Source organism: Anser anser, assembly GCF_964211835.1.
Source record: "Anser anser genome assembly, chromosome: 1".
Classification (NCBI taxonomy): Eukaryota; Metazoa; Chordata; class Aves; order Anseriformes; family Anatidae; genus Anser; species Anser anser.
In genome coordinates this window covers 155,361,349-155,605,282 of record NC_139720.1, presented here as the reverse complement: position 1 = coordinate 155,605,282, position 243,934 = coordinate 155,361,349, and the positions used below count along the sequence as shown (strand labels likewise).

The window sequence follows — 243,934 nt, the reverse complement described above, 5'->3', positions numbered from 1 at the left end:
TTTCAGACATTGCATTTCTTCCTTGGAACTTTAAAATATATAAAGAGGCACCCAGGACATGGTGGTGGATATTCTCCAAGTGTAAAGCCTTTCCTACCCTTACCTATGCAGAGGGTATCCACATGTCACGGTTGTGTGGAAAGCCCCTTTTTGCTGAGCAATTCACAAAACATGGTCAAACATGAGGAGTAAAATTCAGGTCTCGGTGACGTTGGTTGAAAACTCCCCTCAATATCTGTGAGAACAGATTTTGCTCAAAATACTTCCAGGGTTGTGATTTCCAAGGAGAAAAAAAAAATAGAAGTGGTAAAAGGAGGGGTCTCTGATGCAGTTGAACAGAGTTCCTGTTTCATACAAGAATGTAGAAAAAGCTTCGTGCATCAGAGCTGGAGATGAACTCGATTTCCACTTGATTGTGAAACTTTCGTGGACCATTTCTGTGAGCGTGAGGAGTGTGCTCCTTCCAGCTTACACAGTGCTGTGCCCGGCACAACTTTAAACGTCTCATTCCTTTTTTATGTGTGACGCAAACGTATGTATAGGCAGCGAGAGAATGCAAAACACTTTTCTGTGGAGAGAATTTTAAGTCCATAGGAAATTCGGACTGGTTTTATTAAAGCCAAGATGTGGCGTTTTGAAGTAACAGCAGCTGTTTTTCTGCTTTCTCTGACAGGCTAGGAATGTTATCTTTTGAGACAACATCGGAATAATTTACTGGGGACTTTCCTAGATGGTTGTGATACTTTGAAATACACCCACAGAGAGCTTTGTATTTGTGGAAATCTGCCTGATAAGCTGCCAGGTTCTCAAGCCTTAACTTTTTGCTGAGATGCAGAATGATTGGGCTCTGCACCTAACTAACACATTTTCCTGTCCCAAAACGCGTGTTAAAGGTCACATACTACTTACATCGTGAGCGAGTGGACCGTCGGGGTTGGTCCATGTACCTCCCCGTCCTATCGATAGCACCTGCCCTTGCCCTTGTGAACGCGTGATGAAGAGGTCTCATTACTTTTGTCTGAAACTAAAAACCAAGCAAGCAAAATATACAGCAGGGTACTGGGCATACGGCAAAAATTTTGGCTCTTCTGCTATGAGTTTATGCATATATACGCGTGGGTGGGTGTATGTGTGTATATGTATATATACAGAGAGTGAGAGAGAACGTTTATTTATCACTTTGACTAATTTAACTGGAGCTAAGCGTTTGTTCAAGAAAATTAAAGGTCTGTGTGCAAGGTTTCCCAGCTCGTTCAACACGTACATTTGGAGTATGTATGCAGTTGCAAGGGCATCCAGATTTGAAAGCACTCAGGACCACAACTGGGCTGTTGTAGGGGAACTGCATCTGTTTGAAGGTAAATAAATGCACAGTATTCATTGGAACTACTTCTTGCTTCGATACATGAGTGTGTTTAATTTCTCGTATGTGTTCTTCCAGAAGAAAAAACCTAAATGAGGTTCGCTTTCTTTAACTGGACAGCCACAGAAATAAGCACTTTGTATGAATGAGCATAAATACTATTTTACTAGGAGGGTCACATGAACACGCAAACGCTGTATGTGTTTGTATGCACACGTAAATGCCTATTTTATTGTACATGTAAATGTGCTTATTCAAAGCATACTGTGTTTGGTTTAACTTTCAGGAGGATTACATTCCTCCCGTACCACAAAAGGATGCTTTGGCCGTAGGAAGTACACGCAACTTTTCACTGAAATTCAAAGAGGTTCCGCGCTACCAAGAGCTTCCAGTGCAAGTGCAGGACACGAAGCAGGCGGTGGCGACCTGGAGAAGGGGTGCAGCTGGTGGCAGTCTCCACAAGGTGGCCGTCCAGCCACTGGCGTTCGCAAAGGAGACTTTCCAAAAGGAAACTGGAAGTTAGCCAGGCTTGCGCATGTTTGCAGGAGGCCGTAGCCAAGCCTGAATGGCAGCGTTGGAGAAAGCAGGAATATATCTGCTTCAAAAGTGGGTGAAGAATTCGGGGATCGTGGCTGAACTGAAAGCAGGATTTGGCCTTCTTTAACAGAGATAAGTAGAGACCGTAAATGGCATCTAAGATCAGCAAAGAGGTGGAGCTGAGAGGAAGGAGAGAGCTCAGATAACATGAGCAGATTGACAATGAGTTTAGAAGCACAGAAAACGGAGTGCACAGGGGAGGAAGAAGAGACCTGCTGAGACAAGGGGCGGAGGGACGTCACAGCACGCCGAGGTCAGTTCGGAAAGAATCCACAGAGATTCTGCATGAAAAATGCAAATACACGATACTGCGGCTAATCCCGTACCGAAAACCCACTCCTGTTTCTTTTCAGGGATGTCTGATAGGGGAGACCTTCCACTTTATTTGTTCACTTTTGCATGAGGTGCTGCAGATAACCAGGAAAGAAAACTGCAGTCGATCCCAGATGCTCGGTGGTGAAGCAAACCCTGGTGTCACCGCAGCAGGCGACGAGGCAGATGGTGGTGGCTTACAAAGCATGGCTGGTCCTGCCGACCCCAGTCCCGATGGCCCCAGTCCGTGCGTGGCACCTCGCCAGGGCCCTGCAGGGAGACCTGCACCAGGAAGGGCACGGCTGCAGCACGCTGCCCTCCTGCCGAAACAGAAGGGAGAGAGGTGGGTGGAGAGCTCGTGCCGACTGGCAGCGTGGAGCTGGGAACCACCACTAAGGGAAAAGGCGGCTCTCCACCTGGTAAATCCCCATCAGGAGGTACAGCTTTGCAGGCAGGCCTTCCCTACGTGCTTTCTGCACGCCGTTTAATTGCCTGAGCTGATCGCCCTTTTGCAGAAATCGGGAGAAGGCTGAAATGTGCTGCCTTAGAGGATTTTGACTCACAAGGGGTTTTGAACTGCAAGGGTCACAGCACGGGTTTGCGAAGGGAATTTCATTTTGCATCACGTAGGTCTGTAATCTGCACGCTGTACGCAGATACGCTAGTGCCGTGCGACCGCAAAAAAAATAAGTGTGCTCACTGCCTCGGGATAAAACCAGCAATTTTCCCATCTCTCTTCAGGTCAAAAGTCGGCAGCCTAGGCTGGATCGAGACGGCGCAAAAGTAACTCTCTGCTTGGAAAACCATCGGTGACGCTGATGAAGGCTGCACAGCTGCCTCAGCCTTCGCAACCACCGTATTTATTATATTAAGCAGACTCTTGCATGGCTTGAGAAGAGCAGTGGCAGCTCCAGGTGACTTCAAAATATTAATACAGAAATATTAATCTTGCCAGCCCCGGATAAGGTCTCGGCTCTCCCTCTTTTGGCGAGCCCCAGCGTTGCAGAGGATGCGCTGCCGGGGCGCGGCCGCGGTGTCCCCGTCCCTGCAGAGACAACAGCTCCTTGTCTGCCAGCTGCGGTCGCCGCTCCCCAGATGTTATCTCGCCCCTGCATGGGTGTCTGCTCGCGTTCCTCTGCAGGAATCCCACATCTGATGGCAGCAGCGCAGCGGTGATTTCAGATGCGTTTGCACCGAGGAGAATGTCAGGAAGGGAGCAACAGCAGCGGCGGTGCAGTTACCGATAGGAGCTGATAAGAGGAGGGATGAGAAATGTTCTCATCGAGGTCGCTCACAAGGCGGAGCGAGCCGCAGGAAACATGCACGGCTCCAGGGGCCAGCTGCCGTGCAATTGCATGATTGAAGCGAGCATTTTGCGAGTAGTTCAGCTCAGGCGATGAATGAAGTGTAGAGAATGTACGTTGCGCCCGTTTCTCTTCAATGAACGTATGGTTTTAGTGAAATGCCCCATTTTCACACTCCTACACCAGCAGCTGGGGAACACGCACGGGCGGGCGAGCTGGTTCAGGCGACAGGGGATCCCTAAAACAACTCTCCTTTTGGCAGGCTGCTTTGGCCTGCTCTGCACAAGCCCTTCCCTCCCCGTCCTTGTGTGTCCTGCTGTCCCCAGGTGGGTGTCCTCAAAAGTCCATCCAGAGGAGCGAGGCCACTGCGCTCGCACAGCACCACTCCTCGGTGACAGGGGACGATGTTAGGGGGTGACGGCCACCAGCTGCAGACGGGGAGGTTCAAGCACCACAAGTGTTTCCATCCGGAGGGGGTGCGGCACAAGAACCCAACACCTTGGTGCGGGAGCCTCCTCCTTGGAGGAGCTTGGTCCAAGCTGGACCAAGCCGTGGCCACTGACCTCGTGCTAGTGGTGGTCCTGCTTCACGCGGGCTGTTGGACTGGTGACCCTTGCCGGGCTCCTTTACAGTGTTCAGACCATTGATATTCCTAAACTATTGCATGCCGGCTCTTCCTTGTCCATTGTGGCATGCCGTACAGGACACAGGCTCCCTTCAGGCCAGCACTGCAGTTCCACCTGCTTTGAGTGGGGCCCAGGCAACCTGGAAGGTTCCGCTGGAGACACTTTCCAACCGCAGTTACTTTATGCGTCCCTCTCAGCCAGCCTGCGGGGTGCTGCAGGTACCCGCACCGGGGGTAAAGCCATCATCATCCGAAAGCTGATTCATGTGCACTTGAACAGTAAAGGGCTGCACATGACTCTGTCATTGACCTTCTAGCAACAAAGAAACATTATTACCTTCAGGAACGATTTAGATTAATCAAAAGTGCCAGTTCATGAAAGTTAAGCAAAATAAAGCCGGTTTTCCTCCTTTTCAAGCCTACGCGCGCATCTCCGTCCCTTCCAGCCTCCGGCACAAGGCAGGCGCCCCAGGCACCGTGATGTCCTGCACACGCAGGCATCACCTGTGCCAGGCCTCGCAGCCCAGCCACTTCAGAGAGGATCCGAGGAGCTCCTGGCTCGTGACGACTTCTCCCCGCCGCAGGGGTGTCGACGGGAGCCAGACTCCCTGGGCCTCCTCCGCTCGCTCTGGAGATGGTCACACATGAGCCGCCAGCAGCACTAGGACAAGCCTGGGTGCTGGCTCGCACCCCAGGCCCTGGGTTCAAGAGAAGGCCCCATGAGGCCACCTCCAGGCCCCTTTCCCCCGCTCACATCAGGTAGCGGGAGGACGGGGGTGAAGGTTTCCTGGAGAGCGCTGCGAGGGACCCTGCACCTCCTCCCCGGGGCCATGGAGGGGAGCAGGCCCCTGCTGGCTTGCTGCCTGCCCCATGCAACGTGCGGGCCGGGGGACAGCAGCGAGCCCCTCAGGGCTTCTTCCTGGAGCACATCCACCACAAAGGGACGCAGAAAAGCAGGGACGGGCACATTACCCGCAGCCACCGGCCCCGCAGTGGGTGCGGGACACATGTGGGAGGGTGGCTCTGGGAAACCCCCAGGGCCTCCACCAGCCCTTGTGGGCGCTGCATGCTCTGGGGCTGAGGTGAGGACGGGCCCTTCTACTCCAGGAGAGCGTCTCCAGGTGGTGTTGGTGGCCCCGTGCCCCACAGAGCAGAAGTATGGCCGGTGGGGCTCTGCCAGAGCGGGTCCTGCTGTGGGGCATGGTCCCTACGCTGTGGGCCGGAGAGAAAAGGAGGGGTCGTGCCACTAGACGGAGCTGGAGCCCTGGGGCTGGCTGTTGCTGTTGCTCTCGGAGGGGGTCTTGACAGTGGAGGAGGTGGCCATGGAGCCGCTGTTCCTGAAGATGCGGAGCAGCCTCCGCTTGTAGCCCCGGAAGGCGAAGAAGTAGATGATGGGGTCAATGCAGCAGTTGAGGTTCATGAAGGCCACGGTGACTTGCAGGGACATCTTGAAGGCTTGCTGCTCGCGGCAGGACGGCTGGTAGAGGATCTTCCTGACCATGAACTGGACGATGTTGAGATGGTAGGGGCTGAAGCAGAGCAGGACAGCCAGCAGCACCACCAGGATGACGGTGAAGGCCCGGCGGTGGTGCCCGTTCTTCACCGTCAGCGGGTTCTCCTTGGCAGTCTGGCAGAGCTTGAGGTTGATCCGCACGTAGCACACCAAGATGATGCCCACGGGCAGGAAGAAGCCGAGCACGCAGGCCACCAGCAGCAGGTAGGGCAGCTTGGGGATCTCCTCGAAGTTGAAGTACTCCATGCACGTCAGCTTCTCCCCCATCCTCCGCGTCATGGGCCGCAGGAGCAGCGGCACCGTCTGCAGGAACACCAAGAACCAGATGAGGACGCAGATGGCCCTGGCACGGCTCATCCTCCGGATCCTGCCGGGGTGCCTGGTGCGCACCACGGCGATGTAGCGGTCCACGCTCACGCAGGTCATGAAGTAGATGCCCACGTAGGTGTTCATGTAGAAAATGAAGGCGGTGGCCCGGCAGAACCAGTCCCCAAAGGGCCAGTTAAACTCCAGGACGTAGTAGGCGATCCTGCCCGGCAGCGCCAGTGTGAAGAGGGCGTCGGACAGGGCCAGGTTGACCAGGTAGAGGTCGGTGGAGTTGAGCTTCTTCTTCCTGCGCTGGAAGGTGATGCAGAGGGCCAGGATGTTCCCGCAGGCGCCAAACACCAGCAGGGCGGTGTAGAAGAGGGAGAAGGTGACTTTGGCCGAGAAGTGGTGGTTGTGCACGTTGCAGCCGCTCTGGTTGACGGAGGTGAGGTTGGCAGGGGGGAACGCAGTCTCCACAGCAGCCATTTCCAGCCAGTTCCTCTCCCCTGGGATGAGAAGAGAGGTGAAACCCGCAGCCTGGCGACAGCGGGACCGGCACCCCCAGGGCTGGCTCTTACCAGGAAGCCAAGGGCCTGTCCCCTCCCGCTCCCTGCCGCCCCCCCGGCAGCGCTCAGCCCCAGTCATTTGGAAAAACGCATCTCTGGTGATTTCGGTGCGAGCGGCGAAACAAAGGCTGTGACTCATTGTCTTCTTTCTGGTTCTTGTCACCAGCTCCTCTTATTTTTATTTTATTTTATTTTTTTTTTTGCACATCCAAGCAATACCAGAAAGGATGTGGAGGGAGGGGGGAGGAGAGGGGGAGATATAATTGCGTGTCACACAAACAAGGTCCCAAACTCATCTCGTGGCAGTGGTATAATTTATTCATCACTGCGGAGGTAATGGGGACATTCAATGAAAAAATGCCCAGACAGAGGCGGGGCTGGGGCAGGAGGGGGTCTGGAGGGCAGAAACAAAAATAAAAAAAAAATAAAGACAGGAAAAATCCCAGCTTTCCCTGTGCTGGTGATGCCTCCTGCCCCTTCAAAGAGGGGAGTGGGATGCATCCCACTACCAAATCTGTGTGCTCTGCTCCTCGATGTGCTTTGGGACGTGGGTTCTGTGCCTGCCCTGTCCCATCCAGCACCCTCCACCCATCCCATCATCCCATCCACCTCCATCCTATCCCTCCCCATCCCGTCCATCCCATCCTGTCCATCCCCATCCCATCCATCCCATCCTGTCCATCCCCGTCCTGTCCATCCCCATCCTGTCCATCTGTCCATCCCTATCCATCCTGGCCAGCCGCCCCTCACCGCACGCTCTGGCTGTGGGTTTGTGTCCCGCTGCTGTTCCCCGCTCTGCGGTCCCGCAGCCCCCGGCAGCTCAGGTGCACACGGACGCACCGACACAGGCGCTCTGACAGACGCACGGACACACACCCACCTCGCGGTTGCCTTCCTTTTCCTCCTCCTCTTCTCCTTTCTCCTCCTCCTCCTCCTCCTCCTCTTCTTCCTCCTCTTCCTCCCGCCCCAGCGCAGGACCCTCCAGCGCCGTGCTCCCGGCTGTGTGTCTGAGTGCCTCTCAGTATTGGCTCACGTTATAAAAGCACCGGGAGGTTTGGGCTTTTTTTTTTTTTTTCTCTCTTAGGTTTAGTAAAAACGTGTGTTCTCGCTGGGCTTTTTTTTTTTTTTCTTTCTCTTTTCTCGGTGTGTGAGAGGCATTTGTCAGCCGTGGGGTTGTTCTCAGTAGTGGCAGCGCCGGGGAAGACAAATGACTATACCTGCGCAGCAATCGCTCCTGACATCTCAGCCGACTTTGGGTTTTACTCTGAAAATTTCTACGAGAATGCAAAATGCACTAGATTAAAGACAACAGCTCCGACCCTGTTTCACGCTATCGCCCTGGGGCTCAGCCCCCTGCCAGGGCAGCCTGATGGGGTTGCTTCACTTTTTTCCCAAAAGTCCAGGAAAACACTTGGTGCAGCTTATCACACCCACACAGAGCCCACGTGTGCCATTAACTCTCCGTCCGAGGAGGGATGGAGAGCCCGGTGGGCGCTGCTCCGTGAGGTGCAGACCATTCTCCGTGGAGTCGGACAGTTTGCCCTCCTTGGAAGCCCATCTTCACGTGTAGGCTGCCGGGAGCTGCTGGGGGCAGCCAGCCCGCCCCGCGGCAGGGCTGAGTACTTTCCTCGAGCTTTTGGCACTTCCCAAAACGTTCGCAGAAGCGCGGCCTGCCCCACAGCTGGCAGGACGGCCTTCCCCACGGCCTCTGTTTCCTGGAGGCCGCGGGGGGCTTTCAGATCCCAGGAGGATTTCAGACTCTGCTCGGTGGTTGGGGTTTTTTTCTTTTTGGTGGTGATGATCTCGCTTGTTTTCTTTTTTTCTTTTATTTTTTTTTTTCTCCTTCCAAAAACTCCCAGTAAGCTAGGAAATTCCCAGCAGGGGACCTTTAGGGCAGTACTGGAAAACACTGAGGCTAAGAAATGTCAAGGTTAAGATTACAGTTAAGCTAAACTTAAATTTCCCTTTATGCTAGTAAAGCTCAACCAATTCTTTAATTGCATAATATTTATAATCGTTTTCAGCATAGTGGCATTAAACTCAGCACTAATCTGTGTACTCATGTGCAGTGAGTCATTTGTACAGAAATTACACAGTGAATGATATTGGCATGAACTTCTACAACTTAAAGACTAATAATGAAAATTTGCTCACAATCATCTGTTCATGGAGACACTTCTATTGCTCAGGGGTTTATATTGCCTGAGGGGAGAGGTCTGCTGATGGGACAATAGCTGCTGAGTAAATTACAGAAAATATTCCTTCGTGATGGGGATTTTCTACGTGCACAGCTGTCAATAGTTAAGCCACCCAAACTTGTGCAGGGCTCACATGTTCTTGAGCTGCTCCGTCACAATGGTGCCCGGAGGACATGACATTGCACGGGGTTATCCCTGCGGAAGGCCTGATCCTGAGCACACACCTGAGAGTGGGTTCAGGACCGTCCTTCACCTCACACTTTGCCAAAATGAGGTGAAGGCTCGGGCACCCACAGCTCGCAGCCGGGTGGTGGTCACTTCAGCACGGAGGGTGGCCGAGGGGTTGCCTTATCCCAGAGGTTCCCAGCCTTCCTCCCTCCCTGGCGCTCGTGGCAGGAGGGTTTCACAGGGAAAACCCAAAAGCATCACCCCCAGGTCCTTTCGTGTCCCGTCCCATCACCATGGGCACGGGAAGGCACCACAGTGCCAGGGAGGGCCACGTAGAGGGGCTCTGGGGGTCTCAACCCTGAGTAGAGGCCAAGGTGCCTCTGTGGGGCCGGGGAGACCAGAGGAGGGATGAGCCCCGTGAGGCAGCGCCAGCCTCAGCGGGAGGTGAAGGAGCCCACAGGTCCGGGTGTCAGCCGCACCTGGGAACAGCTTGGAAATAAGGAGGGAGGGAAGCAAAGCGCTCTCTGCCCAATTTAATTTTATTTTTATTTTTGCAAGGCAGAAGAAAGGAAGTGGGTTCTTCTTCTGTGCAAAACACGCTCCTGCCTTGCGTGCAGCAGGTGCTGCACTACGGGCGTGCAACCCAGCTCCACCCGTCGCACAGCCCCGCCACGCCGCAGCCACGGCTCCTTTCGGGCCAGGACCCTCCCTGGGTTCAGGTCTTCTGCTGCTGCACCCATGTTGGCACCAGGCCGCCTCTCCTCAGGGTGCTCCTGCTCCGTCCTGGTCACGTCCTTTCTGCTGCGGCCTGTGTTTTTCACAGCACCTTGGAGAAACTGCTCCCCCACCCCTCTTCTTTACTCGATGCTCTTCCAGCCCATTTCTGTCCCCACCCAAAAACAAAGACCTACAAACCCTCCCCACCCTTTCCTGCGAAGCCCTGGATGTCGCTCCCTGCCACCAGCTGGCCCAGGTATTTCCAGGACTCCCTGCAGCCCCCTTTGGTTTCTGGAGGCCTTTTCTCGCAGGCTTTGCCTTGCCCAGCAGAAGATCCCACCCGTGGCTCCTCTGGGGCTGGTCCTTCAGGCCAGCGTCGTGCCTGCCACTGTCCTTCAGCCCCTAGGAGCCGGTCTGCTCCTTCCCCTCAAATTTGGCTCTGTCATTCGGTGACTTCTTACACCAGAGCCACCGTGCTGGCCTACGAAGAGGCACCATTATCTGGACAGGCCGCGTCCTGGTGCCCTGCTGCCACAGGCCCTGCAATGGTCGCCTTTCCCTCCCGTCCTGCAGGCCGATGGGTCTCGCTCCCCCAGGCCCACGGTCCACAGGATCGATGGGGAAAGCTTGCGAAGGGTCTCCAGGAGCCTTGAACGTGCTGGCACCAGGCTTGCTCCAAGCAAGGTCTCCAGACCCAAATCTGGGCTGCTGCCCAAGCCCCAGTGGGGTGCCTCAGGTCCAGAGGTGATCTGGAGCCGGGCGCCGTGACGCGGAGGAGGCAGCATCCCCTCTGCGCCAGGGGCGGCAGGAAGCTTCTGCGCTTTCTTTCCATTGCCTCATCGCCTCTCCTGGCTTCCTCCCCCCTTTGGCTTCAGCTGCTGTTTCTGTCTTCAGGTGCAAAACATTTTCAGGAAGCTTCGGGTTCAGACGCAAAATCTCCGATCCAGGTGCTTTCGGTTTCAACACGACAGGCAGGGATTTTCCACAGCTCGGTCCTCTGATGTTCACCTGGTGGGGGAGCAGAACCAAAATTAGGAGGACAACTGGCTTCAGTGCCAGCTTGCCTTGCCCATTGATAGCAGCAGCTATGGGGGGGGGGGGGGGGGATGATGTCTGGGAAGCTTCAACTCAAGGTGATGGAAACTGCAGAAAGAGCAAAACCTGTGCTGAGATTCTTGCCAGTTGGTGACCAAAATCTCAAGAAAGTAATTACCGGGGTTTTGGAGCACTTGAAACTTAATCTGGCCCTAAATCTGCATCGGGAAAAACACTGAGTAATGATACAGTTGAACTGTGTTTCTGAGTGAAATGCCCTGGTTTGGTCTGGAGGTGATGTCTCAGAAGACAGGGGCTTGCTCTGACCTTGGCTGCGAAGATCCACACAGCTCTGAGGACCTCATGGTCAGGACCAAGGGGCAAGCATGGATCTCGGTGGGCTGCAGGGACTGCGGGGCTTCCAGGTGGCAATGGTCCGGGCCACCCAGCTGCAGGGGGATGCTGCAGGAGCTGGGGCAGTGCCTGGCCATGCAGGGCTGGGCACCCTGGCAGGAGAAATACCAGGGAAATTCGCGTTACGAGGCAACTTCCTCTGCTGAGTGCGATCATCACCGGTGCCCCGCCACCCTGCTGCCGAGAAGCTCCATTTTGATTCTGCAGGAATGAGATGAAAGTTGTCTGAGTATCTGATCTCTGTGGTTAAAAACAATGTTTAAACACTTGTTAAAAAAAAAAAAAAAAAAAGGCAATCAGAAGGCAGGTTTGGAGAACAGAGGTCCTATTTTTATCTGTTTTTTCTTACCGTGGGGCTGCACACGCTGCGTACGCCCGCAGGCTTGTAACGTGCAGCCGCGGCCCGGGCAGGAGCAGCGGGTGTGCAAGAGGTGCTGAGCTGAGTGTTTGAGGCATCAGAGGTGCCAAAAAGGCATCTCGATTCAGCCCGGGTCACCGCGAGCTTGCGCTACAGTTTATTCCGACGGGACGCCTCGTTTTGTAACTCGTGTGGTACAGCCCTCTCCTCGTTTGCAAGACGCCAAATGCAACCTTAACGTGGCTTCGTCGTGGTGCTGCTGCTCTCTGTGCCCCCTGAAGACAGGGGCACCGTGCTCGGCTCTTCCCAGAGCAGGCCGTGACACACTGGTGGCCGCCTCCACATACGCTCACCGCCCCATCAAGGCGTGATCCCTCGGGGGCCAGCGCCTCTCTGCAGGGCACCCACAGCATTATTGTTTTCATCTACGAAAACAGAATGTTTCTCGTGAATTTTACTGTCAGAAATTGCTAATCTGTTTTTAGGTGGAATTTTCCAGCAGCATTCGCCCTGAGGCAGTGTTTCCACAACAGCTCCAACCCAAACAGTACCTGCTGGGCAAGAACTGAAAGACGTCACGTAACAGAAAGTGCTGGGGAGATGTGACTTCACAGAGAGCTGCCAGCCCAGCCTCCTGCCCTGCTCCAAGCCAGAGGCTGCTCCTGCACGTGCACACAATGCTCCCGTGCATCTGTGTCCAGCCCTGGGCTCCCCGGTACTGGAGAGGACTGGAGCTACTGGAGGGAGTCCGGCAAAGGGCCGTGAGGGCGATGAAGGGACTGGGGCACGGGGAAAGGCTGAGACAGTTCAGCCTGCAGAAGAAGAGGCTCAGGGGGCTTCTTATTAATGATTTTTTATTAATTATAGTAACTGATATTAATTATTAACAATAATAATTTTTAATAATTAACACCTAAAGGGATGCTGCAGAGAGGACAGAGCCAGGCTCTTTGTGGTGGTGCCCGGTGCCAGGACCAGAGGCACTGGGCACAAACTGGCACCCAGGAGGCTCCCTCTGAGCACCAGGCAGCACTTCTGTGCTGTGCCGGTGACGGAGCACTGGCACAGGTTGTCCTGAGAGGCTGTGGGGCCTCCTTGGAGAGCTTCAAAAGACACATGGACATGGTCCTGGGCAGCCTGCTCTGGGTGGCCCTGCTGGAGCAGGGCTTGGACCAGATGGCCTCCAGAGGTGCCTTCCAGCCTCAGCCATCCTGTGATTCTGAGATCTCCAAGTAGCAGAAGATTTCACAAAGAGTTGGGAAACTGGGAACAGAGAAGAAACACTCTGGGAGCTGAACAATAAGTAGAGAGCAACATCTCCGGGTGCATCCTCAGCTTTGCTTTGCAGTTTCCCCATGGAGGACCATGTTCATGCAAGTAACATTTTGTTCAAGGCTGCAAGATAAATTAGTTGTTATTTCTCATGGGCTACAAGGGTTTTTGCAGGGTTGTCTCCCTTACCTGCACTACTGCATAACCTCAGAAAGGCTGAAGGTCACTGGGGGTAGGGAAGGGAGATGTTCTGGCACTCTTCAGTTGCATGGAGAAATGATGTGACGGTCTCAGAGTCCTACCCCAAGAAAATGGTAGCAAACCCTGTGTGGATCTTGCATTTCTCTGCAGCTCACTTTCCTGACTGGGCTTTAGACCTGAAGACCACGTCAGGTGGGCAATGTGCTTCATTGAACCTCCAGCACAACTTCTGTCCCTTCCTTTTAGTAAGGGTTGTCTCATGGCTCTGCACATCAGCTCAAGATAATGCCCCATTTGAACTACAGCGATTTAAAATTTGTACATTTCATCAGCCTGATTTTTGGTGATGCTTTAAATGTCTGGATTATATCCAGATTTATCCATATCCATAAGGATTTATTTTCCAGTTGGCAAATTTTTCTTTTTAGGGCTTTCTTGAAAGACCAGACAGATAGATCTTAAACCCTACCACCTTAAAGGACCACAGTTTTCTGGGCTTGTTGGCTAAATATTTTTTCAATACATTTGTTACATGCCTTTGCTTCTTGATGCTTGTCTCCTGACTCCAACGTGTGCCTGGTCTCCTCTCTGTGCTCCCAGGCAGGAGTGTGGTTACCAAATTTTTTTCTTCCTAGTGGAAATTTTGCTTCGTGGGGTTTCACTCACTACTGGCGTATTCAAGCCAAGGGCTTGCTCGAAGCCCCTTCCCTCTGTCGAGGCTTTGCACAGGTGGGAATGCCAGAAACCTCGGTGGCGTGGCTTACAGGGGTGGGGATGTGCCTCCCACTGCACCCACCCTCGCATCCGCACCCCTGTCACGAGATACCGAAGGAGATACCGAACGCTTTGCACCTCGCAGGTAGGGATCTGACTTCTCTACCAGTCAGGGTTTTACGGTTCAGCACCACGCAGCCGGAAGCCTCGAAGAGGGACCTTGCCCGTGAGCCACGCTGGAAATTTTCAGAGGTTCTTAAAATCGTGAATTTGCTTTCATGATTGTTATTCAGTGAATATTTTGTCTGTGACAAAGTACCGTGTGGCTTAGCATGTTGTGGAAGTTAGCTTCTTTTTTTTTTTTTTTTTTCTTTCTTCTTTTTTGGCTTGGCTGCCTGCCAGCGTTAGTTGTCTGCAGCAACCAATGCAGCCGTGAGCTGTTAAAATGCGTAATTTTGAAACGTTCGGTCGGAGGGGAGCATTTTGTTCTCCACAGCCCCGATCAAAGCCCGACCTCGGGGCTGTTTAAAATCACGATCGCTTTGAAAGAGCGTTCAAAATGCAAGGAACATGTCCCTGTCCTCAAACAGCTACCGTGCCTGCGCTTTTATAGCGTCCCACCAGTTCTTCGGTGCAATCCCCTGCAGTGCCCAGCCCTTGTCATGCAGCATCCTCGAGGATTTTGCTCTCTCGTCCCTGGACACATCTGGTGGCAGGCTCACCCCAAGTGTGTGCGTGCCTCGGGTCTGCTGAGCCACGGTGGGGTTGCTCTGACGGTCGGCGTCAGGGTGAGTCACGGCTTATCTGACAGAAAGTGGGAATAACGCTGAGTGTTTTTAAAAGGACAAGAAATGGAGGGTGGTATTTTATTTTATCTTTTTCTGCAGCTGAGGGACATTTGAGGGAGACAGTAGTTTCCCATCTCTCCACCATGACAGTCACCAGATTGCTTCAGTTGGCCTTGACCATTGATTACTAAACATAGAATTTCACATGAAATTACCTCTTTGCCATGGCCTTGTTACTTACTATATTACCCTTTTTTAAAAACAAAAAAAAAATACATTCAATCGGGCTGTGACAATAAAGTCATCATCCTAATCTGATTTAAGCACCAGCTCCTAAGAAGGGTAAAATTAGTATTTACTAGAAGTGAAGACTGTGTCATTTCAACAGCGAGGCTCGCTCTTCGGAAGGTGCAGATAAGGATGCGCACCGTCTCCCCACCCACACTGGGTTTACATATTAATGTAAATGGCCATGGCTGTCAGACTGAACGTCTCTCTGAAAAAGCTGTTTTTGTACTCATCTCCTTCTCGTAACAGGGAGCGAAAGATCTGGCTCCTCCGGGACACTCTGGCCACTGCCACCAGGGCGGGATGCCTGTGGGTCCCACCGCCCTCCCCAAGAGCTGGGCAGACCCTGTGGACCCCTAGGGCTGCAAATTTGTCCCCAGCTCCTGTGACCTTGCCATGCTTCACCATTTTGTAGCCTCGTTTCACTGCAGGGCTCCATGCACGTGATCAAGGACCAACACCAGACCCGCAGAGATGGGTGGGTGTTCATAGGGTGGCTACACGCTGCTGGGTCCAACTCCTGTGCCAAAAATGTTCCTAATTTCATGGTTTTTTTTTTTGCACAGAATTGTTCTCAACTCTTCATTTTGCACAACTGATGTATGAATCAAAAACCCTAAACACTTTTTTTCTGGTGCAATGCATGTTGACAGTGGGATTAGCATTTGTAATTGGGTGTAAGCTGGGATAGGGATGGGGGTGATGGTGATTTTATGTTCAGAAACACATTTTATTCTTGACTGAGATGCGAACATCTTCTTAATCTAGGTACAGAGTGTCTGGGGGTGGATTCCATATTGCTGGCTGGGTCTAGAAACTTTTGTGCACTCAGACAAGGCTGTTGTGAAAGGAGAAAGTCTTTGAAAAGCTACTAAGCTGAACAAGGAAAGGGTACTTCCACTGGGATGACCCCGTTGTTCATCAGAAGTCAGTCTGAGGTAAAAGAGAGGTACCGCACTGAGGTCCCTCAGCAAGGTCCACTGAGCAAACAGTGCCAAGGTTTAAATCAAGAGATGAATATCCCCAAGCAGAGACCACGCTTGCTGTCATGCCCGTGTGCAACGTGCAGCAGGGGCTGACCCCCCACAAACCCCCTTTTCAGCCCCGATTCAGCCTTCCCGACCGAGCTCCGTCCCGAGCGTGCACCTCCTCACCCGCTTAAACCAAAGGACCTCGTACAAGGCCCGCGACAGCGCTCGCCCTGTGTAGGCAAGGAGGGATGAGGAGTTAGTGGGGAAAAAAGAAGGGAAGAAAAGCAATCCTTGCCAGGAGAAAAAACAGCCGTCCCGCGCCACCTGTGGGCCTGAGACCAGCTGCCATGGCCCTGCTCCGTGAAGACCGAGCGTGGTGGAGGCGAGCTGAGGCTCTTCTCCGCACAGCATCTATCAGCCCTGGGACATCGAGGTGGCGGGGAGCTGGCCTGGGCAGCGGGAGGGCTCCCTGCACTGGGGAGGTGGTGGGACAGGGGCACACGGGGCTGGCTCCATGCCCCGGGATGCCCAGAAAGGGGATGGGCTGATGCGGCGGCGAACATCAGCCCCTGTTGGCTGAGGATTGGATCTGCCCTTGGGTCTGGTCTTGTGTGAGAGGGCCAGCAGGGTGCTGGAAGGAAGCAGGAAGAAGTGCAGGAGAAGGAGGAGACATCCTCCTCTTCCTCCTCTTCCTCCTCCTGAACACATCTGGAGCGTGGAGAGGGCACAGAGGGAGATGGGGGTGCTGGATCCCAAGACACATCTTCTCCAAAATCAGGGATGCTGAAGAAACGGTGATTTATAGCGAGGAGTTGGGAAAAGGGGAAGAGAGCAAAAATATTTCTTAATCGTCAAATGCTATTTTTAGGATTCCTAGAGGTTCAATCTGCAGTTTTCCGTGATCCCTGGAAAGCAGGCGTACTTTCCCATGAACACAAGAAACGTCATCTCGGGATTAAGCAGAAACTGTGAGTACGGGATTAAACTCCACTTACTGAAAGAATTACGTTTTTTTTTTAATGGGAAACACGGGAACATCCATGCCCCAAACCTCCACCCCAGAGGACAAGCACCCTGTGCCTGCTCACCGGCGCTTGGATGCCCACCTCGCTGCAACATCTCTTCTCTTCACTCTACCAGAGGCGCTGGCGAACCACAATTTCACTAGTTTTGGGGGTGTCAGGCTGGGAGAGGAGCAGCCCGGTGGGCAGAGCAGCTTCCCTGGTGCCACTAGAGGTCACCGTCTCAACGAATTACCCGGCTGGGATGCACGGCAAGGGCGGGAGCCACCGCAGATGCAGCCAGCACAAATCTCCTGCCTTTGAAACAGCTCCGGGAAAGGTTCCCGGGGTTGAAATTGCTGCTTAGTGCAAGCGAGGGGCGGAAAACTCAGAGGTCTGTCCTCAGAGAGCAACGACTTCTTGACTCGCTTTGTGGAGATCTTGATGTACCATCTCGTCATTTGTATAATAATTAAATGTGGTGATAAAATCTCAATCTACCTACTTGGATAGAGATTTTAAAAGCAGTCAGGCAGAAAATGCTTTTTTTTTTTTTTTTTTTTTGAGCTTCTGAAACCCAAGGCGGCTTTTGGAGGACACAGGACCCTTCTGTCCCATCCTATGCTGAATTTTTCATCAAGCTGAAGGTGCCACGGGCACCTTCGCACCCTCACCGCCACCCGGCAGCAAGGTGAGGGCACAAACAAGGTCTCAGCTCAGGAGCCGCCACACTGAAAGCCCCTCGCTGCTTCTCAACCTCTGCCCCTCCTCGTGCAGGAGTTAAAGACCTACGAGAGCTGCTAAACTTGCCCGAGGGAACCAGCCACAATCAGGAGGTAGTTTGTCTTCCCCCCAGGGCTTCCCCAACCTCCTCCGTTTGATGCTTTCACTTGCCCTCAAGTTCAGGCCTCAGCCTCTTTGGGGATGGAGGGCTCTCATTTGCATGCCTCAAATGTTTTTGGGTAGGGTGAAATTCAAAAGTAAGTCCCCACCGTGGTTTTAGCCAGGTTTCGCTTTGAATATCTGGGTTACCTCAAAGCAAAACTGAGAAAAAGCCCTGGGCTAACTCTCATGATCTCAGGCCTTGGACTGTCACGCGTCTTCACTTATTGCTAGAGCGAAATTATTCACAGCCCTTTCACCCAGCTATCGCTCCCATTAGAAACCAGATGAAACACCCTCGATCTCAGCGGTGAAACCGAGAGCAGGATTTGTTTTTAGTGGCTAGCTCCTTATTTAGCTGGCGGAAATGCTGGCGGCGATCACCGCCGACATCGAGCAAACCCACTCTCGCTTTCCACTCCAGCGCCTCCCGCAGCCCTCGCCACGCCGCTTTTCGGGGAGGAGGCAGACGTAGCACCCCGTGTAAGGCCGGGGGGTTTGGGGGGTCCTTGTGCTGCAGACCCCTGACTGGTTTCCAGCCGCTCTCATCTGCTGGGACCTGCTGGAGGAGGAGGAGGAGGAAGAAGCCCGGGGCCATGCAGCATGAGGAGATGCACCCAGGAGAGGACACCGCTCTACAGGGACCCTGATGCCCCCCTGCCCAACCCACCGCTCTTCCAGGGTCCAGAGGGCTCTTCCGTGTCCCCAGAGCATCACCCTCATGAGCTCTGCAGGCACATCTGAAGGACCTGGGTCTGTACAGGCGGCCGCAGGCACTTCCCCAGCTGCCTGGCACCCCGTTAGCTGTAGGGGCAGGTAGAAGGGGAGCGACTGCTGCTTTAAGGGCACCTGGTCAAGGGCCCTTTCCAAGGCAAGAAGGGATCAGAAGAAAGGGAGGCGGTGATGGGAACCAAGTCTGGCCAGTCACGCTGATTTAGGAACATGTGGGAATGCGGGAATGTTTATTCCAGCGGGGTTGTCTGATGGAGGACTTCTAAGCCGGGAGGCAATGACCAGAAACAGACCTCCCAGCCACACTAATTGGTGGGCTAATGAGCTGCAGGCGCCACTTCCAGGGAGGATGAACCTCGCAGCTGGTAAGATTGTCAGCTAGGGGACCTGGGCAGGGAGAGTGAAAAATAAACTGCAGAGCCCTGCAAACCCATGGGGGTGTGAGGGAGGAAGGAGGAGCAGGAGGAACAGGATGGGGGTAGGTAGAAAAGGGCATAGAAGGGCTGGTTGCGTGTAAAACAAGGCTGGTCGGTGTGCTTGTCTGGCTGAGCCCTGCGGCTGGTCAGCACAGTCTGTCCTATCTTATAATATTCTCCCATTAAATCTTTATTTAACTCTCTACTTGTGTGCGTACTTGTGGACACAGAGAGCGTGGTGCGTGTGCCTGCACTCGTCACTCTTTACCTCACTGAATGTTACTCATCGAGGGAGTGAACGTCGCTTCCTGGTAGGTAAAAAGGCACCGGTGCAGGTGGATTTATTGTCAGGGATAGTCCTCGTTACACAGGCGTGGGCACGGGCAGAAGGCAGGGGGAAAGGTGCCAAGAGGAGGAAGCCCATGCAGCACCTGAAAGCCCAAGACTCACAACCAGAGAAAATACTGATGACTTTCCCCTTGGCAGGTGGGGAACACGAAGCAGAGAGAGATGAAGGTCCGGAGCCAGAGCCTGTCCGTGTGTCCCTCTTGTCCAGCCGGGTGTGAACACAGCAGTCCCTCTTGCTCCTCAGGGCACTCAAGTGTGCCCTTGCAATCCAGTGTAGGGCTGGTTCCCACTGGTTCCCCCTGCCCCGCATGGGGCTGCAGGAGCTGGGAGGCACATTATTCCCCTCCCTGCACTTGTGGTGAGATCTCCTACAGCGGCTGTGGAGAACCAAGAGGAAAACCTTGATAATAAACGCTGCGAACCACAGGACTGAAGTTATCAAAAGTCAGTGCAGCTTTACTGCATTTCATGCCAATTTAATAAAATCTGCTTTCCATCTACCTCTGGAGGCACATGACCAGCGTGATTGAAAGCAGGCCAGGAGAAGCCCGAATGAAAAACCCACTGCAGGTATAGGACAAACTCCAGTACGGGGAGGTAGGTGCTGATTAGAGACCATAAACACCTGAAGTGAAATAATGGGGCGAGCCGAGGCGATGGAAAGCGCGTTGCTCTTAGGAACCATACGAGAAGGTGAATTGCAAGCTGATACAAGGCTGCTTCCAGCACCAGATGGCTACGGCAGGGCTGCTTGGCACACAGTGAGGTCTGGGGAGCAATTCTTAAGCCAATGTTCATGCAACGCAAGGGTCTTGATGCACTTCAGCTCTGCATCACTTCTGGCTGCTCTGTTGACAACCAGTGTGGCAAGATCAAAGCCATGAAAAGACAAAAAGATAGCACAGGTTCTCATCCTTGTTATTCAGGCATTAATGGCAATCTGGAATACACATTTCCATCCAGAAAATAGGTACTTTCAAGAAACTTTGAGATGAAAAAATAATTAAAGAAAATAGGTATGGTGAGATGATTTTGGACATCCAAGGGAAAAATTAGTTCCCATAAAGCTTTATCCATTACATGGATACCCAAGCAAACCCAAGAAATACAAGCAATCAGATACATATTCTTATTTAATTTGGTGATTAAATGTTTGGGCTTTACTGATATTATCAGTTGCATGTTGGAAAGGAGCTGCTGGTTAGATACATTACAGCCTCAGGTGACTTTTGATAAGAGTTTACAAACAATGTGGAAAGCATTCAATCAATTAGAGGTGGGTTTTAAGTATCACTGACTTCCCCTTAACAGGGAAGTTAGCTGAGTAAACACCTTAATCAATTGCAAAAATAAATCATCGGAAAGAAACACAAGCTCCTCCTAGAAATCCTCCAACCACCCTAAATTATTTTACTTGCAGAGATGTAAATGGCTTCAGCATTCAGGGCTTCTGTACCTACATTACCCAGGAAAATGAAATAGATGACATTTTGATAGACTGCTTTGAAATACAGAAGTACAGTATGATTGTTTCTTGAACGAAACCATTATATTTGTACAGTGAACCTTGATCTCCGGATTCACCCACCTACACTTCGTGTCTGCAAAGCAGGTGTCTTCATGTGAGAAACAAATTTAAACTGTAGTATTGTCTATGGAGACCCGAACAGGGGAGCTAGGACCTTCCAGAGTTTTGGCTGGAGAAAAAAGTAGGGAAAAGTGAATCAGAGACCGATACTGGTTACAATCTGGTAGCCTGGTCAGTGAATTTAAAAAGAGTGCAGCTCTGTTTGCTGTTATTTCTGAGATTTGGGACATAATCCTGCTCTGATTTAAGTCAACGGGAGTTTTGCTATTGACTTCAGAGGAACCAGAATCAGGCACTTTGTCTGCTTCAGGCCTGACTGTTTTATTTGGAAATATAACTTTTTAAAACACACACTTTTCTCTTAAAATGCTACAAAGTAGAGCAAGTAATTACATTAGGCTATACCTGAAGCTCCAGAGAATTAATACAAAGGCCGCTTGGCTCTTGCCAACTCTCACTATTACAGTTTTACTAGCACCATATGCAGCACTACCTTACCTGCTTGTTTCACTTAGTGAACTCATTGGGGGCTTTCGTTATTTTTATTTTTTTTTAAGGAGCTTGCAATATACACAAACAAAAGCTCCAGGGAGCGGGGACCAGCTCGGTGGCCCATATGGTGTCCGTATCAAAGAACTCGGAGGTGGAGCAGGTCTGTTTGCTCAGCAACCCCGTCCTTTCTGCAAATGTGTGAGAGTTGGCTCGGAAAAAGTTCTCTTTTGGGTGGTTTGCGTGGCTTGCTGTCAGGCAAGAACCCGTGAAGTGAGATTTACCGTGCTATTTGGAGCATACCAGTGGCCCCAAAGGCAGGGAGCTGGGAGGCTGGGACAGGACTGACTGTGTCAGCCCTGGGGCTAGGGGAAGGCTGGGGACACTTGTCTGAGGAAAGGGTTCGTGCAGAGGGGAGTTTTTGCTGGAAAAAGCAAATCCTGTGATTCTTGTGCTACTAATCCTGAGGAAGAAGAATGGAATGCAAATTTAGCACCAGCTGCAAATCATACAAAGAAGACTTCACATAAAAAACAAGGTAGGGATTATCCTCCAACAGACAGCTTTGCTAGGGCAGAGTAGAAGTTCCTGCACGTAGTCTGGCTCACTCTGACAGCCAGGAAGTAGAGGTGAGGTCTGAAGAAAAAAAAGGATGAGGGATTTGTCACCACGAGGCTTGAAAATGAGGCGAAGCCTCGCATGCACCACACCACACGGCAGCATGGAGGCAGTCACAGCCACGACAGCCCACTTGCCCCTGGAATTTTTGTTTCATCCAAGTGAAAATGCCTTGCGGCCAAGCCAATGATGAATTTGGCTCTGGCTGAGGGCAGGCCAGGAGCTCCTCTAGCCCTGAGGACTGTCAGCCATGATTTGGGCGCTGAGGGGGGTCTGGGAGTCCTGTGGGTGTCAGGAGGAAGCAGTGTGAGCTGGAGCAGGGATTTAGGGAAGAAAGGGGTGGAAAAGGAAGGGAAAGGTGGTAAACTCGAGGGAGGTGCAAGTTATTCCTCAGAAATGGGTTTGGTGTTTTACTAGTGTGTGGATAACTTCTGCCCACTAAAAAAAAAAAAAAAAAAGATGCACCTTGCTGAAGAGCTCCATCGTTGGAATCGAGCCGAGTTCAGGCTGTCCCAAAACTAGGTTTTGTTGTAAGAAGATGGCTTGCATTGGCTACTCCCGTAGTCAGAGAGAAAAACCAAATAGCTTGCCAGGAAAGGATAAAGGTTGGAAATTGAAGGTACAGCTTTCAGCCTCATGTAGATTCTTCTGTGCCTTTGTCCACAGCAAGTATATAGGTTTGGGGGGTTTACTGCTCTTACGCTACCTTGAGATGTTCAATTAGCTTGAGCTGTGAGCATTACAAGGCCCAGCCATGTGGAAGTCAGACACTGGTGGCTTTAGGACACAGACTGGAGAAGGGTGACGGGTTTTGTTGCGAACTCGTCTCTGAACCCCAGCATAACCCAACACACAAACGTGAGCAGGAACCAGACCGGGACCAGCCCTCAGGAGTGAGGAGCGGGCAGAGCTGCACTCCCTCAGAGGGGATGGACTGACAGGTGTTTTGGGACCTGCTTCTCCCTCACTCTGGGCGAAGGAGCACAGGATCCCAGAAGTGCTGGTGGGACAGGAGTGCTGGAGGTCACCTAGTCCAACCTGCACTCCAGTCACCCTTTGGGCTCCTCCTCACCACACGAAGCAAGGCCGGCTCCTCTCTCACACCGCACCAGGCCCCAGGCCATGGTGGCAGCCCTCAGCTGGACCCCTCCAGTTCTCCTCATCCCCCTTGAACTGGGGTCCCAAAAAACACACTGTACTCCAGCTGTGGACATGCCAGTGCCAGGGAAGGGAAAAGTACACGGTGAAAGTACACGGTGCCAGCTCTTTGAGCCTCAGCCTCATCTTGCAGGCCGATCCACGGTGCTCACCACCATGCCACCACCCACATCCCCACCGCTGGCTGTCAAAGCGGGTCTAAATGTCTGACAGGACTTCTAGGAGAAGCAGGGTAGCTTCAGTTACAGCTGAAGCTTGGGTGTCAAAGCACCACAGCGCTCCCTCCTAAGGATGTGCATACAATTAGCCGTACTTGCTCGGTAAATTCGAGCAGCGCCCGACTTACGTTCTCTTGTTTCTCGAGTTCACGTTACAGCCTAAGACGTACCAAAACACAGTTTTATATGCTAATTTCCTTACAGTAAAACCCTTACTATATGTCGTTCATCGATATCAAGCAGTGTACATGCAAGAAAAGGCTAATATTATGTATATATTACCAATTTTATGGGTTCAAGAATTACAATGTGCTTGCTTTATTTAGGTGGTAAACTTTTTTAATGAGTCTGGAGGGTCCTTTACATAAAAGTAGTGACTCTATCTTGGAATCTCTTTCCATGTTTATTAGAAATGTGTTTTACTTTACCATGAAAAAAGCCAAGGAAACATGCAGCCTTAAAGTCTAATGAAGTAGTTACTCATGCAGTCAAAGTTCATAAATTTTAAATACATTTAATTTATAAATTGAAAACATAGCTTGCGCTGGCTTTTTCAAGATTATTGCTTTCCACAGGGGTCTCAGGATAGTTGCCGAGCCATGCTTGTTGCCTCTTTTCTTTCAAGGCTGAGACTAGATCTTCACAATTCACACACATTCATTCTGATGCTTTTAGGGAAAAAAAAAAAAAAAGGCATTTTCAAAACAGCAGCTCTTTAAAATATTAAAAATTGTAACCCAGCCTGCAGCCTCTTTGTTCTCAACTCAGATAAGGTTTGCTTTTGAGCTGACACTTTAATAGAGAGCTCTTTCTCCTGGTGAGAAACCCTTTGTCCCCCTGGAGACCTCTTTTCCAAGCTAATTGCGGAGCGTGTTCCCTGCAGTGGCAGCCTGAGCCTGACTCCAGCCTCACACCAATAAAACCTCGGTACCAGCCTGGGTCATGAGCCCAGCCCCCGGGAAGAGGAAATTTAGGGAAGGGAGGAAACAAAGATACCAGCTCCCCACTTTTGTTCTCTGCCCTCTGCAGTCCTCTGGTTGCTCATCCATCCCTCGTGAGCCACTTTGCAGAAGCTCAGCCATAATCCATCCTGCTTGCTGAGCAGTCTTGGGTACAAAGCATGCCGTGGGGATGCCTGGCACTTGGCAGTCCCCTGCCTACACCAGAGGAGAGCTCCAGCCTTGCACGAGCTGGGGTTTCCACCAGGCATGCCATGGGATGCAGTGCAGCAACGAGGTGAGGCAGCAGCTCACTGGTGGCTGCAGGATGGCTGCTTGGTGTCTGGGAGACCGGAGTGGCAATTACTGGGGCTACGAATAATTTTAGGGGGATGTTACAAAAAACAGAATGTGCCTATGGTAAGGGGAAGTATCAAGCCCACCATAGCTGGAATCATGGGTTTAGTATTTAATTTTAGTTCCCTCTGACTGTATTGCTGTAAAATGAAGCTTGGGGGGGGTTCCATAGGAACCTAAGGGTACCCAAACAGGTCAGTCATATCCAAGCCGTTTCAGAAGGTTATTTCTCCCATTTGGCCTCCAGTGATAGGGGGGTCACACCACAACATCCCTCACCCGGGTACTCCAGTGAGTCACCCCCCTGTCAGCTACAAACACTTTTCCAACAGGTGGCTCATGGAGGGGCCGTGTTTGCATCATTCATCGAGGTCAGTCAATCCCCAGCCGTGAGGACAACTCCAAGGGCTGCTGCAGAAGACATCTGTGAGGTGAGACCACCTGGACACCTGGCACACATCCCCGCTCCGCACCCCCGTGCATCCCCTCTCCTCCATCCCTCGGTCCAAAAGCCCCCACGTAGCTGCAGAGCCAGCAGCACGCGGCAGGCCCAGCCGGCGCAGGGAGCAGGGCCGGTAATTGGAAAGGGGAATTGCAAAGCACCAAAGCTTATCAGCAGACAGCCGGGGAGAGCTTAGCAGCTCTCCTGGGGAGCCCGAGGTCCTGAGCGGGTTTGCAGCCTCTTGCTCGGCGGCACGGTGCACACGTGTGCGGCTGCTCCGCTCGGAGCAGCACGGGAGTGGGAAAACAGTGGTTTTGGGGTAGCCTGAGGCACGGCACGCAGCACTAGCTGCTATTTCCTGATGTATCTTTTACTCATTAATGCTATAGTCTAAATATAGCCCCGACAAGCGCTGGCAGACGTGGGTAAACTCAGGACTTCAAAGCCTGGCCCCTTTAGCAGGAGTCATTCAGTCACTGCCCAGGATGGGTCCCACTGGTTCCCAGCCAGCAGTCCCTCCCTCGCTCAGCAATTTATTCAAAATAGTGGGCAAACACAGAAGAGGGAAGGAACACGGCTTCACGGTGGGGATTTTTGCCTATATCCCATCCCAGCTTCTGCAGGAGTTTCACCTGTCCATCCCTCTTCCCAGTTACACAAGGGATGGAAAAGGTGGCCAAGGGAGAAAAATTAAATGCACATTTGCACTTACATGGTGCTGCATGAAGCTTAAAAAGGTTAAAAATAACAAGGTTATGGGTGTTTAAAGGTTTGCTGTCATACTCTACATAAATGAATATGGTTGTGATCTCTGGCATGTTGAAATACAACGTCACTCAGCTTATTACTGATTTCATTTTTTTGTCCATCCATAACAAAATAGGCTTTCCAGTGCAATGAAAGTCCAGGATAGTCTCCAGGACTCCCCAGAGGAGCAGCCTCCCATGTGAGATTGTAATCTCTACCCAGGAACTCCTCAGCTCATCTGCCTCAGTGTGGCTTCCTCAGAGCAAACATGAGACCACGCTTCCCTATGCCTCGAATTCCTGGCTGTCCTTCTATTATGGTACTTGAAGCAGCACAGCATTTTACAGAGACATAAGAGCTTGTACGGGGCACGATACCCTCATCAGAAGTAATCTGCCTTTTAGTGAATGGCCATACCTCCACACTCAGATAATTTGCCCCCAGATAATTTTTTTTTCTCCATAGCTGGAAATATAACACTCCATTTGTTCCCTTAGGAGAACGGTGTGAGAAAAAAAAAAAAGATATCAGTGAGCAAATATTTGGTGGCAAAGTCAAAGGAATGATGTTCTTTTGAGATAAATTCTCCTTGCTTACAGCTGAGTAGACAGAGATTAAGATATACGAATCCGGGCTCCTTGCCAATTCCCCCCCATCTGCTGTCAAGAACAAATGCTTCGTTATTTGGCTCGGTGCGGTAGCAAAGAGCAGCGGAGAGGGCAGTGGGCCATGGCCATGCCCTCTCGTTGGTGTTTCCCCACCCACAGGAGCTGCTTTTTCCTGAAACTTCCAGCCCTAATGCTCCGTGTTAGTGACAGAGAGAGGGCCAGGGCTGGCTTGCCAGCAGCGGTGCATAATGAGAGCACCATTCAGGGAAGAACATGTGGATAGAAGAGAAATGAAGGAAGACGGATACGTGAGGCTTGTGAAAAACAAAGGTGGGTGTGGGAAATCAAGAGAGAAAGAAGAACAGAGATTTCTGGTGTCCCTGGGAGATCAAGGCATGTACTATCAAGAGATACAGGCTTAGGGATTACTGGGGGCTGTGAGCAATTGGAAGACTTGGTAGGTCCTGGAGCTATGTTACAATGTCACCAAAACCCTGCGAAAAAATATGAAAAATTACAAAAAGAGCAAGCCCATGAACCACATACCCTTACAGCAGGGGTCTCTGTCAGGAGGAGCAATGTCAGGAGGCTGGTGCCCAGCAGACTGACCTGGATTTCTGCATGGCACTGGTGCATCTGCAGCTGGAGTTCGGCATCCTTTGGTGGGACCCCACTTCAAGGGGGATGTGGAAAACCGGAGGGGTCCAGCTGAGGGCTGCTGCCATGGTCTGGGGCATGGAGCACAGATGAGGTGTGAGAGAGGGGGAAGGAGCTGGGCTCGGTCCATGTGGTGAAGAGGAGCCCAAAGGTTGATCAAACAGATAAGCAGCTGCCTGAGGGGCAGTTACAAAGGTGACAGAGCCATGATCTTCTTGGTGGTGCCAGAGGACGTAACAAGGGGCAACAGCCACACATGGTGGGTGGGGGGATTCAGGCTGTATATTGGGAAAACCTTCTCCACCTGGTGCCCCAGAGAGGTGACAGAGGCTCCTTCCTTGGAGGTCCTTGGCTAAAGTCCCAGTGGGGTTGTTCAGCGTGGAGAAGAGAAGGCTCCGGGGAGACCTTATAGCGGCCTTCCAGTGCCTAAAGGGGGCTGCAGGAAAGCTGGGGAGGGACTCTGTGTCAGGGAGTGGAGTGATAGGAGAAGGGGCAATGGCTTTGAACTAAAAGAGGGGAGATTTACGTTAGCTATAAGGAAGAAGTTCTTCACTGTAAGGATGGTGAGGCACTGGCACACATCGCCCAGAGAAGCTGCGGCTGCCCCATCCCTGGAGGTGTTCAAGGCCAGGCTGGATGGGGCTTTGGGCAACCTGGTCTGGTGGGAGGTGTCCCTGCCCATGGCAGGGGGTTGGAACTGGGTGGGCTTTAAGGGCCCTTCCAACCCAAGCCATCCAGTTTTTCTGTGATTAGTGGTAGTCCTGCTTTGAGTGGGGTCATCGCCAGGGTTCCATCCAAACAACATTTCTGTGATTCTATAATCTTATTTCTTTCCATAAAACTTGACAATTTACATACTGGCCTACTTTGCTAGCACAGACGATATCTGAGAGAAGCCACAAACAATCAACGCAACGGCAGCCACCAGCACAAGATACAGACAGGACTTGCTGCAATCCAAATACATCACACAACTCAGAGCAATGAATGCATGGGCTGCGTATTCAGCCGCATGCATTTTTCATTCATCCAGATCACACAAATGTAAAGATGTCCTTTACTGAGTCTTTCCCACCGTATCAGAGTTGCTGAGGCACTAGCGGACTCATCTGTGGATTGTCTGTAATCGCTTCCAGATTCCCAGTTCTTGGCAGGCCGAGCTACCAGGGATTGCTCTTCTTTTGGCTTGCAAAGCTCTCGGAGCATACAATGTGCTCCAGTCACAAATACAGCGCTAACGGGCACTGTGGACCATGTGAACCCGTGGACTGGGTGCACTGTCAGCCTATCAGACTACCCTTCTGCGCTCACTCATCTACATGAAGAGGGAACAGTATAAATACTCATCCATGATGAAAAAGCATTCTCAAACATACCATAGAGTATCCATATATATCCAGTTTTGGTATCTCCGAATACAGCACGGCAGGTGCCAGCATTGTATAACATCAGAAGAGTAACCACTCCTTCCACACTTAAATTTTCTACTATTTTAATTCTATTTTCAATTCAAGTATTCTGCACATTACAAAGCCACACTAGTAAGAGACTGCTTAATCTGAAAAAAAAAAAAAAAAAAAAGCAGCTGATTTGTGAGAAACTTGACCCTGGCAGATTTGGGGTTGTGTTACCTTCTTCATGGTGGCATTGCACTGTATTTCTTCATGTTGAAATCTAAAACTGGAAAACAAAATGCCTCATCCTGAGCAGTCCAAAGTAAGCTTTACTTACCCGCCACGTGGGAGTGTTTACAGACGATTTTCATTGTAAGAATCCTGAGATTTGCCTCGTTAGCAAACTAACACATCAAGTGAGATTCTTTTCTCGACAGCCTCTATTTTCTGCTCCTACACGTCTGCATGGTGATCGTGTGAAAGCAATGTACTGCGATTTCCAGAGAAAAGGTCACTGAGAACACCTTTAACTTTTCGCCAAAACTTTCTGAACATTTGTGTCTCTTCTCTATGTAAATTACACGCTCTGATATTTTCACATCTGATCAACCTTCCTCCCACCAGTCTTAAACCAAAGCAGCAATTTTGTGTTTATCTGTAATCCACATAACCTTACTAGTTTTGGTGGGTATGGAAGATATAAATCAGGATGTAATTTGAAATTTCCAGATTCCTCTGAATTGTGGTGTATTTGTTACAAACAATTACAGAGATGATAACTCCCCTGGCTGATGTTTTACATAAATTTTTGTCATCCTAATCCCACCGTTGTTATTTTAATTAAGTTTTAAAGTAATCTCCATTTTGTTACTGATTGGGACATATTGATAAAGATATTAAATGCATGTGAAGCAATGCCTGCACCAAGTTCTGAAAGGAGATCTTACACAAAAGCCAATAGGAAGACCACCCACTCCTGGTGCTCTCCTTCCCCTGAGTCATCTCAGCGCTCCCAGCAAACCGCTTTGCAAAGGGCAACGGCGGCACCTATGAAAGAGGTTTGATTGCAAACGAGGGCAAATAACATTATTAAAACCGTTTGTGGGTGGGAGCTGACAAAACTACATATTGCAGAATCCCTACAGCCTACCCATTATAAAATTGCACCTCGTGATTTTTTTCATCATTCAAATTTCGGTACTCAGATGCCCTTTAGAATGTAAAAGAACTTTGTCGGAGCAGTTGCAATGGTTTTACTTGCTTTTCTCCCTCGTTTGAGAAAACAAAGAGCTTCTTGCGAAGGATCTTAATCTTTTCATTAGCACAGGTCGTGTTTGTATTTATCGATATTGCAAATCCTTTTCCATTTACAATCACACACCATTGCTGTGAAGACAAAGGAGTTTGCATGAAATTACAACACCGGATGTGTAATCTTATATGGTTTTTAAATTTGGACCATTTTGATATTCTCAGAGTTAAAAAAAAAAAAAAAAAAAAAGTACTCTGTTTTGTGCTGTCTTCCCTCTCCACCCCTCTTTCTTCCTCTTCTGTCTTCCACAGGCTTGCCCGATCCCTTGCTTCCTCTTTCCGACCTTTTAGTAGTTTAATGAAGAACGCATCTCCCTAGTGTGCCCATAAGAGCGTCACGTGGGACAGTATTAAAGCTTTACTTGTATTGCCTGCCTGCAAAAATGAAGCCACCTTTTGCACCATCTTTTTTTATCAGCAGGTCATTAAAGACCTTCTTTTGCGGCCAAAGTGGTCTCTTCCCCGTTCTCGCTGTGAGTCTCCTGCATCGGGGCAGTTTTTCATCGGATCTTCAGCGCCTCTTTTAGGAACCGGCAGTCCTCCAGGGTCCCTTTTCCCATTAAAATTCCTTTCCACAAGACTGCATTTACCAATTCTTTGAGTGGGTTGAAGTCTTCTGTTTTAAGTTCATTATGCCATTGCTTCCACTCCAGTCTCTCCTGAAGCTCGAGAGCTGTGCTGATTTGTGATCATTTCCACCCAGGTCGCCCTCCTTTCAGGCAGTTTTCCCACCTTAGCCAGCAGCAAAGCTAAAGCAGGCAGGTACAGCCTCCTGCCACTGGGCAGGCACTGAAACAAAAAGCCACTCTTTAACCCCAGGACTTCAGGAACAGGCTGCATGGAGCAGTTACCCCCCAGACACATATTTCTGACCGAATTTCTGATGCTGTCAGATGTATCCTGCAGGAGGTGATGTGCATCACTTCCCCAAGCCGCGGAGTGCAAGGCTGCTGCGCGCCGGCATCTGGTTCAGGGAATCAGCTCACTGCAGCTGAAGCGATGGGCTTGCGGCTCTGCAGTGAGCTCCAAGCAGAAAACTCCCATAGGAGCTGGAAGCCAGCTCAAACGCTTCAGCTCTGAGCTGTCCCTTGTTCCTGTAAGCTGTAGGATGTAACTGACTGGAAACAGACTTGTTTGTGAACTTCAAGGCTGCACTGACGTCCCTGTCCGGGGACTCTTTCCCCAGTTACCAGCAGTCAAACGTTCAGATGTGGTTACCAATTTTACTTGGTTCTGATCTTGGATGCTGAACTTCTCTCTCAAGTCAAGGGAAGTGGAACCAGCCAAGGCTGAAAGTCACACATGTTTTCTTAAGAAAGGGCAACAACAATAAAAAAAAAAAAATCAAGGCATACAAATTCTGAAATGCAGAATTTAGAAAAACAGGATTTTTTTTTTCCTGGATTTCTCCTAGAAACAGAGACCGTATGTCTCTGTTAGGGTGAAGGCTGAGAAAATTATCTTTTAGTTTTACCATCATCTTACATGGTATTTAAAACATGGCAATATAAAATTGACCATTATTTTCACTTCAAGCCAGAAAGCTCTTTCTCTGCTCTTATTTCGAAGTGTAAACTTTAAAGCAGCTAAGTAAAGCTCTTTCAAGTGTCGGATTCCACCAGAATTAGGGGGTTAGGCGCACCGAATTGCCGCTTCCATTTAACACGCATTCTGCTTCTTGCCGCTCTCTGTCCTGTTTTTGCTTTTCTCCGGCTATTTATTGCCTCCTTTCCTTTCCCCACTTTCTATTTGAGGCTGCCAAGGGGAGAGCAAAGTCCGACCCCCGCAATGAAAGGCTTCACCTGCGGAGCCTGCTGAGAGTGAAATTGATAAAGTGCAGCACCAGCCCAGGCAATTTCACTCACAGCGGGCACTTGGAGGTGAAGCACTGCCATAAAATGGAGCAAGGTTACTCGCTTGCCACCTTCCAGCACAAATCACCAGCTGATACCTCCTTCTTTCGCAATCTTTTCACCCATTTCCTGCCAGGCCCTGGTTGTTCTGACCCCAGAGCAAGAGGCACGAACCAGCAACATGCCATAGCCCTCTGCAGGCCACCTCCCAACGTCATCCTGGGGAGGACGCCCGCGGTCCTATGGCCTCTCTGGGTGCCACAAGAGTGCCGCAGAGCACTTCGATGGGATAAGGATGACTTGTGGCTATTTCTGTAGCATCTGATGAGGGTGTCAGCCTGGTGCCCCGTGTAATTTAGGACAACCTACATATCATTTTAGCTGGTGGCTCCCAAAGTGCTATTTCAGCACAGCTCAGGTCCCAAGGGGTAGGTAGGGACAACACAACATGCTCAGGCATCACTTTGCCAAATCCCACTTCCTCTGCTGCTTGAAAATCCAGCGTATTAGAGAACGACTTTTCACCAGTTTGGGATTTTTTTTATTTTGATGGGAATATTTCTCACAATCAGGGTCTATGAGCTTGACTGGCACTGGGGTTGAGACTTTTCCCTCAGACTGGTTAGTGTAAGTAGTCACGAGAGAAACGTGGCAATGCAGAGAAGGGAAACTGCACTCTGACATCTCCTCCTGTTTCCAATACTGAGAGCAGAGGATGAAAATTAAAAGCTCCATATTTAAAATAAATAATCAGATATTTTTTTTCAAACAATTCATATCCGACACCAAAGTATTTTGAAATCGAGGAAGGCTTAATCCTTTATGGTAAACAGTCACGGTTGAAATTAGATCACATTGATAAGGCAGGATAAAAAACTAACACGAGTTAAGTTTTCTCATACTTCAGAGCACAAAATTCCAGAAGTGAAGGGATTCCTGAGAAACTCCCTTTCTAAGCAGCACTTCCTGTGGAGCTTGATTGGAGACTGAAGACTGGACAGTGTCAGACATCTGGTAGAGCAATCCCTATAGTACTAGCTGGGGGAATTTTTATTTCTATGAGCCAAGAAATACCCATTTACAAAATTCAAGGACTGAAATTAAGAACTAAGAAGCACAATGCACACTCAATATATCTGAATGCTTCGCTCCTAATTTGGCACATAATTCCCAATTTAAATCCAGGGAAAAATTGAAGTCTCAAAAGTATTTAACTGCCTCAATTCCTTCACAGATCTTGTCTAGATTTCCACCAGCCACATCCCAAATTGGCTCTACAGCTTTTACAGCATTGTTCCAGAAGGCTCCCCATAATCTGAATTTCATAAACATGATTTGTTTTACAATGGCACAAAATTCACCATCAGGAACTAGACTTGGGTAAATCTTTGTCCATGAATGCAGATTTCTGCATGAGTTGCTATAGGATATTGGGCAAGAATACTTGAGAAATTTGACCACAGATTAACTGGTAGTAACCAAATGGTGCCAGTTGTCTGTGTGTTTCCACTTACAGAATAGAATCAGTTTAATATAGATTATTAATATATATATATTCCAGCTTTTTTTTTTTTTCAAAACTCTAGTTTAACTCTTATCTAAGATCCAAGAAAAGACTGTTCAGGACAAAATATAGATAGATAGATAGATAGATAGATAGATTCTTCTTTGGCCAGTTCATAGATACCCTCTGGACAGAACTAAACTTCCTCTACTGACTGATTTAAATCTACTCCAGGATGCATCTAGCATAGGTCAGTACCCAGATTAGCTTGATCTGAAAGCTCTCAAAAAACAGTGACCACCAAGAGTGGCACTTAAGCTTGGAACTACAGTGAAGCTACTAATTACTAACCATGCTGACAGCTGAACTAGTAACCAGCTTAATTGATTTGGGGGTCATAGAGCTATGAAAAAAAGAAAAAAAAAGAAAAAAGAAAAAAAAAGAAGAAGAAAAAAAAAGAAAGCACTCCCCTTTGTTTCATCCACAAACATATTCCACTTTTTCCTAATATAAAGGTTTGTTTCTTTCTAAGTCCTGTAATTGGTACTAATGATAACAACAATCGCATTATTACGCCCCGAGGGCTGAGCAGACTAATTGGTGCGGCCTGAACCAGGCCTGCTCCAAACATGGCAGACGTGGGCCAGGCAGGCAGCAACCCTCCCACGCTTTCTCTTGTGCTGGTTTAAAATTCACCAGGGACCCCACAGAAACCTTACCTATAGCAACTGCTGAAAACGGTCATAAATTCAGCTGCTCCCAAGGCCATTACTGCTTGGTCTGTGCTAGCCGGTGCCACGTGCCCCCTCTTCCTCCTAGAGGAGCCTGTTTTATGTTTGCTGTGAGGCATTGCCACATCTCCCTTGGCACACTTCCCTCTCTGAAGGCTCTGCTCTACTGCCTAGGCTAAGGGGTAAATTTAAGCCCGATTTAGCCTTATATACACTGTGACAGCTGTATAATCTTTTCAGCATTTTCTTTGTAGATTTAGTATTAGTCTTCACCTGACAGATCTCTTTTTATGTCATTCAGCCATTCCCTTTTAATTTGGTGAGTCAGCTATCGGACTTCTCGCACGTTTCTAGCACCACCTGAAATAGTGTGAAAAAGCACATAGGTCTCTTGGTAGCGTACCAAAAGCCTGAATGGAATTGTGTTAAATGTTAACGTGAGGCCGTTCATAAAGTGACGGGAGGTACTGAAGCTAGTTCCTGAGAAAAGATTAAAAAAAAAAAAAAAAAAAAAAGCAACCAACAGATGTGCAAGTAATAAAACCAAGTAAGCACAGTGATGGCAGAACCAGCTAAGTTTCTGCGTGCTGTGTGGTTAGTCCGAATACTGCACCGACTGTTTACTTAGGAGGTGAATTGGCTTCTGTTCAAGAGGATAGGCTCTTCCTGGAACAGCTGCCATGCTTTGACCTGGAGGGGAAGCACACGTCACATGCCACCGTGCCCCACGGTGTATTTGCAGGTTGCAGCACAGCTGCTGCAATGATCCTGAGCCGCATCTACCCACAGGAGAACTGTGCCTCGGCAAAGAGGGCACAAAGCCAGCAGGACCTCTGCCCTGGCACCTTGCTGGCACTGCTGCCATCCATCACCACGGGCTGAGGGAAGCTCACGCCATGCCTCCGCTCCCACCAGTCCCACAGGTAACATGGTCAATGACATGTCCCTGTTGCCAAGAAAGTTTTAGATCTACAGAAGGAGGAAGGCACTCGATGTGCTCACCTTCCCCTTCAGCTGTAATCCTGTTCTGCTGTCATCCTACTGAGGAGGCACACAGCACCCTCCATTGTTAGGATCAGAGCTCTCTAAAAACTGGCCTCCAGTCATTTGCAGAAGTACCTTACGTTCAGCAGTACTGCATTGCTCAGATCTCCTCAAGGCAAGGTAGCATCAGCCGTCACAAACCATAATCCCTTACCTGTTTTATCTCCAAGAAGTGCTCAGGCAGAGTTAATATACCTGCTGGGAGCAGGGGGTAAATTGTTACCAGTGGTCATTATAGAATCAGCGAATCATTAATGTTGGAAAAGACCTCCAAGCTCATCTGGTCCAACCATCCCCCCCACACCAGTGTCACCCACTAAGCCATGTTCCTAAGCACCACGTCCAACCTCTCCTTGAACACCCCCAGGGACGGTGACTCCACCACCTCCCTGGGCAACCTGTCCCAGTGCCTGACTGCTCTTTCTGAGAAGAAATGTCTCCTCATTTCCAACCTGAACCTCCCCTGGCGCAACTTGAGGCCATTCCCTCTAGTCCTATCACTAGTTACCTGTGAGAAGAGGCTGACCCCCAGCTCCCCACACCTTCCTTTCAGGTAGTTGCAGAGAGCAATGAGGTCTCCCCTGAGCCTCCTCTTCTCCAGACCAAACAACCCCAGCTCCCTCAGCTGCTCCTCACAGGACTTGTGCTCCAGGCCCTTCACCAGCTTCGTAGCCCTTCTCTGGACACGCTCCAGGGCCTCGATGTCCTTCTTGTAGTGAGGGGCCCAAAGCTGAACACAGCACTCGAGGTGCGGCCTCACCAGAGCAAAGTACAAGGGTACGATCACCTGCCTAGTCCTGCTCATCTGGAAAACTTTTAATCAGTTTCTGCCTCTACCTGATGAGGTCCTCATGCATACCTCTCTGTTCTAGAAAAAGACCAAACTACCAGTCTAAGGGTATATATATAAAATACTTATCAGCATGGTATTTTTCCCCAAAATGAAATTCACCATGAAGTTACTAGAGCAGATTCTTTCAAGAGAAAAATAAATAAATAAATAAATAGAGCATTCATTTACAACGCACTTTCTACGTTTCATGTATTTCTATATAGGAGAACTCATCTGCAGGAAGGTAGATTTGGGTTTCTGCTGCAAATTCTGCTGTTTGCCTATGCTGTATTAAGAAGTATTTAAAAAAAAAAAAAAGTTAAAACGATTATTAGCACTAAAATGTATGTTACGTCCAGTTAGTGCCCTAAACATTATGCAGGAGAGTAATCCTTAACTGTGTGCTTGCACTCTCCACAGCAAGTAATATTTATCTGTTCCACACAAAGTGGAATAGCCTCCCTACAGCTTGGCATCTAAGGCACCACTGTGAGAAAAGCAGGTTTCAGTACCCCCAAGCAAAGGAAGAAACATAATGGGAGAATGTATAAGCCACTAACATGTAGCATATAAAGGCCTTTTAAAAGTTTGTTTCCAAAATTATCAACTAAACTATAGTAGTTGTGAATCCCTGAATAGAGGCAATTCCCCCAGCCCAGACATTAGCAGCAAAAGTTGAGAACAACCACAACAATAACAAAACGTATTCTGAAGAGTTTCTGATAAAAAAGGGATAATATTTTTCAGTGAGTGACACATTTTCCCAGCAGTTTGTGACAACTCTGCATGCTTTTCTTTGTATTTTCTTATCACAAGAAATTCTCAGTAAAAAAGCCACAGGCTGTTCTTTTGCTTTAGCTTCTGTTGATTCACTGATCTCTGAAACAGTCATGTTTCCGGTGTCTTGCATAATCTTGGAATTTCTGCTGATAAAACCTGTGATACTTGTTCTTCTGGTACTAAAAACACACCCAATGCTTTGTTTCCTATGGCTGTGAAACCTGCAGCAAGGGAATCCAAGAAGTGAAATTCTCAACCAAATTCCCACCGGAGTTGTCATTAAATTAGATAAAGGTAGGTTTCACCCAGGCCCATATTGGATCTCACAGACCATGGCCATTCCTGGGTTATAATCCATGGTTATAGCTGCTCCAAAAAAGCCACTGTAGTGAATGAATTATGCAGCCCGCAAACTGTTTTTACATGTCACCTTTGAGCCAGAAAATAGGGAGCATCACAGAATACAGCATCATACACACCGAAATGTTCTTGGGACAAAGTGGCAGGCAGAGCACCTGCTAAAATTCCTCTGAATCAGCAGGTTTTGCAGTCCCGAAGGCAGAGTAAGACGAGGGATTTATACAGATCACAAAGCACACCATGACTCCTACTCATCGTGTAGCTTTTGGAGTGTTCTCAAGGAAGATGAGGATTAAATGGGCAAAGGCTTTTAAATATTCTCTCATGCAAAGGAATGGAATTAGGCCCACAAAAGTAATTTGCTTGGAATATTAACCTGGGAAATGGGAGATATGTTTGAACTCCCTTGTGGCAGAAAAGAAACTGAACCCGGGTCATTTACAACCTGATTACCCTAACCATGAGTAATTTTAAATAAAAAGAGCGAACTGGGATTTCTTCTCCAGCTGTGCTTGTCACAAGCCTTGATCTTATAATTGTGCTCTTAGGATATCTACGGGATGAGACAAGTAGGAATTAGACTTTGGAATAAGAAAGACAGATGAACAACTTAAATTTTAAATATATAGAGATCATAAATATCTAATATGTAGTATTTTTGCCATAAATTAACATATATTTATATAAAGCTGGAACTGTCTTACATAATGTAGAAACTATATAAAAATGAATTAAAATAGCCCTACCTAAGGATTACGTTATGTGGCCTAAGTGCTCAGCGCTGCATTTGGTAGGTGCTGGGTGAAGTCACCCACCTGCTGGCCCATCCTGCTGGGTGTCCATCCTTGACGGCTGCCCCAGGTGCCCACGCATCGTGTGGCAGAGTGTGGATCAGACCGCCCTTCAGCCAGCCCTGTCCCTTCCCTACCCGCTCTATGAGCTCGACCAGCAATCCCTTACCTGCCTAAGGACCGAGGCTGTGTGGTGGGTTGCGAACCACAGGGGCACCCCCTCCTCCCCTCAAGCCCTTCAAGAAATAGGAGCTCAAAGATACCCTAAGAATCAAGGAAATGAGCAGAAACACCCCAACATTTACAGATGCAAGCTTTCCCTGGAGGCCATTGCTTGGGGTTTCCAGAGCTGCACAAATAAACTGAACTGGTGGAGCGCTGCAGGACGGCAGGAAAGGTCAAACAAGGATCTGAGCCGTGTCCCTTCTCTGTTATCAAAGCATATCTGTAATGTTTTTGTATAAATAGCCTGTATGGCTGCTATAGGGGGCACACAGAGTGTGTGTGTTTCACTTGTTTATTTTCAGGGGCAAACAGCCTGTGTGTGTTTGCCTGCCCATTCTATTAGGGGACATACAGACCGTCTGTGTTTCCATACCTGCCCCTTCTATAGGGGGCATGCAGACCGTGTGTATTTCACTTGTTTGTTTTCGGGGGCAAACAGGCTGTGTGTGTTTCTTGTTTGTTTTCGGGGGCAAACAGGCTGTGTGTGTGTTTCTACGCCTGCCCCTTCTATAGGGTTTCTGTGTGTGTTTCTCCTGTTTTGGGGGGCATACAGACTGTGTTTCTATAACTGCTCGTTCTATAGAGGGCATACAGACTGTGTGTTTCTATACCTGCCCGTTCCATAGGGGACATACAGACTGTTTCTACGCCTGCCCCTTCTATGGGGTTTCTGTGCGTGTTTCTTGTTTACTTTTAGTGGCCTGTCCCACACGAAGGCAGGCAGGGGCACCGGGGTGGGAAGGGGGCATGGCTCCTGTGCATCCTGCAGCACCCAGCGCCACTTCGCGCCTTCGGTTCAAAAACTGGGTCATCCACTGAAAAAAAAAATAAATTTAAAAAAATAAATAACTAAAATAAAATAAAAAATAAAAATAAATAGTTAAAAATAAAAATAATTAAATAAAAAAATAAATTAAAATTAAATCAAAATAAAATCAAGATAAAATCAAGAAACAAAATAAGAATTAAAAAGAAAATAAAAGTAAAAAGTGAAAATGAAATAAAAATGAGAATAAAAATAAAATAAAAATAAAATAAAATAAAATAAATAAAATAAAAATAAAATAAAATAAGATAAAATAAAATAAGGTAAAATAAAATAAGGTAAATACATAGATAAAAAGTAAGAAATAAACCAGAAGTGAGCTAAGAGGCACCCCGTGCCGCCCCCCCATGACCAAGGCAGGCGGAAGCCCCGCCCCGGGCCTGGCGTTGCCATGGCCACGGTGGCGGGCGGGGCCTCGGCCGCCCGGAAGCCGCGAGGCGCTGTGGGGGTGACGTGTCGCGGGCGCGAGGAAGCCGGAAGCCGGCGGCCGCGGAGGGCGGGGGGCGACGCTCGAGCCGCTGCCGCCGCCCGTTGGTGCCGCGGGAAGCGCCCCGCCTCGCGCGCCCCCCCCCCCCCCAACCGCCACCCCCTCCCCTAACGGCCGCCCCCCCCCCCGCCCCCTCACCCTAACGGCCGCCGCCCCGCCATGGCCCTGCGGCCGCTCCTCGTCGCCTTGGCGCTGTCGGCCGCCGTGCCGCCGCCGCCCCTCGCGGTCGCCTTCTACCTGCCGGGCCTGGCGCCCGTCAACTTCTGCGAGGCCGACAGGGAGACGGCGGAGTGCAAGGTGAGCGGGGGGGGGGGCGGCGTGGGACCGGGGAGAGGCGGGGGGGGGTTACAGCTCCTGTCACGCCGGCGTCGCGCGGTTAGGTGGCAGTGAGGGGGCTGGGGGACGGGGCTCGGTGCGGAAAACCCTCTTTGCCCCCCTGTTTCAGACGTTTCCTCTGCCCTGATGGAAATTACACCTGGCCGTTCCTTCAGGAAGGTTCAAGACCGCTGGCTTTTATGGCGTACGCTGTCTTGTTGCTGCTGGAAATGGCCACGGGCTTTCTGCTCGCTCAGCTTCTGTACCACATGGAACAGTGTTCCCCAGTTCCTCGGGATGAAAGTCTCTTTAAATCACGTGCTGGTGGTAGATGCCTTCCTCTGACTTTATCAGCTGCTAGGGCCTTCGTGCTATAGTTTCCCTTTTTTTCTCGACTGTGTCGTTCGATTCAGACCACCCAAATCCTTACTAAACGCGTAACCGTGGGTTTCCTCGCTTGCTTCCATGCTGTTTCTGCGGTAGTATCGAAACACTCTGGGGATGTTCTTTTATAGGATTCCAGAAACAGTTAGGAAGTGAGCTCAGGAGGTCCCATAAGCCAGCTTCACACTTGAAGCAGGGCTGTTGCCAGCACTAGACCAGATCAGCTCTGCTTTTGTTTAGCAAACCTTGAAAACTTACATGGATGGAACATCCACCATCTCTGTGCATGACTTGTTACAGTGCTGTACTACCTTCCTGGGGAAACTTTTCTTTAAATACAGGCTAAGACTTCCCAGCTGCAGTTTGTTGCTCTTCAGAGCATCCCTCAGAAACGTTGCTGTGTTTGAATTATTCCTGTTTCAAGCTAGGATTACATCAGAAGATTTTTAAGTAAAATAAAACATGCTGCCTGCTGCCTTTTTCATCCAGCCTGAGACATCTATGCGATGGTCTCTCTTAGACATGTTTACTTTTTTTTTCTTTTATGCATTGTCTGCAGAATATTTGAATCCATGTCCTGAGAATTTATCACTTTGTAAATGTGAAATGAGACAGTCGATGTGAATCTACCACCGTTGGCCAGCTGAACGTTTTAGGATAACCTCAACAGGCATGTTATTGTGACAGCCTGTTTCTGAGATAAGCCACCTCTTGTTATTCCTCTGCCTCGTGCCAGCCAATTTATGTACTAAGTGAGGCATAGGCATACAGATAAGTCTAAATTGCTCCTCAGATATAATTCTCTCCATTTAGTCCAGTGACTGGTGAGGAATAGATAATAAGCGATCAGATCATTGCTATAGCATAATATCCGTGTAAGTGGGTGAAATTAAGCTTCCTCGAGTGGCTTTATTTTTTCCCATGTTCCAGCTGAGTTCTTAGGATTGTCATTTCAGTGATAACACGGAATTCTCCCTTACTTGAGGATTTAGGTCCCCAGACCAGATTTGCAGATGGTCCCATTTGTCTGTCACCTTCTGTAAGGATCCCCTGCTCTCTCTAGGTGAGGTGGGATGTGGTGCTGGTAGTGGGGCAGCTAGCTAGCAACACAAGGGTGACAAGACTTGTGACTTTTCCACCTTCCCCTAAGCTGTCAACTAACCTGCTTGGCCAAACTCAATTTGGCTGCTTTTTCCTATTTCTGCTTGGAATGTTGTCAGAAATGGAAGGTGATCTGTGCAGGCTTAATGAGTAACTCCTGCGGGGGCTGCCCGCAGGCAGCAGCTCTTCGAGAACTGCTCCCACACGGCTCCGTACCACGGGGTCCATCCCCCAGGAGCAAACTGCTCCAGCACGGGTCCCCCACGGGTGGGCGGCAGCTCCCCCCAGACCCCTGCTCCTGCGTGGGCTCCTCTCCACGGGCTGCAGCTCCGGCCCGGGGCCTGCTCCTGCGGGGGCTCTCCATGGGCCGCAGCCTCCTCCAGGCCACATCCACCTGCTCCTGGCCAGCGGTGGCTCCCTTTGGAGCCGTCTGGAGCCAGCTCTGATCTGACATGGGGCAGCTGCTGGGTTCTGCTCGCAGAGGATGCAGTCTGTCTGCTACCAAAACCTTGCCATTTAAAACCAATGCAACTTCTTATGGAAAATTGGAGCGTTCAAGTAATTTTTCTCTGGCAATTTCAAGTAGGTAATCTAAGGCCACGGTTCTGTGAGCAGCAGAGGCAGTCTAATTCCTTGCTGCTGCAAGTGAAATTTCATTTCTGTCTTTCTCAGCGTAATGTGGTGTTTTTGTTTGTGTTGTTCTAGCTGTGTTTCTTGTTAAATCCTTACGTGAGCTTATTAACGTGCCAGGAGACTATCCAACTTTTTACCAGGCTAGTTTTCTGCAGTGTTAGTGACTTGCAGCAGCTTACAGAGGTATGACAAGAGAGCATGAGCCACGGGTAAGCAGCAGGTCGGCATGGCTTAGGGCAGGGAAAAGAGGAGCAGTAACATGTGTTTACTTAGTGAGTCAACATAAGAGCTCTTGGCTGCCTCCCTCTCCTGGAACCGCATCCTGACTTGCACGTGGACAGGTGCAGTGTACCTGACTGAAGCGTCTGAGCTACAGAGACGTGTGATCAATTCCACGTTATTTCTCCAGAATTTCTTGTTCTGGCTAAATGCGAGTGACTTTTCAAAAGGAGGAAAGGCTCTCCTGTTGATTCAGGTGAGAAAATAGATGGCTTGCTGTTGAAAGAGAGAGGTCTTGCTCCCTTTCAGACTGACAAACTGTAGTCTGAAACCACAGCATTTCAGGTTCGTGCTCGGAATTTCTTGGAGTTATTGATAAACTTTTATGAGCAGGTAAATGTGGATATCCTTGCTTTCTCTTTGGAAAGAGTTTCTATTTAAACTTAAGATAACGCATTAGTTTGAATACGTTGTTTGAATCCCCCTCGTTCAGTTTTCAGTTGCCACATAAAGAAAATTGTGCACCAGTCCGCTTACTGGAGAAGTACTGATCTCATCCATACTTTTATCCATGCCCTTTTAAGACTTATTACACAAAAGTTATGATGATGACTAATACAGCTTGAGCTTACTATGTTAAACTTAAACTCTGGCAACTGTGATAAACTTTCTATCTTGTGATTTGAATTCTTATGTTAGCCTCACAGTGTTTTTGTCATATGGTCTGGTTTTTTGATGCTTAGATAGTTTAACTTACGGTCTCAGCAGATATTATTCGTTGTACAAGATTCTGCATTTCAAGACGTACAGTTGCACAAATGTTACGTGTTCAGCTTGTGGCTTTTGTTTGCCTTACTTTTACACGTTGTGCATAAACACATGTGTATGTATGTCAGAACTGTTGAAATATAACCACTGGTTATCTTGATTCTTGCAGTCTGGAATCGAACTGTTTGTGAACAGGCTTGACTCTGTAGAGTCTGTCCTTCCCTATGAATATACTGCGTAAGTATATCATGCTCTTTAGACCATTTTAGGTGTCAGTTCTTCCAGTAAGATTAATTTATTTTATCTTCAAGTGTTATCAGTGTCTTGATATGGTAGTTTCCCAGTGAGGAATGTCCATTTGTTTATCTTTCCTAGAATTTCCAACAAGGGGATGAATGTGTTGTTTGTTTGTTTGTTTTGCTTCCTTTTTCTCAGTTTTCTTTGCAGGTTCTCTAGAAGTAGTGCATGGATTCATAGGCTCTCATGTAGGTCGAAAAACACTCCTTAGAGTAACTTAATGTTACGTACTTATTTACATCCATATTTACTCTTCTGCATTAGTTGTCACTTTATAGATCAAAGTATTACTGCTGTCTTTAGGAGCTTATAGCCAAACGAATGAAGTGGTAACGAGGTGTGAACTTCCCATCAGTTGTCTTAATGAGTGTTAGGTACACATAGATACACATCATAGGAGTGCACAAAACATGTCAGTGCCTGGTACAACTGTGTAAAGTTGTTGCTTCGAAAAATACTTTGATTGTTAGTATTGAAGAGATCAAGCACTAGTTATATCTGTGATTTAATGAACACAAATGTGGTATATTTGCAATTAGATTGGAAAAAAACTTGGAGGACATGCTATCAAAAGGTTTGATGAATGAACGTGTAATGACCTGTTTATTTAATGGCACTTACTGTAAAGCAGCTGTCTACTTTTTTTTTTCCCCCCAAGAATCTGGCTTATGTCCTTTTCTTTCACGACTGTCATGAAACTCTATGTGAAGACTTAATTCCTGGCTAAAATTCCTGTACAAATTGGAAACTTGTAACTCAAAGAAACTTTTGTGTTACCCTGTTTATACAGAGTTCTGAAATATCTGATGAAGAGATGTGATTGTTTTGTTGTCCTGTCCTGTAACAACCCCCCATGCCCCAAAGGGGCCTGTGGTTTTTACGCTTTGTATATTCAAGTAAGAAACCGTTGTCTGGAAGGAAAACTGTATAGTTCCTTTTGATGAGCGTGTTGATTTGGGGGCACTGTATGGGGTTTAACACTTGCATCTGCAAACACTTTATTTCCTATCTTTTTTTCTAACTCAGGTTTGATTTCTGTCAAGCAGAAGGAAAGAAGCGTCCCTCTGAAAACCTTGGTCAAGTGTTGTTTGGAGAGAGGATAGAACCGTCTCCTTACAGGGTTTGTTCTCTGCCAAGGGGCTTGTAGTAATACTTATGTTCTAATGTAACCAAAGGAGATCAGAAACTTGAAGATCCTCTTCACGAGGGCTCAAAGTTCTCAAAGAACTTCAACATCTGAAATTCCACATAATGAAGTATGTCAGTTTAACCTAGTTGTAGCTTTATACCTCGCATCATGAAGCTTTGGCCTGCTATGTTGTGGAGGTCTGAATGTTTTGCAGCTGTATAGCAGAAGAATCATCAATGGCGATAGCCAGCCTGTCTGAAACTCTCACTTTCTCCAGCACATGTTGTAAGAGGGAAAGTTCTCCATTGAATCTGCCTGGGACAGTGTTGCTGCTGTGAGGTCAAATGATTTGTCTGCCGAACTGTTGCAGAAAAAAAGATTTTAACTGATAACAAGTACTCTTAGTGCAGGGATCTAACAATGTACTTCTGTAAAAACCCTCCTCTGATCTTGTACGTGCCAATATGAAATCCTCCTCTGGAATGCTAATATACGTTGTCTTGATAATTTGTTTTTTATTTATATTATTGTGTAGACAGTTATAAATGTATGTGGGAAAACTTGTTATGTTCTGAAATTATACAACCGTTTTAATAATTTGTTTGCTGACATGTATTTCATTTTCTTAGTTCACATTCAACAAGAAGGAGACATGTAAATCTGTTTGTACAAAGACATATGATACCAAAAAGCCAGAAGATAAGCAGAAATTAGACTTCTTGAAAAAAAGCATGCTACTGAATTATCAACATCATTGGTAAGTTGATATCGATTCATAAAGTGGTTAGGCTGTGTTGGTGATAATTAATCTAGTTTATCGCTTCGTATTTGCATATTAATGCAGATTCAACAGTAGGTATTTGCACTAAATCCATTACCCTGCTGATTTTGCAAAAGTTGTTTTGTTTGTTGTCTTAATTTCTTTCTTGCTTGAAGAGAGCAAGCGCCAGGAAAGAGTGCTTATCTCATGGAAGCAAATCTGTTCCCAAATATAGCGTGTGATTTTTGTGCTGCCTGTCTGCTTACTGTAAAATACTGCTGTTTCTTTGTACCTGTAAATGTAGAAGTTAATCCTGCCTGAGTTTGAGAAAATTCTTGAGACACCTCCATTCTATTGCTTTGTTGCCTCTGTTCTCCTCAAGAGCCTTTGCACTCTCCTTGGAGTGTTGTGTCTGGGAGATGGGATCAACAGTTCTGAGGAATTCTTTTAGGCAAAGTGTGTTTTTCTTATAGGATGTGCAAATGAATGGTGGCCAATGATGATGATTTGATAAAATTGAGGAACACAAACTTTTAGTCCTTTTCTATTCCCTCAGTCCCTCTGCAACGAATGTTTTTATACCATCTGGGTTACCTTGGAACATGCTGCGAGTCTTTTTCTTGGATGTTGAGGTTCTTTTCTGATAGGCGTTAGGGGGTGGGGCAGGGCATTCGTGGTGTATGATGAATCTGGTGCTCGTTTTCAGTTGGGATTTACCTCTGCTCTGCACTGGTATGCAAGAGCTGGGAAACGCTTATCTATCTACAGGTTCTGTCTTGACGTTAGGAACATCCATCCATGCTATCTGTATTTGTATAGTGGTGTTCTGTGCTCATAGCAGCCTTTGGGTACCAGCGTAGAAGGAGCAACTTAAGCATTAAATTGTCAGAGTTGTTTACTTTGTCATGTCTTCAGAAGTAGTACATGAACATAACTAATATTGCCCAGACATTATAGCCAGAATGTTTTCATGTATTAGTAAAAATGCAGGTGAGATGGTGAATGTTGCCTCCATCGTTAAATGTTTCTCAAATTCCACGCTGTTTCTTTGTATTTAATGCAGCCCCCATAGTGGCTAGGCAGTGAGTGCTTTTCCTGCTGTTTTTGGAAGCTGATGTGGCATGTTTAGGGATAGATGATGGCTCACTGAATTAAATCTTTTTCGAAACTTCTTGAAAATTATCGAAGTTGGAAGTTGATAGATTAGGTGAGAGTGGTTTGCAGATAATAGCTGTGTGTTTACGTGAGTGAACCAGGGAGTAAATAAAAGCTCTGAAAGGTGCACCTACTTCTGCATTGATTTGGAGTGTATATGTCTAGTGCTGAAATAAGTGAAGCTTCAAAGATGTTTCATTTGGTTATACTCCTTTTAAATATTGCATGTGCTTATAATATTTGCATCACTTTGAATTTCACTGATACATGTTGATGTGGCCTAAGGCTTAACCTTTAAAGTTTGTGTATGTTTTAGCGTATAAATGAAAATTCATGTAAACGAAAAATTTCCCAGGGCTGTGACCCTTTCACTCTTTGAAACTTTTTTTTTTTTTACAGAACTGTGAAAGCTAATCACACAAAATTGTTGTAGAATGTTTTCTTCCCCCTCTGATTACATTGGTTTACAAATATACTTAGTGGTACGGGCTAAAAAGTGTATGTAAACACACTAGCTGTTTTGATTCAAGCAAGATGTAGTTCCATTTTTAGTGGGAAAACTTCCCTTTAAATTTAGAGTACTCGCTGTTCTTAGATTCTTGGTTCTTTTAATAGCAAAAAATAAAGGGGGGAAGTGCTAGGTCTCTGCCCTGGAACTTTAGAACCAGTGGCATGAAGAATCCCTGTTTATGTCTGTTACGGTAATGATAGTACCCCCCCGCCCCCCACCCTCAGCCACAGCTCCGCGAAGTGGAAGTGGCTGGATTTTGTGATGAATGGTAGCACAGTCCAGGGGCGTGGTATAGGGTTATGATGTACGGGGATTGGCAAGGTAGCACAAGTGAGGATTTAGTAGAGGTTTTATTACCGGGCTTCCATGTGTCATAAAATTCCTGGGGAACACAGATGGTGCAAAGTACTTCTAAGGTTTTAACAGCCACTTAATAAGATTAGTAACTGACATGCTGAATTGGACTCAACAGCTCGATTGATATCTTGGCTGACAATGTTCATCACCAGATGTTCTTGAGAGACGTGTAAGAACTGTTGTAGAGCATATTTGCTCCTCGTGTATAATCTCTTCACGTCATTTTAAATTTGAAGATTAACTGTGAAAAATGATTTGCTTCTTAAATTATCAATTTGTTCCAGCACTGCAGCTTGAAGGCAGCTTAGGACGTCTTTGCAGAAGATGCAAGGGAAAACCTTTATCCCAACCAAAGTTGTTTGCAATAGGTTAATGCTTTACCTGGTTTTTGATTTATGAAATGAAGGTGCTAGCAAAACCAAGAACCACCTCTGGCATACACTAGGGAAGTAAGAGTCCAAATAAGAACCAAATGGAATGAATCTGCACCTGGAATAGCTCCTAATCAGCATCTTTATTGTGCCCCATAGTAGCGTGGTGAAGTCAGATTTGGTTGTTGCTGCTGCTGTTTACAGCTCTGCGAGAGACTGGAATCTGAGAACCTTCAAATTGTGTTTTTGGAAGGACTTTTCTTAACTTTCTTCCGTTGTGTCAATACGAGTCAGTATTGCTGCTTATTTCTGTATGTTGGCTAACGGTAGAGATGATGCAGACTTCCTGATGCTAAGTAGTCCCTTAAGTAGGTCTTTGTTGTTGTCTGAAGTAATAATGCTGTGGTTTATTAGGTATTAAGAAGTACCTGTGAGGCTTTATCAGGTATTTAACATTAGTAGCCTAGTGGTTGTAATTGTGAGATATTTAATTGTAAAGAATAACAGCTTGATAAAGTTTACAAAAACTTGTAGTGTTAAGTTTCAGTGGGATGTCTTTTTTTTTGGTTTAGCAATGCACAAAAAGCTGTTCTCCCATGTCTTCATGTGTGTCCTTTAGTAACAGACCTGTAAAAACATATCTTGGAGCAATTAACGATGCTCTAAGGGAAGCTGTTGAATTTTAAATCTTCTCTGATTTTCTTTTTGGGTTTATCTTTCAGCTGGTTAAAACACTTCATAACAAACACATTTTTACTACTTTTTTTTCTACAAAGGGAGATGTAAGCATGATGAGTGTCTTTCTCTGTTTAAAAGTATTATCTTTGTTTTTTGACATTTGTACTATTTGTAGCATGTTGGGTTATATTTGTTTCTTACTGTCTTACAATTTATTGTGTAATGGTCCCATGCAACATCCTTGTCTGGATGGATGGATGTTTGGAATTTGATTTGATGTTCAGTGGATAAGGAGCATTGCATTCAGGTCTGGGGCCACCAACATAAGAAGGGCATGGACCTATTAGAACAAGTCCAGAGAAGAGTCACAAGGATGATTAGAGGGCTGGAGCACCTCTCCTGTGAGGAAAGGCTGAGAGAGCTGGGGTTGTTTAGTCTAGAGAAGAGAAGACACGGAGGTGACCTTATTGTGGCCTTCCAGTACCTAAAGGGGGCTACAGGAAAGCTGGGGAGGGACTCTTCATTGCAGAGTTGAAGTGATAGCACAAGGGGTAATGGCTTTAAACTTAAAAAAAAAAAAAAAAAAAAAAAAAAAATAGATCTAGATTAGACATTAGGAAGAAGAGGTTGTGGATGCCCCATCCCTGGAGGTGTTCAAGGCCAGGTTGGATGTGATCTTCCTTGAGCAACCTGGTCTGGTGAGAGGTGTCCTTGCCCATGGCAGAAGGGTTGGAACTGGGTAATCTTTAAGGCTCCTTCCAACCTAAACCATTCTGTGAATTTCTGTGAGTCCTCACAGAGGTTTGGAGTTCTACAAATTTTCCATTGAAACTGAACTGTAAACCTACTGGACTCAGGACTTCTAGATAATGTAAATCTTAGGAGATGATAATAAATGCAGCAGATAAACATTGCACCACGCAGTGGTGTGGTGGCTTACAATTCTTTGCTTGTGTAAACCATCTAGTTTAAATATTACATGCTCTCGGGGAACAGCAATTGAGGTCAGTGGTCAGAAATTCACATGTAACAAAACCCCAAAACTTATATTTTAATGCAAAATAAAACTTTAAACAATCAAAATAAAGGTATGTTTTGTAATTAAAGAGCAACGATAAAGATGGAGAATTAATAGTGTGAGCACATTTTTGTGTGTTTTGTCTTGAAGAAACTTGAAATTATCTGGTTCATTTTAGCTGCTTTAATATATGATATGGGCTATTTTTCCAGGAAAAAACAAACAAACAAACAAAAAAAAAACCAGTTAATTCTTGTATCTTCAGTGTAAGAACTTTATGTTTTGGGCTATATATGTAAGGGGGCTTGAGAATCTAATCCAGTAAATGGAATGTTTTTCGAGTAAGCTACCTATTTTCTACCCACCTTGTGCAGAAATTCTTTTCTGAAAGAAAAAAAAGGTTGAACAGTGACATGCTTATATCTAATTTGGAAATTAGAGTGGCAGTCTGTGGTATGATTCTGGATTCCGTGGCTTAAAATCTGGAAGAAATGTTATTCTTATCGTTAGTCTTCCAATAATGAATATTGCAATGTTAGATGAATTTGTTTTTATTTGCATTACACTGTGTATGTTAAAAGATTGTGAAATGTCATTGTGTAATTTACAGGATTGTGGACAACATGCCTGTGACCTGGTGCTATGATGTTGAAGATGGCCAGCGGTTCTGCAATCCTGGTTTTCCCATTGGCTGTTATATTACAGAAGATGGCCGTCCAAAAGATGCCTGTGTTATTAACGTATGTTTATGAGTTTGTTTTTTCAGTATCCTCTCTTTGCTAATTTAAAAACTTGCATTTCTTCTATATCATATTTCTGTGGTGAGTCTTCACTATCTTAAAAGAACGCTTGTTCCCTAAATCTAGGCAAGTGCTTTGATACCTCTGCACATACTGCAATTTGTAACTCTCATCCAGGTTTGTCTAGGAATTGTTTCCTCTGTTGTGTAATACAGGAGGGCTCAAAAAGATAGAGGGAAGAGATGAAGGTGCATGGCACTTAGTATATATGAAGGGTGTAGGAGGAGAAAAATGTGTTGTCCTTTGTTGGCTATGAAGTGCAAACATTTGAAGGCTTGGACTTCATGTTTTTGTGGGATAGAAGTGTTTTCATAGACATGTTTGTATCTCTGCATGGAAATTAATACTTCTTGAAGGATTGTTTTCCCTAAAACCATATGGGCTAATAAAAGAAGGCAAAATACAAGAATCGTGAGTGAATGAAGCCTCTCGTGGGAGAGACAGGTCTTTTGGATTAACTGGTTGAGGTTCAGATAAATGCACTGTAAGCATTATGGAAATAAGAATGCATTAGGAAACCTAGACGGTCTCTTCAGATTTCCCCAGACCTCTTCCATGGAGAGTTGACCGAGAACCTGAAACAGGTTTTTGGTTTTACCTACCACTTCATGGAACTTACCAAAGATGACGGTTCCTGTCAGTTTCTATTTTTGTTTCCTTTCCTGCTTAATGAATTGTTTTCAAATACTCTTTATAAATATATTTCTCGAAACACAATTATGATCTAAAAAGTAAGCTGGCAATATTTTTCACCTTGTTTAAATATTTGTTTTTTAGTAAAAAGGAAAATAGTCTCTGAAGGAGTAATTGAAGGACTGTAGAAGAACACTATCTATAAAAGCAACCTTATAGTTAGGGCCTTTTGTAGAAAGGGGGGTAGGGACAGAACCTTGGAGAAGTGCTTGGAGAACTTCAGTAGACGTAGAGCTTTTGGTTTAATAACTTGTTTAATGGACTAGTTTTCAAACTGATATGTCCCATCACCTGAAATGTCTATTCAGAGTTTTTGGCTGCTGCTTGCAGTGCATCTTTGCACATTTTTCAAACGTGGAAGCGGTTCTGTCACAGACAGCAATTATTTGCATTGTCTTTCTTGAGAGGTTTGGTTTAATCTGTGAAAAATACACGCTGTTTTAAAATAGCTATTTGTTTATGAAACACTTCTGGTTATGAAAGTTGCTGCATAGCTATCTATTCAGTTTGCTACTTCAGCTGAATAAAATGTAACATCCTCGATTCCTCAGTCATCCAAAGTGAAGTTCTGCTCTTAAAATGTAGTTCTTAGCGTTAATTTTTCTGTCTGTTTTCCTAGAATTGTGCATTCATCTTATAAAGAACTTCATGACAAGAAATCTGAATGCAGTCTAAAATTACTTTTTGTAAGTTTCTGTGTAAAGCTTTTGTATGTCTTATTGATGTTTTTTAATCATTCCAGTCAGAATTTCATGAAAAAGATACTTTTTATATCTTCAATCATGTTGACATAAAAATATATTACCATGTTGTGGAAAATGAAGCTCTGGGAGCAAGACTTGTTGCTGCTAAACTTGAACCAAAAAGGTTAGTATTCAGAACTAAGTTGTCCTCAAACAGTGGTCCATCCTGAGATACGTGATTTGTTTTGGAGTTGTGTTGCTAGTCAGAAATGTTTTCAGGTATGTGGCGTGTGGGTTAGCTTTCCCGTTGATTGATGGAGTCTAATGTAGGAGAGTCTAATGTAGGACAGTCTAATGTCATCTTGTTCTGAATTCCATAGATCTTTGTGCACAATTTCCTATTTGGATGGAAAAAGATAAAATGAAAGCTGGAAACAGTGTGCGTTGAGTAAAGCAGCCCTCCCTTCCCTACTGGAGAACATTCTGTCTTGTGACAGAATAAGCCTTCAGTGCCTGAGGCAGGAGTAATTAGAGTGCGACATTTGATGTCTTCAGCAGTTGGGATTTGAATGCGATGTTTTCTCAAGTACACTAGTCAGTTGTTCTCGTGTCTCTGTGGCCTTTCCACAACTGATGTCTGTTTTTATTATTTCTTGTCATCTTGATATAACTGAGCTTGTTGCATTGTTGGTCCAGCTTCATGATGAAAGTACTTTTTTTTTCCTGATACCTATTTGGCAGAAGTTAGTAATTCTGTTGTAACTTTTTGTGTTGTGGAGGTTCTTGGCAGTATTCACACTTCTTTAATTGATAGCATTCTGTTTTAGAGAGTGAATTATTCTATAGTTCTCTTTTTAGAAGAGAATGTTTGTTTAAAAAGTTCAGGTGTCAAAAAGTTCTCCGCTTGTGACGCATTCCTTATGAACTGACAGTTATGAGGCATTAAGAACAACGATATATATTGTATATTATGATATGTAAGAGAAAAGTTGTGTAGGAAACCGATACTTGTGTAAGATGAATGAAGGATATCTTTAATAGTGTTGTTAGTGAAGGAGCATTCTTTCTGTGTTTTTTTCTTCGCGCAGTTACAAGCATACTCATCCAGACAACCCTGACTGTTCAGGAGTTCCTATGGATATAAGTAATAAGGCTAATGGAGAAGTCAAAATTGCTTACACATACTCAGTTTCTTTTCAAGTGAGTGGAAAATTTTTTGTGGTAGTTGCCTCTTAAGATAAACTTGTATTAATAATAACAGTTTTAAAGCCGGACAGCTAAAATGATTTCAGAATAGTAAACCTGTATTTTAGAAACTATTTGAACTAGAATATTGGCAGTGTCTTGGGACCTAAGCATATATTTTGCATACTTCCCCACAAACCCTGTAAAAGATATATGTGGCTTTTAAAAGAATCACTCTTTCCATGTCTGTCTAGATAGTCTGGAAAAAAAAATTTACTGGAAAGTGCTTTTGCTCTTGTTTGTTGTAAAATACTGAAATAGCATCCTGTCAGAAAAACAGCTGGCCATCTTTATTCATTGACACTGGTGTTTATGGTTTATTTAATAGTAATTTTCAGGTTGATTGGCACTATTTTTTTCATGTTTACTCTGGAAGAAAATAAAGAAACGCAGTCTTTGAGGTATTCTGATCAATGCAACATTTTTTTTTTTTAATTAATCATGGTATTTAAGATTGCTTTGTATGATAATCAACTTTAAATTTTAGTTGGGCGCTGGTTAGGTCTGAAACTGATGTGTTTTTTCTTTAAGGAAGAAAAAAATATAAGGTGGGCATCAAGATGGGATTATATTTTGGAATCCATGCCTCACACTCACATTCAGTGGTTTAGGTGAGAAGGAAGTCTATCTTCAGTTGTACTGTAATGAACTGTTTTTACCTTGCAATTTGAGTAATGACTTACTGTCATTTTTCAACCGATGCAGCATTATGAATTCCTTGGTGATTGTCCTTTTTCTGTCTGGAATGGTAGCTATGATTATGCTGAGGACGCTGCATAAAGACATTGCAAGATACAATCAGATGGATTCTACCGTAAGTCTGAAACGTGCATCCTAAAATGCATTTGGATTATGTATTATTTTCAGCTGAAAGTATTTTTGTGACAATCTTTGCTATTTTGAAGCAATCTAGCATCTTAAAATAGGTGTGTTTCCCTAACAGGAGGATGCTCAGGAAGAATTTGGCTGGAAGCTGGTTCATGGTGATATTTTCAGGCCCCCAAGAAAAGGAATGCTGTTGTCTGTTTTTCTTGGCTCTGGCACACAGATCTTAATAATGACTTTTGTTACGCTGTGTAAGTAATCAAGTTGTGGGGAATTAGCTTAGTAGAGAGCTTTTCACTGCTGGTTGCATGGTACTATTAAAATAACAGTATGGTTTTGTCTAGAAATCTCTTAAAAGTCAAAGATTAAAAACGGCTGAGCTGATAGCGGATGTACAACTTTTTATCTTAAAGTCCATGTACACTGAGTGTTGTACTGGCTTTAAGTCAAACGTGTAATTAATTTCTGAAATTGTGCGTCTCTGCTTTGTAGTTTTTGCTTGCCTGGGATTTTTGTCACCTGCTAACCGGGGAGCTCTTATGACCTGTGCTGTAGTTTTGTGGGTGCTGCTTGGAACTCCAGCAGGTTATGTTGCTGCCAGATTCTACAAATGTAAGTAAAAGTTATTTAAAATGACAGAGCTGAAGTTCATTAAAGTAAATTATCATCATAGAACCGATTCTTTTGTTTGTTTTATGTTATGGTTTGTAATTTACCTCAGGGAAGATGGAGAAATATACTTACCGTAACAGAAAATACATATAGAATATTGACGTAGTTAAAGCAGTTCTGATGTATCATGCCTGGAGGCCTTGGATTGCTCTTGCTGCTATGTATTTATGGAATTAGGAACAAATTCAGTTTTACTAATACTAATTACTGCTGATAGTTTAGTAGTTATGTTTTCCTATGGATGGAGGAATGGGGACCCTTAACTTCCTTTTAGCTGTAGCTGTCAATGTTGTTTGGTAACACTTTTTTTTTCCAAATGGTGAACCTCTGTTCTTGCATGCCTTAAATTTTTTGCCACCTCTTTTTTGTTAGTGCCATTTCTGGGAGAATGGTGCTTATCGGTCTGGAGGTGGGAATGAATTATTAGATATTCTGTAGCTGTGGCAACCCAGTGGTGTTTGGGCACCTGCCAGTAGTTGGTTGATACTGTTTTCCTCAACTCATTTCAGCTAGCCATCATTTCAAGGCCTGCCCACTAACCTTAAATAGTTTGTTCCTGTACCCTCTGGTTTATTTTAGGGTTTACATGCCATTCTGTATCTTGTCTTAGTTACCTTACTTAAAGTACAAGACTGTTCATGACTGAGCAAGCTGGAACTTTTGGACTATTTTAGTACTGAACATACAGTGCTAGAGAGAATTTATATCAATTTGAATCTGGCAACAGGCATTGGAGTTCTTTACTTTCTTCTGGTGCTTTTACAATTCTCATATGCGAACAACCACTGGGGAAAGAGGGTTTTCATTTTGTAGGGAATTTTTTCAACAAAGATAGTGAAGTAGTGGTGAACTTCTCTTCAAGCTGATTAGACTTAAATGGAAGGAGACGTTAGAACCAAAATCATTGTTGAAAGTAGTAGTATTCTGTATATCATGCTGGGTATTTTGTATTTTGAAGTTTGTTAATGGTGAACTGAGTCCTGTTTCTTTGTGAGGATGTTGTTAACAATAGCTATATCTCCTATTATATTTATTGTGACGTTAGTTGATACTTGACATTTAGTTTAACTAGTAAGATATTAAATGACTACTCCAGACATGCTCTTGTTACAACAAATGGTGGCCTGTACAGAGGGCCATGCTCTATGGCCCCGTATAGAGCAATGCCAACACAAATGTTTTTCCTTACAGTATGCAAATAAAGTGCTGAAAGACATGTAAAGCAAAAATGCAGCTGGAATACATATATGGTTTTAAACCTTTTTTCAACATTGCAGTTATAAAGTGGAGCCTGAGTTGAAAATAACTGGTTAATATTAATTACCAGTGCTGTGTTCTACCAAGATTTTAGGAAGGAATAGAAACTTAATTAAAATCATTCTAGCCGTAATCATTTCTGATTCCCGAAATAAAAAAGCATGTCATTGTGGCATTGCTCAGATGAAATTGTCAGCTTCCCTGAATTCCAGTGGGTTATTTTCATTTTAAAGTACTCTGACTAGAATTTTTATCAGTGTACTACAAGCTCATAAGGATTTTTAATAAAGCTGTCCTTGGTCTTTTGGTATCACCAGTGCATAATGCTGTTAAGACTTAAGAGAACATCGTTGCTTCCTGTAAGCATTAGTCCTAACTTTCTCCTAAGATTCTTGGATGAGAATTATTTCAAGAAAATAGTTAAGCTTGCTTTTCACTTTTTTCTAATAAAACCTGCAGTCAAATGCTAGAAAACTTAAGCCTGAAATGATTAAGAACTTTGAATGTTTTTTTAAAAGACTTAAATGTACTGCAAATCTGTTTCTTCCTTTTATGATAAAGTGCTCAGAGGCCCGGTTTATTTACTTGAATCCTTCTCCTGTCGTTGGTCTGAGTGTTTTCTTTGCTTTGAAGCTCTGTGATTAAAATGTAAGATGCGGGAATTTAGTTTTATTACTAGTAAAGATTTAGTTTATATTTGAAATTTGAGCATGATAGCACATTATTTGAGTACTTGTAAGCTAAATAACATCTAAATGGACTGGAAAATTAATAGTTGTGAGCTTAATGCATGTTTTGATTAATGTCAAATGTTTTAATATAGCATTTGGAGGTGAGAAATGGAAAACAAATGTCCTGCTGACATCATTCCTTTGTCCTGGGTAAGTTGAGAATATAACCACGATTAAAAGAATTAAATTGCTTCTCTGACATGTATAGATAATTTTCAAGCTTCAGCTGTATAAGCAAATCTTATTATGTTGTCCCTTTGTTCCAGAAGGTATAACAATATCAAGGCACATTTGACAAGGATGACTATGTTAATGACGTATCATACTTAATTTTTTTCAGTGTAAGCTTTTTATTTACTCTCACCATGTGAAAAGGTTGATTTTAAAAAAGAGCAGTGTAATACTACTAAGTTTTAGACAGGCATACTTTTTCATTGTTATCTTTCACTCTGTAGGTTATCTTTCTGACCACACTGTAGTTGGTCTCATATGGTGTCATATACTGTATAACCACTGCGTTAAGTCTTTCTACTTAATCACAGCAAGCAGTCTTACCCTGAAGTGTAGTTAAGACAAGCATATATTTGAAACTGCTTAGTTGGAACGTCAGCTCCTGCTGGAGTTCAGTCCCTCTAAATTATGAAAGAATTGCTAGCTTGACCTCTTCATTTTGTTTTTTTTTTTGTCTACTGATTTTAACAGATTTACACTAAAATCGTAATACGGTGCTATTGTTTTGTTAATGCCTTTAAATAACGAGTATTTCTGTGCCTTGTGTGTGTTATGTATTTTTCAGAATTGTATTTGCAGATTTTTTTATCATGAACCTCATTCTCTGGGGAGAAGGCTCTTCAGCAGCTATTCCGTTTGGTACTCTGGTTGCTATTTTGGCACTCTGGTTTTGCATATCTGTACCATTGACGTTTATTGGTGCCTATTTTGGCTTTAAGAAAAATGTAAGTGTTTTTCTTGATATACATATATATAAAAAAAATCACTGTAAGTTCTATAACTAAGGTAGAACCTAAGCTAGTTGGTATTGTTAGCTCCAGTTCTGGTCTGTTGCTTTAGAACTGTGTTACGTACTTGATCTTATTCCAAGACTTTGATATTCAGCTGGTGAGTGTTTCTCTGCAGTGATTAGAGTTATCATTGTAATTGATCATGAACAGCTGCTCCAGATAAAACAATAATCTGGGCATTCTTTATTTTAATTAGTATTTCTTTCATTACCAGAAAATTTTGTTGACCAGCCAAGCATAAAGAAAAGCAACTTGTGTGGTTTTGGTTTTTTCCCCTGTGTTTTTTTTGTTCCTGTCCCCTGTCTACGCCGAGACTTCAGAAGGATATTTTCTGATCAAGTTGCTAGACTTGTGAAATCCTGTTCATCTAAGTGTTCTGTAAATGATTATCACTTCTTGGCAGACACTAACTGAATTAATTTAGATTTCCTCCTAAACTGAACAATTTTTTTTTACTTAGATGAGGGTTCTTCGTGACATGGGTGACCAAACCTTAAATGTTAAAATGGGTGGTTCCCTTTTTGCTTAAAAGGTGGCTTGCTGTGCCACACAAACGTATAGGTCTTTTAAGTTCAGCCATGTCTGTGGGTTTCTTTCCTATACAGGAAGCCAGAGTTCCATCTCTCTGTAGTTCTCATGCAATGCCTTCAGAGAATATTTAAGTATGCTAGGAGGCTTTTTAAGTCAGTTGTACTTAGCCCATTTTTCTTAACCACAGTCAGTGTTGTTTTTCCCCTGATAACCAGGTTAAAATTCCAGAGAAAAACAACTGCATTGTACAGAGACAGTTCCTTGAACAAAGGAGGATTTGATGAGCTGTAAGGCAATGTGAAATGTGTCACAAGTCTGTTAAAATAAAAGCAAGAAAGCAAGTACTGAGCTAAAATTGTTGATGCTTTTGATGGTAATCTTTAAGAAAATGGAAAGATAGCAAAGTATGCATCTGTCTGCCTTCAGGTTTTTTTTTCCTGCCATGTTGACTTATGCAAGTAGCTTAAATTAGGACTTAATTGTCAGATTGAATTCTGTCACCTTGTAAGTTTACCCTAATGTGATTCTTGGAGTAAATCCTGAAAACCATCTTACAGAGATTTTTAGGGGAAACCAGAAGTCTGCACTGCCACCACTCCCAAGTTGAAAAGTGAGAAATGAGCTCCAGCTATGTCACAGGTCACAGACAATCATAAAAAGGGAAGCCCAAAACATCTGTTGCAATGTTCTCAGTAAGAACTCTTCTAGCTGTTTTGCCTTGCAAATGTTGTTTGCTAGACTGGTAGAAAATGCAAACATAGTGGTAGGTGGGCCTGTGCATACTCAAAATAAAAAGACTTCCGCCAGCACTCATTTCAAAAGAAAGCAAAAAGGTGGTGCTGTAGTTTGGCTTGTTATTTATTCAGCAATCTCTTATTTTCATTTGAAGGCTATTGAACACCCCGTTCGCACGAATCAAATTCCTCGTCAGATTCCTGAGCAATCATTCTATACAAAACCATTACCTGGAATTATCATGGGAGGGATTCTGCCTTTTGGGTGTATCTTTATACAGTTGTTCTTCATTCTGAACAGTATTTGGTAAGTTAGCTACAACCTACGTGAACCTTCTCAGTCATCAAAGGTGGTAATTTCTCTGTGAAAGCTTATTTTCTTCAAGAGGTGTTGACTGATTTTAAGGCATACAGACTTACTGGAATACTGTTTCAATAAAAATTAAATGTTAAAATATTTTTAGCGTTTTGTGGTTTAGAAGAAGTTCAGTGCCTGTGTTGTTTGTCGAGGGGTGTAGAGAAGGGGCTGTGATATGCTTAGCAGCTTACAGCTGACCTACAATATTCAGATAGCTAGGTTTCTCACGCCTTTCCTCTGGCTTGATGTGGATGTGGCTCTGAAGCTGACATATGGCGTATAACTCGAGAGGAGTAAGCATATTAAAATTGACTTGAGGGTGTTGGGTGTTTTTTTATTGTTGTTGGGCTAGAAAGCATTATTATTCCTGGGAGAAAAAAACCCAAAGATTTCACAAAATTTGTTGTTTCAAAGGCATCAGTGAGTAAATTTATTAAATATTAAAAATAAAGCACCAAGAACTAGTCCAGGGTAAGTGAATTTTGCAGTGAGCTTATAGCACACTGAAAAACTAATCTACTGTGAGGAGTTTGTCTTCCTTCTGGCACAATTTAGTTATTGGATATCTTTAAACTGTTTCTGAACCTTGAATAGGTGCCTCTACTCAGCATACACAGCTAAAGCATTTGACATCTCGTTATTTTGCAGCTCTGCCCCTTTGATTGAAATGTGAGGTGAAATCCAAGTTCTGTTGGAGTCAGCTGAAGAGGTCAAGCTGACTTCACTGGAACTCATTATGTCCAGTCAGTTCTTTCCCTAAAATCCCAAACACCAGGAGGACGCTTTGGGCTTGTTTTCTCACTGTTTTCAGACTGAGCTGGTGGCTCTTGTTCTTCAGTTAGAAAACAAATCAGTCAATTGTAGGGCCACACAACTAAGTACCTCGATAAGAAAGGGAACACGTGAGATGAAGGTGATATTACTGCATAGGAAGAAATAATATTAGCATGGAGTTGATCACAAATTTTTGGTTTTTTTTTTTTTGGAAACTCTTTTATAGGTCTCACCAGATGTATTACATGTTTGGCTTCCTGTTTCTGGTATTCATTATTTTGGTTATTACATGTTCTGAGGCCACAATACTGCTCTGCTACTTCCATCTATGTGCAGAGGTAAGAAGTATTCATCAGTACTCATACTTAATACTGCTTTAAGGATGCTTCAAAAAGTTTAAGGCTTCTGTAATTTGAAAATAAGTATTACAGAAATCAGCATAAATACGGTTACTAAATGTCTTTAAACCATGACTTTAGAAAGTGAAGCAAGCTATTTTTAGCGAAGCTTGTAAATAAATAAATAGAACCCTGCACTGAGTACCATTAAGTCAGATATATCGTCAGAGTCTTAACTTCCTGTATTCTGAAGATCGATCCATCCATTAACTCTCCTCAGTCAAAGTGTTTTTGCATGTGCCCAACCGGAAGGGGGAAAAAAAATTCCTGGCTCACAGTGGTAGATTGGGCTTATTTGGGTGTTAAGTTTTCTACCTAGTTGATACTGATGTTTATGTTTCTTATCTCTAGTTGTGAATGATGTAGTTAGAGCAGTGTTGATTTTATGTATAGCATTTTCTGTAGATTAAAAACTGCTCGCTTTTGGATAAAGTAATAATAGAAAACAGTTCACTTCTAGCTTTGCATTTAGTAACAGAGTCAATGTACTACAGGCATATGAAATATTACTCGCTTTTTTTTCTCCCCACCACTTCTAGGACTATCACTGGCAGTGGCGTTCATTTCTCACGAGTGGTTTCACTGCAGTTTATTTCCTAATATATGCAATACATTATTTTTTCTCAAAACTGCAAATTACAGGAACAGCTAGCACCATTTTGTATTTTGGTTATACCATGATTATGGTTTTGATCTTCTTCCTTTTCACAGGTAAGTATATTGAACCTTGATTTTAAATGTTGACTCTGCCTTTAGCTTTGTGTAGGAGAAGCCTTGGCAAAACTTATCTTGATACAGAATCAAATTTATATATAGTCTTTGATTTTTGCCAAGCTAGTTTTGTTTCATTCTCCAACTCTGTCATCACAAATTCTAATGAAAGATGAAATAAGGTTGAGGCAAAACTGGACTGCTAAGTTGAGGTGTGGCCTACATTTAGATTTTGAAATATAAAAGCTTTAAACTTGATAAATATTTCTCCAGTTTTCATTCGTATGTTAGTTGTGTGTTTAAACTTTGATATTTTTTAAATTAATTGTTTTTGAAGATGCACTTCAAGCACATCAAGTCTGAAGCTGCAGTGGCACTTAAGCAAAAAATGCAGCTTTTGTGGAGTAGGAGGAAGGAAGAAAGGAATAAAGATTGACAATACTTTTTTTTTTTTTCCTATTTGCTCTCTTCTGCAACTTTTTACCTTGTTTCCCCTGTTGCATTTAAGAAGTGGCAGGGGAAGGAGATCTTAACCATTTTTTGATACAGTTTTATTAGAACCTTGTCATCTTTACTGTGAGTTTCTGGGAAAGCACCTGTCTTAAGTATTGCGCTTCAATTTCCTCTTCAGTATGTCAGCTGAGGTGACAAAACCTTCCCTTTGTCATCTTCAGTACTAAAAGGGAATCTTCAGTCAGATAGGCTTATCCCTTGTTTGGGGTTGGAGGATGCAAGAAGTCTCCTTCCAAGGTCATGCAAAAAGGTAGCACCTGCCAATTCCTAAAAGTATTTTAAAATACTAAATTCTGTTCCAGCATACCCTACAGAACAATATTTTTGAGATTTTTGAACTGAGCTATGTTTTAAAATGATTCAGGCTCCACATTTATGAAGAACTCTAATGATTCCAAAGGCTTTGATTTGGATTTATATATACAGCTGTAAAGGCTGTGTTTTGAGGCCTCCTGGAACACAAATGGCTTGCAATCAGAGCTTTTAATACAGATCTCACTATAATTGTAAGTAGAATGTTCCACATAGCACAGAGGAGAAGGAAAAAGAAGTCCAATAGGAAAAGAGAACTGACACTTGTGAATTACGCTTATTTTAAGAGTAACCAAATAGTAATTTCAAAGACCTCGCTACTTCAACTTAGGAAATATGAAAGCAGTTTCTGGTCCACAACCGAACGCAGATGATGAAAAGGAACAAACTACATGTTTGTTGGGTTATTGCTTGTTAAAAAGTAGGGAATGCAACGTTATGAAACCCTTCTGAACAGCTGTGTTGCAAATGTGGTTTTACATCCATGCATCTTTTAAAAAGCTACACTAACATATTTTGGCCTTGCTTGCATAAGTTTTGCAAACTGTACATCATCTTTATTTTTATTTATTTTGTGTGTTGATTAGTAAGCTGTTTTGAATACCTAGATCAGAGATTCCGCCTTCCTTTCTCACTCTGATTTCTTGCTCTGACTTTCTCTTAACCTTTATTTCTGATCTGGGTTTTCTAGAAGTCTTACCAACGTTTAGAATTTAAGAATGTATGGTTGTTCAATTAGGAATAAATGTGTACTGCTGTATGCTGATGCTCCTGGCCCGCATCAGAAATGGAATGGCCAGCAGGACTAGAGAAATGATTGCCCCTTGTATGTAGTACTGGTGAGGCTGCACCTCAACTATTGTGCTCAGTTTTGGGTCCCTCGCTCCAAGAAGGATGCAACAAGAAGGACGTGGAGTTGCTTGAGCATGTGCAGAGAAGAGCAGTGAGGCTGGTGAAGGGACTGGAAAGCAAGACCTGTGAGGAGTGGCTGAGGGAATTGGGGTGATTTAGTCTGGAAAAGAGGAGGCTGAGTGGAAACCTCATTACTCTACAACTACCTGAAAGGAGGTTGCAGTGAGGAGGGCGTTGGTCTGTCATCTTAGGTGAAAAGGATGATAAAGTGATCGGACAGAAGTGATAGGATGCGAGGAAATGGTCTCGAGTTGCACCAGGGGAGGATTAGATTGGATATCAGGAAGAATTTCTTCACAGAGAGGGTCATCAAGCTTTGGAAGTGGCTGCCCAGGGATTTGGTAGAGTCCCCATCCCTGGACATATTTAAGAGACGTGCAAATGTGACACCAAGGGATGTGGCTCAGTGCTGGGACTAAGCAGGTCAGGTTGATGGTTGAACCTGACGATCTGGAAGGTTTTTTCTAACTTAAATGATTTTATGATTCTATGTAGATAATTTTAAATGTGATGCAAAGGCAAAGCAACGTGAAAAAATAAGCAGGCTTTGTGTAAGGGTAAGATCAGTTAATTCAGTTTCACTAGCTTTCCTAGCAGATACTTGGTATGTCTGCCATAATAGTGAACAGCTTGGGTTAAAACCAGAATTGCATTTACCCTGCATGCTTTGTTCAGTCTGTTCTACTTCGGATGCATGCACTAATTGTGGAGTGTGCGCATACAAGGTAGAGGGGACTGTACAGTGAATTTTCTGTGCTGAGACCTGCTTTAGGTTTAGCTGCCTTTCTGCACCTCACATGTGTAATTTCCATGTTTCACTGCACTTGTTCTGTCAAGCCAGTCATGTTGCACGACATCTTCTAGAGGCTTTAAGATGTGTCCGGTGTGCTCCCTCTTCCTTTGCTCACACATTCACTTTCAATTGACTCTTAACGATGGGCTGTGCAGTGCCTGCCAGTCAATTTGGGGAATCCTTTTTGGGATAGGCTCACAAAGATGCAAAGAAGAGGTGGTTTGCTCTCCAACCTCAGATGATTCCTGTAGTAGCAATTTGTATGTAATTGGGACAGTGGAGATGCAAGTCATGATGTCTAACTCAAGCTAAACTTCTGTATTTTGTATGTTTAAGCTCTTAGAAATTTTCAATTTTTGTATTGAAACTGGGGGAGAACATGCAAAGTTAACCATAGGGTTAGAACTTTGAAGCATTATATGCTTAATGATTTTTTTTATTGACCTCCCATGAGATTAAGAGCAAATTACCCCATAATTCGAGAGAACAGCCCTATTTCTTAACATCCAAAAATATTTTTGTCCATTTAGCTTGGCATGCTAATTGCATTCAAAGGTGAATATTTTCAGTTCTCTGAGATTCATTGAAATGCTTTGAGATAAGGTTTCATAGCAAAAGTTAGAGGCAGGTTAAAGGGGTAGGCAGTTCTTCTCCAGATTATTATATGAAAAACCGTACTAGCAATTTAGCAAAAACTGCTCCTAAAGGCAACTGACTTCCTGTGTCAGGATGATAAAGAAGCTAAAAAGAGAAAATCGTAATTGTTGTATCAAATCTATTCTGCTGCTGCTTACTCATCTGTTAAAAATTGTCAGTATCAGGAAGGGTTTTGATGGTGCCCTGCTGCTATGTCAGTGTAACACATGCTTCAGGCACTTGCTTCCATACTGCATTCCAGGTCATTGATCAGACTCAGCAGGCAAAATACCGGGAGCTACATGACAAATCTTTGATTCACAGCTGGGACCACAACTACGTATCATAGTAAATGAGTCAGTTAAACATCAGTAGTTTAGCAAGCGTGAAAGAAAAAAAAAAATCACTGTGATATCATTCATGGTTCCTTACAAGCTTGTATGCTGAATAAGTTAGTACACAACTTCTGTTGTGCCTCTTAGCAAATATTAAATACAGGTGATTTTTTGGAAGATGACATTATAAAAGGTAGTCAGGCAAAAATCAGATAATCCTCAGTGCTTTTTTCCTGTCCTAGTTTTTGTGGGAAGTGAAGGTTCCTGTAACAGCTGTTCTGAGCTGCTTTTAAGTTCAGTATCATTCTGACTGAGGCTGCATTTTGAAGCAATACAGTTAGATTAATGAAGTCCAACAGCATTACCTATTTTGCGTTCAAAAAAAATATTTTTGTTAAAAGCTTCTATCTGTTGGAACTTCAGAACGAGTTCTCCTTCAGCTAAAATTATCAGGGAAACAGTCTTTGTCCGTAAATTTCAGTTCAGGTTTGCTTATGCATTAGGCAGTGAAAATGTATTTCAGAAAGTGTTTGTTTTTAAGGTATGTAACATGTTTTCAATAGAACATACAAGTTGCCTAGGAACTGCTCCATGTTTTTAATTTTTTATTAACTTGATTTATGCAGAAATAAATGTGGTGCTCTAATTCTCCAAGACCTTAAAATACACCTAAGATACGTGAACTTCTTTTGATGCTGTCAGTCTAGTTGGTTTGTTAAATTTACAACAATATTCCAACCAGCTGAGCAGATCAGGTAAAGTGTTCGTGGTTAGTCACTGAAGAAGGGTGAAATGGAGCAATATGCAGGGGTTGGACTGGGGAATAATGAGAACAGCAAAGAACAAATATGTAGAAAGAGAAATGACACAACCTAAAATGAGTCTTTCAGATTATACATTTCTGATTGTGAAAATTAAATACTTTATTATAGTAGTTGATGCCTATGAAGACCAGGTTCTGTCTATCACTTTATTTGATAGATGGTACTGAAGACTACAGATAGTAGATTGCATATAAGTCCTGATTCATAAACTATAGATAAAAATTCATCTGTTGTGTAAGGTTTCCTAAAATGTATGTTTTTTTTTTTCTAGGGACAATTGGATTCTTTGCATGCTTTTGGTTTGTAACCAAAATCTACAGTGTGGTGAAAGTTGACTGAAGAAACCAATGTAAAGAATTAACACAGAAGAGGTTTAATCTTCATTAACGTAACTTAAAGACCTGGTCTAGTCGATGAACTTGAGCTTTATCAGAAGTATTGGCTTCCTATTCTTTTGAGAATGATACTGAATATGCAGCTACCCCAAACACTTTTTTCCACTAACACGTTTGTATTGTGACTTAACAACCTGTTTTCATTCAGATCTTAATGAAGATCAGAGTTACAATATTTATGCATTTGTAAATACAACTATACTTCAAAAGAAATGTTAAATTCTAATGGCAGAATAGAAGTGGCTGTATTACACAACTTAATGATACTTCTGATTAAAGTACGACTGTAAATAGGATTTTCTAGCTTGGTAGGTGGGATGAATTATTTTTCTTTGAGGGAAATGAGAACTTTTTATTATGCTAACTTTGAAGGATGACTCTTAAGAAGTGTTGCTTTTAGTTTGGATGTGATTTTTATTTTTTACTGGTATTATGTCCATAAATATTCTGATTTCTGTGACTTCATTAGTTTCAGTGTTCTTGGCCTTTTAAACTACGTGCCTCTGAGTCCTTGAATTTATAAATTCATAATCTAATAAATATTGTAAAAATGTCTTCAGTGGGTCATTACCTATTATAAATTCATAAAAATCTGTAAATACAATTATATTGAAGAGGGATGCTTAAAGATTGCATAGAGTATTTTATGGCATTTTCTGCAGTTTTATGTGTATTGACACACCTTTAGGTCTGCAAGACATGTTATTTGTGTTACATGGCTATAACGCTACAATGTGATTGTGGCACGTGAGAACGAAATTATACACACACATGGCCAAAAACCTCTACAGCATTATTTCAGTCCTTAACCCAGGTACTTAACCCAGTCCAGAGACTGCTGTGGAATTGTCAATATGTTGAGAAGATCTTAATGCATGAGTCAGCATCCTCTGCTGGTCATGCTTTCAAGAGATCTTGATGATGCATATTCTATATGGCAACTATTGCCGATTGTACTTGATGTAGGTTAAAAAAAATAAAAGCAAATTACTATTTTTGCCTTATATTAAGAGACTAAAGTCAATTTCAGGTGACTATCATTAAACCTATATTTGCTTTTTTTGAAAATGGAATATTTTATTCATACTTTGTTCAGTAATTTAGATTCAAAACACAATTTGGCTTTTGGCATTTTTTCACAAGCCTGATAAAATTTTATTTAAAATTAATCATCATGTATCACTTGTCATTCATAAGGTTGCTTTCTTCATCCTTACTGGTTTGCTTTTCTAAAAGACCTTAACCTAATGATGGTTGAATACTAAACCCAATAAAAATATCTTTGGTTAAGGTAACTTGTCATTATTAACCTCCTAGAAGTTGGCATGTAAGTACTTCAGGTAATGTTTCCTCAATTGTTGTGCTCCACAACCCCTCCTGGATGAACCACACTTCTCTCATGTTTTGCCTATCCCCATCCCCAGCTGTGTTCAGATCTTATGGACATGATTCAGAATTGTTTTCATGCCCCTCCCTCCCTACATACACTCATTGTGTAATGCTGATTTCAGATAAATCCTCCATGTTTTATATTCAAAACAAGAAAGGGTTGAGTGGTTGTTCTTTAATGCAGTGAGCTGTAGTGTGGCTTGATTTAAAATTTTCGAAAGTATATAATTGAATAACCTTAGTATCCTTGTTTTTGTCATTACCTACTGTGTGGATATCCATTGCTCAAAATCATCAGTAGTTGCACAAATGCTAACATCTAGTTTGAGAAACATGAATCAGTTGTCTGTTATTGAAATATAAATGCAATAGGTGCTCAAGAATTTCAGTGTGGTGTTAAGAAAACAGGTTTTTGAGACTTCTAACTGCTGTTTAAGAGTCAGATTGCTAGAAGTAAGATGTAGCCATTCTGGTACATATATGGGTTTGAAACAGGTATATTTCCCTTTGTTTCCCTCAAAACTAGTTTGACAAATCATGGCAGATTCTTAAGTATCTAATTTCTACCTTTAAGTGGACTGTGGTGTTTCATTATCTTCTGGAATGTTATCTTCTGGAATGCAAACCTACTGCAAACAAGTTTTTCCAAGCAGCCCTGCATTTTCGTAATTGTAGCTGGTGTGGAATTTGGAATGGTTGAGTTTCAGTGTGCAGTAGTTGAGAAGGTCCAGAAAGATTTAACAGAAGGGCTTTTCTGAAGTTGTCACCTCTCTTGGAATCCATCTATGCCTCAGATTGTTAGAAGTTCTTGTAGTATTTTGGCTTCTGGTGCATGTTAGGGCAACAATATATTCTGCTGTGTACTATATCTGTACCTTACGTCTGTTGGGAGGCCTGGGCTTGTCTAAACATTGAAAAATACCAGCCTCTTCCAAAACATTTCTGTATTATCCAACACTTTCTGAAAATGCATTCATGGCACAGATATCTAAGAAAACGTGAATGAATAAGAAGATGAGGAGGTAGGAGCAAAGTGCTGAGCAGCATGAAGACAGAGCAAATTTAGACAAAGAATAATGCTTCAGATCAGTGTCAATTTTTTGGTGGTTGGTAAATTATTCAAAAGCTGGTTCTTCGGAGTTTGAACCAACTGGTCATCATTGCCAAATTCAGTCCTAAAGTAATCGTCCACGTCTGGTTTTGAAATGGGCTAATCACAACTACTGGTTGAGTGTGAGCTAGTCATGGGCAACGTGCTAGCAGGCTTTGTACCGTGTTCAGGTAAAAGACAGTGAGGGGGAAAGGCTGTGGCCACTCCTGCTGTCTCCTGTTTTCTTCTTCCTTTCTCCCATTTTGCAGCTTTGCCCAGGGTAGCTGTGAACCAGGCTTCCCCGTGTTTCATCCCGCTGTCTCGCATGAAAGCAAAGAGCAGTGATTACCCTAACTAGCTCTTGCAAATAGCACCGTGTTTTTGTGTTTGAAAAAGCAGCTGCCCAGAACGTGTGACGCAGATGTAGCGACTAGCACGGAGAGGAGGCACGTAGGCAGCATCGTGGGAGCTGTAGGTGCATTTCCATGTTTCTGTGATGCCACTTACTGTCCCTTTGGGACTTGGGAAGAGCGATGGTTTCGCACAGATGTCCGTTAATATTTGTGGATGGAGGAGAAAGCCTAGCCTATGTGGGATTAGAGGCAGATGAGCTGTCTGGTTGTTGGACATCGAGGTAGAAGGGAGGCCCTGGAGTTTCTCTGTTTGCTTGAAAAATGCTTTAAGTGGGTACTTTAGTCTTGTCGTAGGTGGTTCCCACATTTCCTTCAGGAAAAGTGAGTGTTGGAGAGAAGCGAGGAGAAGGCAGAATAGGATGAAATTCAGGCAGGTATCTGAGGCTCAGAATTATGATCATCTGAATAACATGTTAGAAGGGACAGGAGACACAAATCGGGTTCTCTCTGTCAGAACTGATGTGATACAAAGCAAATGTGGATGAGAAACACCATATTACTAACATTAAAGGGCAAAAATGGCAACCCCTAAATTAAGAAAAATGGGCTGGACAACATCTGTACTTCAGGTAAGGCCGGGGAGGAGTGAGGATGGGAGGACTTTGAAAAGGAGTGGTGGGGATTTAGAGGATGTGGCTTTGGTCAGTAGTTTGAAATTGTGGCCAAGTACTTCTGCAGAGCTTTGTGGGGTTGCTGGGGAGGGGTTGCTGTAACCAATCCTGGCTACACCAAAAGTGCACAATAAATAAAAATGGGTTGCTCAGTGAATTGTTATTACTCATTAAATTGTTGTTAGCTGATAGAGATCTTGACTTTTACAGGTAAGGAGTAAGTTGTGTGTAATCCTACAATAAAAGTCTGGTAAATTCTACAAGCTGGTAGAAATTCTGTATTTGATAAATATTGTCCTGAGCTTTTTTTATAATTTGTAATTGAATATTGCAGTGATGTTGGGTTTAGTTTTTCTGCTGCAGCTACCTCAACTGTCATATTGTATGAGCTAGAGCTTTGATAAGCGTAGCTGGTGTGGGACGCATGCAACCATGACTTTATGGAGTTGTACCCGGTCCTCTTTCTGTGCCTTACCAGTTTGGGCAACAGCTTCATTCCTGGGGACAGCTCTATGCTCTTCATAACTTTTCTTAATGTTTCTCAAGTGATCTGTTCATCCAAGTTAGTACTTTCTGAAATCTCTGCTTGTCCCCTTGGGTTAATTATTAGTCATCGTTAGAGAATGATGCGTATTCTCAAGTTGAGCAATTTCATCTCTGCTTTTACATCCTTTTCCTCCTTTCAGTTACTGCTCCTCCAAAAGTAGCTTTTGTTTTTATTTCCAACCCTTGTTCTTGGAGCACATCACAACTGAGTATTTTCCCACAGGACAGATTACTTGTGCAGAAGCGTTCTAGTCTTCACCCCAGTAGTTTCGTAAAATTCACCTCCAATTTCACCTTTATTCTCAGTGTCTGGCTGTTTCTCCTTATACCGGATGGTTAACAGCAATCTGCTCGTTTATGTAGCTACATAAAGCTGACTCCTGAAATGCTTCTCCAATTACCTTGTACATTGTCTTCGGGTACGTGTGTGTACGCGAGTGCACGACACTTCAGTTTTCAGGCACTTACAGCATAAATCTGCGGGGTCTACAGGAAAACTTAATTTATCAGTTGATTATCGCATAGCTGCCACCACGGGTTTTCTTTCCTTTTATCTGAAACATCTGGAGCTCGCTGTTGGTGAGATGGGAGTAGTTAACTGCTTGTAAATCAAACGTGCCAGAAGATTGCAAATGCCACCTGTCGTGTTTGGATGACAGCACATTCCTGCAGCCTTACGGGATTCCTGCGCTTCCCATGAAAACGCAGCTTAAGCTCCCTTCCCTCGGAGGTATTTTAGCATCACCTGCTGGCCACCGCACGTATAAACTCTCCGAGCGTAGGAGCAGAGTTAAGGGGATGGTAAGATGATTTTTTCCACAGCACACTATTGGAGGGGCGGGGAGGGCTTGTCCTTGCTGCAATATATTTAATTATGCATGCTAATTCCAAGTTTCTGGATGATCGAGGATAAAGAAAAATAATCTTAATCATTCAAATAAGTTATCTGTGAAGATGTCTCACGTACCTACTGTGGGCATATTTCTGGAAAGAATCCCTCAGAATGAATTGTTTCAGACACACAGCCTTTCTTTGTGAGGATTAGGCCTCCCACCCAGATACCTTTGATACCTTCAAGCAGTTGTTTCTAAGCCCACTAAAAAGGGGATGCCTCGGAGGGGGCCTTGCACAGGTGTCCTGACAGGCTTACCTGCTGTGAGGCCGGTTGGTTGCTGTTTCCTGGCTTCATGCTTTCAATAGTGTCAAGTCATCACTTTTGAACAGTTCAGCACAAGTATAGTTGTGCTACTGCTGGCCAAAGGTTTACTCTGTCTTGCTTTCTTTTTTTTCCGCTTTCTCTGATCATATAGGATCAGATGAGGATGATTTAATTTTCTCTTAACTTTGGAAAAATAATTGCTAGAGGAAACATTTTCTCTATTTTTCCCATCTTTCAATGACTATCTTTTGATTCGTTCGAAATTAACTATGGAACTGAGGTACTTGCAACCACAGAGCAACCTGGCTCAGCAAGACCGGAGGGAAGAAGCGGACGCGGTGACCTCCCAAGGCACTTGCACTGCCCAGCCTCTGCCTACCCCTGCTGTAGCCGAAGCGGCAGAGCGAGAGGGAAGCTCGCCCATCACTGGCGTGCTATGAGGTGGGACACCCTCCGCTCCTGCCTGTTGTGCCCAAAAGGTCAGACCTCTTTTCTACATTTTTTCCATTTTTTTTTTCTGCAGGATCTCACAAGGAGTCCTGAAGGCTCCTCCCCTGGAAGCCGCTTGTCTCTGCTCGCTGCAGCAAGGCTAGCGAGACAGCAGAGAAGAAATGGATGCTTTCTGTCACCCTTTTCCTGCTGTCCCCAGGCTGCAGTGACAGCAGCGGGGCTAAATTACACAGTCACGCGTGCTCTCCTGCTGCATGATGTCAGATCAGCGCAGTGCCGAGGCAGGTGGAGCGCAAGGCAAAGGGAAGCAGCAGGGGGCCTTAAATTGACTGCTTATCCCGGGAGGCTGGGTGATGGCAGTAGCTCTGGACAAAAACTGCAGAGAGGAAGAAAGGTGTTTCCTTCCCTTCAAGAGGGGCAATGTCCAAACCCGGGGGGCAAAGCCCAAACAAAGAATTGCTCGATGTTACCAGGACAATGCTGCTTTATCAAAACCAAGTGTTTTTCTGTCGGACTGCTACCAGTTTCAAGCAGGGATATTTTTTGGTGGTGGAGCCTTCTTACATCCAGAACTGAATTTCTGAAGAGAGCAAGATGAACAGACAAATTTAGGGAGATTAGGAAAGTGAGCCTAAATCCCCAGAGAATTCCTTGACCACTGGATTATTTTGGGGTTAATGGGTCTCTCTTTCTGTCTCTGAAACAGCTTTGTAGACTGAGGTTTTTGAAGACAATTCCCATACAGAATAGGGTAGAACTTGAATCTCAGAGTTTTGTTGGACAGGAAGCCATTTCCAGGGCAATTTCATCACTGCTACTTACGTGTTTTTTTTGCTTGTTTGTTTTTTAACCAGCACTCCTCCTGTGTAAGCCATCCACTGGGTCGTTTGATGCAGAAATATACTTCAGCATGCTGTAAGATGAGTCCCAGTGCTCAACATTCAGACAAATATCCAGTAGAAGCCCCTACAGACAGACATCGACCATCGCTGTGTGACCATCGCTAGGGAGGGAAAATTGTAGCCCTGGACTCCTTCATGAAAACGCTGCCGAAGGAAAAGGGGAGAAATAGAAAATGGAAATGGCAATAAAAACATCAGAGTTCTAAGGCTGCAAGTAGGTGATAGCAAAGAAAAATATTCCCTCTTCAATTCCTGATCACCTTTGCATCTCACAGCCTGAGTAAATACAGAGAAGGCTGTGACACAGCTAGGTCCTATACAGTGGGTTGCAGAAATTTATAGCGCTGAAAGATAGTTGGGGAAGAACAAATAAATGTGCGCTTAGAAAGTCTACAGAAGAGCTTAATTTACGGAAGTCAAGCTCTAACAAAGTCTGAGCTGGCTGGAATGAAGGAAAAAGAATTTGAAAAAAAAAATGGGAAAAAATTGAAAGTGTAAAGTAATACAAAGCTTCAATTGTATTTAAAATCATTTTGGTGCAAAGAATTCATTGAAAGCTTCTGGTAAATATTAGGAATATCAAGGAATTGGGTGTTTTCAAAAAGTCGCAATGCAGAAACTGATACTAAAGAAGTTTGTTCTTGTTAATGGGATCAAAACCACGGCAGGGTATAAGAAGAAAAGGAAAACTGCTGCCGTAACCCAGTTTGGGCAAGGCCACCTTCCAGTGCAGAGCTGACCCTCCAGCACCTCCAGTCGCAGGCATGCTGTTACACGGCGATTGCTTCCTTGAATTACGGATCCTAGAAGACAGTGGGAAGCCGGAAATCATCCCCTTGGCCCCACCAAGCTCTGCGTTTCTGTGAGCCTGTGATCTGATAACGTCTCAGGTTTTCACGATCCCTTTGGCCTTCTCTCCTTCAGTGCCTCCTTGGGTGCGATGCCAGCTGTTTTCCTGCTCTCACCGTCCCCTCCAGCACTAAAACTCGGGGGCTCCCTCCCAGCAGGCTTGGTGCGCCTACCAGGCGTCACAGGGAGAGACACCGTTTTCGGTTCAGGGGCTGAACTAGAATTTTTGTGTCATCAGCTGTGTTTATGTGGGTAGCTGTCACAACAGCCTTCACTCACAGCAGCACTAAATATAAACCAGTGTTAAAATTTTTAAAAATATATTTAAAAAAAAAAAAAGGAAAGCTGTGCTGCTGAAGGATTATCCAGGGCCCTGTCCATGCTGAAAGCACCGCATGACCTCCTTCACAAAGTGGTAGTCAGAGAAAACCACGCTGGCTGCGTAGCAGTGCGCACCCCCCTGGTGACGCTGGACGGCAGCCTCTTCCCAAAAATGCTGCTGCTGGGTGTTCCTCTTGGAGCCTGCATGGGTGTGTCTCTAGATTATCCTATTTTTTGAGGAATGCTTGCTGCCCCTATCGATGATAACGGCTTGCCATGTGATGTATGGTGTACATCTATCTGCCGGCAAAATTATTTGTAATTTTTACTTTCAGTTTAACATAGGTTTAATTGTCTCGATTTAAGCCTCTTGCACTAACACTAAGCTGCTTTTGTTTTTACTTTGGATCCAATAATTTTAATGTTTCCTCCATATGGCAGTGGGTTTTCAAAGGAAAAAAAACAACGTTTGAGGCAGAGTTGCTTGAATGGATTGAAATTAGGAAAGTGAAACTAAAATTAGGACTGAAACTAAAATAGGAGTGAAACTAAAATAGGACTTCAGGCTAATGTGACGTATAGAGGGAACTCTTGAGCGATAGATACTATATCAAACATTTGACAAGCATGTTTGTGTCTTACGCTCAGCCTTTCTGTGTTTGCAGTGGGTTCTCTGGCTTCGGCAGCAGCTGGATAGGCAGCAATAGCTGCCACTAGGATGAATGCCAGAGACTAACAGTTATAAAACACATTTCAGTGATTTTAAACAATGCATTACACCTCCTTGTCAGAAGTATTTTTGTCAAGCGTAACTGGTCTGTGGGCTTAATCTGCAAGTGTAATGAATGTTGTTAGCTGGGTTGCCGTTATATTCAGCTGGATTATTAGCACAGACAGAAATATGGATCAGTGATCCAGTTTTTTTTTAGTCCAGTTGGTATATTGGTAAATATTCTCCCTTTGAGCATGTTTAACCATTTGTTATGTTGGTAAAACCAGAGCTTTACCTGGAGCGTGAAATCTCGGTCCTCTTCCCGTTTTGGCTGTGAGGAGGTAACCACCCAGGCTGTGGAGCAGCACTGCCAAGGACGGCATCTCGGAGGTTATTTTCCTGGCAGATCTGCTACTGAAATGTTTGTAAGGCCATCCCAAACTCACTGCGGTTCAAACATACCGGGTTAGCCAGGATCTCGTGCTCAAACCAGCTGAATTTCACTGGAGAGCTGTGGGGTCAATTGTGTGATCCTTTTTCTCAAGTCACTCGGCAGTTCAGCAGGTTCTCGACTAGCAGTAGGTCATTTATAGGCGTGAACCCACCTGAAACTGAGTCTCTGCGTTGCTTTAGTTAAAGCACAAGTCTGTTTTCACTGTAAAGAAGCCCTGTGGTGTAGGAGGATGGCTAGCTGGCATGTTTCTGCACCCGATAGCATTCCGCTACTTGCATTTATGTTGTTGGTCACTCCACGGCTGGGCTCTAAGGTAGGACGTTTTTCTATCCTTGGATAACCCAAAATAGCCGGAATTGTAGTGAACAGATTCCCTTCACATCAAAACTGTTCATGAAATCTTATCACACTTGCCAAATCCTTTTCTTCTCTTTATAAAAAGGAGAAAATGACCTCATTAAAGTGAGATGTTAGCCTTTGGATGTTTAATGGCCTTTGAAAAACTGTTTTATTTTGAAATATGCTGCTTTCTGACATGATGGAAGTCAACAGCATCTAAGTGATGTTTCAGATATTATATTCAGGATATGAACTATACTCACAATGTTTATTCCTACCTCTTGATCCTGGCAAATTTACTGGCTGAGAAAATCTTAGTAAAAATCAGGCGAAGCTCTATTTCCTGTTTTTTTCTTTTCTTTGTTTTTGTTTGTTTTGTTTGTTTTCCCCTTTGGCATTGGAAGCATGATATACTGCAGCTTTTACATGAGGATTTCAGAAATGTGAAAATTATGGAAAGTCTGTGAGAATTGTGGGTAGGCTAGATTGAACTTATCCGAGACTTGTTTCTTTCATTTATTATTACAACAAAGTGGAGTATAACTTCTGAAACGGGCAGTAAGTTAATTCAAACTGCTAGTACCACAGGGCTAAATTATAAAGGACTTTAATAAAATTAATGAGAAGTAACAGCTGCATTGTACAGACCTTTCAGATTCGGATTAGATAAACATTGGATGCTCCTTGAACGTTGTCTCTCAGAGAGTAGCGTGGGGAAGTTGGTTCATCAAAGCACACCAGCTTTTTTCTGTGTGTTTTTACCCCTGGTTCTTTGAACACAACTGCAGCAGCTCTCAGAGCTGTGCTGAAAGGCTGCCGAAGGTCTGTCATTTCATCCACGTGGCTTCAGGTGCCGCTTCCTGGAACACGAAGGTTTTCAGTCCCCCTCTGGGCACAACCATCGTTGCGTCTTCCTTACATGCAACTCGCGCTTGCTCCCAAAGTGATGCCTTTGTGGATGCCTTGTGCCAGCTCCATTCACTGTGCCCTTCTGCGTGGGGTTTCATAAGCTTCTTACAAACCATCTCCTCGTATGTCCAGGGGCTGCAAAGATGCAGAAAGTGGACCCAAAACCAGATACGACCTGCTGAGACGTCCGTGGAAGGGAGATCTCCAGCACAGGCACAATGGCAGACAGAGTCTTAGTTCCTTGATGTGGAAGTGTCTGCACGTCCCTTCAGAAATACCCAAACTATGCTGTTATGTACAATAGGGACCTGAGCCATCAACAATGGGATGTTCAAAAAAAAATCCTAAAACTGGAATTAGAAACAATTTTTTAAATCTGATACTCAGTATAACTGAAATTGGGTGCTAATGCTTTCCACCTCAGGAAAAGATGTGCTGTTCTACTTACCAGCCAGTGAATACCGTATGTTTTAGAGACATTTTTTTCATCTCAACACTTCAATGCTGAAATTTTACTTTTCCTGGTGGTTCACTTGAAACAAGTGTCAACCAGAGTTCAGCTCTCCATTATACAGAGGGAGCTTTAAAGACAATGATCCGTGGCAGACACGTAAACAAAACCAAGGGACTCTGCCTTTTAAACCCACCCCGTTTCCCTCCCCCCTTCCACCCAGTAAACAGCTTCTGGCTGCAGATTTGGTCCTTTATAGAAGAGATTTTTAAGATCCCAGCTGACCTGTCCAGCAGCCTGGTAATCCTCAAATCATCTGCTTGCCATCCTAATGTGGAGATGTCACTGAAAAGGCTTGTTGACAACCTTCTGTTGCGTTAGAGGTAGGTCTGTAAAACTGCGGCCGTCGTAGTCAGTTAAACTTTAACACATGGCTGGATAAAACTTCCCTTTCTGACAAATTCAGAAAGACTGCTGACAGGAGAAAATTGCACGGAAAAATACACGTTTTCCAGTTCGCTTTGGGTTAGATTAAGTTGATGGTGATTCACGTAACATCTTGTGAACTCTAAAAATATTTTTTTAAGTTAGTATTTCACAAGTCTGAATGTCCTTTCCATGCATTCTCATACCATGTGCTTTAAAGCATGTAAGCATTGTATTTTATATTAGCATGAAGTAAAAATATTTTAATACATAATAGATTTACTCCAGTTATTTAGTTTTTTACATTTTCACTAAAAGTTACTATTTTATTCTCAGGCCTTAACAAGGACTCGTATGGCAAAAAAAAAACACAACAATAATCAAATACATTAATGTCTGCCAGGCTGTGATATTATCAGCGTCTACGAATGCTTCAATCAATTTTTCTGTCCAGTAATAAATACTAATCTCAGCTAAACTGTTTTGTTACATATACAGCAGGGTCTGATCCCAAACAACTCCTTAATCCACTATTTTAATAATAGTCTATGGATTAAAGGATCTATACTGTACACTGACACAATGTATTGCATTGAGGATCTATAGATGGACACTTCTGGGCCATTTTAATGGCATACAAACCATCACCGTATTACGGTGCCAACAGCCGGCAGATTATCTACTGGGTTGCAAACTGCGGCAAATCAAGTTTAATGAACCTCCTTCAAGGTGAAAATGCTATTAAATGAAATAAAACCGCAGGGCATATAAATACCAACAAGCATTTACATCTGATCTGCTGCGAGATAACACAGAATGTGTTGAGTTTTGAAATGCGTCAAAATAACGACGTTAAAAAGGGGAGTCTGCTTTCTTGTCCCCCTCCTCATCTGCACGTGCGTCGCACTTCCCTCCTCGCGTCCTGGAGCATGGGGATGTGCAGGGCATGAAAAAGGAAACGGGCACTGAAACCACGTCACTTCTTGAAAGGCAAGTACACCCCCCCACGCAAACTCTTAGGAGCTGTTTTCCACTTGTTTCCCCTTCCCTCCCACCAGTTTCTCCCAGAGAGCACACAGAGCACAGGGTGTGTGCCACTTCCCAGCATGAAACCATTTGACTTTTCTGAATTTGAGTGGTTCCAGGCAGACACATTTCGGTAACCTTCCCCCAAAGCTGCGCAGTACACAGCGTTATCCGAACCGCATGGCAACACGCATTCGGTGTGATATCCTCCTGATGTCTGAAGGTAGCCCTCCCACACTCGATACCTTTTATCTAGCATTTTCTTTAATTTATCGCTGGGCCTGCTCTAGTAGCCTCTGCTCCCCGTAGCTTCACCTCAGCTACTGGCCCTTCGTTCTTTCCAGATGCTTCTCCCTTTTTTAACTTTCCTCTCCCCACTGTTGGTGGTGTCACGCACCGATTCCATCCCTTGCGTCTCCAAGAGCTTCTTCATCCCACAGCCGTTCAAAATGGTGGTGAATAGACGTGCCCTGTGGCGAGAGGTTCCCCAGCTGCCAGTGCCCGTACACATTTTGGAGCCGGTGGGCGGCATCACTCTCTGGGTGCTGTGGCCCTGAGAGGGGACAGGTCCCAGCCAGCCAGGCAGGCAGGGAGCAGCCTTCGTGGCTGTGCCCGCGGTGCTACTGAGATTTCTTCTCAGAAAGAGCAGCCAGGCACTGGGACGGGCTGCCCAGGGGGGCGGTGGAGTCGCCATCCCTGGGGGTGTTCAAGGAGAGGTAGGGACGGGATAAGAGTAGGGAGTATTTACCTTTTCTTCGGGGTTTCCTGTGAGCTGGGGAGGATCCGCAGGCACGAGGCTGCGGATTTCCCCTGGGTCCCCAGGCTGGCAGCAGCTGGCTCTGGATGACATGCTGTATGTGGTTTCGTGGTGGATTGAGACTCTGGGCGCTGCAGGGATGTGGCACACGCTGCAACTCTGTCAACCTAACGGCGCAAAGAAGAGACCTGGGAAAATTCAATTTTCACCCATGAAAACTAGTCGGCGTTTGTTGGCTTCTTTCTCTTCTTACATCAGTAAAGTTCTGGGGGGGCCTGGCTCAATATCCTTTCTCTCCCTTCCCTTGCCCTTGCATAGCCACAATATCGTTACCACCTTTTCTGCTATCACCTCCTGTTACCACCCGGGCAGAAGAAGCTGCCCAGGCCAAGCCAACCCCATAATTCCTCCAGAAAACCAGTGAGGCCCCACCAGGAGGGACAAGGGCCAGCACTCCCACCAACGCTCCCGGCTAGGGCCGCAGCCGTGTTCTCACCGCAGAGATGCCCTGACCGGGCCGGCCACCAAAACGTCCTCCTGTCGGAGCGAGGCACGGGCACCTCTGCGAGATTGGCACTGACAGGTATTCGTTTCCCACTTGTCCACAATGAGCTGAGGAGGAGAGGACGCCCCTTTGTGTTCACAACACCAAGAAGAAGGCACACCATTCCTCGACGGTTACATTGCTCTTTTCTCTCCTGAAAATCAGAGTAAATGAGTGTCAAGAGGACACTGACGTGCAATAGCTTCAGGCAGCACGGGTCTTTTTTCTACTTGGACTCCACACAGGCTCCAATAAAAGATTATTTATTTGTATCAGTGGGGCTCATTAATAGTTCTACGGTGCTTCTGTTCTACAATGCTTCTTTTTCCCTTTTTTTTTTTTTGCAAAAAAACCTGCTTCAGTCACTAATCATACCATTACTTTATCACCAATAAATTAGAAAATGGGTGTAGAATAATGACAATCATCTCTTCTTCTGGAACATTTCTGTTTTGCTCTTTCATAGCTACTTCATGCTTTCAACATCTCAGAAGATACTAGGACCACCATTACAAAAAGGTGTAGGACATACAGTGTCATGGTTTTGGCTGGGACAGTGGTGGTTTTATTTTATTTTTATTTATTATTATTATTTTTTTTCATAGAGGCTCACAAAATGCTATATTTTGAATTTTTGATGAAAAATGCTAAAGAACTTTCAGCAGTGCATTCTATGAGCCGTCCTATACGCATAACTGTTTTCTCTTGGAGAAGCTGCAGGATTGCCCTCTCTGGTTAATTTCTCTCTGTAGTTACCGCACGTTCAGCTGAAACACTTGTGCAGAAGAGGTTTGGGAAGGAGATACAAAACCACTGGCACTGGCAGAAGTACCCTAATACCGACTGCCAGTCTCAGCTGCGCTCAGGGACACTTTATTTCATGTACTCTTCATGTACTTACAGCCCCAGGGTCTTTCCTAAACTTGCCTCCAGAGGTACTACTTCTGTCGGGCCCACATCCCCATAAGAACTTGGATGCCCAACTCTGGAGGATGTTGGTGGGGGTAGGCTCACAAATACGTTCTGAGCATCTTGGACAACGTTGCAATCCACTCCCTATTCCAGTTCATGGAAAAGAGCATCTTTAAGAGGCTTCCAACTTCTAAAGGGCAAGGTGAATAGTACTGTTTGCAGAATACTGAATGAAAAAGGATATAATGAGATTTAACTGTTTCTGTGATCATTCACAAGTCTGACGGGCATGTCAATTGGAAATGAGCAGGCCAGGCTTCTCCAGGCCTTCTGACACTGGTTTATGCAAAAACCACACACTGATGCTGGAAAGAGGGTGCTGGGACTTCTGATGAAAGCTGCTGGCTTGTACACCTGGGAGGCCTAGAGCCGGAAAGGGAAAAGAGGAGAGAAGGGAAGGGCATCCCCTGCCCATCCCCGTGGCGGTAAGACAGGCTCTCCTCCAGCACCTCGTGCCGTATCTCCCATCGAGAGGAAAGCTTCCCCAGGGAGATGAGATCGGCTGGAGGAGAGGGAGCAGTGGGGGAGGCGTTAGCTATGGATGGAGAAGGAAGAGCCTCTGCCACGCACAGCTTGCTGGGCCTCCACTGACCTGACACCGAAAAGGGTTAACGCTGTCGTGTAACTGGTGGCACCAGGAAATGTTTTGCTGTTGTCACCTTGTGTCGGATCCGAGTGGTATCACCCCTGACTAGCACAGGAGGTGACAGAGGGGATGGAAGTTGAGTGCAGGTCGCTTTCATGCTTCAGCACAGCTCTTGAAAACAGCACATTGCATTTGGCTAGGAGGGGAAATTCACACTTGCTGGCATTGCTTCCCCAGCAAGGTGATGTTAAGCCAGATGGGAAAATCTCTGCACAGATAAAAAAAAAAAAAAAGCAATTTGGGTGTCAGGGAAAGAACCAAGCTGTATGGCAAAACTGAATAACGCTGGAAAATAAGAAGGCTGCTCCATGAGTTCAAGAAGCATTTGGACAATGCTCTCAGACACATGGTCTGATTTTCTGGGTGGTCCTTTGGGGGACCCAGAAGTTGGACTTGATGATCCTTGTGGGTCCCTTCCAACTCGGGATAGTCTTATGATTCTATGAGTCTGTGAGCTGGGTGACAGACTGGGTGACTACTGACTGGGTGACTGACTGGGTGACTGGGTGACTGACTGGGTGACTGACTGACTAGGTGACTGACTGACTGACTGAGTGACAGACTGGGTGACCAGGTGACTGATTGGGAAACTGGGTGACTGACTGACTGACTGGGTGACTGACTAGGTGACCGACTGGGTGACCGGGTGACTGACTGGGTGACTGACAGACTGGATAACTGACTGACTGACCGATTGACTGAGTGACTGACTGGGTGACGGACTGACTGACTGGGTGACTGTGCAACAGACTGGGTGACGGACTGAGCAACGGACTGACTGATTGGGTAACTGTGTGACTGACTGACTGACTGGGCCAGCGAAGCTCGGCCCCTGCTCAGCCCCCTCCTGCTCCCAGGCACTGCCCCGGTCGTTGAAGGGCGGTAGCAGCCGGAGCCTCCCTCCCAACGGCCACTAACAGCCACTAACGGCCACTAACGGCCAGTAACGGCCGCGCGGCGCGCCCCGCCCCCACCACGACGCCCGCCCCCCGCCCCGCCCCGCCCCTCCCCTCCCCTCCGTCCCCGGCACGTGGGGGGCGTCCCCCCGCCCCCACGTGGCGCTGGCCGCGCCCCCTCCCGCCTCCTCCCCCTCCTCCCGACCAATCACCGCGCCGCGGCGGCGCTCGGCGGCCAATGGGCGGCGGCGGGGCGGGGCGAGGCGGCGATGGCGGCGGTTGCGGCGGTGGCGGCGGCGAGGCGGGCGGTGCGGCGGCGGCTGTGAGTGAGGCGGGGCCGGGCCGGGGGGGGGCCGGCGTGTGCCGCCGGTAAGCGGGGGGCAGCAGCGCGGGGTGGGGGCTCTGCTCGGAGCCTGGCGGAGGGAGGGGAGGTCTAGGTTAGAGGTTAGGAGGGAATCCTGCTCCGCGGGGGCGGTGAGGCCCTGGCACAGGCTGCCCACAGAAGCTGTGGGTGCCCCATCCCTGGAGGTGCTCGAGGCCCGGCCGGGTGGGGCTTTGGGCAGCCTGGGCTGGTGGCTGCTGGAGCACACGGGCTTCAGGCAGGATGATGAGCGGGGTTGTGCTGTCAGCAGCCGGTCCCTGCACAGGTCAGTTTGCAGAACCAGGCCCTGAGTGGCGCACGCTTCGTAAGGTGAGGCCTCCGTCACGCCTTTTTGCTGGGGATCGGCGTGGTTTTGGTGCCAGGCTTCCCACTTGGCAGGTGTTACCCACAAGGTGGGGAACAACTTGTGCCACGGTGGTTGATGGTTGTGTCTGTGCTGATTTCGGTGGGGTTTTCAACAGCGCTTCCAGAGGGAAAGCTGATTTTCAGTACTCGCGTTAGGCAGGCATTCAAGTGTTAGTTCAGCTTAATGTTAAAAGCTCTAAATCCTTGCAGTTCTTGCTGAGACCATAATACTGTAAATGTTTTATAGCTGACTAACAGAAGAGCATGCAGCCTAATAACTGTAGTGTAAATGTTGCTGTGAACGTGCACTGTTGATGCTGGTGTTCCTGGGGAGCTCAGGGGCAGTTGGGCTGTCTGTGCTGTGCCTGAGCCCATAAAATCCTGGTGTCAGGCTTTCTTGCCCACAGTGACACTGTCCCACAGGGCACCCAGGGTCATTTGCCAGCCTCCTGCCTTCAGCTTATTTTTAGAGCCTGCTTCTGGAGGAGATGCATACATGCAAATGCCTTTCCTCCTCCCCCCTCCGCCGTGCTGGTGCAGGATCATAAATGCCAAGCTTTGCTCGCTATTTCTGGTCGTGTGGAATTGTGAGTATTTACTTGTGGGGAGATGAGGAGTCCACAGTGTGCGTAGACGAGGCGGGCGCGTGCATCAGGCACGTGTTGGTTGGATTTAATTAGCAGCTCCCTGGTCGTTGGCAGGTGCCACCGGGTCCGGACCCCGCTGCGCTTGTTGCCACACCGTCGGGCCCGGGCCCTTGCTACAGCAGGTACCACCGGCCTGGGGTGGCTGCCTTTCCAGCTGCCACCTCCCTCCCTTCACGAGGATGTTACCGTCCCTGCGAAGCCACTGCCCTGAGTTGCCTGAGGATGTGGTCAGAGTGTGTGTGCTGCTAGCAGGGAGATGAAACCTGCGGTACCCAGAGCTGGTGCGATCTGGCTTTGCTCACCTGTGACGTTCCAGAGCCTTTTGAGCTTCCCTGCCTTTGAAAGATTCTTTTCTTCTCGGGGAAAACTTCAAAAAACCCTCCTTCCAGCTGTTCTGGAATAACAAACGCAGCTGTTCTCCTTTTCCTAAAGACGTTAAATGTGCTTTTACAGACAATGCTGCAGTAAAGCGTCGAATATGAAAACTTTCTTCACCACAGACCTGTATGAAGGGTTCTCTCTGTGCTAGGTACTCGTGATGTGAAAGAAGGACATCGCACACGTAAGCACGATCACCTGGTTGCCCTCAGCTACCTGACTGCATCTTTCACCCGTGTACGAGAGGTGTTTTTACGTGTATTTCTTTACATGGCATACTCAGGCAGGATTATATCCACGTGCCTGCGCCAGGTCAAGTGAAGGCGGCATCGCTGAGCTTGCGTCTTGGTGGAGAACTGCAGAGCGTGGAGTATACTGCGTGGACGCATACAGGGTGTCGTCTGAAGGTGCAGGCACGAGCACGGCTGTTACCAACACAGGAGCCTCAGGAGTGCCGCTGGCGGAGCGCTGCTCCAGTCGCTGCGTCACTAAAGTGGGTGTAACGGATCTCCGTGGTGTGGTGAGGCGTACCGGACGTCTGCACGGGGATAATACAGGATTAGTAATAAGGCCGCATCGCTTCTTGTTCTGGGATTGTACGTTGGTCACCTACAATGCCTACCCTCGGAATAAAAAGTGTTTACAGCACGGGGAGTTCCTTCTCACCTTCCCTCCCAGGAGCCCACTGCTGCTTCGTGCCGGGTTTCGCAAGACAAGTTTGTGACTGCTTGGCAAATGAGTAGTGATGATGCTTTTCATGGATTGGACACTGGAGGGTGCTAATGCAATGGGAGCTGAAATTGTTCTAGCAAATTAAAGGGTTCCCCTTTGTTACTTGTGAAATAATTTTATTCTTTGTTGCAACATTTAAATGGAAAGACACGAATCACGGTCCTTGCCGGCAGCTGGTGGCATGGTGCGTGTGTAGAGCTATAACCAAGAATATCAATAAAGTGTTAAGTCTGCGAGGGATTTCTTTCCTGAACCTTTATCCAAAAAAAAAAAAAAAAATCACTTCACGTTCTACACGTTTTTAAGTGTATCTTTCAAGATGATGGCCTTGAGGTGAATTTTATTTGAAAGCATGACTTTCTAGTGATAAAAACACTTTGTCAGGCAGAAACATCTGCAGCATCTGCTTTACTACAAGGTCACTTTGGTTCACCTAAAGCGGCGTTGTCTCGTTGCTGCCCAGGCAGAACCTGATCGTGCCTCACATCGGGGAGGGGAGGGATGCTTCCAACACCACTTATCGAGTCCCTGGTGGTGTGATCCTCTTCTCTAAGGACAGACCCGATGGAGCTCTCTAACATCGAGGCTTAGGGAGGCTATACATGGTGTGTATGTCGCACCTAGAGGTGTCTGCGCTGCTCTGAGTTTACGCTGAGCCAGTCTCTGCTCTCCTCCGCAGCTGGCAGAAAGACATGGGGCTGACATAAACGCCCCGGTGTGCACCTTGGCAATTCCTTATTCAGTATCAAGGGCTGTGAAACTACTGCCTGAGCCAGTTCTCCTCCTGGCAGCAGCAGAGGTATGATGCTGGCTAATTAATGCTAATGAGAAGCAGGGTGCAAAGCCAAGCGTATCCAGCTAATCACCACTGGCACCCCAACTAGGCCGCGTAAAGCTAGTGCAGTCCTCAGAGGTCCTGCCTGGCCCTCTACCCGCCTCTGGGGATGTGTTAGCGAGACGGAAGCCATCAGTCATAAAGTGTCTGAGCACAACGGAATTAGTTACAGGTACACTTCTTCGTCTCTCTCATCAGGTGTGAGTGGCAAATGAGCTACTCCTCTGTCTTGTTCCTCTTTCCAAGTGAGTTGTGCTGTCCCCTCCTGGAGAACGTCACCTGGCTGTAACGTGTTGGTCGGTTTGTTCTCTCCCAGCTGCTGCTGCCTGCTTGCAAACAGGCAGGTTTCATTTTTCTTTCTTTTAAAAACGCACATCGCTTCTCTCTGAATTCCCCCTTGAACAGAGGTGCAGCTGAGCACGGAGAAAGACCCTGTTTATGAGGGACCTGGGATCTGTCTTGTTCTGGCACCGTTCATGACACGCTTGCCCACCTCACGCAGGTACACAGCTGGCGTCACACAGAAGTTGCTTGGCTGCTGACTGGAAGCAGCAGAAACATGGCCAGCTGAAAGTTCACGCTTCCTTTGCAAAGAGCTCTAATAGCTTCCCAGAATAGGCTCGTAAGGGGATGCAAGAAGTAAAGCTCTGAAAATCGTTGTAATAACTAGTGTTACTGAGGACAGTACGCTTGAGAGGAAATAAGTTAGTCTAAGCACACGTAAAGGGTCTGGTTCACAGCTTATTCATCTTGCTTACCAGCCTTTAGACGAAGACAGTTTCTTCCCTCACATCCTTCCGCTCCATCCTTCGGAGCGGGGCCGAGCTCGGCTACGCCGCTTGGCATAACGTCGGGAAATGATGCGCTAGTTGCGGTGCCAGAAGGGCCTGCAGCTGTGCATTTCACATAGGCTGTGTCCTGATTTATCCCGAGAGACCTCTGGCTAGGAGAGAGGGCTAACAGGCCTTTGGCCGTACACACCTGGTCGCCCCTCACTTCTCCCTGTGCCCTGCAACTCTCCCGGTGCCGTTGGCGTAAATAGGATTCACCTGTCCCCATGAAATGGGCACCGCTGAGGCCTTGCCTTCCCCCTTTTGCGGGCCCGGGTTGACCTGCTGTCGTGGCTGAGCAGCCAAACCTGCTTTCTTCTCTGCCATTTTAATTAAAAATGGTTGGCATGAGGGGCTCTGCAGCGATGAAAGGGAAATGATGAAACTTTGAAGAATTTGGAGCATAAAGCTGATCTCTAAATTTTAATGTACTCGTTGCATTTAAACAGTTAATAGATACATTTTATTATTGAGCTTTCAGGTGACCTAATTTCCCTTAGTACTGTACATTTAGCTTTATACATCTGCACCTAATTTGTAAAAAAGGACTTAATGAGAAACTTCAAACAGTTTAAATGTCAATTACAAAGAAAGCGAGGTTTTAAAGTTCCAGTAATCTGTCCATATTGGTCATCGAAACATGATCCCAGGTGGATGTTAATTCAAGACAGATGGCATTCCAAAGGCACAATTACAAAGAGCTTATATATTTTCAACACTAACAAGCTGTCACGCTATGTTGTAGCTACACTTCCAATACTGTATAACTACAATTACTGCTTTATCTGCTGCGGGCTCGGTAATAAAGGGGTTTCATTCCCCGCTCTTGAAATTGTCAACGGGATTTTTGGGGGTGAACTGGAGAGTGGCGTTGGGTAGTGTGAATATCTCCCATTTGCTCAGTCTGTTGGGTGGGGGTGGCTTTTCTGTGTTTTTTGTTTTGTTTTGTTTTGTTTTTCTTTTTAAGTTGGTGAATGCTATTTGGAGAAGGAGGGGAAATACTGAATATATGCATAACAAGACTAGCTCATCACAGAAAGCTTTCTATTTCCTGGCGATAATAATTAACTTTCGTCTTATCAGCTGCTAGGAAATAGCTATGCTGATGTGTTCAAACCCACAACATCCTGGATGTTTTCACTTAAAAAGTCATCGGAAAGCCTTTGGAGTAGTGCATGTGTTACTTGGAAGGCTGAAGTCAAAGGGATTGATTGTGACTTTACTTGCAGTGGTGTCAATAGGGAGCAGTTCCTCCGCAGCCGGGCAGGAATGGTACGCCCAGTGCGAAATCAGGTTTGAATTATCTGTAGGTTTCTGAAAGGGTGATTAGGCCCGTGGGCAGAGATAGAGGGGCTGAACAAAGCCGGCTAAAGACAGCACTTCCACTAGACCAAAGCGCCAACGTGTGGTGGATGGCACCATTTGGTGGGGAATGCCCATGTTGGATATATATTTCCTACCGTAGGTGGACAGGGGTCTGTATACTGACCGCTGAAACATAATTGGGTATAATTTCCATCGACTTTTTATTTGTTTCTTGAAACCAGGTCACGAAAAAGCAAGGCTTGCACTGGTATGACTAGATAATGTTTTAATAGGCTTTAAATATACTAACGCTGTTAGGAGCAAGATTAATAATGCTCTCCAGGAAGGTGTTTAAGCTCCCATGGGCACGTCTATTCTCTGAAGAGGTACTGAGAGTGAAGAGCTTACGTTTCTGCTAATTTATCTACTTTTCGCTGGAAAGTGGAGAGGGAGGCAGAAAGGCTAAGATCCTTCATCCTTGGAACGCTGGAATTAAATGGTGAGGTTTTGCTCTTTAATTTTTGCTTTTAATTAAAGAGTGTTGTGGATGTGTTCTTTGAAAAGCATCTTACCCTGCTTCTTTTTTGGAGGAGATGCAAGAGCTGTTTGTAAGATGCAGCTCGCCAACAAGCGAATTGGACTCCTGAGCCACGCTTGAAACAAAATGCCAATTTTACCTACAGTTTTACTAGGTTTCCTGGTTTATGCAGTGGCATTTGAATGGCCTCTAGTAATTGTTTTTAGCAAGAAAAAAAAATTCAAACAAAAATGAAAAACACAACCCAAAACTCATTAGCACTGAATTTGGCATGCCATGAATCGTTAAATCTTTATATAAATGCAGAAGTAATTTGTAGCAAACAAAGTCCTTTATTTTTTTGGAAAGTCTTTCTTTTGAATTTTCAGTCTGACTGCTGAGGTCCAGCATGTTTTCCAAACGTCGGGTGTTAATTCAAGAACAGGGAAGGAACCAATTCAAGATTTAATTAAATATTACAATTCTTGAGCATCAAATACACTAAATGGCAACGAGTGAATAAAATTATGTGGAAAGCAAAAGATTGTAAGTAAATGCTTAAATAGTTTTTGGAGGAACAGATTACATTTTACATTCACGTCTTTAACCTAAATTTGATGCTAGCGTGTGTCACACTCAAGTGCCTTCCCCTCATATCCTCCGGTGCTTTTTGGGGTAACAGACTTTAGGCTTTTTATTTAGATCAGGCTACGCTTTGAGAGTTAACTGATTGCTAAAGCCTGAGAGGGGAGCTTTCCTGCACCTGGAAAATTAGGGGAGCAAAAGCAAGAGACACGTCCGCATCCTTTCCCTGGTGGTTCTTCACCTGTGAATTTGAACTGCAGTGGTAATAAAAGTTTTGTGGACCTCATTTTATGTGAGATCATTAAGCGACAGGAGAATTCAGGACTAGCTGCCCTTCATAATTCAGGACACTGAAAGGTGCCATTTATAAGCTCAAAGCGCCTGCAGGAAGGCAAAACAGGCTTGTAAAACTTATACTCCACACTCTGAAAGGTAACCCGTTCGTACTGCCGGCTGCAGTGTCAAAATTGCAAAGGTGGTTGGTATTGGTTTTAAAAAACTGAAAAACACCTGCCTCTAAGTTGGTACAGTAGCCTGAATTTTTGTACTTCTTGGGTTCGTACGTCTTTTGCCCCAAAATATAATGGGGAACGATTGTAGTAAAAACCCCATTGGTTGTTGTGCATAGCTCTTGGGCTTATTGGCCTTCCCATTATAGCCAACCATTTGCTGAGCTGCTAATTTGGCCATAAAATACGTTTCCCTTGACTTTTCAATAATATTTTGCAACTTTGTAGGGCGGTCAACTTTGCCCATGATGTGGGCCAGGCACTTTGTAGGAAGAGCTCTCACCTCCTTATTGTCCGAGGAGCAGCAGCGGCAGCGTGCCCAACACTTGGAATGAAAGGAGGTCTTCACCAACGTGGTTGATAACGCCAGCGCATCAAATCTGCACGAAATGAATCGCTACAGTGCCCAGCAGGCAATGAATGCCTTCTGCAGGATAAGGAACACGCCGCAGTCGTATGGATGTAGAAACCCCGAAAGGTGCTAGCGCGGCAGCCCAAGGAAACTGTGAAGCCCAGTCCTCTTGGTCCTCACAACAGGCGCTGCTTTCCCAGCGTGCTCCCCTGGTATGCTTCAAGTGTGCGTGACAAAAGCAGAGCAATTAATGCCTGGGATGTCGGTTGTGGTGGCGGAGGACTTTGGTTGGTTCGTTTTGTCGTTCGCTCAGTTAGGGTCAAGGCTGAAAACTTCCCAAGTGTATGCTATGGAACTAGCCATCCATATCTATAACCCTAAATTGCTGGGGCTGAACTCTTCTCCTTCAGCCAATGCAAGCTGAACTACTCACAGCCTCATTAAAGTTCCTTGACTGCAATTACGTGGGTGCCAATTTGCACAATCAGAACATAAATTCCAACGAAGACAAGAGCTGACTGCGCGTCACGGCTGCCGGCAGCACCTTTGTTTTGCTAATCGGCACAAATTCAGCATCTACGCGTTCACGTGCGTTGTTTTCAGCAGCAAGGGGCGATACGGCATAGTGTCCAAGCTGCCACCCCTCTGTACCTAGTTTTTAGGATCCAGAGAAGCAGCCGATATTTGGAGGTGTGTTTGTATTACTCTGTTTTCTTACGCTGCTTTTGTTGCCTCTATTGACGTGCTTGGGGCCCCAGATACTGCACGGAGTTTAGTATGACCCCGGGGCCTTCGCAGAGTTGATTGCAGGACTCAAACCTTTATATCCACTATTAAAAGGCAGTTATGTGACTGTTTATGTTAGAGCCAGGTGCTTTGTTGGCTGTGGACATGCTGTTACTTGACAAAATTTAGTTGTTGTTTTTTTTTCTTTGTCATCAAAATATGATAAACCTACTTAGGATCGGACCTTACTTTTCACAAAGGGACTGGCTGCCTTCAGCGGACCACTTTGATTCCTGCAGGACTCGAGTCAGGGTTCTCCAGCTGTCTGTAAGGACGTGCCTGTAACAGCACTCCTGCAACTCTGCTACTTCTGTATTTTCTTTGAGAAAAACATATTTCTAGGTGGCGTTTTGACGGTGGTATTATTTTTGTGGTATTTTTAATTTAAGCTCTCTGATCCGTAGCGTATTTATTTCCAGTTTTTGTGGGTTCTTTTTTATTCAGGCTTTAAACACAAATACTTTGTGGGTTTATTGTATTAAGCATCAGCTTATTTATTGTTGAATCTATACCATACTGAAGCACTCTGAGGCACTTTGGGTTGAGCCAATACAAAATGCTCACTTCAGCTACTAGAAGTATAAAATCTGTCTTACCGATTCCTTGAGAAGTTGATAGATGTGAAAAACATTTAACAGTGTTTTTGTTTTTTTTTCCTTTCCTGTTAAACTAAGCTACCGAGGAAATCTTCCTCCCGCTACATGCTGCAATATGTCAGAAACACCGTTATGCTATAGTTGCATCATTATCTAAAGGAAAAATTGAGTGTGGGTTTGAAGTCGACAAGTGATGAAAGTAGCCCTGAGGTTGTCAATTAGAAAGCCAAGGCCTGGAATTGATAAGTTAATGGCCAGTTCGCTTCTCACCCCCTCACTTTGCTGCCTGCTCCCTCCTCACCCCGCAGCAGCTTTATTGCCCAGAACATAAAGGAAAGGCTCGTGTTGGTTTGTGTCCTGAGATTTATCTCACTAATATGATGCACTTATATTCTCGTCTGGTCGCAGTGTTCTTAGTATAGACAGGTCGTTAAACATGGAGAAATGAAATGTAGCTGGCAAAAAAATCATTCTCACAATGGTGCCCCCTTTTTGTCTTTTGTTAGTTTTCTTTTGTTTAAAAGTTGAACTGTTGAGACTGTTTTTTCAGCCCATCCTCCTGGAATACACGCAGCAAGTTCAGAAGTACCGTGTAATTCGGCTTCTACCATATGTCTGCTTGCAGGTTTTAAGATGTGAAATTTAATGGCAGCCAGTTGGAACCCATGTGTTCCCTTTAACGGTGGGGGGCGACGTGCATTTTTTTTCCTGAAAGGAAGACACTAGGTACCAAAGTTTGTGATATAATGCGATACAATCCATCGTATTTCGCTTGGGCAGGAAGGTTCTGACATGTTGGCGTTTCTCCTTGCTAGAGGAACATATCATTTCAGATAAATAGGGAAATTATGGAACTTTACAAGGTTTATTCAGATTCTAATCATTCTAGGTGTGCTTTGCCATGAGAAGAGGAATAAGCTCATATAAGCAGCTTTAAAGTAGTCTTAGAAGTAGAATATATCTCAAACAGGAATTGGGCAAAGTAAAACATATAATTCATCTTCATTTTTTTTAGTTTATGTACAGTGTGAGGTTTTTAGGGCTTGTAAAAGATGGGCACCCCAAAGGCTGATGTTTTTTGCTCGTGGCACAGCTGCTACAGTGACAATGGAAATTCAGTGTTTTTCCACATAACCCTGCCTCAACTCTCAACCGGATGAGTAATAATCAAGGGTATAAGAAGGCAGTTTAATTTGTAAGCACATTGAGGTTTTTGACCTTTCTGGTGATTTCAGTGACCAGCAAACATCTGTTGAATGGTAAAAAATCACAGTTGCTGCTTACCTGCAACAATCAAATGAAACAGGGAGCCCAGACTATGGGCTGGTGACCTGGAGCTCCTCTCTCCTCCAGCAGATTTCAAAACACGGAGTAAATTTTACTCTAGCTTAACTGACAGGAAAAGACACGTGGCATCACACTTTATCAGTGTTGGGTAGTGAGCTCCCAGCCTCATCAACCAGATCTTTCCAGGACCCAAGCTGCTGGGCTTTTCCAGTGCTTCACCAGAGGTTTCGTACTGAAGAGGTCATATGGCATGGTTTTCCATAACCGCTTGTTCCTTCTGTGCCGTACCTTGACTTATTGCTGAGATAGATACATCTCATCACACCCATAAATAGTGAAAATACCTAATGACGTTTATGATGAGAGGTTTTGTTATGTTTTGTGGCTCTGGTGTTTCTAGCACTACAGGAATAAGCTCCTGCGGTGGCCTCTTGCAGGACACATTATCTCAGGATGAAGTAAGGAAACTGCAGCTAGTTTAGCCTGGTCAGCGTAATTCTGTTTCCCTCCAGAGCTGGTCCTTTCCTAGGAGTACAGTTTTGTCTTTGCAAGAGACTTCCGCAGTTATTTCTTTTCATTTTTCTGAAAGTTAATGATGTTGGATCAGCAAACCTTTTCTTCAGCAAAAATCATCTCTTTCGGGACTCTTTTTCCCTTAAGCTCTTTCACTCACTCTTATATCCATCATCCCATCGGGGCTGTTGTGCAGGTGCATTCACGTGCCATTTGGAAGCTGGTCAGCCAAATTTTGGTGGTTCCAGTCACTGCTCTGCAAAACTCAGACTGATGGCAAAAATCTCCTAGCATCTCTTTCTCTGTGTTGCAGCAGCGTGTTGGTCTCTGCTCTTGTTTTTTTTTTCCCCCTCCTCTTTGGTTTTTGCTGTTGGTTAACTGCATTTTCTCACCCGTGGTACTCGTTTAATCTGAGAACCCCTCTCATACTATGTGTTTGTTTACTTTTGTCATGCCTTAAGTACATCAACATGTTTCAGCATCAATGAGAATTTGCCTTTTCTGTTGTCAGCTCACCAGTTTACACTAATTATTTTCGTAACTTCTGTAGCACATCAAGTTCTGCTTGGGAGCACAGGGGTACTAAACAGTGCCCGTCACACGGTGAAGGCTGTGGCTCTCCTCTGAAAAGTTACCACTGGAATTGGTCTTCTTCCCCCATCTCCATACTGACAGAAGAAGAATCTCATTTTCAGAGGAAAAGTTTCTTTCTTCCCAGCAAGGCTGAGTCCACGTAAACTCTTCAGCTCTCTAGAAGTTCGGTTGCAATGGATCGCATCTGTCTGAAATTACAAAACCCTATGCAGAGCTTTTGACACTGTAGAGCTTTCTAGGGCTAAAAATTAAAGGCATTCCTTTCCACCCACATACTTTACCTCTTCTGACAAATACATAGGAGCATGCGTAGTGCTTCTTCCTTCCCATCTGAACATTCTCAAGCCTGGAGCTCCTGCCCTGCTTCATGATAACCCATATTCACAGGACTGCTGGAAAGAAACGAAAATTATGTATCAAAACATGGTGTGGAAATTCCTAATTTCCTTGTTTTGATATGGAGTCTTAAAATAGAGAAAAGCTTGTCCAGATTTAGTGATTTAAAACATTTGGAATGGATAAAAAAGCCTGTTCCACATACTAAAAATCAAAAAGTGCTTGCAAAAAGGCATACTAGGAGTGGGGAAGGTGACTTGGCATTTCCAGATTTTGAATTCCAAAACCGAAATTGAAGTTACTGTTGTACTTACACAAGCAAGAAAGATTCCCTTTGAGTATGTCTGAAATGATAAAGAGTTCAGTTAAGTCAACTTGTCTTTAAGGTCAGTATTGTGTCTAACATGCATGCTATTAGCAGGTGATTGTCCTGCAGGAGCTCAGCACTGACGTTTCTGAACAAGATAAACCAGAAAACAAATATGATACCGTATAGGTTGCATTTCTTGGGGCAGCTGTGGGGTTTAGTCACTTATTCATTAGGGAATACTAATGGCAAAATTAAATAGTTTCAAACCAAATGCAAACTTCTGGGGATGGCTAGCAGCAGTTTGGGCCTCTGTGGTACTGTAGGTCTCAAAGATGTTTGGAGGCCTTGGCTTCAGAGGCTGAAACATTCACCACCTTCCTGATACACCCGTTGCAAAGCATGGGGAGGGCAGGCTGCAGAATGTCTTCACTCTACAGCCATGAAGGAAGATTAGGGCAGAAGAGAAGGATGTAAAAGATTTTTAAAACTTTAGACAGCGCCAGTTGCTGTTTCAGACCACTTTCTGCCAGCTCCACAACTGATAAAAATATGTATTATCTGGCACTTTTCCATAAAATATTTCTGATTAGTTTTTGCTGCTTTCTACTGCTAGCAGTGGTGATGCTGGCACCTTTTTCCATTAAAAAAAATAAAAATCTTGAACTAAATGATAAGCAGAGAGCTGAACCCGGAGTCAATGAGATGGGTAAAACTCAACGATCAAGTAATAAATAACAAGAACAGTTTTCAAAATTATTCTTTTCTTCTTAAAACTGTATCTATTAAAATGGTGGCAAGGCCTAAGCTTACTGTAATCTGCTTAAATCATAAAAAAATAAACAAAATGGAAACAGTACATTCTTGCTTCCAAGCTGCAAGTCAGGCCATTGAACTGCTGAAGGTCACTGCCTAAACTCTGGATACTTGAGTTGTTTGAAGTACTGAGGTGGCTTTTGAGATCCACTGTCTCTTGGGTAAGTACCAAGAGAATATTTTCTTCAGTATATTCAATTAGCTCAATTAAATGATTAATTCATTCAAACTTGACCAATTGGGAGTTGAAAGAAGCAGAAAAGCTTGTTCTTCTCTACCAATCTGTGAATAAAAGGTAATTATGAGAGGATTAGATTTTGTAATACTACAGAATTGAAGGATGTTATGACCAATTTCTAGATTGTGCTAATTCCAGCTAATGCTGAGTTATTTTAATAGCTCAATTGAAAAATCAAACCACAATATATATTTTTCCTCATTAAGGCTAACCTGTTTACAACAGTGCAATGCAACTGATAAACCATGTCTCTACATTTTAAGTTGCATTCCAGTTTGCATTCAAACGTAAATCATACATGAGCACAAAGGGATCAGCTAATAAATAGGAATCGTGCTATCCATGATTTTCTAACAAACAAAAAAAAATCTGAAAAAATGTATAATGAGGTATAGAAAAGCTTAAATAGATATCAGTAGAGCTACTCTGTCCTTCTGGCAAGCAATAAGAAGTGCCAAATTTAGTGTAAAAGCTATATTTAGTTACAAAGCAACATACTTTGGTGGTTACAAACTGAGAATTAACCTTTCTTCAAGAAAATAACTAAAATGTATAAACGGGAAAACAAGATTCAAGTTAATTATTTAACTCAAGGTTTCCTGCTTGGTAGTTTAACTCGTCATTTTGAAGTAAGTGGCCTAAAAGACTTCATCCTTCTGCAAATCATCAATAACTGAGGTACCGATGACTGAAAATGAACCTAAGTGCACGTTTGACATAAGGATCCGGACATTCAGCCAACGATGTGAACTCAGGGATGTGGGGAAAACAACATTTTCAGTCCTGGCCTGGTACCACCACCGCGCGTCCTCCTGCCTCCCGGTCTCGGCTGGCGCTGCTCCTGTGGAGGCCGATCCTTCCCTTCTCATCGAGGCGCTCCCACAGCACGTTGTTGCTTTCTGTTGCTGACTGGCCAGGATTAAGGACCGATTAAGGACCAGGCAGTGGGGACGAGTTTGGCCCAGTGCCGCCAGACAAGAAGTAGTAGTGTGGGTGCTCCGGTGCCGTGCAGTTGAGACACTCGCTGCTCGCTGCCCACTAGGCCGTGCGGGGTAGCTTTGCTGAGTCTCAGCTTCTAAAAAACAGGTCCTTCATCTTTGGCAGATGTCAGTAAGCCAGCTTTGTATGTGAGAAAACAAACTGAAAATACGGCTGGAAATCTTGCTGGATGTGACATTTCCCCATTCCCCGTTCTACCCCGCAGTCCTTCTCCAAGACAACTCTGTGTCTTCCTGTATGTCCTCAGCCTCCTCACGGTCACTCCCCCCCTGCTGGGGCACGCAGCAGAGGGTTTTCGTGGCGGGGAGCCTCTGCCCGCTGCTGCAGGCACAGCAATGTCGGGGCAAAGGGCACGTAAGAAGGAAGAAGCCCAGTGACAGGCTCTTGCCTCAATACCGCAATCAATACGAAAATGCTCTGGGTGCGGCCTGGCCTCCGTTCCCTTTGGCGGTCGTCTGCCTCCCTTGTCTTTCACCGTGAGAGCAGAGAGACTTGCGGTGTTGACTGAACAGTAACAGGCAGTGCAAACAGGGCTGGTGTAAAGGCTGCGTGGTACCTGCCCCATCCGTCTGCCTGGATTCCAGATTTTTGGGGGTGCTACCTCTTCGGAGTCTTTTTCAAGTGAAACCCAGGTTTTGCCATCTCTCCCCCGCGTCCATCTACTGTGAAAGACGAGCACCGTGTATAGGTTTTTCCAGACCAATTTTCTGGACAACTTGGACCATTTTTTGTGATGTTTCTAAAACTGGCAGACTAAGAAGTGGTTTTTTTTTTTTGTTATTTTTTTTTTAACGCCTGCGTACACTGCAAGGATATTTTAAAATAAAGATTTTTTTTTTTAAATCTTTAAGCGAGTTTAATGCTTGTATAAGGTGCCAGATTTTAATTACAGTTGGCATTTATAAGTGTGGTGCTGGCAATGGCAACCATATTGCTGAAAAAAGGCATAAATTTTGACACTGGCAATATGGGAACCCAGCGTAAGAGACTGTAAACCCAGTTGCATTCTCTTTTAATATACTGGTTTAAGGGAAGAACTTCTAATGGTTAATGTTTAAGTAGACTGTTTAGGGTTAGATACAAAGTTGTTTTAATTTCAAACTATTTTGTAATTTAGGTCCTATCAAAGATCAGCTTCGGCAATAAGTTTCTATTAAACAGCCTCTAAATAAGCATGCTTAAAGTAGGGAAAATAAGATGCTTCATTACAAGAAATGAGGTTGGCATCTACCAGGTTTTCCATTAAGTTCCAGGTCACAGACAAATAAAGGAAGTATGTTAGGAAAAAAAACCTTTTTAAAAATAATTAGGGAGATGTCTGTTTTGTTCACCAGATGGAAAATCAGTAGTTGTGGGTGGTCTGTGCTGGATGGGGCATCTCACAATTGGCAGAACTATGCCTTTAACTTTTAAAGTCCTGGGACAAAATGTGAAAGTAATTGACTGTTCAGAATGCGCTCTCTCTGGATACCTATCATTGCTTTTAAAACCAGGATTTGGTGAGTTTCTGACTTTTTTTTTTTATAAGAATGCTCAAGCTGTTGTGTCTAGTATTAGGCCAACGGGGTATATTTTTGGTAGCTGTTTATTGGGGCTGTTGTCTTTTGTGATTACGCCTGCGTGCGCCTGTGCTTGCATGCGCACAACTGAAATGCCACAGCTTTGCAATTCTCCATTAGCACGCTGTGCACATGTTTTTCATAATATTGTCCGCATTTGCCACGTCCAGAGTGTACCTAAACTGTGGGCTAACATCATTTGTTTCTTTCCTGTAGTTCATTCCTTTTTAAGATTCAAATCGGAAATGTCTATCTATTTCCTAACATAAAGAAAAAAGTTGCAGCCTTGTTTTTGCAAGCAAGAAGAAAATTCCTATTTTAAAATAATTCAGGGTGTTGCACAAGTATTGTAAATCAGTAACATTATTTTTTTAAAGAAGAAAACAAATGTGCATGTGTGAAAAATGTGTATACATACGCGTGTTAAATATGGTCATTTAAGAAGGTGTTAGGATTTTCTTGGTGGAGTTTGCAACTTTGCTCACCGTTTCAGTACTGGTGTGTTCTAATTTGCAGATTCATTTGAGAAAATAGTATAAATAGTATAATAGAAAATAGTATAATGGCATATATAAGATGTGGAAAAAAGGGTTAGGAAATCTTTGTATTCGTGTTAAGAAAAAGATTTTATTATCTGTACTGCGATAAGAATGCGTGCTGTTCAGTGGTGACCTCGAAAAGAATGAGACAGAACTCATTTATGGCATAGGAGGCGATTGCTTTTTATTTCCCTTACTTTAAAGACAATTTTTTGCAGTTATCCCTCTGAATGGTCACAGAAAATTGAATGTATGTTATATGTATATTGTAGCTTGTGTTAAACCGATCCCCACACTTACTATGGACAAGCATTCTCGAAGATAAGTGAGGCACTCAACTTAGTAGCTTCTTTGTAAAATCCCTTTTGCTATGCATGACATGTACTCTGTGTTTTTTTTCCTTGCAGTAAATTATAAAGCTTTTTTCTTTCCATGAATCTCCTTCCAAGAAAACACATACAGCCTAATAACACTCGCCTTGAGAACGGTGCATTGCCTCCACTACAAAGCCGTGTTTTCATTGAAGAGATAATTATAATATGGTTTAATGTTCTTGTCAACCCTGAAACACTGTCCCTAAAGAGTGCTATTCTGGAGGATGTCTTTTTGAAGAGAGCTGAATGTAGCTCGGAAAACATGCATATAGCCACACGCTTTTCTGGTAGACTAAGACGGATTTTTAATACAGGATGTGCTCTCTGAAAAGAATTACACGTTTTATACATAAGGTGATAATTTAAAGCTGCTCCTTCCTCCAGATTTCGCTGTTGAAAATACGGAAAATTTGCTTGGATTTATTTGTTTTGCCCCCCCGTAATGTTTATAGACTTTAAATCTATACAAGGACATAAACTCATAACAACAATTAAAATGCTTTTAATGTGCTTTGGAGGCACAGACTTCAAATGAGTAAAAAGCCCGAACTGGAACACAAATGGTTCTTCCCAGGCAACAAACAGGCTTGGCTGTTGATATGCTGTAATTTTCTGCTTTACTTAGTAAAAACAGCAATTACTTATTTGTTCCACGGCCCCCCCAGCACAGATGCTACTCAGTCTGTCCATCTTCTGAGCGCAGAGCAGGCTGTGTGTGCGCGCGCGCGTGTGCATGTGTTGCAAAGCAACCCAAGTCAAGTTTCCCCATTGCACACCGTACTCTTAACAGCATTTTATTTGACACTCCTGCCAGTTTGCCACCAGCTCCAGACAATGGCGTGCCGGCGCTGACTGTGCCTGTGAAAGTCGTGCTTCGCGGTCTCGGCGGCCGGCTGCAAGCGCTTGCTTCCAGGTGCAGGTTTGTAAAGCATCGAGCCGAGCTTACAAATGGGCGCAAGTGCAGAGAAAAGCTGGACGGTCACACCAGTTAAGGCTGCAGCCTGGTTGAACAAATCTCGAACATGGTTTTCGCTGTCTTGGCTTTTGTGACGGTCTGGTGGTCGTGAACTGTGGCCGGTGCTACCAGGAGCTGCGTATGCTGAAGCAAAAAGCCTTGGAGGGAAACCGTGGGCTGGCTGAAGGCAATGCAGAATTCCCATTGCCTTCAGCAGCCCCGGCATTTTCCCCTTCGGTTTCAAAGCCCAGTTACGGCTGCTAAGTTTGCGGCCACACCACGAAAACCTACTTCTAACAACACCACCGAAATAATAATCCCCTGAAAAGACATGGACGGCAGCACTGCGCATGCAGTCAGCGTGCGCCTGTCAGCGTACACAAGGAAACGCGTGCTCCAGCCCGGCTTCTGAATCTGGTGTTTGTGGTCTCGAATTTAATACCTAATTATTTTTAAGGGCTAATCTTAAACGAGGAATATGAGCTAATTAATTGAAAGTAGGCATTTTATTAAGTACGCAATTAGTGTAATTCTGTAGAGGTAGTTTAATAGGAGCACAATGGATGGAAAAAGTGTATCATTTGAATCTGCATCCCAGCCGTCTCATCATTAGCAATCCATGTGCTTGCTCTGAAGTCAATGGGATTTTTATTTTTCTTTGAGGAGGAGGAGGAAGAACCACAAAACAGGACCTTAAATTAGTACAGTAAATAATCTCTCCAGAGAAACTTTTCACTGTGAAAACCTCCCCACCAGGCAAATGTTGTCGTCTGTTGTGGATGTGTTGTTTGTCGTCTGAGCGTGGATGTTGCTGCACAGTTTAAAAATAGCCTCAAGATTTTTCCCCTCGGGTTTATTTATTCAAGCTAGAAAGCTACCCTTCAAAGAATAAGTGCATGTTTCAGGCAGATCCAACATTTTATAGTCATGCCAAGTATCTTTTGGTTCCCCCACCATTTGCTTTTGTTTTGTAGTGGAAGGAAGAAGTAGACACTAAAAATATAAAATCTCCATTAATGAATTTAGATCCTCAGTGGCTGAGAAATGAAAAAGTTTCCTGTTGTCCCTTCTTTTCATATCTTTGTTACTACAAACTTTATTTTTAGAGTTTGTTTGTATCAAGACAAGTTGTGATCTACCCTAGTCCTTTTTTAAGCAACTCAACACCTAACATTTTGATGGATTTTTTTTTTTATTTTTTCCCCTAAACTATCTCTTTTAATTTTTGAACAAATAGCTTATCATGATATTAAATTTCGGATGAAAAGTATACAGGACTTTGCGAGTAGTTGAATACACATTACTTTTTTAGCCATTTTTTTTTTTTTAGGCTGTATGTTTGATTTATTTAAAAATGCTTTTTTATTTTAACTACGAAGGTGTTACATATTAATCTACGGCCACTTTGGATGCTGCTACAGTCACCAAAACGGCTTGGTGATGCCTGTCTGTGCTGACAGGCAGGTAGCTTTGCTGCTGGGTCTCCTCATGAGTTGCCCTCTCTGAGGAAGGCTGCTGGAGGGATGCTGCCAGGCGGCCCCTTTCGTGCCGTCCTCCCATGCTCGCCGAGGCAAATGTTCCTGCTCTGCTCTTAACACATCCTTGATATTCCACTCTCCTTCTCCGCGAAATTTTTCAAATGAGGAATTGTTAAGCTCTGAATATTCTGGGTGTTTGTTTAAAACCAAGTGGAGCACCTTGTGTTTCCTAAGGCACTGGATTTCCAGCTTTCACATCCAGACGTTGTGATGGAGAGAGCAATTGAGCTGAAGGCTGTGTTGTCCTGTGTTGATGATCGCATCTTGTTTAAGTGGGTAAATACACTCGTTGACCCCACTTCCCCTGAAAATTCCCATCAGTTGCATATTATTGCATATTAATAATGCAGATCCACAACTATTTTCTTGCCCTGTCAAGAACTGGAGCAAAATTTTGCTCCGGTTCTCTTTTAATTTATTTATTTTGATTATTAACCTTGCTTTCTTTTATGATAACGACGTTCATTCAGCCTATAGATCTCCATACACGCTGCATTCTTATAATTCTTTTCTCATAATGGGAGACTGCAAAGACATGCAGCTGCTTACTAAGCAGCCTTACTAAGGCCAAAATGCTCAGGTTAGGAAATGTCAGAATTAAGATAGCTGATGCAATCCAAGTTCAGCCCCCTTACACGTTCACATGAGAGCATCGTCTTTAATTTCAGGATCATACACAGTTTTTTTCACAGGACCCCTGCCTCAGTTACTGAACAGGATGGACGATGCTGAGTTAATGAGCAGTTATTCAATATTTTGTTTTCTCCTAATTTTTCAATGTGTAGCCCTAGGCCTTATTTACTGCACACTATTGAAACCCTGCTGTGAAGACAGAATTGTTAATTTCCTCATGAGCTTTTCTATGGCACTTATTGCTATAAATATCTGAATGCTTAACAAACATTAATTAATTTATCTACAGAAAGCCCTCATGATGAAAAGGGCTGGTATTGCTGCTGTTTTACGAACAGGGAGCTGAGGCATAGCGAGCTGAGGATCACGAATGTCCCATAAATCCGGGTGCTCAGTTGTCAGCTTACGGTTAAAGAAGTAGAGATCTGTGCTTCAGCATGCAACTGTGAGGCACCTGGCCATCAGAGCAGAAAAACAGTGCTAGGTTAGATAAATAGGCTTCCTCTGCTATTATTAGAAGTGCTAGGGAGTTGAGCAGTGTAAGGAATAATAATACCATTTATTTCACTTATTGCTTTTATGTGGGGAAGAAAATACCACCACCAAAACCAAACCAAACCAAACCAGAAGCTTTGAGCATGCAAGTCCTTTTCACCTGCACTCTTTTACTTTTGTATGTCCAAGTAATTTTAATTCTGTGCCAAGTATAAACTCCTAGAGTCCCATAGAGCATCAGGGCTGCAGCTCCACTCGAGGAAAGCTGGAAGTACTTGAAAGATGCAGGGAGGAGGGAGCCACCTAAGCTCAAACCAGGAGTAATACTGCAGAAATACCATGCCTTAAATCACAGGCTTTTCTTAGATTTAGGAACCTTACTTGGGGTTTCAGGAAAGTGCTCGAGATTCAGAGCTCTTAGCCCTTTATTACAGTCACATATCTTAAGCTCTTCCAAAGGCATTTGGGGATTTGATTTAATTATGTAGGACCCTAGCAGAAGGGGGTAGATACAAAAACGTTGATGGCAGCGCCCTCTTACTTACAAAAAAGGCCTCCCAGGTTCCTACAGACAGTACTCTTCCTTATCCAGTCGTGATTCAGGTCTGTGCTATGAAACATCTCTGCGAGTACGTTACTGAAGACGCTTTCATAAGCTGTGTGCCCCACGGGCTGAATTTGGATTACACCGAAACGCGAATTTGCCTGTTTCCTAGTTTTTTGTTAGTTTGTCCTGCAACCTTAGCGGTTGTATCTTAGGGTGGTTTTGCTAGGTTGCCCAGAGGGTGTTTTAGCGTGAGATGGCACTGAACCCCTTGGTGTCACCGGCATGGCAGCTGGAGAGCACGCAGGCAGGCTGAGCAGCACACAGGTATTACATCGAGGTGCGTGGTGCTACCGGCGTCTTCTGGGTTGGTGCAGCAGGTGGGAGCCTCGTGCTCACAGCGGAAGAGATGGGAGAACAGCTCTGTCCTGTCCTCGCTGCCTTGTTCCAGTCCCATTATCCCCCAAGGGCTTCTCATTAGCGTCTGTTTTGGGGGAATGTTTGCAGGAACGCACAAGAGACCCCCCTGTTCCCACGCTTCCCCAGAGTTGCTGGGAGCCACAGTCAGAGGCAGGTTTGGGGGCTGTGCCGGAGCTGTGCCCACGCAGCTCCCTCGAGGGGCTGCGATACTGCACAGCCTGGTCTGAACAAGGGCTGCGAGGGGAAGCAGCACGGCAAAACATCTAGATTAGTACCATCGTAGATGAAACAAATCTTCCCTGCCTGTGTTGCACTGCAGCTTTTCAGAGTTTTTGAACTTGTCCAAATTTGGGTGACTTCAATGAGCACGGCAAAGACATAATACAAAAGACTCACGGTCTTCTATGCTAAGTTTAAAGAAATTTGAAGAGGAACATAATGTAAACGTCCTGGTAGTTTTAGTCTGGAGGAGAGCCTTGTTCTTTGAAATCACCTGTTACTACTGAACATTCCCAGGACTTCAGCCTGAAGCAGACGTGCAGCGCAGACATCCCTCTCCGGTGCTCGGGTGCAGATCGAACTAAATGTGAAGGTTTGAGGTTTTCGTTAACAAAAAGACCAACGTTGCTAATGCAGACCCCCTGCTATTGGAACACCAGAAGTGTTGGACTAACAAATTAGCACAGAGGAAATCTGCAATTGCAAAAAAACTCAGGTCTCATGATTCTAGCAATTGTTTACATCTTTCTACGGCAAAAAAGGCTGTTTAATCATGTTACATTACAACCTTGTGTTCAGATAGTGGGCGCTCACATTATTGTCGTTGTGAAGATGAGTTGTCACTTCTCTGATCTAGGTTGCTCGCACAACAAAGAGGCATTAAAGCTTTCTGTTTGAAATAGAATAAATGGAGTAATTTCTTCTGGTGCTAGGCTGCGCAACAGTTTCCCTTGTACGAGCCCTAAAGTTTAGCCTTCACTAATTGGTTCTGAAATGAAAATTAATCAGTGCAAGGGAAGGGAATTCACGGCTGAATTCTAATTACAGAGTAAGTACACAAAACGTGGCTGGGCAATGCAAAAGTACGGCACGGGAGCGCGATGCGTGGCTCCCGCCTGTTGACTGGAAGTGCTGTCCCGAAACAGCTCTGCGCGCTAGCTCTTGCCAGCAGTGAGTAGCTGGAGGAAGGTCGTAGATGTGCATTTTGGAACCAGCTGTGCTGGTTGACAGTGGCACTGCTCCCGTCTCACTGCCACTCCGGGAGAGGCAATTGCTCCTAGAGGTCTGCCTCAGAGAAGCTCGATAGGCGCTAATGGGGCTCATTTTGCCTGGAACAGGGCTGGGGGCACTCGTGCAACCCCTTCCCACCAGAAGGGCTGTGGAGACGATTGCATCTGGCTGCTGGGTGATCCCAGGCACCCCAGGTTGGTACCAGCACAGGTTGCGTTCAGAAGAGGACATCTGCCTGCAGCCTGAAATCACTGGGAGCAGCACGTGTCCTGCTGGCACAGGCGTCACGGCTGCTGCTTAGCACAGCGCCCTAGAAGGCATTTCATGTTCCTGTGCTCCCTCGCTAAACTACAAAGGCTTTCTTCCCACACTGGTACTCAGTCAACGGCAACATATGCCTAATCATTTTAGTAAAAGTGTTGTTTTTTGTTTTTTGTTTTGTTTGTTTGTTTTTAATTTTCTGTCTTCTCTGTGAAGAGTAAATTCCTCCATTGCTTGATGGGCTACATCTCTACTAAGCTTCTGCTCAGGTTAATATAGAGCTGGTTGCAAGATGTAAAGGCAAATATCCAGAGTTTTGGAAAACAATATTTTTTCACACTTGATATTTCTTGTTTAAAGACAAATGAACAAAGTTTTATTTTGTTTTGCTTCTGTTCCTCACTTTCTCTTCATTTTTTCTTTTTGCTTTTGCAAAAATAGAGGGACAGTAAAATGAAAACCATAGACCAGGCTATGCCATATTCCCTGCCTTCCAATTTTGACTGAAATAATGAAATGTCAAAGCTTTGACTATGATTTGTTTATTCACTCTTTAATACAAAACACCAACCAGCTCTAGTGAGTGCCATCTTCACAGTGCTCTTTGTGGTTGCCCGTGAGCAGCAGCAGTAAGTCAAGATGAAATTCTGTAGCTGCAGAATGAAGACTTGTGTCTTGGTGGTTTGCAGACAGAGGTCGTGTGAGAACATGGTGCTGAACCATGCCCTGTGCAATTGCTGGTGTTGCCAGCTTCTGGTGTTTCTCTAAGGAGCAAAAGCAACGGCAACTGAAGCTGTACGGAGCAAGGAAAGATTAGACTTTTTGCAATTTCTTTTCTGCTAGGCTTGCAAGGGTTTGATTTGAATTGGCAAACGATGCTAAATGCTGTTTGTGGTTTTTTGTTGTTTTTTGTTTTTTTTTTTAATTTAAGGGGTGTATAAGATCTTGAACATTGCAAAAACGCAGGTGTGTATCTGATCCTCCAGTGCACGCTCTTTTCCTCTCTCTTTCCGCTGTGGACCCGCAGCACCATCTTTGCCCTGCACATTTAGAGGGACTTAGGCAGGAGAAGAATAAAAAAGAGGCTGAACTTGACAAAAGCTGTTCTCGGCAATTATCTTTGGCAAAGCTAGTCTGTTAACTGTTGATTATTTTTCAATTAGAAGTAGAAATTAAATCCAACTATGCCCACTGGAGACTTTTTCCAGCGGAAGAGCTCCCAAACTGGGGAGCTATTCTTCCGTGACGGCGCCGGCTTCTCCAATAGCAGCATCGCCATGTGTTTTTCTCAAGGAGACTGCAGTTAGCGTAGCACGCTTTGGGGGCTTTCTGCTGCTGCCGAAGCCAATTTAACACCCGTTAAAGCACTGAGCAAGCCGCATCCGAAGCCTTGTGGGGCTTGAGCGCGGCTCCATAAAGCGTGCATATCCGAGCCGGCCGGGGCGGCCTGAAGGAGGCCGAGGCCGTCTTTCCAGGCCCTTGCCCGGCTCGGCCCGGCCCTGCCCTGCGGGCCCGGCTCCGTGTCGGCCGCCAGGTGGCAGCGCTGCCCCGGCGGAGCGGGCAGGGCCCGGGGCGGCCCGGTCAACCCAGTCCCGGCCGCCTGGTCAACCCGGCCCCCGGCCGCCTGGTCAACCCGGCCCCCGGCCCGGCCTGCGCGGCGGGCCGCAAGGCCGAGGCCCCGCCGGGTCCCCGGGTCTCCGTGCTGTCGGCATCCTGCCCAGCGCCTCGCCCTGCCCCTGCTTTGGCCCTCTCGGGCACGGCGGGCCTTCCGCCGGGCACACGAGGCGGGTGGCATTTCATATAGCTGCTGCAGGTACTGCGCTTCTAAAGAGCCCTTACACACGGACGAGTCGGTCGCAGATGACAGTCATGCCAATAGCAGCAACTAGCCTCAGTGCCTCTGTCACGATACCTGCACTTTTGCAGCCAGCTGTGAAAACATGAAAGACTGTCTGCCTGATGAGGAAAGAAACAGGAAGACAAAATGTAAAATAACGCTGTCTAAAAGCTGCTGGCCTAAGTCTCTCGTGCTGTAAATTGAACCAGAGCCATTTAATCCAAAGGAATTACACCAGTTTGTTACAGCAGAGAATGGGAGTGGAGAATTTGCAGCGTGGCAGTGGCCACATACCATTCAGGAAACGTGTGTTTTGTGCTGTGAAGGAAGGAAGAAACGAGTCTATTTCAGCCCTAGTCTCCGTGAAATGACGGCTTGTTGTCTGATGCAGCTCTGCTTTTGCTTCTTGGTGAGATATTCAGAGCATACATGCAAGGGTGATTCATCTCCGCACTTCTCTGTTGAGATAATGGCATCGCAGACCCTACTGCTAAGGTTAACCTGTACGTTGCATAAGGACAACAGATGGAAATTCTGGTTTAGAGCCACTGCAAAAAATAAAAACATGTTCCAAAGGGAAAAGGATCTTGTATTTCTGTGTTTGAACCTTTGATCTTCATTCACATCTGAAGGGAAGAGTAGACCTTTTGCTGAAGACACATGGTTTTGCATCTGTGAAAACACAGCTGTATATAGCAAAACAAAACTGGCGAAACACAATGGTTTTGCTGTGTCAGTTTAGCTGTTAGCGTTAAAATTCTTTAGAAATACTGTTTTCTGAAGAGCCTTTCAGAAGCTTGCTCTCTTTACACTGTTGTTTGTTGAGATTTTATTCTGTGGGCTTTAAAGTTCATCAGTGATCAAGAGACATCTGCTACCTACATATTTAAAGTGAACTCCTGGGAAAGTCTGGCACTCCGTCAGCAGTCCTATTTTAACAGTTTTCTAAAAAACATGAATGAAAGCATCAAAACGTACGGGCAAATCCACGCTGGCAGAATAACCTTAAAAAACAGACTCGATTCAGAGAAAAAATAATCCCTGTCATTAGTGCTCTAATGTAACTCTTAGTGGTGTGTGTGTAATACACAGCTATTTCATAACAAGACGCGGTCTTTCCCAAGTTGTCCCAAAGCACCCCCTGAAAGCAAGAGGCCACAGTCTGGTGCCTCTGGCCACATCGCTTTGCACCTGAGCAGGATGGCAGACCGGCTCCCAGGTGCCTGCCTGCTGTCCCCAGCCTCCCAGCGTATGCAGCCGCACATCCATCGCCGTCCCAGCAGCGTCACCGGACAGCTCCACTGGCTCGCGTCGTGCTCCAGCACCTACCCGTCCACCGGCAGCACTGCGACTCGCTCAGGTGGGTCAGGAGTCCTGCTGGGGTATCCTTTTTACATGAACTGGTTTATTACGAAAGACGAGGAGAGGAGATGGAAACAAGGAGGGCTCAATGTGCAAACCCCAGAAGGCAAATGCAAAATTGTTTCTTTGAACGTCACTGGGTAACCAACTCCTTTTTGGGCAGGGAAGGAACTGCACTCCGTTTTGTAATTCCTGACATTGGCACGACAGTGCTTTGCTCTTAAAATTTATTTGCCCTGGAGACTTACAATAAATTTTCAAATGTGTTTAGGTTCCTAAACATGCAGCTGGCACTTAATTGGATTTTCAAAAGAGCATAAGCAGGTTAGACATCCCAGCATCCACTGAAATCGGAGGGATTTAGGTACCTATCTTGCTCTTGAAAATCCTGCCAGGTGCCTGTCTGTATCTTCAGTTGCCCTGGAAAATCTGGTCCCCATCCATCGCCGTGATCCCTGCTCTCACATAAATATTTGTCTCCCGTCTCTGCCTCCTGCACTCTGGCCTGCATTGATGCCGGAGCCTCGTCCTTTGTAGTTCCTAACTCCAGGGACATCCCTCTTCTTTCTGTCTACCAAACTGGCTCTTCATCTGTTCAAAGGCTTGGTCGAGCAGCTCTGAGCCTGCCCATATTTTTCACATTAGTTTCCCTCTCTACTATTTTTTAATTTGTTCTTTGTCTTGTTTTGACTCTGTAAAGCGTCTGGGGATAGGAGACTGTACCAACAGGTATGCATGTGAATGCAAGGAGGGCACAGTGCTACGTGCCTTTGTGTGGGTGTATGTATCTCTGGGCTGAATGCGAGGCGATAGGGAATTAATTTTGCGATCAGCCCGCCTCTGTCGGTGTGGTGGCACAGGGAAGTGATCGATGGGTTTTGTATTTAAAGCATGGGAACTCAGAGTCAGAAAATTAATATTTTTTAATTCCTGGCTCACCCGCCGGTGGGGGTGACTCGCCCGGCCTCCTCGTACAAGCAGGTCCCCATCTGTAAAATGGATCCCCGCGTCTCCGTTTGCATGCGTGCGGAGCACGGGTAATTAATTAGAGCTCGTGCAGCCCTTTGAAATCCTCCGACAGAAGGTGCTAGAAGGTGCTGCGGGCTGGCCTGGGGCTGGGCAGCCTCAGGAACCCACAGGGCGAGGACGCGGACGGGGAAAGCTGCTCCCCAATTCCTCCGCCAGGGATATTTTCCCGTTTTCTTCGGGGGAAAACAAATTGGGAAGGGAGTTATCCCTCGCCGCGCATCGCCTCCTCGTTTCCCCAGCAGCAGCAACAGCTTCATTAGCAGGCTGACAAAAAAAAAGGAAAAAAAAAAGACGCAGAGCGCTGAAGTATTAATAACAGCCCCAGCGCGGAGGGACGGCATCTTGCGTCCCTCCCTCACGCGGGACGTTTCCTCACGGCAGCCGCCCCCGGCGGGGAACGGGGCGACGGGCGAGGCCCCAAGCCTGAGGGGAGCAAGGCCTTCCCGCCGGCCCCATCCCGCACCCTGACGGCCCCAAAAGCCCTGCTGGCCCCAAAGCCCCCGCTGCCCGTGTCCCTGCCTGTCCCTGCCCGTGTCCCTGCCTGTCCCCCTGCCCGTCCCCCTGCGCGGCCCTGCCCGCCGGCGGGTGTCGCTGCCGCCCGCCGCTGGGCTCGGCGGGGCCCGGGGGCGTCGCGCTCGGGAGCGGGCCGCCGGGGGCTCCTCGCCTCGGGGAGGGAACAGCGGGTTTGTTTGGGTTGGGGTTGGGTTCGTTTGGGTTGGGTTCGGTGCATTTTTTTATTTTTTTTTTATTTTTTTTTTCCCCGCGGCGGGAGGAGAGGCCCCCGGCCTGGCGCTGCGGGGCGGGAGGGCGGCGATCCCCTTGCGATCGAAATGCCGCCGGTAAAAGCGAAAAAGCAGGGTTTTTGGTTTAGTTTTTTATTTCCTGCTTCTTCTTCTTTTCCCCCTTTTCACTGCCATTATATGCATGTAGGTGTCTTCGTGCTGTCCACCGTGAAGAAATAGATATTTACGTGTAGCGGGATGGCGTTTGGCCGAATATCATCAGTGAACATCAGCGGCAGGAGTACTTCCCTGGCTATAAGTGGATTTATTCTCTTTAAAAGCACACGCTCCAGCCACTTCTCTTGAGAAGTTTCTCGCGTGGGTCACCAGCCCTGTGCCTTCCCCGCTCAGGACCGTTTGCCTGCTAGGATCGTGATTTCTCCCCGATCTTTTCCTCAAGAAAAAAAAAAAAAAAAAGATAAATACTTTTTTAACATCTTCCAATGTTACGGGCTGTCCGTGTCCCCGTTTTGTCCTTTTGCGATGTATTTGCAGTAATTTGCAACTTTTGAAAGCCACTCATTGTTTCTCTGAACTTATTGAAATGCACAGATATGTTAAATAGGAAAAAAAAAAAAAACACCCAATGACTTCTGTTTCACTGCATATGCAAAGGGAGTGCAGCTTGACTCTTCCCTCGGCATTCGTTAGTCACATCCTGTTGTCCATTGTTTTGCTGTTTGTGGTGCGAATCCAATTTATTTAATGGTAAAGAGACAGTTCTTGCTTTTTTTCTTTTTTTTTTTTTTTTCCAGCGATGGTGAGATGATCTGAGAAAGCACACTGGAAACAGAAATAGCAGAGATGCCGATGTGCAGCCACCGCATATTGCTGCACTAGCCTCCCGTAAGGGACGAGGCTGTCCAGAGTGGCTGCACACAAATAGGTAGCATCTAGTTTTTGGTTGCGTTTAATTTGGAGCATACTCAAGCACGCCGGCTGCTCCCAGATGCTTTGCAAGTGAATACGTGGAGCAAACTTTGCCGTGCTTCACACAAGGGGCTGCACGCACAGCGCTTTGCTCCTTTTCGCAAGCCTTAGGAGGTGGTCCGCTGACTGCTTTAGGTTGCCTGTTTCTTTAAAATCCTCTCCAAAATCCTCAGGAAAAGCTGTTTATAGCAACAGGCCTATTTCCTATGCCAAGAAGGAGCGGGGGGACACGCCGTTTTCAAATCATGAGATTTTTAGGGAAACAGAAACAAATAGGGTCCTTGTGAAAGGTGTGAGCTGCCTAAATGGAGGAACTGTACCGGCTTTGAAAGCGCCGCAGTTCCAAAATGATTTTATTAAAGAAGGACATCGAAGACCAAATTTATGATGTTGTTATGGCAACAGAAATAGTCGGGTTGCGATGTGTGTATCCAGAGCGTAAGATTGTAAGAAAGCAGCAAAATAAGCACGGTGTTGTAGTTGGAAAAACAAACTGAGCAGTGCTAGCCACATATTCCACTTTTCTCATTCGCTGCCTGCAATTAGTACGGCAGTCCCTGTGCTCATATGTCCAGTGCTGACGATGGTGCTATAATGAAGGTGTGAGTAAGGCACTGCAATATTTATTGCCCTTCCACGCAACCTGAGGTTTAAGTTTGTCGTTTTTGCCATTGCCACATTGCCACGGTGATGTTTTGCACTATTTTATATTTACTCCTTTTTTGGAACCTGTAACTTTGCTGCGTGGACACGTGCTCCGATCCCTTTTTGTCTCTGAACTCTCCACCTTCCCTCCTGCAGGACTGTCAGCAGCAAAAATAGCTGAATGTGCTCCTCTTAACTCTTTGCAATGGTAAAATTTCGCCGCTGCTTTCAGTTCGGTCATTAAACTGCAGACTGTACTCCCAACCCGCGCTGTTTTAGAAACAGCAGAAATATTTGGTAACGTGCGCGGGGCTGTACTGTAACACGCTTCGGGAACCTTTTGTCCCACATCCGAACTGGATGAATTTGCCAAGTCTCAAATTTCAGGGGCAAGGCAGTACATTTGTAAGTTGGTGTTTTTGTTATTCTGGAAAAGTTATTTGACTTGCAGGCTTTCTTAACTTACCTTTAATAAAAAGGAGATGGAGTGTGACATTAAGCAATTTTACAGCATTAGCAGCTTTTGGCTGTAAACAAAGACAAACGAATCGTGATTACTTTCAGTCTCAGAAGTTTGCTGTCATTTGTTCATAAACTGTGGACTTGATCCTACAGGACGTTATTCAAGCAAAACACGGCTTGAAGCCTCTGACAGTTGTGCCTGAGTAAGTACTCCGGGACGAGAGCCTCTGCCTGGTGAAAAATACACGTACTTGCTATCTAGCGTGAAATATTTCCTGAAGTTGCACACTTCATCGTAGCACTTTTGATTCTCTTTGGGATTGCCTTGCTAAGACGGTGGTCAGGATGTGAAGGCTGGAGAGAAGAAGGGAAATCGAGGTTTTGGAGTGAAGTTAGTTTTTCTCGTTGCCTTTTTTTTTTTCTACTAACCCTCCTCCTTAACACAAAACAAGGCAAAAAAGCTTTTCTTGAAGCATCTGATTTTAATTTGATGTAATTTTTTTAGAGGTTCCTGAAAAATTAAAGCACGTTTCCCCAACGTTCTGAGCTTCAATTTTCAGTATTTTACAATGTAAAATTACTTGACATTATTTAATTGGACGTGAGGGTGTAATACAGGAATTTCCGTTATGTGATGGATTAATTGTTTTCCTAATACTTTAAAGGCTGGGATCCAAACATTTTTCCATTCTATTGCGAAATTAACTGCAATAAATCTGTCAGACCCAATTATTCATTTAAAACATTCCTGACTGATTAAATCTGCACATTTGCCGGTGCGTGTGCACGGGTGCGAGCGGGCGAGAGGGAGAGGTGTGCGGCGGGGGGGCGGCTGCACTTCGCTTCCTCTTAACAGCGGCGGGCAGGGCTGGAAACGGGCACTTTCGGGTTGAACCTGGAAAATGTCATTCTCCAGATAGTGCCGTGTGAGGAGTTCAGCGGGCGTCCATCCGTCCGTCCGTCCGTCGGCCGCCCGCTCTGTCCGTCCCTCTCCTCGGTGCCAGCTCCGAGCAGGCAGAGGCGTAGCGCGAAGGTGTTTGATGCCGTTTGACTCGATCGTGTTTTGCTTCTGCCGTGTGGCGGTGGTTTTGTGTTTTTGTTGTGTGGTGTTTTTTTTTTTTAATAGTTTGTTGATGTTTTCAAAGTCTCTAAACAAAGTCAGATGTGTTAACAGTCTTATTAACAATGTTAAAATGGAATTAACAGCTTGTGGATACCTCGGGAGCACAATAGCATGTCAGCCTACCCTGCCCCCTTATAAATCGTGTCCCGCTGTCTTTCTTTTGTTTCGGTCCCAATCAGCAAACCAAAGTTTTGTCCAGGCAGAAGGGCAGCCCGGGCGTTTGTGCGGGGCCGCTGCGGCGGGCTGGCCGGCCGGCCCGAGGGGAGGGCGACTCCAACGCGGCAAGAAGGGCTCCGCTGACCTGCCGGGCTCCCTGACCTCTGCCTCGCTGTTTTGGCGGTTTAAAAGGCTTTTCCTAGGATGTAGTTTACTTTTATGGTCCTTTCAGTGCCACTACAAAAGCTTTTGTTTACTTAAGATGTATTTCGGGTTAGGTTTCTCTTCATCTTCATAACGCCGGTGGCTGCGCTGCTTCTGGGAAGGTTCATCTGCGGAACGACGTCGTGGTGAATTTTACACAGCTACCGTCAGCCAGATCGCTACAGCCAGGTTTTGATATTTCTGAAATTATTTGCCCCTGAGAGGGGAAGCTAACACCAGCACGTGCTGCTCTTTAATGCGATTTTACCGTGATGGGGTTCTGTGCAAAGGGAAGACTTTTATTTCACGTTCTTGTCTCCCAAGTTTACTTCTTGCAGCCTTGCTGAAATCTTTAGAAACGTCACCCGTCACATCTCAGTGTTAAATGTAAAAAGAACATTTAATGAGGTCTAATTTTTTTCATGTGGCTAGAGTAACGCTGGGTTAATTTGCATATAAAATTTATGTGAAATGAGAAGCATTCCCCATAAGAAAAACATTTATGTGCTTTGCTTTAGCTGTGGTAATTGCGTTTTTACTCCTTTCATCCAACAGTCTCAAAGTATTTACAATTCCTCCTAGAGCTGCATAACACCACAAGGCGGGCAGGCATTTCATCCCCGTTTGTAAGTCAGAAAACTGCAAGTCGCAGGCAGGCTGCAGTTTGCCCAAGGACTGCAAAACAGTGGCAAGCCAAGAATGGCAAAAGGAGTGAGTCCCTTTCGTAGCCACCGCATCGGATTTGTTGAAGTGACACACAGGGAAAGCACAAAACAAATTCTTCCTGGGCACCGATGCGATCAGTAGCAGTGCTGCCTGCATTCAGGACGCTGATTTTTACCTGCCGCTAGTGCCATGAAATTGAGGTAAATATCCTCGAGTGATGCTGCAAGGTGTGGGTGTGCAGGAAGGTGTTTGTAGGGGTGGGAGGCAGGAGCACAGGGATGAAATAACAGTGCCTCCAGTGCCCCAAACTGCTTCCCACATGTCTTTGGCATCTCTCGGACATGCGGGAGCCCCCCGGAGCTCCCCACCCCCACAGCATCCCGCCCTGCTCCGGCTGTGCCCCACCAGCAGCAGAAATCAGGAGGGACAGGGTGCCCCAAAAGCACCTGCTGGAGGAGACCCACCCGCTGGAGACCTACCTGCTGGAGGAGACCCGCCTGGCTACCCCAGCGCTCAGAAACGGGCACGCTCCTGCTCCGGAGGTCACTACACAGAGCAGCGCTTTGGCCAAAATCGCCTGCCCCGCCACAGTGGGGTCATGGCGCTTCGAAGCATCATCTCAGGCGCTGAGTGCACATCTCTCAAGCAGCATCATAAGCGCATGCTGTTGTCCCTGCCTTCCACCTGTATCCACTCGTTAGCTCGTCGTCTGAAAAGGCAGCTTCCACTGCTTGCTGAACAGCTTTCGTTCCCCTGCACTTTTTTATCCGCTGATATTTGTTTGCGTCTTCCACTCATTTGCATTCGGGGTCATCTGTAGACTTAATTCCACTCTTTCGTTAGTCTTCAGAAGTAAGTCTCAATACCACTAGTTACTGTTTTTAAACTTCAGTTTACACAGCTATTCTGAAAACCTAGAAGATAATATTCCAAATGCACATTAAAAAAAAAAAAAAAAGAAGTGCAAGCTAATCAAGGATGCCTGTAGGCCATTTGGCTTCCTTCTGGTGACCGCTGAGCACTGCTCGCCCTCACTGCAGTGACAGAAGTTGGAAACATTTCACCTTTCTGAGGATCACGTCCTGAAGACGGTGTGCAGTGAGTAGGATTAGGTCGAAAATATTATTTTCTCACCCAACGGGTACAAAAGCCCTCTCAAAAGGAAACCTGTGCCGGTTTTACGACTATAAAATCAGTATCTAGTCTGCATTTCTTAATAATGAAAGAACCAGGCTGATAAAGACTAAATTATAGAGGGATCAACGGTGTGTTAGTTATAGTACAGATCACTTTACTGTGTTGTGAAAATGTTGTGCTTAATAGGCGATCCAGTAATTTTCCGCAATTCAGCTTGTTTTAAAAGCTTTGTGCCTATTTTTACAGTGCAGAGTTTTTACATCACTGAGAAATTCTATGCATAAAAAGAGATATTTTCATCTTACTTTAAAGTCCATGAAAGTGAGGAAGAAAGAAAAATTGTTAACTAGGTGCTGTTTTATTTATAGATAAAAAATTGAATGCCCGGTGTGGGGAAGTGCGTTCATTTTTATGCAACATCTGCTGAGATAATAAAGAGACCTTTAGTCTAATCACTACGGATTTCACAATTAGGTGTAGCGCTTGCTAAGAAAATAATTTTGATGGTGGAAATACAGCCGTCACGCTAGTACTTCTCCTTCGTTGTCGTCCTGCAGAAGCCGGGTGTGCCTCGGACGAGCAGCCCTTCTCCCCGAGGTCCGGCACTCCAGCATCACTCCTCGAGCCTTGTTTGCTTTAGCAGCTCATCAGCCGGGATGGAGAAGCCCATGTGCGGCATTCAAGGAGGGCAGAGGAGGAGGCAGTCCTCACCAGCTTTGCTTTGCAGGGCCCCAGAGCCCGACCATCGGAGCTGCTGAGACCTTCCTGGGCCAGCGTCCAGCCCTTAGGTGGTTTTATGTTGTACACGCTCGCTCTAGCACGCGAGTTTTCCAGGTTCCTTCACCTCTACTGTCATTGCCATCGTTACGCAGAGTTCACATCCCTGCTAAACCCCTACCGAAAGATTTAAGAATAATCACCTTTTCCCCTTTTTTATTTCTATTACTTATACTATGTAAGGAAAATCCTTTATAAAACTTATATTTAGTGGAAAACGGCACGGTCCGTTCCCTTTTAACCAACGGCAGTTTTGTATGCTGAGCTATGTGGATGCTCATTAAATGCATCTTCTCAGTGAACTCTCAATAATACGTGCAAGAGCCATGTGAATTTTCTGAAGGGAGAGCCCCTCAAACTACGCAACAAGATTTTTAAAGGGTGAAAATAAGCAGGCTTGGAGACACTGGTTTAAAAGCAATTTTAAGTGAGAGGTTATATATATGTTATGAACCCGAAAAAAATGTCCAAACACGTTTGATATTGTGAATGCAAAGAGTTATCTCGAAGGCAAAATCAAGATACTGCAAAAAGTCTTTACAGGATTAGGCCTCGACAGAGGTGTCTCTGTACAAAAGAAACTCTGGTATGATGCGGTTATTTAAGTCTAAAACTAGTGCTTTTTGGATGAGCAGCTCTCCACAGCGTTTCCTGCTGATACTTGGGTGGTGCCGCGTCAGCTGGTGGAGGTGGGCGTCACGGGAAGGAGGGTTCGGTTTTAGTTAAAGGTGGCTACGCGAGAGGGTTGCCCCCCCGTCTTCCCTGCAGGCTGGAGCAGGGATGGGACACATTCAAACCACATGGAAGGGACTTACCTGAGACCTTAGGAAAGGCCCGCAGGTGCCCGTGGTTGTCTTTCCTTTGCCTTCACCTGCAGGAGAAGCAAGTGCATGGCTTCGGGGCAGGACGGGAGAGCAGGGGACTTGGACAGGAGCTGAGCTGTGGTCTTCTGCTCCTTTGGGTGAGCCGCATGTGGAGCAGGGAAGGGCGAGAGTGGGAGTACGTGCCACGGGCAGAAGTGTCCGAGGATGGAAAATCCTTCTTTCCCATAGAGCAAAACCTTGACCTTTCCAGGCACCTTGACCTGGAAAGCACTGTCCTGAAGGGGCACGAAGTCATTTCAGGCATCGTCTGCACAAGCAGGGTGCGCAGGCTGCTGCCCACCTGAGGCGTGGTTGGGCTGTGGGAGCTCCAGGGACTTGGCCGGAGTATTCCTGAGGTTCACCCCTAAACTTAGCACTCACCTGGCTTACCTTTTCAGAGGCCTTAGTTGTATTCATATGCTACTTGGCGTTCGTCTTGCAAGATTTACTTGTTCACCTGTTCTGTGCCGAATAAGTGTTACTGAAGATATCCTGAGGGTTAACCAGTTGCAGGGGACTTTTTTTTTACGGACTTCTGGCCTCAGAGGGAGGCAAAGTGAGGTGTCTGGGTGGAGGTCTGTCCAAACACAAGGAACTTCATCCCTGGCGCAGATAAGTGGTGGTTTGGGGAAGGAACTGAAGGAGACTGGGTGCCAGAAAGGGGTTTGGACTTCCCCAAATCGTACCAGTCAGCTGACGAGTCCTATCACATCAATTCTATACTAACACTGTATTTTATGAATGCACACTCTTACTAGGAAATGCCATCTCAAGGTGTTCTATCTATATAGATGTATCCATATACATTTTTTTTTCCGTAGAAGCATAATGCAGTAATAATTTATGTGATAGAGAAAGACGCAAGAAGTGTTTTGAAGATGTAGCACATTTAATTACGTATGCTTTCCCATGGCAAGTTGATTTTTAAATTGGGAAACTTGGGAAAACCTTGTAAATGAGGATGCTGGTTTATTTATTTATTTGTTTCGTTTCAGCTAAGACAGATGGGATTCTCGGATCATGCACTGTTAAGCCTTCCTTTGGAATTCGCGCCACTGTGACCACAGAGCCCAGATGGTGCTTAAATCTGTCATTTTTTAACAACCCTACTTTCTTAATTTTATATCCAAACACATTGAGCATTCTAAGTGATTAATTACTGTCCAGATATGTCTGTGCTGCCGCAATTTACTTGCATGTGCCAAAGATCATTTCGTTTGGAGAAGTTAGATTGGTGAGGGCTAAGCAGGCGCTGAGAGACTCCCCAGCAGATACCTTGTAGTGGAGGTGTCTGTGCAGAGCAGTTTGTGCCTTCCTTCTCTGACTGCAGTGGATTAGCAAAAAGTTTCTCTCAGTAAAACAGAATTTTGGTGCACACTGATACTGTAAAGCTTCTGTGCAGGATTTGCAGTATTGCCGCGTAAGTTTCAGTCTCACCAAATCTTCCGTATGCTGGGAGTAACAGCAAAAGGAAGGTTTTGATGCCTGACAATGGCAACGTTTTCATTTAAATCTGGACTTTAGTGGCATGTCCAAGATTGTAATGGCCAGCTATTTAGGAAGAGAAAACTGACAGGTTTTCTTCAAGAAGCAGAGCTTGTCCCAGAGGTTTCAGGAAAGAAACGATCAAATTACTATATTTAGATTCAGTTGTTTCTCTGGTGGTTACTTTTCAATTTTTATTTTCAAGTGATCATTCCTTTCAAAGAGTTTAAATATAATTATTATTTTGCCCAGAGATCTTGTGGATGCCCCACCCCTGGAAGTGTTCAAGGCCAGGCTGGATGGGGCTTTGGCCAACCTGATCGAGTAGGTGGCATCCCTGCCGATGACAGGGGGGTTGGAACTGGATGGTCTTTAAGGTCCCTTCCGACCCAAACCATTCTGTGATTCTATGATTATCTATCTATGTGTCTGACGCTTGCTTTAATTTGCATGTTGGCAGCAGGCTGTTATCAATTCCTCGATTTTTGGAAATAAGGGGAGAAGGGATGCTGTGTGGTGCATGCTGTAGCACAGGTTTACTGCAGATATCATATAGCCCAACAAAATCCTTGAACTTGTGCTGCTCTTCCCTTTGGCTGCGCACTGATTGCCAGCCACCTGGGGGTTATTTTTGGCCGTCACCACATATTGTCTGCTTGGTCACCTCAGTTTTGTGCAGGTAGAGCTCCTGCTCCCAAAAACTCCCAACAAGTGGGAGCTTCCCCTGTGGTGCCTGAGGTCAGGCAGGGTTCCTAGGGCTTTTTTTTCACTTTGCGAAGGAATTGTAATGCTCATGCACTGTTAAACACTGGCAAAGCAAACATCTAACCCATTTTCTATTACTGGGGAATGCTGGGCAGCATCAGGCTGTGTCTCCTTCGTGCGGTCTTTGTGCCTTGTACAGCCCTAGCTGTTAGCACCACGAATAAAAAAGCCCGCTATGTTAAACGTAGCGGCGTATGCCGTCTCAACGGAAGGATATTGCTTTTTGCAAGGGAGATATTATTCCTATCCAAGGCTGAAATTGCCTTCCCTTCTGTGCAGTAGGAAGCTGAGGAGTCTCTAGTGGCAAAGGAAATCTGTCTCTCTTACGCAGAAAGTTTGCGAGGAGGTGTTTGTCCTGGGAGGTTTTAAACGAGCTCAGCCAGCATTAAATACTGGAGAATTGTGGTAGCTGCTGCTGCTGAGACTCAAAGTGATGAAGCGATGCATAATATTTATCTAACCAGACAAGCCTGCCTCTCTGTAGGTCCCTCAATGGACATGAACGCTTACCTTAGAATAGTTTGCCTTATCCCCCATCCGCACCACCGCTGAGGACCAGTTCACGGGAAATAAACAACGCGGGTTGTTCGGTTCAAGACTGATCTGCAGTTATCTGAGGAGCACAAGTTTGGCAGTGCTGAATTTCGGTTATACTGAAAAACCTCGAGAACCATTCCTCACCGTGTTAACACACTTCAAAGGAAACTTCAGTTCTAGAAAAGCAAAAGGAGTTTTTTTTTCTCCCTAGTTTCCCTGTATCTGCATGGAATCGGATAAGTGATAACTAATCAGATAATCAGACACCGCTGGCCAAATGCGTGGTGTAAGGTGTTAAGGGGTACCTTCGACTAAAATGAAAGTGCACTGACTGTGAAACTGGGGCAGTATTCAAGGACCAAACAGTCGAAGTACAGCGTTCAGAGCAATGCATGCTACAGGGGTAAGGCTTACAGAGATTTTGTCGTTTCCTCAAAAGTAAGTGTCTTGCTAGCTCCAGCATAGCACACGCTTGGAAATTGTGCTGATGCACAGAAGTATTAAAAACTGGATTTAGACAGACACGTATAAAGCAAATTTGTGTCTAATATAAAGAGAATGTGCTCTATTCCTATTAATAAATGTGTGTATTACCTGTCTAAATGATCCCATTTTGTTGTATACTGTAGTTTTCAGTGCAGCACATCACTGTCAAAGGCATTTATTCTGAGGGTGCTCCGTCTTGGTATAGGCATTTCCCTTGTTACATTTCAGTTGCATTTAATTACTGTTAGTAATTACTGACTGGTGCTGGTGGTGGCCAAACGGATAATTAATATTAAGCAGCTAACACGCAGGAGTTCTCAACACCATCCTACTGTCCTTCCGTCCACCACGCAGTGGATGCGACCACCATCACCTCCACGTTTCCCTTCCTGCTTGTAACACAGCTGAGGAGGTCCTACAGCCACTCGGAAAAGTCGTGGCACTGCTTTGACATTTGATTTCGGTTTATGATTTAATAAGGCAGGAGCAGGTTCTGGTTTTTAGGAGGGGGGTTTATTGGCTTTCTGGGACAGGGAGCTTGAGGTAGTTATTGTTTTGTTTCGTCACTCTTTCTGGTGATGTTTGTGTCTGTTCGTGACAGTTTTTTGGACGTGCTGAGAGAGCTGTAGTTAGGAAGGGACTTTCTGTCTTTCCTGGGTGCTTGCACCGCCAGGTTCTGTAGCACTGAGTTGTTTGGTTAATTTTTATGTAAGTTGTAAACATGAAGTTTGTCCAAAAAGAACTGATAAGACCTTAACCCAAGTTTCACCATGAAAAACAACCACTGCCAGTTTTCTAGTAATAGCCCAGAATTATCCTGGTTAGTATTTCAATTTTTATTTTTGCTTTTCCTCTGGTAAATAATTCTGCTTGGTAGCAGCTGTGTCAGCAGTCAGTAACAAGCGCCATACGCCTCCATTAAGTGGATCACAATGGTGCAGTGGGTCTACCCCTACTCTGAGGAGGGTCACTTCTCACCTTGCTCCGGGGTCCACAAACGCCTAAGTTTTGCTAACCCAGTCGAGGACTGATGAGTAACATCAAGAGTTACTTCTGCACCTCCAAGGTCCCCCTGAAATGAGAATTTCTTAGACGATGGACGTGATGGCTTGGGTTTTTTTAATCTCCTTTATATTAATTAAGGTATGATTTACATCTGTATCTCCAACTCTGTTTTGTCCTTCGTATATAAAGCAAAATGCCTTGTATTCATTCCACTGGAAGCTCCCAGTTCAGAGTCCCTTTGTTTCCAGGTGGACACAGAACATGACGCTGCCCTGTTTTCCCTTTGCTCAAGACTTCAGGGCAGTTTCACCCAGGAGGAGATTACCGCTGTTGGCACCTTGATATCCTGTGTTTGGTGTTGGCACTTAGATTACTTGGAATATCTCTATGCGATCTTCCTTAAATCTTGTTAGCAGCAGAACGACCTGATGCTCTTCACGCTTATAACATCCGAGGGTGTCTTGTGTCATGGCATCCAGGTGTCTGGCCTGGCTGGGCACAACACATATATCTTTTTGGTGAGTAGAAGTTAAACCAGGTTACCTAATGAAAAATGAAAAAACATGTAATCAAAAGGATTAAACTCCCAAAATGTCAGTTCCTGCCGACCTTTGAAAAAGATCCCACTTCATCTAAGTCACCGTCCCTGGAGGTCTTCAAGAAACACATAGATGTATAACTTGGTAGCATGGTTTAGTCATGGACTTAAGTGCTAGGTTAAAGGTTGGACTAGATGGTCTTAGAGGTCTTTTCATACCCAAATGATTCTATGATTTGAAATACATCAGCTTTTAGCCTAATTGTTTCTAGCACAGAAGGACCATCTTAGAAAAAAAAAATCACATGGCTAGGCTAGGATTCCCATTTTCACCGGCCCTCTGTCACGCGTTATGTGAAACTTTAATGCTACCAAAGGAGTTGCTTTATTTCTACAGCTTACCTTTGTCACGTAGTCAAAACTCGATGAGGAAAGACGGGTGGTGACCATTGCAGGATCCTCCATCGCCCTGGAGCACGTCTTCCTCACCCCCCAGTGCTGGACTCCTCGGGATGTTGCTGTGATCAGAAAGAAGCTGTCCTTCGCAAAGGAGCCTTTTTAACCTCCTCATAATGAGTTCCCAAGTGCTGTTTGGCCCGAGATATTAAAGCTTGCATGTTTGCAATTTCTCTGGCAAACTGCCTCTCGCAAAGAGGATATAGTGTTTTCTTGGTCCTTTGCCCAAAGTAATTTTGCAAGAAACTGTAACTGCATTTAGTACATGTCGTTCATTTGAGACAAGTCATTGTAATTGCATTTGATCACAATCAGTTTATGGCTGTTTTATCATGTTTTCATGCTGCATATCTACTCAAACATCATAGCAAAACTTAATGGCTACTGTTTTACTTCTGCATAAAACATTTTATAGCCTTTTTGTGCAGTAGACATCAGGTTTCAATCACCATTGCCCCATAGAGAGAGAAAAAAGTTGGCCAAAGAACTATCAAAAGTCCTTAACTACATAAAATTTTATTTCAGGTCAACTTCCCATAAAAGATATTAAATGTATTTTGTGGTTTATTCTGCACATTAACAATTTTAGAGGAGCTGCAATATTTGGGGGGAAGCAGTATGGAAGGGGGAGGTTAATTCACAGAAGATGTTTCACATTTGGGGTAGTTTTCCATTGTAAAAGTGTGTATTCGGGTTGAGATCAGCGGCTGGAGACTGCCACAGTCAGATGCTCAGCGCCGCTTTAAAAGCTTACTGTTGCCTTTACAAAAATCAAATTTCTGACCTTGTGTTGATGCTTTTTAATCATAGCTTTACATTTTTGATGTGCCATTCATAAAATCCAGCACAATTCGTGCTCCTTAAATAATACGTTTTGCTCTCTGAGCACTGCTGAAGTTCCCAGCTGAAAAGTTTAATTAAAAGGGAAACTTTGACACGCTGCTGAGAAGATTAGTTCGCATTAGAATGGCAAGATAAAAGAAAATTTAGTTCTAATCTAATTAACACCAATTAAAAGATGTAAAAGAATTTGCATCAGCCAATTGTTAATTATGCATCAATTTGCCTTTCCTGTGTCAAAAAAAAAAAAAAAGCAAAATGCGACCTGTTTTGTTTTCGGACACCTATCGCGTGATGATACTGCCACAGTCACTCTTCATGCGATTTGGCTAAGATGGTAACACTTACTTAGCGTCATCGACGCTGGGGCCTTTAGTGAGAGGCTGACTTGTTCAGTAACTTGGCAAGAGTATGCAGGCATGATGGAAAGGCAAATAAAAATTTGGTGCTTAAAAAAATTTGGCGTTTCTGTGTATCTATATGCCTCTTCTGCTTCTTAAATGTATGCATGAGTCGGAGGGGTATGCCCATCCATTTTTAGGTGTGTATGTGTATTTGCACTTGCTTATAGAGTACTTATTTTGATTCACAGTTTCTTTGAGATTGTATCTGATATTATCTAGTAGAAGATACGGTTTTATTCCATGTGCCTTGACTGTTCTTTTATGTGGGATGTAACATTTTGGGAGAACTGGTGTGGCTAGTGAGCTTCACAGTTTGCTTTCAGGCAAAGTCTGAAGGTGTTTATTTGCAGTATGGCACGCACTTGCTGCAAGTTTAAAATGTTCTTTTTTATGTGCATTTGCTTTTTTCTAATTTGGCTTTTGTAGACTTAAATTTAAATGTGAGATGTCAGGTTCAGCATAAAGGAAGGTTCCTTGATAGATTATGCTGGTTATATTCTTTAAAGCATTTTATTTTTATTAAGGTTATCATATTACTAGATTATTTTATAGTAATACCGCCAAATGAACAATTAGTTTATGACGTTGGCAGCTGCTTGTGCCCTCAACAACCCAAATATAAATTTAATACAAAGTTCCTGTTCATGTTTATCATTAATTCATCTCTTCATCATCTCTTTCAATTCTTTTGCTCGTAGTGTGTATAGTGGATAGCGTAGGGGCAAGACTAATGGGGTTATGAAGATGTCAGAGCTCTGAGAGGCACAAAGGTTGCACATTGCTGGTAGCCAGCTACAGAGGAAAGGAGATGGCTGCTTGCATCCGGGAGAGCAGTTACGCCAACCAACTTTGGGGAAATCATGTGAAAACAGAATTTTAAGGACAGGTTTTATGTTATGGGGACCAAAGGGGTCAGGGAGCATGTCAAATGGAGTAGAAATATTTGTGCCACAGAATTGCTTGTAATTAAATGGTATAGTTGGAGTTGTTGTCTTAATGTCTTAATTAAAAATTGCCCTGAATTTGCTCACAATATTAAAAAAAAAAAAAGTAATTCTTTACTGCTATGAACATGCATCAGGTAGCTTGTCTGTGTGTCCTCTTGTTCATGCTATGCCTTGCTGTGCTGTTCTTTACGCTTATATTGCCTTTTGTGGAAAGCATCACAAAGGTTTTTTATAAAGAAAACAAACCAGGAGCTAGAACATTAAGAGTACATTATATATTTGACCAATCACTTTTATAAAGTCTGATGCAAGTCTTTAATCTGAGATCCTTGGAGAATGCTTTAGTTTTTAATATTTCTATGACCTTCTCCAGGGGACTGAAAAATTACTTTGAAGTATCGAAGTGGTACATGGAGTTTTAGCTGTGTGATTCCCATTAAAGTCAGTAGGAGCCAGGTAGCTAAAACTCAACACAACTATGAAAACACTCTCCTTGTGCAGTGTTAAGTAGTAAAGCAATTCTGTGACATGGCAGTGACATTTTACTGCATTTGCTGGCTTTATAGATCCATTCAGGGCTTGTATTTTTACTGGAGTTTCACTGTTCGGTGAAAATAGTAAAGGAATATTTAAAAGCAGGTGTAGGCTGGTCTAGTAACAGGCACAGCTGTTGGGAAAACCTGGTGCCTTCCATATATTTTTAATGGAAAAATGGCAAAACCGCTTTTGCGAAGCCCGAGCTCGTTGCCCGCATGTTGGTCATGCTGCAGGCGTTTGTTGGAGGCACCTGAAGACACTTTGCATGCTCTCTCAGTCCGGGGACAAAATCAGCCCTGGGTCACCACCGGTGCTGGCAGAGGATGGGGACGTGCCCCCGTCTGCGGAGAAAGATGACCCAGCACATCCTAGGTAGACTGACAGGCTACAGCGATTCAGGAGAGATCCTGATCTGATGAAGACAGTTTATTGCAGTCTGAAATGTCTCGACATTTGGCAGCTGTATCTACAGAACAGGCATGAAGTCTTTGAACCTTCCCCCAGCCAAGGCAGAGGGGTTGTGGGCACCTCCAGGAGGGCAAAGTGCCTCTGGTGGTGGTGGTGCACCTAGGGGCCGAGAAGACAGGACTTTCCGGGGGAACTCCAGCCCTTTGCATTTAGGGGATTTCCCTGAGGATTTGTGCTGGGTAGGTCTCAAAGAAGCCTGTCGCCACATCTTAGTCAAATATCATCACCAGTTTTCTGCAGCATGCCTCCAATTCCAGTTCAGGACAGTAAGATTTTGAGTTCTGGCTGTCAAAGATCTCTGTATATTGTATGCGAGCTTCTGATTGTACTCCACACCGCGCTGCAGAAGGTTTTGCCCCGCACAAGAGCTGTATCACATTCTTTTGTGTGGACCGTGATAATCTGCCCTTTGTCTTTTGTAGCAAAGGCAACCCATAAAATCAGAGGCACTGGTCGTCCTCATTAACGACCTTTCAGCTCTTCTAGATTTGTTGCCCGTGATACTTTGTGGCTGTAGTGCCCATCTGAGTGGGGGCAGATGTTTTTTACAGAAAACCTCTGGTCCAGCCAAATTTATACCAAATAAGTAGCCTGGAATGTGAAAAGATAGCGTCTTCTGCAGACATCTAATAAATTTCTTTCTGGATGACAGAAATGTTTGTGTATTGGGTTTCCTGAAAGAATATAGGAAGTCTGATTTACATGATACCGAGGGAGGAGAAAATGCAATGGTATCAACATCCAGTCATGTCCTAAGATTCACTTAAGTGCACAGAGGCTTGATCCTAAACTGTAATTGCCCTTTTGCACGCGAAAAGCCCATGCTTTTTGTCTGTGAGCTCTGTGCAGAAATCTGTAGGGTTGTCATACACCAGGGACCAGTTAGAAATCATTGCCAATATCCTGGAGTATCGACGGCATTTGAGAAACTGGAGAGCAATGCCATTATAATCTTTAAGCAGAAGTCAATTGCAGATTTTCCCGACAAAGTCATCTTTCCTTTGTTCACTACTTAAGGAGAAGAGCAAGTGTTCAGAGGAGCCTGCAATCAAAGCTCCATTCATCTCCTTCAAGTTGTGCTTTGTCCACCCTGGCCTTTGTCCAATTCAAAGTACCTTTGGAGCCAGCACGTCTCCTTTGCATCCTTCTGCCCCAAACCAAAACATCCTCTGAAAAAGTCACAACAAAATCAAGTTGTTAAAGTGTCTGTGAAGTTTTATTTACACCGATGTAAAATAAAAAGTCAGGTGTTCTATTCACCCTGCCTAAAATCAGAAAGGAGGATTTAAAGCTTCCAGGTCTTGCATTTCACAAGGACGTCCCGGAGCCACCTGCTGAACTGGCCAGTCTCCACCAGGGCTGTCCACCAGGGTGCTCCTCGGGCAGGGGTGGGCTGGATGCCTGATGAGGAGCCCTGCCGCGAAAGGTCCTTGGGGAAATAAACTTAAAGCTATCCCATCTGTTTCATTGGTGTCACTGAAAAACAGAAAATAATTACTCCAGAATTTGGGGCCTGAGCTCGTCTCTAACTGACACAACACGCTAAGAAGCCTGCAATGCTCAGAAGATAAATCCAGCAATTAATATCTGACACAGCTTCTCGATATGGCCGGTGATATGCAGACATTAAATATTTTCACCAAAGATAAGTGGCAGGCACGTAACGTGCCACGTTACCTCAGTAATGCTGCAACCTTCAGGCAGCTAGGCAAGCGTATTTAGAATTCAGATAATAGTGTATCGAGTTTTACAGCATCAAGTGTTTCGTCATTAGTTTGATCATTTCCATTTTTCTCAAACTGACTGAAAATGGATTGAAAACTTTCCAGGATTAAATAACGTGGAAAAAAAGCAGGTAGTGTGCCCGGCCTGATCTTACCCTTAATCCCCAAATTTTGCTCGTGTGAGTCTCCGCAGCTAACCAGGAGCTCAAGCGCTACTCAGGGTTTTCAGAGACAAGCAGTGGTAATTCATCTTTAATATTTCAGCACATGAAATGCTCCTCCGTGACCCAAAGCGCAGACTGCAGGGAGGGTAGGTCCGTATCAGAGAGGTGTTTGGCTGCATCTCCGTTTCAAAGCAGCGACCTGCATTCGGAAGTTATAGGCCGTAGTCGTAGCCTTCGTAGCCATATGAAGTCATACAGAAGTCATAGCCATAGGCATAGGCCAGAAGTCATAGCAGTGCCTTCCTTGGGGCCGTGATTTCTCTGAATTAGATTTCCCGAGCTGCCTTGACTCCTGTGAGTGCTGTTTTCAAGCCCTTCAAAAAGGCCGTATTTATGAAACACCGACCTGTCCTGCAGGGTTCAGGGACAAGGCCAAGCACTTGCTCGGTTTTCTCCTCAGCTTCCCCATGCGTGTTTATACCGACCTGTTGGAAAATGGATCGGGATCTGTATCGCCATACAGCAATAGAGCACCTTTTCTCATACGGTTATCCACTGTGGTGCTTCTGTCATTTTAACAACGCAGTGTATGTGTGTTTGTATTTGTGTATTGAATTCAATTACTAGAAAACTCTTGCACTTGATATGGGATGCCTAGTGAACCACGTCTGAACAAGCAAAGAAATAATAGTATCATTACATTAGCTTTGTTAGACTTTTCAGATTTAAAGATGTAAATAGCTTACGATTTCGTTGAATCGGTTATGATTTTATTATTTGTTTCTCTTTAACTGAGAAATATTTTGAAGTGTGCAGAGACTGAAACAAATGTTCATTATGTACCTGCTCAGGGACCGGACTAAATGATTCTTTAAGCAGTTTGGAAAAAAATGCTCATTGAAGACTTGTTAAGTCGTGTGAGAATATGCATTAAATGCTTATCTCTCCTGTGGGTATGTAGGTATCAGATACTTGGTTTACTGTGTGAGGTTTAATGCTTTTCTTCTAATTTCTAATGAACTTTACCACCAGACTACTTGATCATGACTAAGCCTATGAACAATGCAAATGGAATTGCCCCCTGATGGTGAGGAATGGGGCCCAGATGGCCCTTAAAAGGTGATAATGAGGAAATATAGCATATCTGAGTAGCTAGAAAGAGAGAAATTTGTTGAAGACAGTCAATCTGTTTGAAGCAATGGTCTTTTCCTTAATTATATAGATTTTCATTTAGGGCTGCTTTAAAGTAAATTTTCCCAGAAAATTTTATTTGCAACTGGAAACCAGAAACCACTGGTTCTGCTGCTCCCTGTTTTAAATTATCTGTGGAATCTTCTCTCATGTTGTCTTCAAAATACGAATGACAGGCTGCCTGTGAACATTGTGGCAGCATTTTGGGTTGTGTGGATCCTTGTGCTGCAAAATAGCAGCAAAATGAGAAGTACTGGAGATAGATATTGGTATGTTGTAAAACGTGTGCATTACCAGAAGTCTGTTGTAAACTCCAGTAGATGAGGATTTGCTTGCTTCTGGAACGATTCGTCCCTGTTTCAAGCATTTCATTGCTTTTGGGGGGTTTCATAAAGCTCAGATTTTTATTCCTCCATTTAACTTTATAACTTTATTAAAACACTGTGATTTGGAAATATATTGTTGCTTTATATTGTAGCTCAGCTGCTAATGAAATAGTACCACGGGTCATTTAAGGCTTTCCATTGTAGCTCTCCTTTCACAGCTGCCTTATGAAACGATGTTTTATGTTGATTGCATTTGCTGTGTTTGTTGTGAGAAAAATGCCGGTGGGAAAGGGACATCCACATTGCTAGGTCCTGGCAGGATATTGTGTGGAAAAAAGAAAACTTACCGGTAAATCTGCTGCTGTTGATTTTGTGAGTTTGTTTAACTCTGTTCCTGGGAGTGATGTGACTCAAGCACGCACCATAATTTCACAGAACGGGTAGTTACATATAAAGGTAGATACAAATAACAGGTAAACGATTATCAAGTGTTAATTTTTTGGATGTGAGATCTAACCTTGAGTTTAAGTGTCAATTTGCAAGCATGCAACAAGTATTTAACAGTAAAATATGTTGGCATGCCTTGTTTGCCTCACGATGTGCCATATCTGAAATAATTCTGAATATCTGAATTCACGCCATATCAGAAATAATTCTCCAAAACAAACCCAAATCTTGCAGACTTTGTTTTGCTGCTGTGGGAGAGGATGGGCTTGCTGACAAAATAGGGAAGGTCTTCCAGAAGGACTTTTTTTTTCGTCCCCTAAAATACCTGGTTCTGTACCATGTTCTGTCACGTAGGAAGTGGTGCCAGAGCAGGTTCTCTCCCACACTCCGACCCTGACACATTTGAAAGGCAAATACAGGGCTCAGTGGTCACAGCATTGCCGGGGCCCAAAAGTGCTCTGATTGTCATAGGCCGTGTTAACTTCTACCTCATGTTATGTCTTGTCCTCTCCTAAATGCCCTTTCCTCAGCTTATCATTGGTTGAACTGGGATCAGCAAGAGGTCAAGTTCCTGTATGGTTAAATATCGGAAGACGCTGCTGGTGTCTCTTCTGGTAGAGCATTCTCTTCTGAGGGGAACCACAAAGCAGTGCTAAGGGAAAGCTAACCTACAGAGAGGTAAACTACAGGAAAAGGAATTCTTCCATGATTTCTTTTGATTTTCTTTCTTCCAAGTGTAAGGCACTCCAATGCATAGAATGGTGTCTGTATTGAGTTACCACTTCTGTGCCCAGAAGTTACTTCTTGCAGTAAGTAAAAACATTCCCAAGGCTTCAAACGCTGTGGCACGAATCAGAATATGCTGGGGACAGGACTGTAACTGCAGCAAGGCCTGTGGGATTCACAAAGGAGTGTAACTGCAGCAAGGTCCCAGAGCTAGGAGTGCTCGGGGTGCAGGTGTCCGCAGCCAGATCCCGTCATATGAATGAGCGATCAGCATGAGAATTGCCTCTGGTCCTCACGCCAGTTAGGTTATTTTGTGAACGCTGGAATAGCGTTGTGTGTGGATAAAAAAGCATGAGCACTGGTATCCCCAGAGCAACGGAGATAGGTGGCTGATGCCTGCACGTGAGAAGCTGCTTGCATGCTTCTCTTTTTCAGAAGTGACTTTCTGCTCAATGAGCCATGCACGTGTCTGCCAGGAGCTGCCTGTACGTCTGTCTGTCCTGTCCTAGGCATGCTCCGTCTGTGCCCCGTGTGCTGCCCAGGGGGAAGGCTCTGTTGTCACATCCTGCAATCTCAGAAGGCTCTGGGGGCTGCATTTCTTGTGCTTCCAGCTGTTGTAAGCCAAATAAGCAGATCTTTTCTGCTACTTACAAATGTGCAGCTTCCCATAATTTATGTGGGATAAATATTTTGGGTTCCCTTCAGCTTTGAATGGAGCATTTTAGTTTATTCCCCTGCTCTTCTGCAGACGGTTAAAAAAGGAAAATTCTCTTCATGTCATTGTTTAAAGAAAGTGTTTTTAGTATCTCTGTCCATCCCAGCCTATCTAAAATAACCCAGAACGAAGATCCCGTATTCCATATTCTGCCATTTTACAAGTAATTTATTCTACACTTAGATTTATATGGCATGAAGGAGAAGACAAAGGTGGAAGGGTACTTCGCTGGGCTCTGATGCGATTCAGCGTGCTAGTCCTGTTTATTATAATTGATTGGGAATGGTTAAAGTACCTAACAGCTGCCCCCTATATTGTGCTGATATTTATATGGTACTTTTATACTCTGTCTGAAACCATAAGCACAAAGGGTTTCTAAAGAATTAATATAAAACTTGCTTGTAAAACTCCAAGGTTTATGGCATGATTTCTTCTGCACAGACCCGCTTGTTTTATGTGGGTGGATGCTACTTAACTTTGCACGTTTCCTTTCTGGGCTTCTTTCTCGCAGAAAAACTCCGGGTTTTGAAAAGTTTAAAAACCTTTTATCTTACTGAGACAGGCTTACCGCCTTTTTGTCAAGGAAGTTACTTGGAAAGTAGGTGGCATGTATACATGAAAGATCAACGTGTCATAGATATCCTGAAGTACTTTAAATCACTTGGGTAACCAGTGGCCACTTTCCCCTAGCACTTGGAACCTTTCCGTTTAGGATTAACTCTTTAATAGCTTATTTTTTCTTTCCCCTTTCAAACAGACACAGCCTAAGGCTTGATCCAGGAGAGGTTGCCAGTGCAAACTGGCTCAGGACCATCTCTTCTCTTTTATCCTGTGACCAAGCTTGCCTTGAGCCAGGCTTCCTCTGATATTTTCTCCAAAGCTGAATTTATGGTCCGTGGGTTTTACACCAGTTGCCAGCTGTGCTAATACAATCCCATCCCTGCTTGGTAGCCACAGGCTGCTTATTTCCTTGCGAGCCTGGGGCCATTGCAAGGCTTCACAGCACCTCTGTCCAGATGCCTTGCCCTGTCGTCACAGGGGCAAAACAAGCTGGGGGGAAACCTGCAGCTCTTTTTAAATGTTGACAAACTTGGGCATCTCAGACAAATCTTTGGAGCTTCTGCACAAGTCTCCTACTAATGCCGTGCTCAAAATTTCAGTGACTTCCCATGAGCTGCTGTATTTCGGTCCCACAAATACCATTATCCACATGCTGCCTTCTGCTCCACACATACATTGATTGCAGCACGCAAAAGCTGAGCAAAGTTTGTTTGGGGCCGAGCTGTGCGTGGCACTGACCGCTAGCCCTAGCGGGTGCTATAACCACGCTTAGTTGTCCCGTGCCAGTCCTGTGCCTGCTGGAGCATCTGGGTCTGTAAACTGCTTTTTGGAGGAGCTGTTAATGAATCCCCACCTGAAACATTAAAAAACACGGGGCTTTAACATTTATAATAACAATAATACTAGTGGTATTCTGGTTTTCAACTGTGGGCTTCCCGGATTTCCACACTTCTCTCTGCAATCAGCCCACCGTGAGTTTTACTCTCTTTTAAAAACTGCCAAGGAGTTCCAGGACTCTCAGAAACGAAGCTCGAACGACAGACAGCCTACCGCATTTTATAAATCTGATAAATCCCGAGGGCACAGTTAGCTTACGGAGTGTTGACAAAACTAGAGGAGGCAAATGCCCCTGTGGGTACGGTTATCAGTGCCCATTTTCTTTTGATGGGATGGATTTAGCTTTAATGAAGGAGTTGGCGTGCCAGGAGCATCAGAAGCACTCCCTGTCTCTTCCCACCCCCGTCTGGATGTTATTATATGAATTTAAGCGTATTCTTTCCTGGACATTTACAAAAGAATAGGAAGAATACTTTATTGTAATGTCTGTAGCCTGCATCCCAAGTAACTTGTTCCCTGTTCGAAGTACTCCTGCTTGAAAATAAGTCTCTGGATAACCTGCACCCACAGAAAACCTATATTAAATAAGGAGGCAGGGTGGGATTAGAGAGAGGAAGAACTAATTGGTCCCACAGAAGGAGCTCTTGGCTGAGTGGAAAAAGAGTAAGCTCACTGTCACATGCAGCCTGCATTCTGCTTGTTTTGGTTTGTTTTGTATTTTATCAGCTAGCCCATGGTTCATGTGCATGCAAATAGGGGGAATAACAGTTCACACTTCAGGAAAGGAGCAAACCTCACCTCCCTGCTTTAACGCGGTGCTCCGTCGTGACATAAGGATTGTCTTCACTTGGCAGAGCAGTTCTGAATTCGGGAAGCTAATACGCATCTGCTGCGCTCAGGTGAAAACCCAGCGAAGCCAAGGCACTTTGGTTGTGCTCCGAGGCCATACCCCAACTCTGCGTGGCGTTAACCTCCTGATAAAAAATGAAGTACTTCGGTTCCACCGCCTTCCTACCTGCCGATGTCTGCCATGCACAAGTTATCCCAGTGGGGGAAAAAAAAAAAAAAGCTGCTTTTTTATCCGAGAGAGAAGCCTGAGGCTGTGGAATCCTTAGCCTTATAAAAATATAAATGACCAGGCTTTGATTCATGCAGAAGGTTTAAGGCTGATTATTTTAAGAACCCTTGAAACCTGAAGCCTCAGCCCTCTGATTACAGTCCTAGTCAGTATTTGACATCGTGCAGTAATGATTTTGAACATCTATTTTAGTTTGGATTTAGAGAGAGAGCCAACCTACATTGAAGTATATTACCATGCTCCGACTTGTGAGCATTGTGTAGGAGGTTTAAGTCAGATTATTTTAAGAACTCAACAAGCCTGAAACAGCATTTTTATGATTATAGCTTTTTTTTCCCCCCATCCTTTCCACACAGAGCAGTAGTGAATTCTAACATCTCTTTTAGCTGGCTTTAGAGCCGGAGCCAGCCTACACTGAATTGGCCTCTTTTGATGCTACAGTATTGACTGAGGGGAGGGACAGATGGAACAAAAATCCTAATTGCCCAAACTTACAATAGGTTCCCAGCAGCAGCCATCACAAAAGAAATGTTAATGCAGTAAAAGGTAAATGGAAGGAAGCTAAACCCAACTTGTGGACAATTCAAAACCTACATCAATTTATTTTAAACTGCTTCCTGCAGCTTGTGAACACCTTCCTTGTCATAGTGGAATTATATTTGTTTTAACATTAGTCACCGCTCTGCAGAAGTCTTACCATGCTTCTGCAATTTGTAAAGTAAACTGCAAACTGTAGTCCAGCATGGGGAACAAATGACTTCCTATGGTCCAGGGCCAGTGTTCCTGAAGGTATTTGTTGCAAATGGTCAACTTCCCCTGCGTATTCTTCACAACTGCAGCTGAACACTCTCTTTTCTATTCAGCGAGACGTGAGGGTATCTGCAAGTACAACAGATGGCGGTAGTATTTTGATGCTTCAGCCATGAAACGAGGGGGCAAAATGTCATTCTTCATCCATCCATTCATCCGTCTCGCCATTTATGTATGCTTTTTCTTCTATTTCCATTTTTTGATGCCCTTACCTGTATCTCTGCCTTTTAAACTGCAACTTCCATGACGTGGAATGATGCTGTAAATAATTACAAGCAGGCTGTAAACTGAAAATTGCTTTGCAGGAAGCCTGTACCCCTACTCCATGCCGCGAAAAGCTCCCTCTCATTAAACAGATTTTAGGAGTTGGTTTCCTTGGCTGACCATCATTACCTTTTCTGATAACGAGTGCACCTGAGAATTGTTTTTAGCCCATTCCTAGACTTTCATGCTAGGCATTAATTCAGGATATGACTTCAGTGTGTTTGGAGACTACAGCTGGCCCAGCACCTCGACGAATCTGGCAGCCTGGTGCCTCCCCTGGCCCTCAGGTGGACACCCACCTCACACCAGGGCAATCCCTCATGTGGACCAGAGCTGCTCAGGACGAAGCCCTCAGCCAAGGAAGGTGAGAGCAATTTACGCCTGGTAACGAGCCGTGCAACCCACAGACTGCAGCCCCAGCTGCAGGGCCGTCCCCTGGTGCTCCCTGCTGCTGCGCACCCAGCCGGAGGCATCGGGCTCTGAGGTAAAGCAGGTCATCAGTGCCAGCACAGGCACACGTGTGGAACCGTCTGTGGTGCTTTTATGACACAAAAAAGCCTGAGTTGGCTATATGGCTTAACATAATTCCATGTAACTACGTTGCCTGGCATTTTTGGAAGAGAAGCCCGGAGTGCCAAAGCCTGGCGGAGGGCTGTTCTCCAGGGCTCACCTGGTAGCATGGCTGGAGGCGGCCACCAGCTGCGCTTCTCACTCCCTCATCCCATTGTGTCACAGGGTTTACCCTGAATTATGAAATGCTACAAGTTTAGCCTTAGATATAAAGTGCTTTGGCCCACCTCTGCCCAATGATTATCTTCTTTGCCAGCCACGGGGCTGGGCTTTGCACCAGGGGAGCATGGGTGGAAACAGCGACGAAATGCAGGACAGCCCCTTTTGCTTTTTTTTTTCCTTATTTTCTTTCTTTCTTTTTTTTTTTTTTTCACACAAGCTCTGTGTAGAAACTTTGGTTCTCGCAAACCAAAGGCTTTCCTTCCCGTAGCCCTCAGCTGCTGCCTTGGCGTCAGCGCTCAGAGCTGTGTCGCTCGCCGGTCCCCGCCAAGGTAGCAATTCAGGGTCTGCATGTTTAGTTATAAAAGTCAAAGGTTAAGTGATTTGGGAATAAAATGTCATTTAACGTGACAGAAATGTGACAGAAATGAACCTGCTGATGCTCGCATTACTCCTGGGGTTTTCTTTTCACGTGCAGGCTTGGTGTTAAGTAATTTTATTAACTGAGGAGGGGGAAACATGTTATTTGCTAACGTTTTTATCCTCGTGGCAAAATTTATTGTGTGTTGCTTTGTAAGTATTTTAAAGCGGCGAGATCGGGAAGGCAATGAAAGTAAAAATGGAACATGTTTTTCTCTCAGAGGTGTTATTTAAAACATTGTACGATTAGTCAAAAAGATTAATTGTTGCTGGTGGCTAAACAGATGATAAATTTTAAAATGATATTATTACAGTGTGTCAGCATAAAAGCTCTGTGTCCCAAGTGTGTCGCCTTTTTATGTTTCTGTTGACAAGGTTCACGTTTTATAGCACGCTACCAGAAAGTGTTGACACATATTCAGATCACTGATTAAATGTTTTAAAAACGTGCCACTCAGAAACTAACCCTGATGGTCTTTGAGACAGGCATTTTAGGAGCCGGAACGCATTTCTCTTCATCAGTAAGGCTGTAGCACAGTTAGCAGTAGTAATTAACAATTTTATTTATTTATTTTTTAATTTTGGTACTTTACTATTTTAAGACCAGAACTATTTATAATGTATTTTCAGGCACATATTTTTATGGTCGCCTTCAATATGGATTAAGAATTGAATGCTAAATAATTCCTCACAAAGCTACTGAAGCAGTGAAATGTAAAAATAAAATCATCTTTCTCGTGTAGGATTTTGCCAAGGGATTTTTCATGTTCGCTTTTTTTTTTTCCCTCATTATTCACGTTTTGATGTGTCCATCTTGAGAGCATTGGATGATGTTAAAAAGTACAAGCCTTTGTAATTTCAGTTGTTCAAGTTGGAGATGCCACTCGGTAGTAAGACCTCACTCATCATTTTGTTCCACGTCCTGCGATCTGCTCTGACACTATCTCTGTCCTAGAGTCACCTCCTGCACCTGAGGCTTGTCCTACAGCTTCTTCCAGCCCGATCACACAGGTTGCTGGACAGTTTCCCTTCCCTCTGCTTTCACAGAAGGGTCATTTCTTCCCTGAAAAGGAGTCATAGGATAAAAAGCAAAAGCAATCCCAAAAGTGCAGGGTGTGACCCAGGTGTTTCCTCTCCAAGCCCTGCTCATGTTCACAAATGCAGGCCACTTTGCCACTTTGTAGTTTCTGTTCCGAGCAGAGCTGTAGTATTTTTGGAGTGAAAAGTTTAGTCAAGAAAGAATATCTGGCTGACAAATTGCCTTGATATTCCCCATGGTGGAAATGCATAGAACACAATGAAAACACCTTTCTGTTTTCTGATCACACAATTATTTCATCTCTTGGTTCACCAGTAGTTTTTATTGCGCTTATTATTGTCCATCAAACTCTATTCATATTATGAGTTTTCTGTTTGTTTGTCTTGCAGCCCAACTGTTCAGAGATTTCTTTTTATTGTAGAAAACTACTAAAATTTTATGTAAAAGAGGAGGTTGACTAGCTGAATGTGGAGGGAATTTTTAATTGCACTAATTAAAGCTTTTCACAGGCTTTGCTTCTGTAAGATCACTCATCTTGAAGAAAAGGTGTTTCTTCATTTTCTTGTTCTTTGTGAAAACTTCCTATAAACACTTTTAAATTAAAAAAATAAAATAGAGGAGACTTCCTTCCATCTTTAAGAATTGAAATAGCCTGTTGTGGGGGAGATAAGATCAGTTCCCATGTCTGTAAGACTTGGGAAGCACTGAATATATGTTCAAGTAGAGCAGATCGAAGAAGCGTAGCATCTCCCTTCTGTTCCTGTGGCGATGCTGACCTACCTCTGGTTTTCCTGCCCCATTACACCACTGAAGAGCGCTCCTCAGGTGTCAGGAGTGTGAAACAAGCCCATCCCTGGGGTCGTGGTGCATCCGCATGTGGTGCAGAAGGTCCCTCCGGTTGCTACCCCATCCAGGAGCCATCTCTCTCATTTTTCTCCTGCCCTCTTGGGGCTGCCACCCTTCTGTTTGTCCTCTCTGCAAGCGGAAGAGGTGATACAGCTCACATGATACAAAGTGGTAATTATTTATTAAAAAGAGAGAAATTTTTATTTTCCTTGACAAAGTAGTTCAGCCCATCCCTAAAACAGGGATCCTAGACAGCTGTGATGAATTGTCCCACAGGAAGCTGCCTCTGCTCTGACTGCTTAAAGGAATCAGATTACTTGCATGGGCTCAAGACTTGAATTTTAGGCAACTCAAGTTTAACAAAGTGCACCCAGTGTGGACTGTAGATATTAAAAAAAAATTTAAACATGGCCCCTATGTTCTGTCAATGATACTTAAACAATGGAAATTACCACCCCAGTAAAAGATACCCATATTTATCCTGGGCAAGGGACATCTTCAGAGATGTTGCACTAGAAGGGGGTAGGCCGTAAGCCTTAATGAAACACAAAGAAAGGTGTCAGAGCTGAGGACATACCAGGTTGTACTTTGCAGCACAAAACTCCCAGCCTTGGTTGAAACCAAATCCGGTGGAAGCATTGCCATTGGCTTCAATGGGAGCAGAATTTATAACGGCAGACGGTGAAATCCTGGCTGTGTTAAGCCAGCAACATTTTTTTTCACCAAGTGGAGTTGTGGTGAGGTAATTCACCCCAAGTGCTCTTAAACACAGCTCTGTGACCATTGGGTACGTGGCCGAGCATGGGCACCTGGAGCTCAACCTCTGGTGGAGCAACGCCGACAGTGAGAGTGCAGGCACCCTGCATCGGTGGCCTGAGGGTAGGGTTTTCCAAGATAAACAAGGAAACATCCCCTCAGCACCTTTTTAATTTGTATTTTTGAAAAATGTAGTGCATTCCGAGCAATAACAAATGGAGCCATCATGGTGCTAACAGACATGAAAATTCATCCGCTGCTCCACTTAAACTACAAAAAAGCCTTCACCAAAACTCCCAGTTGGGCATTATTTTCTGGATTTACTACAAAAAGAACAATGCATGTTTATTAAAAACAGAGTGGCTTTTAGCGGCAGCAGTAGCACCGCACACAATACACCAAAGCACAACAGGGGCCTTCTCATAGCAATTGATGTGGAGAAGACCTTTGGCAGAGCAATATGGAAATTCACATTCAGTGGCTTGATTAATTTGGAGTTTGGAAGCCACCTTCCAGAGATGGATGACAGTGGCTTATTAAATAAATAAATAATAATAAAAAAAAGCGAGCTGAAGCAGCGCCGGCACTACGGCACCAGATTTATGTCATCGGCGGGGACAGAAAAGGCCTTTGTGGCCGCTATTGTTCCGCCTGTCAGCCGAGCCCTCGGCAGCAGCCTTTTGTAGGAACTTGTGCCGGGGTAATAGCAGGGAGACGACGGCGGTTGGTCTGTTTGATGTAACCCGGTTTTATGTATCCCGGAGCTGGCATCTAGGCACGCACGCGGAAGAAAATAAGCGTGCCGGAGCGCCGGGGCGGGCGTCCCGCATCCCCGCCGGGGCGGCAGATCCCGGCTCTGCTGGCCGTGGGTCCCCAGCACCGGCACGGGGGAGATGCTGGCGAGGGTCTCTGGGGTCTGGCGGTGCCAGGATCGGGGGTGATGTGTGGAGGGGAGGCTCCTTGCCAGCCTCTCGCAGCCCACAGCGGCCCGGCATGGCTGCAGGCCTCGGGCCCTGGGCCGGCCCTGCAGCACAGGGCTCGGGGAGTGCCTGCCCCAAACTGCTTGGAAATTGTTAGGAAGCACCCGGTACAAATGAGGGTATAAGGTCATAATCTGGTATGTTTGGGGTAGAAAAAGTTAGAAACGGTAGGAAAAAAAAATATCACTCCTGAACCACAAGGTTGTATGTGACATATTCAGAGGGGTGGAGAGACGCTAATTTCACATCTTTTTAGAGGAAACAGTCTGCGACCCTTGTGCTTTTTAGTAAAATCTTTGCATTTCTTTTCAACTTGATATTTTTATGTCTTATCCAAAAAGGCAGAAGAATTTAAAAAGCACAATTTTATTTGGAGTGCTATGTGGTTCGTTTTCTCTACAGAAACATAAGAAAGGTTTCTGTTGCTCATGTGACAGTCACTTAGCTCTTCCATATTAATTATGACAGGTAGATAGATGACCACAAGTCATCAAAAAATGTGAGCACGCTGTCCTGAAGATACAAGATTAAAAAAAAAAAATACTAACTTGCTATTGACTGTAAGAGCAATCGACTGTATGTCTCAAAGCCAGTATCACTGAGTGGAAATTAAGAAGTATATGGCACTCACCGAGAATAATACCCATCCGATCTCACCCTCTGACGGCAGGAAAGTTTGAATGAGGACTGAACAGTTGCCTTGCACCCTGGAAGCTTGGATTTTTGATTTGCAAGCAAAATATGAAAACCGTTTTAACTCCACTTACAAAGAATTGAATCATAACAGGATATTATTATTAAGCCTTCTTGAACTCTTTTTCGTCTTTGGCATTTCTTCAGAGGCAAAAGTGAATTGAGTTTGACAAACGTGAATTAAGTAACACAGTGAGAAAAACTCTTCTAGAAGCATTTTGGGGGGCAGATAGAACAAAGTCATCAAGTTTCCTAGTTGCTTGTTTTGGGAAAAAACTTTATACAGATATAAATCTTATAGAACAAAAGTAAAAGGCCCACAGCGTGTTAAAAATAAACAAACCACAAACCAAACAAAAACAACTCTGGACAAGATTCTTAACTTAGTGCATCTGATGTCGATACTGAGTACACAGTAAAGAGATTTGTCAGGATAAAATTATAACATCTGAGTTTGCTATAAGTTCCACTGGGCAGAATGTCATCTTATCTGTATAATAAAAAATCCATGAAAATACTGGTCATTATTCTGTATTGTGTCCAAATTTTTAGTGTTTTTGGAAACTGGTGTATTAATTCTTTGTGTGTGTATGTACTGGAGAAAAGTTTTTCATGAACCAAACTGTATAGTGTGAAATTGGTGGTTGAGCTGAAGGTAAAGAAGGAATGTTTTACTGGTTTCGGAAAACTTCATTTTGTCTCGTTAGCTAGATTTGTACTGTAGCTGGGCTACTTTGCCCGAGGGTGCAAGAGCAATGCTTGATAAGGTCAGTGATGTTATTAGGATTACGTGGTACATGGTAAAAACTGAGATCTGTAAAAAAGTGATTTTATTTAAGAAACCGTGCATTGTGTTCACCGTTATGTGAATGACTGATTTCTGTGTTAGCAGTGTTTGGTGTTGCTGAGCTGTGTAGATCGGTAAGCTAGAACTGCTGCAGTAAGCTCAGTGGTTATGGCTCATGCTACCTGAAACATTTAAATTTGCAAAGGATAAACATTGTGGTTAGCCATACACCTCAGTTTAGCTTATTAGCTAAACTTATTAGCTAATCTTATTAGCTTAGTCTCATAAATTCAGGTTATATATACTTCTTCAGAATGTATTTTCTTAATATCATGTAGAAAAGATCCCTGTACAACTTTGGATTAACTAACGAACATGCTATCAATTTCTTAAACTGGCTGATGGTTTCCTTGGTGCAGTGAAGGTTTTGTTGGCAACTTCAGCAGGGGCAAGATTTCATCCACAGCAATCTTGTAGAAACAGAAAATCCTGCTTCCAAAAGGTCATCTTCATTTCTGCTTGACTTCAGTTGGTGAATGGAGAGCTTTGGATGTTTCAAAAGAAGCAGAACTCATTTTGCAGGGTTTACCTACCCTAATTTACCTACCCCAAATTTAAAAAAATATAATAAAATGAAATCGTTTGTGAAGCATCCTACTGCTGGAAGTGCCTGTAAATGGATGACTTGTCATTATCTCTGGAGCTATTCTTTCGTGTCATCAGTTGTCTGTGTGAATTAATGTTAGACAACATCTTTAGGTAATATTCAGTGTTTTAAAGAAATTACAGTATATATCAAATGTCATGCAAGCTATTAAGTTTTGGATTGACAGAAAATAATACACTCAAAAGTGCTTCTTGGGGTGAAACGAAGCATATATTTTTGCCTTGCAAAAAGTAAATCAAGAAAACTTTCTAATCTACTCTAATTGGCGATAGGACAGCCAGACTCTCTGCTTGCCAAAATAGCTGATCAACTCATGCACACCTTAGAGATTTTTTCTGGTTTTAGCAGGCTTTAGATATACCATTACCTTAAAGCCTTGCAGTTATCACTGATTTTGCCGTGTATTATCATAGGAGGAAAATTTGTTCAAATAAGATGCTTCTCTTTAAATAGGTACTAAAAGTTAGCTGATGGCATTTATACATTTATTTATTTTGCAGCCCTTAGAGTGGGGTAAACTGTGTATTCCACGAGACTGAATTTGCCCCAGTAGTTGGATGCACAAAGGGAGCAAGGCTGTAGTTACATTGCTGTTTCTTTTGTAGTTCCTTGCACCCCTCTCATCTGGGCCAATTGGACTGAATTTTATTAGGAAGAAGAATTTAGCACCTCCTAAGTTGTATTAATGTTTTTGGTAAAACTACAGGTCCGTGATGCTAGGGGACTGAAAGAAAAACAAAACTTGTATTTGACCCATACATCGAGATACCTGATGACCTGAACAACCAAAAATTAATGAAGAGCAATGTCCGAGGAAGTAATGACCATTGTACATGGGTATGCTGACTAGTAAAATATAACTCTGAATCAGAAAACTTGGTTAAAACAAGAGGCTGAGAGATCCTGCTGCCATGGCAGACTGTTTTGTAACACACCAAAGTAAATTTTTCTTATTTCTGAGATAAGATTCTGGATTCAGACCAGATCTTCCAAAAGACAGTGAAAAAGAGAGAAATCTTTATGGAGCTTGCCCTGACCTATAAAGCCACCACTCTGCAGGAGTCACAAATGGCTTTTTGGCTAAGTTCAGCAGCTGAAAAGGCAGATACTTGTTTTGTCTCCAACTCAGACAATAGCTGTGGAGAAGAATGTCTTCTTTAAAAGTTCTGGGGATCAAGCTGAACGTTCAGCTGCTAGAGCTTCGGCTCTTCTGGTCCCTCAAAAAAAAAAAAACAGCTAAAGGGCCTAATCCTGCTGCCATTGAAATTGATGCAACTTTGTCTCTTTTCAAATTTTTTTTTTGGTAGGCTTCTCTTTTGGGCTGCTGGAAGTATGTTTTATGTTTTCAGGTTAAAAACAGGTTTTGCAGTACAATATAAAAACATCTAAGGGAAGGAGAAGATATTTCGTTTCTGAAAAAATGTTCTGGTTTGATAATAAGCAGTAGGAAGTTGCTGTTTTCTACACAGCTGCAGATAGTGTGGGCTCCCCCATTTGTGTTTGCAAGCTTCTGTACCGGGGCTGTTGGCAGGTCTCCCCCAGCCAGCAGGCTCTCTGAAGACAGGTAGGTAAAACTATTATTCCAGGGAATAAATGGACTGTCAGCATGTCCCCTTGTTTATTTTTTACAGTAGGAGTGCTTTGGTGCCCACCAACGTTTTGATGTTCTAGTGCTACCCCACTTGCCCAGCAAGTGAGAGCAGGGCTGAGTCCCACCATCAGCCTGAGCAGGATCAAATACACGACTCCAAAAATGCCCTATCCATACACCCATTTGCTCTGTTTGTGGTGGGAGATCCCCTGTTCAAGCTGAGCAAGACAGAAATGTCCATGGCTATTGATAAGGCCGAAAGATCTAGGCAGTGTTCTGCAAGGAGGTGGGGTCCCATCAGAGCACACTTTGTTTCTCCGTCCCCTGGACCACAAAAATTGCTGCTGAGGACAGAGGATTTCCCAGGGGTGGAAGGGAAAGCAGGTATATAAGGAAAGATTTCTGTGAATCTCTGCTGAAAAGCAAATATTACAGTGCAGTTGATCCTTTGTAGAAACCAAGTGATGTTTGTGATGCTTTTGCAAGGGAAAAAAATATAATCTCTTAATTTGGCCCATGCAATACAATAGGAAGGCCTCCTTAAAAGCCTCCTTAATTGCAATTACCTTAAATTGTTTGGACATAGTTCTTGCGTTGTAGCTGTATCTTTTACAGTATATATTGCTTGAGTAACTTCTAGAGTCAGCCAAGGGAGAGAGACACATCTGGAGGGCAGGTCCTCCAACCCAAAGACACTGAGCTTGCTTGCTAGATGACCTGTTCTTTGGAAGCATCTGTTTCTCTTGTTCGGCAGTAGATATCAACTACACAAGTAATGTTTTAGGTTACCAGTGTGAGGTGGGATGAAATCTGCTTCTGAATAGATCACCTGGAAGTTACTTAAACTGAACAAGTGGTGATGCCACTGAAAAGGCAGTGGTATCTGCCAATGGCAGCTGTCGCAAGGCAGCTGGGGAACAGAAAAATCATTCTGCAGCCAAAAGAAATCTCATGGTTAGCTAATGGAAAAGAAGATTGAATGATCCCAGAAGATGTGGACTTCCAGAGGACTGTATCTCTGAATATCCACGAGCATATAGAACTGCAATAAAAGTACAGCGTGTTTTGCAGAGGAATGTAGGACAAGCATCACATTGACAAAATCTAATTAAAGACAAGCTGGAGAGAATTACTACAAGCTAGCGATGCCATTCTTGCATTTCATGATTTGTATTTTCCATATGGAAGGGACAAGCAGGTATCTTCAGTGTAACAGCTTTTGTTTTTCGGAGTAAAGGAGGAAAAGGACATAGGGAGACTTACAAGAGATTTACCCTGTACCAACAACCACTTTCATCGGAGGCAGTGTTTGCTGGAGACAATGCAATGTCATGTAGAAATACTTGAATTACTTTTAAGTGAGCTGGCTCAGGAAGTAGGAGCAGCGTAATTGCATTAAGTGCTCTGCTCAAGCTAATGTTTCCTTCTGCTTGCACCGGGGCAGCTCTGATACGTCTGATGGTCTCACGTCAGGTGTGTCGATTTGCCTAATGCACAGAGCGATGCGCAATGCCTACACAACCGGGAGACCAGCACAGGTGCCGCAAAAAGTCGTGTTTTATTGCTTCCTAGCCTGCTTTGCTAAACTTGTCTTCCTACAGTGGAGAAACGTCCCCTGGGCGCACACCTTAGTGCGTTTGCCTAGTTCGTGTAACACTAGGTGGGATTAAACCAGAACGGGGAATGACCGGGAGTGGGGCCATTTGGCCTCCCGAGGCCCTTCAGGGAAAGGAAGGCGGGTTGAGCAGAGCGATGGGCACCTCCGCAGGATGCTGCCCCGCGTGGGGCCATGCCGGGGCTGCCCCAGATCCATGCATGGCTCTCCCGTGGGCCTTGGGACCGACTTCGGCTCCCGGGCGCACCGGGGAGCAGCGGGTTTCCCTAGGGGCACAATGGAGCCATTTAACTGCCTTGCCTGGCTTGATGTATGAAGGTGGCTTCATGAGTAGTTCCCATAACATTTTGCTGGTGGTTTAATCATTACCAAGAGAAAAGGCTAAAGAATGCGGAGAACAGGACACTGCGCTTGTTCTTTTTTTTCGGGGGTGGTGTTTTCTTCTGTTTTTAAGAAATGCATGTCTTTGATGAGATATTGCTGCAGGCTATCGTTTTACATTTTATGTCGGCTACCTTTTGTCAGCGGCTCGTTATTGATGCTGTATTCTGTTTTAATTCACACTTCTCTGCTAATCAATTACAGCGTTTATCCATTAATCAGGTATTCTGACAGGGTCAATAACTGCTTTTCGGTTTTGTGGGTTGTTGCGTGTTACCAAGCAAGGAGCAACAGTCGGCACATCGCTTCAGCACGGTGTTATTTTTGCGGGCCAGTGGATGTTCAGGACAGCAAACACCTAATGAGGCTTCTGGCAATTGCTCTGGTTTTCAGATTCATTGTCAAAACCCTGATCTGTTGGCAAAATTCACGTGCGTGAATTCGAGAGCGCGTGGGTGAATGCGTGCACTCACGCGTGTGAGCCCACGTACGTGCTCGTGGCCGTGCCTGCCCCCATCTGCGCGCGTGCAAATTCACGTTGGTACCTTGGGAAATGCGCCGGTTCAGCTGTGAGGCTTGTAAGAGATATAGCGGTGGTAAACCCTCGCAGGAATTAAAGTCTTTTTTTTTTCATTTTAGCAAGTGGTGTAGATAACAGAGGGGGCAACATTTAATTGGACAGTTACAGTTTTGGTAGTTAAGTTACCGTCTATAATGATGGTAACAGGTTTCAATTATCTTTTTTATGACAGATGTACCAACATTTAATTGTTTCTCGTCAAGTGTGGAAAGAAAAGACACTTCTGTAGATTTTTCAATTCTTCTACATGTCACTTAGCTGTCTGCACCATTGTTTGAGCGCCTTTCTCTCATCCTCTTTGCAGCAATGAGTTGTGTCATTCCCTCATGATCAGCACTTTTGTTGTCTTTGTTTTTTGCTGTACCTCAGAAGTCCATCTTTTCTTTCATCTCCTTCCCATTCATGCATGAGGGAACAGTTGTGCTCTGTTGTGGGGATGTTCCGCTGGATTTCAAACAGTAGGGTTTCTTTTTATTCTCTTCTAAGTAGTACAATGGGGCTGAATGTCTGTTGCAGAATGCACACACTAATATGCCAGGTTATTTGGTTTCTAAGAAGTCAATAAAAATGCTACATTTAGGTTCAGTACTTGGCTTGCTTTTTTTTGCTGTTTGCCTTTCAGTCTTCAGTTATAAATCTGTTTGTTTGTTTCTGGTTATAAAATATAATCCTCTATATTAAATCCAAGCGTGGAATCAACAAACACTTAGGAAAAAATGTTACTGGCGGTGGAGTATTTTCACACTAGCAGATTTGGCAGACTGTGTCTTCCCTGATAAGGAAGGGAAAACTGCCGCCAAATCTAATTAATGGGGTCTATAACAGGGAAGGAGAAAGGGAATGGGGAGGGGGGAGATGCGATCATGAGTTGGTCTTGGCAAAACTTTCCCATTTCTTGGAGACTCAGCAAGTCTTTGCATTTAAGAGAAGGTAGCTTTAGTAGATTTGATTTTTAAGTTGTTTTTTTTTTTTTCTTTTTGCTTGTGCGTGTACTTAGTTTAAAAACACCCATTCAGAAGCCAGCAAAAGGCTAAAGACCTAAAAAGCTAGAGATATCTCCAGACACTTTGTTCTCATATTCAGGAACAATCTTCAAAATCCTTCTTAATGAGGTCATAAAAGAAAAAAAATCGAACAAGTGGTACTTGTGTACCTCTCTAGGATGTGTCATCGGGGTCACTTGCCACTAGGTTATCCTATTTAAAAAGGGATTGGGATAGTTCAATCAAGCATTGCATTAAGAGAGAGACTTTGATTAATTCCTTCTCTTCTCTATTGTGCTATAGATAATTTCAGTAAATTTGTGATACTTTCTTCTTAGTCGGTGTTGAGGCTTAACGTTCTTGATGCGTCATGCTGAGTATTAGCATTTATTGGGCCTATTTGGCTCTAGTAAAGAGGAGTGTAGGCTGCAGACAGCCCTCTAATCTTTGACAAGTGAGGCCATTCTTTCAACATTACCGTTATCTCAGGTCATAGAGAGAAAGTGTTCTCTTACAGGTTTGCTGCAGGAACAAATATTGCGTGTAAAGGAAGGGGAAGAATAAAAAAGTAAGTAGGCTGATGATTTATTGCAGATTTGTTTTTGGAAAATAGAGTTGGCTTTTACGTGGAAAATCACTGGCTTGACTAACTCGTTCCTTTTGTGGCGCAATGGGATAGAGGTAAAGAAATGCAAAAAGCCAAGCTGTATTGCCAACTTATGCTGTTGCTGGAGATTTGAAATGCGGTAGAGCTGCAACTTAGAAGCCAGCTGTGATTTTTCTTATTTCTGTACTGCATGAAACCTGACTTTTATTTAAAGCGCTGATTAGCTGTTGTGGGAAATTTCGTTTTTTCTTTAATTCTCATTAAAAAAAAAAAAAAAGGATCTATGCTGACAATGAAGAAATTGCCTTATGTCCAATTTCTCAACTAACCATGCAGGTTTTTTTTCCCTTTAAGTACAGGTCTTTAGAATTTGCGTGGTATGTCACTTATTCGTTGTAAAACTTACTATCTTCACGTTGTTTGGTGTAATCTTCTTTCTCTTTCCTGGCTCATTTTGAAAACGTGTGTGATAGTCGCTCCAGAGACTCCAGGCCCTGTTGGGTATACACATACTTAGGCGCTCTTTAAAAAGTGGATTTTTGACCTGATAGACCGTAACGGCTCCCAGGGAGCCACTATGGTCATTGTGTAAATCCTTCTTAGTTTTCGGTTTACTCACTTGATATACCGTAACGGCTCTTAGGGCCGTTATGGTCTATTGTGGTAATCCAGCTGCTGCACATGCGCATGAAGCTTTTGTGCCTAAAAATCCCGGGGAAGTTTTGTTGGGAGCGCAGTGGGCACGGACAGAACCGCTGCCGTCCTAACAGGGGGTGAGGTGGCTGGAGGAGGAAGCCATGGCTCTTCTGCCTTTCCTCCTGGATGCAGCCAAAAACGCGGGGCGCATCAAAGGCCATCGGCCTGCCAAAGAGGATGGTAAAAGGAAAAAAGCCCGCCGCCCGGCTTAGGTGCCCAACATAGCATCTGGAACGATGGGTTTAAATCAAAACGCTCATAAGTATGAAACAGCCCGTTTTTATTTGTGCATTTGTTTAACGTGTGTCTGAAATGCGTGTCAGGCTCCTGCCCAGTGGGATTTTTGACAACTGAGTTATTGACCCTTGAAAACAGGGAGTTGTAACTGAAAGGCTGATATAGTCGTAACTATAGCAACACTGTCAGTGTTCCTGCAATTATTAACTTTTTTTTTTTTAATAAAAAAATTAAGAAGCTGTTTCCATTCCTAAAGAAACCCTAATTGCAAACCGATGGTGCCACCGCGGAGACGCGACGCGTTGAGGCAACGCGTGCCAGTTGCTCACATAATTGAGGTACCGGCAACGTAGGGAAGAAGAGCTCGGCGTTGCTTGCTGGTAGGAGGAAAGACGATTTGTTGGGTCCAACTGCTCCTCAGATCCTGGGATGGCAGGCACTTCCAGCCATCGCTTTGTGCTGCCTGCAGCTGGCCAGAGGATACATTTTTGTTCCCCAAAACACTGTCTTGGGAGAGCCGGGGGCAGAGGTGTGGACATTACTTTGAAGCCTGTGCCTCGGTTTGGCCACCAGGCAATGGGACCGCGAGCCACCGGAGGACGCAGACACATCTCCCCTGTGCCTCTTGGGCTCCTTCCCGCTTCCAAGCCCTGCTCTGTGGCCGAGGTGGCACATGTTGGGTCACTCCAGAAAGCGCTGCCAATGACAGCTGTTATTGCTGGTCTGGAGTTGGCTTGCGTTTTTTAGCCCACCTCCCAACAGGGGTAGTAAATGCCCATAATGTGTAAGATACGTGGCCCTCGCTATTTAACATGAGCAGAGCGAGTACTTGCTACTGCCACAAATGGCGGCAAGCCCTCCGTTTTCTTATTCATTGGAATTCAAACTATTGATATTACAACATTTAATGGAGTATCCTTAATTGCTTCTGTTAAACAATCAGTTGCTAAGCTTTCCTTAGCCAGGTTTTCAGATAATGGCTTTTGTTTTTGCGTAGCCATCTGTCCCTGTATTAATTGTCCTTTTCCCCTATCATCCACCCGTAATTTTGGCAAACTGATTCCTGAGGACGGTCTAAATTCCTTTTGCCTCATTGTCTATTGTTGGACACTGTTACCTTTAGCATTTCACACATTTAATGGATGTAGTTCTGGCTACTGAAGGGAAGTTCAGTCACTTGCGCTGCATCATGGGGAGATGAAGTTACTTCATTTCTATGCAACGTTAAGTGCTGGCAGAACAACGCAGAGGCCTCAATTGAAATGATCTCTCGTTTGCAGGAGATCAGCGTGCATGGCAAGTAAAAATGTTTTTCTGCTTTCTCTGTGAAGTGAGGTGACAGCTCACAGCTAGAGGATTTCAGAGCTTCCTCTGGGCTCAGCGCTGAAGTCCCCATTTTGTTTCCACTCTCCGTGCCGAACCGCCATTTGTTCTGCCTGGTTTGCGCAGCTTCGTCCCTGGTCTTTGACTGGAAAGGTGCTTGGTCAAGTGATGTTACTGAAGTGCTCAGGCCCTTCATATTGTGCTCTGCTACTTGGCCGAACCAAGATCATGCTGTCTTCTTTCTGCTTTATCCTCCTCCCTTATAGTCTCTGTCCTATCCTCCCCCTTCTGCTGCTTCATCCTCAAAGACTTACGCCAGGCTACCCACGTCTTCCGTAAGTGATACAGCTGGCTGCCCTGAGTTCATTCATTTTCTCTTGTCTCTGGTGGTCTTAAGAGGTTCCTCAGTACCTGCTTTTCATTGTTGCTCCCCTTACCAAAATCTCCACTGACCTTGTTGTCTTTTTTTTTTTTTTTTTAAATTTTGTCCTCACCTCACTCCTTTAAGTAAGCTTTTGACCTTGTTTTCTTCTGGCTTTCTAAGTGCGTGCCCACCCTGGCTCCCTCTCTGCATCCCCGTTTGATGGTTTGGTTTCTGCATTTCACAGTCACATCTACAGTCCTGCTGCGTCTCTCCTGCAGGTCTCCACAGGCCCCCCAGGTTTTCTCCCCTGGTGGCTCGGTTAGGACCTCACCGCTTGCGCAAAGCCCATCCCTCCCCTTGGGGCCACCTCCCAGGGACCCAGTTTACATTATGACCGCCTTGGTCAGGAACAGAGGCAACATATCTTTAATAAACCCAAAGACAGCCATATTTGTTGAAAAGAAAAGCAGTGTTTCAGGCCAGACTGCACCAGATTTATTTTTTTCTTTGAGTGTGCTGGGCCTTATCTTATAAGGCATGAAGAATGTCTAGCAACCGAACATTTCTTCTGAGGAAGTAATGGTTGTAGGAGGTAGTGAAATAAATGATTTAAATACAGCACTAGCACCGGCAGTGGCGGTGATTACCTTTCAGCTACACAAAACACATATCTCTTCAGGTTCAGGTAACTAAGAGGGGTATGTGAGACCTTCCTGTGGAAGTCTTCCCAGGGACCTGCCTCTCCTCACTGTTTCTTCAGGGGACTTGAGTCTGGTTTGGTGTCCCACAAAGTACTCTGTCCGGTGGACAGGGAGATGCTGACACCATGGGGAGGGGGACAGCTTGCCAGGAGGGCTTCCCAAACATCGAGCATGAACTTAGCCAGCAAAAATTCCCCATTCCCTTGGCCCGAGCACTATCGTCTGGCTATTTTAGCCAAAAAGTTATATTTCTTCCCACCTATTAACATACAGTGGTAAAGTATTGGGCAAACAGGCCCTGAATTCCTTCCTTGCCTTCCAAAATGATCTGAGCAGGGATATAAGGTCATCTTCTTACTTTTTTTATGTCTGAAAATGTTGAGCTCTAAGAGATGGAAACGAAGAAGGGTCACGTGTGAAGTATCTGGTTGCTCGCTTTCTTCTGGCGGGGATTTTGGAGAGACGGAAAGCAGTAACCTTAAGGGCAGAGCTGCTTCAGCTCCGTGAGATACGTCCTCAGCCCACAGCAGCTGTAAATCTGCAGGGCCACACCTGTATTTGCAAGGTAGGTTGGATGCCTGCAGCGTGTGGATGCACAGCGTGCAGAAGCACTGCGAAAGCAAGCCATTGGCATCGGTAACTAGTGATGGGACAGCCTTCCACCTAGGGTGTGGGGGCCTGGTGGGACTGAATATTTCGTTGGAGAATTCCCAGACTAATGACATCGCCTGAGATGTGGGGAAAAGCAGCTTATTCCAGCAAAGTGTCAGGAGTATTTGAGGCTAAAATCTGTGGGGAAGATCACTTTTCTTATGTCTTTGCTTTATGGAAGATGAATTCTTTTTGCCGCTTTCCATTGATACATGCTACTGTTGTACTGTGTCATATTTGGTATATATATGTGTGTGTACTTATGTGCAGATTTATACGTGCATAAATAAGTAAATTGTACATATGTATATATATATATTTATACAGGGACACATATATATAAGCGTAAGCATGCATACATGTAAATAAATACTCACCGCTGACTGTCATGGTTACAAGCCAGAAGACAACCTTATTTTTAAGACAGGATATCATACTGTATTTCCAGTTTCTCATATTGTCAGGAATACAGTTTGTAGGTTTATTGTTAATTACATCTTTATACTTTTTTTAGAAGACTCTTAAGAAGTAGTGTTTTTTTTCTTGCTTGCACCCAGAGCAAGTGAGATTATTATTTTGCATTTTTTCCTTTAAAATTAAATGACCCAAAAAGGAGGAAATCCTTTGCTTTCTGGAAGTGTTCTGTAGAAGTGAGTGGATATGCAACAATTTTTTTGCAGTTCATCAGATGCTAATCTCTGACAACAAACCTTGCTGTTACTGAGACATTAGCTCTACTAAAATGTTATTCAGGAAGATAAAAATTGAAACTCCATGACATTCCTCCTATCAGCAAGGAAACAGGTGATGACAAACAAGGGGTGATGTGAGACTAAAACTGGTGTTTCAAAGCATCCAAATTACATATATATAATATCAATTTTGAGAGACATATTTAGCAAGAACATTTCAATTTGATCCACAGCACATTTCAGTACTCGTAGGACTGCCTCCTTTACAATTCTTTGTTTCTTAATATTAGTACAGATTAACTGACATACTCTGCAGAATTAAAATGTATCTCAAGATAATTTCAATATAAAAACTTTTGTACTAAAGTATATCTCAGATGATGCCCAATCAAAAAAAGCCAACAAATTTGGGAATGGAATTTTTTTTTCCTTTTTTTCCAGTACAGGATAGAAGGCATATGTTACATAATTATCTAATTTCCGTAAGTCTGAGCCTGTATTCATGACAGAGGTCATTAAAGAGGACCTTTGAAGGAAAACACCGTGATGCCCCTACATGTTTTCACAGGGAGTTTTTTCCATGAGGTTATATATCAGTGAGTTCAAAGAGTCTGTATGTTGTTCAGTCTTTATACAGATGTTCAGTGCTATAATATTTACTTAGAGAAACAGAGCTGCTCGTTTAAAACATCATAAAAACAGCTAAATGCAAGTAGGCCTAATCCTGTTTCTCCTTATAGGTTTTATTTCCATGTAATCCAGGACTTTTGCTCCTCCATTATATATCAACGTTAGGAACCAAAAGCAATTTCCTTTATTTGTGCAGGCTGCAAGGCAGGCAGTATGGTTTTCTTCTTTGCTTATCACTAAATAAATACCAATCAGCCTGCATCATGAATTTGGGGAGCGAAATCCTCGCTGCTGTGGCGGTGACCCCTCCACCTTTCCATCCCATCCTTTTTCTTGCAGCCAGGCCCTGCTCTGCCCCCCCGCAGCCAGCAGCGTGGGACAGGGCTGTTCTCTGAAGTTTGGGGTTCAGGCGGGGGGGCTGCTGGTAGTGGTGTGTAATGTGTAGGGAATCCACACAGAACGAAGCCACGGTGTTTTGTAGGAAGGGTCATCCGGTGAAGCAAGGCCGTCGGGGAGGAGAGCGGCTTTGACTCCTGAGCATTACCAAAGTTTCAGCTGGCTTTTTCTTGCGTTTTCTGACCCCAGTAAATATCTACTGTGGCAACTGCGGCCTCGCGAGCAATGTCACCTGTGAAATACAGATAAGAAGCCCCCACAGAGCCTGTAATGTCAGCGCTCATGCTTGCACTTGCGCGGAGCCAGGCCCACCAGGTGCTTCCAGTGCCCCGTCAGCGGCTTCTAGCTGCTCACTGGACTTCTCTTTTGTGAAGATAAAACCATGGTGCTCTGCAGAATACTTGATTTTTCACCTCATCTCTATTCCACTCTTGATGATGATGATTTGTTAAACTCCAGCCTGTGGCCAGTGACTGACTGACCATCAGATGGGATGGGGCTTCCGTGTGGGGGATCTGCAGTGGGGGCCGGGGTCATGGTTTTATGACCGGTTTAAGTCTCCCAAGGTGTGGCAAAGCCAATCTGAAGAGTTCTGTGAGAATATTTAGAGATAATTAAATCAAAGTAGCTTAGAAATATATTTTTTTTTCTAGAGCAGGTTTCTGCATTTAGTTTCTTTGTCCCTATTTCCGCCCTCACACATTCATGTTATCCACCCTGTTAGGTCTGGCACTTTCACAGCCTTCGAGCTTACCTACACAGCAATGTTCATCCTTGGTAAGACAGGCCGTGGTGATATGACCAACACATTATTTCAGACCAGTTCCTTGCTGTCGGCAGCCCCCGGTGGGGTCCATCTCATCCCAGTGTGGTCACCTCCTTCGAGGCTTTCAGTGACCCGCATGTGGGTGAGGAGGGGGTTTGTGGCTCAATCCCCCTGTGGAGGGTGAACCTAGGGCTCTGAGCGCATACCTCAAATACACGTCCCTGGGGACAGCAGGATCTGACTCCCCAGCTCAGTAGAGCGAGGGGGCTTCGTTCCTTTCTGGGAGGCATTGGTGCTCTCTCTGCATAAGCTTGCCACTTGAGAAAGAGGGCTCGGTGGCTGGAGGGGACTGAGCCCAAAGAGACTGGTGAGCACTACATTTCGTATCTCCAGTGTCCTGACCTTACCAAGGAGACAGTTTTGGAGGTGTGCTTCTGAGTTAGGTGTCGTTGTGCCTGTTCCCATGTTATAAAAATATCCTTCAGCTGGCTATGGGGAAGATCAAGTTAAATTGATGGCTGCCAACTTTTTATCATTAGTTTCACAATATTTGGTATTCCTTCAAGACCAACTTCTTAAAATGTCAGCTTTTTTTTTTTCTTTTTTTTTTTCTACTTTTAAAGAACATAGCTGGGTTTAACTTTTGTAATGAAAAGCTTGAAAATACAAAGCCAAGTACACAAGAACCAGAAAATAATACTTCATCGTGCATTTTAAATGTGTTGAGTTTTTTAATCCAGTCTCACAATGTGACATCACTTTGTTCTTGATTTTTTAAATTCTTGATGTTGTTAGCAAATATAGAATGAATGGCTTTTTCTAGAGGCACACATTAATGGGCAGATGTGGGATAAATAGTGAAGAAAATGTATGTGTTGGTTTTTCATTGTAATCTGTACAAAAACAGTAATGATTTTAATTCTTGTAGCATACAAAAATACACAGAAGAACAGGGAAAGACATTGGATAATAAGGCTTTGCCAGGTGTTTATTTACTGGAGATCGAGGAAGTTTTGCAATCTCCATAAGGTTACTTAGTCCCACTGCTGCTACTAATTTTGTGCGTTTTAACTTTAGCTAATCGAACAGAGACATAGTTAAAGGCATGAAAACCTAGAAGTCAGAATTTTTGGGCCACCTCTGCTATCTTTTGAAATTAATAAAATAAGATCTGTTTTTCAGCTGGTTTCGTTCTCAAAGGCAATAGGGCTGGGCTTATTATTACTGCTACCATAACTGTCATAGAAAGATTCCCACATTTTGTTTAAATTTAATAGTGATAGAGGCATAGAAAATTCATTTGATCTTATATAATGTTTTCATGGTTAATAAGATTTACATATGACATTTTTGTATAATTAAAAGTACTGGAATTTCATTGCAGTAGACTTTAACTCCCGTGATTGAAGTTAAGCGAGATTTTTTTTTTTTTTTTATAGCTAATCAAGAGTTTAACTGCCTCTGGGGCATTTTAAGAAAATGTTATACTGTACTTAACGAACATTATACTACAAATAAGAGTGATATTTCGGTAATTAAAACAGTCTGGATATTGCTTAATGAATGTTTTTCTTATCTTAATGTATAGGCCATAAGGATTCATGTAGTTGCCTTTATTAACTTGTGGAGTTAGTTAAAAAGCTGGTTAAAACAGTAAGTCCATATCAGGTCAATATAAAATGCTTATGTAGGGATTTCATTGCTCTTATAAATCTGACTAGTTAAAAAATAAACACAGATGCTTGTTTGTGCCATCCTGAGCCGTACTGCAGTGTCGTATTTCTGCCTGTAGACATTTCTAAAGTATTGCCTGGAACACTGCAATATTTGCAGGTGTTCTTCTTTATCGTCTGTTTTGGAAATATTTTAAAATTTGCACCATACTGATATCCAAAAGCAGACAGTGATTGTTTTCCAATTAGCATAGCTACATTTGCTGTTGAACTAACAGCAGTGTGTTTTCGTTCTTTCTCCTGTCATACTACACCAGCTTTGATGTAATTACCTTTTTCTTTTGGATGTAATTGCGATGTGGTTTAGAATTATGGTTACACAGACTGTTCTTCAGCAATTTCATATTTACTAATTGCTTGCTGAATTTTTCTTCACTGCTCAGCTCTTTGGCACAGAAATCATTCTAAATAAGTTCACTTTAATAGAAAATAGTTCTTCAATCTGCAATGCTTGGCTAAACATAAATCATATTTTTGCTTCTCATAGTACTCTGAAAATAATATGCAGTTTATTTCCCCATTTGAAAACAAGTGCCTTAAAAAGATGTTCACCAGCTGGATTGCATGTGCAAGCTTCTGAGTCTCAATTTTGCAAAGTCTCTGTGCCAAAAAAAAACGAAAATAGGAGGCTGGTCTATGTGTAGCCTAAGAACACAGGGAAATGGAAGAGTTTCAGAATCCCGAATTAATCCCCAGTCCTGCAGGCACTTAAGCACATGGTTAATTGTAGGTGTTTGCCTAGTCCTTTTGATTTCTCTGGGTGAAGCACATGCTTGAGCAGGTTTTCAGGAGCGATCTCAAAGTGCAAAGACCGCAATATTGTTTTGTTTTCCCTAAGTAGTAAAAATGTCTGCGCTTTATTTAGTAGCGTAATTTGCATACACTTCTAAGTAACTGTACAGGAATCACTGAGCTGTTGGTGTTTGGCAAGTGTGGAATGCCGTAAATTGCAAGCCAACATAAAATATGGCCCATTTAGCAAAAAAATCTCAGAAGTACAAAGGAAACCTCATTTTGCAAAATCTCCCCACCACAACTGAAATTAGAATAAAACTGGTAATAAAACATCAGAAATCCTGAAAGACACAAAGCGAGGGGAAATTTTCTTCCTTCCTATGGCTTCCTCCGCACCAGTATATCGATACTCATTTTTCTTTATTCCTTTACTTCACTTAAATATTAGCAGGCACATCTTCAGCATAGTTTTACTGTAACTACATCATGAATCAGAACTAACTTTAGGGCTGGTCAGATTTTCCTTTTATCTCACACTGTGCATATACGCATTTCTGACCTGCACAGGCTTTGGTGTGAGCAGCTGCACCATCACTCACCAGGCAGGAGCTGGGCTTCGTTGAGGTTGATTTTGTCAAGCACATATTTCTTATTTTACATGGAATTCGTTAGCAAGTCCTTTACTGTTTGGAGGCTTTAGCTGTTTGGGCCTCAGACAGTAATCAGAGTAATTAGCACTTTATTCTTGTATCCTGATCTTGCTCTTGGCCACGCAGCACTTTCCACACATGCACACGGTTGGGTCAGCGGCGGCACGGGGGAAGAGAGGGAAACAGTGGAGAAAAGTGGGGAGAAGCATATCCAGGGAGAAACAAATTCTGTCCAAATGTTTTTATCAATTTGTGTGTGTGTGTGTGTGTGTGTGTATAGGGACGCGGCTGGGTGCACAACGTGTACATGTGGAAGTGTTGTGACAGAACTAGTGACAAAAAAGTGGCCTAGGATGGGCTGGAGTGGAGAGTTCAGATTGTTTCCCTTAGAGGCAAAAGAGTTTTGGTGGTGACTGTACAAAGTGAGCACCTCCTCAAGATTCAACTTTTCTGCAGAGGCTACCTGTCTGATTCTATAAAGGTGCCACCGTTATTGATTTGCACTTTGTTTTGTATTTACTTCCCAAGGAAAAATTCTACATCGTGTGCCCTGTTACAGCTTGTTGGTGATTGTCCTAAACTGGAGGATGCTCGGCCTCAGAAGACATGCATTTTCCTTGGTGTTGCACAGCCCTGAGCACACTTGGTGCATTTTGCTTTGTACACAACAGTGATAAACCAAAACAAATCATAAATCAACGCCATGCATCCGAAGTAATCTCTTTCTACTTTGCAACGCACATGTTCAAAAGAGCAATTCTGTGTGCACTCCTTTCTGAGCCTCTTGACGTAGTACTGAATCTTCGGTTTTATTGTGGGATCTTTTTGTTATTTAAAAATTGCTGTAATGTTATTTTGCAGCTGGTAGCTGCAACTCTGTAAAAAATACATAATACACGAGCTTCTGTCAGGACATCATATGGCTAAACAAAATTTTCAAAAATCTCTTTAGAGTGTTGCGGTTTATTAAAAATGTGGATTAAAAAGAGAGAGAGAAGTAACATTAATTAAATATATGAAACCACTTAAAATGTACCTATAGAAATTAAAACTTCAAAATGTCTCTATCTGTAGGAAAACAGGGAAGCGAATTGTTATCTTGGTTACACCTTCCTTCGGTGAGCGAGGCCTGGTGAATGTGTTGCGGACAAACACGTAATTTTTCCATGGTCTGTCCGAGGTTTGGGTCTGGCGGGGCAGCGATAGGTGTCCCCCGGAGCCAGGAACTTGGCTGATGCCCAGAGCGAAGCGGGGCCGGCGGCGTGGCCCAGCCGTGCCATGTTGGCGTGACAGGCCGCCGCGAGGCTGCCACGCCGTGAGGAGGGGAGCAGGCCGTGCACAGGGCATCATCACGTGTGTTCGAGCTCCCCAAGACAGGACACCAGTTAACCTTGGGTGATGGCAAACGCGCGCAGGCACGGACGGGCTTTCCGCTACGAGCAGCCTGTTGCCACGAGGAGCAAGCAGTCCTCGTGGCCCTGACCCATTATTTAAATCTCTTTCTTAAATTTCCCTATTAAATCGAAGAACGGTCACACTCGCATCTTCCTTAAGCCCAAACTATTTTTGCTGCTGTGAAAATGCCAGACTCTAGTAATCGGAGAAGCCGATAAAGGTCCTCCCCGTCCCCCCCCCCCCCCCCCAGTTCGGCTATTCTGAACTGAAAAGAAAAGCCCCATCTCCAGTCACAGCGATTCAAGCCATGGTGGAGCTCTGAGTGAACCAAAACAACGGGGTCAAATGTGGTTGAAAGAACACGGTGGGGTAAATAAAAGGTCATTTTTTATTTTTTTTTTAATGTTTAGTGCTGGTGGGAGGAGAAAGTTTGGTTAACTATTTAACCTGTGATAGCCTTTCATCATTTTATGGCTTAGGGGTCCGTGATTTTAAGCCTTTGTCAGTAAGTTACTGGTTTGCGCTCGATCTGTGCCCCAGAAAGGCTCTGGTTTCCAGTTACAGGGCTTACATTGGTTTACTGGAGATAGGAAAAATTATAAGTAGCAGCTGAAGACACACATTTTCCCTAAAACGACTCGCCGGCAACTTTTGCAGCGGTACTCAGTGTTCGTTTAAGCACTGCGCTGCTTTCCTCTACTGACTCTTCTCCGTGTCACAGTTGTTGTGTTCTTTTTTTTATCAGAGGGGCTCTCCCTCCCCGTGTCATTTGTCTCTGGTTTTGGGGTATAAGGCTGTGTCCTGCCCGCTGGAGTGAGCGCTGACCCGGGGTCCCTGGGAAGCCCCCTCTGCCCTGCTCCCTGCTCTGGGCTCTCCAGCAGCAGCCACTCCCCGACCCAGTCGGCCCCTTCGGAGAGCTGGAGCACGCATTGCGGAGGGTACGACTTGTCCTTTGCTGAGGCTTTCTCCGCGCTTCTCTGCCCCCCGTCCCCGTCACTGGATCCCTCGTGACTTTGTACAAATGCCCAGGTTTATTCTCTCACTTTCTCGAGACCTGAGAGAGGGGATCCCGCTCCCGTCTTGGCTCCTGGCATCTCACACCTGTATAACTCCATCAGCTTCAGGGGCATTAATCTCGGCGGTACATCGCTGTGAGATCATATCGGCCTTGTTGGGGACTTTAAAAGCAGACAATGCCTCTTTCAAGGCGCTTTGACTCATCAGCAAAGCTGCTTTTCAAAAGCCCTAAACCACGAGACCTGCTTGCCCCTGTCTGCCTGAGCAAGGGGCTGCTGCCTTGCCGTTAAGGAGGGAGAAAGTGGATATTTAGGTTTGAAGGATTTCTCAATTTTCTTTCTTTCTTTTTTTTTTTTTTTTCTTTGGAGCATCAGGGAGATGACCTTAGTGGTTTTGGAACAAAGGAAGAAATCAAAATGTAAAGCAGAGTGTTTGATATGTTGAAAAGCCACAGTTTTTATTTTAGCATAATTGGATCACTGTTAGTGGCAGTTGTTGGGTAAAGCACCTTAGCGAAGTTCTGGCTTTATACACAAGTAAATATCATATGTCTTCTCTTTTAACATAAGCCTTTTTTTTTTTCCCCCAAAAAAAGCAGAACTTACCAGTTTACCTTGAATTTCTTTCCCCTAGGAAAGCGCTAGGCTTTCGGAGCCCCGTATTCTGGCCGCAAAGCTGGTGAAACCATCTTTTGTTTTCCGCCCGAGAAAACGTTAGCATTTTTTCACATGTTAACTTTTCAACACTTGCGGGGAATTTGTTTTTCTTTAAAAGTGCGGTCCTTTTCTTTTTCCTCCCCTTTTCTCTCTTCTTGATATTTTTATTTCCCTTTTATATGGAGACTTGTAGATTTTGTCACTTCAAACGTTAGCTGTTCCTCCTCTTTTCTTCTGCTTTACAATACACACTAGGAGATTTTTTTTTTGCATATTCCTCCCCTTTCTCTGTGAGATATTGTCGTTGACCAAATTTAAAACACTACAGTATTTAGAATCCCCGCGGTGCCATTTGAAGTATTTGGACCTGGAAAATGCCCCAAGCAATAACTACCTGAATTGCTTTTAATTACACAATATAGCTGCATCATTTTACTTCAGATTCTTTTTGATTGATGCTGTAAGGCAATTGTAACCATGGATGATGGGATTAAGTGCCTCTTGAAGTGACTTTAGCTTCTTGTGGGAACAAAGGGAAAGAAGAGAACACTTAGTCCCTTTTGGAGTGAACAGCCTTTTTTCACTTGCTATATAAAGAAATACAATTAACAAACATTATCCCCAGAGGTGAATTGAAATGTACATGCAGACAATAACTGCTCTTGACTGCAATTAGACATATATGATCCGAGGTATTTTGGCCATTCATTAGTGCTAATTGTTTGAGAAACAAGCCCACAGAACAAATGATTAAAATGTTAGTGCCATAACCAGGATTATTAGCATGTGTGATAAAATGCATGCGCTGCAGCTGTACCAATAAAACTCTCGGGAAAGTCGCTTTGATTTGACGAATGCTTAGCTCGGTTGTGAGCTGGTCGTATTTGCACAAGGCCTGCTGATGTTTATAACAAACAACTTCTAGCTTCTTTCCTTAATTAGAAAGAATTACTATGCAAATTGGGGTGCTTTGTAATTTCCCGCAACTTGCCTTTGTCTTTGGTCAATTATTTGTGCATGTTTGGGAGCTACTCCCTAGTAAATCAGACATAGTAAAGCCGTTATATTTAATTTCTTATCTTTATTTTTATTTTTTCACACAGCAGACAATTAGCTTGGAGGAGATTTTGAAACATTAACCGTGTTGTGTTCAGTGGGGTCTTAGATTTTGGGTCACTTCTGTCCTTCTGCCACGCTACCCTGCTGGTTATCTGGGATTGTGGTTACGTACCAGTTACAGCTCAAAAATCACAGTGTGGAATTTTTCCTGCTTTTTTCACGGTTTTCTTTAAATGCCTAAGTATGATCTTTAGAAACTTTTTGCCAGCACTGTGCCTAGAGTGGTAGAAGTAGAGATTTGGACTGTCAAGCGATGGATATTTTCCCATGTGTTGGGCACGTGATGGTGTAGGGTCTCTTCTAGGATGACTCGATCTAGCAAACAAACATAGAGCAGAGGCTCAAGTTAAAGTGCTGATCCTGAAAATAACTGATGGGAGTACTTTACTTCCTGAGCTATAAGTTGTTGGCTCCAACGAGACGGCACAGGTGCGTACAGTTCAGTAAATGTGTGAGCACGAGCAATGCTGGAATGTGAAAATGCAGTATGCATCAGGGAAATCTGTAATTTTCAGTAGTTTCGTTGGTTGCTGTCCCACTGTATGGCTGCCATTGCAAAGTGCAATGCCTCTTAGTAATCAGAACAGTTTTGTTTTCTCCTTCCTGAGGATGAGCTGTTTGCTTTTAGGTGAAACTGTTCTCAGAGGATCAAGAGTAACTTTAATTTGCTAGCTACTTTTACATATTTGATGAAGACTTTAGTGGAGCGCTCTGTTTGCTGAAGAAATTTACTTTCATTTCCAAGACCCACAAACATGCAGCATGCTGCTGGATGCTGTGAATGAAAAGCTGCAGTAAAACAATTTAATGAGCATTACCCAATAGCCTAGTCCTCATTTTAACTTGCAGTGCTTAGAGGAAGAAACGTTGTCTTAGCAAATTCACTTGGCTTATGTCCATGTGTTTAGTTTTAGGCACAGTCAAGCTTAGTTTGAATCATTAAAATACTTGCAGTCAGGAAACATATGCAAGATTTTCTTCCTCTTTACAGCATGGGGTTAATGATATAACTGAGATTGCAGTGCCCTTCCCCGACCCACACCCCCCCCAAAAAAAAAAAAAAGTAACCACACTGGGGATGTTTTCAGTCTTTCAAAATAACAGAAGAAGTCGAGATAATCCTGATAGTGTTTGCTACCAGAATAGCTAACTGTTAGTATGTTGGGTTTTGCCACTCTCAGTTTCCAAAAGGTCCATGGGCAAATAGACTTCTTAATACAGGTGCTTCTTACTCTGCAATTCACTCATTGTAGAACACAAAATATGACTATATGTGTGCAGCGAGAACAGGGTTTTAAAAGCATACTTGGCAAAATAATAGCACCTGAAAATATTTATTGCAGTCACAACTACATATCCTTGATGAAGAGCCTTGTTTTACACTCGCATTTCTAGAGCTCTTTGTTTCGAAAGAAGATGCTGTGTTGGACAGCTGACAGCAATTCCTCCCGTACTCTTCATTTTTGGCCACACCTCTTGAAAAAATTAGTACTTCTTTGACTTGCTAAAATGTTTCCTAAGACTAATAATTTGACAAAATGGCATATGTTTATAATAATCTGTGTCCTGAGAATCCTGCATTTTGGGCCCATGGGGCTACAAAGCTGAGAAGGAGATACCTGCAGTCACCAGGTGGTAGCATCGTGGATTAAATCTACCACTTCTTGAGGGGAGGCCACGCTGCTGCCCCACCTAAACAGAAGATCGCAGACCTTAAAGGTGACACCTGACTGAACCTGCTCTGTGGGCACCGAGGATTTCATGTACGTGACGCTCTACGCTGCTGTGTGTGGTGCTCAAATCAGAGTGGCCTTCGCACGGCTTGCAGCGGTGAAGGGGAAACTGGCTTCAGCCCTTGAAGAAACCCTGGGACATGTGTGTGTGACAGGAGATAAGTCCCCTTGGTGTGCTCTGAGATGATGGTTTTAGCCACTTCCATCAAGTCTGTGCGGGTTGAGGGGCTGGTGGGAGGCAGACAGTAAGGGTGCTCCGGGGGCTGCTTGTCTGTAGGCCGGAGTTAACTATTAATGGACTGAGCTCTTTGGCTCCTTTGTGCTTCCAGCACTACAGGGTTGAAGCCATCAGAGAAGAAGAATGGAAACTAATCACTTTTGTCCCCTCATATATGTTTAGTGAAGGACTGTGGACTTCTTTACTGACCTCTGTGTCACACTGAAGAAAGACCCTCCTCTTTCCATTTGAGATAAACCGCTCTTCCACCTCCTCCTTGCTCTCCCAAAGAGTGCTGCTACAAGAAAATGGGATTAAGTGGATTTAACTAGCAGCCACTTGAGTTGCTTCAAGTTGTGTTATCGTCCCCACTTCAACACAAGGCAGGGGACGTGAAGTGCTTTGTGGGAGAGGGGCAAGGATAGTGCTTAGGAGAGACTCAGCGCAGGGCTCCTGGTATTGAGTGTCAGGACCTCCGCTGCCCAAGTCTTGGAGCTGCTGCAGTTGGAGATGAGGATTTATTAGCAAGGTTAGCACTGCTCTTTGTAATAAATAGTGCGTCGTTTCTCTTTATCAGCAAAGCTGCCCCATTGCTTAGGCTGAATTAAGAATTACCAGACATACTACAAAAAGAAGTTGGTGTTTGGTTTTTTGTGGGCTCATAAAATGGTTCCACACAGGACATGCAGGGACCTGGCAGAGGAGACGGTTGAATAACTGTCCTTTTCTGCTTAGTTTACCAAGATAAAATGTGATAAAAACTGCCTTCAAATTTTTAACCCAAGACCGATATTCAGCTTTCAGAGTGCCAGGCCTAAGGATGCTTTGGCGGGGTTAGCTTGGAAAAGCAAGTATCATAGCGGTCTGTCAGCAGTGCCTCACGTTGGCTCCGATTTCGATTGACTGAACTCGTTTCCAGGCGTCTGAGAGGGTTAGTCGTGTTCACTTTGAAGGAAAGCCATGCGCGCATGGAGCCTTGTGTCATCCAAATGTAGCAACTTGGGAAATATTATTAAGAGGGGCATGGGAGAACGCATGGGTCCCTGACATGATGTGATAATGACATATTCAGTGCGGTGCTAGAAAAGCTTTGCATTATTCAGAGTGCTGAATAATATACATGATAATGCGTAATGGTGTTATATGGTGGGATTATTTTGTGGTGTAAGTGACTTGTGCTCTGGATGCGAAGGCAAATTGTATTATTTTGTCCTCATTTTTGATGTAGCAGAATAGGCCTGGGGGCTACACCATGAAATGGGTGGGAACAGGAACAGGCAAGGGCTTTTTTTGGAAGGCCGAGAAACACAGTGGCACCGGCTGCTTTTTATTTCCCTGGGCCTGTAATTATGGAGCAAGGCGAGCTCCCTACTGCGCTCGAGGGCAGCCTCCCCCGGCAGCCCCACTGCCTCCCGGCCCACCAGCCCCGCATCTGAGGTGGATTGGCTGCTTCCTCTCCAGGAACCACCAGTGCAGGATGGAGACCACAGCAAACCTGACGCCTCTGGACCATAATGGGGCAACCCACTCAAGCCCCGTGGTGCCATGGGCTCGCACCTGCACCCAAGTGCAGTGCACGAAGTGTTTATAAATGCTAAAAGCTGCTGTGGCCAACAGCCTGCTGATGATGCTGGTGAGCTTAGGAGCTCTGTCAATCAAGGGCTGTGCTGTGGGTCTGAAAGCCTGAAGGCTTCAGAGAGGACACGTTGGGATTAGTGAGGTTCCACATCATGTGGGGTTTTCATTCCTGGCTGTTCTCTTGTTTCCCTCTCCAACCATTTTGCTTATTTAAAATTTGCATGCAAATACGTTTGTTGAAATAATGCGAAGGTTGCAAAACCAACCTTGCAAAACAGTGTTTGTTTTAACCAACACCCCTGCTTCATTCACAGCATGCCATCCAGCTTCTGGAGCACACGTGGCAGATAGCAGCCTCCTTGCTAAAGCAGCCCTGATCTGTTCCCAGCACAGCCTCCAACCTATAGAAGAGTCCGGTGACAGAGTGGGTGTAAAAACCAAAAGCCCTTCCGTATTTAATATTTGTCACAGTGCACAGAACAGGCAGTGTAATCAAGGCTACATGGATAACCTCAGACCTGGCATTTCTTCAGTTCTGGGTGTTAAAGTTTGTAACTTCTGTTGAACATAGTGATTTGGGGGCTTTATACTGTAATTAACTGTAATACTGATATCTTCCTACCTGAGCTCTTCCTGAGAAATAAAACCAAACTGCTCCTATTTATATAAGAAAGTTTCTTTTTTAAAATATAGTCAAGTATTCTTTAAAGCATTGTAGCCAAGAGTCTGATTTCACCGATATCCTTCACAGGCTGAATTCTCCTCTGCCAGCTGATGTTCCCAAGCTCAGTTACCACATTGCATCATCTCACAAATACGTTCCCAGGCGAGCTGTGCTGTACGTACCTGCGGATGACGAAAAAAAGATACGAAAAATCCCATCACTAAACGTCGATTGTGCGGTGCTGGACTGTGAAGATGGCGTGGCTCTGAACAGAAAGGTAATTAAAAATTATCTGTGCAATACAATCAGCGTTAAACAGAATGTGTGGAAAAACATCACCTTTGCCTTGGGGAAGTGGCAACCAGAGAGACAGAGATAAATCTTAAGATACAGAAAGTAAAGACATAGTGATAGGCTTTGTGGAGTTAGTTCACAGTCACCAAGTTGGGGTTTTGTTGTTGAAGCAAAAGCATCTTCAGATTGTGAGCAAAAGATTATGGGTTTGGGCTTGAGCTTTTGGGTGTTTAGAAAGATTGACTTGTTGAGATTTTCAGAAGAAATGCCAGTAGGGGTGTTTCTGAAGGAAGAAGAAGTTAGAACCCAAGTGCACCAGCATTTGGAGGGCATTTTAGACTGAAGGAGCCGCAAGAAAGCAGGCGAAGAGAGCAGAGGGAGAAATGGATGTACATGTGTACCAGTGCTAAGTTTTTGTTGATGTTCATTTTTGAAAGAGAGAATGAACTAAACATGCGTTCAGATATGCTTGCTAGCAATTTTTGTTTTTAATATCTCAAAGTAACCATTTCCCTTTTAAAATGTTTCACATCTTAGAGCATGTATGTCAGAAACTGGTTTGAATGTTTCATAGTGAAAAATATTTCTGAACTGGAACATCAGTTTGCCATAACATCATCTTCATATTTATTAGTTTTCCTGTTGATTTTACAGTGCCTCAAACAACAGCAAGTGCTGTTTAGGGTTTGAGTATGAATGTGTTGTCCAGGAAGTTATGAAAACAGGTTTGAAAATTTTCCCATGTAATCTCAAAAATGTGTATGAAATTTTATTGTTTTCTGTTTTTTGGGGGATTTAATGCTGTCCAGAAGGACTCTATTTAATAGTGCTCTCTTTAAATTTCAGGTCTTTACATGTATGTCAGAAAGAAAAAGTTCACGGAGTTTTCATATATTTATTTTAGTTCTGAAAAGTGAAAATAGCATAGCTGAATGTTCATGCATACTGTTGAAGACAGTTGGAAAACATTTTCCAGTTGCTAAAATTCTGTGTGGGAGACTATAATTATATTTGCTGTCACAGTGAATTAGTATTGTTTAGTTCATATCTGGGAGGCTGCTGCTGTTAGATGACACAAGACACAATTGCGTGTTAAAATATTGCATTTTTAGGTTCAGCTTAATTGTATAAAACAAATCATTTAAAGCAGAGGCATCTATTTGTTATATAGGATGACAGCGAACCAAAATTTCTATGATCAAGTTGACAAAGTTGATAGTAGCAGTTTCTAAAGGGTGTTAAAATTCTAGCTCTGTTGAAGTGAAGGAGAGTTGTGCCACTGGGTATAAGATTTCAAAAAAATTAGGAGAAAATTATGTAATACAAACTGGAGATGACAGCTGAGCCCCTGACTGAGCTTAAATGCAAACAAGAAGCAGACAGGAGGTAGAAGCGGAGGCAGACTACCAAAGAGCAACACAGAAGTGCTGTATGGGCACGTAGGGACAGAAGGAGGAAGGTCAAAGCTTGGCTGGGATCTAAACTGGTGAGGCTTGAGCAGGTCGACAAGAATGGCTACCACGAGTTTATCAGCAGCAAAAAGGAGAAGAAAGACTAGGGTAGTATGAACCCACTCCTCCATGAAACCTTCGTCTTTACTGTGAGTCTGCTCCCAAGCATTTCCTAGAAGCATAATTTGGGGAAGGAGGAAGTAGCCACAGTAGAAGAGGAGGAAGTCAGTGTCTATTTAAATAGGCTGGTCCATGGGACCAGACAGGCCGCAGTGGAGGCTGCCGAGGGATCTGGCTAGTGTCATCCTGAAGCTGCTGTCTCTCATCTTTGAAAGGCCATGGTGACTGGGGGAGGTTCCTGATGCCTGGAGAAAGGCAAATAATGCTGCAGCCATCTTCAGAAAGGGTAGGAAGGAGGAAACAGAGGCCCATCAGCCTCACAGTAGTGGCTGGGAAAGTGATGGTGCTGGTTCTCATGGAAGGTATTTCAGAGTGCCCAAGGCCATAGCCAGAATGGACTGATCAGGAACAAATCATGGCCTAACAAACATGATTGCTTTCTCTGAATAAATGAAGTAACATCTTTGAGTATTAGGGAGAAATGGATGTCTGCCTTGACTTTAGCAAGGCTTTTGACATGGTCTGCCATAATATCCTTGTAGTTAGTTATCCTGAGAAGAAATGGACTGGGTGGAAAGACTGTAGAGTGGGTGGCAGTTTGGCTGTACATAGGTGGTGCGTGTTGCATGGATTTTGCATTGCCCATTATGGGACCAGTGCTGTCTATGTTCTTCATTAACAACCTCATTGATGGGAGGGAGTGCACTCTCACCACGTTCATGATGACACCAAACTGGGGAGATCAGGGAAAATGTTTTTCCCTCTGCAGGTAGTCAAACACTGGAAGAGGTTTTCCAGAGCAGTGTTGTCTCCTCCCTTCACACGTGTGGGTTTTCACACGTTGGCTAGATGAGGCCCTAAGTAGCCTGGTATAGAGCTTAAGTTAGCCCTGCTTTGAGCAGGAGGATGGACAGGGTGGTCTCCTGATGTCCCTTCCAACCTGAATTAGTCGGTGTGATTGCATGGTCTAGTAGCAAAGCATAATTCAAACTGATTGGAAGATCGAATTTCATTTTTAGATCTGCCACAGATACTCAGGAAGACTTTGAGAATTAGGTTCTGTGAATGTAAAGCTGAAATTATTACTGCTCTTGCTGCTTAATTTATTAATGTTTCTGAGGTGTTTGGAGACTTTGTGTGAAAGATGTGTCAAGAATATGCACTGAAGTACAGTATTCACTGGCCCATTGCAAATGGGTCATCTGAAACTGAGGGGAAAAAAAAACAGAAAACATGGCAATGTTGAGTTTGTCCTTTAATTCGTTATTCTTACAACAAATAGTACTGATGAATTTTGCTATTTATTGCTATGTTTTATATCAACAAAAATTCTACTTATGAATTTTCTCACTGCTGAAATGTTGGGTTTTTCAAAAATCAGAACCTGGTTGAAGATTCGCAGTACCTTGCATCAAATTTTTCTGCTTACACAGACCTTCACTTGCATTAAGTCCAAGCAGGAGAAACCCTTGCATCTTGCAACAAGAAGTTCCCAAAGAGAAAAATTCTCAGCTTTTAAGGGTAAACAAGGTGAAGAAATGGCTAAAAAGCAAAGTCATAGTGTGCAGAGTACTGGAAGCCTGGAAGGAGAGTGAGAGTTGATCTGCTCTGAGTAGAGCATGAGGGACATTGCAACGCCTTTGAGACTAGACAGGGCTGTAAGGAGGTCTTCAAAAATTTGGAATAAGGAACTTGATAAGAAAATATCCCAGTGTTGCTGAAAACTTTGGCCTTCTTTTACAAAGTTAGATTTAACCTTGCTAAACTTAGCCCATGTTGGCTTCGCAGCCTGGCTGGGGCTCCATACAGTGGTTTTAGAGGTTCAGATGCATAACATCACATGGTGTGGACCGTCATCTGCCTTCCCAGGTGTCTGGCTCTGTAGGATGTTGGGAATTTCTACAAGATATAGTTGGGTTTTAGTTGAGAGTTTGGGGGGACTTGAATACTGCTAAAAGGAAATTACTATCCCTGAGCTATTGTTCACAGCTGAATATAGGAGCTCATCCCCACTAATGTATGCATAAGCTTTCTCCAGTGTTGCTGTCCATTTTAAAGAAATGGTTGAGTGGGCGATATTATTGGGCAGTTCAAATAGAAATCCTAAAACTATTAGAGATAATACAGATTGCAGTGTTGATATATTGCAAGTGCATCATACTGTAGAGACTTATTGCAAAATGGTACAAAATGGTAGATACCCATTTTAGTTCTTTGCAGGAGGAGGCCTGAATATTCTTCTATTTTAGTTATAATAAAGAAAAAGACAAAATAGATGGCTGCATCAGGTACTTGACCAAGTCATATAAGCCAGTAGGTTGAGTCGTATGTTATGCCATTGAAAGGTCTCTGTGTAGCAGCTGAGCTGTGAGAAAATATCTCGAGGGCTCTCAGCCAAGTCAGCACTCCCTGGTGTAGCTTTCTCTGCAGAGCTGCCTTACTCACCGTGCTTCCATGCCAGGTGAACCTATTATCTAGTGGAAAAGTTTCCTCCTCCTGCTGGAGAAAGGAAGATTTCCATGCCAGTGCTTTAATTTTCCAAAGGCAGAGTGAGCCAAGCTTTTCTTGTTAGTTCTGCAGGGTTCAGGTTGCCACCCTTATATGAATGTTTTCTAGACCAGCATTTTTTTCAGTAGGATCCCGTCTTCAGTGCTGCTCTTCTTCAGGGCATCCAGGGAATGTCAGGTGCTGGGTCAGCCTAGAAAGAGACCAGTTGGAGCTGCTACTTGACTGTTTATGGCTCTTTCTGAGCTGTTGACAGGTTTTGGAGCATTTTGATATCTCCAGACCAATGCTATTAGTGGCTTTATCTTCACAGAGGTCAGTTGAATAACTGAGATATACAGAGCCTTACTCCACAGGCTTACTCTTACTATTTCTTGTGCTCCTTCAGGCCAGCCAGGGCACAGTCCCTTCTGCCAAAAATGACCCTTGAAAATCATCTCAGGAAAATTTTTAAGGGGCTACAATTCACTTTTCTTTCACTGGGGAATGCCAGTGTTATGCTTAGGAATCAAAACAAAATCCCATGTTTCCCCACCATGCCCAATTTTCACTGTGAGAGAATTGTTTTTACAAAATAATTACTTAAAGTCAGTCAAAATACTTATTTTATGTAAAATCCAGAAAACTTCATTCCAATTTCGGCTTCTGTAAAATACTGTAGAGCAAATAAATTTTAAAATGAAAAGTCATTTCCAAATGAGAACTGAAGGGTTCTCGTCTGAATATGCTGAACTGCAATGTGTCTGTAATATCAAACCTGTTTTTTCCTTAACAAGGCAATACCTCTCTCTGTCCTTCTGCTCAAAGTGATGAGACCAGTTTAAACATCAGTCTTGATCTCATGGTCCCTGCAAATACATTTCTGAGGCATCCCAGAGCCCCAAGAATGTGTATTTAGCAGAGAGCCTATTCCACGTCATCAGGTAGAAGGGTGTTGCAGGAAAGAAAAACTGATGGTTTCAGCAGCACTGGGAGCTGTGGTGTTTTTTCTGTTCCTGGGCTGCAGGGTTCAGGTTGTTTCTCCACACCTGGTACCCCTATCGGGTATCAAAATCACAGCTTGATTATCTGCACAGAAGGTAAAGCCATATGTGAGTCTTTGCTTGTATTGAGACAGTGGCATCCTGAGCAGTTCAATGATCAGGGAGCAGCCATCAGGAAAATACCCTCCTTTGATTAAAGCATTTTCTTTGTAACCTCCTGTGCTCAGTTCTTCCTCATCCTGTAGCAGGAGTCCCTGTCCAGATCCCTTTCGGCCTGTGCATGTCTTCTACTCCCCAGAGGCCTCCCTTCCTCCAGCCTCTGGGTCATAGTTTAGCAGCCTCTGGCCTTATCACTTAATAAATAGCTTTCCTCTCAATGTTAGTTTTTAGTCATATTTGCCAGGATGCTACCCCAGTAGTGGTGTTAGACCTAATTGCCCTGCTAAATTTCATGCCAGGGAATTAAATCCTACCATCCATGAAAAAGCATTTATTTATCACTTTTTCTCATTAAAAAAATGGCATGCAAAAAGTTATATTGCTCGTGTTTTTTATATCAGAGGTGTAAAAGCAATCCCTTGAAGTATACATACTGCTGGGAAACTGCTGCGGAGTCCTCCAACATGAAGCACTTCAGTTACAATTATGAAGTTGTTGTTCCTCTGGAACTGAAGAGTTCTCCTTCATCCAATAGAAGTTATTAATATTCAGGGCTGATAGGGGACTGATGAGGGTTTAAGCTCTCCAGCCCTTTCTGCTGTGAGTCACGATCGTTTCACTTTGTCTCTTTTTGAAGGAAGCTGCTCTCTCCACCAGCACTTGAGCATCAGAAGCTGGGGAAGAGGAAGCCTCAGCTCCATCCTTTCCTCTCATCCCTGCCTTCAGAGGGCAAGCAGCAGTCCCTGAGCCTTTCTGCTCTCCCTGCAGCCCTCGGCAGTGAGGGGAAGCTCAGTTTGGCTGGTAAGATGGGTAGGGACGGACCTATTTTGGCTTATCCGCAGCACGGCCTCTTAGGGTCATAGCATAAATTTGCTCCCAGTTAATATCTTGTAGCAGCCACTTAAAAGATCATCGCTGTGCTGTGCCATGGAAGAAAAAAAAAAAGAAAAAAGGAAAGAAAAACAATTAATTCTTTTGAATCATCTGTTTTTAAAAATAGGATTAAAGCCTGACCACTCTTCAGACTGTTCTGTTATGAATAACGCATACGTAAGAGATGACTCCGAGTTCATTACAGTTAAGAGCAGATCATCCGCATGCACGCTGATTTTATGGAGATTTCTCCCCATGAGAATGCCTCCTCCATCGCGCCAGCGATCTGATCCTGGGGTCAGAACAAACAGCACGCCAGAGAGAGAGCATCGTTGCCTACCATTTTCCCCCTAATCTGAGGCCTTCTGACCTTTTTATTCCTTATCACTGATGAGAAGAGGCTCTTGCATGCAAAATAACACTTCAGCTAAATTTGAGGGTGGAGATAAATACATAAAGTGGGTCAGCATGGTACGCAAAAAAAAATCCTAGGCTTTCCTTAGTGAAATGTGTTTCCTTATTGATCTTATTGAAAGCTTTTACAGTATCAGTAGAAAAAAGCTGCAGTTGGTTTCCATAAATCTCTAGCTGCTTCAATTAAAATCAACAGTTTTCCTGTGTTATGCAATGATAATCTTTTTCTTTTTTTTTTTTTTAATAAAGCCAAGTTGGTTAGGATTTATCAGTGCCGCAGGTATTTCTCTAGGCTCATAGCGAGAATGTTAGCTAGTACTTCATAGGCACAGTTGCATGAAACATTGATAACTAGGTTATTTTACCAGGTCTTTGCTTTATTTATAATAAATTAGTACTGTACCTAATTGTATTCCTCCTACAGGGAGAAGGCTTGCTGATAAAGTGTGTAGAGAATGATTAAATGTACACAGGCGCATAGTAGGGTGACTTGTCTTCAAAAGATGCACAAAATTAAAATGGGAATGCTGCTTTCCCTGGTGGCTTGCCATTATTAAAAGTCTCAGTAGCATGGGAAATTTCTTCTGTAGGAATTGGGGAGTCCAGAAGTCTCTCTGGTTTATAGTAGGGAAGCTGAACTGTACAGTGAAACTCTGCAAGGCCTTTTTGATCCTTGAAGAGTTCTGATGAATATACATTTTTATGGAAGCTGTAAAGTGTTTTCACGCCCTTGTTAATCCCCCCATGGTCCTGGAAGAACTGCCACTCCTGAGTGGTAGCTTGACAATAAAAGTTCTTGTTCCTATTGTTTTATTCTAGAAGCCAATCATCTTCCTTATATAAAGATATGAGGATTCATAAGTACGATCACAATATTCAGCAATTTTCTTCTTAATGAGCTCAATAGTGCCTGTGTCTCTTCGAGCTGAGCCTTTGAATTGCCAGTTATTTCTTTTCCACTGATTCAGACGTATCCAACCAAGTTTGACTTGGACACGTTCTGATATAACTATTACTGCTGACACAATGGTGTCTAGAAACGTAGGGAAAATGTCTTGGCTCAGTATTAACAGGAATTTCAGGCAGGGATTTATTAAGAGACCTGGGAAAATGTTTTAGAGTACACAGTGCTTGCATGGACTCGGAATTCATGGCACTTTAAGTCTTCACGTTTACGGTACTGTGTCTTCAGGCACAGCAGCACACCTGGGTACTGAAGGATAGCTAATTGCAGGGCTGGAGCTCGTGTACTGCTACACATTTCTGTAGCATTTCTGGACGGTTTTGCAGAATTTTCTGTGTCTTCATAAGAGGAGGGACCTGCCTGCACAGCCAGTAAGCATCTAGCGCTGTTCGAAGGGAGCCATCGGTTTTCAAGTGTCCTACTGAAAATCAAGCCGGTACAAAAAGTTGTGTATACATGTGTAACATGGAAATCCATCGGATCAAATTTGGGCACACTTTTGTTTGTATGCAGATCCATGCATAAGGTTATGTTGACAGGGCTGCAGTGGTGCTGGAGGTGAGCAAAACATGAAGGTACTGCCCAGACTGCAGTCAACAGCATTCTCAGCACTCAGCATTTGCTCTACATCGTTTTTGTTGGCCGTGAGCAGAGCAATACACTTGTTTGTCCAACTTTCTCTTGCAATTAATCCTGAAGACTGGTCTTGAACCTAAGACCCCATGGTGCTTGTAACCAGTAGTCCACCCTGGTTATTCTTACAGGGCCACAGTCTGAAAACAGACAGGCAAGCCAAGCATGAGGAAACTCACAGACTCCATTAACAGTGACATGGATCAGAAAGTGGTAGGAGACATAGAGAATATAGCACTTGCCCTCTTTGTAAAATTTTTCTGCTATTATCTCTACAGTCACAGTTGAGGCAGTCCTTATTCAGGTAATATTTCTCAATGAATAAGGACATTTGAGTCTAAATGAGTAATTCAGGATTAAACCCGTCAGGACTTTGAGCTTCTTCCTAGTGTACACTGCTACACATCAACGTAAAGGTCTTCCCACCTCCTAAGCTTCCCCAGTATCCCTGTGTGCTTCTGGTTAGCCTTGTCACGTTTCTTGTTTCCTAAGCAACTTTCAAAATTTAGCCTGTTTCTATCAGCTGTTGATGATTCCTCAAATGTTCTGTGAAATCAAAGCCAGGGGTTGCTGCTCTGGTATGCACTTGTGTTTTGCTAATTGCAGGACAGTCTACTCCCAAAATAAGCAGAGAACCACCTAAAAACAGCCTTTTATTTCCACCGTGTACTAAGCATATGCCATGACATCCCTTCAGTTTAGAGTGGAGTAATGTATCTCTGTTCAACAGAACACAACACACGGATTACAATTGCTTAAAGCCCTGTTTTTTAAATATTCTGTGAATGACTTTCTTCTCTGAATTGTGAATAGGCTTTGCATTAAAGAAGGTTTTATACTGCAAAAGAATGCACTTCCATGGCACGGGCTGCCACGTGAAATAGCTATGAGACCATACCTCTGATTTACTGGAACTGGAGAGCATCCAGAACCATGAACACACTGTACACTAACATACCACAATACAACAAATGATACTCAGTTCTTGAGATTTTTCTAGTCCTTGTCATAAAAAACCATAACAAGCGGGGACAGAACATTAGGGAAGTGCAAGCATTTGTTTACTCACACCTAAACCTGCACAGCACTGCATGTGACAGGCTCCAGGGGCAAGAAAGCTCCTAATGTGTCCCTGGGTTGCACATTGCCATGCCCACATCTTGGGCTTCCCACCAGGGAATTCTTTTGCGAAGGAGCAAAAACCATGCCTTTTTTTTTCTTTGTTTCACGTAAGTCTTTCATCTAGCAGCATTCAAAAACTGCTGTTTCGGCAGTGCTTTTCATGTACGTATGGTGAATGTGTGGTTGTTAGCACACCTAAGTGTGTTGGCCGAAGTCTATTGAAGTTGATTGTATTTCTGTCTCCCAGGACAAATGCACAAATTTGCAAATCCAGCCTTCTGAACATTTTGATGTTACTGTAAGCTGATCTGCTGAGGTTGCCCATCTTTCCTTTTGGCTACGAGTGCCAGAAGGGAGTTTATGATCTCGCTTCTTGTTTATCAATAAACAAAGTGATAAGTTGACTGTGGAGTCTGATTAGCACTTTGCATCATTTCTGAAAGGATAAATAAAATCCTACTGTTTTCTGTGTTTGACTGCGATTTCTGTCTTTAAAGGAGCTTGGTTGCTCTGAGATTTCTGTTTCAACTCCTAAATAGCTGCATAACTTGATACATCTACTGTGTATCATTGTAATAGCACTTTTTGCAGTCTTTTTTTCACAGCAGTGCATTAGGACTACCCTCTCCAGAACAATGTACTTCCCAGTTACTGTCTCTTCAAGGCTGGGGGAAAAGAACTGCAAATATTTGTCTTCATTTCTGATCACTGGGCTCCAGAAGATCGTAAATCCTGGTGTTGTTCCTCATTTGGGAGCAAATGGTTGGGATGATCACGGCTGTTATTTTAGGGTCATTATAAAACATTGCTAGTTCATTCTTTCCTCCTTACTTTTTACAGTATCTTATGAGATTGCCTCAGAATAGCTGCTCCTATGCCAAGCTTGAGATAACTTCATCTTCTGTTTCACAATACAATTGTGCATTATGAAGGGTTATGTTGAACAAATTGGTATTCTCTTCCAGCTTAGTCAGGTTATTTGGTTACATTTAAAACTTTGATTCCACAGGGACCCAATCTTCCACTCATTAACCAATTATTTTTAAATAGATTAAATTTAGATCATAATTTAGTATGCATTTTCTTGAGAAAAAGGGCAAATTAATGCATGTAAACATGGGTGAATCTATTTAAATAAACTGTCCGCAAAATCCTTACAATATGTAAACAACATTTGTTATGCCTTGGAGATAGCATATGATTGGACTCATGAGACCCTGTTTATCCTACTGAACAGTTTCTTTTATAACTTCAGAGGGAATTTTATATATTTATGGCAATAGCAGGGTGTTAAGTGTAGCTAGACAGAAATTATACCTCAGCTATTTAGTTAATGCCAATAGGGATTAAATTAGATTTTATAGCTGTTAGTAGAAGTCTGTTTTGTAGCTAACAAGTGGGATTTTTAAATCCTGGAAAGCATAATCCTATTATAAAACTGGCAGCTGAATTAACATTATCTAGGAAGCAAGTCTTCACGGATTAACATTTTTTGACATTAACAAAGAAAAACTAATGCTACAGGGATATTAGATGCTTTTCCCAAAAGTAGGAAAAAAAAGGAGAGTGAATATAGGACAAGATAAATGGCACAAATACTGCAGTAGGGGAAAAAATGGAGTGAAATATGCATGAGAAAGGAAATCTGGGAGTGGCCATGTTCTGTCTCAAATGCAAAAAGAGATACGATAGGAAAAGGCTGTACAATTGGTACCTCACGTGTTAGCCCATGTGTTGATCTATACGTTCACGCCTTGTGACTAACTTGCAGTTGTCCCACATGAGCGTGGAATAGCCACGAAGGCTTTATCCTGTCCTGAGGTCTTTGCATTCCAGATGGGTGCTGTAAGAGCCCAGAGCCAGCAGTAATGCAGAAGAAACACTTATCCCTTTATTTAATAGGCCCATAAAGTTGTTACGCGGATATCTGGAAGCTCTCTGTACATCCTTACAAGCTTTCCTTGAAGGACAGTTATGGAACAACTGCTGTAGGCGGTAGAACAGAAGATAAATGGGTCACTGAACTTGCTGTCTGGCGGTATCTTTTTTTAGGTATTGGTGGACTAGATAGGCTGAAGACAATGGTATATGCCACGTCATATTTCAATTAAAAATCTCTATCACAGTAGAAGAGCAAACATTTAATTATTTAAAATTACAAAGTATACATCTACTTTTCATTATTTCAAAAGTTCTATGTTTAGAATCTGAGTCCCTAGTCACAACTGCAGCACAGAAATAATGAAAGTATATTTTGTTGAGTGGAGTATTGAAGAATCCACTTGATGTACACAGAACAATTGTCCAGACTTTGTAACATCATAATCAGTGTTGATCCAGTGCAGGTTTTACTGTAACAGTATCTGTTGGCTGCCATCTTGTCTAACAAATTTCTTCCTTCTTAGCAAATATAGAATATTATTAATTACTAATGAGAGCTGAACTGAAACAATTTGTTCTAACTTTGCCTTCCAACCTCCAAATGTCTTGACTCAAGTAAAGCAGAACTAGACCTGAGTCACTGTAAGACTGGACTTTTGCTATCTGAGATTGAACTGTGGCTTTGCAAACCTAATACATGGTTTTATGGGTTGATCCTTAGTTTGGTGCTTTTGAAATGCTGCATTTTTCCATTCCCTTCACACATGTGCTTGATTTTGTAGCTGGTGGGAATTCACATACTGAGCAACCTCTTAGTAGCACTTGATTTGACTTGACAGACACTAGCAGAAAGAGTGACTGGCTTTTATCCTGTGATGGCCATCTCAGTCCCTGGTCAGCAGGTGTCACTTCTTCCTATGTCCACGTCTCCATACTGGTGTAATTGGTGTCAAATGGCAGAGCACTGTGTGGGTCACACCCTCCCAAGGGTGATGTCCCCTGTAGGAAGAGTGACGACGCTTTGCCGTAAGCACACCCAGTGGGTCAAAGAGGTCTCCGAGAGACCTCCCTTCCTGTCACTGTTGAAGCTCTGAGCTCTCTCAGTGCTGCCAAGAGAGAACAGACCCACAGGGTCACCTTTCCAGGCCATATGGTCTTGGCAAGCAGCCTCCTGCCATACTGACTGGGGTAAAAAAAAATAATAATAATGTATTTGTGCAAATTTAAAACATCTCTCTGAGCACTGAAGACCAGGTAGTCGCAGAAGACATCTCTGCGAGCTGGTTGTGGCACGCTGCAGCTGGAGCTGGAGGTAAGGAGGCTCTTTTCCAGTGTAGTCCAGGAGCTGATAAGTGAAGAAGGGGTTCTGAGGAAATGCTAGTGAAGCAAACAAGGCCCTACTGAGGGACAGTGGCACCAAGCAGTGGTTTCTGAGGTCAGCTCAAAGAAGTCTGGCCTGGGGTTTCACAAGGGGCTGCTGTGGGCCTTTTTTAGACTCTTGATGTTCTAGAAAAGAGGACTTGTGGTACCTTGTAAACGGGCAAGTTACATACATGATGTTCCCAACTGACTTGACACTGACCTTTTAAGACCCAGAATTCTGGAAATGCTTAGGAAAGTTACAGGCACGGCATCTAGTAAATCTGTGGTATCAAGCCTGATTCCTTGAGAGAGGCAGAGCATTTATTGAATTGTGTCTTTTTTCTTCTACTAGTAAATACAACTGACAGGGGAGACTAACACCTCCATCTGGAATCATTTGTTGGGGTGTATTCTGGGATAACAGAGGTGTTGAGCTGGAAGAGCTGTTGCCATCTACTTCGGTCCCTTCATCCGAAGCGTGATGAAACCTTTCCAAATGACTATATTGGAAGTTTCTTTAACCCATTGTAGAGACTGCCCAGAGATATCTCTGGTCCCTCTAATGTCTGTTCTAGATTTTCTAATAATTTAACGTCAATGCTGTTTTCAGCAACTGTGATGGATTTTGTTGTCCATGACCCCTTATAGGAAGAAAACAAGAAATCTGTAACCCTCTCCTATAAACATTACTCTGCATATTTAAACGTTTTCAATGTCTCCTATAGATTTTCTCTTTTTAGTGAAAGTGATGAGATATCCTTCATCTTTTTTCAATCAGGAGTTGCCTGAACATGTTACTGATCTTGCTGTAAATTTGTGTACTCTGACCAATCTTTCCTTATTTCTGGTTCCCAAAACTGGATATTTCAACTGAGTTCTTATAAATGCAACATAGAACTGTGCAATTACTTCCTATTTTATACTGTATGATGCTTCTTCTGATATATTTCTAGAATAAGCTTTGTCTTTTTTGTAATAACACTGCACTGGTGGCACCTGTTCACTTCAACTTACTACTAGTGCATTTTCAGCTGTTTCTGCCTCTATGTCTCTGTTTCATATGTGATACTGTTCTTTTATTTTCATATCTAATGATCTATTCGAGAATGTCTTTGCATCTCCCTCGAAACTACAGATCTCTGAACATGCTGTAAATCTAATCACTCTTACACTACTCAAGTTGTTACTGAAAATAGTGAAACCATGACCATTCTACCAGCTGCCTGGTAGATGAAGGTAGGTTTCCACAGTAGCATATTTCTTTTGATTTTTTTTTTCGTGCAGCAGCGTCAAAAGCTTTCTCACGTCTTTGAAGCACTTGACTGAGCCCTCTCCAGTTTCTCAATACCTCTCTGGAAGTAGGTGGCTGAAGCTGAACATGCTACTCCAGATGTGACCCCACCAGGGCTGAGCATAAGGGAACAATAACCTCCTTAGTTTTCTGGGCACGCTCCTCCTAATGTAGTCTAGTATTCAGTTTGCAGCCTTGTTTTCAGCGAGAGCAGGCTCTTCCCTTGCTGTCCCTCATTCAGGCTGCTACCCACCAAAGTCCCAGGCACGTTTCAGTAGCCAAGCTCTGCAGCCTGTCACCCCCTAGCTGGGCAGGTACACAGAGTTATCCTGCTCCCACTGCACAACTTCTCACTTCTTCTTGCTGAACTTTCTGGAGTTCCTGTTGGCCCGGTCCTTGGGTTTCTCATGGTGCTTCTGGATTGAAGGTCTACCAGTCACATACCTCTAGTTTAGTGTCATTGGAAAATTTGCTGAGGGTTCATTCTGTGTCATCACTGAGGTTGATGAAGAAAATGCTGAATAAAGTTGGCCACAGTATTAAATCCTGGGGTTCTCCACTTGTTACCAGCTACCAACCAGGCACTGAGCCATGGGTAACTATCCTTCAAGCTCAACTGTCCAGATAGTTTTCAACCCATTTAATATTCCATTCTTATAGTCCATATTTTCTCTGCTTCCAGGTTATAATGCCATGCCTTCTAAAGTCACAGTGTATTACACCCACTTTTCTGTCTTTGTCCATGTAGCCAGTCATTTTGTCATAGAAGGTTGTAAGATTGGTCATGCAGAGATGTCCTCCTCCCATCTCAAACCCGCACAGATTTATCCATCTTCTTGATTTGGTTGTCTGTGGTTATCATGACACCATGACTGCAACCTGTTCTGCCTTCTTTTCTTTTTTACCCAGCTAGAATCCATAGACTTAATGAGCAAGAGACTTTGTTCTTGTTTCATTATATAGCTTCACAGTGTCAGGTGTTCTGAAGTGTCCTTAGCACAGGAGTGTACTATACTTTCCAAGCATTAAAATTTTAGTTGCCTCAAGCTGAACATAGATACCTGCATCTGAAAATGTGATTCCCAGCCACAGTACTAATCCCTGCATGTGCTCTAAGTGCTTAAAAGTCTGCTTTTGTGCATGCTCATAAATGCCTCTCTGCTCTTCTGGCAGCTTGTTGCCTCGCTCATGCCAACGCTATCAGAAAAATGCCTTCTGTCTGAGGCCCCTGAGTAGATGAGATCAAAAGTTTCCTAGCAAACTCTGACAAGAGACACATGCAAAGCACAGCAACCATGACCTTTTTATTTAAAAAATGGCTTGGGGAGGAAAGAAGAAATAATGGTCATGTCCATGGGTAACAGTCTCACTGGGAGCTAATTGATCAGGGTCAGAGAGGAAGCCAGAATGGAGGCATGTCATGGTGTTGCCTGGTCAAGGACAGAGACCATGGACAAGATTTTTTTTAAACAACAGAAGGAGTTCTCAAATTACTTCTGATTCTCATGGAGGACTTTAACCATGCCAGCATCTACTGAGAGCACCACGTCATGGGGCACAAGCAGTATAGATTTCTGGAGTGCATGGAAAACAATTTTTTTGATGCAAGTACTGAACAAGCTAACTAGGGGAGATGTTTTGCGGGACTCCTGAGCAAGAATGAACAGTCAGTCAATGGCAGCCCTGACTGAAGGAGCTGTGAGATGCTACAGTTCAAGATGTTGAAGGAAATGAGGAAGGCAAGGAAACAAGACTGAGATGACTGGCAGAGATGTCTGGCAGTTTGGATGAAGGGAGACAAGTGGAAGCCTTTTATTTTAACTTTAAGCAAGTGGTAGGACTGCCCCTTAGAGGGTCTTCGGCAGTCTGGAAAAAGGAGTGAGCAAGAACCAAAGTAAAAGCAAAGTCTCTAGGTTGGGCTGGGACAACCCCACAGACCAGGCTTGAGGGCACAACTGCCCAAGTGCAGCTCTTCCAAAGAGGCCCTGGGCACTATTTTACATGCAGCTGAATGGGGTCGGCAGTAGGCCTGTGCCACAAACACGGCCAGCTGCCTCTGGGCTGTGGTGGCAGCGGTGCAACAAGCAGGCCCAGGGACGGGGTCACCTCACCTTTATGGCAGGTGGTGGGGCTGTGCCCAGGTGTGGGCCTTGGGGCAAATGAGACACAGACGAACAGGAGGGAGCCCATGAAGGGCCACTCAGGAGGAGAGGCTGAGGGAAGAGGTGTTTGGACATCCTGGAGAAGAGGCAGCTGAAAGGACCTTGGTGGAGCTGGAGGCTTTGCGGCCTAAAGGGAGCCAGATGGACGGCAAAGCCAGGCTCTTCTCAGCAGAGCACAGCAAAAGGGCAAGAGCAACATCCACAAGCCGCATGAGGGGAAATGCTGACTGGAGATCAGGAGGAATGTTCTTCCCCCTGCACAGTTTTTCCACAGCAATGTTGCCCCCTCCCTCCATGTGGGTTTTCACACGTTGTCTGGATGAGGCCCTAAGCTGAAGTTAGCCCTAGTTTGAGCAGGTGGCTGGACACGGTCGTCAAACCTTAATTAGTCCATGTGATGGCATGGTTTGCCTAATGGTTAAAAAACTTGTCCAGGAAGAATGGAGGAGAGGTCTACATTGTCCCTGCTTGCTCAATAGAACAGTGATATACCATCTGTATGCATATACCTCAGTGGTGGAGACATCTCCACACTGCTCATGGAAATGATTCCACCTTGCTTTAAATAAATAGACATAAACTGGGCCAGAGAGCCAATCTAGGCCTGAAGCTGACTTTCTAGCTCAGTGATTAGTGCATGAAACTAGGAGAAGAGAGACCTAGATTTCTGTCTGTGCTCCAAGGAGAGCTTATACATTTTAGCCTATGGCTTTCTTTTTGTTTTCTTTTTTTTTCTTTTTTCCTTTTCTTTTTTTTTTTCTTTTTTTTTCCCCATACATCACAGTGCTTGTGTCCCTTTGTGGTTCTAGTCCTAGTTTACTAATCTAATCAAGAAATCACATCCTCAACAGGCTTGAAGTTGGTGCCAATGAAGGTACTGCTATGCTACTAGGGAAATTTTCACTTGTGCCTTTTGTTAACCACCTGAAACCTCTGTTACCAGCTCAGTCTGTTTAAAAACTGTAAAACAATCAATTTTGTTTTTACTTTTTTCTAGTTTTAAATAGAAAATTATATCTTCTACTTATAACTGATGACAGCTGTTTTTTTTTTTTCTCCATGCTCTTTCCTTACCTGTTGAAGTTTAAAAAACAAAACAAAACAACACAATTCTTCCTTTTGTTTGAAGTGCCTGGATATTTCAGAGATTGCAAAGGATGAGACAAGAAAAAGCCCTGTGTTCATTGCCAAATCCAATAGCCCATTGGAGCCAGGATGCTGTGGCTCCACATCCACAGGTTCCACTGTTGGTGAGGCTGAGCAAGTATTCCCCATAGGTATGTGTATATGCATAGTTACATATACATATATATACGTACACATGTGGCCAGTCAGCCAGCCACCCACCCACACACACACACACTTGAGTAGCCCATCCAGTAGCTGCTCCAGATCCTATAAACGGTTCAACTTATTTTACCATTAGCCTGGAATTTACAACTTGTACCCCATAGCCATGTATAGTTAGTAAATCAAAGGATAGGTTTCTGAAAGTCAGGGATTAATGGTACGGAACTTGCTGTCACTGTTTTTTTTTCAAGAGGAGTTGGGTGTCAAACTGTTACTCCAAACCCTTGTTTATCTACAGATGTAGCTGTGAAATGAACAGCTGTAGATATGGCATGCTTGAGCATCCTGTAGAATTAGGAAGGAAACATCACAGAAGTGATGCATCCTTTATTTGTGATTATAGTTTCAAAGCATTGTATAACTTTCTTAGTTTGCTGACCCACATATGAGGGCCTGTAAATGCAGTGTGTTTTACTGATCCTTTTGTAGAAGGTGGAGGAGGAGGAGCAGCTCAACTGGGTTAAGCACAGTAGATGGTATAGAGAGGAGCTTCTAGCTACCCTGCTGCTCTTGCAGTTGATTAGCTGTTTTCAGTAATTACGCATTTCCATCAGGGGTGCAATGGTTATCACCTCTGGTAATGAGATTACTCCCATTTCACACAAGTGTAATGTTCTGCTGGTTCCCTTTTGGCACTTTACACGTTTCTTTGACTCGCACTCTCAAAGCTTACCCAAGTTGCTCACCATATTCTCTCCTGTGGACCCACTGAACCGTGCAAACTGTCTGCCCAGCATTTGTCAGTCTTGTGCTTGCAACCAATAGGCATGCCAAGGTAGCGTCACAGCATGGACAATAAAGAGCCTGCTTTGCAGTAATTCAGTGAACTAGTTCAAATTTTTGCATTTTTTTTTCAGGTGGCTAGAGTAAGCTATCACAGAATGTGAATTACATGTTTTTCACTTACATGAGGGCTTCCTGTAAGCCGTGATGTATCAGGATTGTTTATCCGTGTTTTTTTTTCATCCTGTTCACCATGGAAGGAAAACCAGATAAGGCACTGTGCTTTCATTACAATATTGAAACTTGCAGAAATCACTAGGATTCTCTAAATGCAGAGTACTTGTTCCCTAAAGCACTGTTAAAAATCATTATTGTCAACTATAGGACAAGCCAGAAAAGAAGATGCTAGTGTTGGATCTGACCTATTACAAATAAATTCTCCATTCTTCTGGTGCTGAGTAAGTAACCAGGAAATTTCTTAAACAGGAAGAGAGAGAATCCAGTAAAGGGCAAATTTATCATTGAAAAAGATAAAATTGTAACACACGTTACTGGAGCTTAACAAAGAGGAAAGAGGATGCAGTGAAACATTACGCTGCAAGGAGCTGCAGATTCCAGGCATTCCTTTTGATGGAGCCTCTGAAGGAAGGATAGAGGCTGTGTACCCCTTTTGAGACAGCTTTACAGGTCATAGATCTGGCCTAAACAAAAGTATTTTTTCTAAACTACTCCTTTCATTTCCCTCCTCCTCATGTCAGGACTCCAGCAGAGTTTGTAAGCAGTCCGAGGGCCGTCCTGGCAGCATCTACCTCCCTGCCTCTGGGGACCGATTCCAGGTCATAGATCACAGCGAAGGTATACTTCATAGAGCGCCTTGGCGCTTCCACATCTCCTTTAATAGTTATTTTTTCTTCCTTCCAGAGTGTGGCATGAAAAGGGCAACACTGTGGGCTACCAATCAACCACCTCCTTAAAATAAACCCCATCATCACAGTGTCTTTCATGTAGACATCCCAGTGAGTAAGCTGCATGGTGCAGAGAAGGGCATCTGGTATTCACCCTGTTCTGGAAATCAACTGAGTGCATAAATGTGGTTTTTGCCAAGAAATATAAATGCAAGTGCTTGAGCGGCAGCCTTGGAGCACAGACACTTCCTTGACTCTCCATGTGGTTCCAGGAGCCATGTGACCAGTCCCATTAATGCTTTTTCCCATTAAAATTGATCCAAGATCCCAAAAGGCTATGAAATTCCCCTTATGAAGCTGCCAGATTTTCGCAAAAGAATCCGGTCAGAAGACCAGAAAGCAGTGCTACCTCTGCAGAAAACCTCTCCTGTCACTTAGGAAAAAAGTCTCCAGCCTGAAGGTGCTGCTAAAACCAAACAGTGCTCCCAAGCAATCTGGGTTAGGGGGAAGGAGATTAAAGGTGCCTTCTTCTCTTCAGAAATAAGTGTCCCAGCTAACTTGGGCACAGGGCAGCGTGGCAGTACACAAAACGTGAGAAGTGAGCGTGCCATCCGGCACGTTAAAGCTGGGAGCTCATTTGCTGCACTGGGTTTCGGCTTGAGGAGCGCCTGTCTCATGAGCTCCCCAGTGCCCGGGGGAACGGGAGGGTCCGAGCCTCCCACACCAAGAGCAGGCACAAAGGAGCTGCCACACGAAGCCTGCTGTGCAAGGGAACAGTTTCCTCCCTTCCTGCTTTTTGGTATATCTTTTTCTGGCCCACCTCCCTTGTATTCAAAGTGCTAAAATGAGGCAGGGTGGTGCTCAATCCAGTCGCTTTCTTTGGGCTTTAGAGAGTCAGGCTTTTGGAGACCGGGCACCAGCTGTGAAGTTAAATTGATAAGATCTACATTTCAACAGAATAAGACATATAATTCGCCCTTGAAAAGTCAGAAGCCCTATTTCCGACAAACTACTACTTAAGAGAAGATTTGACTATACTCTTTAATTCAATCTAATCTACCCAGTCTAATTATGTGCTCATTTCTTCTTGAGTTTAGAAGAATAGTAATCTAAAAAATCATACCAAATTTGGGATCTTTTTCAGCATTGCATGAGGTCACTGAGCTTGGGTCATGTAAGTGCTGTGGAGGCAACACCATGGAGTTTTCACTGAAAGGGTTTGATAAGGGACTTATATTGTAGCAGGGGTAAATGCACTGAAAATCTCTCCATTGAACTTGTTAGCTCATGGAAAGCAGTGGTTGCAATAATGAGAAAAAATCATATCTAATTTCCTGGAAAAGTGGGAAATGGATAGAATATATTTTAATAGAAGTCATATTATTAACTCTTTGGTATTCCAGTATATTTCAGTGATCTCTAAACACAGCTGTACAATGCAAGTGCCAGTATTGGCACGAAGAGCAACTGAGAAAGTTCCCTGTTGTGCCAAGACTGTGACATTGCGTTCTGCTGGAGATCTCTTTGGCTCTGTTTCATGCATACCTAGCAGATTTAGCAGATTGTGAAAATGAATGTTTTCCATTCTCATGGCTGATTTTTGCATGCATCTGTTCACTCATCTAAACCTTAGTTACATGCTGCTACGAGAATGAAAGGCTATAATTTTTTTTTTTTCCTTGGAAATTGGGATTGTTTCATGCACCACGATTCCTGCTTAAGAATCCTGCACAGAAATGATGAAACACTCATGTTACTATTGACTTAGAAGAAATCAGTTACATCTTTTCCCTCCCTCTTCATACGTATCCAGGCTTCATGTTATAGGAATTATGTGCATAAATCAAGAGAAAAGAACTCCCCCTAGAATGGAAAATACCTGTTGGCAGGTACCAAGAGATGAATATTTAAACACAGCGTTTGCATGTGGCATTAATATACCCACACTGATTGCATCATGATTCGGCGTGGTAATTCACAGGGCTTGCTTCATCTATCAGCTTGCAAGTTACTGTAAGTGCACAGTTTGTTTAAATGTTGTAGCTGTGCTGCATTACAGAGCTTACACAGGGATTTATGTACTGAATATTCTTCTTTTTATTTTATGAAAAAAAAAAAATAGCCTTGCAATTAGCTCAATACAGTGAGCTTGAATGGGGTCATGAAAAAAAATGACATGTATGTGGTGCTCCAGAATTACCAATGTTTACACTCTCACTTTTTAAAAATTGCATTTCTGGCATGTTAGCTTTTTATATGTATTTTCACTGTAAGTGTTTACATTCTAAATATCCATTAATGCTAGTATTTTTTTCCACAAAGGATGGATTTAAATGGCTTAACCACATTTTCATAAGAGATCTAGGCAAAGACAAAGGCTGATATCCGGGTGACTCTCAGACCATCCAGTCCCCGAAATGTTTCCAGTAAATAGCACAAGTGTGTAGTTTTTTCCAAATTATTTGTGCTCTGCAGATTTGTATTCCCTTTGTTGCAGTGATGTACTTTTCTGAGCCTTATCCCTGTGCCACCAAAATCAACATGCACCAGCTAAAGGTAAAAAGACAAGGATGCAAAGGCAAAAAAACCATCAACTGAAGCATTGTGCCCCACGCTACTCTTAAAACAGTTGCTTCTTGTGCATCCAAAGCACCCATTAAACCTTTATATCACTCTTCAGAGACTGTCATTTCTTTTTCCACAGCATAAAGTTTACTGGTCCTTCTCTTTTCTCAGGCACCCTCTTTGCTGAGTAGCTACACAAAAGGAACAGAGCTAAAAAGTGAGTCACATTAGTCATGCTGCGTAAGGTCCAGTGAAGTGGATTTCCAATTATTGCTAATTTATTCAAGGGTAAATTGTTGCACTGCGAGGGGGCTAGCGGTAGGGGTGGGTGCCGAGCCACGCCGGCCCAGCGGGCGCCCGGCGGTGCACGTCGTGCAAAGGCTGTCATGGTTGCTGCACCTCCCGGGGGCTGGCTTCAGGATGCTCTCACGCACGTGCAGGGGCAGCTCCACCGTCTCACCCAAGGAAGAGACAAAGGCTGGCTTTCCTCCCCTCCCTGCTCCTCCAGGGACCCGGGCTGCATGCAGGAGCTGCGCTGGACCTGAGCGCGGGCACCGGAGGAACGGGGATCTGCCCCTGAGTCTGGGTCCTCTGCTGGGGCTGGGGCCTGGTGCTCCTCACACAAGGACAGGGTGCTTCCCCCTCATCTGTTTGACCTGAACCATGTTTCCCTTCTGGTCTAGGGATATTTTGTGGAGGGGAAAGAGCACAGCGACCAGTGGCTACCGCATAGTAACACTGCGGGCATCTTCCAGCACCCCAAAAGGTCTGTGGGGTAGCCCTCACTGACAGTGTCTCTGTGCCCAGCCACAGAGACAACCAAGAAAGCTTGGCTGTCTGCAGCAGTGTGCTTCAACTTGCGGTTTGTAGTCCTGGGAGTTTGTAGCCTTGCCTTTCCTTCCCTCCTTGTGCTCATCATATGCAGCATTGCCCCTGAGCTTTGTCTCCAGCGTGAGCTTCAAACCATTACACATCTGGCACTGGTCAGCTCTCTGTTATCTTCTTTCCAACATCCGAGGAGTTTTTATGTCATTTTTTTTTTTAAGTCAATTTCCAGACCCCATCATCTTCAGGCTGGTCCATGTACTAGCCGTGTTCTGACAAGCCAGGGTAGGAAATGTCCCGGCTCACCTCTGGAGCACCTACCCAATGCTTTTGTAATGAAACTGAAAGGCTGAAATGTGTGGTCTTCTTAGAGCAGTGGGTGAGGACTCCTTTGCAACGGATAGACATATAACCTCGTGGCTGAGAACAGCTGGCTTGGTTTTAGTGACAAGCACAGCATTTCTGGCTGTGTGACATCGCTGGCCATGGGAGCCAAGTCCCCATCTGGGCCCTTCCGCAGGGGCCGGTCTCCCTGCTATGGCTAATGGGCGTTTCCCTGCAAAGGAGCAAGCTACTTGTTTTTAAATGCTGTGTCATAGCGAGCCTTTGAGCAGCTTCTGAAAAAACGAGGGAATTTTCAGTGGGGTTTAGACACACTGCTTTAAAAGTCTCATTTACCCTATCTAAACCTCTAAGTCCGAGATACTCCAAGTACTGCTTTGTAGAAATTTCCCTCTGCTCAGTGACTGTGGTCACTCGCAGAGCCAGATTTTCCCTTGAAAGGCTGTGTTCTCCTTCTGGTATAGGAGGAAATACAGTAAAACCAGTGGATGGTGTATGTGCAACTTGTCTCGTAGTAAATCAGGTGGGTTCTGATGCTTTACAGATCGGGACTAATCCCGCTGTCTCTTGCACTGTTAATTTCAAATCCACACGCTGTTGAATTCAAAGGAAAACCAGAACACAACGTGTTTCTCTAAGGAAATGAACTTAGACTTTTAATACCCCACATGCTGGATAATAAACATCTACAGTACGAATAACCAGTCTTTTTTTTAACAAATTCTTATTTAGCTACCAATGTTTTGCAAACTTTCCCTACACGTTTCTAGTATGGTTTTGGCAGAATGCTGTAAAGCGTTTACATTTGTGAAGATTTGGTTAAACCGGAACGCTACTGGATTCTCCACTATGTAATATTTTACATAATGGAGATGTAAGTTTGCTTGCTTCCCTCTTTTTTTTTTTTTTCCCTTATAAAATGTAAAAGCTGAGAAGCAATTAGAAATGGTGATTTTCTTTTGGCAACTAAAAACTGTTAATAGTTGGAAAGTTCTGTTTGTAGCATGGATTGCTAATAAAACTCGCCTCTTCCTGCCAAAATCGGAGAGTCCAACTTTCAACATCTCCCCAGTCTCCCTCTCTCTGCACGAGCCGTTCTCACAGACCTGGATTCACTTCTGGCTGTTTTGCTCGTGCACTCCTGTCAAAAAATATTTTCTGCATCTCTAATTTCATCAAGATATGCTTGACTGCGGTCGTCAGAATCACTGAGAAGTGGTGTTTAATTCAGAATTCGCCGTGTCTCTGGCTGCGGCAGCTGAACAACTGAAATATCAGCGAGGAATCAGACCACCGCGGCTCCGCAGTTTGTTGGCATGTTTGTGTAATTAGATGGGAAACGTCACCATTGTGTGACTGCCCATTCCCAAGCAGTCTTCCATGGACGATATAGCATGTGGCTGCTGATATTCGCACTGGAGAAGGGCTAGAGATAAAAAAACTCTGCGTTTAATTCTCTGATACCTTTTATAGGGAAGTGTGCAGGATTTTGCAAAATAATAAATGCCCTTTTTTCTTCCTCCATTAGTCACAGCAACACATTTTTAAACAGCGGTCTTCGGTGATAATTATCTCATCTGTGCGATTTCTGTGGTATTTGTTATGCTGAGACACAGGCAGCAGCATCAGTGTAGGAGTCCTAAAGTCAGACATGGGTAGGATGGCAGAGGTTGTGAAGAGGTAAGGCTTAAAAATAATGGACAGAAAAAAAAATAGGGTGTCCTTCTGCCTCTAAGTATGGATTGTTTTCAGGAACCTCAGTCATTTTTGAAACGAAGCTGTATTATTCAAGTTTGGTGTGCCCTCAGTTTCCCTGTTGATCTGAATCTACCTCGATGCAGTTACGGTACTGTGACGGTCTCCTCCCCTGGCTGTTTCCTTGCCCTGCACACTTCTTCTTGAGGACTGGCGTACCGGGAGAGGTGGATGCCCATGACACTGATCATGGCAAGCAGGGGGACTTGGGACATGCTGCTGTGTGGGGATGGCAGGTGGTTGCCTCCTGGTGCTGACCTGTGGTGGACCCTCGGAGGTGAGCAGCTTCAGCGAGCGCAAACCTTTCTGGGCAGACATCCTTGCCAGGAGCTGTTTCTTCCAAGGAAAAGACTACGCAGACGTGGAGCCTTAAATAGCAAGGTGCCTTGTTCTGAGAGCGAGGTGGGGAGAGGCGTGCAGCCCAAGGACATATTGTGCTGGGATGTGGTCAGGCTGGTGGAGCTCGGAATAGAAAATAGGCCAGTGAACTAGATTCCCTGCGTGTAAATCCAACCATTTCGGAGGTCTCCCTGCATGTATTTAGCGAGGGAATTGGGTTTAGTGGGTGATTGTTTTGAATGATGAGCTGTTCATTACATCTGTTTTCCTTGACTGCTGATGTGAAATAATTGACAGATGAAATGTGAGAGGATAATTTCATGTTTCACACCAGTGACTCCATTTTATTTGGTACCCTTCTCACATGATTGGGAAAGACTAGTGTCGTATGAATCCTTTGCCGAACTGAATGGTGAATCAGCAGGTCAATGATGAGGTCATACCGAGACCTCCCGAAAAGCTCTTTGTTGTTGTTTTGGTGTGGTTGGGTTTTGTGTAGGCTGCTGAATAGGTTTTGTAGCGTGGCGTACGGTTTCAGAGCTTGTCCCGAGGTTCAGATTTATTCCCGGTCGGGGCTGTCAAATATTTTAACTGTGTGATAGCAGCAATACTCAGTGGCAGTCCTTTTCCTGGCAGCGTTAGCAGGGTAGCCAGTGGTTGGTCGCACACGGACAGGGGCCTGGGCTTCCAGCCCAGGGGTAATGCCTTTGTTTTAGGGATGGAAAGTGCCCGACGGAGAAGCCTGCATGAGCTTGTGTGGTACCTCGTTTGGGCTGACACGGTGTGTGGGCGCTGGCTGTCTCAGGAAGAAGTAACGAATTATGGGGTTTAACCAGAAGGGCAGGGCCAAGTGTGGGTGAAACAAAACCTGTAGTGGGTTTTACCCTGGTAGTCAGGTCTGAAATGTCCTTAGCTGCATTCTCTGCTTCTACAATAGCATCGTGTGCCGCTGGCTCATAGCAGAGGCCAGTCCTGTGTGCTGTCAAGTCGGATGGCTGATCCCAGGCATGGTGGGTGCTCATGGTAGAAATGGGACCTTAGCTGTCAAGAGCTGCTCCCCGGTGCCATCACCAGCGCTCATTCAACACTTCCCAAGTGAGGAGCTTGCCAAGGTGCCTGCCAGCACATTTTTCCAATTTTTCATTTCCAGAGGGCTTTGCATGATACCCCCCTCCTGAACTCCTCGGGTAAGATAAATAGTTTTTTTGCTGCTGCCTCTCATCAATGGTGCTATTCTTGCGCCCGTTCCCAGCCCTGGCGCTCGGTCTCCGGGCCAGCAGGTGCGGGAAGCTCAGCGAGGGTGGTCCGGGCTCGGCGCGCTCTGCGAAAGCGCATCCTGTGTTTCTCAACAACAGCCTCTCCGCCCGGCGGATGAGCCCCGGGGGGAGCCCAAGACAGCCCTCCGTGGGCAGGAGAACTTGGCAGCGGCTCAGCGCCTCGAGGACGGAGGGTATAAAGCTGGGAAGAAGTCCCCTCCTGTGGCGTGACGCTCTGTGCCAAACCCGTCATCCCTCCAAGCCAAGGCGGGCCGGAGGGGTCTCCTGCCAGGGCCTGGCAGCTCCTTCCTTTCACAAGGCAGCCAGGGCTGCTGCTGAGAGATGCTCCTGCCCGGGGCTGGGGGGGCAGGGTTAGAAACCAACCCCTGGGTTTCCTGCATGGCTGTCTGTTAGCATTAGGCCCTTGTTTTTCTATTTATTTATTTTTAATGTATACATATAAATACTCTCAATTTGTTTTTTGCCCAGCAGCGGTTTTGTCCCTCTCGTGGTTTTGTCCCTCTCGTTACAGCAAACGCATCACCTGCGTGCCTCACTCATTCTTCATCCATGTGGGGAGAGAGGCCTTCGGGAGCAGTGGTGACAATAACCCCGTCTCCTTACAGCACATGGCGCTGCCGAAATTAAAACGAATAGGTGATGCCAGGACAGTGCAATGCCGTTTTCCTTCCCCTAATAGGTATCACGGAAAAGAAATTAAGAAATTAAATAATCTGATAAATTATTGATAAAATAATAAAATCAAAATAGTTTCTACAGCCTGGCAGAAGATTAAACATTTGGAAAAAGCAAATGTACCATTCTGGTACTTCTCCGTGCCTGTGGTGAATTTTTCCCTGGTATCTGGGGACAGATGCTCGGACTCAGTGCACTCAGCAGGCCCAGCTTTAAGCCACTAGTTCGGTTCACCGTTGTCACGGTCTGCCATCCTCTTCCAAACCACTGTACCCCTCACGTCTGTGCTTCTTCAGGTGACCGTCCACCCTTCAAGTGCAATGGCTGAGCAGGTTCAGATACCACCTTGGATAAATCCCCTCAGTAAGGAAGAGCCACAAGCTGTCCCCAGAGGCTCTCCCCAAAACCCCAGTTACATTTAAGACCACTGGGACCTCCTGGTGGTGCAGCCCTTGTCCTGCTACAGCATGAAGCTCTTCTCCTCCACCCACCCTGTCCCCTTCTTCTGGGGCTCGGCCGAGGGGCTCCCCCATTTGGGCACGGGGTCCTCTGCATGGGGTGCTCCCGGAGCCGGGGTCCAGCTTACTCCCGATCCCGGCCGGGGGCCAGAACGGCCCCACTATATCTTAGAGGATTCACTGCAGGAACCTCCTTCTGAACAGCAGATGTCCTTGCCGAAGTAGGGCATTCAAGCTTATGCTTTCTGTAAGAAAAATGCTTCCCGAACGATTAGATTTCTCTCTCTGGCTCTCTGCATTAAAATTAAAAAAAAAAATGAGGAGAAAGTATTACTTCGCACATGTGGCTGTGTAGTTTAAATATAATTAAAGGAAAACTAGTCTTTTTTTTTTTTTTCTCCCGCTAAAGAGTTGCATTTATACATTTTAATATGAAGATATGCTCAGTAGGGAGCAAGAACCTATCATTGGCTCTTACTGCAGGCAACACACACAGCAAATCTAAAAGAAAGGACTGCAGCACGGAACGGGGGAAGTGAATTTTAGATGCAGAGGGAGAATACAAGTATTTAGACCATATCTGTATCTATAAAGCTAGAGATAAAAGGCTTTCTCTTTTATATTTTCTTTTTATTGTTTTTTATAGTGCAGTACAATACAAACATTACAACCTGGCTGATTCCTGCAGAGATGCCAGGCACTAGCATCGTGTCCAAAAATTAGCTTTATACATATGCTAAATTAAAGATTGGCAGCCGCAGCAGCACAAATCCCATATTGGCAGCAGTTTGCAAATCCCACGTTGGCAGTCTTCTCCACATGAAAGAAGAGAGGAAATACAAAGGGCAAAAAGCCCAAGAGACTTTCTCTATCGAATAGCAGCGAGTGGAACACATAAACTATCTGTAGGGAAAAAAAATGTCCAAATTACCAAAGATAAAAGAATAAATCTGAATCTGTGACGAGCTCAAATGAAGGCGTGTTTACACCTTTTGGAGACGGAGCCATCAGGAAGCAAGCGCTGGTTTGGTGGGAAGGGTGCGGGTCCGGCGCTGTGCAGGGCATGGCACTTGCCCCACGGAGGCCTGGTGCTTCTCTGACACTTGTACAAAGCAGGAATAGTGCCATTAAATCTCTTAAATCAGGCTGTCCCTAAATACCTTGGGCCCGATAAAGTATATATTAAGTTATCTGGTTTCTCCTTTACAAAACGTGTTTTGATCTATCTGCAGAAAGCCCCTTTTTAGCTTGCATTCCTTATGAACCAATTGAAATTGCTGTTGCTTTTGATTCATTAATACGAACAACCGTATTTGCGTGTTACTTCTGCTCATTACCATATTCAGTGTGTGTTTCACAACAGTGAATATTTTCTCTTACATGTATGGTTCGCAGCGGTTTCTTCTAGGTCTGCCCAGTGGATGGCTTAGCTCCTTCAGCCCAGCCACCTATGTTATTTTGGCTGGCATTGCATCCATCTCGAAAAGTTGCTGCATGTGTTAATTTGCGATGAGAAGTAATTCCTTCTCTTGTGTTATCCAGCCTGGATTTTAGAAGCCACACGTCTTGTATTTGGCATAGATGCCTGCGTCTAAACAACAATACGCAATAGCAGGTGGCTACATGAAGGTGAGAGGAAAGGAATTGCCACAAGTTAGAAGAAGTCGCCTAATATTTAGTTGTAATGCTTGGCTGTATCAAAAGGTGGGTCCTGAGGTGAAAGTGCAGAGAAGTAGAATTTGAATTTTTCCAGAGCTTTTATTTTTGTTTAGTGCTTATAGGGACTTAAAGAGTAAAGTATTTCGTGATCTTCCAAATCTCTGATCTAACACAAGACATGATATTTTTTTTCTTTCCCCAGAAAGGGATTTATAGTCAATGAAAGCAAACAGCAAATGACAGAGGTTTAACCCTTTCCATCTGTGTGCTGCATGCCAGCTCTCACCACTCTGGGTAGCAAACTCTCCCCAAGCCAGTCAGTCCTAGGCCAGCACTGCCTGATGCAATGTGCCACTGATTTGACAGGAGCAGGTCCAGGCCAGGTACGTCTGCAAAGCAGGACAGGGCTCATGATGCAGTGCTTTTGCCACGTAGGGCACGTGTCTGGTGAATGCAAAGACCCTACAAGTGAGATCAGGGCTGCGAATGCCATAGCCACCTGGGAGCTGGTGATCACAAAGCTTTCTCTGCTACACCGCCAGACATGCAGAGCTGCAACGTGAGAGCCAGCAAAGCATCCCATGGGTGATGGGCACAAGGGTTGTCAAAGCTGTCTTTGCTTGTGTTGGGCTTTCCTGCACCGAGGTGGGCTCTAAAGGCTGGACATGGGGTTTTGTGGAGGGGCAAGTTGTTCCTGTGTTACCCATCAGCTGACCTCTGGTAATCGTGTCCTGGACAAAGGCACTTAGGTTTTCCACTGAGGCACCCACTGAAGCCTGGCTGTGCTCCATGCTTGCGGTGGCTTTCTCTGCCAAGTCTGATTTTTCACGTTCACTCTGCTGAGTCTTCTCTCACCACTGCAGCCCTGTTTTTGTTCCCAGGCTTTCTCTAGAGCCTGTAGGACCAGCTGTGTCCTTGAGTTGTCTGGCTTTGGCCGCAGATGCCAAGATGCTTCAAATAAGACAAATTATCAAGTGGTATCTTCCAAGCAAGTCAGAAGCAGCGCTGTTTCACCCAGTGCATAGTTAGGTCCTTTTCCCTCTCACTGTTGTGGAAATGTACAGCAGTCCAAAAAGCAGTAGAGCTTCGTGGTATTTGTGACAGAATCCAATCAAAGGCTATTAAACACAGATAGTGCTGCTCATTCCAGTTACAGGTAGAAGGGAACAAATGAGCTTTGCGATATGGAAGTCTTGGGTCTCACAAAATCAACACCACATGATTCATCACCATTAACCCTAGGGAGGGCAAGACAGTGAGGAGAAAGGCCCACCACGGAGCAGGAAAGGAAAGGAAAGTTCAGACCCTGCGCCAGGCTCAGGGCTGTCTGGGAGTCTGCGAGGCTGAGACTGCTAATATGGGTGAGGGAGTGAACAGAGCTGCAAAAAGATGCCTTTTGCTACAGAAAGAAAAACAAATAAACAAACAAAACCCAACAACCATGAGGCAAGGGGTCATCAAACAGTACTTCCACACTGAGGGATGTGGGAGTCCAGGCCAACTGGACATCTTGGGTAACCAACGATTCAAAGCAGTTCCTTCCAGTCATCTCCTCTCTGTCACTGACATCTTCTGGAAAGGTCTGAGGTGTCCTCAGTGAAAGGATGGCTGCTTCTCCAGAGAACCTCCTGTCACATTCGCAGCTGTGTCTGTGTCCCTGTCTGGACACAGGCAAGCGCCTTTAAATCCGTCAGATCCCACCATTGCCCTTGACCCTCTGGTAGGCTTAGCTCAGAGCTTTCCCTCGACTGTCTGCTGCTCCAGTGTCCCAAAGTAGCCCCGTGACATATGCACGGCGACGTCTTGAGCTGCCCGGGTCATCCCTGTGTGGATGCCACCTCCACAAGCCAAGGGCATTCAGTGCCCTGGCCGAATGCTGCTGTTCCCCAGGAATACCGCTGCTGCCAGGCCTTGTCCCTCATGTTCAGCGATCCACAGCACCATGCTGCCGTTTGGTGTGGGCAGCCTGTGCTGTAGCATCTGAGGAGTTACTGAGTCAGATCAGGTGTTCTGTGGTGGGCAAAGAAGGGTCAAAGTTAAGCAAATTTCCTCATGAATCACCATGGGCCTATACATGAGGCCCAAAGGACGTCCAGGGAGCTTTGGAGCACTGGGTGTGGAAAGCGGGTGAGAAGCGACCCAAGAAAAAGCTCGTGGGGGAAGTCCGGTTGTTTTTGTGCCTGTTCCCAGCCTTTGATCTAGGCTAAAGTTATCCTTCCAGAAGGTACAGATGGCTTTCCCCTGATAAAGAGACCTTACACTGTGTCTGTGGACAAAATGATTTTAGCCTGGGATTAGGTGCTTTAACCGCGGGACACACTTTCCCACTGGCAATGGCTTTACTTTTTGTAACTTCTTTCTGGTACTTATCCAAAATGCTAGTGGTGCTTCTTTTTTACTGCATCCAGTAATTTGTCACTTCCAATGCAGTGTTAACGTGCTTAAATTATTTGTAGATGCCTTACATCTTAATCACAGCTAAGCCAAACAATGTGTATTTATCTCTTTTCATCTCCTTTTTTTTTTAACCTTGGTCCTTCTTGCTTCCACATGACCATATTTCTATTTATTACGGTCTTTCTAAAGAGAAAGAGCCCAGAATTAAAAATAACCAGATACTGGCAGTACCGTTGTGGCAGGGCTGCACAGGGAGCTCCGTTGGCTGTCTCCACTCGCGCTATGTCACACAGTGCATCCCTTTCCCATTTGCCATCCCCGGTTAGCCACACTGCCGCTTCTGCTTTGTCTTTCTCGCTGATGAGCCGTGGCTTTGAATTTTGTTTTTATCTTTAGCTCTTTTGTATTATTTCTCATAGTCCTGCACAGCTTTTGATTTTTTTTTCACACTAGGATCGCTAGAAAATTTTCATTGGGGTGATGCTCACATTTTCTTCAAGACCATCAGCACAGATGCAAATTAGAACAAAAAGGGAAAAAAAAATAAAAAAGGAGGGAGTAACCTGGACACTTCCCTTAGCTCAATCTGATTATTTTACCTTTTATTTCTTCTCACAGTCTGCTTAACAGTCTTTTACAGCAATGTACCTTTCTCCCCTTCAACATTAATTTTGATCGAATTGGGATCAGAGGTAAAATATATAAATTGCATTGAAATTACAAGAAAGTCTTGAACAATAAAATTCTGTCATAATGCGTAATTGTTTGAATTGTCCTCCTGACTCCATTGCATTAATTTCATGTTGTAATATCATAATGGCATGAGAATGTGTATCAAAAAGCCTGAAATTATTCGTAATCGTGACCGTCTACTCCTCCCCCATGTCCTGTCAGTTTCTTCATCCCAGATTAGTGTCTGTTGGCTTGGGAAGCAAAGAGGGAGCAGATGGACCACAAAATGAGATTCTGTAACCTTCTTACCCAATAGATCTGCTTTCTGCGTGTATTCAGACATATTTACTTACTGTAGTGACAATTATCAGTTTTATTTCTTTTAAGAAAACCAAACAACTTCAGCTCAGTATGAACGAGAGCAAACTAAATTGTCTTCTGGCACCGTTACCATCCATATAGTTTTAAAGCAATTAGGAGTTGTGTGGCCAAATTCCGAGCTGTGTTATACCTGAGTATGCCCAGAAAATCTAGAGAAATGCTTAGGTATAAGGGGACTGTGTAGGGGCAGAAATGATCGCAGTATTTGTGGTTTGTGGAATCTACATAACATTCAATTTTTCGTAACACAGGTCAGAAGAGCATAACTGTTTATTTCCTGGGACATTTTGTTTGAATATACTATTCAGATGGCCAGATGAAGCATCCTTTTACTTGCAAATGAAGGGAACTGGGTACAAGAGTAACGACAACAAAACTCCAAAATGCATTATATAAAAAATTCAGTTTATTCAGAAACTTGCTTGTTTGCTCTGCCTCCTTTGAAACACACCCGTCTGGAGCACTTGGGTGTATTTTAAAGAAGAGGAGGTAAATGTGGTTGCCTTTTGTTTGGTTAAGGTATGGCTGTGAATGAAAGCTTCCTCCTGCTCTCAGGCTTGCAGCATATATCCACAGATTCAGCTCGTCCTGCAGGTCCACTTGTAGTGTGGTAGTCTTCTAGCGACATGTGTTGGACCTTTCATACCAGCAAAATATCATGTGTCTCATCCAGGAGAGCACCACTGGCCCCAACAACACCAGGCTGAGGTTCATGTTGCCTGTTGCAGCTCTCTAAGAAGAAGGCACTTCATTTGAACCAGCTGCCGAGGCTCCCTGGGTCCTCAGCCAAGGGAACTGGAGCTGGGTGCCTCCAAAGAACAAATTATGTTCTAGGGTAAGGTAAATCCCCTTCCAGATAGACCAACCCATCTCTACTGACTGTACCAAGACCCTAGAAAAAACGTGGACACCTGACTTTTAGATGACTCAGGGTGGGTGAGAGGAATCCCACTTCCTGGCTAGGGAAGTCTGTAGTGGTAAAAAGCAGAGAGGAGGGTTTTGCCCAAATATATTGTACTAAGAAAGTGTTTTCGCCCCATGCTGAGCAAATGGTACTTGCCCAGCAAGTATATGGCACGCACATGGCCATGTGCTGGGTGTCTTCCTTAGGAGGAGAAAGGAACATGTCGATCTGGTGATTAGGGCCTGGAGTTTTAGGAGTTTTAGGTAATCGGGAAAATAAAAATGAGAAGTAGAGACTTTGTGTACAAGAATTGCCTGGCTGCCTTGTATGCCTGAGTGCGTTGCCAAGAGCTGCAGGTGTTCAATCAGACTGCTTTTATTTGAGGTGCCCAACGTGGATTTAGAAACCACCGTGTAGGCAACCCGGCTTGAAAATTGACCTTAATTTCTTCTAATTGCATGTCTTACTCTTCATTATTTTTCTTGTTAAAGACAGAATTTTGAAAGGCGATTCACTAGTGCAGCTATTTTTGACTCATCGCTGACTTTGTCTTACTTCTTGTTATTTAATGGGTTCCAGTGGCCATATGCTGCGGAGAATCCTGGAACAAAGTGAGTAAACTGGGAGGCATTGCTCGGAAGGATAAATTTCACAGTTGGAAACACGCTTAATACTAAGCCTTCTAACCAGTTTTTCCAGAAATCACAAGCTTGATTGCCATGATATCTGAACATGGCATTAGCTACTCTAATGAGGAAAATAATTGATATGCTATGGAAATTAGGTCTAATTAGATCTCGTTAAGATAAATATCTCAGTTCAGCTGAAAACTTGAAGAGAGATATTTTACAGCATTCCAGATTATAAATATGACCCTCGTTCTTCACCCTCCTGTGTCTTGGGTTACTACTGGTAGAAGTGAATGTGAAAAGCCTCCTTCTCAGGATCGCTGCAGTCTGTACCCACTTGACACAGTAAAAAGTGTCAAAGGTGCTGAATTGTTTAAATCTTGCTTAAAACCCATTTATTTTTTACATAACTTCTGGGCTCAGATTCTAATTCTAGAACTATGTAACATAATATCACCTGCCTATTCATTTTCTTCACTTAAAGAAATACATAAATGTTTATATATTTACAGATCCACAGCAAATAATGCTCTCTGTCCCTCCTTAGCACTGTTTTCAGTGAATTCAGAACAACATGAATGCTATGTTATATCAATAACATTTTGAAGGAGGGAAAATATTGAAAGCAAACTATAAACAAATCAAATTTTCTGTTAAACTTTAAAGAAAAAAGATGTATATGTAAGATGGGCCATCCAGAAGGTGACTAGGTCTTAGGGTTTAGGCTGGGCAGATGACTTACACCCAGATGTATGCCTTGCAAGCTGCTGCCAAACAATGAGCCAGACTCTTCTTCCCCCTTCACCAGCGTAGTTACTGTGCAATTAAAAGCAGAATTAAGCCTGCTTGGTAGTTGCCTCAGTTTTTTTCCAGGGTGCAGAAAACAGAGATCAAAAATCTTTGTTGTCCTGGTGAGCCTTAGTTTCCAGCATGCACACTGTCACTCTCTCTACAAAGCAAAAGAGAGAGGAATCCATGTTTGCTAATAATTTTATTTGATACCTTCTAATTTTCACAGAATAAGCTATTGAAAATGAACCCTTTAAAAGTCTGCCTTCAGATTATTAATTTTTCAGAGCCCCTGAGCCAGCAGCCCACAGGCCCTAAAACCACTGTGCATCCTGTAACATCACAGGCCGTTTTAAAAAATGTAAAATATTAAGGAGGCAATTTCCATCATTTGTTGTAATCTCTTTTATTCCTTTGCCGCCAGCCTGGCAGAGCTGGCTGTTTTCGCCAGCTGCTTCTGTTCCCTGCAGCCGCTAGCTTGCCGCTGGGAGGGGGCACAACAGGGGGTGACCCTATGGGGCAGTGGGGACATCTCTGTGGTGCCTCAGTGCCGCTGAGAGCCCAAAGGTGCAGGGACAGCCTGCAGGACCAGCCTGGACCTGGGGATTTGCCTGTGAGGAGCACTGCTCTCAGGAGAGGCTTCGCCACGTGGGGCCTGGGGCATGCAAGGGGAAGGCACAAGGGCTTCTCGTCCCTCTGCAAAACCAAATATCCATCTACAAGTCCTGTTCTTGGCAAGTCTTGAGTAAGGGGAGAAGTGCAGTCACAGTTCCTGATGACTTTCCAGTGCCTCTGCATCTTGATAAACACACACCTCTGCCCACTGACGTTTTTTCTTGCAAAATGAGTGCGGGGGAAACCGTGGCAAGCTACGATGCAATTTGCCTGGGTGAAGGTGAATAATAAGAGAAAACAAGATGACTCTTCATATGACCTTTAAATATTAATAAATTAAATATCCATTTTCATTATTCCGTTTCTATTATTAATTCTTTTCTTCTTGGTCTTTCTGGTCACTACCGCTCTTCTGCATCTCCCATTTCAGAAAACAGTTACAAGCATTGTGAAGATTTCCAAGCACTCCATACGTAGACGCACATACACAATCACAGGATGAGATACCATGCAGACCAGCAGCAGATGTATGTAGATTTCTTCAGTGGGAGTCTATTGCAATGATTTCACTATTTAAGTCACACAGCACCAAGGCAGCAGTTGTTTTTTTTTTAAATCTATTTACTCTTTTTGTAACAAACCTAATGATTGCAGAAATGAGAAATCAGCCTGCAAACAGTCCAAATTTAAATAAAATCACCCCCACACTAGACTATAACAGTGGCAGATGGACAGAGGAAGAAAGTGTATATAGTCATATTTTTTGCCATTATAGTATAGACCCTTTCAGATTGCAGCAAGCAACTTGCCATCTGCAAATCTGAGTCCTTCCTTTTCTGCTGAGGCACCGATTCAAGAATCATGATTTCTGAAGTTTGAGTTACAGTATTAAGTGGTTTAGCTCTCATTTTAAAGGCATACTTATCTCAGGATTTTGCTCCAAACACATGGGAAAGGCATCCCGAAAATTTCCCTCTTCTGAAGACAAAACCCAAACCCAGTGGCTCCCGCTTAGGTATGTGGTGAGGCAACGGGTTGCGCACATGAATAGCTTTTTGTCAAGTAGTCCCTTATTGTTGGCGTTCCCCACACATTTTTAAAACGGCCTGCGATGTTACAGGATGCTCTGTGGGCAAATGACTTGCTCGGTGTCTGTCTGAAACGTAGCCCACGATGAGCATTACGGCTGCACACGTACTGACCAGCAGCCATGGGTGTTTGGTTTAGCGTTGCCCCTCCGAAAGGATTAAGAATCTGATCGCTGCATAAATATCGTTGATATCAAGGGCTAGATCTTTGTGTAAATGGCTGCTGATTTGGTGGGAGTGTCGATTTTATACATATTTGCAAACAAAATCTGGGCGCGTTTTTAAAACTCCTCCATGGAAATGCTGCCTTCCATGCTGTTGTTTTCCCTAGTTTGGTCTGATCGTAGGTTTAAAAATGGCGATGAGGATGTTGCCATCAGAGAGCTCAGGCGAGCATATGCAAGTTACAGCCTACCAGGGTTTCTGATGCTCTCATGTTATGGGCAGGGAGTTGCTTAATCTAAGGGTCGCGATTCTCATACAGGTTTAACAATTTTTTTCACTCCGTGTAGCCAGCAGTAACCAAAAAATCTCCTTTGGGGATGAAAGCTGGTTTTGAACTTTGTCTGAAAAGGAGAGGATGCAATTCAGTTCTGGCACCTCTGTTTCATGAGGTGCTGCAGTGCACGTTGTGTTTCAGTATTTCTAATTTGCACCAAATCAGGGTTGCTCTCTACAGAGGCAAAAAGAGGAAAGGTTTCCTTTGTTAATCATACATGCAAGAGCCATGTACAAAATAAAGTATTAAACACAGTAATTACAGTAATTTTTGTTAAAATATTTCCACACAATAAACCTGTGGCTTTGAGAACTCTACCAGAAGCAAAAGAAAAACAATCTGTAATGAAAAAATTGAAATCAGAAGCCACTAATAACACTAAAGGGAGCCCAGAAGCCAAATTAATGTTTCTACAAAGAAATACTTTCCTACACCAGGCAAATTCATAGTAAGACCCTTACCTGGGTCTTTATATATAGGATTCAGATTTCATTTTGAAGCATGTTTTTTACAAACTGTTTAGTGTTCATATGTCATTACCACTGTTGGGCCAGATTGCACCTGGCATCGATATAAACAAAGCTTTGGCAGGAATTCTTTCCTTTGGGATGGAGACATCTGATTTTCAAGCTGAAAACATGTCAGTGTTGCAAGACACTCCAAATAGCCTGTTTTACCAGTGCAGTAAATTAACCCGCCTGGTGTAGTGTTAAATGCTTTACAAACATCGACTGAAGGCGAGGGAGGGAAACAGCAAAAAAAAAACAAACAAAAACATTTCAATAACTTGTTTGACTAGTAGCAGTGAAAAAAGTGCAACCACAGCTTGACAGGAGGAGGTGATCCTTGGGAGATGGGACTGCAGAAGAACACGTTGTACGAATTTTGTCCCGTGGTCAGCCCAGAGAGCGTGCCACAGCATCCTAAGGCACAGAGAGATGGAGCAAAAGGAGTTATATGGATGATAGAAAGGGCATCTCCCAAGAGAAAGCTCCATTTAAAACACAGATTAGGATACCAGCAAACAGTGCCCCTAACTCATCATAGCCTTGTCAGCAGGGGGAAGGTGTTGTGAAAGCAATCGCATACAAGAGGTTTGGCTCCAGTGCTGCAAACCACTGGTGGACGAGGACTACGTAGGCAAAACAGAGGTTAAAATATTCGGCTATCCTCCTTGCTTCCCCGTTGTTCAGGATAAAAATGCTGAGCTGAACTTTGTGGATAGATCAGGGGTTTGTGTTAAGTTGAATGGTGTGTAGGACAATGGGGCTCAACCTGCCTGGGGCTCTGCGGCAAGTCTGCATATAGGTGTTAAGCTATAATAGCCAGAAAGTAGGTCTGCCTGCAGATGGGGTTGAACGGTCACCTGTCCTGAGAAACACAGGGAGAAGCAGTGTTCTTAAAAATACGTATTTATACCGCTGCTGGTGATCAAGTGGACTGAAGCCATTTTGATGCTGTTGTCTTGCTATTTTAATTATCCTAACAGCCGTCTATTTACAAACATGCATGCAAGTGGGCTAGAATAATTAATTAATATTCATAAGCACTCACAAAATGTGGCAAAGCTTATGTTGGGGTGGATGATAATTCCAAAGAGGATTAGATTTGTATTTACTGTAGATTTATATTAAGTGTATACTAAGTGTAGATTCAGCATGCTTGATTCTTGCTTGGGCAGCGATAGAGGACTTAGCTTCCATACTGGCAGAGATTTTATCTGGTCAACAGGAAATGAAAACTGGCCAAGAAACTGCCAACACAGAATCTGAAGCTGTGAAACCTGGTCAAGAAGAAATTAAGCCAAGTAAGCAACAGATGAAAAATTATCTTAAAGCAAAGATCAAATCACTCAGTTGGAAATGAGGTTTATATTGGAAAAGGTGATGCTGAGAGCATGAAGGGACACAGGATTTAAAAAAAATATAATATTAATAAATATAATGAAGTGATGAACACCAGTAATTTTAAAATAATGCAACTTAACATTTTTCAAGAAAATAAAAAGGAAGTAGAAAGCTTTAATACGCCTGAAGACTTATGACAAATAGCAGAGGGGACTTTAAAACCTTGTTAATCGTTTTGAAGAGAATGCCAGGGGTCTGAAGCCCACTTGGGAAGATGATAGTTCAAATGAGGAACCAGAAAGGAAAGAGACTTTGGTAAGATACACATTTTACAATGCTTTCCTGGTACTGATGTACCTGGTACAGCACCCTTGGCTTTGGAGTAGTCCAGTGGGCTCAAGAGGGACAACAGGCCTGTTTGTGTGCCCATGCTGCAGAAACCTACTGCCTCTGAAGAGGAGACTTCCTAGGGAGTCCATTTGGCCATCAGAGTGGGGAGAGACATGGGTAAGGAACTCACTGATAGGTAAAGGAGAACAGCACCAATGTCACTGTGCGTTTCACCCTCAGAAAATAAGTGAAGTTCTCTAGATGTTGAGCAAACCCTTGACAAGAGGTTAGAGGGCCACTTTGGCCCGTACTGGTCATGTCCCCATCCCAAGTGAAAGCAAAGACACGTTAACTAGCAATAGACAGCACAAGCACCACAAACATGCTCGTGGGGATGGTGTCTCAGTGTCTCAGAATTAACAGGTGGAGCAGGGGCACTTCTGGAGATGGTTGGGGCACACTGTGACCGGGGCAGTCAAAAGGGTAAGCAGGTTAGCCAAGTAGAGAACAGTTTCCGTTAAAAAGTGTTTGTTAGGTAAGTAGGACACATTTTCATGAATCTGTTTTCGTAGTTCTCTGTTCAAATCAGGAAGATTCACATCAAATCAAAGGGGCAAAAAATTGCTGAATACATATTTAGTCCAGACAGTTACACAACAGGAAAGTAAGTTGGGACAATGCAATTAAAAATGATAACTTAATGGGTGTCAAATTTGTGAATACTGAATTCCATTTTATCACTGATGGTTTTAAAATAATATTAGAAAAAATAAAGTAGCTATATGAATGTACTATACGAATGCAATTATACTGCCGTAAAATCCTGGTTGCCCATATAGTTCATTCACGCAGGAAAAGAAATTATAGTGCTCTCAGCATTTTGGCAAACAAACGCATGCCAAAGTTTTACATTAACTTAATGTTATTGGTGCTAACTAAATTCACAGCTAAATTGGTACCAAGGCAGGGTTCGGGCTGGCCCCAACATTTATTATGTGTATTTAAAAATGGTCCGAACCCATTTTATTAGTCTTGTATCGGCATTGCATTTGACAGAATCATTGTCCAAAAAGTGAGAAAAAAATATGTGATGAGCCAGACAAAGGATTTGAGCTCCAAGCCTGACAGACTGCTTGAAGTAGGTTAAATCCATGTGGGACTTGGACTTGGGTGTATCTATCAGTAGGTGATGGAAACACAGGTGAAGGAGCCCTCGTGCTCAAATCTGGAAAAGAGGTTATGGAAGGAGCAACCTAACTTAAGGCAATAGTTGTGGTAGTCATGTAATCAATCAATGATTTAACAAGGTGCCCTGCATCAGCTCTGCTGAGGTAATGGTATGGGTAATTAAGTGTGGATATAAGAACAGGGGCTCTTAGTGATGATTGTTATGGGGTGCAGGCACTTGCTTGAATCCTACCTGCTACCCTCCTCATTAGCATGAAAGAAGTGAAATCGTGGGTGATGAGCTGGCTGGCTCTGGTTCTTCAGGGACAGCTGTGCTGCAGGAAAAAAACAAAAACAGCTAAAGAAGTTTCCGTGTTGCCCCTCGTGGCTGCTTATTGTCATCCTTTGCAGCCCCCTTGCTTGCAGCAATGCAGTTTTTGTATGGCCATGCTGTAAATGGTAATGCTGAAATTGTCTGTTTTTTTAAAAAAAATCCTAATTCCCTAGACAGAAATAAAGTAAAACCAAGTTTATCGAGTGCGATTGCTCTGTGATCCAGTTTGCGTCTTGGTTTGAGAAACAGCTGCACTGAAAGCTCTTGCATGGGGGAAAAATGGGGCATGGAGTGGGAAAAAGCACGAGAGGGTAGGGACTGCTTAGTTCTTGCAGAAATAAACACAAATTGATTTATCTTATGCTTTGATTGGGAAATATGCACCAACCTGACTTTAAATTTTGCAGATATTCCAGAAGCCCCACTGCGGAGCACCTTCTCAGCCAGCCCAGCATTAAAAATAATTGATTTCATGAGAAAAAAAAAATACAGTGAGGGAAAAGAAATGCCACAAGTTCCAGTAATTTGTTCCGCTGCAATCAGGAATATCTAAATGAGGAGCTTAAAAAGGTTTCGAAGAACACCGATAAATAATTAAGGTTTCTTCTCTACGTGTCTATGAAGATGTGTATTATATTGCACCAGTAATGTACAATTCATCTGTTAGTAATGTACAAATACTGTGACCATAGGATTAGCACAGGGGAGATTTGACCTAGAAAATAACCACCTCCTCAGGTGCCTCTTTCAAACAGGAGAAAAATCACAGTTTCTTTAACACTGATCATAGGTCTAGGCAGGGACAAATTCGCATCCTCAGATTGGGTTCAGACCACAGAAAACAACTGAAGTCATTTCCAAAAGGTCCCCACTCCTTGCCGTGAATACATGAGTCATAATCTTATTTTATATACGAGGGCTCAGTCTCTGTCTCAGCTAGTCGCTGCCGAGTCAGGGACGTGCGGGATGTGGCATTCTGGCGCTGCTTCCCCTCTCCCACTTCGGGGGGGTGGGTGAGAAGAAGGGGGTGCAGTTGCTTTTGTACTGCTGCCCATCCTTCGGGGACGCTGCCAAGAGCGAACAGCAAGCTGTAACTGGCTTCCTCACGTCATTAGGAGCATCTGAGAAAATGCTGCCTACAGGAGGTGCTAAAATCTGCCTTTGGGGTGGAGTGGGATTTTTGGGCTCCTTGACTCACCGCGGACACCTGTCCAAGTGAAGGCAGCCCTTCTAGTAGGGAAAGAGGAAGGAACTCTGGTAAAATCCAGGATAGTGAGGTGGGTGTTCGTTAAGGTAAGTACTGGCTGAGAAATACGTGTATTAAACAGGTTTGCGTTGTGGGAAGGCAAGAGTTGTGTCGATTTAGTGCGAAGCTTGTGAGATCAAAGTTTCCTGTGTTGAACAACCCCATGGAGAGCTTTCTATTCAGTGCTTCTGGCATCCACTTCTTTCAAGCTTCTAAACTTAAAGACATCTAAAATTGTGTTCATGCTCTCCTAACATTATTCTCCCATGGAAGTCATTACTGCAATTACGGGCTACTTGACAATGCTAAATGCACCTGGTCCGAGGAGCGATCCCCGGTGCCCTCGCCTGGTGGGGCTGAGGGGCCACCTTGCGTAGGGACAACCCTCCAGAGCAGGCTGACTGCGGTGGCACGTGGCTCTGCATCACTCCATGACGCAAGATGGGACTTTGAGGGACCTACAGTGTAATCACTGTTCTGTGTTTTTTCCTCAGTTCCAGCAGCTGAAGTAGCAGGAGCAGTGAGCCATATCAACATGGTATTTTTTTATTGTTTAGCTGAGGATATGTCTTGCATGATAAGGTGGCACGTGTGAGCGGTTGGAGGTGTGCAGGCCTCGCTGGAGCACCGCCTCAGGACTGAGCAGAGAGCTGAACTCGGTGCAGTCCTGCCCATACTTCTTTTGGGGCACGATCCCTGCAGAGACCCATCTGTGAAACCACACCTTCATTTTGGTTTGGAGAAACGACGTGGTTTGCTGCTCCAAAGGAGAGGATGGATATAAATGAGTAGCTCTGTCTTTCAGACAGTTGGGGTCCAAGATCTTCAGGTGGAGTTGGGAGCCAAGTTACCTGATGGTGTCGATTTTCTCAGGGGGTCCATAAACAGAAATTGAGACAATTCACATGATCTCACAAGGAAGTGCAGGACTGCATGAGGTAACCTCTGCTTTAAAAAGCTGCCCATGGAATGTGGTTTAAGGCCTTCTCTTTTAGATGGTGCAAGAACTCACCTGGTGGGAGGGCCTCCTGGGGGCGTGTTGCGTAGCGTATGACACCTGCAGAGCAGTTGGTGTCATAAATCCTGTGCTAAATGCATTGCATGGACACACATCTACAAAGTGACAACCTTCAACTTTAAGATGGAGTTTGAAAATGATCACAGTTTTTTTACAGAAGCATGATTTTACTGTGGTCATGACCTGTAAACTCTTGGACTTCAGGAGCTCTGTAGGATTCTGATCGCATAAAAAATACTAACTTTTTAGCTTACTAATGCAGATAAGTGAGATAAGAGCTGTTAATCAGTATTTGCATAAATCAAAAAAAATGTTCCAAATTTTCTCTCTAAACTCCCTCCTTTTATTGAGACTGTGGACAGATCGTTAAAGTCTCTTCAAGAAAAGAGGAAGGATGGAGAAGCCATAATGCAGTTTACCTGATTTTTTCTTAATGCCTTCTATGTTCCTAGGGGGCTCTGAGCACCTTGGGATGGACACTGGCTCTTTCTATCCAAGCAGGCATAAGCCTTTGGCCTTCCTTTCTTTCTGCTCAAGAATGATCTTACAGTTTGAGGAGTACTTTTTAATCTAGAAGACTTTTCCCCACCTTTCTCTGGGTACAGGCTCTCAGTTGTTTTCTTTCTGATAAGCTTTTATTTTCCCTTAGCTTGCCTTTAACATTCTTCTTTTTTGATATTTGCCTTATTTGACTTAATTTTTTTTTTCAGAATAATTTATTAAACAATTGGAGCCATAATTAAATGACACTTCTGATCGTGCACATTTGTTGATCTTCAAAACGTTTGATGCATATCTCACTTAGAATCACCTCTCCTGAAATCAGCGGCTGAACAGGAATTGATAATTTGCTAAAGTCACATACTTTTGGTGGACAGTTTTGTATTTCATTATCAGCATTAGCAAAAAGATACATTTATAAAAATACAAAAATTGACACTTAATTGTAAACATTTTTCACAATTATTTATTACCAAGAAAATGCATCTTAAACTAAATTATTTTTCAATAAAAAATAGCTATAACATACAATTAAGTTCATGCGCTGGATGAAAGAAACACATAGCTCTTTTTTTTCATTGATTACATCAGATTGGATATTTTGTGGTCTCACTTCATCATGCAATAGCTCATTCGGACGGTCCAGGAAGACTAATTAACACTAATGCTTCTAAAGAATTTTCGTTTGTGATGCTAATCTGTCACAAAACAAAAAGAATCCTCAGAAAGCCAGGGAAAAAAGTAAAGAGACTACATCTTGCAGCCAGCTTAAATTAGTGTTAGCTTGATTTGTCTTAATTGAAAGGTTGTTTACATATCTTTTGAAAGTGTTTATAAAAGTTGGCAGACAGAAGAATAGCTGCCTACGTACATGCACAAAATTTACTTTTATTGGAGCTGTTGTATATGGTACTGTCATTAAAAAACCTTCTCTGTACACATAGTCTTAAGGTATAAGTCTGTCTCTGTGTCTATGTATACACACACAGCATGCTGTATTATTTTTACTACAAACAGATTTACGCTAAGCCCTCAGATTACATGAGTATTCCTACGCGCCAATTCATTCTAGCAGCCTCTAGTTAAATTTCTGCAAGATACATGCAACTCCAAAAATATCTTAGACACAACTTGTAAAAATATCTTGCTCTTGCACTAACGTATACATCCCGGATACCCCGGCACAGCAGAAATGCGCTGCTCGCATCTGTAAAGCTCTACGGGGAGTCACCAGCTCTGGGTCCGGGGCTGCTGGCTGGGGGGAGCTCAGGGTCTGGTCCTCTGGTTCCCCACCTTCCTGGCATCTGGAGCCAAGCCATCGCCCAGTCATCGCGTGTGGAAGTTGTCCAACTCTGATGACATTGGACATCAGATGATGGATCTTAAGGATCCACATTGTCCACGCTGGTAGAGGGAGGAGGGGAGAGGCTTGCTAAGGGTGCATGGCAGCAAGCAGCTCCCAGATATTCATAAACAGCTTAAAGTGATCTTGTCCTCTAGAAAATACAGGAGAAATTTTGGTGATAGGTGCAGTGATGCATTCCTAGACCTTAAATAAAACTTCTAGGAAAACGGGGAAAGGAGTTAATATTCCTCAGCAGAGCATAATTAAATTGCAGCTTGGTTTCTAACACTGGCTGCTGAAGTAGTTTGCTTCATTTCAGTGTTGATAGACCATGTACTGCATGTAAAGACAATTAGCAGAGCAGAGAGAAAAGCAGCAGATGCTGGAGATGCACAGAGTTAGATGACTCATTATGTTACGAAGAGTCTCTCTTTCAGAAAAGTGAAAAAGGATTGTGCAAAAAAGAAAAGGCTTGAATAGACCAAATAATTTTTAAAGAAAGAATTCAAAGATTTCAGGAAAGAGTAGCAGAAAAATCAGACCCTTGCAGCATGCTAAAATGCATGTATGCCTAAACTGCAGAGGGGAAATACAGGCACACACGATGGGGGTCTTATTCCCCCTCCCCACTTCTGCTCCTTGTTTCCTTTAGGGTTACATGTTGGTTTTGGAGTGTTCCCTGTTGAACCAAAATAAAATGTGTTTTAAAACTTCATAAGTCTTTAAAAACTCAAGTAATACTCTGGTCTAGAAGGTACCATAAGAAGTGATTCAATAACAGCTTCCTGAAGGATTTGCAATGTACATATTTTTACATTTTTTTTCAGTCTAACAAGACTAACTAGAAATAACTATTTGCCATTTTAAAGATTTGTTCTTACAAGTATCTAATACATATAAAGTAGCAAACAGCTATGAATCAAGTACCTCCTGTTCTCAGCAACATTCTGTTCTGCATTTACAGTTTTCTTTGTTTCCTTAAAAACAAATGTAATTTTTATTTTCTCTTGCCAAACCGATTTGTGAATTTGAAACTAAATGAAATATTCTGTATGGCATCATAAATTCATGATGGAAACTAAGAATGTAAAATATTTCAGGATTTCCCTCTGCAAAAACTCAGTTTTGCCCAGAAATCCTTTGTGGGTATATATGTGCACTTTTGCAGAATCTTGTTTGAGAGATGCATTTGTAGTGTACGCACTAATATAAGTGACAAAAGATTCGGCAATGTCAAGCTCTGTAAACAAACCACTCCAGGGAAGTAACATTAACACATAATTGTATGTTTTTATCATGTCAGACCTGTCACAAAAAATAACTTGAATTGTGATTATAGTAATTAATTTTTCCTCTGCCATTTGAGACATGCAAACTTATTATGGCCATGGGGATGATATATTCTGGACTGCCATTGTAGCGCATCATGTATTTACATTTCTATATGAAGAGTTATTGCGAAAAGATGTTAAAAGGATGAGGTCCATACATACGCATACCTTTGAGTATACCCACTATCTTTACATTAAGACCTGGAGGTCTTGAGAAACAAAAGGGTAAGAACATGCAAGAAACATGAAGCGGAATAGATACAGCTCAAGTGGAAGAAGGGATATTTGTGTGTGTGCGCCTCTTCCCCACTCTCCTCAAAATCAGGCAGTTCTGGGAAGCACCATGCTCAAAAACTGGTTTGTGGGGTGTCTTACCGCTTTGAAAAGAGAGAAGGAAATGTAATTTCTCTCTACTGTTCCTGTACCAAAAACGGTATTATTCTGAATGTCTTTGTTTCATTATTTCTTTATTAACAGCGTGTCTGTGGTGAGTGGGTGGCTGAGCTTCCGCTCCTGTGCCATCCCTTCTGTCTCAGAGCGGAAATTCCGGTGTGTTGACTGTAACTTAAAGAAAGAAAAATAAAAAAGAAGGAAAGGTACCGATTCGGATGCCAGGGGAAGATACTGATGCTGTAACTTAAGGCACCTATTTAGGTGTGCTTGTACTTCGTTGTTTCATTAGCACGCCCGAGGGGCTCCTTCGCTGCCGCCGCCTCCTTCCCCAAGTCTCGCGCTCTGCCTGCCTGCTCCCACCTGACAGTAGCCCTGACACTGCACTAATCCCTGCAAGTTTGGAACTAATGAACTCGCTGCTGGGCTGCCGCCACGGAGCTTGGTCCCAAACTATACTGTACTTCACACTCGATTTATTCTCCAGATGGCGAGACTGCGCAGCCCCGCCGCGAGGGACCACCTCTTCCACTGGAGTGTAAAAGTGGACGGATGTTGTTTTCTTTGCAGATTTGATAATTCAAAGCTAGCAACTCGTGAGGATGAGTAGTGATTAGGTTTAATGGGTGCCAATTGAGCCCACTACACGCGTATTCCCATCTTTAATTTTGGTGTCTGTGTGTCCTGGTGGCAGTTGATTCGTCTGCAATGCTGCATCACCAAAGCTTCTGTCTTCCCCAGTTGGCGTAGCTGCACGCGGGAATGAAAATCTTCCTGCATCCTCCTATGAGATACAAAACGAGCCGCATTGACCAATATTTGTTCCCAATGGGTTTTCCAGCATGAGTAGCGTATTTAGCAGTTTTTAATAATGTTAGCATACGATATATAATAACGGAATGTAATTTAATGGCATCACTGTTTCCCATAGAAGTCCTGTTGTCTTCCTCCCTTGTTCAGCTTGATAAAGAGCCCAACCCCTGCAGCACCTAATGGGGTGCCACAGTTCCCAACTGTCCTGGGGTGGACCCATTTGTTTAACATTCAGGTTTATTTCTTTATCCATTCAGGACAGAGTGTTGCCCGATGCTGTAAGGTGAAGAATGGTGTAAATTATTTCTTTTACTGTTCTTGAAAAATTTGACCAGTCTTATCAGGGACCCTACACACAGTTTGGAAAATACATTTATTCTTGTGCCTACCGCAACAAAAATGTTATTGTATCAACTACTGCTTTTTTCTCTACTACTGTGTTGAAGTAGGTTAACTAGTTTAAAATCTTGGCTTTCATGTGCATCCTACAATTACAATAGCATCTACGTTTCATTGCACAATGAGGCAAAAGGGTATCTCCTTTTCATCCATGGAAATTTTTAATTTAGTCAGAGGTTTTAGCATTTATTTTTTTTTTAACCTATGATATGTTTTACTGGAAGCCTGGGTGGGGACATGATATACCCCACTAACATCAGTTGGGTATTCCCCATTGTAGGAAGGGGAGGCACAGAGACAGGCCCCTCAAGAGGTCTGACTTTGGTCCTATTAGCCTGTCCCACAATTAGAAAATATCAATTGAATCCTGATTCAAAAACTATAGCGACTAGAAAGAGTTTATCATGGAAAGGAGACGTTTCCGTTCCTGGGGTATCTAGGCAGACAGATCTAAAATGTAGTGGCTCTAAGAAGCCGCATCAATTCTCAACCCAACAGATGGCATGGGTGTGTTAACTAACATAGCAACATATTTTCTATTAAAATATGGGAAAAAACAACAACCCCCTCCCCATGTTTGTTGGTTGGTATAAATTCAGTGAAGTTGTTGGTTATTTTTGGGATACGTACCAGAGGGCTGCACATTTAGTTTATGTAAATTGATAACAGCAACAGCCTGTTAATAAGTGCTTTGTATGGAAATATACCTAGAAAGACACGATCTGTCTTTTTTGGGAAGGGAGTTTGCAGCCTGAGGAGAAAAATAGCTAATGAGATGGTCTACTGCTCATTATTATAATCTGAAAAAATCATAATGAATTTGACTGCAAGTTTTCTAGAGATGTGCCTTCAGTTGGAATTGGATGCTGCCTTAGTGGATAATTTTGGGAGATCTTTATTTTGCAAATTGGATCAGTGTGTGCTGAAACGGTGATAATCTGGCTTTAATTAAAAGCATAAATTGGTTTGGAGAGTGTGCTTCAGCCACCGCTCCGCAGCACATGCAGAAACTTTTGGCCCAGCCTCCGAACCAGCCACCGCTGACCTGAGAAGGACAAGGAGGTGGACTTGTGCTAAGCAGCAACAGCATCATGCCGGTTCACGACATTTGGATGAACTGCACCTGGTTGCAGTGAACTGCAGGCATCTTTGCACGTATTTCCTGATGGCCCACTCACAGCAGTTATGACATTTTGGGCTGTATTTTACAGAAATTACCTCTAAACACAACCCTTTATGGCAGCACGGGGATGCATACATACATGTGCTGTTTGCGTCTCTCCGATTGAGGGCCAAACCTTTGGAGAAGCATGAAGAGCAGCCCCAAGCTGAAGATTTCATTGGCTTTATTCCTTTCCTTTACCCAGTTAGTGCAGTGCTTGCCATTGCCTCCCTGCACCCTTGCTGTGGACAGCCCAAGCCGCCCCTGAGTTTGGGGTGGTCTGACGCTGGTCCCTGACCCGACACCCACACACCACCGTTCCTCCCACTGCCTCGCTTCCACCACCTCTGGAAACCTCTTTGGCCCCTCCGCAGGCGCAGATCTGTAGCCGTCTGGTTTAACTCTACCATCATGTGCTGTCTCACTGATTCGTATTAGCCTGGGTATTAACTTTGATGATTTTTTTCCCCTCCGAGTTTGCCTGTTTTCTTGCAAAGAATCCCTCTCCAGCAACTGCATATTGTTAAAGTTGTTTCTTAACATTTGCGACTCAGGAGCTTTAAAGTTTTATTAGGATCATAAAAGCTCTTCACAAATGAAATTACTTTTGATAAGCGTTCATTTTGACAATGAGAATTTGTTAGGGGCTGTTGGCAAGTGGGAGGAATTTGTTGCTGAAACTGAAATGGGCAGGAAGTGGGGAGCCCAAGTGCTCTCCTGCCCCTGCCCCTCCTCTTCTTGAGGCCAGTAAAAGTGTTGCATTTCAGAAAAGCACCCAGGTATTCTTAATGCAAATCAAATATTCAACAGACTTTCAAATTCACATTCACAAAAAATAGTGAGTGGCCATGGCAGGCATCTTTGGAGATTTTATTTTGTGCCAGCAGGAGAATATCTTTTTACATGGTTCATGAAAATCTACAAATTATTTTGGCGTTATTTTCACAGACAAGTTGTGAACTCTGTTGTGAGCTTTAATATGCTCTGTATACATGTAGAAAAGGAAAATTTATGTAGCAAAGCCATAGAAGTAGATGTACATCTATACGGAATGACATCCATGCTATTTGAGCATAGGCAATATGAAGATGAATTACAAAAATGAATTGCTTTATGCATGTGTATTAACATTCCGTTTTTGTGAGTACAGACAGCGCAACACATTATGGTTAGTATACAGACTTGTATTTGTTAGACATGTTCAGTAACAGTGGACACAGAAGTCATGTTTTCTACAAGTGGTGGTGGAGAAATATTTAGACATGAAAACTTTATTTGCTAGTTATAAAGAAATGAGAAAAGCAGAATTGCGAGGTGCTGGTGATGACTGCTTTAATAAAAGACCAGAAGTGACAGACATGTTGGGGACAGAAATATACTGTCTGTCTAGCTTTTTCTCCACATTGCTTCTGCAAGTTTTCTGCTCAGCATGCTTTTCCATTGATAGAAAATAAGATTCTTTTTTTTTTTGGTGCCTTTAAATATATATATATTTACTGCAGAGAGAAGCAAGACTGACAGTTGTGAAAACACTTGAAGAGTTTGACTTCGGCCATGCTGAGAAGTGTGTTAGGATAAACTCCGTGTCCAGTGGCCTTGCAGAGGAAGATCTAGAGACGCTTTTGCAGTCCAAGACCCTTCCTTCAAGCATGATGCTGCCAAAGGTTGAAAATGTCGAAGAAATAAGATGGGTGAGTAATATGTGTGTACCAAAAATGTAGTAGCTTTTGACTGAAGCTGTTGGGCAGAGTTCAGCCAGGTGGAGAGAAGGACTCTGATGTGATTCAAATACCATGTAATGTTGTTGCTTGGGTAAGGTAACTGGGAAATGCATCTGTTTAAATGTGTGTGAGACGTGCTATAACAAAAAGTGTACGTGGAGCATCTCACCTTTGCAAAGAACATGGAGTTTATTTCTCCTGCAGTCAATGAGGACTCAATATTGATGAGAGAGTATATTATCAAAAATGGCTGCATCGGTCTCTTGACTCTTGTCTAGATACTCTGCCACGCGAAATGCTTGTCTGCGGCCGTGTGCCTTAGCCACATGCCTGGTAAGCGGGAGATGGGGAAAACATGTTAGCAACATGTGAAAAAGTGGGCTGGGGGGGGAAGGTCACTCCTTGGGGCAACTGGAGGAACAAACAGGAAGCTTTTAACTAGTGTTTTTAATTAGCACAGATATTATTTCCTGAGCAGTTCTCTATTTCTTCCTTTTTAATTGCTGACAGGTGTGTTTGTGTTTCATGACTGACTTTTCAGCCAATAAAAACCTGAAATGTAAATGGCTGGCATGTCAAATTACTTAAGAAAACTTTGAAATAGGCCTAATTACGCTGTAATTGTTTTAATTGTCAAGAAGGGGGACATTTGTTTGGGTATGCCATTATTTCTGCACAGTGCCCGTAAAGGAGCAACATTGCGTGCTTGGGCCCGCTGTTTTTGCGAGGCACTGGCCGAGCAGCCGGAAGGCCGGCCATGCTGGCAGGCCGTGAGATGTGTCAGGGCCTCTTCACGGCGTGGTACTGAGCCCCTGTTGCACTCTGAAGGCAATACACGATGGCATCCCGAGCAAAGGTGTCAGCCCCGCCATCAGCAGTGTCCCCATGGCCCAACTTTTGATTCAACCAGCCCTGCGAGCCTCGGGCGTAGCTCGTCACGTGCGAAAATTCACGCTGCCAAAATGGCAGGGCCCTCGAAATGGCAGGGCCCTCGAAATGGCAGGGCACTCGCTGCCACGAAGTGGGCTCTGGGCCAGGGTGAAGGTGGGACCCCTGGGTCCCCCGGCCCCTTCCAGCCCTCCTTGGGGCTCAGGGCCAGCCGTCGTTGCCGCAGTCTCAATGCCTGCTGTCGGCACCATGCTCCCCTCCCGCCCGGCCGAGCCCTCGAGCACAAAGAGCGTGCTCCGCTTAATGACGCGGGCTCGTTTCAGAAATCCCGCGGCTTCGCTCCTGCCTGCTTTTTTTTTTCCAGGCTCCCAGCCTAAGAGAAGCTGTTTATTTTTCCCCCCTCATTTTTATTTATGCGGAGCATAAAACCTGGAGGCTGATGCACAACTAAAAGATGGGCTTACTTGTTTTCTTTTGTGTGAGAATCTCTTGCTCTCCTTTTGTCCCTAGTGTGGGTACTTGTTTGACTGGCATGGCTTATTGGACTATAACAAGCGTAACTCTCCCTCCTTTGTGGCGGGACAATTCTCCCACAAATCCCGAACAGTGTGCATTCTTCCCAACACACTATTGGGTGTGCACGGGAACTGAAAGAATTGCGGGGGCCTGCTACTTCATCCCCTCCCCGAGCTTTGTTTTCTTCCCTCCGCCTTCTTCTTTCCCCCCTTCTCCCTGAAATGAACACTTTACCAGGCCGGAAACATTTAATCGTCTCCTTTTGAAAAAAATTAATTGAAACTTCTCCACTAGTTACCTTTTGTAGCTGTGCTTATTGCAAATTTTTTAAAGGAAGAGGAAGGGAGACAATGTTTAATTAAACTTTATTTTTTGTTTACCTGCAAAAAAAACCAAAAGTCATCAAAAATCTCAGGAGTGTGACTTTTAAAATATTTTAAAATAAAAGAAGAGCTCCGCTGTTTTAACTTGCACCTAAAATATAAACGCAGTAGCACTTTTTTACTTTTTTTCACTGAAAAAAATAAAAAACAGATAGGAGTCTTTAGAATATACCCTGATGTAATTTTATTACCTCATTTTCTGTGTTTGCCTGTATAAAGTTTACTGTGTTGTGCTGCCACGGTACCTGCCCGACCATACACTTGCACGTGTGAATTGCACTGATTTTTTCTTGCTAGCACGTTTTTGGGTGGAATTCTCTCCTCCAAGGAAAAGTTACAGAGAGGGCCCCGGTGGTGATGCAAAGCAGGGACGGGAAGGGCAGAATTCTTCGTCGGAGAAAGCTGTGATTTATTTTGGCCTAATTGTAAAGTTACTGCAAATTGCTCGAAAGCTTTTTAAAGATCTCGGTGATTAGATTTTCCTTCTTTTGGGGAGGGGCGGTGGGGGGAAGCTAAAAGGGGAAATAACACCTCTAATCCAGCTTCTGGTAAATAGGCTGCCAGCTTTTAAAATGAGTTTCCTTTCTATTAGTCAGAATATTATGCTAAGCCTTAAGCATTAGTTTTTTATGTTGCCATAGCAGCCTTATTCCTGCAGGGTTGTGACCTGCGATGATTACAGTACAAAGCTTATAGGGTCTTGAAACCCCCTTTGAAGATGAAAAGTCTTTGATGGTTTATATTTATGCAAATCTCTTAGATATGATTTACCCAACTGAGACTGAATGGAGAGATGATTAAAATTCCCTTTCCTTTGATATCCATTAATAGTCGAATATTCCTTAAATTTAAAATATATGCATATGTTATTTTTGTCTTTATTTACAACAATATTTTTGCCATACCTGCAATGTGTTTATATCCACGCAAATTGCTAGATCTAGACCGACATAATAGATTTACAATATAGGGCCGAGGGTTTTTTTTTTCCCCTTTTTTTTCCCCCTTTTGAAAGGGGAAAAATCTGTGCAAGAGCTTTTGTATGTTTCCAGATGATAGATTTTGGAATTTGGGCTACCCCACTGGCAGCTCAGAGCTAGCTGTGAACTGGTCTCATGGAAAAAATTGGAAAGCTTTGGTCTTCAAAGAATTAAACTTCCTTTTTGAGGCCTTCCTAGGTAAGCTAAAAATTATGAAGAAAAGCCTACTGAACAAAGGGTAGCGGTGCCGTAACGAGTAACGCGGATGCCTGGGCGGCGGCGCGCTGTGGCAGTGCTGGTGCTGGTGCCTGTACTGGTACCAGTACCGGTACTGGTGCCTGACCCAAGGCAAGATGAGCGCAGAGGTCGGGCACCCAGCGCAGCCTGGGCCAGGGGCATGCGCCCACTGTCCACAAGTGAGCCCTGAAACCTTGAGGTGCACAGCCACAGGCCTGCACCAGAGCTTTCTGCCTTTTTTTTAGTTACGAGTTTTGTGGGTTTTTTTGTGTGTGTCTGTTTTTTGATTTTGTTTTGTTTTGTTTGTTTCGTGGTGGTTTTTTTTGGGGGGGTGTTGCAGCCAGGTGCAAGATTTAAAGTGCTGCATGTGCGTGTGTGTACTTTTTTCTCGTGTGCCTCATGCTGTCTAGTTTCAGTTCGCAGACAGATTCGTGCACCACTTGAAAGGCCGAACACTTGTAGAACCAATGAATTTTATCCCTTTTGTGGAAACTGCAGTGGGGTTGCTCAATTTTAAGGTAAGCAGGTCTGGATGCGGTTGAAGCGTTCCTATTTTGCCCCCCTCAGCCACCTGGGATAAGCAGAGCCCTCCATACTCCTGGCATGATTTCTTGAAGGAAGAGAGGTTAAAAAAATACTGAACATATTTTTCAGTCCCCTAAAACACCCGTATGCTTAACTCTCATGTTTGTACTGCAAAGGCCTTCGTAAATCCAAAATATTTCGGTGGAAGAACAGTTCCAGATAGTCCATGCCGACTAACGAAACCCCTCTGCATTACTATCAGCATTTTTAACAGACTTAGAGTGGAAACTTGCTTCTCTGAAGGACTGTAGTACTCACGCTGTTGCAATAAAAGACTACTTAGTAGCTGTCGAACTTTACTTTGATATAACATTTAATTAGAAAAAAGAAAGATCCTCATTTCACTACTGCTAAAGTGGTATCTTTATAGTGTTTTCTACACTTCAACCAAATTTCACGTTACGGCTTTTTGTGTGTGTGATGGGGTGTTTTAACGCTGAGGTTAGAAGTACAATTAACTTTAAAAATATTAAATATCCGAAGAGTAATTTTAAACCAAGCCTTATTTTTATGGTGCTTTTTAACATGGATTACCCCCCAGCCTTTCATACCCAGCCCAGGTTTTTCAGAAAGGACAGGCAGCACGGTGACAAAGTGGCAGAGCCCCCGCACTCACGAGGGACGGGGGGCTCCCCCCAAAGCTTGACGGGGAAGGTTTGGGGCCAGCTGAGGACACGCGGGGCAGAAGCAGCTCGAGAGCTGCCGGCAGCCCCAGCCTGCTGGTTTGGCGCAGCCACGTACCTCCCCACACGTAATAAAGCATCACCAGACAGGCACATTCCCGTTCGGGGCGCATACGCAGAATTAACTCGCCTTTGCAACTGGCTGGGGTTTTTATTCGCTTACAGTATTTTATAGGGGATTTTTTTAATGCTGCAGTCCTTGATGTTGGCAGCGGAGTTGCCTTTTAAAGCATTCTGCTTAATAATAATTTTGTGCCCCACCGGCTGCCATGTAAGAACACCCACTAGCAGAGTTTGTAATTACATCTGCCCCTTTCTGCATACCTTTTCCTTAACAAATATTAATATTACAAACATCAATATAAAATAGCAATATTCTGGAAACGCACATCTTTATATAAAGCTGCAGTACCAAAATTCTGCTTGCTTTTACTTTAATTATATTCTGCAGTACTTGTTGCATTTTTAACCTCCACAGCTACTTTTTAGTTAGATGTTGCAGAGGGCTTTAAATTGGTAATTTATCCAATCAGGTATCCACCATCATTTTCAACCATTCAAATTATTAATGTAATAACAGAGATTCTGATCCTTCTTTCTTTTTTCCTCGGGCAGGGATGCTACATGTCAAACCACTCAAAGTTAATACTTTTTTGTTTGCTTTTAAGCAGCATTTGAGGAGGGTTTTGTCCCATATTGTTGCGTAAATGTCTGAGACACCAATTGCGGTAATACCAAGGGCATTATGGTAAGCTCTGGCCAAGAGGCAGGGAATCTGCTATGATGTCCTGCATTTCCACAGCGCAAGCATATCGGTGCTTAGGGCAAGATAATGTTTGCTGTTTTGCTGAGTCATTTTAAAGCATTGTGCACAGCCGAGTACCTACAACGGCTTTGCTTAATAGGAGCAATTTTAGCTGAAGGATTGCTAGATTTTGGTAGTACTGAGTTGATGTAATATCCTCTTAGTCTCTCTGCTTCCTGCATTTCTGTAGAAATTAATGATATGCTCTCATTTGAAGGCTGTCTGTGAAGAAGCATTGAGAGCAGGATCCCAGGTTGGCTTTCATTTGGACGCAGTCGTCTTTGGAGGAGAGGATTTCCGTGCCAGCATAGGTTGTTACCTGTCTGTTTACTACAAGGGTTAATGGCATTTGCATTGGAGAAGCCCGATGTGATTTATCCCCATTGCTTTACCGACAGCAATAAGTAAAGTGATGATAACACTTGATTCTGCATTTTATATTTTCCCTTTTTTCCTTATTTTTTTTCAATGTGGGATGTATGACTGGGAAATTAAAACGTGGTTCCTATGTATTACAGGGCACTGACACTTTCTTATGCTTCTTGCCATGCAATAGCAAAAATTAATGGGAAAAAAAAAAAGAGTTGAGTCCCTGAAATTATTTAAAAATACAGTGCTCATAAAAAATATGCTTCTAAGAACTACATTGAAATTCCTAAAATTCTGATGTCTGCTTTATCTCTGTTTTGCAGTCAATTATCACTTATTGTCAATTTTGACATCTTCCACAAATACTCTCCTGTCACATTTTACAATGATAAATTTAAAAATGTTTTATGTCAATACAGCAATCTCTAACATATATTCATGTGAAAACATTGTTCATCTTCCTCAGAAATGAAAAGTATTTCAGAATCATTTTTATGCAAAGCCACTTACCTCATTAATCTGATTTAGTTTAAAGATAATAGTTCAGAGTTATTGACGTTTAAATTAAAAATAAATATGTTAATGTAAAAAATTAGCATTGATTTGTTAAATTATTCCTTACAAATTGGAAATCTGTGTCTAAATAGTGACCCTAAGGAAAGGGAACATATTATTATTTTTTCACACCAGCCTTCATGTGAGAATGCTGCTTAGCTGGTGCACTGCGAACACATGAAGTCTTGTGAATACTTTTGGTTCTTCTCAGAAGTCGGCTACTATCATTTTTCATCCAAATACTAAAGCTTAAATATTCAGCTTAGGACATCCGTTGTGACAAGAATCACAACCAAGGAAAGTGCAATTCTGCTCTCAGTGTGAATTTTTTAACCATTTAGTTGTAGCCAGTATGTCGATTTGTATAAGGCTTCTTGTGCTGTAATGCTTCTCTCTGCACATGCAATAATACAATCAGATAATTACTGCATGTTAGTCCCAACTCAACTGTCCTTACCAGCCAGGACTTCCATTGACTTCGGGCTTACAACTTCTGATTTGAAATGAATCAAAATCTGAATTTTATAAGCTAGTGTAGAAAGAGAGATTTATTTCTTTTGCTAAAGCAGCTTATTTTTTTTTCCCAAGAGTATCATTTTGATATTACAGCCTTGCATCCCACTTTATTTTCTAAATCAGTTAAATGAAATCTCAAACTTTTTTCTTTCTCTTTCTTTTTCTTTCTTTCTTTCTTTCTTTCTTCCTTCCTTCCTTCCTTCCTTTCTTTCTTTCTTTCTTTTTCCTTTTTTTTTTTTTGAAGTAGGAAATATATAAGATAGAAAGGTTTAAAGCACTCTCGTCATCTTTTTTGTCTGTTTGTTTTCATTCTTCTCGTAGGTGCAACTAGCAGTAAGGAAACTCATGATATTCTATATGCCAGGCAAAAGATAATAGTCACAGCAAAGGCATTTGGCCTCCAAGCAATAGACCTTGTTTACATCGATTTCCGAGATGAAGACGGACTCCGCAGGCAGTCAAGAGAAGGTGCCTCGATGGGTTTCACTGGTATGGGCTTCTGCCGATGTTGCAAAATAATGCCTATATTCTTCAATTTAAGCAGATTGCTACGCTTACTGTTGCTTTGACAAATAAGTTGCTTTTTTATTTCAGGCCAGTTATTGAAAAACTAAATAATCTCAAGCTCACCTACATTTATTAGCAGCTGTAACATTGTGCCTGGAAATTTTGCCTGAAAAGTCAGGGGCTGCTTTTTAAAGCTTACATCCCTTGAAGCATGTGGCTGTGTTTTGAAGAGAAGTTGGGGCAGGGGATGTGCAGGATATGATTTCTCCCATCACTGAGCATGGGAGATGTGATGCTGTACTTTGCATCAGCCAGTCTTCAGTCACTTTTCAAAATATTTGGATCGCTTTTGCATATTTTTTAAACAGCAGTTGCTAAAAAGTACTTTTTAGGTGAAGGAGTTGTTAAGCAAACCTTGCACACTAATTGCTACAGGAAAGTTATTTTCTTATTATTTTCTTTGCTTTGTTTTTCATCTCCTGGCTCCCCTCCCAGTAAGTGCTGGTGACACCTACGGGTATTGGCAGACAGCAAGACCAGCAGGCTCCTTGCAACAGAGCCCTGTAATGCGGACTGTTACCCTGTGATTGGTGTACCAGATCACTCGGACACCCTGGTGGGATAGTGCAGCCACCAAAGATTGTGTTTTTGCAATAGAAATCAGCCATTTGACACATGCATTATAGAATTCTGGGATGCTGCACTGACGTTTTACGTTATTTGTCTCTGACTGTTGTTCGGGATGTATGTACAGTAATCGTATAGCCGCTCGGTTTTTGTTAGCAAAGGAATAGGTCCTGATGATGTGGTCTAGCAAACTGTATTTTTACAACTAATGGCATACGATATCTTAAAGTAAAGTAATCAAATACAGCCAGTGTTCTTTTGTGGTCTGGACCTAGCAGTAAAAGAATAGCCATCGATTCTCTTCAGCACTAACTCTGCCTTCCCGTCTGCTGGGCTTCAGCAGTTGCAAAAGCAGATCTCGTTTCAGAGGCAGAACTGGGAGCTCCTCACAGCTACAGAACATTATCTCTGTCCGTGTGGACTTCCACCCTTGATTCGCCCGCTATTGAAGTGGGGGAAATAATGGAGCTCCTGAATGGTAGCACCTGCTGATGGCTACGTAATCGAGACCAATATTTTCTAGCTTAAGGAAGGGCTTGATTTTTGAAAAATTGAAGCATCTGAACCTCCTGTTGACAGAAGATGGAGTTGCAGATGCCCAGCACCTTTGAGAGCACTATTTTTGAATGCTTAATGTGCATTTAAATACTTTGCTCAGGCTGACAGTTTGGAAAATTCAGAAATGCAAAGCATAAACAGCATTGATGGTGTTTCAGACTCCACTGACTTTCTGTAGGAAGTTGTTTCACATCAGGATAGGGCCCAGGTAGGAGACAAATAAAAAGGTCACATGTGGCAATTTAGGGCATCAAATTCATTTCTAACTTGACTGTAAAGATGTCTTGCCTTTCTGTACGCCTGTATGGGAAGTAAAAATGTGTAAAAGCTACCAACTGCATTAACACAAACTCACAGCTCTTTGCCTTCTGCCTCCCCGCAACCGTAATCAACACATCTCAGAAATGCAGCAAGCAGCCTGACAAACGCTCCAGTCATAATTAGAGATGGGTCAGCATCGAGTTTTCTGATTTGGTGCCCAAAAAAAAGAAAAATTACCAAAAAAAAATCTGTTCAAGTCAAAACAAAACAGAGTTTTTCATATTAGTCTATCCAAAGGACTATTCAAAATGTTTCACTTGTTCTTTTTTTTTTTTTTTTGCTTTCAGTTTACTTAATCTTTCCTTTTTTCTTGGTTTAGTTAAAATAAAATGCCATTTCAAAACTAAAAGGAAAAAAAATTAGTTCCAAAACTATATAAATGAAACATTTTAATATTTACAATTTAATATTCATCACAGAAATTTATGAATGGGCCTTAGTTTAATCCATGTCCTTCTATAAAATAGATCCTATTTGTCACTGACAGTTGTCTGATAATGTGATATTAAAATCCTGAAATTTTGCCTTAATAACAAGTTGTAAACACACGATTCTTGTTATTTTAAAATATTTGAAGATCACATCTTGCTACTTTTTCACATTTAATCAAAATTACTGAAATCAACAGGCCTAAAATGAGCTAAGGCTGGCCAATTGCCCTGTTAACTGGCAAAACACACACTTGCATGCGTAGGGACAAATCCGCCACCCTCGAAACTAATAATAAACTCCATAGTACTCAGCAAAGTTACGTGTCCTTAGATTTTCTTGTATTTGGACTTAGACCAACAAAATCGTCTTTAAGGTAATCAAGTCTGTTTGCTGATGTTGAAACAAGCTAAATAATGTAACCAAGAATTTACCATGTATTTGGTTACTCTGTCAGTGTTGAGTTTTCTTTTCCAGCTATCTTTTGAACAGTCTGTTTTTTTTTCCGGTGAGTGTGTTTGCATAAAATTGAATGTTTTCAAATGTAATTTAGCCAAAGTAATTCATCTTTTGTATGTATATTTATATACATGTACACACGCACACACACGCATACCTGGCAAGACATTTTATAATGCCTTAAATTGTGGACTTAAAAGTCAGTGTGCAGCCTGTGTAAATGGTCATCAGATTTAGGAAAATTTATGTAAAAAATTTAGGAAACCTTGCGATAAGCTTCAACAGCTGACTTTGTCATTATAGAAAGTCCTGTGCTACATGCTGAGAAGCCAGATATAAATACGAAACAGCATAGGTTTCCTCTCTTTTTGCAGTCTTTTGTAGAAGACTAAAATGACACCGTCATACAGTTACCTAAAAGACTTGACAGGTATTGACTTAAAGCACGATATATCAAGTGGTACTGTAAAAAGGATTTCATGGTCATAAATTTTAATGTCTTCCAATTTTGCACTCTCTCAGTAACTTGTCAATAACAACAATTCCACTTAAAATATTTGCTTCATTCCTGCATGGCATTACGCCTATTATACAGTTATTTGGATACATAATCTGTGACAAAAATCAACTGAGTGCAGTAAATCAAAGGTTTGATTTTATACTCTGTAAATTGTTTGGTAAAGTTTAACGATACAAAGTGTAGTTTCCAGCTACAGATACTTGTATCAAAAGAAAATCTTTTTACAGAAATGTTTTACACTTTAAAAAATCGTATATGCATATTTTTATTTTTGTCATAATTAGAGATTAAGTATAATTTAAAAATATTCTATATTTTTCCCAGAAGGTTAGGCTTTACAGGGTTTTGCAGGAATTATTTGTGCACATTTCAATTTTAGAATTAGTTTAGAATAGGTCATATTAAAAATTAGGAGCATCGTAAGCTTATTAATGGTCACATTTAATAAAATTGACTAAAATACCTTTGATTGGAATTAATGGAAAACATATTAGTTAAGGGAATTTGTCTGAATGTAATTTCTTTCAAAAACTACAGATCTTACGGAGTTTTATTTTTTTTGCTATTTTAAAACTATTTTTAAGTAGTTTCCGCATTGAAATTGCAAACAGAATATCTGGGTGCCCTGAAGATCATAAACTAACAATTGTTTAATGGGGACTGAAACAAAATGGAACTATCTGTGGCTTTTTTAAAGAAATGCAGCAGCATTAAACGTTACTATTTGTTTACCAAAAACAAGCGGATCGTGCTCCCGCGCTCACAAACTCCGTTGTAATGCACATTTATCTCCGAGAGCTGGTGCAGTCCGATAAAAGTAATCCCAGTGACCGATTTTTTTTTCCCCCAGTCTCTCTGTCGTTTAAAATAGGCGCAGATGTGTGGCGAGGCGTGAGACCTATTACACGTAGCAGTGTGCCTGTTTCTAGCTTGCTCCCAACAAGTACATCGCAAACCATCCTGTACCATGCAGGAAGCCTTGCCGGGCTCTGCTGCACCCCATGGGCACTTGTGGGCACCCTGGGTCACCCCACGAGTGCCCATCACCCACTACATGCCCATGCAAGGTCCCCTGGGTCCCCCGGGGTCCCTGGGCACCAGGCTAGGGCCAGCGGAGGAGCAGGGGCAGCTGCCAGCCCTTCGCCCGTGCCCGTGGTGCCCGGGCTCCGTGGGACCACTGCAGCCGGTGCTGTGGGGCTGGGAGGCACGAGAGGTTCACGGGATCAGGCTCGTCGCTGGGACTAGTTCTGCTGTGTGGCGTAGAGGGGATTAATTCGTGTGGCGGCGAGGTTTTGAGGAGCTGGGAGTTACGGCAGCCTCGCTTTATTAAAACACTCTTACGGCACGGCGCGGGTAATTGTGCAGCAATCACGCCGTCTGTGAAATTCCCTTAGCAATGGACTAATAATGTCAAGTGCCACACTTTTAAAACTGTCAAACAAATTAGATATGTATTTGTTTTAATGTAGCTAAGTACAATAACAGATTAGAACGGATTATGTGGCTGTCTATTCACATTGGAAAATCTCTAGTAAAAAAGGCAACACCTATTTTTATTTTCCTAATGTGTGTTCATACAAGAAAGGATTAAAAAAAAAAAAAAGTGCTTCGTAACACTTCAGGGCACCTCTGGCAGTTGTTTAATATATCGGTGACTAAACAAATATCCCGACCTACTTGCACCTGCAAACTGCTGCAACAACAAAAAATGTAAGCAGTGTTGGGTATTTCATGATGCTAAGCCAATACTAAGAATGATCCTGATGCGACTGGTAACTTTTCAGTTCTGCAAACCTCGTTTTCCAAACTTATTTTAATGCAACTTATTTACGATTGGCTGGAGCTGCTATTTATATAGCTAAAATTCAGGGGTGCATTATACCCAAACATTATTGACTGCCCTGGACAAACAATTCCACCTGAGACAACTGATGGAAGATGCATGGACTGAAATAGGGAGGGAGGAGAAAGAGTTCTGGGTTCCTTTAAACAATAGTGAATGCAAGGATTGCTCAGGATATTTTTTTTCTTAAGAAATCTGGCAAAGGGCTATCTGCGTGTTGTCCAGTTAAATAATAAAAGAAAACGAGTGAAATAATTAGTTAAATATCAGAAAGTCTGTGAGGCATAGGAGAGCCTCAAGTGGTTGGAACATTTTGTTTGAACATCTGTTTGTCGGTGCATGATTCTGGTGTTATTAATCTTCTTTGTAGGTAAGCAGGTGATTCACCCTAACCAAATTGCTGTTGTCCAGGAACAGTTCTCTCCCAGCCCTGAAAAAGTAAAGTGGGCGCAGGAACTGATTTCTGCTTTTGAAGAACATCAGCGATTAGGAAAGGTAAATATTTTATTAATATAATGTCGTGGAAACCAAATTTGAATAATATTTAAAATTTAGAGAGATCGGTGATGGCTGTTTGCATTTGTCTTACAAAGCGTGCTGCATTCAAGTCATGTTCGTGAAATCTGGATCTGGATCTAGACTCCAGAGTGCGTATTTATTATAAATCTGGCACTTTCCAGCGTGTTTACGAATAGCCTGGCTGTCTTTTTTTCCCCATGTTTTAACTCTAATTTTCTGAGTACAGAGCCTTTTGAGTACACGCATATATCTACAGCATCAGGGAGTTAAAACTACTTCAGCTGTGTCGCAGAATCCCGGTCCAACAGTCAAAGGACAGTATTTACAACCAAGAGGCAGGTAGCCTGGCTGAAGACTCAAACTGCTTGTGCAGACATCATTTATGGAAAGGGATAAACAGATGAGGAAGACATGGTTTTCAGAAAATCTCTGCGTTGGTAAAACTGCTTCACTTTTGGGGGGTTGATCCTGCAAACGTCCCCAGCAGCGAGTGGATTTACTTTTGAGCAGAAGTGCTTGCAGATTGTGGGTTTTAATCATTAAAAATGGGAATGTTTTATGTGCATTTGTACCAATTGCTGGACCTGAAATTTGGATGGAGTGGAAAGCAAATTAACGCTAGAATATGATTGTTCCTAATTTAGTGCATCATTGAGTCTCACGTTTCCTGCTCTGTGGGTTTCTGCTATGTAAATATTGCGGTGGTGATGCACAATCTGTCTCCACTTTGTGCCAGTAATACTTAAATTAGGGGTCGCCTGAAGGAAGATTTTATGCTAGTTGCGGCATTGTCAGTTAATTATCTTAAAGGTTATTTGCTATAATCCAGTTTGCCTCTTTTTGAACGAAAAAAAGTTGCAGCGAAATATGTTTGTCTTAGTGACAGCCAAACCCGGGATAGCCAAAAAGCAAAGTCCCGATGTCAGAACAGGTAGCGCGGGCGAGCAGAAACGGTTTACACGTGCATGTCTGTGATTCAAGTGGGAAAAATTATCTCTGGTAACGAAGCTCATGCATAAGGCTGTGCATAGGTTCTCACTTTCTCCGGTGTCGCTTAGAGGTCTTCTGCGCGTTTCTTTGCTTGCTGGTGGGTAGCAGGAGGCTGGAGCGTGCCCTGTCCCCCTTCCCCTGCTTCTCGGCTGCCCCAGATGTTGTGTGCTACAAATTCTAAATATGGTCAAAGCAGAAATAATGCTTTCATCTCAGGATAAAAGTGTGGCAAGGTATTTGCTGTGGGTCTGCCCTTCTCTGGGTGAGCCCGTCTGCGGTACCGAGGTGTTTCGAATACACCCATTACTGTCGTATTTGGGTGCCGTCCTGAGCGGTTATTTCAGGGTCACCGTTATTATGTTATATGCCTGTATCTCTTTGTTCTACTCCCTCAGTTTCAAAAGGTAGCTGTCTTCCTGTTGGTTATTTGGAAATAGAAAACCTATAACCAGTTTTGTATGTTATTCTGCTTTACAAAGCTTGAATCTGTTACAAAAGGCATCCTTATAAAGGCACTGCAAGAGCAAGCGTGTAGGCAGGTAGATGCGGAATGAAAAATGCCAAGTGACATAGCCAAATATTGCTTATTTTTATTGCCTGTAAAATACTTTTAATTCAACTTTAATATTCAACTTTACAATGATTTGTTAAATACTTTTAATTCAACTGTGAATTTAATGTCAGAGTCTCATCTAAGGAATACCCTCGTCATTTGAACAAGTCCCAGTATCACATAGTATCGAAGCCACAGATGCTTAAAATTTCAGCATTCTGTATTATTTTGATTTGTTTTGAAGCTGTCATTTTATTAACATAACACTGGTTTCTTGATTAGATCACCCATTTATTTATTTATTATTTTTTAATAAGCATTTTTTAAATAGGCTGTAAGCTTCTACAATCAGGCACAAGTAAAGATTTGTGGGGGTTAGTGGCTTGGGGCATTTTTTTAACCAGACAGGTTGAATGGTTTGTGTATTTTTACATGTAGTCATCAGGAAAGAACGACTGGCGGGCTACTCTGTGAACTTCTGGATATTGCATCGCTTCAGTATTGCTGCTCTGTATAACAAAATTGGAAAAATAGTTTTCCTTGCAGTGTTCCCTGCAAACTTCTTAGCTGGGTTTGCATTTTGGTATTATAAATGTGTCAGTAAGAAGAGCTTGGGCAGCCTGATTACTTAATATTTTTCCAAAGCAAACACATCTCACTGAGGGAGCCTCTGGCTCTGCGTCCTAGAGACATGCTAAAATGTAAGTAATAACTCTTCCCATGCCACCTCCTGACAAATACTCCACGCAGTGGTTTTAGTAATCCTCATGTCCTAATGAAACACCTCGTCTGTTTTCCTTTTCCTTTTATTTTATTAAAATGTTCATGTCACTGAGACTGAAAATGTAGCTGCGGTTAATATGGTTGAGGCTTGCGTGCTTTTGCCATGTTATTAATCAAAGTTGAAAGCCTGGAAAAAATAAATATGAGGGGTTTGTGTGGCAGTTTGCATGGTAGATATGTTACTGGTCTTCAGTCTCTGGGATCACAGTTTGCTGTTAATTGCTTTAAAAGTTTGTTGCCCTTGGTCGACAGTATTTTATATTAAAGTACAGTAGTAATAAGCTTTTATAATCTGTTCCAGTTTGAAAGAGACAATTACCATAATAATCTTTCTTTGAGAGAAGGCTGAATAAGGCTCCTTCATCCTGGAAGCTGAAATGCTTTGGCAGAGCAGCCCCCAAATGTGAGTACTGAAGTTAGTAAAAAATTTACTCTCGGATGAGCATGACAGAATTGGAGATGCTGTGACAGTGTCCAAACAGAAGGAAATTAGAGACTTTGCTGGCCAAAATTACTTGGGCTTACATTACAGAGATAGTCCTATTTGGGGGGTTGTTTTGGTTTGGCTTCTAGGCTGTTTTGTTTGTATTTTTTTAATATATTTTGTAACCTGAAAAATAGCATATGTAGGAAGTGAATGGTACTGATGTATTTTGGACAAATAAAAGACACAAGTTGAGAAAGTACATTCTGTATTTTATAAAATTACTTATCAAATGATCTCTTTTGTGTAGAACTTTGAGATCTAAAAATGAAAAGTGCTGAAAAGTATTATTTCTGTATCATTTCAGTATTTTTCTGGCAGAATTGTGTTATTAGGGGTGTGATTTCCAAGATTAAAAAGTTTATCCTAAAGAAAGCAGGGGTAGCTGTTGGGAAAATGAAAGTATGAGATAAACATCAGAGTATGGTCAAAAATGCAGAAGAAAGGTAATAAATGTTGTTTTGGTAGACTTCTGTTCTAAATTTCTGAAGTATTTGTGCTGCATTAAATGAGAAGTGAGTTTATAAATCCAGATTAACTGAGTCTGAGGGGGCAGAGTTAGTAGGAGAAACTACTAGCTTTATTTCAAGAAAAAGGTCTTGCTTCTATCAGTGAAGGTGCTGCTCTTTACTGTGTGTGTGACCCCCGTGTTTACAGTACCAATACACCAGATACATGACTATACCTTCTTTATCTGTTTGCATATGACAAGTAAGTGGACTTTGGAAGTGCATTCTTGAGCCATTTGACTTGTAAATACATCAGGCACAGTATCATTATTGTAACCAGATCTTCCTGAATCATCCGTTTTTAAAATAAGATTCAGACAGAAGGAAGAATTGAAGTGTCAAGTATAAGGTTGCTTACACATTTACACCGTGTACTAATTTATAAATGTTTTCAAAGCACCTGCACATCAGACCAGAGAATAGGGAGCTAAATGCTGCCACCAAAGTTGCCTGTCAGGTAAGGATTATTTAGAGTTAAGGTTGGTAATTCACAAACCCAAGCCGTATTATGGGTTGAATATTTTAGATCCCCACAAGTAAAACGGGAGAAATATCTGTATGCGCCGTATGCGAATGCACAGACTTCTTCTAAGAAAGCCTTTGGCATACGTTTCTTGTATTATGTTCTGTGCCATTGTATATCGTGTGCTCAGCGGCTGAGGAATAATATATATGAACGCTAGCGATTTGACAGGCTGCAGAGCTTCTTTTACAGACCTTTCCGGGATTATGAAAAATCTTAGGAATGCATTTATTTACACAGCATCCACCCAACAAAGGAATGGAAATTTCCAGCAGTGGCTCCCTTATAATGCTCTTTGTCTGGGACAAGCTACCCCAAGCCACTGTATCTTGGAGACGATGCGCCCTCGCGCTTGGGCCGCATCCAGCTCCCACCGGGGCCTGGGGAGGTCTCTGCCTCCCCGCAGCATCCCCCTCGTGCAGGGCCACTCGCCCTGTGCCAGCAGGGCAGTCTGGGACCCCAGAGGCCCACGGGGACCAGTGGCACGTTGTGGTGTGTCACCTCAATACACAGCTCACTGTGTCCGGGGTCTCTGCACGGATCCAGGCCCGCTCCCCTCGGCCAGGGGAGGCTGGAGGTGGAGAGGCCGGGATCCCGGCTGGGGGAATGCTGGTGACACTGGGATGGATGCTCCTGACTGCCGGGTTTGCTGTTGGCTGCATAAAGTGGGCAGCACGAGGGGGTTCAGTGATTTGTGTGACATTGCCACCTTTCCTAAGTGCAGAGAGAAATCAATAAATAAATAGCGATAGAGCCCATATTAATGCTTAAAGTTTCTCTGAACGATGTTGTTATTTGAAAGAGATGTTAGAAGTGTGCTTTGTGTCACAGCTGAAGGCTTCTCTCTCAGAAGGACCCATCTGGGGGCAAGTTTTGAGCCCTTCCCGCAGAGCAGAAGGGGTCGTATTAGCTAATTGCTTGCGCTCTACCAGTTCCTACGCTGGCGCAATCAGTCCTGAGGGAGTTGTGCCAGGTGGGGTGAGCGGGAGACAGATTTTAACTGTGCGGGGCCGCAAAAGCTCCTAAGCAGGGCAGAAACTCATGCAAAACACTTTCTTGCCTTCAGTGGATCTTAAATCTGCTTCCCTCCACCCGTCAGAGACCTGTGCCCAGCGCGCAGGGGCAGAGGGGCCGGGATGCTCTCGGCCACGTCGCTTCCCTGCCGGCCTGCCGCAGGAGGACGGTGGCTGCACACCTCCATCCCTGTCCATCCAGGGGCAGCTCCCGTCCTCCAGGACGTGACCCTCCTGAGGGTCACAGTGCCAAAAGCTTGTCACGGTGCCAAAAGCTGCTAACGCTAAGCAGAGCACGGAGGCCACGACGAGCCCTTCCCGGCCATGCTTATGAGGTAAAGCAAGCGCCCGCAGGCCGCCCCTCTCAGTTTCCAAAGCAGGGCCTGACACGGGGTGTCATGTTCAGACCAGATGGCACTTTCTGAGGCTTACTGAGGGAATTCAGAGGCCTGAACAGCCAAAATGTTGTTTCGGTTAATTTCAGCAGCAGCAGCCTCGCTGCCTCGCCACTCCTCTCTGTGCTGCCTGCCGCTCTCACGGGGCTGGAGCAGCCTTCTGCAATAGCTCAGGCAATTGAAACAGAGAATCGCAGTGAGGGATGGCTGCTCAACCCTATTCAGAAAATGAACCTGAAATTAGAAAAAATACAGAATACAAAAATAATGGTGATTCCGTTCCCGTTGACAGAATGAGCTTCGCTGTTATTACTTTTCTTGTCTGCATTGTATTTTATGGCCACCTTCCCCTTTAGTATCGAATGCTTTTTGTGTGTCCTGTAGGCACCTACCTTCAGATTATATTTTCTAGGCTGTATTTAACAAATTGCTTCAATGACAGTAAGACTCAAGTTAATTTTAAATGACTTAATTAAGAGCATCTGAGGATACTGAAGTCTTAATATTAGTTACTTTTCATTTTTCTGTGTAATAACCATGATGCTCACTGGCTGGATATGATGTGTGTCCAGCAAGCTGTTTTTGTGCTATAAAATAAAGATTTCCTTGGCAGCAGCATCTCCATCAGTGTGCTCTCTAGGCTTCTTCCATTCCGGATCCATTTCAGAGACGGAGGATGGAAACTAAGCACTAATATTCCTAGGACTGTCTTCTGTTTCTTTAATTTTATTCCTTCCTACTCTACAGGAGCACACAGGAAGGCAACAAGCACAGCAAGAAGGAACCTAGAGAAAACGTAATCCCTGTGTCAGCCATTCGTTCAGGGATCTTAAATAGGCTGTTAGCTCAGTGCAAAGTGGAGACCTTGGTGGCTTGAAGTAGTTTCTGTGGCTGGACAGAGCAGGATCCTCTGGCCCATCCTGGCCTAAATGGCCGTCCCCAGCAGTGCAGGCAGTTTGGGGCAAGCCATAAAATGGAAAAACAGCTTGCCTGGCTCTCACAAGGGGAAACAGAGAGAGCAAGGCAGACCCTTGTCTCTGGGCTGGGAACGATAATGTCAGGCAGAGGAGATTACACGATTCAAGACTGAAGTAAAGGACCTTGTAGGTCCCTGTTCTTCATCTCTCCTGCCCCACTGTGGACTGGAGGGATCACAAAGTCCTTTCTACCTGTTGAGCTCTAGAGAGGACTTTTCTGTCAGAGTTCTTGTACTGCTACTAGGGGTTTATTTGAGGTAAAAATTAATCTCTATTTCACCTTGCCGTTGCTCTTTTTTTCTTGACCTTTTGTGTCCTTTCATCTTCCCCAAGAGGCAGAATCCTATCTCACACAAACAGGCTGCCGCCTGTGTCTGGCATTACAAAGCGACACATCCTCTGAACCAGATAACTGCTTCCACTCTGGTGGAAGTTTGCACAGGTAAGAAGAAACAAAAGGTGGTGGTATTTAAAGTTTTCTTCACATCAGCAAGAAGGCTGCAGAAGCTTGCTGTTGTACATACATACGTTGCAGAACTCCCTCCCCATCCGCCCCTTGCTTCAGTAGGTCACAGAGACTCCCTGGGCATCTCCTCTTGCCAAAAAGAAATTTTTGACAAACCTTTTCAGGGATCATTAATTTTTCCCAAAGATTTTGTTTCTAAGTGCCTTTCCTCACAAAATGTTACAGCAGAAAAGGGGTGAACGTCTAAGAGATTAAAGGAGAGGGTACGGAAATTCGCAACCAGAACAGCTCTGCTTGTATAGCTTGCTGTGTGTGGAGTCTTCCATTTGTCCTGTGTGACTGCACTAGTTATTTTGTCATTTCCTACCTACTGCAAAAATGCTAGGAGAAGGCCAAGAGATGCGTGATGATCTGATTTGGAGGCAGGACAGCAGAGAGCAGAGAGCAGAGAGGAGTGGGAGAAGAGGAGTGGGAGACGTTATTTTGTTATAGCCTAAAAACATGCTCAGTTGACCCAGATATCATTGAACATCTCCTAGCAGCTCACTAACCTTTGGAAGTTCATCCAAAAAAAAAAAAAGTGGAATTATGACCGAGCTCTCTCTAATGGCTCTTTGGCTACAACTTGCGGAAGAAAAAAAATTAATTAAACCTGCATTCAGCACCATCACAGCTGTTAGCTTATTTCCTACTCTTGACTTCCCCAAAAATATGTTTTCAACCTTCTGTTTCAAGGGAAAGTCATTCCTTTGTGGTTAGGATAATCACTCCTCCCCCAGGCACAGACCCAGCTCCATTTGCTGCGAGCTGTTCTCCCTTTTCTTTTGTCCATATACCTGTAAGCAAACCCAAGCCTTCTTCTTAAGCCCCAAAGCAGAGATTTCCACATTTCCTCTGCAGGGGGGCGCTTAAAGAATGTGTGTTTTCATTTAATCCCTGGGGGAATTATCTTCCTGAATGCCGTGCTTTTTAGGAGGACCCTTTGCCATCCACCTGCTTCCTTCCCTCCTCAGAAGAGCAAATCTGCCATTCTTCCAGAACAGAACGCTCTCATTTCCTTAGGACAGTTTAACGTTGTGCAGGATTAAAGATAATGGCCTCAGAGCTGGGTAGATTTTAGTGGGCTTATTCCACCTATTTTTGTGGTCTCCAAAAAGACATAACTAGATTTTGGGGATTTATAAGTGGAAGATCCACTGAATTACAATGAAAAGAGCAAATCTTTGTCAGATAACTGTGGTTCAGAGATGTTTCTTCCATCTGTTGGACTTCAGGATGCTTGTTTGAATGAGCGCTCCATCTCCCCTTGCCAGAGGCACACAAGGTTTGGCCACCTGGCATTGCCCTTTCTGCTCTTTTCCATTTAGCCTGGCATCTGCCTGAGAGTGCTCCCACAGGTCACAGGGGTGGGAAGGGGACTTCCATAATTATTTATTTGGACAATGGCTGTGTTCACACACAGTCTCTGGCCGATGTTACCAGAGGTCCCTGGTCCCCCTGCACCCACCTCTGCTAGGCCCTAGGTGCACATCATCTCAGGAAGCAGCCAGGTAGGGTGAGGACTTCCCCTCGCTCAAGGGTCTGCTCGTCTTCTGAGCAAGTCACCTAACTAGACGCAGAGATTTGCTGGCAATTCCACAGGCATTCAAAATCCCATCTTAGACCTACATTTAATTCAAAATTCAGCAGCGTATGCTTACTTATCAGTATTACAATTTCATGGAATGTGACCTTGGCTTTCTCCTTTTTATTGCACTGGCCAGAGTACCAGAGGTCCCTCCATGCCAAAGCATTACCTTCTCACCAGCATCCCCTATCACCTCCAAGCCAAACCTAAATCTCCTGTCAAAGTTCCCAGAGTAAAAAGCTTTTGAAAAAGTTGGCTGTCTCCACATGGGACTGCCCAGAGCAGTCCATACCTTTACACACACAACAACCAAGCATAGTACCATTGGCTGGGTTCTTTCACGTGATGCAGGATGATTGTTTTGTTTTCTGCTATAGGCAAACCACAAAATTAATGTAGTTTTTACAAGTATCTTTAAGAAAGGCCTGACCACTGTCAGACAGGAGTTAAAGTTGCTGGCTACATGTACAATGAGGTCTGGTAGAACAGGGCATCAAATCAAAGGTTTATTAGCAAAGGTCTAGGTAATTAGTAGCAACAGCAGTGGTTCGCAAAACAGAGCACAGAGTCCTCACAACCAGTGCTCGTGTTTGGAGTCACATCTGTCACCGAACAGCAGGCCAGTGGACTTCCTGGATCTTTTAGGGCTTCATTGGTACTTTGAAATTTCTGTACTTGCTACCCCTTAGGAAAGCTGATCCCGACATTCAGCACTGATGCAAGTTATTAATATTTTCCAGTGGTCTAAGAACTGAGGGTCTGCAGTAGCCCTCACAGAGAGCTCATCACAGCCATCCAGATGGACGTGCATAGAGGCACAGAAAGAACAAATGCTGAGGAAAACACCACGAGCATTCCCAGGTGTGGGAGTACCTCTAATTCTTCCATCTTGTCAGCCAAGGGGGACTTGCTTGTCTGATCGCTGTCCCACATGTCCCAGAACAATTATTATTTCACTTTAATTAACTCATTGTCTTTCATCCAAGCCACTGCTCAGAGACAAGTGTGCCAAATAGCTGTGCGGTCCCTGAAGTGCTGTGTACCCTGATAGTTTTAGCCAGCTTGTTTCTCTAGTTTACCCAGTGGTACCCAAGGAAGCAAAAGGTGGAGGGAGTAAAACAACATGAGCCACGTAACATTGCATATTAGATGAAAAGGTTTCAGGAGAGGTGAAGAAGTATGAGACTTTACTTTCCCTGGCCTGAAAAAACATGAAAGGATCTCTCACTGGAGATCCTGTCCACACAAAGTTAGCACAATTCTTCCATGCATGATAAATGCTAGCAAGAGAGTTGGCTCTATAGTTTCTTCCCCTTTCCTGGTCCCCCCAGGACATGTTGATCCCTAGCAGATACAGAAATCTCTAACTCTGAGTTCTGGCCATTTATTTCCTAGGAAGAGAAAATGCTTCTTGCCATAAAATTCATGTTACTTTTACAAGATGGTAGTATGGATTTATCAAGCTCTTAACTACCCCAAAAAGTTTCCAAGGGCCGAAGTCCCTGGATGCCGTTACACACACACATACACGCACAAAGAAAAGGTCTTTGTGTTCCAGGAACCACTGCGTTGATGTGTTCATCCTTGGGCCATGGCATTTAACAGATCAATGCTGAAACTCCTTCTGCTATGTGATGCTCATTTCCAATAGGTGAAGGAAATCTCTAGAAATGATGTATAGATGTGAGACATTCAAGAGCTGTGTCCATGATTCATGGCAATGCATGGCCAGAGTTGTCTTCTAAGTTGCCAGTGAAGAGCCCCCCCAGTTATACACTGAGCTTTGTTAGACCTGAAGGGGTTTTGGTAGTGGCTACAATAACTCAATAGGAGGTTCGTCAGGTACGAGCACAAGCTCTGCCAAACCCATGTGTTGCCAGGTTTGGTTCCAAATCTCTTCAGCCTCTCCACAGTCACCTGGAAACTTACCTCGTTATTTAGTTCCTTATGCATAACTTAACCCCTTTTCATAAGCCTGCACCGTCAGCTTTTCATAAACCCATGCCTGGGAACAAGACTGTTGTCTGTCAACCCTGCGTTACCACCTCCTTCACCTGTGGGCTGGATCGTTGTGGCTCTGGGGGCTGACCATGCCCACTTTTTTTCCGAGACTATCATGGCCTGTGCGTTGCGGAAATAGCTGCTACATTTTTGTGAGTGTTACTACTGAAATAACAGAGAGCTGGACGCTATGGCGAACGTATTACATTCAGATACAGTGCAGTCCCCATGGGATGCAGCAAGTGATATGGCACCGGCCACATCAAGAGATGGCAATGGAGGAGTGAGGCCTTGGAGGCCTCTGAGGCCCCAGCAGGCCGCTCGGATGAGCAAGTAGGGAGAAGAGGAGCTAATGGGCTTTCCTGCACCGTGTTTCTGGGTACCGTCCCAGGGCTGTCCAGAGGGTTATACCTGTGAGCCCCTCCTCGCCTGGGAAGGACTCCCAGGACTGCCTGCTTTTGCCTTCCTTGCTATTTCCCAACCACCTTCCCTGATGGAGGCGCACAGCGATGGTGCTGAGGCCATGCAAACGGCAGTGCGGAGCCCAGCCCTGCACCGTGCACCTGCATTTCACACCGCCAGCTTCTCGCCCCGTGCAACAAACAGTTTAACCGCTGGAAGTCCGAGTGCCGGCTGGAAATGTGATGCCATTGAGAAAATTAGCCCAAAAGAAAATTTAGATCTATGACTAAATCGATCCCCAGATTGGCACTATCAAAGTAAATGGTGTTTATAGAAAGTCTCGTTTTCTTTATATTAGTGTGGGTGAAAATCAAAAGAATGTTAAGGGCAAATTTCATCTACCAGAGCTGGAAAAGAGAGCATGGGGACAAAGCTGTAATTACTGGTATTTCCTATCTGTTGAAACCTGTGGGTGGAAAGAGAGGCAGTGAATAGGGTATATTCAATGGCATTAAAATTGGTTTCTTTTTCTGGACTTCAGCTCAACACTGTAAATTAGCAGGGAGAAATTAAGCCTCGGAGTGAACAGGCAGAGAAGCCAACTTCTTTGTGCTACTCGTTGCTGTTAGAAAATAAACATTTTTTTTTCCTTTGAGAATTCAGATTGGTAACAACCGAAACTGCAGTTGCATACTGACAAGAGAACACACCACGCATCTGAAGCGGTTTGGTGTTCACGTGTCCACACACTGCTACCCCGTTTTCCTTTCTAAACATGTTACTGTAATGAGCAGGGGACAGACATGTTGTTTCATTAATTTCTGCTTTCGAAAAAAGGCGCTCTGACCCAGATTCATCCTGCTCAACCTGGGCACCTGCAAAGGTGCCTAGCCTCAGGGCATCCCGTACTCAGGCAGGGGGATGGGCAGGACCTCCAGCCCGTGGCTCAGTCCTCCAGCCATCAGAAGTGCCACTGCTAGGTGCCCACCTCTTTTCGCAGACTGCTTGCAACACTACTTCGGACAGCCGTGCTCCTAACTCAGCCATTTCACAAGGCTAGGAAGGATACTTCCAGACCTTAACATATCTCCTCTTGTCACTGTCGCCGCGTCGGAATTTTGCTTTTAGACAGCTATTGTGAGACTGAATGCTCATAGAAAAATAGGCACAATTAAAGTACATTTTTCTTGCAGTGAAAAAATGTATTTTGCACCAACCAGCAGTTTTAGACCATGGCATAGACCTGAGTTATTCTGGAGAATAATGTCATAACATGTTTATTTAGATCCTAATTTGTTTTCACAACAGTTGATAAATGGAACAATTTGAGGCTGCATTTTTTGTGAGTGTTTAAAAATGTAAATGAAAATGGCCGAGGTGTTGCCTTTGTTGAAAAGGCATGATGTGGATTATTTTCATTATCATTATTACTGTAACTATTACTAGTACTAATATTAATAGCAATATTGTTGTTATTAATGTAGGTTTGAATGGTTGCTCTGTAAACAAAAAATTCAGTCTGAAACATCGACGACCGAGTGTCTGTCAGTCTTGTTATTCTGTAACCCGCCCCCCCCAAAATGCTGCAAGCTATAGTATGAAATCCTATGTAGAATAAAATGAGAGTTTTAACTATTAGGTTGTTAATGGGTTTAATACAGCTTGCCTTTACATGCAATGATATCAATTTGTATGAGATTACTGTTTAAGATGGATTTTTGTTTTAGTTGTTCTGCAATGTGATTTAGTATTTAATTAATACTGCTTCAGTCAAACTAAATATGCCACTGGAGCAACGCATTTCATAAACGTTTCAGTAAATGGGCAATATTTTCACTTGGTTTATTAGATTCCTCTATTTAATTATTATCAATTCTTCCAAGAAAAATAGACAACAATAAGCTGCTCGCTCCGCTCTGCGTTGCTCTTCCTGGGCATGCACATGCACACCCGCCGCTGTCTTTCTTCCCTCTCCTCGCCTCACCTCGCTCGCTGTCAAATCTAGGACCGGCCGGGGGTCCCATGTCGGTGGCAGCAGCGTACCAAGAGCTGCACACCCCGTGCACATCACAGGGATGCAACGCTGGAGACAGGCCCTCAGTCCTAAATTCTTCAGTATCATAACTTTGGGTTTGTTTTTCCAAGAATGTGTCAAAGTACTACGAGCATTACAAATAAGATTTTTTTTTTCCCCCACTGAACTTCGGTATATCCTGATGCACAGTGTTATACGGTCAAGGTCCTGTCTCTTCAGGACAAGCATAGATTAAAACATCCAAGGTAACGACTCGGGTTTGGCCCTACTTAATGCATGTTCTTCTGTTTAACTGCAATTTATAGTTAATTATGTTAAACTTGTCAGCACGGTAGCAACACAAAGTCCCTAGAAATTCGAAGTGAAGCTCAGATCTGCTCTGGCTCTCCGACCACAGCTGCTGAGGTGTACAGGCTAGTTCAGGGTCAGTTCTGGGAAATTCCCTACATGCAGCATGCAGGTGGGCCTTCCATTGTTTCCAGAGAAGATTTGGGCAATATTATGGCACTAATTGTGATATTACTGCAATTGTTTGTTGTTTTTTTTCCAGATTTCATCCCAGCCCCTTGCTCTGAGCACAGGCAGGGGAGACCTAACGGGGAGGCGCAGCAGCACCACCTCCGCACACCCCGAATGCAGAAATCCCCCCCGCCTCTCCCCAGAGCCCTATGTCTGTTTTACTGAGGAAGATGATGGTTCTCCCCCTTTGCTACGTGGCTGTGCCCTCCATCCACATGGCATTTTGTGCCCCCCTCTTGGCACCCGGCACGCAGCCCAGCTCACGGGGCGATGCTGGAGCCTGGAGAGGCTGCGGGGGCTGAAGCACCCCCTGCCTCTACTTCTCTCTCTCCCCCCCTTTTTTGCCTCATCTTTAGAGCACCAGCTCCCACCTCATTTCTTTTTAAATGCGTTTGCCTCGCCATGTTTAGTTTCTCTCCTAAAACTTGTTCCAGCTGCCTGGGGGATCTCAACATCTGGCTTAGCGGATGTGTTTTTAAAGAAAAAGACAAGCTATGATTTCCAAAGGTCCCTCCAGGAAGTTTATATTCTCTCTTTTCCAGGGAGCGTTTACTTTCCACGGGAGCATGATAGACATGCCATTACTGAAGCAGGCACGGAACATTGTTACGCTTGCCACAGCCATCAAGAAAAAATGATCTGGTAAATGAAGCTCTCACCATGGGGCCACAGTAGCTGTTTTAAAAGATGACTATAATACTTGGGGGGAAGAAAAAAAAAAGTTAAATACATCACGCTTAAGCAGAAATTCATTTACATTTTGCAGATCTGTCATAATTTGCTTGCCAGAATTGCTAATTATGAAAAGTATTCCCGACTCGAAGCACCGCTCGCTCCTGTACTCATAGCCTGCGATGAAGTTACATCACGGACCGAGCGACATCACGATAATTACTGCAGATTTGGGATTATGACTTCATGAAAGGATAACAGCACACCATAAGCGGCGAGCTCCGTTAAAATAACACGTGGAAACCGGGTCAGTCGCCTCTTCAGCCCTCGCTTCTTCCCGTCCCTGTGCAGGAGTCCTGTCAGAAAGGGCAAAGCCCTGAATAATTATGCACCAGCTGAAATAATTGCGATGAAAATCATTACCCTGTACGGGCTTCTCGTCGCCCCCCTTCTGTATATGTGCAACAGCCATTAAAAATATTGCCCCAACAATGAGAGACTCTTGACTTTCCTCTGGTTTTCGAGTGGTCGCTATTGAGACCGCTGCCTCCTGGAAGCACAGAGCCCGGGCAGGGCTGGCCGGCAATAAACTTGTAGTTTTCGGAGGCACAATGCAGCAGAACTTGTGCATATGGTCTCGAGTCAGATTTACATCACATTAGGGATACGGCTACAGGTCATGTGGGCCGTGTGGTTAACGGGCTTAGTAAAGCTGTTTTGAAGAGGTTAACCCAGCTTGTAGTAAGGGTAAATAAACATAACAACCAGGCATTGTCCTCTATTCAGCATGTACTCTTATATGGAGGGCTAAAGGGTATTGAAGCTGCAGAGGATCAACTTGTGGTTGCCAGAGGACTCCAATGAAGTTTGAAACACCAACAATCAGAGATTTTGTTTCTGTTCCTCATTAAATCATGAGCTTTTGTGCTCAGACTATGAACGACTGTTCTTTAAGAAATTAACAGAATGGGAAGTTTTAAACTATGCACCAACCTTTTCATGACCTACACAGCAGCAATGCTGCTGCACTTAGACAAACACCGCGGGGAAGGCTGTTCTGTTTATTTAAATTTGTAAATAGAAAACAGTTGTTTTTTAGTTTCATTTTTCACCGCCTCCATGGCCATTTTACGTATGGAGTCGCAGCGGCTTATTCCTCCCATCTGCTCGCTTATTATTTTTCCCCTCCGTCTCTGAGCAGCACTTTTTAAACATTTTGCTTATTTTTGCTTGAATTAAGGGGAGGAGAAGGGGAAAATAAAAAAAAAAGGGGGGGGGGGGGGGAAATAAAGAACCCGCTCCGTGCCGTCGGGGCTGCAGCGCTCCCCCCGGTGCAGGCACCTGGGGCTGAGCCGGTGAACCCACGGCCACGGCCCCCGTGAGTCCGAGGGCACCCCCCCCCGTTATTAATTCCCGGCCGGCTAAATTATGGATAACGCTATTAAAACATTATCGGGACTAATGAGAAACAATTACTTAGACGATGAGCTGGGGGGACAAGCCGGAGCTGGGCGCGTTTGTAGCTATCCCTGCAGATTGCGTTAATAAATCATCAGGTGCAAGGCAGGACGGAGGCGAGGCCTGGCGCAGGGAGAGGAAAATGAGATACGGCGTTGGGTTTTCTTTTTTTTCTCTCTCTCTCTTTTTTTATTTTCCTTTTTTGCATAATTTTTTCATTAATCTCAATAGGACCCGTGTGGCGGAGATTGTTTTATTCCCTTAATACCCCGCCGGGGTGGGGTGGGGGGCTGCAGGGGGGAGCGGATTTCCAAAAATCCTGCGTCTCCATTGTTTCACGGGAGCTTTTTCAGGGCGCGGGGCAGCGCCGGGGGGAGGGGGGGGTCCCGAATAACCCCCGGCTGCAGCAACTTCGTTCGGGAGGAGCGGGAGTCGCAAACCTTTGCGTTGGCTCCTGGCGCTGGGTTTACGGTCAGGTTTCTCCCTGATTTTCTCGGCTCCCCCTGCAGCGGAAAACCCCGCTCTCATTTAACAGTCCTAACGACCTGTGCTTTATAAGAAATAAAATCCGATTTATTTGTTTTTCAGTTTACTTTAGGAAGCTTTACGTGTTTTCCGGCTTTATTCTTTCCCTCTTTCTTCCTTTCTCTTTCCCTCTCTTTCTTTCCTGCCCGGTGCTAGGCAAGCAATTGATGAAACAAAACAGATTATAAGATTAGCAGCAGGATTTTGTGCATATTAATGACAGGGAAGGGCACCGAATGGGTTTGTAATTGCAGATCTTGCGCTTGGGATTGGGAACTGTAGCCCTGCTGCAGCAAAGACCCCCCTGTGAGGTTTTCACATTGGAACTTAGGGGAAAAGTGAAAAAGTAATTACCGGAGCACAACATTGAAATGTTAAAGCACTTATTCTTTCTTTCAGCGTTCTGTTTTAAAGGGGGAAAACGGGCAAAATGGAAAATAAATTACTTTCAAATAAGTAGGTTAGCACCTGAATGCTGGTGCGCATTTTCCCTTCTTCTTCTTCTTCTTCTTCTCCTTTTTTTTTTTCTTTTTTTTTTTTTTTTTCCAAATTCTAGCAATTATTTAGCAGAGCATTTGCTTCTGAGCCTACCGGGGGAAGGGAGGGCAGGGGGACCCCGGGAGCACAGGGGCAGTCCGCCTGCGAGCTTTGAAGAAAACATCGCTAGGAAAGCTGTTCAAAGCTGCAGTTGGAAATTTAGAGGCTTTTTTTTTTTCCTCTCTCTCTCTCTCTCTTTTGGTTTTGTTTTGAAACCGGGGCTTGAAAGGAAGAGATTGTTTTGGTTTCCTCCTCAACACAAGCATCAAACGGTATTTTAGCAAGGGATGCATTTCCCAGCCACAGCCCCCTTCCAGGAACAGCATGTTCTCTGCACTATCAAGAAGCAACCCGACACTGAGCTTTAACTCTTCCTAAGGGTCCCTCCTTGTTCCTGGGGCCGCTCCAGTCCTCCCCCTGAGATGGCTCTTCCCAAAATGTGGGGTTTGTGCCCGAAGCCCACTGCTCCGCTGCTCTCCCCGCGACGCGCGGCGCAGAGTGGCGCAGCTCTGGCAGCACGCACTCACGCGTGTCGGCTTAATTCTGCCTTCAACGGGAAATAAAGGTTTCTGGTGGAAAGCAGCCTTCGAAAACTTTTTTTTTACGAGCCAGTAAGACAGAGTATCTGCTCCTCGGGCAGTAATTTCTCGTTTTGAGTTGGAGGGGGGGGGGAGAAAAAAGAAGAAAGCAAGCCCGGCTTTGGCTGCATTTCATCCATCCCCTCGCTGCAGCCCTCCCACCGCCACCCCCCTCGGTCCCTTCCGCGAGCGGCCAGGCTCCCGGGCAGTGTGGGGTGCTAGATCCCATTATAAATATCAGCAAGGGGGGAAAAAAAAGCTTGCAGGGACGGTGTGTTGCCCTATTTGCTATTTCTCCCTGCACCCTGGGTTTGGGGATTTTAGCACCAAGCCGGGTGCGGGGGCACAAGGGCTAGGGGTGCTGGCGGCAGTTTTGGGGTGCTCCTTTCTGCTTTTCTTCCCTGCTGTCAGGAGAAAGGGATGGGGAAGGGAGAAGGGGATGAGGAAGATGAAGAGAAAGGAGAACGGGGGTCCTCACCCTTTCTTCCCCTTCCCTTCCCTCCCCCCCAGCTGTGAGCATCCCTCATTGGAAGGGGGGCTCTCCTCCTTTGCTTGGGGGCACGGGGAATGGGGTGCCCCATGGGGGAGAACTCAGATATCCTCACTTTGTTTTGGGCTGTCACTTCCCGTACTAACCCTGAAACGCCCACATCTGTGTGGCAAAACTAATACCATAAGGTGCTACACGTAGATCCTCCTAGCTTTGGGTCTTACGCCTGTGATTTTATTCCTACTTCTGCTAGCACTCCTAACGTTATTCAGGTTGTGGTAGCAAGCACACGCATCAGGAATTTTCCAAAGCGAAGCTTGCTGAG

The 243,934-nt window shown here is 44.2% G+C and overlaps 3 protein-coding genes and 3 long non-coding RNA genes across 10 annotated transcripts; 4 read left to right on the top strand and 2 right to left on the bottom strand.

Annotated features, from left to right (window-relative positions):
* Positions 1–636: 636 nt before the first annotated feature.
* Positions 637–8,762, bottom strand: LOC310890149 (G-protein coupled receptor 183-like). Of its 2 annotated transcripts, none has more exons than XM_083818794.1 (2): positions 7,337–8,762; positions 637–6,526 (listed from the first exon to the last, which is right to left on the bottom strand). In XM_083818794.1, the coding sequence occupies exon 2, from the start codon at positions 6,504–6,506 to the stop codon at positions 5,448–5,450; it is 1,059 nt and encodes a 352-aa protein (XP_083674920.1). In that variant the 5' UTR covers positions 6,507–6,526; positions 7,337–8,762; the 3' UTR covers positions 637–5,447. The 2 variants fall into 2 exon arrangements, with proteins under 2 accessions (XP_083674920.1, XP_083674921.1); XM_083818795.1 differs by having other exon boundaries at positions 7,467–8,762.
* A 6,606-nt stretch (positions 8,763–15,368) lies between these two features.
* LOC310890190 lies at positions 15,369–26,790 on the top strand. The gene is made up of 3 exons (XR_014577093.1): positions 15,369–16,504; positions 16,579–16,678; positions 24,788–26,790. It is a non-coding gene; the product is annotated as an uncharacterized lncRNA (long non-coding RNA).
* On the top strand, positions 18,022–21,295 carry LOC310890183. Its single transcript, XR_014577089.1, has 3 exons — positions 18,022–18,803; positions 18,972–19,052; positions 19,228–21,295. It is a non-coding gene; the product is annotated as an uncharacterized lncRNA (long non-coding RNA).
* On the bottom strand, positions 23,501–33,999 carry LOC310890192. Of its 2 annotated transcripts, none has more exons than XR_014577094.1 (3): positions 33,691–33,999; positions 26,799–30,923; positions 23,501–23,828 (listed from the first exon to the last, which is right to left on the bottom strand). It is a non-coding gene; the product is annotated as an uncharacterized lncRNA (long non-coding RNA). The 2 variants fall into 2 exon arrangements; XR_014577095.1 differs by having other exon boundaries at positions 26,799–30,903.
* A 4,978-nt stretch (positions 34,000–38,977) lies between these two features.
* On the top strand, positions 38,978–65,452 carry TM9SF2 (transmembrane 9 superfamily member 2). Its single transcript, XM_083844106.1, has 17 exons — positions 38,978–39,344; positions 42,637–42,704; positions 43,791–43,884; positions 44,523–44,650; positions 49,354–49,483; positions 50,979–51,103; positions 52,008–52,119; positions 52,696–52,775; positions 52,870–52,978; positions 53,108–53,240; positions 53,482–53,601; positions 55,742–55,799; positions 56,446–56,605; positions 58,092–58,243; positions 59,295–59,406; positions 60,006–60,177; positions 64,774–65,452. Exons 1-17 carry the CDS (start codon positions 39,207–39,209, stop codon positions 64,839–64,841), a joined length of 1,959 nt encoding a protein of 652 aa, XP_083700232.1. The 5' UTR covers positions 38,978–39,206; the 3' UTR covers positions 64,842–65,452.
* Positions 65,453–80,993: 15,541 nt separating this feature from the next.
* Positions 80,994–240,511, top strand: CLYBL (citramalyl-CoA lyase). Of its 3 annotated transcripts, none has more exons than XM_083821526.1 (9): positions 80,994–81,081; positions 163,195–163,384; positions 213,554–213,742; positions 217,193–217,294; positions 219,067–219,160; positions 220,611–220,778; positions 225,924–226,048; positions 239,892–239,991; positions 240,116–240,511. In XM_083821526.1, exons 1-8 carry the CDS (start codon positions 81,029–81,031, stop codon positions 239,985–239,987), a joined length of 1,017 nt encoding a protein of 338 aa, XP_083677652.1. In that variant the 5' UTR covers positions 80,994–81,028; the 3' UTR covers positions 239,988–239,991; positions 240,116–240,511. The 3 variants fall into 3 exon arrangements, with proteins under 3 accessions (XP_083677652.1, XP_083677654.1, XP_083677653.1); XM_083821527.1 differs by lacking the exon at positions 80,994–81,081 and adding an exon at positions 156,454–156,503; XM_083821528.1 differs by lacking the exon at positions 225,924–226,048 and having other exon boundaries at positions 81,015–81,081.
* Positions 240,512–243,934: the final 3,423 nt, after the last annotated feature.

Excerpts from the sequence above, each read along its gene's own strand:
- LOC310890149 (XM_083818794.1), bottom strand. The coding sequence starts at position 6,506 with ATGGCTGCTGTGGAGACTGCGTTCCCCCCTGCCAACCTCACCTCCGTC.
- TM9SF2 (XM_083844106.1), top strand. The coding sequence starts at position 39,207 with ATGGCCCTGCGGCCGCTCCTCGTCGCCTTGGCGCTGTCGGCCGCCGTG. Across the intron at positions 43,885-44,522 it reads TAGAACCGTCTCCTTACAGG|TTCACATTCAACAAGAAGGA; the intron begins GTTTGTTCTCTG and ends TCATTTTCTTAG. Across the intron at positions 52,979-53,107 it reads ACAATCAGATGGATTCTACC|GAGGATGCTCAGGAAGAATT; the intron begins GTAAGTCTGAAA and ends TTTCCCTAACAG.
- CLYBL (XM_083821526.1), top strand. The coding sequence starts at position 81,029 with ATGGCGGCGGTTGCGGCGGTGGCGGCGGCGAGGCGGGCGGTGCGGCGG. Across the intron at positions 81,082-163,194 it reads CGGGCGGTGCGGCGGCGGCT|GCTGAATTCTCCTCTGCCAG; the intron begins GTGAGTGAGGCG and ends TATCCTTCACAG. Across the intron at positions 213,743-217,192 it reads ATGTCGAAGAAATAAGATGG|TTCGCAGACAGATTCGTGCA; the intron begins GTGAGTAATATG and ends GTCTAGTTTCAG.